The sequence below is a fragment of the Talpa occidentalis genome, unplaced genomic scaffold, assembly GCF_014898055.3.
Source record: "Talpa occidentalis isolate TD23 unplaced genomic scaffold, MPIMG_talOcc4v2.1 talOcc4.13, whole genome shotgun sequence".
NCBI lineage: Eukaryota > Metazoa > Chordata > Mammalia > Eulipotyphla > Talpidae > Talpa > Talpa occidentalis.
This window is the reverse complement of record NW_023601322.1, coordinates 6,751,101-7,001,002: the sequence shown is the minus strand read 5'-3', so window position 1 is coordinate 7,001,002 and position 249,902 is coordinate 6,751,101. Positions and strand designations below refer to the sequence as shown.

At 38.9% G+C, this 249,902-nt stretch overlaps 1 protein-coding gene across 4 annotated transcripts; it reads left to right on the top strand.

The window, feature by feature from the left end:
• Positions 1 to 18,039: 18,039 nt before the first annotated feature.
• On the top strand, positions 18,040 to 142,168 carry CDH7 (cadherin 7). 4 transcript variants are annotated; one of them, XM_037508428.2, is made up of 12 exons: positions 18,040 to 18,047; positions 32,170 to 32,568; positions 76,748 to 77,042; positions 80,413 to 80,532; positions 88,023 to 88,190; positions 90,892 to 91,079; positions 109,088 to 109,341; positions 120,854 to 120,990; positions 121,478 to 121,599; positions 122,258 to 122,375; positions 124,917 to 125,168; positions 139,957 to 142,168. In XM_037508428.2, the coding sequence occupies exons 2-12, from the start codon at positions 32,359 to 32,361 to the stop codon at positions 140,448 to 140,450; spliced, it is 2,358 nt and encodes a 785-aa protein (XP_037364325.1). In that variant the 5' UTR covers positions 18,040 to 18,047; positions 32,170 to 32,358; the 3' UTR covers positions 140,451 to 142,168. The 4 variants fall into 4 exon arrangements, with proteins under 4 accessions (XP_037364325.1, XP_037364322.1, XP_037364324.1 ...); XM_037508425.2 differs by lacking the exon at positions 18,040 to 18,047 and adding an exon at positions 19,888 to 20,008; XM_037508427.2 differs by lacking the exon at positions 18,040 to 18,047 and adding an exon at positions 20,720 to 20,761.
• The last annotated feature ends 107,734 nt before the right edge of the window (positions 142,169 to 249,902 follow it).

The following is a 249,902-nucleotide window of genomic DNA, read 5'->3' as shown; positions in this document are numbered from 1 at the left end:
AAAGAAATAGAAGAAGACACAAAGAATGGGGAGACATCCCCTGCTCATGGATTGGAAGAATAAACATTATTAAAATGGCCATCCTACCAAAGCAATTACAGATTCAATGCTATTCAATCAAAATTTCATGTCATTCTTTCAAAGAAATAGACAATTATTGATGAAATTCATATGGATCACAAAAACCCGAATAGCCAAAGCTCTCCTGAAAAAAGAAAGGAATGGAGGCATCAGACTCCCAGACTTCAAACTATACTACAAAGCCATAATCATCAAAACTTCATGGTATTGGAACAAGAACAGACATACAGACCAATGGAATGAATAGAAAATCCAGAAATAAACCCACAGATTTATGGTCAACTAATCTTTGACAAGGAGCAAAGAATATGCATTGGAGCAAAGAAAGTTTGTTCAATAAATGGTGCTGGGAAAACTGGGTCGCTACATGAAAAGAATGAAGCTTGACACACTCACCCCATACACAAAATCAACTCAAATGGATTAAAGACTAGACATAAGACCTGAAACCATAAAATATATAGAAGGAAATATAGGCGAACACTACGTGATTTGCACATCAAGACATCTTTACAGACACATCACCCAAAGCAGTGATAGTGAAGACAAAGATAAACAGCTGGGACTACATCAAATTAAAGAGCTTTTGCACAGCAAAAGAGACAATAACAAAAACAAAGAGAAACCCACCAACTGGGAGAACATTTTTTTGCACCCAACACTAATGATAAAGGACTGATCACAAAAATCTGCAAAGAGCTGATGAGACTCAACAACAACAAGAAATAATCCAGTCAAAATGGGGCAGAAGAGCTTAAAAGAAACTTCTCTGAAGAGGAATGCAAATGGCCACAGGCATATGAAAATGTTCAACATCATTGTCATCAGGGAAATGCAAATCAAAAACTACATGAGAATCATCCCACACAGTGAGAATGGCACATATTAAAAAACTAGCAACAACAAATGTTGGCGAGGGTGTGGAGAAAAAGGAACTCTCCTGCACTGCTGGTGGGAGTGCAACTGGTCCAACCACTGTGGAAAGCTGTATGGAGATTTCTGGACCTAATAAAATAGAGCTTCCATATGATCCAGCAATTCCACTCCTAGGTATTTACCCAAAGGACACAGAAACATCAATTCCAAAGAACACCTGCACCCCTATGTTTATAGCAGCACTGTTTTACAATAGTAAGCTTTGGAACCCCAAATGCCCAAAAGTAGATGACTGGATCAAGAAGATGTGGTACATATATCCATGGAATATTCTCAGCATTCAAAAAAGATAAACACATGCATTTGCAAGCAACATGGATGGCGCTGGAAGGGATCATGCTCAGCGAAATAAGCCAAAAAGAAAAAGAAAAATACGTGGTCTCACTCATAGCAGGAATCTAGAAAACTTAAATAAGGACCAGGAAAATGAATAACTATAGAAAGTGAAAATCAAAATCAACAAAAAACTATGAACCAGAGACACTTTTAGGGGGGCGGGGTGGGAGGGGAGGGATTGGGGTCAGAATGGGGGGGCTGCAATTGTATGGGAATATAACAATAAAATTTATTAAAAAAAAAAAAAAAAAATAATTGTTCTATTTCTTTGAAGAATGACATTGAAATTTTGATTGGAATAGCATTGAATCTGTATATTGCTTTTGGAAGGATGGCCATTTTAATAATGTTTATTCTTCCAATCCATGAGCAGGGGATGTCTTTCCATTTCTTTGTGTCTTCTTCTATTTCTTTAACAGTGTTTTATAGTTTTCTTTGTATAGGTCTTTACCTCTTTTGTTAGATTTATTCCCAAATTTGGATTTTTTTGTTTCAATAAAAAAAGGGATGGTTTTTTTTGATTTCTTCTTCTTCAGATTTATTGTTTGTGTATAGGAAGGCTACTGACTTTTGCGTGTTGATTTCGTATCCTGCCACTTTACTGAACTGATTGATGAGTTGAATTAGTTTTTCTGTGGACTTTTTGGGGTTCTCTATGTATATTATCATATCATCTGCAAATAGTGATAGTTTGACTTCTTCTTTTCCTATTTGGATTCCTTGGATGTCTTTCTCTTGTCTTATTGCTCTGGCTAGGACTTCCAGTATTATATTGAAAAGCAGTGGTGAGAGTGGACATCCTTGTCTTGTTCCAGATCTCAATGGACTTGCTTTAAGCTTTTCACCATTGAGAATGATACTGGCTGTTGGCTTGTCATAGATGGCCTTTATGATGTTGAGGTATGTTCCTTGTATCCCAAGAATTTCAAGGGCTTTTATCATGAATGGGTGTTGCACTTTGTTGAAAGCTTTCTCAGCATCTATTGATATTATCATATGGTTTTTATATTTCTTTTTGTTGATGTGTTGGATAACGTTGATTGATTTTCAGATGTTAAACCATCCTTGTGTCCCTGGAATGAATCCTACTTGGTCGTGGTGAATTATCTTATGGATGCATTGTTGGATTCTGATAGCTAAAATTTTATTGAGGATTTTTGCATCAGTGTTCATTAGGGAGATTGGCCTGTAGTTTTCCTTTTTTGTGTTGTCCTTGTTTGGTTTTGGTATTAGTGTAATGTTGGCTTCATAGAACGTGTTTGGTATTGTCCCTTCCTTCTCAATTTTTTGGAAGAGTTTGTGAAGGATAGGCAGTAATTCGTCTCTGAATGTTTGGTAGAATTCATTTGTAAATCCATCAGGTGCTGGGCTTTTGTTTTTGGGGAGGTTTTTGATTACCATTTCAATTTCGCTGCTTGTAATTGGTCTGTTTAGGTGTTCTATTTCTTCTTTATCTAGCTTTGGGTGATTGTAGAGTTGTAGGAATTTGTCCATCTCCTCTAGATTGTTAAACTTGTTTCCATATAACCGTTCATAGTAGTTACTGATTATTCTTTTGATTTCTGCTGTGTCCGTTGTGATTTCTCCTCTTTCATTGATGATCCTGTTTATTTGTGCTTTCTCCCTTTTTTCCTTTGTGAGCCTGGCTAGGGGTTTGTCTATTTTATTGATTTTTTCAAAGAACCAGCTCTTGGTTTCATTGATCTTTTGGATTGTTTTTTTAGTTTCAATTTCATTTATTTCAGCTTTGGTTTTTATTATTTCTTTTCTTCTACTGGTTTTGGGGTTTTTTGTTGTTCTTTTTCTAGATCTTTGAGCTTCAAGATTAGGTTGTTTCTTTGAGTTCTTTCTTGTTTCTTGATGTGAGCTTCTATTGCTATATATTTTCTTCTTATTACTGCTTTTGCTGCATCCCATACATTTAGGATATTGGTGTCCTCCTTGTCGTTCAATTCAAAGAATTTTTTAATTTCTTCTTTGATCTCCTCATTAGTCCAGTGGTCTTCCAGTAGTGTGGTTTTTAATCTCCATGAGGTAGGAAAGTTCCTTGCCTTCTTTTTATGGTTTAGTTCTAGTTTGATGCCTTCATGGTCAGAAAAGATGGTTGATATGATTTCAATCTTGGTGTATCTGTTGATGTTTGTCTTGTGCCCCAGTATGTGATCGATCCTGGAGAATGATCCGTGTGCGCTTGAGAAAAATGTGTACTCCGTTTTTTTGGGGTTTAGTGTTCTATAGATGTCTGTTAAGCCCAATTGCTCTAGGTCCTTATTTAGAGCTTTGGTTTCTTTACTTATTTTTTGTCTTGTTGATCTATCCATTGTTGATAGTGGTGTGTTGAAGTCTCCCACTACGTATGTGTTTTCTCTGATGTCTGTTTTCAGAGAAAACAACAGTTGTCTGATATATTTTGGTGCTCCTTCGTTTGGTGAGTATATGTTAATGAGTGTTATTTCTTCTTGAAGTATTGTCCCCTTGATCATAATGTAGTGACCATTGGGGTCTCTTTTTATCTTTTTGAGTTTGAAATCTGTTTTATCTGATATAAGTATAGCTGTTCCTGCTTTCTTTTTTGGCCCATTTGCTTGTAGGATTGTTTTCCATCCTTTGACTTTGAGCCTATTTTTATCTTTTGTAGCTAAATGTGTTTCCTGGAGACAGCAAAAGGTTGGGTTTTGTTTCTTAATCCAGGCTGCAACTCTGTGTCTTTTTATTGAAGAGTTTAGTCCATTTACATTTAGAGTTAATATTGATATGTTAGCATCTGTATTTGCCATTGTGTTAGTCTTTCCTTTGATTTTATTTATTTATTCTTTTAATAACTTTTTTTTTTTTTGGCCTTCTTTCATTGTTATTCGTCCCTCTGAGGTTCTGGCTTTAGGACTCCTTGTAGTATTTTTTGGAGTGGGGGTTTAGTTGCAATGAAATTCCGGAGTTTCTGTTTGTCTGGGAAGGTCCATATTCTTTCTTCAAAGAGAAAGGAGAGCTTTGCAGGATAGAGAATTCTTGGTTGGCATCTGTTTTCTTGGAGTCTGTTGACTATGTCCCTCCATTCTCTCCTTGCCCGTAGTGTTTCTTCGGAGAAGTCTGATGTCAGCCTGATTGGCTTTCCTTTGAATGTTATCTGTTTCTTCCCTCTTGCCAGCTTCATTATTTTTTCCTTGTCCTGGATTCTTGGGAGCTTTACTATTATGTGTCTTGCTGTATTTTTCCTTTCGTCGTGGAAGTTTGGTGTTCTTCTTGCTTCTTGTATATCAATTTTCAGCTCCTTCTTCACATTTGGGAAGTTCTCTTCAATTATCTCCTGGAATATTTTCTCTGTTCCTACATCTCTCTCCTCTCCTTCTGGTATTCCTATAACTCTTATATTTCCTTTCCTCATGGAGTCAGATAGTTCCCGAAGTCTTTCTTCATTCTTTTTCCTTCGTACTTCTTTTCCTTTTCTGTTTTGGTTCTTTTTATTTCTGTGTCTTCAAGATTACTTATTCGTTCTTCCATTTCATCTATTCTGCTTTCATTGCTTTTCCCAGAATTCTTTAGTTCTTCCATTAATTCTTTGATCTCCTGCATTTCTTTTACTTCCCTCTTTAGGGACTCAATTTCATTCTTCTGACCATTGTTTTCCCTCTCTAGGCACTCAATTGCATTCTTCTGATCGTTGATTATTTTTCCCTTATCATTGTTTTCCTTTATGACTTCTGTCAGTTTTTTAATCACGGCAATTTTAAATTCTCTTTCTGGAAGGCTCAGAAGTTCTTCCAAGTTACTGTCGTTGCAATCTGGGGGCTGCTTTTCTTTTTGTGGTGTGCTTTTTCCCTGGGGAGTTGCTAGGTTGCGTGTGGTTCTTCTCCTCCCTACTGTCTGTTTTCTAATTTGCCGTATGTGTTGGGACACTGTGTAGTTGGGACTGGCCGGCATCTTGGGTGAGCTCCTCTGCTCTCCTCTGGTTCCTCCAGGAGTCATCTGTCAGTTTCAAGCAGTCTTTACTGGAGAAAGGTCCCTGTTCTAAAATGCCGATGTGGGGACACACTCCCCTGTGAGCCTGGTCTGCCCCGGCGGTGGGTTCCTGCTCCCCCTCTGGGCTTGGACTGCAGGCCAGAGGGGGTCTGGCGTGGGCGAACTTCCCCTGCTCACCTCTGGCTCCTGAGGAAGCCTTCTGCAGGTAGTCTTTACTGAAGAAATGTCCCTGTTCTAAGATGGTGATGTGGGACACACTCCCTGTGCGTCCGGTCTCAGGCACACTCTTCTGCACGCCTGGTCTTCCCCGGCTATGGGTGCTCGCTCCTCCTGTGGGCTCAGACTACTGGTCGGAAGGGGCCCGGCGTGGGCTAACTCCCCAGCTGGCCACTGGCTCCTTTAGGCGCCTCTGCTGGCTTCAAGTCGCTAGGTGGCGCCAGAGATCTCTCCTGGAGCCCTTGGGGAGCTGATTTTCCACCCCGTGGGACAGGGAATAGAGCGGGAATGGTAGGGTAAACCTCAACGGCTTTGGGGTGCTCTGTCTGCCTTGTGCCCCACCATCGTGGGAAACCCACGCCCCTAGTTTCGTGCCCCGGGTGTCAGTTCCAAAGCCCTCAGTTCCAGGACTCAGGCTGTAGCCCAGTTCAGTGGTGCGAGAATGGCGCCTTTTGAATCCCGCTCCCGTGCCTGGGCGCCTGGGCCTGCTCACTCAGTGAGGGCCTCCGCGCGTCTCCCCGCAAGCCTAGGTCGCAGGCGCAGGGACCTGGGCAACTGCGATCTGGATCCGCGTTTGCTTTTCAACTGCACTGCTTTTCCGCGCGCAATCCGGATACCGATCCGCACTTGGTTTTTGGCGCCGCACAATCCTGACCGCGATCCGCGCCTGTTTTTCCAGTGCGCCGCCTTTCCGCGCAGGCTTACCGGGCAGCCCGGGGCTGTGTGCTGGTGCTGGTCTCCTCCCCAGGGGCGGGGCCTCTCTTCAATGGCGCCCGGAGCTGGTGCTGGGCTCCTCCCCGGGGGCGGGGTCTCTCTTCAATGGAGCCTGGAGCCGTTCGCTCACCGCCGCGGCGGATCCTGCAGGGTTCTCCACAGCTCCCGTTCACGGGGTGTGGTGGCTGAAATAGTTCCTTTCCACTCACAGTCCCGCTTGCTGCGTCGTTTGTTCTTGTTGGCCATTTTGGTTTGTTGTTTCCCTCCTCTCTGCAGGTCGGAGAGTGCCGCCTCTGTGGGCGGGGGAGGGGAGCAGGGTTCTGCGCTTCCCTCCCTTCTGGTCCTCTTTTATGGCCACTTTCTTCTTCGGGCAGTTTGCTGGCGTCACCCGTTTATCTTCCGTGTCCCAGTTCTCACTGGGACCTGCCGCTTTTCCTCCCTAATAACTTTTTTTAATGGGAGATCTTACTCGCAGCGTCTCCTCGCCGCCATGTTGCTCCCCCCCCCCCGTCCCCTTTTAAATGCCCTTGGAATTCTCTTTAAGCTCAGTGTTCACTTTGAAAAAAAACTGTAGTGTTCTCGCTGACAAGTAACCTGCCCCATTTAAGAGGTGACAGCTTTAGTCAAAAATTTACTATGTGCTTAATGATGGCTGCCCTTTTTTTGTCATAGAAGAACTGGGGTGTAGGCCCGAAGTGCAGGGGGTGAGAGGATTCACCAGAGACAGAGTGGGGAGCAGAACAGCCAGATCTACTGAAATACAATGCATAGCAGTGGGTGAGATAGGAGGGGTCTGCTGCGCCATGTCGGTCAACTCGCTGGCTGGGGATCAAACTCAGGCCATAGGGGTGATAGCACTTGAGACTTAACCCCTAGGCCACCAGGGAGGCCCTAATGATGGTCTTAAGCTTAGTGTCTTCCATATAATTGTATTTGTGCCTGTGTGTCTGTGTGTGAGATGTTATTATATAACAACATAATGAAGTTAATATTTACACGTGAGTCATTTGTTGACTAAGCCTATATACTACGAAAATTTCTCTAAGTTCTCGGAATGTGAACAAGGACTATTACCTATCCTTAATGACCACAGTTCTAGTGGGGATTAAAAAAAAAAATACCCTGAGGTCAAAGTTTTAAGATACAAAACTCTCACCACTGCCTGTGAATGGGGGAGCTAGGATTGTGTGGGATTCATGGAGTAATTCTTCTGAACTTAAACACAATAATAACTGTTGAGGACTAAAAAATGCAGTCAGTGCTACTAATTTAGGGAATATAATTCCATCAAAGAAGAAAAAGAACCTCATCCATTCTTAGATAATGTTTGCCTAATGTTCTTATCTCAATGAATGGATTAGGGACACTTTATTTTAAAAGTAAATATGTGATCTTTGCAAAATACCCTTTTAAAATTTCTTTAAGAATTGAAAAAACCTACTTAAAAATTACTTCATATGATGGTGGGAGAACAGGGGCTACAGTGGAGGGGAGAAATCAAATATTATACAAAAATAAATGACCACATAAGACTGTAAATTCATTTAATTATTTAAAAAAAATGTAACCAGAGAGGAGATTGTATATCTTAATATATATTATATATAATACATATAACTTTCCATGTAATGGATTTTTTTTTCCTTTACAAGTGTCTGCAGCCTTCTGTTTGTGTCCCGTGCCCCTAAAGAGTCTGTTATGTATCTAACTGACAATAAAAATTCCTCAGGTGTCTGGAAGACACAGAAACTACAGGGTGTTTGATAATTAGGTGTAACTTCATAAATGCCCAAGCACTGATTTCCCATATTGTCATTCCTGTGACCGTCTTGTAATTTCTTATGTCTTTATGGCCTACTTTTCAACATGACCATGTCTTAATATCCAGTGTATCAAATCTAATCCTACGGTTTATTGTGGACAACCCCAGTTGGTCTGCTCTGAGCTTTTTCCTCTTTTCCCAGTGAATGGAAGATATACTTATGCCCTGCTGGTGGCTTGAATCACCTCAATTTGTTCTGGCAATCAGAGGCAGCTGCTTCATGTGAAAGGCATGAGGAGCAGTGCACATCACATTAGGATTGACCTCGCGCTGAATGGGAAGGCTCAGCCCTTTCTGCCAGGCCAGCCGAGCATGTGCAAACAGATTTGCTCAGGCGCAAAATGGCGCAATGATTTAAAGCAAGGCTGGGTCTCTCTCCTCTCTCTCTCCACATTTTTCTTCCCTTAAAAGTGAGACAGGGTAGTGGACAGGCCGGTATAATCTTAGCGACATCTGTTGCCTTTCACCAGCGTCTTAGCTGAGGACAATACCTTTCAAAGGGGACTGACATCCTGTTGAAGGGGGCAAAGAAAAGGCCTCAACGGATAGGGGTGTGGACGCGTCTCCCCACACAGTCCTCCTTCTGTGTCTTCTGTCAGAACCGGCGTGAAGGAAGTTTTGTTTTCTTCTTTTCTTCTGGTAAAACTGCCAGGAAAAAAATCTTTTCCCAATTAGTGCTTAATGGACTTAAAGAGCTGTGGAAAAGTTACATTATCCCTGTCTTGCTTTCGCTCTCAATGTCTCAGTCTTAAGCTCAGTTAATCAGAAATGTGAAGGTATTTTCGCTCTGCATTCTCTCACAGCTGTTACTTCTGAGCTTTCTTATGAAATTAACTTTTATACTAAGTCCAGACATTTTAGAGTGCAATTATTCGGTCTTTTTTTTTTTTTCAGTCAAATTAAGTAATTTACAGATTATTTTTTCCCTTGAATTTGGCATGTTCAAGGCCTATGTTGGGCTGCTCATAAGCCCACATTTAGTGCATTTCTATAGTAAGAGCTGCCTGGTTGTTTTTTTCCAACATATTTTTCATGAGCAATTTTATTCACTCTAACTGATATTCTCTCCTATTAAGAAGAGTGCAGTTGATGTGGTTTTGTTACAGGGCAGGGATAGGAGCACCCCTGAACCCCAAACCTGCCCAATCTAAGTAGCTTCTGCCATCTGCTACATCAAGACAAAACATGTAAGACCTTTAATGGAAAGGAACTTTAATACTATTCGTGTGCAATACAGACAAGACAAACAAAATAGATTCCAAATATAGAACCCGAAGTTACCCATCCCCTGGTGGGTAAATGTCCAGGCAAACAAGTTTGGACCAAAGCAAGGCCCGAAAGCCTGCCGCAGGTCTAAAGTACCTTCCAGTGGGGACTTATAGAAAAGGAGAAGAAAGAGCTAGACAAGTCTGGGAAGAAAAGAGCAAAATCAAAATAAAGATAAAAGCCTCCATTGTTAGCCTCCCCACAGGTCTCTGTGAAACCCACGTCTGTTTCAACCAGTCCAGGACCAAGAAGCAAGTGCAGCCTCTTCACGTCTCCCTGCTCCACGTGCCTCCTCCAGGTCTCCTCCTGGCTCTCCATCCTGCTTCCTTCCTTCCCCAGTCTCCTCTCCAGCTTTTCCTCCTCCCTGCTCAGCTCCACCCTCCCTTGGGTGGGGCAGGGAACCTGGAACCTCCCCCTTTCCTGGGGACCACCCTGTTACAGTTTCTTCAAACAAACAAAATCAATTACAATGTCTCTGGTTTTGTTGACAAGAGTTATGTTTTTTTGAATCCCTGACAACATTTTGAAATATATATATATAAACATCTAAAACTATAGATTTGTGTCTATTAAGAGAATAGATTTTGGATAAATTTGGGTGATTATGGTCATTTCTATTTGTAATAAAGACATAAATATCTCTAAAAATATCTGAACTTATACATACTTCTTGTGAAAATAGAAGTATTTTTATATTCAAATTCTTGTCCCAGCATCACATATTTCATGCATGATATAATTAATAATTGCTTACAATATCCTTTGAACTGTTAGTTAAAATGGAGAGAATGTTATTCTGAAATTAAAATATAAGTGCCTCAAAGGCTTTAACAATACTTTTAGTTTATATTATTATACATCCTATGCTATTTGGGCACAAAAAATAAATGTAGTAAAAATATAAAATATAAATATGAAATATAAAAAATATAAAATATTGTAGTTGTGTCTCCTGTGACTCCCATTAGTGATTATCAAATATTCCTATTTTTTAAACCAAAAGTAAAAATAGCAAAATGAATCCAGGATAAGAAGATTTAGGAATATAAAGATCATGTTATTTATGGAATTAAATAAGGAAGAATATGTTGGACATAATTGAAAAGCTGTATTTTGCAAAGAAAAGAATCCTAAAAAAAAGAAGGTATCCCTTACAAACTGGGGCTTCATTAACATCCAGGCCATCCTGTTAGGACTGGGAAACTAAAGTCACTTGGGTGTTTCCTAACTAGTCTACATAAAATGAGATGATTCATAATTTTCTTCCCTTGCTCCGGAACAGTTATCTTAGTGATAAGACTCCACTTAAATCAACAGGAGGGGCAGGCATGGAAAACCTTGAGGTATTTAAGTAAAGTGAGGAAAAAAAGATCAAAAGTCCTTTGCAAACTATAGTAAGGTAGCTGTGTCCCAGTGGGTGGTAGGAACACCCTAGGGAATTTAGCGATGAGGGTTGAGGGGTGGGAAGGCTAGTGCTGAGGCTTCTATCTGTTTCAAATGCATAGTACAGAGAACTGCTCTGCACAAGAATGTCACGGTCTTACCACATCTGAGGGTTAAATGAGAAACAGCATCTTCAGACGTTCAGGCTACCCACTTGTCCATTGTATGCTGGGGACAGAAAGTATCTGTTCTGCCTGAAATTCCTCTGTTGAGACTGCAGTCCCCAGGGTGGCTGTGTGGGAGGAAGGGCCTGGGGGCATGATTGCATCTGGATGAGTTGCTGGGGGCCTTGGTGTCCACCTTAGGGCATGGAGGGAGGGAACTCTCCTTGGCGGTGTTACACGGCAGCTCCGGTATGACATGGCGGCCTGACTGTGGGCCTCACCTGCACGCTTTAAAGGAACTTATAATGAGGCTCAACTGCAGGCACACGCGAAAAGGTTAATAAAGGGTTTATTTAACAAAGAAGGGGAAATGAAGAAATGAATAATTCGGGAAAGAGAGGGAGATAAATTCATGAACGCGTCCTACCAGTTCAACTGAGCTGGCACCCCAGTAGCATTCTGAGAGCTGGCAGAAAAACCAAGAGACCCCCACGGGTCTGGGGTGGGAGTGGGGTCCAGCAAACCTACTTGTGGAGTTTGTTCAGGACATCCCTTCCCCCTAGCAGCGGGAGGAGTATGCAGCAAGGTGACCATCCACAAGGCAGGAAACCGCCTCATCAGAACCCAGCTGACACTCTGGTCTAGACTTCCAGCCTCCAGAATAGAACCGTGAGAAGTAAAATTTGTTGTTTAAGCCACCAGGTCCTTGGAGATTTCTTATGGCCACGTGGACAGACTAAAGCATTTTCCAGCCACATTAGGGATTATAAATTTCACACTTGCAAAGTTCCAGCAGGTCAATTAAGAGTAAACTGACAGTGGTAACCTGGCACAGGACGTGTTCCACGTCCAGGCAATAAAAAAAAATCCTCAAGTTCAATGAAACTTCTAATACAAATATGCAGCCTGGCAGCTCTTCAGTGTGTAGAAGAGAAGTCAGAAATAGAGACTCGTACATATAATTTACTAGTAGCAAATACTGGAAGACAAAGTTTTTAATGTGGTTTGGGGACTAAGTGGTTGTGAAACCAGGCCCAGGGCTAGGTGTGGTCAGAGGAACTCTTGGTCTGGAAACACCCACTACATTGTTTGCCTTGTTCCTCTTAATTTGCTCAGACCAGAGACTCAAACAAGGCAAATATAAAAGGCTATTGAGGAGCCATTTTTCAGGAGTTAAAAGGATATGTTTTAATGGTCTTAATTTATAAGAATATTTAAATATTACCAACTACTTTTCTAATAAGTAGGGCCATTTTTACACACTTAACTGTGCTTTAAATATACATAGATTAAAAAATAATTTAACATTTGGGTAGACGCTGCCCACTGTTTCATCTGATACAAGAACTGATGAATTATCAATCAGTGTGGATTCTAACATATGATGTATTAGAATGACTATCTTGCCATTTTCTGTTCACTAGCTGGTCCAGTGAAAGACATCTTACCCTAAAGCAAAGGGCATGTTTAATTCTTACACTCCTCAGAATGAGAATTATGATTTACATCAGTATTTAAATAAAATTTGCAGGTGTGATGGAGAACCACATCTACATAACCATTAATGAATATGCATTCAATTTTTATAATTATAAATTCATTAGCATCCCAGGTACAAAAAATATAAAATGAAAACAGCTACAAATTCTCTTACCATTGCTTAGGAAAAAGGATTTTTTTCTTGGTATTTGAAGCATTAAATCATTATGTTGGAATGTCTTTGGGAATCTTGCTTCGAACATTGCAATATGCACCACACAGCTCGCTGTCCTTTCTGTTTTGATTCTTCCTTCCATCCCGAAGAAGTTTGTCATAAGATTATGAGCCAGTCCCTGTTTACTTGTCTGGATTTTCGTTTCATCACTGATAAAATAAGGGAATATGCCTAAGCGTCTTCAAAGGTGTGTATGTAGGTCATTTCATGCATAAGATACTGAACCCAATTAGCCTCTGTGACTGGTGTAACTTGGTTGCTTGCTGAAGCTCATTAACTCTTTCAGGCCATTATTTGTAGCCATAGATATATGTGGAAGAACAGTTTTAAGTCACTCACTATGCCATTTTTCTGTCAGCATTAAATGAAAAAGCCCTTGTGAATAGATAGGTCATAATAAGTATTCATTTCTGTCACCACTTATTTTCACACAAATACACAGAAGCACTAGGCACATTGTACTTTATTTTGTTCCTGAGGTCTGTTGACCTTAGCTTTATATATTATATCTGAAATGAGTGAGTTGATTTCATCTTTTGTAGTTTGTTATAGGACAGGGAGAGGGGTAGCCCAAGCCCCGCAAACCTGCCTATTCTAAATGGGTTCTGCCATCCGCCGCATCAACACAAAACATATGAGACTTTAATGGGAAGGAACTTTAATACAACTAGGAAACAATACAGGTAAGGCAAAGAGTCTAGTTTCTAAATGAAGCACCCAAATTACCCGTCCCCTCGTGGGTAAAAGTCCATCCATATGGGATCGGCCCAGAACAAGGCCCCAAAGCCTGCTACAAGTCTAAAGCATCTTCCAGTGGGGACCCACAGAAAAGGGTCACAAACAACCAGACAAGCCCGGAAGGAAAAGAGCAAAATCAACATCAAGATAAAAGCTGCCATTGTCACCTCCCCACAGGTCTCACCCACATCTGTGTCACCCAGTCCACGACCAAAAGACAAGCGCAGTTTCTTCACGTGTCTCTAGGCTCCATGCACCTCCTCCAGGTCTCCTGGCTCCATCCTGCTTCCTTCCTCAGTCTCTTCTGCCGCTTCTCCTCTTCCTGCTCAGCTCCACCCTCCCTTGGGTGGGGCAGGGAACCTCCCCCTTTCCTGGGGACCACCCTGTTACAATTGAGGGAACTCCCTTCCCTCGGAGTTCAGAGTGACCGATTTTCTAGATGGGACAAGAGTAAGGAGCGGTACCTGTTCTGTTCCTTTTTAATCATTTAGACTTAAAAGTGGAAAATGGAACCACTTGGCAGTTCACAAAGATAATGACTGCTTCAGATCTCACCTTTGTGCACGAAGTAGTTCAAGTTCATAAAAAGACGACTGCTCTTCTTAACGGTAAGTGTCTTCTTGAGCAGCTCTTCTTCAGTGTTTTATTAAGCGTGCTTACCTTCCTGAAATTTCACCTTGCAAGAAACTGGCTCATTTCCTCTAATCCTTCTTCCTAAGGAATGCAATTTTCTCTCCTGTTTTCCCTTCCTGGATTTTCCTTCCGAATAAGAGTTTAGCCTCAAAGTCACATACTCCAGAGAACTGTCCTGTGGGCTGTAGGCAGCTGCTGGAGGGAGGGTCTCTCCTACATGCACATTTTATGTGTGCTGCGAGAGCCCTAAATATAATTGAGTGGCACCAGCTATAAAAACTACAGAACCCAGGGTGAGCCCGCTGTCTGGCTTGCCGTCTGGGGAGCTGTAAGGTTTGCTGCAGAGTGGGGGGTGGTGGGCATAGGTGGAGCAAGGCTTCCCAAGTGCAAGTGGAATCAATGAATGTGTGTTTAGGGGGCCCTCTTTCTGACCAGGTGAGTAGAACATTATGTATGAAAATATAATTTTCTCCAAGAAAAAAAAATTCCCCTATTAAATCCCTGTGCTCCTTGGGCTTGTTTCAAGTTCTCTGAATATTCCCCAGCATTCCGATGGCTCCTACTGCCTCCACCGTTTCATGTTCAGGACCCAAGTGGGATGTCCTATTGCTTTTTGCTTCTAGGACTCACTAGATCATGTTATTTTCCACCTTCAAATCCCAAACCTCCCTGCTTGCTGTTCTGGACCTGAGTTCACCTCATCTCCCCACTGCCCTTTTTTGAAGATATATTTATGCATACAAGAACTGAGGTACAGGCCAGAGGTGCAGGGGGTGAGAGGAGTTACCAGAGACAGAGTGGGGAGCTGAACATGCAGACTGACTGAAACACACTGCTGAGGGGAGCAGCAGGAGAGGTCTGCTGCCGCCATGTGGGTCACCTCCCCTGCCGGGGATTGAACTCGTGCTGCAGTGGCTGCAGATTGCTTCATAATGTTGCTTTTCCACCCCTTGCACCACCAGGCAGGCCCTTATCTTTCCCTTTTTTGTAGTCACGTATGTGCCTGGACTATTTGTTAGGACCTTGACCTCCTACCTCCTGCAACCTGTGGCATTAAACCTGGCACATGGCATACACTCCATAAATACTGTTATAATGAGGCGTGCTCTTGTGAAAAATCACTTTCCCGAACTGGTCTATGGTATATCAAAGAGTGATAGAGCTATGTCTAACCAAAATTTGCATTATTACTTTTCTCTCTGAAGGTTTTAGAAAGCTTTTATGGAACAGCTATAATTCAAGAGACAGCACAGGCCCTGTTGTATTATTTCTGACAATTTTGATTTGAGCTGCTTTTTAAAAAGTAATTTGTGTTCCAACTATTCTGAATCCAGAGATACAATTGCACGGCAATAGTGTCATATGCTACTTAAATAAGTGTTCCCTGGCTCTGGCATTTAATACCAAATCAAATGTTTATCTGTTGCAGTTTGTTCTTCAGAAAGAAAATGTTGAGAAAATTGACAAGTACCAGAAAACTCTACTTCTACTTTGGAATGATAACCCGTGGCCCATAAAGTCTGAGATATTGTCAATATGGACAAAGCAGCCCTGGATATCTGGGTGAGATGCCAGCAGTACTCAAGATGGGCTGTGCTTAGAATATGGGGGATTTAATTCATCACTTAGCTCTCTAGACCTCCTAGCATTTCATTCCCAGTCTCTGATGTGGCTCAGGTGAGGAGCTACATGTGATCTCACAGCTGATGCCATGTCTTTGATAGAACAAACTGACTGACTCGGAGAAATCTCCCTGAGGATTTTCATTTCCCTCGGCTCTCCCTGAATGCTGGGTGTCCCGTGCTCTTGTGGGGGGCTCTTTAAGTTCTGCGGCCCCCTCCTCAGCTGGGAGGACGCTTAAGGAGATAATTCCATAGACCCCACTAGACATCCTTGCATTTTCTTAATTGTTCCGTGGTGTCTCAGCAGTTCCAGGGCACCCCAGCTGAGTAGTACATGCTCAATAAGTTTTCGTGGTTGGACGTATTGACCTTATGGATAATGGAGAGAAAACCTCAAGAGCAAACTCACCTACAAAAGTGTATTCTCTCAGACTTGGATTCTTGTAGTGTAGGATTCTAGGAGGGACAGTCACCTGTGAGATGGGTTTGTGGGTGGTTCCTTGAGACTAAACATAGGTGCACCTCTGTTCATTTATAGTTGATTATTGAAAACCATATTCAAGAAATCTTTAATCAGTTTAGATTTTTTGATTCTAACCAAAGGGCTTTCATACATTAGTGCCACAATGAGTGTCGGGGCCAAGGTTTTCCTCACCTGGATTGCTGCAATAATCCTCTAAAGCTTTCTTCACTTCCCATCCAAGGCTGATTTGAGAAAGCTGCAGGCTGTTCCTTTTCCTTTGGCGATAATATTCATGGCTTCCCCTTGCAGTCTCTTTCTGGTGTCCCTTGTCCTCCTGTTAACATTCCAGACATTTTCTTCTCCAACTCAAGACTGCTTGTCACTTGGCCCTTTCATGTGCTCCCACACTTGGCATTTTGTGCCCACTTCATTCAAATGCTTGCCATGGGATATGGAGATGTGGGCACCTCTTTATCTTCCAAGGAGATTAGAAGGTCCTTGAAGAGATGAATTACATCTCATTCATCCTTGGAATCCCCTATCCTAGACTAGGGTGCATGTAGCAGGGGTTCAGGGAACAGTTACCCAATTCAGAAATGGCTGTCTTGAGCTAGAATATCTTGTACTGAGCTCGTCTTGGCGAAAGGTACAGGTCTACCTCCTTAAGGGAAATACACTGCGCATAGACCTCTCTGGGAAAGGCTAAGCTCTGAATAATGAAGAGATACTTTTCCACTTATATCCACAAAGTTCTGTTGAGAGACACAGTCACAAGAGAGTACGTGTTCAACTTTTAGGGAGTCTGACTTTTGGGGAGTTTTTGCCTTAAGAGAATGCCACTTCCCTTCTGACACATTTGTTTCCCTACACATGGTGCCTTCAAATCCTGGTTCTCCATGATTAGCTCCCTTCTGCCTGTGCCTACCGGATCCCCAACCTGCAGTTTTGGTATTAGAACAAGATCAGGATGGAATGACTATGATCTAATCTGCAAGTTATCAGACTCTGCAGCAAATCTGCACTAGGAGATAAAACACACACGGAGACCTTCCCACACAGAGACCATGGGACCATTCTCCTAACTTTTCCGATTCCCTCTTCTTCAAAACATTGCTCTGGACAGGTTCTGTTATTGATTCAATCATGACAGGGGAAGATAAATTGAAGAGAGGATTTTTTTTCAGGAGGAAAGAAAAAGGAAATTTATCGAATTTGTGTACAGTGTTATAGGACATTACGTGAAGAAATAAAACCTTCAACTGAAAGGATTCGAAAAGGATGGTTTTATATATAAGAACATTAAATATTAAAATGTAAATTTGGAAATTATATGGAAACATGAAATTTCCTAAGTCAGCAGATGCAGTGATAGTGTTTTGTATTTCATGGACTCTTAAACCTTTGGCGGCACTGTCGGGTTTATCTGGAATAGTAATTTTTTATACGTTACTCAGCCAACTAGGCTTTCTAGTCAAAGTTTTAGGAAAGCGAGGAGGCAGGAGAGGATCAAATAAAACAAACCTGGCTCTGGACTTGAATACAGCATAAACCCGGGGCTCTGCTTTCCCTTGTCTTTCCTTACGTTGGGTTCTCTCCGGAGAGTAACATACAAACACATTCCAGGGGTGCAGATGACCCTGGTGCCCGCAGCATCTGCCCCCTGCAGTCCAGCCTCGTCCAGCTTTGCTCTCCCTCTCTCATGCCCAAATTCCTCCCTTCTGCAGACACCCACCCTGACCACTCTGCCTACTCACTGCTTCCCGCATCTTCACAAGTCTCCAGCATTTCTCAGTTTCTGTGCAGTCTCCACAGGCCATTGCTGACTGCCCGAGATAAAGGGGTGTCCGTTGGTTGCCTTTGAGGTCATGCGAGAGCGGACCCTAGCTCTGCCTCTGAGATGCACCACTTCATGCCAGAACTAGTGTCCTTGTTAACTGAATTCATTTCTCTCCTTCTAGACTCTGCATAAAGCTTCTGCGCAGGGACATGCTTCAACAAGAAGGTAGGTGGCATGGAAGCTCTGGGTCAGGGGGGAAGCCTGGCCTGGGAGTGAGCATTCAGGTAGATGTAGAAGAGAAAATTTTGGAAAATTGGAGACAAAGGGTAACCCAAATAAATTCTGAAAGGATGGGTGTCAAACTTTTTCCTCATGTCCTTGGATGAAAACAAGCTAGGCTTGAAGGCAGTGCGGTGCTGATTCCTGCTCACAGCGCCATCTCTTACAGATGGAAAGCCCAGACAATCCATGAGCAGTTGACCAAGAGCTTAGAGTTGGCAGACTTGGGGTAATTGTGGAATGGGATGCTTCTTTACTCAACAGGTATTTACTATGCAACCAAACGTGGGGTATCTTTGCTTTCCTGAAGCTAATCCAGAATGATGAGAAGCCCCTTCCTGGAAGTATGTGCATTAAACACAGCAAGACAACATACAACAGTCTGGATTGTCTATTAACCAGAGTAATCAGGGTTTAAAATTTTTTCATTAATTTTTTTTACATTATTCACTTTTGTACAGTATTAAAAAAAATTATATATTTATGCATACAAGAACTGGGGTACAGGGCCTCCCCTGTGGCGCAGCGGTTGAGCGCGCTGGGCTGCAAAGCTGCCCTCAGCCTCTGCAGCGCTGGTTCCATTCCCGGCCACCGGGTGAGGGTCCCACATGGTGCACAGACCTCTCCTGCCACCCGCTGCTCCCCTCAGCAGTGTACTTCATCAGTCTGCCTGCTCTGTTCTCTGCTCTGACTCTGGTGAAATCTCTCACCCTTCCACACTTCTGACTGTACCCAGTGCTTGTACAAATAAATAAATATTAAAAAAAAAGAACTGGGGTACAGGCCAGAGGTGCAGGGGGCATGAGAGGATTCACAAAAGAGCAGGGAACAGGCAGACTGACTGAAATACACTGCTGAGGGGAGCAGTGGGGAGATGGACAGGTCTGCTGCACCATGTGGGTAGCTCCCTGCTGGGGATTGAACTCAGACTCAGTCTTGATAGAGCTGAGAGTTAACCCCTAGGCCACCAGGGAGACCCTGTACAGTATTTGATTTATGTTCCCGGTGTAGTCCCCTTAGTATTCCCACCACCGTAATCGGGGATTTTCACACAGATAAACATGTCACAGGCTCAGAGATGAAGCCAAGGTTTATTTTCTAGGGACCCGTGGAGGGATGGGTCCTGATGGATTGCACGCTGGGGAAAGCCAGGGTGCTGTCCAGGAGGAGACGGGAGGTCTGCTGTAAATGTCCTGAAGTTGGGCCATGGCGGACAGTCGAGTGAAAAATGGAACATGAAGCAGCCCTCCGAGCATACCTGGCGCAGAGGAGATTTGGGGTTGGGGATAATAACTTTTAAAACGTTAACAGGCAGCATGGTCTCCGGAACTTAGCAGCAGGACTCAATAAATGTGTGCTGTGAGACTCCCCAGCGTGGACCCCCATGCTATGCTAACTAAATGAGAGGGTATCAACTACCGAGGAAAAACTAGGATCTGCGTGGACAGGAGGGGCTGGCTGGGGACGAGCGAATGTGCTGGAAGGACCTGGGAAGCAGAGGTGATGACATGGACCAGCCTGTGCCCAGATAATCGGCATCTGGAGAAACCACGGTTAAGGATGGACAAGAGACACGCGCCGAGTCCCACGGACCGAGTGAGAAAAACGAAAACGCAAGCACTTAGCAGGGATCTCTCCCCCGCGCCAGCCTCCAGGACGCAGCACCTAGATATCAGGTGAAATCAAGCACCAGGGCGAGGAAAACAAACGTGCACCAGCTCCGGCGCGTTCGCCCGGGCGCCCGCCCCAGCTGGCCGGGGTCCGCGCGCCCTCCCCGTGCGCGCACCAGGCACCTGGGACGCTCCTATTTAGGGAGCCCCGCAGGGGAGGACACGGCCTGCGAGCGAAGAAAGTAGAGCCAGGGCGGTCCGCGGAGCTTGAAAGGGCAGGACTATCACCCCAGAGCGGTAAGTTCTGATTAGTTTTATGACTTCGCCTTCACGCCGCAGGCGCTCCATTGATCAGGCCTCCTCGACAGGTGGGGCTGGGGTGGGGGTGTCAGGAGGGCCTGGAAGGAACCGTCCAAACTCTCCTCCGGCTCGGCGCTTTCAGATGCAAATACCTGGCGGCGAGATGGATGGGCTGCAGCCCCTCCTCCTTTGCCCGCGCCTCTGGGTTTTCCTGCGAAGGACTCGCTCCGCACCGCTCAGAGGCGAGGGCGCTGGAGGCGGGGTGCGCGTGTGTGCGCGCCCGGCTGTGCGCGCGTGGCGGCGGGCGGCTGCCTCTCCACTCGCCCTCGCCGGGTCCCCGCCAGGTGCCCAAGTCTCCGTGGCTGCCCGGGCCGGGCTCGCCCTGCGCCCGCGCTGACCACCGTGCCCTCCGGCCCCAGCCTGTCCGGCGCCCTCTCCCTGCTCCCGGCGCTCGCCTCCCCGGACGCGCGCTCCCGCTCGCCCGGACCCGGCTTCCGAGCCGACCCGGGGAGCCGGCGGGGCACCTGGGAGCCGGCGGCGGCGGCGGGCTCCCGGCGCCCCGCGGAGAGGACGGCGAGAGCAGCCGGAGCCCGCGCCCCGCCGGCCGCCGCCAGCCCGCCCCGCTCGCCGAGCCGCGCGCACCGGGTCCCGAAGCGCCCGCGGGCGCCCAGCCGCTGAGCGCGCGCCCTTCGGATGCCCACAGCCGGCTCGCGGGCGCCGGACGCCGCCGGGAGGGCAGCCGGGCCCCAGGTGAGTGTGTGCCCGGGGCAGAAGCGCGCCCTGGCCGCGCGCGGACTCCGCGGAGAGCAGCCCGCGGGCCGGGGGAGCCCCCGGGTGGAGTTTCCCGTGGCGTCCTCAAGTTCCTGCTGCGTGGCGCGGCGACGTGGCTCCGCGGGGCGGGACAGCCTGGGGTCCGAGCCGGCGGTGCGGGCGCCGGAGAAGCCGGGCGCACCCGCGCCAGGTGCGACGCGAGTTGGCGAGTGGAGCGGGAGCGGCCCCCGGCACGCCCCAGAGGCCGCGGGCAGCGCAGGCTGGACCGCGCTCCCCGGGAGCATCACGAGGGGCCCCGGTGATCTGGGGTGAACCCGGGCGAACTCCGCGCTGGCGGGGCCGCCGGAGCCTGCGGGGCGCGGAGACCGGAGGGGGGGGTGTGCCTGCGTGCGCAGGGGACCCGCGAGCCGTCCCTGGCCGCGTCCTGGTGCCTCTCCTGAAGGTGGAATTCACCCAAGACGCTTCGCCTTCCCTGCCATCAGGATGCTGCTGCCACGGTGCTGCTGCAGGGCTCGCCTCCGCCGCGCTGCACCTTAGGTGTGCGCGGGGACAGGGCGCCCTGCGCCTCTGAATGCGCGCTGGACCGCCTCGCGGGGCACCTGGTAGCCCGCGGGTTGCCGGTGTTCCGCCTCGGGCATGGATTCTTGGGAAGGACCTATTGTCTGTATTGGCTGCACGTTTTAGCTCGTTCACCGCACGGATTTCTTAGATGTAGTTCAGGTGAGTAGAGACGGGCAGGAGTTGCCCCAGCAGCGGGCGAGTGGGAACCTGAGGACAGACTATCAAGGATTGGGTCTCTCCAGGTTTTGGAGATCTGCAAATTGAACCACGGATATACTTAAAACACCTTTTATGTTCTAAGAACTATCATCTCTCTATTAGACATTAAGTGGAGTAGCTTTTAGTAGCACTTGCCTGCACCATTCCTGTAACCAGAGGGTGCTCAGGCCAGTGGACACGCAGAAGTAGATGCACAGAACATTTTGGGAAAACAAAATAATGCAAGGTGCGAGTAAGTGAGGCTGCTGAGTGATACGTATGTGTCTTGAAAATCAGAGTAGTTGCACAAAAACACAAAATGGGATAGAGTTTCGGGGTCGCAGCGGCCCTTTTATAAAGGAAAGTTTGCACGCCGGCACTGGCAGCACCATCTGATTAGTTTTAAGTGTGTCTTTCTGCAGACAAGTTGGGGGAAAAGAGCTGAGAAAAAAGTAATTGCATTGGAAGCTTTCAGCATCTCACCCCAAATTACTTCTTTCCTAAAGAACGAGTTAGACTTTATGTTTACCCAAGCTCTTTTCTTGGTACTGTAGTGAAGAAGCACATTAAGAATTATTTCTTCGTTTTTAAGGGCTGTTTGGAAAGGTATGCATTAAAATGCAAAAGATTCAAGCATGCCAGCCAGGGAGTTTAAGGAGCAACTTTTTCCTGCTTCTGTGCTAGTGCTTAATTGGGAGTGGAGCTGGGGAAGCTTAGGGAACAGCCAGCCTTAATAGTCTTATCTGGACTCGCTAGCTGAAGTCTGTCTGTGGAAGGAAAAATAAAGAAAACCATAATCAGGAGAGTAGCTCAGCGCCCTGCTAAAGCCATTAATGTGTGCAGCTTTAATAAAAGGACACTGTGTATTTCGAATGTGAGGTATTATTGTAATTAAGGGCTGCTTTTGGTCATTAGAATCGTGTTAACAATCAGCTGACAAACCCACAACTCTTAAGTCTACTTTTATTGATTTACTAGCACAAAGCTTTCCCTTTTCCTATACAAGGGTCATTGTGAAGCAGCTCTATCACTGCAGTTTACCCTTGAATTGACTCCAGTTTTTAGTGTCCGATGAAGAAGGGAGTGGGGAGCTGAGTCGGCACTGTAGGGGGTGATTTCTTTGCTATTTAACTATCACTGGGCATTGGAGTTATTTTGCAGGCGAAGCTGATAGAAACTTCTCAGAAGGTATATGCTGATAGGAGGAAGGGACTGCATCTTTGTGTCAAGTTAAATACTTTCATTGTCAGATGGTTAGAAATCGTTTCTAAAGTACTGAATCTATGAATTGTTTGGTAACGTAAATATTTATGCCTGAGTGATTCCAGCCTTGGTGCATTTTACAAGGTTTTGCATTTACTCTGTTTGTAGTCTGCTTCACGTCACAATTCTCTCTCACACACACACAATTTTGTTTTTTTTTTTTTTTTCCTTGCTTGGAAGAAAGGCTTCAAAGCCTTAGCTAAAATTGGGAGTTTTAGAAACTTCTAAAATAACTAACACCCATTATGTTGATTGCAAAGGGGCTGTGGTAGAAGCTTTTTTCTTTGGCGTGAAGGCATCAGTTGCTACTAAATGAGGTGATAAAGGGAAGCTGAGGACAAGAAAACAGGACATGTGATCAGAGTCCCGTGTGTGACCATCTTGTCAGCCTCTGACAAGCAGAGCAGATCTAGCTGTAACCAGCAATACTCGGGTGCCTCCTCTGGGAATTTGCTGGTGCTGCAGAATGAAACCCCTGCAAGCGTTTCCCCCTTGTCATTCTGCAAGTCTACTTACTGATAAGACTATCAGTGCAAATGAACATGTAGGCATCTGTCTGTACATTTATTTCAGATTATACTCTAGATTTTCATCCTGGGAGAATTTCTCTTTCGAGCTGTTTTGCCAAGTGTTTATTGAAACATGATGTCTTTTATTGAAGTCACATAAATCATACCTGGCTCAATGTAAAGGCAAGGGTAAATTAAAAATTAAAATTAGGACAGCTGAGAGTTCTTGTAAAAGTAGAAAGAAAAAAGCCCTTTGAAAGTAATTTTACTATGTTGACATGATATAAATAGCATGGATGGACTTATTGGTTACTTTTATTTTCTTGAATTTACCTAGGTTTCTTCCAGTTAATTATAAACTGTTGTTCCTCTTTTTCCTTTCAACCATTGTAGAGGTTATTTCTTTGAAATTGCCTCAGTAATCCACTTAGAGAAGTTTCCATTCCATGTCTGATAACCAGATGCACGCTACAGACTGTGTGATTCATTTCCAGGGCCCCTGCCTGAATATTTAGGCCAGTTAACCGTGGGAGGTTGTGGTCTGTGGTTGTAATGTTATCTGGCCCAGGGAGCTAATGGATCTGATCACAGTTTCTTTACATGAGAAGTCACATATCACACAGGGTCCCCGCCTCACTAATTAAAATGTAAAAAAATGTTCCTTTTAAGTCCAAAAGGAGGGGACTGTTTCGTTGGTTTGAAAATTATTGAAGATGCTGATAAACTTTAAATGGCATAGAGAGGAAACTACTTAAATGATCGTGTATTTCTGTCCCAGAAGGTGAAGATGCCAGCACTGAATCTATAATAATTGAAATGGGTACATGAGTAACAAGCAGTTATCTCAAAATCTAGGATTGATAGTGACAACCTAAATACCCTGTAGAACCCCATATTTTCTCCCTCTCTCTTTTTATCTCTTATAGCCTAAGATATTTTCCTGCCATGGTACCCTATTTCTAAGATCTTCAATAGGCTCCTGTTCCAGTGTCAGTGAAAATAGTATTACTGCTATAGTATCACAGTCTACTGGGGTGGTTTTTTAATCACCGAGCTTTCTAGATGGTCAAAGGCAACTTTAAAGTTGCATTCTGCTGATTTTTTTGTGACCTGTTAAGAGCATCTGCAGCAGCCCATTCCTTTATCCTCTTCCCCTGCAGCCTGACCTTCTGGATGGTAAACCTAGTCAACTCCTGCTTTGAAAATGAAACTCACAGTCATATGAAAATTTGAGTAGGATCAATTCTGTTTTTCTTGGCTTTAGCAAAGATGATTGATTCCAAAGATAATACATTGAAAAGATTCATTCTCAAAATGAGAAACATTTAATAAATTGAACTTTAAATTGTCTATTGCATCCAATCATGCCCAGTCTCATAGGTAACGAGCTGTGGGACCTTGGCCATTTCACTAGATTCTGTAGATTGCATTTTTGCTTTTCATAAACAAGGAAGAGATTATCTTGGTTTCTTTTGACTATTTGCTCCAGTTCACATGCGGTATTCACCTGTGGGCCCACCTCCAAGGAATTTTAGATGTCAGGGGCAGGTAGTTAAGGGGGTGCTTTATGGTTTCTTCTCCATCATGAAACTTCAGGGGAACCAAGTGATCGCCTTGACTAACTGCAGGTAGGCATTGCCCTTCATATCTCAGCCTATTTGCAGTGGTTGGAAATGAATCGTGACCAGCTCTTAGACGACGCCTCATCCGCGACCCCTTCCTCTCTACCTCGTATGCCCCGGGCTCACTCGTGAAGGGGAGGAGGTTAGGACATAATCGTTTGCTCTTTTTGCTCTCCCAGATTTATTTAGTGGACTACTTTAAAAGTAAGTGAAGGAAACAACAGATACGTGTTTTCAGTGTTTTCCTTTTTGCAAAGCCAAGTGCTGTAACTTTGTGACCAGGGAGAATCACAGTGAGGACCTCCATGGTGACAAGTGGCTGCTGTCTCGGGGAAATCAAGGGCAAATGAAGGTCTTTAGAGAAGATATTGGATGCATCAGATGGCAATCTCTTCGCTGAATTTAGATGATGCCATTCAATACCCAAGGGGAAGCCAAAACAAGCAGACGTGTCTTCCCAGACTAGACAGAAGAACTTGCAGGTGGAAGTTTGTCTTTACAGCCACGAGAACGGTCTGCCCGCGCCCTTCCTGCTGCTGAGCAGAGGTTCCAGTTCCACTTGGAAGGGTGTGGGCTCCTCTCCCTTCATCAGGATTCATTCACTGTGTTGCGTGTCAGATTGTAGTTGCACTTTAAAGCAGTCTTGGAAATAAGTTTCTTTACCACAGCAAGTTTTTTTTTTTTTTTTTCATTTTGTTCTTGTGGCAACTATGATTCATATCGTATTATGCTGGGCCAGCAAAACATCTGGGGATAGCAGGTTCTGGGGGTGTCTGGCAGTCAACTGTGGTGGATATTTTGATTCTCAAGGATTATGTTCTATCTGTCCTCAAATGTCGGTCATAGAACTTTCCCAGAAAATGCAAATTATTGAGCTACTTTGGGACTAACTTGTTCCCAGTTGGGAACAGTACCCGTTTTTTAAAAAGAGGCACAACTTCTGTGCCTCAGCTTTGCCAGGAGGTTATGCACAGGGTGTTAGTGGGGCGGGCCTCAGTCACCCAGTCACTCCTGTGTCAGGAGGCATCTTCCAGACACGGAGGGCAGGGGCAGCCATTCCTGCCCTTAGAGCGATTATAAGGATATAAAGCCTTTAACAGAGAGAAGCCTGGACTGCAAAACATAATCTGGTTTAAGTGCCACAAAACCTAAAATAGTAATATATTTCCTTTTACTACAATCGATAGGCATATGTTAAGGCTCACATTTTTTCTAGAAGGTATAGAGCTCTGTGTCCCTTTTTAAAATTCAGGTTAGCATATTCATTGGCCATCGGATGTGTGCTTAAGACTACCCCTGTGTGGCCATGCATTAATGTGAGTGGCGGGATATGATGTATGTTATGTGGCCTGTCATGTTTTTAGCATGTTGCCTGCATGTAAATAGAACAGACTCTGGGTGATTTTCACTTTTGCTCATTAAGAATTGGTGTACTGATGCAGAAGAAAATACATTTTTGTTAGGAAGGGGCTTTTAGTCATTGCTGTTAAGCATCCACAAAACATTTGATTAAGAGGGTGATAGCCACTTGATCTGATTTTTAGAAGTGGTTTCACAGAAATGTTAAGTGGAGCAGAAAATCCAAGAAAATTTTATAATAATGAATTCATTTGGGTAAAATAATATTGGCTATTAAGGTTAAATGAATAATAAGCTATCTACTTGGAAATAATTCTTTGCCACTTAGTTGAACAAAAATAATTGGAACAAAATGGTAGCATGATCAAGTGACTTCGGGGCTAATAAACGATGCTGATTTAGGAAATGATTGCTTGACTGAGTCTCACCCCCATGTTATTTTCCCTTTATGCTTCAACCCATTTAAAATTTCCTTTGTGGAGGTTTATCTTGAATTCTCTTCATGAAAGTGTGTTGTGCTGATCACGGTATTATTTATGGTGACACTCATTTATTTTGACAAAACAAACATTTTTTTTCGTAATATTTTTGTCTTTATTTACATTGGCTCTTTATCTCCATCACTTGTGCCCCCCATACACACCTACCCCCACCCAACCTCAGAGCCCTCAGGATGCTCACTGATGCCCACTGGTTTTTGAATGTGTTTTGTGTCATGAAATTGTCTGTAGGGAAATCGCCAGCATTTGTTTTTATCATTCTGACTTTGTTATACATAATTCTCTCCAACTTTGAAAAATGCAAATTTCACTTTAAAATAGCAAAATAACATTTTAAGCCTCACTCAGATAAGTTTTTGATTTTAGATCACTAGTCCAGTAGGCATCACCAGTATTCTTTCAAACATCTGTCGTTGGCCCCTAGTCAAATCTCACCTCAGCTATACCTACTCCTGTTGATTTCAGAGTAAGAATGCTTCACATTTGTAACTGTCTAGAAGTTGACACTGATTTGTAGAAGTTTCCTAAGCTGCACACAACAGTTCATTTTTCTGCACTAATCGTACGGAACAGAAAGTGGCCGTCCATCCCAAGAGTCTCTCCTGCAATCCCCCACGGAAGACACAGTGGCCTGCACCATAGTGGGGGGCAGAGGCCTCCATCTCTGATGTGTCTCTCTCGCTTACTCCTGCCTGTAAACCTCAGCTGGGGAGGAGGCAGGAGAAAAAGATCCATGACGTGGCAAGCTAGGAAGGAAGAGAGCACATTCTTTTTGTGGGGCACAGATTGTGAGGTAGTATTTTACCTGTTGTGATAAAAGTCAACCCTAGTCGTCGGGCATGTGCTTAGGTCATTTTGACATAAAACATATTATGGCGCTGGTGGGGAGATGAAAACCAGGTTGGAGAGGTTGGGTTCTGGGGCACCACAGGTTCAAGTTTCAGCTGCTGCTGGGTGAGAGGAGAATTTTTGTAATGCTGCAGGTGTCTTCCTGTCTTGCGTGATGTCCCAACTCAGGACAGATGCATTGATTAGGACTGTTGCACTTGAATCTCAGACATGATGGAAAAGGAAGGGCAAGACTTTAGGGAATATTGCTGAAGAAAGGGGATGACTCACTTGAGACTAACATCTCCGCCTGCTGTTTAGGGCCCTATCCCCGGCGGTGGTAGTAACTACCACAGATACTGACGAAGTGATGAAAACCCCACTGAATATTCAGTTCATGATTGTCCACATGATTTTCTGGCTTTACAAGTCCACTCACAATGGGCATTTATACAACGTTTAATCTGGCTCATAAAATAGAATATCATCCTCCAGTAATGGACCCTAAGTCAGAGTCCCTTGTTCATTCTTGTAGCCCTTTATGCAAAGTAAATTTGGCTAAAGCGCCTGGCAGATATTTCAGCTATTGCAGAGAAATACAATGGGCTTGTTTTCAAAGTGACTGGGACTCACGATCATTGTAGAGTTGCTGAGAAGTTTGCGTATTGACTTAAGTGGTTCATTTTGCATGTTGATAAATGAGGTTGATCAGAAGTAAGAGAAACCTTCCATAACTGTTTTTGGAATGTCATTTAGGCACCTGCTTCTGTTCTAGATATTATGATAGAAAGATATGATGGATGTACCCGTTTATCAAGGTCTATGTTAATACCAATTGCTGTTGAAGCCCTTGATTTGTTTAAGAAAGAACAGACTCCTCAGCTTTCTCCTTCACAAATAATCTCGGTGACCATCCAGTAACTCATGACATGTTCTGAAACACAAATAATATCTCAGTGACCGTCCAGTAGCTCATGACATGTTCTGAAACCTACTTCTTTTATGAGTCCTAGCCAGCTCAATAAATCCCCAGTCTTGATGGAAGAAAACCAATCTTCAAGAGGCAATAAGGGCAATTTAAAGATCTCGTGTTAAAATCTACACTACATTTCATAAATATGCCAAATGCTTATTGTATTGCTATGATGTCTTCAGCTTCTCTACCCTTTATCTTTAATTATTAACTATGTACCCTTTTTCACAGTTTTAAAGCAACAACAAAAATCAATTGTATATAATTATCAAGTGCAGAAAAGTAAGACTGGGGAAAACAGACTTTAAAAGATAATTTAGTTCCGCTCCCTCATTTTGCAAATGTGGGAAATGAAATTGCAGAGGAGTCCAGGCTCATACAGCTTGCGTGGGAGGCTCTGAGGCAAAGACCCCAGTGACCCAGTTCCCAGTCTAGACTCTTCCTTTCTCCATGCATGAATACCCTGAGTCCACTCAAATTTCTCTAATTCTGATACCAGTCATTGACTTACAAAAATTAGAGTTGCCTTTAGGCATTTTATTAAAAAGTATTTTGGTATATGTTAAGTATTTTGTTTATATCCATCTAGATTTTTTTGATTCGTGATCTCTGTCATTCTCTGGCACTGACTAGAACTATTTAGAATGTTTCCTTTAGTCTAAGATTTGTCTGAAACATTTTACTCCAGATAATATGAAGCTGAAAGCTACCATCATGTCACAAATGAACTTTAATTTTAGCATAACCAGTTTCAAACTTAAAATATCATCATGGTAAGAATAATTCCAGTAGCTAGTTTTTTTTTAGTGCTTTTAGATGTGCCAGGCTCTTTCCTTAGCTTTTCACAATTTTGCTGTTTAATCCAATGAAGTGCATGCAATTATTACCACTTTTTGTTTTATAAGTTGGAGACTTCATGTCTGGAACATCTTAGAATTTGAATAGCTTGTCCGGGATTGCATAGCTGATCAGGCAGACTCAGATTTTGAATCTTTATCTCATACAGATGTTCACTAGTATAGAATTATAATACCTCCAAAATTTTGACTTGCAAAAAGTTCACTGTTATTTTAGAAATTGGATAAATTTTCACCCTAACAGCATTCCAAGATAAATTCACTTAGTCTACAAAGTAACCTAAATAATAGTATTTAGCTATATCACATTTTTAAAAATTGTCTTAGAGACAAAAGCATTTGCCTTTTATTTTTTTAAAGGTTTATTTTTTATTTATGCATACAAGAACTGGGGTACAGTCCAGAGGTACAGGATAGGGGGGTGACAGGATTCACCAGAGACCGAGTGGAGAGCAGAACAGGCAAATATACTGAAATACACTGCTGAATCCCTACTGCAGCAGGCAAGAGAGGAGAGGTTTGCTGTGCCATGTGGGTAGCTCCCTGGCCGGGGATCGAACTGGTGCTGCAGTGGCTATGGATAGCTTCCTAGTGCTGAGACATAACCCTTGAGCCACCAGGGGGGCCTTTTTTTTTTTTTTTTTTTAATGAGAAAATTCTCTCTTGAAGAAGGGGATTAGTGAAACTGAAGGTTCTTTGGCTGCAGGTTCCAGAAACTAGTATCACCTGGTTCCCACAGCTCCACCCCTCCATCTCCAGGAACCTGGCCTGCCTCTGGCTTGAAGGAAGTCAGGTGACAGTGTCTGCCCCATGCCCACAGCCACTCCTGCTGGCAACCAAGTTCTTGCCAGCCAGGCTGCCATCCTGACTCATCCCGCATCTCTACCCTCCGCTAGTTTAAGCTCCTACTTGCCTACTTTAACCACAGGTAACCTCTCTCGGGTGGGTTAGTTCTGCTCTCCCTACACTCAGTGTTCAGCCTAGATGAGGGGCCCACACGGATGTCAAGCCATTATTCCAAAACTCCTTGTTTATCCTCCTAAGTCTAGAACACCTAGCCCTTTTAAAATGATGCCTAAGTGGACCAAATACACTTTTGATCTTAAGATATCTGGGTCTTGGGAGAACCTGTTCACTGTGGCCATAGCAGTTTCCATATCCAGTGATAGTTTACCCGTTCAGGTGGATCTCAGCATCCATCATGTAACTGTACATTGGATTATTGTGGAATGTGCTGTGGAACATAAAAAACTTTAGAGAGTTATTTTTTAAATACAGATCTGTTCATTTAAATAGAATTCAAGGTTGAAGCAATCTCTCCCATAGGTGTGGACTATTTTAACTTATTTCATAAATTCATATATAAGCCATTATATCTATTTGCACATAAGTTAAGACATATGCAATGCATATTACATGCATAATAATAAAGATATATAATATATACCATTCATATACAAGTAAATACATATGTTTTGCATTTTTCTATTACAACACTTTTTCTTAAGTAATTTGACTATCAGAAGCCAATTGACTAATGAGTAACAAACACTTCTGTTACGGGAGAGATAGGTAGAAAGATGAAAAGCCTTATAAAGAGAGTGCATTTTCTGCTTTGGTAGGTATCTCTTTTGACTTCATGTTCTTAAAACTATGTTTCTCCTCTCTCAAAAAGGAGAAAAAATAAATGTTAATCCTTTGCCTTAATTATCCTATTGTTGATTTATTTATAAACAGAATTCATAAGCCAAAGTGTGGCATAGTGATTTCAGTGAGCATTTTGTCATAAATTCTCACTCCTCTGTTTTGGGGTGTGTTTGGAAGTTTGTTTTGTGACTGATTTTTATATCCTGCATAATCAGAATTCTGTAAACTGCATAAGTAGACATTAGAATAAAAGGTTTTCTCTGGGCTGTTTCTAAAGCACCTCCTGGGTGCAAGCCAGCAGGACATAGTCACGCTAGCTCACCGCTCTGAGTAGCGACATAATTCAGCCTGTCCGTGTATAGACAGAAGGTCCTACTATGCACAAGCTTTGCTGCCAGATGTGCAGTAAGTTCTCAAGGTGCAGTCTGTACCTGCGGTGACCAACATATCTGGACCTGCCACACAGCATTCCTGGCACTATGTTTGAAGGGCACAAAATGGAAACGACTGAGCTTTTCAGCTGATCACAATCAAATCAGAACACATCAAAACAGCTGGTGTTCTGTGACTCAGACTCAATCAGCCGGTTTTCAATCACCTTATACTTTATTTCCCTTTACAGTTTCACAGAAGAGATTTAAACTAACATATGTCCTTCCCGTTTGGTGAAATCCCTGCTTTGAGTTGCTTTGCTTTCATATTCGAACACCAGCGAATGAGCCGGACTCTTGACTGTATGATTAAAAAAAAAAAAAAATTAGCATTAAAATGATTTTAAAACCAATGTTGTTGCTCTATTTGTGTTAAATAAACCATATGTTCAAATAAAGCACCATCGATGAAAGGGAAAATTGTAAGGGTATGTTATGGAATGAGGATAATTCTGAATCTGTGGAATTAGGTAATTGACAAATATGGCCACAGCGATGATAAATTTCTGTCTGAGTTTAAAATTAATATTTTAATGATTATGCAAATACTGATATCTTGGGAAATTCAAAATTAAGTCAGCAAATGAAAGCTAAAAGTTATATGTTGGCTCCTGACATTAGCTCTTTTTGTTCTGGTAGGTACCGATTACACCATTCTTTGGCGAAGGCTGTTCAGCGCTGGTGACCTCTTCCGATCGGACACTCTACAAATTATTATCTCTGGACGTCCAGCTGACACCCTGCCGGAGGCAAGAACTACTAAGCCAACTGGAACTGTGCCTTTTCTCTTGTCAAGGCTTTTTTCTTACAGAGGAAAGAAAAGAAAAAATGAAGTTGGGCAGAGTGGAGCTCTGCCATTTTCTGCAGCTGATCGCACTTTGCCTGTGTTTCTCTGGCATGAGTCAGGCTGAACTCCCCAGGTCCAGATCCAAGCCCTACTTCCAATCGGGGCGGTCCCGGACCAAGCGCAGCTGGGTGTGGAATCAGTTCTTTGTGCTGGAGGAATACATGGGCTCTGACCCCCTCTATGTGGGCAAGGTAGGACATTTGACATTTCAAGGTCACAGGTGATTATTGTTGATGTCTATGGGTGGATGGAGAAGTGCTCCCTTCTGTCCTGGGGGTGGAAAGGAAATCAACCAGTGATAGAGTTTGAGAAGTTTCTGGCCCCGGCCATTTTGATATGTTAATCTGGAGATTATCCAGGACAGTGAAGTCATCTCTGGGAGGGATGCGTCCCTCTAGAAACAGATGAATATGGACCTACCGATGCCTGGTCCACAGGAGAGAACCGCGCTAGTGAAATTTATTTGCAGAAATGCAACAGGAGTAATTGCCAAGAAATGAAGAGTAGCAAGTTCTTACAGCCTGTTGGTTCTTTTAGGTTCTTTGTGCAAGGTTGCTATGTAAGAGGCTGACATTAACTTTATGCCTATCTGTCCTTTCCTGCGACAGTTTAAAAAACTCTAAAGTGGCATTATTGAGATTATTGTCTAAAAATTGTGAGCAGTTCAAACCTACTTTCTCAGTGCTGGTCTTGTTTTGATGCTTTTTTGTTTTTTTTAATAACTCACTCTTTAAAGTTCCTTTTGGTTAAATATGAACATGCACAGACGTTAACTAGGGCTGATAGATAGTGCATGGCCGGTGAGCGGTTTGGGGTCTTTATTTGCTGGCCAAGTGGTCAGTGAAATTGAGATGTTTTTCACAGCTTTTCTGTCTGGAATTGGGCAGGGGGTTTCCATTCAGGAGTCTGCAGGACTGGAGGGCTCTTGTAGAGTGTGCAGTCTCCTCCTGTCTTCTTCCAGTCTCTTGTCCATGTGTTTCGATTATGTTCATATTTGTGGAGATTCCCTGATTTTCTCCGTCTGGGCCTGAGCACTGGGGAGGGTTTTCTACATGGGGTGGATTGGCAGGAAACCTGTATATCTGCGTTTTTATTCTGTACTTTGTCATTTGTGTGCATCTGTTCCTGAGGAGATGAAGCACAGCAAACTGCAGAGTTTTTATCCATGAATGCATTTTCTACTTTGAATGATCGAGGAACTTTTGCTATTTGTTTTTTGGGTAATTCTCTTGGACACACTTTAAGGAAGGATGAAAAATATTTTTTTTTGTTGATGGGTATCTATATCAATCAAGGTGCTCTTTATTGTAGTTAGTATTTTGCTGTCATCCTTCATATTTTACAACTACTGACTGATACTCTATTGTAAACAAAAAGATTTGAATAAGTTAAAGGTTTCTAGGGATGTGGATGAGGAGTTTTGAAATCAGTCATAGCATTTTTCTGCCCAAAAAGGATTTATAAGTACACAAGTGTTTTAGTTTGTTTGCATATTTTTTTCATAGTCATGTCTCATCAATAGTTTCATCTTCAATCTGTCATCTTTGTGTTCTTATAAACAAAGTGAGAGCAGTAGCCATCAGGCAGTGTTATTGACTAAAAATCTAGCTCTTACTTTCATTCATTTTTAATGAATGTTTAACAAATCCAAGCTTTTTTCAATGAACAGGCCTATAATATTCAACAAATTCACAAATAGGAGTGAGGTAAAATCATGCTTTTCTGAAAAACTGAAATTTTCTAGAGACAACTAAAATAGTTCCATTAGGTTTTAAAGGGAAGAGCCTGTGCTGAATGGAAAATATTTAAAAAAATACCATTCTTTTCAGTTTTATAATCTTCACATAATAATCCAGAATGCTTATACCCAAACAATCCCTATCTATATCAATTCAAACTTATGAAAATGCATGTCCCTGAGGTTATTCAAATGTATATGAAGCTACTGGGAAATGCTATTGTTATCTTTCCTGACAGAAATTGTGCAGATTTTTATTTGGTGATGAGAAGTATCCTCGCTTTCCTTCCAATTAATCAGAGATAATTGCTTAGCAGATTTTTTGTGACGGGAAACAAGTTTGTGTTTATGTCTTGCCTGTATCAGGAGTTCAGTCCAACCACTCACAGTGAAATGTTTAGGATGGAAATGGGTTAAAATCAACACTTCTTAATTGACTAGAATACAGAAGCAAGGCAGTAGTGAATGTGAATTGGAGAGAGGATACATAAACAAGGAGATGCAAAATGAAAGACCTTAGATGAGCAATTTCTGTATCTGCTTGGGAGAAGGGGCTGAGAACCAGTATACTTGGGCTTGTGAGGAAGAGACAGCCAGGGGATTCTTTGATGGGTTGGTGTCTGAATGAGCGGAGGGATGAGAAAAATTTTGACCCCCCAGCACATCACTTGAGGATGTAGAACAGACACATCTTCAGTTTTTAATTGAGGGAGATAATGGTTCAGAGCAGAAGCTTTTACAAGACAGGGAGAACAAAACTATAGGTGATGTAGAATGAGAAAGTCAATAATCACGGGCAGAAAAAAACGAATTTACTCAATTGCTTGTCACTGATGTATATTTATTCTCTATCAGCGACCTGACTACTCATTCTTAGTCTTCCTGACAAAATCTCATGACTTAGTAATTTCAAAAATGCAAATGATGACCTTCATAAACTCGGTAGCTTAATTTGATCCTATGGGTAAGTATAGGCCAATTCAGTTTTATTGCTGATTCTACCACTCACTTCTGCTGGTCCTGCTGCTTTAGGGTGCTTTAATCAGCGTCCTCATCTCCAAAATGGAAAAATGATACCTATAATGCAAATCTTTTTCAGAGTGTAAATGAGATCAAAATATTTGGAACATACATTTCATTAATCTAGACATTGTCTTTAGCTACTGCATATTGTAGATTAACGATTGACTCAAGGATAACCTATTGTGTTTTGTGTCAAATGTTGTATTCAAGATCCTTTAGATGAAAACATGCTTTATGTACAAAAATGTTCAAAGTAGTATTGAAACTTATTTCCATAAATTGGAGGGAAGATGTGTTTGGGTTTGCTTAGCGATATGGCATGTCTTTGTATTTGCATAAGATTGGATTATTGTGAAATTATAGTTAATGGGCAAAGGATTCAGTTCTTAAACACAAAGACTTCAAATGGAAGATAAATCATTTCTGTATTTTTTTTTAGTTCTTCAAATGTGGAGACCACATTACTGACTGGTAGCCAGCAAGATCAGTAAATGAGTGTAGAGTAAATAAAATTTGATCATTAAAATGGAGGGTAATAACACTCAGAAGATAACTTAGGACTTTATCATTTTCGCCAGTTTACTGGGTTTCTTTAATATGATAACTACAAACCAAAGTGCCACAAACCATTTGTCAATGGAAGACAAATAGTACTTCCAGAGACCTGGAAGGTACAGACTTCTGGCCTCTATTAGCATCTGCCGATATGACCTGCACCTGTAGCATATCACCTGTGAGGTGGTTGACTGCTGACCTTAAGTGTACAGACTTGGGGACAAAGTCCCTGTGTTACTCAGAGGGAGTTTGGTTTCAGAAAATGCAGTGCGCATTTCCCTCAGAGTATTTCTTTGTTACCACCGTGCCTGTTTTCTTGTCCTTTCACAGGAGAATGAAGTGGAGTGCCTTTTCCTCTCTTCCCATGGCTTTCTATCACCCTGCACAGGCTGTTTAAGTGCATGGCAAGAAACAGTCTCCAGGCCGCTCATTGCATCACAGCGCAATTTGCTAGTCCAGTCTTTTCCTCACTTTGGCATTCCTCACTTACTGTCTCCTAACCATCTGACAAAAAAATTTGTCTAGAAAACCTCCCAGACTCTGTTCCAGGTATTAAGTGTTTCCATCTCCCAGCTGTAATGGGCTGCCGACTGCTGCGCTCCAGGCCATTACTTGCACGAAATGTGCCTTCCTGCTCCTTCCACAGTCTGCTTCCCTCTCTGTTAATATCATTCTTGCTTTTTCTGCTGCCCCCCCCTTCTTCCTACTCGTTCAAGGAGAATTTATACCTATTACCCAGTCAGTAGTGAATGCTTAGAAATGCAATGTGGGATTCTGTTTTCAATTTAAGCTCGCTTGGAAGAGTTGGTGGCATGTTGGATGCAGTTAATGGCACCTCAACGGTATCTCCCCAAGAGAGTCGCTTTCTTCTGATAGCTAAAGCTACACTCAGTGTCCCAGAAAAGAAATTGTCATTTTGAAAATAGGTTGTGTTTAAAAAAATCAGTTTTGAATGTGATTCCTTGACTGAGCATATTTATATTAGATGCAGTGAAAGAACTTAATGACTCCCAAATATTAATTACTTAAAGAAAAACATATTCATCATAGTAGCATTTACATTTTCTAGTTTTTGGAGGGAAAAAGCAGCAAAAGTATGCAGATTGCCTAATTCCGCGCCTGTCTTGGGAGAAAACAAATGTGGTTGTGTTTCTCAGTGAGTATAGGAAGTCCATTTCATGATATCTTCCCAAAGTGAATTGGGAAGACCCTTTCTTATCTTCTTAATACTTTTTGCGTGGAAATGTGGGCTCCTGGTGACTTCAAAGGGATTTTCGACTTGACTCAACTCTGTGGGCTGCAAATAAGTTCAGATTTTTAGCTGTCCTTTTGGGCAGTTATTTATGCCTCTTCAATACTCCACTAGCATGGAAGTATTATACACTTTTTTGCACATAGGATCAACAATTCAGAGCTTTTGTTTTGTTTCCTTTAAATCACAATGACAATAAAATGTCAGATTTTGCCACTAAAATACAGAAACCTGCTATTAATTCAGTTTAATATTGCTCATTTTCTCTTCAAAGTTATCATAGGTTAGAAATGAAGGTTATAATTACCAAAGGCTTTATCAGGTGAGACTCCAGCAAAAACTGGAGGAGGGATGAGTATAGTTATAAACATACTTATAGTCAAACTACATGGTCTAGATTGACTCCAGATTTTCTGATTGTTCACATTGGTCAAGATCATGTGAAAATGCCAGCTGTGTGTGTGTGTTTGTGTTTATACACAATTGTCACCCATTTGGTGATGGGAGAGGCAAAAAATAAAATTCAGGCTATAGACTAAACACAACTGGTATAGCAGTTGTGTTTTCACATTGTATTTATGTTGAGACTTTTTAAGTGCAAAGGTACAAATTACAGTGTACAGTATGCTGTAATTACTAGACTCACTTTCTATATGGTGCTCATGCATATACAGTCACAGAATTGGCATTAATCTCCAACTGGCATTAATCTCCAACAAATGACAGAATTTGATAAATATTAGTCACCAAGGCTTTGCTGGCTTAAACATATGTAGATTATGTATGATATTGGGAGAAATTTCATTCTAATAATTTTGCATGATTTATATTGATTGTCATAGCAATTATGATCACTGTGGGGGGTGAAATAGTAGTTTGTAGAAATATGCTTAACAGTAGATCCCTAAAATTCTCTTTGGCATGCTGTTAAGCCTTCCTGGGTTCTCATTTGTTCCTCTACCCATCTTTGTTCTACAGATGATAGGTTGTGTATTAGGTAACAGTGTTAAAAAAAATAAACTTTACTCCTTCATAGGATTTGTAATCTGGGTGATAAATCAAGCAGGTAACCAGATGACAATGGAAAACATCACATTTATAGCTAGTCTACAGCTGTGGAGGTGGGTAAGACAGCAACTAATTCATAGATCTGTGAAAAATTCCTGTGTAAGGATACTTAGCTCTGTTATTGCGAAACCTGTGATTTCATAATCCTTTTATATAATCTTCAGAGCAAAAAAGAGAACTATTTTCTTAGAAAGTAGGACAGAGTCTTCTAAAATAGTATTGGGTGAAGCTTTATATAGTAGAAGGATCAGTAAGCAGGTTATACTTGCAATATTTTCATTATTTTAAGCAATGCTCTAAAATATTTCTGTTTTCTTATTGGTAAGGTGGAGATCAAATAGACAAAACTTTAACTTATTTAGAAATAATTTTAGGCTTACAAATTAAGTCCCAAAGCCCTATTTCCAAACCCACCTTCAACTGTTCATGTCTTGAATGATTCCACCTATTATTTGACATCTATATAATATTGTTGCCCATCTACAGATGGTATTCACATTTTTCCAGCTGTTAAAGTATTTTTTTAGTAGACACTAGCCTAGTATAAAATCTATCAAGTCTTAGTCTTTTCAAACCTGAGATAGTTCCTCTGTCTTCCATTGTCATTCTTGATCAGTAGTGTGTCTCACTGTCTGGATTAGCCTTGTGTTTCTTCCTAATGCCTGCATTTCAGGCAATGTCCTTTGGGCAAGAATAGCACAGAAGACATGAGTGCCCTGCTCATCACATCTTGTGATGAGGCAGAGGACAGAGATGTGACCAACCATTCATGGGTGACTTGGATCATTTGGTTGTGGTGGTGCTTCTTGGGTTCTGTTGCTGAAAAAACATACCTGAAAGTTTCTATATATTTATCATATCATCCTTCATTTTTGTGCAATATATGATTTCCCCATGAAATTTCCACCACCAGTTCACCCGTGCACCATCACCATAGTCCCTTGTGCTCTTCCCTCCCCTGTCCTGATCTTTCTCCCTCCTCTTCCCCTACAGAATGTCTCTGGTCTATGGTTGCCTGTTAATTTTGATTTTTACTTTATTATATTCTCTTATAGGAGGAATGCAGAGGAACCAAATAAGGGATCAGGAAAGACATAACCTGAAAGTTTCTAAATCTTGAAGGAGGGATAAATTTAAGCCTGCCTTATAGATTGTAATGAATGCTATCACTGGCTTGTGGTGGATGTGTTGGATGCTCCATTAAGGTCCATTGTCCATTTATTAGAATGAGCAGTGGTTTCATCTGAAACATGGGTCAGATTTAAATGTAGAATACTGTCAGGTAACGTGCATAATTCTGTGTAGGCATTGATCTTGTTTCTCAGAAGCACAGCAGTGTAGGATGTCTCAGGGAAATTGATTCTGGGTTTTTTCCCCTAAACCATGCACTAATAATTCTCTTTAGTCCAGAAAGTTGTCTTCTCTTTTAGAGTCAAAAATAAGAGCTTTCTCCTACACTGCTCACAAAGTATATAAAACCATTTTATATGTAAGCTGTGTCACAAATATTTAACCCTTATAAGTAAAACATTGTTTGCAAAAATAGTCTGCTAAATGAAGCAACTCGAGACTACATCCTTACATTTTATTTTATTCAGTTGAAATCTAAACATTGACTAGAATTATAGTTAATGATTGAAAAGATTTCCTAATAACAGTTCTTCCTAATAATTCATTTGAAGAGTCTATCGCACTTCTGTTTCACAGTGAATACTGATTAAATCTTCAGAAAAGCTTTGAGTTAGAAAGAAGTTTTTTTTTTTTTATATTAGAGATGAAGTAATAGATAGTTTAGGCAGTGAAAGAACTAGGATAAGGGAACAAGCAGTAGAGCTATAATTTACTAGAGTTAGAAAGCAAATCTGGATGATTGTATCAATTATCTTTTTTAAAAGCCTAAAATTTTAGAACAATCTGAAATCAATCAGCAGTAATTTGTCATAAAACCAACCAGTCATCTTTTGAAGAAATACAAAATTTCAGTGTAATGTTTGTCTACATGGATTGCCATACAAAATAGCATACAGTTGGTGCTTAAACAACAGAAATGTATTGCCTATAAATCTGGAGGATGGAAAATCCAAGGTCAAGGTAACAATCTAGTTGGTTTCTAATAAGGGCTTTTTCACTGGCTTAGACAGGTGCCTTCTGGCCGTGCCCTTACATAGGAGGAAGAGGAAATCTCCATCTTATGAGTCCCTAGTCATGTTAGATGAGGTCCCTCCCCCTGCATTTAACCTTAATTACCCCTAAACTTTATCTCTTTTTTTAAGGATTTATTTATACAAGAACTGGGGTACAGGCCAGAGGTGCAGGAGGTTGAGAGGATTCACCAGAGTCAGAGCAGGCAGCAGAACAGGCAGATGGACTGAGGACACTGCTGAGGGGAGCAGCGGATGAGACAGGAGAGGTCTGCCACACCATGTGGGTATCTCCCTGGCTGGCCAGGAATTGAACCCGCACTACAGAGACTGTGGAGAGCATCACAGCACTGCACTCAACCCACTGTGCCACTGGGGAGGCCCACCCCTAAACTTTATTTCTAACTCACCTTGGGTGTTGGAAGTTAAACATAGATTTAATTCAGCTCATAGCCAGTATGTAAATTCATTTGAGTTCATATGAAATAGATGAATGAATAGCTAGTGATTTTTGATAATAGTCAATATATTCTATAGCTTGTTTGTAGTAAGTATAGGTACACAAAGCGGTTTCAAAAATGTATGCACAAAAAGTTTCACGGAGTGAAAACTTGTACTAAATGATCACGTAGAAAGATTTGTTAAGATAATAATCTGCCTGTTAGCTTTGTCATTTCAGGAACATTCTTTAACCTTGTTGAGCCTTTGCTTCCTGATGTATAAATCAGAGATGGTGAGAACTCCCTCACTGAGGTGTTGAGAGGAGTAAATGAAATAAGACAGAATTCTCAGTGCTGGCTGACATTCAATTTGTGCTAGCTCTCGTGGTGGTCATTGACGGGGGCAGAAGAGCGGCCCCCAAGATGCCCACACCTAAGGAATTAGGACCTGTGATTATGTTGCCCTGAGGAGCAAATTGGGCTTTGCAGATGTGATTGCAGTGAAGGACGATGAGGTTCTTGAACCCCTTGAATTAACCAGGTTGGCCCAGCTGGTGACAGGAGTTCTTGCAAACCGGAGAAGCCAGGACAGTACAATAGTCAGAGAGAGGTGGTGTTCCTACACTGATGATGAAGGAACCAGAAAGTGAGGGAGTTTCCATTGGGAAAATGAAAACAGCAAGGGAAGGGGTTCCTCCCTGGAAGTTCCAGAAGGAACACAGCTGGCCAGGCACCTTGGCTTTACCCCAGGGAGTCCTGTGCAGGATTTATATCTCCAAAACTCTGAGATAATAACTTTGTATTGTTTTAAGCCACTAAGTTTGTGGGTATTTGTTACAACAGCAGGTAATGCTGTCATGAGGGACAGTATTGCCATTGTCGCTATTAGGGGTAGTAAAAATTGAAAATATGTAGTATGTTTTTATAATCCTAATACACAGATGAGAATTACTTATACTAAATAGATTGAATATCAGTTTTCTGACAACTTGAACTAAAATGGAAAATGAAATTCTGGGGAAAAGATAATAAATTTAACATCTGAAAATAATATTGTTTTCTTGCAAAGTATCAGCTTTAGCTGGGCTATTATGAACCTCTTCTAATATGCTTTTGGAATGTTTAACTTTGCAAGGGCATGTATTCAGGAAAGAGTAGCGACAGGACTTTCAAATAATTACATGATACTTGCTAAATTTAACACATCTTAAAACTGACTATAGATAGAATAATAAGCGGTGGTAATAGTTGAGAAATTAAAATGATAGGACACAGAAATATTTTTTTTTTTTTTTTTTCTTGCTAAATTTTTTTTTTTTTTAATAGAGGCATGTTTGTTTGTTTATTTATTTGTTTGTTTGTTTGTTTTTGTTTATACATGCACTGGGTACAGTCAGAAGCGCGGGAGGGTGAGAGAATTCACCAGAGCCAGAGCGGGGAGCAGAGCAGGCAGAAGGACCGAAGTACACTGCTGAGGGGAGCAGCGGGCGGCAGGAGAGGTCTGCGCACCATGTGGGACCCTCCTCCGGTGGCCGGGGAGCAGCCGGGGATCGAACCGGCGCCGCAGAGGCTGCGGGCAGCTTCGCAACCCAGCGCTCAACCGCTGCGCCACCGGGGAGGCCCAAGACACAGAAATATTAAGAATGAACCCTAGAACACAAATATTCAGAATAGCATTTGCAAAAAGAAATGAATCATTGTAAATCGGGAAAGGAAATTTTTGGACATTAAATAAAAAAAATCATCCTCTTAAGAATTCCAGTTTTTGGTGTATGACACGTGCGGTTCACTTGAAGGAGCTTTAACGATAAGAGTACGTGTTAAAGCAAGTGAGAAGACCGCAGGCCTACCCCCCAGGAGGCTGGGCAGCAGATAAAGGCATATTTGTAACTAGCTGGTCCTACCTGCTGAGCAGTATTCCAGTTGGCTGGTCTGGACCTAGTGACCCACTTAAGGTTGCCAGGCTCAGAGTCAACTGATTTTTGCACCTTATGGCTTCTATTTCACTGGAGTGGAGAGTCAGTCCAGTACAAATCAGCTAGAGATAGGGAACTGGCCAGGGGCATACTCATGTTTGACTCAACTGGCCTTAGTTTTTTTTTTTTTTTTTTTTTTTTTTTTTTTTTTAAGCCAAGCATTTTGGAATTCTCTTCTGTCCCTACACACAGGAAAATGCTCAAAAGGAATAATCCAGGGCCATGGTGAGGCCATCCGCATTTCTAGTTTGGCTAGAATCCTTGTCTTCTGTAGGATAAATGCAGAAGAATAATTTCTCAAGATGGGGCTGTGTTACAGGAATGGTAATTACAAGAACTAAAATGATCAGCATCATTCCAGCAAGTTTTGTGTGTAAACAGTGCACAATTATCTGATAAGAATGCTTTCCTAGAATGTTTACTTATCTTCCTTAGTTAAAATGCTGACATGCTTTAAGGTATTTAACTGAAAACACACAATCAAGATTTGGACAACACATACATAATACTCAACAGATGTGAGTTTGAAAGATGTGTGATGATCACTAGTGAAATTAGTCAAACCATGCTTAAATTAGATTTTTCTAATTTGTGAGTCACTTAAGGGTCCTCATTGGAACAGAATATGTGTGGAGAGTAAGATTACGCATTCTGCACTTGAGTCTTTGAAATGAAAAAGAAATGAAAGTCTTCATTTTCTTTTCCATAGCATAGCTGAGAATCAGTTCCGGATCGCATACCCATCCCTGCCACGGTTTATGTGATTTCTCACAACTGAGTCAGAATAAAGCTGTGTTTAGGTGAATTTTGCTTATTCAGGAGAAGCAGAGACTGATGAATCCTAGCTATCGGAATTCAATTTAACTATATCTCAGAAAAGTGGAGTCATCCAGAGTTAGAAAGGACTACGAATAAAGTAGCCAGAAGGGTCATGTGCCTTGGAACACTATGAGAGCTTATTTCTAATGCCCAGGTCACACACAAGAGAAATACAGGGCCAGGTCTAAGGTAGAAGTAGCTTACCTTGTCCAGCTGATACACCACCTTGGAGAAAAGTGCTGTTGCCATTAGTATTGAATGATGTAAAACTGGACATTGAAATTACACATTTTATTACAAAGGATAAATTACCTGTTGGGTTGATCACTACAACACCTGCAAAAAGACATTTACCTAGCACGGAACAGCTGTGTTCGTTGAGTCTGGGAGAGCAGTTGTGCAGTGTAATGACCTGAAACAAGACTGTTTTTCCCATTGATTAGATCATTTGTTGGAAAGGTGAGTACAATTGATGATGGAAGAAGGATCTGCGTAAATGAGGACCCAGGGTTAGGGCCAGACAGGGAAGTACATTCTGTTAGATCCAATTAAGATTACACAGTGGAATTTATGATTGAAAACATGGGGAACTAATAGTCAAATGATTAATAACTTGTTTTGTATATGTATTTTTTTTTTCCTCAGCACTGCTCTCTTCACTATGGCTTTTGGTTTATGTTTAAGTTTGATTTCTCTGTAAACTATGGCACATTGATAAAGTCTAGTTTTTCATAACACTTCAGTTTCAGCTTCCTGCCCAGCTAAGGGATGTATGGGAAAAATGAAAGCTTTAAGGAGGAAGGAATTTAAGCTACTTCAGTGGTTTCAACCATCATGCAAGTAGCTCATTTATTATCTTTCCAAGCAAAGACCTCTTTTGCCTTTTAGCAAATATATATAAACTATGTGTATTTGTGTGTATTATATGGTAAATTTAAATTTTGTAATGCCAAATATTTTCATAAAAATGTATTTCATTTTTAGAAACATACAAGAGCTGCTTGGGACTTTAAGATTCATTTACTTCACTCTGTTGTTGAATTCGGCCATTCTTTATACAGTATCTCTTTTGGGTGATCAGGCAGCCTCTGGTCTATTTCTTAGCTGTGGCAGCAGTTCTGGCAGAGACCCGCACTCTCCCTAGCTAGATGGAGTACTTGAACCAACACGCACCTGGGTGTGACATAGGGCAAGAAACTTATTTTCTTATTTTTTCCACTTACAGCACAGGAACAATGGAACTAACTTCACAAGGCTGTTGTAGCATAAAAAGAGTTAATATCGAAACATATGATAAAGTGTAAAGGAGAAGGCTGCATCTCCAAAGCCTCTCCCTAGGAGAGGGAGCATGTCCAACCCCGGGCCCGGTACCTGCGTAGACAGAGCTCAATGGATGGGGCGCTCACACAGTTGTGAGCCACTATGTGATGTTGTGAGAGGACATTGAGTACTAGGACAACTGAGGTTTTTTTTTTTTTTTTTAATTTATTTACGCATACAAGAGCTGGGATGTAGGTCAGAGGTGGTGGGGGGGTGTGAGAGGATTCACCAGAGACAGAGTGGGCAGCAAAACAGGCAGATCCACTGAAATACACTGCTGAGGGGAGCAGCGGGGAGACAGGAGAGGTCCACTCTGCCATGTGGGTCACCTCCCTAGCCAGGTATTGAACTCGTGCTGCAGAGGCTGTGGATAGCTTCATAGTGCTGACTTAACTCCCCTTGCACCACCAGGGAGGCCCATAACTCTGAGGTTTTGGAATTTAAATCTCATTTAGCTCTTGAAATGTTTGAAGTCAATGATTTGGTGCTCCTTCCCCACTTAAAGCGAATACTTAGAAAGATTAAATGCCAAGCATTTTGTTGACGATATGATTTCTAGAACCCTCCTCATAGTTGACCATGCTTCTTTCTTTCTCTATGTCCCAAAATACAGTAGTCAGGATTGGGTATACATAATGTATCACTGACTACTTATAAGTCAATGGATCAGTTCAAAGAAGAGAGTCAAGATTTCTATTTCTTTTGATCTGAATTCTGTCACCAACACAAGCCTGATTGCATTTGCTGTTGTTATTGGTGTGATTATCATCTTGAGGAAAACAACATAAGAAAAAATAGTTTGAGTCTATATGTGATCATAAAACAGCTAGTGAATATGTAGCAAGAAAGCTATGATAAATATTAACTGGGAAAGCCAACATCAGTTTCTGTCAGTTTGTCTACTGTCACTTCTTCATCATAAACTAAAAGCTTTCTGTAGCGGCTGCTTATACTTACTTTCTCTTACTGTGCCCTTCAGGTCAGTGTGTCCTTTGGCCTTACAAGTTAAATCAGCCTTGTTTTTATGAATTTATTGCAGGGTCCTCCAGGCAGAGAGAACAGCCTCTCCGTTGCATCAGTAAAACTTCACTCACTGTGGGGCCAGGACACGCAATTGGGTGTTACTGGGTCTGATGCATCCAAGGGAGTGACTTCTTCAGGGATGTTGCTGGGAGTGTTGCACCTACTACTGCCCTTTCTGACTCCCTTCTAGAACATGGTCCAGTCTACTAGGGGGCTGTGGGGCCCTGGAGATAGAGATGCCCGGATTAGAATGATCTTGATCCCACCCTCATGATAACCTGGGATCACGGACCTTACCATCCCTGTAATTCCTCCCTGGCTCTGGCTTTGTTTGAAGATTTGTCATAAACCAGGCAGAAGGAATATGTAAAGGGGAATATGGGGTGAAGGGATAGGCTGTTTTGGGGATCTGCAGAATATTCCTTGTGAAAGATAGCAGAGCATGAAAGGGATTTGGGATTAGATCCTGCAAGGAAGGGCTTAGGAAAGATGGAAGCTTTTTGTGTGATTGGTTTTCTCATTGGAGAATTAGAAATTACATGATAATTTGCTTGTTACATGACTGTCTTTAGATTTACCACCCAATACAAAAAGTACTAGATTGGTAGATGAGGCCTGTGCATCGAAAGGGAGTGTAGCCTCTGAAAATCCTGACTCAGATTCATAAATCTGCAAGATCCAAGTATGAATATCAGATTTGCTGCTTTGATATATGACTCAACTGTCAGCTTAGTATCTTTAAAATGGGTTTAATAATTGGTCTTATGTAATACAATGGTAGGACTCAGTAAATTTATGTATGTAAAGTCCTTCATGTTGGAGATATAGAAATCATCTTTAAAAGATTAGCTGTTATTAATAATGATGATACATATTTCAATACATTAAGCTACTCATGTTGACAATGACCCAAGTCAGATGTTTGCTTTCAAAGCATGCTTTTAAAACAACTTAAGGTCGCACAAGAAAACAAGGATAAACCCAAGTAAGATTTATCACATTGGCACTTCATGACCACAGATAAGTCCTTTAACTTATCTTTCCTGAATGTCTCATCTATCACAAAGGGACAATAATGCCTGATCTTTATACCACAAAGTTGGAGTCAGAACCTCCAACTGATAACATCTGCCAAAGTGCTTTGAAACATATAAAGTGTTAAGCCTTAAATCAAAGTAATTTTGGATGGGAGGACCACTTGCTAGTTATATTTACAAAATATCAGGGTAGGAACAGAGTTTACAGCACAAATGTTTTGGGGGTCATTATTGATGAGCAATACTTGACAGTCTCTTGGTAATTATGGATGAGTAATACTTTGAAATATTCTGTAAAATGCTTCTTGGATTTGGTTGCTGTTTTAAATTTTATAGATTCAGAATCAAATCAGATTTGAAATCACACAGGATAGCTTTTCAAACCACACATTTGAAGAATGAGCAGAGTGCATGCACACACACACACACAATTGATTCTCCAGTACGTTTCAATTCTAGAAAGCTTTTGACATCTTTGAGAGTTTCCCCAGGAGGTGCGAATTCCAGTGCCATTAGTAGTCTACTGAAAAGAAGCGTTGTGTAATGGAACTGTATAAATGGGATTGCTTTTAATCTCTCAGTAACTTTCTTCCTTATTTTTTAAGTACCATGCCTTAATTCAGAACTTCCTTTAGTCTGGAGTTTGGCTCAAACCTGTTGCTAGGCTTTCCTCCTTCCTAAACTTCAGGATCAGAAACTGAGTTTGACTAGTTCATTTAAATTCCCAAAATGAGAGCATTTAAGAATCTCCAGTTCTAGTGCTGAAAATTAACACAGCTTGCATAACCTTTTTTAGAGTAGTAAAACTGACATTTTGAGGGGAAAAATGCATGGAACATCTTGATATAGTTTGAATGTTAGTATTTTTGTCTTCATGTCATTGGGAAGATGAATAAGGGAAAAGACAAATACTTTGTTGCTCTATAGGAAGAGGGGCAGAGAGACTTCATACTGGGAAATATTGCTGGTTTTCAGCACTTGCCTTTGCAAAGAAATCAGTTCAGGCAGGCAGGTGTTCTGGAGAATAATTAAAGAAAACCAGAAGAAATGAGAAGCCAGATGTTATCCACTCTTTTAAATATATTAAAAGAAATGAAAGACAGGATGGTGAAATAAATCAGCCAAAGGATACGTGATACAAAGTGAGAGATTCCTGAAATGCTTTTTTCATGTACAGAAGTAGTCATATCAGTCGACAATACCCAAATAAAAGCTGCGTGTGTTCTTGAGGAGATTCTGCTATTTGCATATGAAAATCCTCAAGGTTTCTAGAGAAAATGAATGTTTAAACCCACCAAGAGCTCACAGGAGGTCAATGCATGATCGTTGCAATGAAGCTAGTCCACAGGTGAAAATAAAACTTCATCCTGGAGCAAAAATGTTCATGCAAATAGATACATTTATGTTTAATCCATGTAAGTAGAAGCACCTTGTTGAATGGAGAGATTAATCATTTGGGGTAATAGTCCTTCTCCGTTAAGCACTAGCCTGTATTAAGTAAGAATTCATATCCTGCCCCATGCACCTCTGAAGTATCACCATCGTTCATCTTCTGGAAAGTGGACTTACAATATGGTGCATAAATATGCTATATTCTTGTATTACATTAAATCCACAGGAATGTTACAAATGTCCCTTTTGTTGGTTTTGTAGCAGTGTCTGCTTAAAGAAACTAAATTCTTGACTCATATTAGCTTCAGCTTTGGTCCTAGCTCACTGAAAAATGCCAGGAGCCACTTAGTGACTTGAATCTGTATTTTTTCAGGGACTCTGATTTCTTCTTTATACTTTATGCTAATGTACAAAAAAAATGCTAAATATACCTAAGTATCTATCATCATTATATTTGTCAAGAACTGGTACTGTGTTGATTCTACAATGCATTACCCTGAACTCACACAGAATTATAAGAACCTGGTGGACTAAGTTACAAGACCAAAAACAGGGAAAACTACAGAGGAAACGATTTATTTTTATTCCCTGGGACACATGCCATCCTTCATTTTTCTTGTACCATTAGAACTTCGCAGATGAAAGTGAGCACCTCTGTGAATTGTGTGTCCCAGGAATCTTGCCTTTAGGAGGTTCTTATTCTTAGGGAAACAGAACAGCTTAGCACTTGACCCAAACCAAGAGTGAATTTGTCCTGAAAAGTTTGCATCTTCAATTACCTTGCTGCACTAGTCTGGCCTTTTGGCAGAGAAACAGAGATTTTTCTCCTCAAACCCTTAACACTGATTTACCCATACTAGTTATGGTCTCCACTTGGCGCTCATATTGTCCTTACCAGTCCTTTCTGGAAATAGGTGGCGCTAATGCCTACCATTCAGTGACTCCCCAAGATGTTGAGAGGATGGTGGAAAATGATAGCCTCACAATTCTAGCAGGAACATCCACCACATTTAATTCTGTCTCCTCATTACACCTTTACCATTTTGTCAAGAATTGACACTAAATCTTCAGAAATATCTGATGGTGGTAGTGCCCTTTAAATTGACCCTGGTCAAAAAATAAAAATAAAAAAAATAAATTGACCCTGGTCAACCTTTCATCTTGTTGTCTATTTCCAAATTATTGAACTTGATGTCAGCCATACTTACAAGATGATAAAACATGATTGAGAAGAGAAACATGGATTTAAACAAGAAATCAGGTTAACAGCATTTCAGATTTTCTCTAAAATAGCATGAATAGAATCTGACCATACATATAAATGGCATGCAAATATATGCAAATGCACCTACCATAACTATTTTTACCCTAAGCATTTTATATACTTGAAGTTTGGTTGCTTGGTACAAATTTAGAGCTCTTTCACTTGGAAAAAAAAGCATAATTTTGTGTTTACAAGTCAACCTTTTAGACATTTTAGAAGATGATATCAGAAGGAAGAGAATACAAAACAGATTATATTCAATTCCAGCTCCTTTTACTTTCACCCTTTCTACTTCCTTTCTTTCCCACTTTCCCTCACAATTCCTGTCACATTTTAGTACCTGACACTGAAGAGTTAGGGCTCTCCTCTTCCATAGGGCAAACACATTTAAGCATGACAGTCCTCAAGGTTTCTGGATAAAGTAAATGCGAAGCCAACCAAAGGCTCATAGGAGGATTGTTGTATGATCCCTGTGGGAAGACTAGCATTTTGCTTGTATTTTTGGTTACAATGTATTGTCTGTAACTACTGGTTGATGTCTGCTTGTGAATAACAAAGGCATTGAGGAGTAATGGAGGAGGCCAAAATTCTCTGTTAGATGGGTGTTTATGCATATATGGCTGAATCCGTTGTTTATGATTATTACGTTGTGTAAAGTTGCTTTGACATCTGAATAGGCAAATTCTGAGCCATTGCTCCTGGAGCAAATACAGAGCTCAGCTCTTTTTTTTTTTTTTTTTTTAAGATTTATTTATTTATACAAGCAGTATAACCGCGGGAGGGTGAGAGAACTCACCACAGCCAGAGCGGAGAGCAGAACAGACAGACTGACAAAGTACACTGCTGAGGGGAGCAGCGGGCGGCAGGGGAGGTCTGCGCGCCATGTGGGACCCTCGCCTGGCAGTGGGGATCGAGCTGGAGCTGCAGAGGCTGTGAGCAGCTTCGCAACCCAGCGCGCAACTGCTGTGCCACCAGGGAGGCTCCAGAGCTCAACTCTTGTGAGTTCTCTGGTCCTAACATTTCCACCCACTGATGGAAGCCTGACCTTGTTCTCTGTGTGCTTCTCTTTAAAGACAACTTATTTAAAATATATTGTTGATCATTAACATTGAAGTCACAGCCAACAGCACCATAACTAATGGCTTAACAAAGCTTAATTAGCAGATATATTTTTCCCGTAAGGCACATCACAGCCTTCTTAAGCCTCTGAACACAGATAGCATTGAACACTATGCTCGTGGGCCATTTTATTCAGCAAAATCACCCACGGAAAGCATAAAACACAAAAAAATGTGGCACTGCATAAATTGCAATTACAGCCCTTATTTACATGGTGACAGCTGAAACAGGATGGGTTAGTGAGTCTTAGTTTAGTGTAAGGTGGGAACATGTGAACTGGGAGACTCAGATTTTTCCCTGCCCTGCTCAAGTCCACAAATACCATGACCAAATTTCAGCTGGCCCTTGAATACAAAAAATACAGAATCTGGGAATAATGAAAATCATCTGTATCTAATTTAGCAAAGAGGATAGGCATGGGTCCTTTTTGGAGCCCAGTACATGAATAACGTCCAGCAACTAATCTCTCCAAATTAGTAAACCAGAGGAAAAGTTGATAATGATGAAGATAACAGCAAGGTCATTACACAGCAAGAAAAACAATCACTGAGAACTCTGAAAATCTCAGGACTTCACAGTGAAGATGACATCCTTTCTGAAAACAGCAGGATTTTCATTCGCCACGCGTGCATATATGATACAGGAGCTTGGCAGAAGACTGCACTGTTTCACAGCAACCATGTTTCTTGGCAACCGTGTTGCTCATAGAATGTTGAGTTAGAGTCCGTAAATGATAATTGCCTCCTAACTTTAGTTTATGAATCCCGAATGTAGGCAGGTCCACCAGTGCTAACCCTCAGTGGTGCAAAGGATTTCTATGTAGAATTTGGTGGTATTGAATTTATCTGGAAGTGGTAACCCATCTTGGCATGGTCTCTCAAGACCGGTCTTGTTGGGTTGAAGAACACCCCCAGAGCCTGTCCTGTAGCAACCTTGCAAAGTGTATTCAGAAGCGTCTGATGCCATATTTTATCAGGCTTGTGTTTTTCATGAAGCCTTGCGCATTCACAGTTTCGGTGTGGTGATAAGGGCTGGAACTGACATCGAGAAAGGCAGCAAATGGAGGTTCTATCTTGGCCGGGAACACAGGCCAAATGAGACAGATAAAAATAGTAACAGATGCTGATAAATCATAGAGAAAAATACACAATGAGGTGAAAATACAGGGTGTCATTAGGTCATAATTTCTATATTTTTCCCATTTTAAAAATTTGTGTCATTTTTAATTGAGCTAATATTAGTTTACAGCACTTTATGTGATCTGTGGGATTGGCTGGCACTTCCTCAGGTGTATGTTACCACCCCACACCTACCCCCAGAACCCCCCAAGACCTTCTGCACAGTCCATATCCCTCCCCACCCCTTGGCTCTCCACCTCCCACCCTCTCCCTCAATTATACTGTCAGATTTCTAAGGTTTATTTTGATTTAGCTTTGTTTGTCCTTCATTTTGTTTCTTACATTTCACATGAATGAAATCTTCTGGTATTTTTGTGTCTTGACTTATGTACTTAGCACAAGGTAGTAATATTTAAAAGGTGATCAGCTTCATGGAAAGTCATTTTTTTCCCCCACAAAGTCTAAAGGGAGGTGCAGATTAAACCACGTGGACACTGGGGCTTGGGCGAGTAAATGCTGAGGAGAGGAAACAGAGCAGCCTCTTCACAGGTTGGAGGGTGAGGAAGGCCAGTGTCGCTGGTGTGGCTTGAGCAGCACATGAAGGCAGGTGGGACAGGGAGAGAGCTGTCTGGCCCCCTGTGCAGGTCCTGTTAGTGACTTGCTTTTTGCCATAATGTCAGTGGAGAGCTGTAGACAACCACTGTAAGAAAGCCCTGACGAGCACGTCTCTGTCGGGGTATAGGTACCACCTCAACCTCCCCATTGGCTCTCCTTACCCCCCTCCTCAATTATACTGTCAGATTTCCCCAAAAGATCAGGATTTAATTTGTTGTCTCTTGGCCTGGCAAGACGTTCTGGTGTTATCCTTTGGCCCTTCATACTGCTAAATGTTTTTTTTTGTGTTGCCACGTTCACTGCTCAGCTGTTGTCCTTGCTGTTCATTGTGCTATCTCATTGTAACTAGTGTCCTTCTAAGCTAATGAAAGTCCCTCCTGGATCAAGGTATTCAGTAGATATGCAGGTGGAGAAGTTAATGGATAATCAGGAGGGTACAGTTTTTATATTTACAACAAGTACATTTCAATTTATGACTTTTGTTATTTTTTTAAACATTTATTTATGCATACAAGAACTGGGGTACAGGCCAGAGGTGTTGGGGGGTGAGAGAATTCACCAGAGACAGAGTGGGGAACAGAACAGGCAGACTGACTGAAATATACTGCTGAGGGGAGCAGCGGGGGAGGCAGGAGAGGTCTGCTGCGTCATGTGGGTTGCTCCCTGGCTGGGGATCAAACTCATGCTGCAGTGACTGAGGGTAGCTTCATAGGTTGTGTCTTAACCCTTGCGCCACCAGGTAGGCCCTCGATTTATGACTTTTGAATTGATCTTTGGTTAACTAGAATTTGGTTAATTTATTGCAGCAAGCCTACTTGCAAAGGAATCCATTTAAACAGACTAAATCCAATATGTTGTCTCTAGTGTAATTTGTGTGATACAGGCAATCATGATAGGGAATCGTACATATAAGCAATTGTCAAAAATATGCATATTGTATTGGCTGATTCAAGGGGAGAAATACATAGTTCTTTAAGGGTGGAATGAAAACTGGATCTTTTCCTTAAACTATGCTGATAATCTGGTGAGATTGTATAATGAATTCACTGTGATTTAGACAAAATATGTTGAAGTTCTATCATGATGTTCACTGGGTCATTTTATTGAGGCAAATGCTGGCCATTTAAGAAACATTCCCGGAGCCTCCCTAGTGGCCTAGGGGTTGAGTCTCAGCACTGTCACTGCTATGGCCAGGGATCTGACCCACATATGGCATAGCAGACCTCTCCTGTCTCGCCTGCCGCTCCCCTCAGCAGTGTATTTCAGTCAGTCTGTCTGTTCTGTTCCCCACTCTGTCTCTGGTGAATCCTCTCACCGCCCCACCTCTGGCCTATGCCCCAGTTCTACGAAAAAAACAAAAAGGAGCTACATTCCCTGAGAACAGTTATTTGTATAAAATGCATTAAGAATGAATTCTTAGCCAGATTCTGAGACAATTCTGCCCAAGCAGTAGATAGACAATACATAAGAGAAAACTAAAATCCTTGAAAAAATGACAAGACAATGAAAAAATAGCTAATGGTGTTTAGGGACCTTAATAGCTATTATTTACCAAGTGGCATTCTCTTTAGAGTTCATTGTATATGCTATAGAGGGAAGATTTATTCTATTCTGGTTTTGATATTATGTAAGGAAAAGGTAAGAAAATTATGATTGAAAGCCACTTTCATTTTGAAGCTACTTTCTATACCAGGAAATCAAACAAAGATAACTACATAGAGTTTTAAATGTATGAAATAAAACTTTTGATCATAGAATAGATATCTACTGAGTTACATATCATGGCAAAGTCTTTAGCATTCACTTTAAAATGTGTCAAAAAGGTTATGTGTTCCTTGCATCTCGTATTATCCCACTCTGGCATTCAGAGTCTGTTTTCCTATACCAGCAATATTACCTGGCATCAAGTAATCAGCCATCATTAATTTGAGTTAAAGCTACCCATCAATATGTTTAGAACATGAATTGTAATGATGAAATTTTCACTGTGGCATTTGCCATACATTCAGGCTCTTATTTCTACAGTGAATGTACTTGATTATATAATGGAGATTGATGAGGAGGTACTTTCATGCTAAACATTTTGATATGACATATGACATTTCAGGGGCACAGCTAACATCCTAAAAAAGTGATAACCAGAGAATGATACAAGTTTTATGGTTTTTAATGTTTCATAAGAAAAAAATAGAAAAATAGCTTTTGGACATTTGGCAATATTGTGATTATTATTATTTTTCAAAGATTTATTTCTGCACACAAGAACTGGGGTACAGGCCAGAGGTGTGGGGGTGAGAGGATTCACCAGAGACAGAGTGGGAAACAGAACAGGCGGATCCACTGAAATATCCTGCTGAGGGGAGCAGCGGGAGAGACAGGAGTGGGGGTTTAAAATTGGCTCTGCAAGTGAGGAATCCTACAGTGTAAATTGCTTTAAGCTTCCAAGTACGTCCATCCATTTCTCAGCATTGTCAGGCATAAATCTTTATTGAAAATGTTTAATTGAATAAATTTCTCTAACACCCATGAAGGGATGGGGTCCTTAATCAGATGATGTTGTAAACGGCTAGTTTTAAGGGTCACCAGCTCTCTGGGTCAGATCATTTTTGGTTTCATGCCCCTCCATGAAAACTCATTATTTCTGACACAAACCTGTCACATGTTTATATCTTTTTTAACCAAAGCAAATGAAGGATCATTTTCATTAGCAACATTAATTGACACATGAATGCATGAAATTTTTAACAGTGATAGATTTTTAATATACAAATGAATGTGGGAAGTTTTTCTTATATGTTTTAAATGCATTAGATTATGTGACATACATTTTTAGTTCAGAAGTCTAAGGAGGCTTGCTAAAATATCTGGAGATGAATAGGGACAACTCTCAGTGGTCATTTCTGTTGTGACTGTCACAGCTGCTGCTGGTCAAGGTGGTTTTCCTGGCAGTTCATTGAAATTTGACAAGCATTTATAGTGGATGTGTGCATTCATGCTACATGATACAAATTTCCTTCCAAGGTCAAGGATGGAGAGTAGTTATCAAATATATGTAACACCTATTAAGGAATTCTTAGTCTAAATTTCAGGAGATTTGACCTTAATTGACCAGGAAGAACATGGAAGAAGTAAATGAGAGCTACTTGTGTTTTGAGTTCTGTTCCATGAAAACCTGGATGGATTGTCCAGATAGACAGACAGGGACAATGGTATGATAAGGCAGAGCCATAGTTACCTTCTTCCAGAACCGTACTGTCTCCTGGATAGGCTCTTAGAAGAGGATATGTATTTCAAGTTTGCATTCTCAGCATTGAGCAGATACTCTGATAAAGGTATTTTTAAAATGCAGTACGCCAATGAATATAGGAATGATAGTGTTTGGTAGACTGAGACTAATAGCAGATAAATGGGTAATCTATTTCCTGGATAAGTTGGGGAAATTCAAAGCAAAGGAAGTAACCAGTTAGTGTGAGGAATGGAGGAAACATATACCACATCTATTTTTTAGTAGTAGGTCTTAGTGTAAGATAAGAGCACTAAGTTCTTTCCTCAGACTATTAAGCAAACAGAAAGGCAGGAAAGGTTTTTCTTTACAGCATTTTTACTGAATTCTGTTCTTCATTTGAACACACCAAAAACAAGCTTATATATGAGAAATTGATCCCAGTTCAGGGGGTGAAGTGTGTGTTAAACTGTGTTGGGGGATGACTGGTTCGGTGCAGAGATGGGACACCTGTTAAGGGTCTTGACTGGTGGTTAGTTCAGCGAACATCTATTAAGCACCAATTGTGCACTCTGGTCTTGACCCCTAAACATTTTTGAGCCCGGTGGAAGTATTTCTTAGAGCTATTTTGACTAAACTATGCGGCAAATTCTGTCTTACTGGTTCAAGTCATCAAAGAGGGTTTAAAGACCCAAAAACTTAAAAAGAGGAAATCACTTGGGGTCAACATAATTGAAATAGCTAATCTCCTCATCCTATGTAACTCACAAAATTTCAAAAAAGAATAGAGCTAGAAATGGGAAGCAGGGTAGGATGGTGAGGAAGGACGCAAGGAGGGAAAGAAGGAAGAAACACCACTGCCAATTGCATTTAAAGTTCACTTTTGGTAGGCGTATATACATCATGTTGTATATTATGAGCAGGTCTTTATTTTTTTAAAGGTTTATTAATTTATGCATACCAGAGCTGGGGTGTAGGCCAGAGGTGCAGGGGGTGGGAGGACCACCAGAGACAGAGTGGGGAGCAGAACAGGCAGATCTCCTGAAATCCACTGCTGAGGGGAGCAGCGGGCGAGACGGGAGAGGTCTGCTGCGCCATGTGGGCCAGCACCCTGGCTAGGGATCAAACTCTTGCTGCATTGACTAGCAATAGCTTCATAGTGCTGAGATTTTAACCCCTGCATCACCTGGGGAGGCCCTATGAGCAGATCTTTATACTTAATCCAGTTCATCACTCATAGGGCCATATGCCAGTCTGCTCAGCAAATGCAAATTGAGTTTCTGGTGATTCACAGCCCTTTGAAGTCATCACCTCACGGAGCCAGGAAACTTTTCTCGCGATGCCATTTGCCAGTCAATAGTGTCATCCAGAAAACAGCGTAGTAAATGCTATTAATATGGGGTGATAGAGAACTGGAGTTACACCTGCTTTCACTAAAATGGAATTCCCCAGATTGTGAACCACTTAGTCAGTCTTAGAGTTTTCAGTAAGAACCTACCGTGGACAGAACCCTCTTACCCTAGTTTAGATTTTACCAGTATCTTAGATAGTTTGTCTGGTTGAAAGCCAAACTGGGGGATCAGGAAGTACAAAAAAAGAGAATTCATGGTCTGTGAAGTCAGGTCATCATGAATATTTTCAGGACACACATTAATTTGCCCCCATCAGTCTCTTATCAGGGCGTGGGCTGTTCACCCGTGAGGCTCACTGTGCGCTTGGCATGTAAATAGGCACAGAGTGATTCATGTCCTTTCTGTAGGTCACAGTATAATGGGAAAATGTGCAAATAAGCTCCATATTGTCTGATAGTGGGATTTATAAATGTGCAGTGAAAGATGAAGGAGGAACAAGGCAATCTGAGGGGATCAGGTGAGTCTTTAAAATCTTTCAGCTGAGAATCGATGGATGAGAAAGTAGTCCTTAAATAAATGGGGCAAGAGAAAGATATTTTTGTCCCACAGGAGTAGATTATACAAAGCTTGGAGAGATGAAACAATACAGTTTGTTTAGGTCCCTGTAAATGGCTCTAGAGAAGAATCAGCATGATCAAGAGCCCATTGTGAAATTTAATATACATGCTAAGGAATTGTTTGCTTATTGTTTTTGCTTTTTGTTTTATATTTCTGACTTTCGGCACATCAGGGGGCATGGTTTCGAGCCTACTTGAATTTCAAAAAGACCAGCTCTCTTAGAAGCAAAGGCTTATCAAGTCAAAGGGGGCAAGACTGAAAAGCCAGTTCACTGGTGGTTGAGTATGACGGGCAAGCTGTCGTGGGAACTGAAATACGGCAGTGGCGATGAGAATGAAAAAGATGAATAACAGTTATTTGGGAAGTGTGGTCATTAGAGTTGTTTAACAATTCAGTGTAGAGCGAGAAGGTCAGGTGGAATACAAAGGGAAGAAGGCTGCCAGGGTTGCATGTCAGCATCAGCAAAGGTCTCTCTGTGCAATGAATGAGAATCCAATGTTTTGGGCTCAAGACAGGAAATAGATTAAGTTGCAGTTTGACAATGTTGAATTTGAAGTTGCCTCAGGGATATTCCTTAATGAAACGCTCAAATCCCTAAACATAGGAGGTAGGTGAGAAAAGCGACTCACTGAACCTGGTTGGTGGTGAAGCGTGTAAGATTTGATGACTCAGTGAGTAACAGTTGACTTTTAAGCTCGGCCATTAATCAGGGCCCTTTGGGATTGAAGGATAAGGAAAAGTGCTCTATCATATGCTGAATTTTTTTTCTCTTCATCTTCTTTATTCTCTTTTCCTGTTGTTTTCCAAGTGGTCAAAAACACTTTTTTTTTTTCAATATTGCCTTAAATAGTCTTACTAGTCTTTATAAAAACAAAGCTGTTATTGACTGTTTATGAAAGGTAATTGATTAGTTGAAAATGCACACACCAAGTTATGAAGTAAGTTACTTTACTCATTGTATAAGTAAATGGCAAATTACTTAGACATCTTAAACAGAAGACAATATATTTACAAAAAATCTTTGAAAAGCATGCAAAATTAATTTTTCACATGTCATTGTGAGTCTTGCGTATAAGCAACTATCCTATAAATTTGTACTAAAATGCTTTAAGAATGATGTCTTCTGGAAATTGGGACAGACTCTCTCCTCTTTTAGTCCATGCTTCTCATCTCCATTTGAAACAAAACATGATTGAGTATATGTATATGTCTGTATATATGTATAAGATACATGCATATGTGTATCTATGCAGTAGTATATACATATATGTGTATTCTTGTGTGTATATAATTCAGTGTTACAAGTCAGTCAACCTCTTGCATGCATATAAACAAATCGGTAACACAGTTTGGTCTGAGACTTCTCTAAGTACTTTTCTTAATCAAATAACACTAACAAAATAAACTGTTCTTATACAGTATTTTATTTATGGGACATTTACATGAATACATGTATGAGAAATTCCAACAAAATACACTTATTTGCATGCAATTACAAACCAAACATTTTTCTCTACATTAAAAGCTGGTAGAGCAGTATGATTGCAGTCTGATCTGTGGATTGGGAATCCCAGACTTAGATACAGTTTTTGTTAATGGTGGTAACTGTAAATTGCTTATATCCTATCACACCGTTTCTAAGCTTTGTTCTCCTATATCATCTCACTTGAGACTTTCAAAAACTCTTAGCAATTGGGGGCACATTATCATCAGATTATCTTCTGTATCTGAGGAAATTAAAGCAGAGAGAAAGTTGTACGCAGAATTCATCAGTGTTGGAGCGAGCCCTCTCGTTGCTGGCCATGGACTGACCAGACAGTCCACTAGAAATTCTAGCAGCCTTTTAAAATGATACATAGAAATAACTTATAGTTCATTCTGGGATTCTGGCCAACAAATTCTATGACTAGTTTTATAATTTATTTAAAATATGATAGAATTATTGGGAAACTGAATGCATCCTGACTACTTTGGATTCCTCTGCCCTGACAGTTGTACAGATTCTCCAGTCCTCCTTATCCTTCATCTTTCTCTTTGGCCTTTTTCAAAATTGATATCTCTGACTTTTAATTAAATGGCACTTTACTAAATAACCTTTGTTTGGGATGCAGATTTGTTTATATGGCACTTGGTATTGGCTCTTGAAAACTACATTAACTACTTATTTTATGGGGGCCTGTTAGTATTTTTCTCAAGTGCCCTCAAGGCTGACATTTTGTGTATTAGAAAAAATGGCTCTTAGAGGTCCTAGCTGCCCTTCACTGAGCCTTCGAATGTCTGCTGCCACGGATCTTTTCTCAAAAGTGGCAAAACATGGAAGCTATCTTAGCACACGGGAAAGGGAGTGGTTTGACGTGCTCGCTAGGTTTCAGAGGGAGGTCAGTGCCTGTTGAGTACAAGTGGAAAGAATCAAATACCTAAACCTTGAAAAACTCCATTGTCCTTTTCTGTCCAGGAAACTTGCAGGTGAAGCAGCAAGAAGTATCCACCCAGTGGCTGTTTGTTAGCTCTTAGATGCTGAATTTTCTTGCCTGATATTAAAGAAAAACAATAATGCAGATAGGAAAATATGTATATCATCTTCCTGAGGTGGTAAGTCTGTGTATGAATAGTCTATTGCATCATAGAAGAAAAGTTTTTCAGCTTCATTTCCTCACGGGGCTACAGAGTTGCACAGAGATGCTTTAGTGTTGTGTCCTCTAAAGCAGCAGACACGAGCCAAGCACCTTTGACTGTTTCTAACCTCACCCACTTTCTAGAATCCCTCTCATCAATGCAGATGGATTCTGTTTGACCTGTATCAAAATTTGGTTCTTCAGTAATTTCCATAAAATGTGCAATTCTGTGAAATATTTGCAAGCTTAAAAAAGTCAGTATTAAAGTTAACTGAGGCCAGGGGAGGGCCATTAGTGTTCCACGTAGGGTCAGACAGAGGGTCTGTCCTTGGCTGCATTACCTGGAGATCCAGCTTAAAGACTGAATGTCGTTTACTTACCCCACGAATTACCCAGCTTCTGGTTTCTGTCTCGTATTTGTGCTGAGGTATTTAGTAATTATCTTTTAAAAGCTGAATGTGTATGAGGAAGGGTGGGTGTCTCGGTCTCTGGTATAACACTTATGGAACATTTCTTCTCCATAAATACATGTATGAGCGATTCTAGCGAATAGACTTATTTCCGCTTCACTATAAAACTGAAACATTTTTTCACTGCATTAAAAACTAGCAGACCAGTATTATTACAACCCAGTCTATAGGTTGGACACCTAAGAATTAGATCCTGTTTTTGTTAAGGGTGCTAACCATAAAATGCTTACACCATCTCATCACACTCTACTTATCAGCAAAGTATAGTATCATTCAGTGTGATTGCAATGGAGCCATGATTTTGTAAAGAAAATAAGAATAAGATCATCTTAAAAGATATTCTGGAGGAAACGCAGGCTGTGGCATCCCTGCAGAAAAAGGCTGTCATTTATCGAGGCTGTTGTCATCATGTTTTTTTGAGCAACATAGAATATTCAATGCTTCGTGTGCTCTTTTCACTTTTATTTGGCTTTCCTTGATTTTCCTGTTAGATAAATGCAAGAGATGCATAATTTTGCGGTGTAGTCTGATGGATTTGATTGTAGAAAGCCTTAGGTAATGTGTTCTTGCTTTGCAAAAGCCTGTTGCACTCCTGGGTAGAAAGGAGCTATAGAAGAAGAAATGGGAGAATTAAAATAGAAAATAAGATAAGAACCAGAAAAACAGCACATTCTATCAATTTTAAGATGCATTCTGCCCACATTTTCCCTAAGAGATTGGGCTAACTGGTGCAATGACATCTTGAAGTTACAAGGGATTGTTTCCACTTAAAGGTAGTGTATGTGAGCTGGCTGCTTGTTAGTTAGTGAGGTCTCACCATGGCAGACACTGAATGTGAAACTGAACTTGAACATGAACAGTTGTAGGGGCCCTGTGTGACCCTCAGCTGGGGAGTGACACAGTCACTGTGTTTTAGGAAGATACCTGTGACGTCACATGCCACTATATGCTAGAGATGTTACAGGAGAGAGGCCAGCTGAGATCATGCAAGCTTGTGTGACATTCAGAGTGTAAGTGGTTAAAGCGTGTGACAAATTACATAATCTTGAATCTGGTCAGTAATGGGTGAAGTGGAGACAAAATGACAGAGTTGGTAGGCTGCCAAAGGTGAAATATTAGGAATTGACAAATGGCTTGGGGAAGGCAAGGTCAGCAGACAAGGAGGGATTAGAAATGACCCTGCAAAATTCAGCAATTATAAATTCACATTTGATCTTACCAATGGTTGGCCTTTCCCTGTGGTGGACAGCAAGAAGCCAAGACCTTCCAGGTCATTCTATTCTTTTGCAGGAGACATGATGGGGAGGTTATAGATGAGGATGGTAGAATGTAGACTTAGCTGTGGGTGAGATTTCGATGTAAGTCTGTGGCATTGTCGTGCAAGCATAGGCAAAGCACTGGATCCTGCTAAATCATAGTTTCCATGTGTATAAAATTCAGCCAACAATGCCGACTGCAGAAATTGTTAGAATTACCACAGTGACTGGCACATAATTATACTCCATAAATATTAACCCACACTATTAGCTATTTGAATAAGAGAGCTATAAAACAATATGGGAGCAGGGTGGCTAAAAGTTGGGATTGCAAATGAAAAGCAAAAAAGTAGAAGGTAATAGAAAAAAACGAGGAGCTACATTCTTTAATGGAAGGGCTGGGATTTGGGGTTAGAAAGGATCGAGCTGGCAGGAAGCTGTCCCTTCTCAACATCATCATGATGGTAAGATGAGATGACCCATTTCCTATCGAGTTGGAGTCCAGAATTGGCGAGTCACAGTGGTTACTAATTGTACTTATTCTGTTATGGCATCCTCTGGTTACAAATCACGGGTATGTAAAAGAATGATGCAGTTGGCATGCTTCAATTTTTAATCTCTTTGGTCTATAGCAAAGGAAGTTTTACTTAATAGAAGCAACATTGAAAACAAACAACAAAAAAAGGGGGGGCATGCCTCCAGCAATGTTTGTCTGTGTTGATCATCTCTCCTTTGCTGACTTCTACTAGGAAATGGCCATCACAGAGCCGCTGCAAGGGGTTGGGGGGAGTTCAGATTGAAATTGAATAATACATCTAAACCATGTGTCTGTAATGTGACAGGATGAAGTATAGAGAAAATGTGTAAGTTGTAACTCTAAGAGCAAGGAAGATCAAATGGGTTTTCTTAGTGTGTATATTTATAAGTGATCCTAATTGAATTTGTGCATAAGGTATCAGGTACATTTTAAGTAAGTACCATTAATAATATTACCTTTAAAATAAGTGCACTTGCTCCAACAGTTGTGTTTATATAGCATATTATGTTGACGTACCCTTTAAAGAAAATTTATGTGTGTTCTTGACAGATTTTTAAATCAAAGGCTAATTATTTCTGTTGAATTATTTTAAACAAATTGCAAGCTTGTCTACATAGGCAGAACAGAATCTCACTCCCAAGAGCCTAGAATGAAATGCCTTAATGCCTCCCCCCACCTCTCAGGTCCTTACAAAATAGATATTTTATATCATTGAAAAGAATCTTATAAATCTATGGGATTTTGTGAGGATATAACAGTCTAAACATATTCTACGACACTCCTGCCTTTGCAAAGGTGTAAAAATACATGATTCCTCTATTGATTTTATAGAGTAAGTTATACTAAGGCATTGTCATGCATCTAAAACTCAGCACCCTATGTCATGTGCAGTTCTGGGAACAGACCGTACATATTAGGGATCTGGTTTATAGTTTATAGTTTATCTGGTTTATAGTTTATTTAGGAAGGACATAAGAGTTGTAGAGATCAAGGGGACCTTTAAGACACCCCAGACTTGACCTATTGTGTAGAGGAGCAGCTGCAGTCCAGAGAAGGTACTAAATGCTCGGGCTGTCCACCATTACAGCCGGATACCTGCTACCAGCCCAGGTCCCCTGGCTCTTGTCATGTGTCATGTTCCTTAATATTATCAGGGCACAGAGGAAAGCATCCTCTACCCCTCTGGGTTCTTCCAGGCTGACAAGTAATCAAACAAGCATCAGACAGATTGGTAAGAGAAAAAAAGCCTAAAAAAAGTTTTAATAACCAGCATGTCTACCTCCTGTCTACAGAGGAGGGACGCAGCATGGCTGAGTAACTTGCTGCCAGGCTTCAGATTCCATCTTAACCAGCTAAGAGAGAGGAGCCTGGAGGTCAGCTTGGTGGTTTACTGGGGAAGGCACAGTGAACAGTGATGTGCAGTGAAAAGTGAAAAGGAGGTGGGATCTTTCCTGTACACACCTGTACAGACGCCGCTGTGTAAATGTCTTGTTCAAAAGCACCCTCTCCTCAGCCTTCAGAAGCCTCCCATGAAATCGTCTTTTGCCAAAAAGACATATTTTGGGATGGAAGATGGTTGCTTTACTGCAATACAGATGTGAATCAATTTCAGTTTATTCTGACTGGTTTTAGCTATTGTGATGGTGGTGCCCAAGAGCTTCTTTTATGTCTCCTGAATATTCGGTCGATTACTGGATAGCAGAACGCTAATATTTGATACTCGTTGGAGAAGGCACAGAACATCATCTGTGAATAGGCTGTTAAGCAAATACTCTGATAACTTACCTCATCAGTTTAGAAGATAAGCAGAATCCTGCAAAAATCAAGCAATGCCGTTATTCATCTGCCCTCACCTGAACCTTAACACTGAGATGTGGCTGCATCTCGCTAGGGAGTGTGATTAGAGTGTTCCTGCTAATTCCAGAACAACCTGTAAACAAAGACGGCCATGGCCAGTCTCCCCTGGAAAAACCAAGGTTGCCTTTTTAGGATCTGTAGAATCAGAGTTATTTGAAGTGACTTCACTCTGGTGTCGACCAGTTTTGACTTTGCTCTATTGTTGCCCACCTCTGTCACGTCACTCTTTCCTCTTACCATTTTACAAATTTTATTACATTTGTTTATAGGAACCTTCCTCATAGGGCATCAAACACTGTGGTCAAGACTGTCAGTGGGAAGACCGCAGGACATCGAAGTCACGGTGGTGACAGAGGCCCCACCGGTGTTTAGAAGAAACCTGCTTTTCTTCACTTACTTCTTATGACGTCTGGCTTTAGAGGAGGCAACGTGTCTTTGTTCTGCTTTGGTCACTTGATCCAAAATGCGGTCTCCTCTCTTGCACCTACTGTAGTTTCGAAGAGACAACGGCACAGTCTGTGGCGGGTCCTGCCATGTGAAACAGGTTTATTTTTCATTTAGGAAGTGCTAGTGTTTATTGAAATGATGCCAGAGAATTTTGGAGATCTACTTTTAAAATTTGCATCTTTTCAGCAAATCCTTGCGGAAGCTTTACAGACATGCTTGTTTGCTCTTTTATATCTAGCGACTAACCCTATTTCTCCTCTATCTTTCAAAATGTCATTATCACTAAAATGGAAGCACATTTCTCTCAAATTATTCTGCATTCCTTCTTCCTCTCAGGCCTGTGGGTCTTACATTGAATGAATAATAGTATGACCTGGAGCACTTTCAAGATAAAAGGGCCTTGAACCGTGAACACATACTCTGATTGGGATATTCTGGGGTGAGCCTGGGCATCGTACCATGGAATGAATGTACGACGGCCCCACCCTGGGCTTGGCAGAACCAGGGCTGATGTGTGAGAAGAAATGATGCAGATTTGGGCTCAGGAATCACTCAGCTCGTGTCATGTCATTTTGCATCTTCCTTTTCAGTGAATCTTCCTGACTGGGTGACTGGTTCACTCATCATGAACTTTCTAGAAATCAAAGCACTTGGGAGCATGGGAGAAGCATCGCGTGTTTAGTGTAGCCTGAAAGAAACAGGCAACGCTCTCTAGGGTTAGGTCTCTCATGAATGTGGCCAGCCCACAGCTGCTGCTTCAGCTGCTGCAGCTTCTGATCTGCATGCTCAGCTCTTACCAAATCACGTACCTGTGCCTCACTCTCACCTGTGCCTCTGCAGGATGCAGCGTGCCAGGCATCCACACAGACGTGTGCAGAGAGCCAAGTCCTGCCACTCATTTATTATTGAGTGAGCTGCCTGTGTGCTTGTTGCCAGTCAAGTCCACAGGAAACAGACTTTCAAGATGGGGATTTGCCTGTGAGTGAGTTCACTGGTGTGGGTTCTTGAAATCGGGCTTCATTTGGGAAGAAAGGATGAGGGAAATAGGAGTAGGTAGAGGACGGAGTTGAGCTACAATGAAGCTCAACTTGAAACAAGGCTCCCTAGAACATGGCTGCCCATTGGGGGTGCTCTGGGACTGGGAAGTTTCCTCAGAGTTAAGAATTTAGCGGGGAGGAGGAGCTAGAGCTTTAAAGCCACCATCCAACAAATCAGTGCATGTAGGAGGCCCCCAAGAGGGAAGTATTACTTTGCAAAGCGATTTGCTGCCCCTGTTGGAAATCTCCCCAAAGTGACAGTTCTCATGAAGGGCTTAGCTGAGCAGCATCAGCCACCAAGACTCCCAGTGTGTCCCCGAGTCTGGTGGTGGTGGAGCTGGAAGGCTGCTGTATCCCCTGGAGGCCACCCTTTGTCCTACTCATATCCACCTGCTCCATGTAATCAGTCCAAGAAAAATATGTTCGGCCTCTTGCTGGAATTACAGGAGAGTTAATAGGATGAACTTTAGCCCCTGCTCTTGTAGCTGGTCTCCAGGTCACAGTAGATGTGCATCATCTTACTCCAGTTGGGATTCTTGTATTTATTTAACATCATAATGGGGCAAGAGTGTATCAGAGACCCCCAAGTACCTGGATGCTCATTCTGGTCTCCCCACCCACACTGTGTAACAGAAGCCCAGCTCCTCTTCTTGATCAAAACTTCTCCTTGGTGTTGGGAGTCAGAGAGAAGTGAGAGGGTGTCATCGCCGCCACTAGGAAGGGGGCGCACACAGCCCCTTGTGTGGGGGTTGGTGGGATTGAGGGCAATATGCACATTGCCCCTCTCACCCTTTAGTTTCTGGTCCTGTGTATCCTCCTGGCCCCAGGACCCACGATGGCGTTAGATGAGGCATTTCCAATGTGGGGGGGTGTTCCCCACAACAAGTGCTAATAGGCTGAGAGCTGACTGGCTCAGCCCTTCCATCCCTGGGTGCTTCTACCCTAAGGGTGAAGATGGGGTGTACCCCATAGAGACCAAGGCAGAATCACCTCTTTGAAATAACTGCTGGGGTTTGAGATCATAAGTATTTTCTTCCCGCTCCTACTTTGGTTTATATTTCCTGCCTTTTTATCATATACATGCAGTAGTTGAAAATGGTAATTTTTGAGCAGATGTGAGTCATCTCTGTGGGAAAATATAATCTAGGATATTGTTGCTTGTCTTTCTTGCATCACCTTAAGCTTTCTCTCTCTCTCTCTGACTCAGAGCACTGCCAACATGTCAGATCTAAGCCGGACATTCTCTTGCCTCAGTTTGTCTTTCTGACAATGTCTTGGAGGGACATTCAGTGCCAAGAGCAGCCCTGCATGTGTTTAATATGAGGTTGTTTCACAAAGAAAATCCCACTGACCTTGATGACTCGCTATAACTTTGATGGTCAAACTTCCCACAAATCAGCATCTCTCACCTCAGGTCTCCAGAAGTGTGGACTATGTAAAGATCAAATGGTTTGACTTGATTATGGAAAATTGGAATCATTTTAGAGTGGTCTAAAATTTCAACCTAGCCACATGCTCTGTACACTTTCCCCTTGTTCCATTGGTAAAAGAGCGACAAATCCCATTTGAGTAAAATCAGTCATAAACCACAGCACAGAGACGGTGGGCATTGGCTCAGCTCTCCATCCTCCTGCCCCTTGTCAGTGCCTTCCATGCACACCCAAGTACCTGGCCGGTAGGAGATACTCCACGCTGGTGTTCAGTGGATTATATGTGGTGAGTGTCTAGAGGTGAACAGAGACAGGCTTGATTTAAATTCTGTTTAATTTGCCAGGATAATCCAGTTTGGGCACCAGGATCAAGTTAATGTCCCATTAGACCAGGTAATACTGGAGTGGTGCTTTTAAGATAAGCTAAAGGAACACTTTTAACTAATACGAGTCCACAAAGTATAAGCAAACAACAAATACCCAAGGAAGCACCTGTGAATTCAAGTTTACCAGACAGATACAGAGGCATTTCATACTCACCACATTCAGTGTGCCCCGGAAGCCCATCCGGCTCTTGATGGTAAGCGTTGAATTGCCTCATCCTGGACCCACTGCCTTTCTCTGTTCACACCCCAAGTCCTGCATTGGCCCTGCCATCCCATGTCTCTTGTCTTTGGCCACGCCCGGCCCCCCGACTGGCCCATTGCACAGGGAGCATCCAGGTATCAGAATGGAAGACAGTTTTGAATAGTTTCTTTCGAATTATACAAATGTTGAACAATTTTCTCCCCCATATGTAGACACCAAAGTTGTATCACCACTGTTTTGACTATTGTTTCTCTATCTGTTTTGAACTACTGTTCTTTTGTGAGGTCCATGCAATGCAGAGGATGCCAGGAAGGCCCTTTTTCTGCAACACTTGCAACGGTCGCTCCCGAGTGGCATATACCGGATGTCTGTGCGGGTCGTTGGGCGGCCACTCCATGGTGTCAAAGGTCTTACCTAAGGTCAGGAGAGAAAAGGAATTGCTGCTGATTGTGGCCCGACAGTGAAGCCTGTGTTCTGTTGACTTAGGCTTTGAGCCATCACAGGTTCTTGTCCCATGAAGCCATAAAAAGGAATTCACAGACATTTTAGAAAAGTAAGCAGAGAGAAGCAAGCTTTGTTCAAGAAAGTCAAGTTTCTTTAGAGGAAAAGAACAAAAGCAAGGGTTCCAAGGCAGCAATGCCAAGGAGGGGCGAAAGACACCATTAAGGGCCTGTGCCTAGTGGATATTTCAACCCTTTTCTCTCTGTTCTAAAATCTCCTCATCCAATTCTGTGATTGGCCCTTCCTCCCAGTGGCCACACTCCTCCGGGCGGATGTGCCCATTTTCCTAGCTCTCGTCTTAGAGTTTCTCTTTTTACCTCCCTTGTCTGAGGTTTCCTAAAATTTACTGTCCCAATTAGCCTTGAATTTTAGCCTTAAAATTTACTGCCCTCATTAGCCCTCCTGAATCTCTCTGCCCTTATCTCAGAAGCCTCTATAACTGCCCTGAAGTCCCTGCCCGCACTGTCCCTGAAGCTGCCTAATTAACCCTGACCTGCCCCGGAACTCGGCGGCCTGCAGAGAGCTCCTGGGCTGGGTTCTAGCAACTTCTCAACTGTAGCATCTCAGCTGAACTGTATATATTCTGCTGTGATCTTATAATTTTGTAACTTCATTTAAAAGTAAATTACTCAGATTAAAACTTTTTTCCATTTTGGGGTCCAGCACACGTTAAGTTACTCTGTAAAAGGACTGAACACGTTGCTAGGCCCTTCTGCTCAGCTCCACACACACCATCCTCTGCAGAGGGGTCATCTTTGACCCACTAGGAGTGAAGCTGCTCATGTGCCCCCATGCAGTACTCAGCCAGTGCCCCCAAATACCAGACAAGGTTACCAGTGCCCACCAGGGAAAGAGACCGACCCGCTGTAGGGGTTTGTTTTTTCTGTGATTTTGGTGCAAATGTGGACTTTAGAACTAAGAGCATGAGAGAGTTCCCAAGCACAGCACTTGGCCTGCTCGCAAGTACAGCCAGGAGGAGACTCTCTTCTGGCCGGGCCACTGGGGTTTAACTCAAGGCAGATTTCTTAAGCTGCTTGATAGTTTGGGATGTGGCCCAGAGACAGCAATCAGAGAGGGGAAGAGTGAGTGTCATGGGGTTTCTGGGAAGGCCAAAAGCTGTGTGGATTAGAGAAAGCATCTCCCAGGGCTTTACGCTTAGTCCCTGATGGACACAATGTGGCTGTTGAGGCCAGAGGCACAAAGGGAGAACTGTTTCCAGCAAAAGCCAGATTTTTTCCCCCTTTAAGAAATACAAATAATTCTGTTGTATCTCTCTGTGTGTGCTTATACTATAACATTGATAGAAAGTTACCTTTTTTAAGGCTTATTTTTAGCTATTTATGCATACAAGAACTGAGGCAAAGGCCAGAGGTGCAAGGGGTGAGATTCACCAGAGACAGAGTGGGGAGCAGAACAGTTGAATCTACTGAAATCCACTGCTGAGGGGAGCAGCAGGCTAGACAGGAGAGGTCTGCTGCGCCATGTGGATCAGCTTCATGGCCAGGAATCATGCCACAGTGGCTGGCGATAGTTTCGTAGCACTGAGAGTTAACTCCGGCGCCACCAGGTAGGCCCAGAAAGTTACATTTTTGAAGATAATTCCTAATATATATTCATTTTATTCTCAATTCAACATTCAAGGCCCAATGTCCATTTACAGATGCTGACCTATAACAGGTGATTACATAGGACTTGAACAGCGTCAGGGGGGCACAGTAACTCACTCTGGTTCCTTTGTTGACCTGACACTTGGATCACTCTGTCACCAAATAAGTGAACAAAACCCTAGAAGGAATGTTTACCCCCATTGAAGGACTGTGAAATTTTTCTGAAGATGAAACAATCTGAGTAGTTCCCTCCTTTTTATTGTTTTGGTAATTGTAATCTTACCTAAGCACTTCCTGAATTACATTTCTTTTTATTAAAATTACTCTGTATAATAATTAATAGCTATACTTCTTAAACCATGCATCTTCATCAATGATGCTTCACAAGTAAATTGTGTTCTATTACCCTGGACCACAACGATAATTATAAATTAGGAATATTTCAAGCAGAAAGAAATGACTCACACACTTGTTTTCGTCTGTAATATTTCTCCAACAGCTTGATAATTACATGGTATCCAGTAGCATGTGGAAAATATCTATTAAAAAGCATAATGGGAAAAGAAAACTTGCATGTAATGTGTGTATTCAAGCAGTTTTATTTCCACTAATTATTGTTTAAATCTGCCCTCTATACTTAGACTTTTAACCTAGAGAAAGTTTAGCAGAGTAAGCTGTAGGAGTTCTAACTGTCTGTAATATGCATGTAAACTTGAATAATCAGAAATCTTTAATAAGAAGTCACGCAATGGTAGTAAACACAGCTTGGAAATCCTTTGCTAATATTCAAGATCATGCAATTTCAGATTGATTAACATGCTGAGCAAAGGAGCAGATGCCTCTTTTGCTTTGCATCACTCCTTTTGCACACAAATGTAGTACAGTGTACAGTTTTATTTATGTACTTCTGCATTTTGTGCTTATCCAGATGTTCATCACAAGGAAAAATGGAGTATAAAACTGTAATTCTTCATCATATGTAGGTCAGTGAGATGCTGGGAAGCTTTTGTTTCCTTCAGTTGGTAAACGTGACCTCTCACCCACAGTTATGTCTAGATTTGCTGTTTTTTGTGACATGAACATTGACTTATTTTGTAAGGTCAACATCCTGAAAAGTACGATCCTGATATAGTCATTTCCCTTGATGAATCATAGTCTACTGGGTCATCTCCATGAGTTGTCACATTGTTCCGTGAGTCTACGTATAGAGCTATTTTATGTCCATTTTACAGAGGGGGAGACTGTGAGTTAGGGAGAAAAGGCAAAAATCACTGTTGAGATCCAGTAACAAGAAGTTTAAGGATTACATGGAGAGTTAGAAATGTTGATCAATATTTTGAATTGATGTTTATTATTACCTCTGTCTTTGCTAAATTGAGACATATTTACCACTTTCTGACTTGTGTTTAAGCAGATGGATTTAAAATGTTAGACCAGGTAGTTTGTATCAGGATCATATGGATTAATTTAATGTAAGGAAATTGTCAAAACGTTAGTGCATGGATCTGTTTTCAGTTTTAGTCATTGCAATATTATTTTCAAATGCATAATTTTATTTTTTATTGAGTTGTAATAGACATTTAACATTAGTGTCAAGTACATAACATATATCATTTATATATTATGAAATTATCACAATACATATCTACAGACCTTTTTTTAAATGAGAACTTTTAAGATTTATTCTCTTCCAAATAATCAACATTATTTTTTATTTGTTAATTGTAATAGAAGTACCACTGTTTTAAATCCTTGCTAATGTTTTGATACTATCGGATTCCTCGAGCAGGTCTAGTCACCATAGCACTTCAAAGTTAAAAAATAAGTGGTGGATAAAAATTTATTCAAAACTTGGAGTGTCAGGAATCCAGTTTCAGGAACCTTCCTTGAGCATCTTTGTATTGGCGTGTGAGAACCTCTGTAGAAAGAACCTGGAGAAGTGGAGATGAACAAGGGAGAGCGTCTGCCCCTACAGGGAAGGGTTGTGTCTCCTGAGAACACAAAGCTGTAAATGCTCAATGACAAAGTAGCCCAGGGTGCTGTGCAGGACAGTTAGGTGTCTGAACTCCATCTAGATGGTTCTGAGGAGTAAGAACCAACTGGAGAGATAGGATTATTTTTTTTTGTTGACTTTTTCTTTTTTCCTAATACTATGAAAACTTAAACGGCTAGAAATTGAAATAAGTAAGCACTACCATTTTACAAAGTGGATTTTTATATATCCGAAATTTCATACAAGTAGTTTGAGGATGTGGAATGATCCCAGTTCTCAAGGAGTTTGAAAATGAAAGAAAGAGTTGGATGGAAAAATAACTAAACCAGATTTTCAGCATAAAGCAGAATTTAAAACATTCTGTCAAACATAGTCAAACACTGTTCAAAGGTGGGGTGGGGTGGAGAATAGTGACTTGCATTAAGCCAACTTGTGTATCAGTTGGGCAGGGTGATTATGGACATTTGCTGTAAAGGATAGAAGTACTTGCGATGTGCAGCTGTGGTTGCTAACTTGCCATGCCTGGAACTTAGACTCAATGTTCATGTCTCAAAAACAGCAAATACAGACATAAGATGAAACTGTGGGTAAGAGGTCATGTTTACCAACTGAAGGAAACAAAAGTTTCCCTGCAACTCACTGATGGACAGAGACCTGGTGGACAGAGAGAGATGCGGTCCCATGGGCCCCCATGCTTAGATTGTGGGTTTATCTGTAGAACGCAGTTTGATGAGGGGTGTGATGACATCCTTCATTGTATATTTTAGGGAGATAATTTCCACCAAGCACTATCATTGTCTAGATGTTGTGAGTTTTTAAAAGTAGAGGATCACTAGCTAGTTTTGTAATTACCCAAGTGAAATATTTTAAGATTCTGGATTTAGGATTATTCAGGGAAACTAAAAAGAAAGGACGGATGTCTTGGAGACTGTGGGGAAAGAATATTCTATTAAGCGGGGGATGCCAGAGCCAGAATGGGTTATTAAATATACTGTTCTCGTGGACTTTACATTCCTGGCCTGTGTCGATGGTGAAGAATCCAGCACAGTTCGGAACTTCTTAAATTGTCCCGGTGCTGACATAGCGGCAGCATTCACACAACAGTTATGTCTCCTTCTCCGGTAATCCTTCCCTTTGTCATGAGATAGTCATTTGCAATAAGAAACAAAATAAATGTTTAATGTAAATATTTATGTTGGTGTCACAGTAAATACTTGGAAAAGGAATCTGGGATCCAGACAGTAAGGTGAGTGTTGAGTGGTGATTAATGATAAAGGTTCTGCGTTTGCTGCTGTCCAGAGGAATCATCACATCCCTTTTGCAAGTATATATGCAAATGAACGAGATGGCATATGAATCCACTCTGCCCCAAATAGCAGAATAAATAGTAGTTTTTGATTGCTTTTCAATTATTGTTTATTCATTTATCATAACAGGTTGTTTTGTTTCCCAGATCATAGCTTTTCACAGAGGACGGTAGTACTTCTTCACTCTTACCTGCCAGTTGTTTACAAAGCTTGCATGTGAGTGCTGTGTGTGTGCACACCTGTGCAGACATATGTGTCCACTTAAGGTTGCAGCTAATAGTTCTGCACTTGTGGTATTTCTATTTGCTGAATGTTCTTTTTCCTCACAGAGGGACAGGAGACTTTTTACTATTGTGTGGGTATCACTCTACCCGATAAGACTAGACTAATGCACATGGTCTCACCTAAATATATAAATGCACCTGTCAGTTCTGTGTCCATCTCAGCATTGCATAGTTGGTCATCTACTTTTAACTGCAGATGCTTGCGCTAACTTTGCAAGGACACCGAGCTCAGATTCAAAGCAATTTTCTGCTTGTGAATTTTGGCAGTGATTACAAGCTTGGACATAGACCCAGCTGGGAGAAGAGTGTCAGGAATGGGAAGGATGTAAAGTTCAGGGCTTCCGAAACACGTGTGTGTGTGTGTGTGCATGTGCGTGTGTGTGTGTGGTGATGGAAGTAGTAGAGAAGGAATCTGATCCTTGAATGACTGGAGAAACAAGTAATATGAACCTTTATTTTACATGTAAGCTGGTCTGCTGTCAGAAACAGAGCAGCTCACAGTGCCCCATGGTGATGTATGCAGCTTCAGAGCTCAGGTGGAAGGTCACAGTCAGGATTGAAAATGTGCCAATGTGTCCTCTTTCCCTGACCTAGAGCCCCACAGGAGTAGTCTTGCTAGGCCGTGAAAACAGCAATTTGTCGATAGGAATTAGGTAAGTGAAGCATAAGGCTGGTTCTATAAATGGGAATCTCTGATGAGATTTAGAGATATAGCGAAACTTTATTAAAGACACGATGGTTATCGCTTCTGTGTGTCTTATGGACATGGCCTGTTTCTTCATCTCACACGTGAGTACCTGGGGGATTAGCAGCTTGAAAACAAAGAATTTTCATCTACCATGTGTACTTGTCTTAGGCTCAAGCATTTTGTTCTGTGTCTTTGAGTGTCATAGCTTATTGCTGTTCCCTACTGCCAAAAAAAGGACTCTTAAGTCGCGATAGGCATTGACGGGAACTGACAGCAGCTCTGAGCTTCTGTAAGATTTGAGGGGTGATTAACAGGAGCAGGTTACATTTGCTTTTCTTACTATGAATTGTTTGAGGTGAGTTTTGCTGTCCCCACCTCACAGATAATAAATAGCTCCTCTCCTAGAGGCAGGATCCCATTGTAGGAGCAGAGGTTGCCCTTTTACCAGTGTTGCCACAGAAAGCTGACTGTGCAACCTAGGGCAAAGTGAGGAGCTTTTCTCTACTTCAATTTCCTTATCTGTTACTAGGGCCAATAAAGTCACTCATGAGCATGGAGAGAACAGTAAGAACGGGGCCAAGCCATAGAATCGCTCAATAGCCCTAATAATAATCAGCTTTCTTCCTTTTTAAGTTCGAGGGAGATAAAGATGTAATTATTACCCTCAGGAGGTTTCAGGAGACTATGTAATTCACCATATTCCACAACACGGTTTCTCTGTATTGGATAAGCACATGCCCGTTGTAAGAAGAACAAGGAGGAACAACCTCCGCATAATTGGTGTTGCTGATGATCAACTCAAAGGTGATCTTTGCAGACTCCACCTTCTGACTCTGGAGTGGAGACTCCTGGGAGGTAGGGGGTGGAGCAGAGCTGCCATGTTGACCTTAAAAAGAGATGGCTCACAGGTGTGACTGGCCTCTCTTTAGCCTTCCCCTTGCACCATGATCTCTGCACAGCTGGTGCTCTCTGCTCTGGGGCTTCACAACATCTGGCCACAGGAAGGCCAACATATCATTTCCTTCTCTCTCAACTCTCCCTTTTCTCACTTCCTATATAAATAATTCCTTTTAAATCTTTCTTCAATTTTCATTTTTACTCGTCTCTGTGTATCTTGCATCCTTAAGTATGTGGGTGAGGACTCATGATCCAGGTCTTTCCCGTTCTCCCAGGCTTGACCCTTAATAGCCTGGCAACCCCTAGCTAATTCTCTGCTGAGCAAATCTAAATTATGACTGGTGCCAGAATTTCATCTTTTTGCATTACAGAAACTAAAGGATAAATCGGGTATTTAAGTATTTGAAACAAAGTAGAGACACAGCTGGTAGAGTGCAGTGGAGGAATCACCTGTGCAATCCATGGACAAGGGCAGCCCCCTCAGCTGCCACCAGGGAGGGCTGACTGGGCGGGGAGCATGCGCCTTCTTAAGTAGCTTTCTGTGTTTTATATTTTTAGCACTCTGTCTTTTAAAGAATGCAAATGTAGTTCTGTGGGGCAGAGAAAAGCCTTGTTATTTGGTAAATTGGGCTTCCACTTTCGTATTCATCAAAGCCCAGAATGATGGTGGTTATAGGGGATGAAAGATTGTTGAAATGATAGATTGAGTACTGTATTTCTTAGGTTATGAAGTTCAGGAAAATGTGTAATTATTTCTGGGTTTCCTAAGGTTCCTCTGTTCCACATAATCTGACATACAACGGGACAGTTCCAGATATGGAATGCAAATCAGTAGGTGCTGGCCTGGCTGCTGGTGCCGGGGTTAATCATGCAAATCTAATGCAGCGCTTGGTATTTCAAGAAAGGTTTTAGTTGAAGTCTCAGGCACATATTGATTTAAAATTCCTACTTCAGAGAGCAGTGTAATTTTTTTTAACTTCAAAATTTAAAATATAGAATGGGCTTTGGAGACTGATTTAGTAACTGGACAGCCATCCATACTTGTTCATCATGGAAAGCACTCTTGCTTTTCCCAAGGTGCAAACCCACATGATTCCTGTGTTTAATTTCATAAGTTAATTTACACTAATTCATGCACCTGAATCTCAACCCTCTGCGCCTGGTGCAGTTTTGCCTGGTGAATAGAGAGTACATACTAGGAACCTGGATAGGGTGATTATGGTTTATTTAGAAGGGATTTATACAGTTCTAGAGGTTAAAGGTGTCCTTAAGACCCCCTGGTTTAGGGGGACTGGTGGTGGAGGTGGGAGAGTTGGGCACCCTCAAAAAGGTGGTGATTTCTAAGCACATTACATAATAGATCTAAATCTACTAATATTCTGTAGTCAGTTACTTTGCTTAGAATAAAAGCAAATCACCCCATTATACTTGTTTACTGGAAGTCTGCTCTGTTCCAAGAAGATGCCTGAAACTGCCAAGGACAAACCAAATCAATCTATTACCCCCCAAAGTTCCTATCCTGGGGGCGTGATATGCCATACCTCTGGCAGTGAGAATGTTTACAGGAAGAAATGCACTTGTCTTGCTCACAATGCGAGCAGACCTGTTTCTCTCAGCCTCCTGCTGTGCCCAAGCATCAGCTTATCTTTCCAAGAACAATAAGTCTCATGTTCTGCTGCCTGACACGAGAATTATTTTTACATCTCTCCATATCGCTGACTCACTCGTAAGCTAATCTCATCTCACATGAATTTTTCACCAGCTTCACTCTGATGTTGATAAAGGAGATGGCTCCATCAAATACATCCTGTCAGGCGAAGGGGCGAGTTCCATCTTCATCATCGACGAGAACACAGGAGACATCCATGCCACCAAGAGGTTGGACCGCGAGGAGCAGGCCTACTACACGCTGCGTGCCCAGGCGCTGGACCGGCTCACCAACAAGCCCGTGGAGCCCGAGTCCGAGTTCGTCATCAAGATCCAGGACATCAATGACAATGAGCCCAAGTTCCTGGACGGCCCGTACACCGCAGGGGTTCCCGAAATGTCTCCTGTGGGTGAGTACAGCGCAGGCCGCCTTGGCTGTGGCTGCTAGGAGGGGCTCGAATTCACAATCCGGTGGTGAAAAGTTCTCAGGCAATAGAAACACTACATGAGGGTTTGCATAGCAATGGGCAGACAGGACGAGGGGAATAGAGGAGACGTGATCTCTCCCAGCACCCAGCGCCTCTCATTCAACCTGCCATTTTATTTCTATGCAATTAGGTGATTCCTCCTTATACACAACTGTCTTTTGATATTAACTCAGCGACCTGAATTAGTGTCAAGTACATGCCGAAGGCATTTGAAATCACTTTCTAAAATGTTCTGCACCTATGGAGTCACTCATGTAACAGAAGTAGCTCACATGTGCGTGGAGTTTGCTATTTCATACTGGATTGTAGATTAATGCCAATCACACAAATATGCAGTCTGGAGCCATTCTGCCAAAGATGTCAATATCATGGGATATTTCGTAGGTCTTACACTCCCTTTTCACGTTAATATTTACATTTTTAGAAAATGATTAAATAACACCTACAGAGTTTTGAAAGAATCCTTCCAGGTGCAGCCCTGTGATGATCTTTCTCCTGAGATAAGAATAATTATCCTCTATTTTCTGTTTTCTGCCTCTCTCTCTGGTCGAGGTTTTAGGCAGGCTGTCGGAGGTGGCCAGGCTAACATGTGAGTCAGCAGGTGTATTTGCTTACAGAGAATGTGCCTGAACCCACAAATGTCCATCCTCATGCCACCACTGATCTTTTTGATTTTTCCAGAAACTCAAATGCATGGAAATGTATACTAAGTTTATAATAATGGTAAATGGTGCTCATTTGAGGTATATAAATGAATAATGAAGACTTATTCAAAGATCTTTTGACATTGCCACATTGTTGGAAAAAATAGAAAGTAAAGTATTTCAAGTTTATCCTTTGGTTAAATAATATGAATTTGAATTGAAGGGATTCAGGTATGCCTAGGTTCGTTTTCAGCCATTATGTAATTTTAAGTATGAAAGATCTTAGAAAACAATAAAAAATTAAGGGGTTAGAGTAGATACCAATTTATTCTTGTTTTTAAGGAAGTTTATTTTACAGAAGGAAGTTTATTTAAAATAATGATTGGACTTGTATTTTTAACATCTGAAAAATTTCCTTTGGGGTGGAGCTTTTCTTTAAATCCGGGTCATTTCCTGCATCCCACCATCCAATCATTCTTTGCTGTGCTGGGACACAAAGGCATCTCAGTTGGTGACTTTGTCTTCTATAAGAAGAAAGGGGAAAATTATTTGGGATGTCATGGTTCTTGCTGTTCAAGAAACTCAAATGAGCCAGAGGTGAGGTGCTTGTGGAAAGAAACCCATCTCTTCTTGGGGGTGAGGGGCAGGTGACAACATCTGTCTCTAGGAAGCCTGCTCTGAGCACTTTCTTTATCAAATAGGATCCTATTTTCTCCACACTGCCAGACCTCAGAGGGCTTCCTGCTGTTGCAGCTTAACGAAAGCAACAGCCAAGACAGCAACAGCAACATTTTGAATTTATTAGAGAAATGAGTAGGCACTTCCCCCTCCAATCAGTAATGCTTACAAAAACAAGAATTTTTGAGGTATGTTTGAACAATTCAACTCCATGAGTCTCGTGGCTCTTTGGGTATCTTTCATTGGCTTGCAAGGTTCTTCCTTCCCCCCATTGAATGTTGCTATGGAAATTCCATAATGTGAACTCCCTGTTTAGGAGGCAGAGTTTTACACTGTCATTTGGGTTTCCATGATGCCAGATTGCATATGGGTGTGACTGATATCAAATTGCGTGTGACGTGCACGTGTGAGCTCTAGCAGTTATTTGATGATGCTATAGGGGCAGAACTTTTTAGAAAATGCTTTCAGATATCCTCAGGATGTACTTAACACTAATTCAGACGGCTGGGTTAATATCAAAATTCAACCTAAGCACAAGGAATAAGGTGCGTTACGTGGATTTATAGTGAGTCATAGTTTATCAAGGTTTTTAATTCTACCCAAAGAGTTTTAATGGCCTCTAAGAGTCGGCTATATGCAAGCTTTCAGTGTTGATTATTTAGGACTGTTTCTTTCACTGGATGCTAACTGTAAGATTTAAAACATCCTAATAGGCCCCTAGGATGGTTTATTCATTGCCAAGAGAACATAAATAACCATGGGAAATTTAAAGCTATTTGAGAATGTGTGTTAAATTAATAAACACATCAGAAGAAAATATATGCAACCAAATTTACTGAATTTCAGTTTTCATTTCTTTAAAGTTGTTTGTATCACTAGAATAGATGCTGCTTTAAAGTGGTGCATTATAAAGAAAATAGAGATCATCAATGTCATTTAATCTAACATCTTAAAATACTCGAAATTTAATTCTTAAAATTGTTAAAAAATAGATGTCATTCACCAGTTGGTTCTTTTAGGAATCCGTAAGCGCAGTAATCAAAGTCTGTCAAAGGAAAGACTTAAGAATTAAAAAGTGGTGCATGTATGTTAATAGCATGTTACACAGGGACAAGGACATAAAACAGACCTGGTCACATCTCCATCACTTGGACATAAATAATAAAATAGCAGATTCTGAAATATATAAACTTAGAAAGCATGAAGTATGAAGTATGATATTTTCAAGATAATACTCCAAATGGATATAAAGAAAATAGGATACAATAAAATGCCTTCCATGTTGAATAATAGTGAAATAAAGAATCACTACAATCAATCCCATGAAATGTGGAAAAACATCTAGCCATGTGATTTTTAAAGTTGTCATGCTTTTCCTCCTCTGGGGTTGGGGGGATATTTGGTTTCAAGTTTCATTTTTTTTTAAATCAAAAAGTACAAAAAATAAAAAAAAAACTATCATCAATAGCATAGGGTAGCCATCAAATATCAGTTGAATAGTCTTTAATCAGTGAGTGAATTTTTAATTTCTGTCTGGATTTAATGAGCTATAACAATGAGTTCTCCTGAACAATTGGGGTGTCACGATGCTGTTACTTCTCATGCTGCCTTTTGGACAGTGATTGAGACTTAATAGAGATTACTTTTATAAAAGTGTTTTACCAGGCTCTAGTGGCTGAGTTATCTTAAGTGTCAGCACATCCCAATTCTGAGCCTATCCCCGCCCAACAAACTTCATCATTCTTAAATTTTGCCACCATGTTTTCATGTCCCTTGACTATGTCTAAGGACTTTATTAACATTTATCATCTTTTGGGGTTTGTTGTATACAAAAAAAAAATACTGTACTTATTTTGCTGTCAAGACACATGAAAAATAAATCCAGGGCAGGCTCTGTAGCATTTTATGAGTGCTTACGTTTTGTGGCAATTAGCAGTTTTTAATTCAATGGCTTTTGCATTGGCACATAGGGACCTCCGTGGTACAGGTGACAGCAACGGATGCTGATGACCCCACCTATGGCAACAGTGCCCGAGTGGTCTACAGCATCCTGCAAGGGCAGCCGTATTTCTCTGTGGAACCAAAGACAGGTAAACACTGCACTGTGACTCTCCTTGTAAAGTGATCATTGCCCACCTGTCATTGAATTAATATTACTTATTTTTATTCTAATTAACACTGATCATGGCCACTGTATTTGTATTGTGTTTCTCACTATGTGCAATTTTGGTAATAAGTAGTGTATAATATAGAGATGTTAGTATTTTTAAAGGATATTTTATAACACTTCTCATTATTCCTGCCAAAATAAAACAGAATAGTATATATTAAACATATTTCAGCTGTTGTCTTCTGAATATTTAAGAAAGTGTTGATTCTTTAAGTTTTAGATTTTCTTTTTTGGTTTCCATAATTATTTCACGTAAGAATTACACAGAGTAGAGCTTAAATCTCCAGCAGAAATCTCCTTGCCATGCAGTGGAACAGGTAGTAAGTTCAGTTTGCCCTTCCAAAAAGTTGGTTTTCTCAAGGTATAGCACATAAATATAGAAATTAAGATGATGATCTGCTAAATTAAATGGTTATTTTTTAATTTAATATTTTTCTATGACTTACAAAACTGGTGTAAAGACTGATTTGTTGCTAGATATTCTGTTTTGCTTTTTAGCTGAACTAGTTTAATTTATGCAAGATTATAATTTGGAGCATTGTTACGTTGCTTATAAAATAATATTTTATCTACTCTGCTCTTCTAGCTTGTGTGTAAGGAATGGGTGGGTGTGAAAATGGGTGGGTGCATGCTGTTGATTTTCTTCATCACTGTAAAAATCCAAAATTTGTCTACATAATAATTTTGTTTTTATCACGGGAAGAAGAATTCTTCAAATAACCAACTTGATGATTATGAATGTTTGTTAGTACCAATGATCCTAAATGAATATTTTCATGCCAATTATCTTGTTTTCCATATTTTAAAAATGGCAATATTAATTCATTCTCAAATCTCCACAGGGGATAAATATTTTAAATGTCTTTTGGGAACGGCAGTGGCAATGTGCATGAACAAAGGAATAAATTCAATCCTAGCTCATCATCTCATCATTCATTAGGGTTTTCTTTAACTTTTTTAAAAAGATTTATTTATACAAGAACTGGGGTACAGGTCAGATGCATAGGAGGGTGAGAGGACTCACCAGAGACAGAGCGGGGAACAGAACAGGCAGACTGACTGAAATACACTGTTGAGAAGAGCGGTGGGTGAGACAGGAGAGGTCTGCTGTGCCATGTGGTTATCTCCCTGACCGGCTGGGATCGAACCCACGCTACAGAGGCTGTGGACAGCTTCACAGTGCGGCATTCAACTGCGCCACCAGGGAGGCCCATTCATTAGGGTTTTCATCGAGATTGCGTTGCATATCTTATAGCAATGTAGTGGTGGAGTTTGAAAGCCACCTGGAAGGTCTAATAGAGAAGAAAGAGTGCTGATTAAGCAGATATTGAAGGAGAAGTAAATGGAAGTATTTGATTTATGGTAGGAATCCTGTGAATGTAGAAAGGATGCTTGGGGTTGATATAATGATAGATCTGAGAAACCTGAATTCAGACACCCACCCGTTCCCTTATATATCTACGCTTTGCTGCCTAGAAAGACATTGATGAGTTTCTGACAATTTGCTCACAAATTATACACTCCTGCATTATATAACCTGCCCCAGAATAGCATGTAATAATCCCAAGACTTAAATATTTTGGTGCTACTAATGATTGGCTTGCAATTTTAGCTTTGTTGTAAGATAATAGGTTTTTCAAAAGCTCTGTGGCCGGAAACTGGCCAGTGGGTTCGGTCTTGGGATCACATTGTTTAGTTCTTCAAACTTGAGTTTCAGAATCTCAAGGGCTGTATTACAGAAGGGGGAGAAAGTTTAGTTTAATTTTATTTTGTTTTTAAGGACATCATCATGGTGATCATTGGAACTTCTCCTTATCTATTCATTAGTGAAGAATTATTCTGGGAATATTTATCCTCTGCTAATTCCTACTGTGTAGAATGCCTATTTGGCAATAATAATAATAATAAATAGTAGTAGTAGTAGTAGTAGTAGTTTTCTGACAAAATAGAAAAATTTCAGTCCTTAAGGACAGAGAGAGCTATAAATCAAGTTTAACTTAGTCTTCCTAACTGGCCGTCAGTATGATTCTTATCAGTGTGAGAAATAACATTATTTCCTCATCTCCACATCGAAGGGTTTTGAGAAGAAAGCAAAACTTGTAATTTTTTTTTAAAGATTTATTTATTTATTTATTTATTTATTTATACAAGCACTGGGTATAGTCAGAAATGCGGGAGGGTGAGAGAATTCATCAGAGCCAGAGCGGGGAACAGAACAGGCAAACTGACGAAATACACTGCCAAGAGGAGCAGCAGGCACAGCAGGAGAGGTCTGCCCGACATGTGGGACCCTTGCCGGAGGCCGGGGATCAAACCAGAGATGCAGAGGCTGCAGGCAGCTTTGCAGCCCAGTGCTCAACCGCTGCGCCACTAGGGAAGGCCCAAGAAAGCAAAACTTTAGACAGGAAAATGACTGAAAATATTCTAAATCAAGATGTAAAAATAGGTCCACATGAAACCACTGCCAGGTGTATTTCTTTCAGTTTGTCTAACTTTCTTTTAAAAATGAATTATAACATTATACGATCAATAATAATCACTATTTCTTAATCATATGTCGTTAACCTAGCACATATTTTATCTGAGCTCTACTAAAAGTCCAATGACCAGAAGTGGATTGTATTTTCTACCTTAATGTTTTCCATCCACCATACTAGAATGTGAGTATCTGAGAAAACCCACGTTGACAAGCAGAGCGCGTGGGAAAGACTGCAAAGAGATTGCATTAACAGGACTGCAGGGGTTCCTGTCAGCTGTCTTCATAAGGTCCGTAAACTTAGTGGGAATCTGAGGATTATTCTAAGGTATTCCCCTATCCCACAACCTTCAAGCAAACATCCCATTTCTCTATCTATTAGTGATATGGCCGGCCTGGATACTAATTTGCTGGTCAAAATAAAAATGCAGGCCCCTTTTGAAGTCAGTATGAGTTCAAGGTCACATTAGCTGACCAAGAAACCAAGCACCAGGCCAGGAGCCTTGAAGCTGGTCTAGAAAAGGAGTTGAGAGTTAAGCACCACTTGTCATTCAGGAGGTTTCGGGGTTTTATTATGTTCATGGTGCTAACTTCGGTTAGCAAAATTGTATATGATTTAGGAGTATAGGTTCACACCTCTTGAAATATGTTATCATGCCGTGACTACCCCAAAGTCCCAATAATCCTCTACCACAGCCCATTGTACCCCCTCCTACTGGTCCTCCCTAGTTCTCCTACTCCCCTTAGTGGTATCCATCTTGCATTCAGATTTCAGGGCTTTGCTTGGGTTTATTCTTGTCTGTTCTTTCTCAAACATAAAAGATGTGAGTACATAGTACCATGTGTTACATGCATACTCTTCACATCATAATTTTATGTGAATAATACGGTTATGACAAACCCCCTCCACAGTATGTCCTTATAGTAGCTTCATTCTGTGGCTTGGCTCAAGGTGCAAAAGCACTCACCCCATGTTGGGGCTGACGAAGGGTGTCCTCTGATGAGTTAGCAGACGCAATTCCTCCATGATTCTTTGATGCTAGTTCTGAAATTCTTTGATGAAGTTTCCAACTAATTATTATCATTGACTTTGCTCCATCTTTAGGGTTCTGTATGCTTCACTAACAGGTAGACAAACCAAGTAATATAAGATATAGATGCTAAATTTCAAAACATATGCAAACTTACAAGAGAGTGATTCACCTCGTATTACTAAGGTATATGGAGCCACACCAAATAAATGTCCCCAGCCTCTGGCTACCTGGGTCATGCTGTTGCCTAGATTCTTTTTTTTTTTTTTTTTTTTTAAATTTTTTTTTTTTTTAATAGAGGCATGTTTATTTCTTTATTTATTTGTTTTGTTTGTTTGTTCTGTTTACACATGCACTGGGTACAGTCAGAAGCGCGGGAGGGTGAGAGAATCCACCAGAGCCAGAGCGGGGAGCAGAGCAGGCAGAAGGACAGAAGTACACTGCTGAGGGGAGCAGCGGGCGGCAGGAGAGGTCTGCGCACCATGTGGGACCCTCCTCCGGTGGCCGGGGAGCAGCCGGGGATCGAACCGGCGCCGCAGAGGCCGCGGGCAGCTTCGTAACCCAGCGCTCAACCGCTGCGCCACCGGGGAGGCCCTGTTGCCTAGATTCTTGACATTATTCCAAAGCTTGAGTGTGCAGCTTGCCGGCCCCAGTAGTGGCTTGGTTCCCTAAATGGGGTGGATGTCAGAAATGGCTCTTACATGTTAATGTAGTTCACATAAAAATCTTAAAAAGGGTTGTGTAGTAACAGACTGCTTAAAAAAAAATCAGTTATCTCATTGCAAATAATCTGATTGAAAAGAAGAGATATTAATGTTTTGGAAAGAGAAAACATCAGCAAAACTAATAGCTTTGATGCTAAAAAAATAATTATATATGTCATCAATGAGTGGTATGGCATTACAGAATCGCCTGTAAGTTTATTATCAGACTAAAAACATGCAGGCAGTTGTTGGGCAGAGGCATGATCAAATTATGCTTCAGAGGCATGTGGATTATAAACAAATGAAAAGTTCTGGGTTACTAGGTCAGATGAAAAATTATTACTCAAATGCCTAAAACCTGAGTCAGTTTCTTTTCTGAAGCTATTAAGGATATATCTTTCTCATAGTAAGCAGCTAAAATTGATTATTTAAATGAAATAATATCTTCCATGAGACGCTCACAGAATTAGGGATCTGTTTAGACAAGACTAGTTTTTATCACTTCAGACACTGCGTTAGCAGTTTGCTCTGTGTGTGTGTGTTGTGTGTGTCTAGTAACATATAGCAAAATGCAAATCAAATACAGTGTTTGAGAATTCTTTTCCAAATGTCAACAGTTTATAAAAATAAAAAGCTAACAGAAGCCATGCAACCAAAAATCTATTACTTCTGAATGTTCTTATTTGAAATCAGTTTTCTCCCAATTATTCCATTCTTGTCAAAAATATGGTTAATATTTGAGGCGATTGGAAATTACCTTTGCCACCTGCATTACTTTGCAAACTTTGTTATGATTTTTACTTTGGAAAGAGTTATTTATAGGGTCATTGTAGAGAGACATTAGAGGTGTAAAAATATGAGTAACTATTTTCTTTGCCAGTAAATGCTGTATTTCCTTTCAAAAATTATGCCACTAAGCAAAACCACAAAAGGATGAGGCTGCAGTGTTCTGGAACCCTCTCTATGATAATAAATGTGCAAGGTTAAAAACTCCTATTGATATTGGATGGAAAAGTAACTATTAAAACTGCACCAGTAGGAACTTTTTCTAAAAATAACTCATTAATATTTTGTGATCTAGATGAAACACTCTTATTGGCTTATTATTCAAGACAGCGAATACTCAATTACAAAAGAGGGTTAAAATACATAAAAGGTGACTAACATTAAAACAAGGAAAGATGGAGGTATATGTCTTAGACTGGACAGATAAATTTTTTTATGCTTGGTAACAGTGAGTATTTGGAGGTCAGTCATTTTTTGTTTATTAGAGCTCACAGAAGTATTGAAAAACATGAAATATTCATAGAACCATTATACCTCTAAGAAGAATATGTATCATACACTTATCCACTGAAACAAATGCATATATGACTATGTTCCTTTTGATTTTCATTGTGCTGTTTCAAAGATTCATTATAAGCAGTGTGTAGATAAATGAACTCCTCTGGTGGGGGTGTTGAAGTAGACTTGAATTAATGTGATTGTAGTGTGCCCAATTACTGTATTAGAATTAGTGATTAATGTTGATAAAAATGGACCCCCAAAATATAATTTAAACGCTTAAAATATTAAAGTGTGGTTGAGATGTGTCCGTGTTTCATAGTTGATTCTAGAACCTGAACTAAAACAGGGTTCAGTGAACAAGAGAGTTAAATATAACTTGAAATCTTTAAACAGTAATCGCTAAATTATTCTCAAAATTTTGACAAGCTTTTCTCATCTGTCTCCACCCACCCAGGACAGTTACCAAACTAGACTATTGGGACATGCAGGGCAGGCCTCCTGTGGTGTAGCTTTACAACACACAGACCACTATTTCACATGCCTGTGACAGACCAGCCTTTGAAAAATTTTCATTGGCTGCTTAAAAATGTTTTTGCAATTTTGAAGGATATCAGATACTTTTACACTGAATGTGAGGAAAGGGTATGTTTAGCCCACTTTGTCAGCAGTTATTTTCCTCACAAAGAGCCATCCTTTATGGAAGAACTCTGCTTGTCCCCAAGAAGGTCGTGACATCGGTCTTCCTTAGGTCTGAGTTAGCTAAGATTTACAATCTGACATCACCCTAAAAGTTAGAATTTATTTATTAAGGTGGATTATATATTTTTCAAGGTAAGTTAATAAATTTAATGGCCTTAGGTGGAGAGGTGAAACATTGGTTTTGCTGGAAAAGACAAAAGTGCAAGAAAGGGTGAGGTAGGATTCTAGACTTCTATTACTGCAGGTGGCATCCCATGCCGAGTTTCAGGGTCTATGTTGATTGGTATTAACTAAGTAGCTTTTCACTACTGAGTATATAATCTTACATATTTATTTCACTTTGCATATTTATGGTATAGCAGTTAAAATTTCAAATTAGATACTATTAACTAGCATAGACAGTGATTAATTAGTTCTATAATGATTAATTAGTTCTATAAAACAACTAATTCACTTCAATAATAACTATTGAATTGTTTCTCATCAAAATATGTTCTGAAGTCAATTTCTCATATAGCTGAAGTCTCAAGGCTATTGCTATTAACTGCAATTAAATAGAAACTCACAGCACTGATACTTTTAATGTGGCTGGTTTCCATGAGCATGGTCTTTTCACCTTTCATACTTTTCCTCAATCACAAGAGATAGCATCAGCTATGGTCTCCAGCATCTTTGCTGCTGATTGAAATGGAATTTTGCTTATTAAACATAAATCACCTTCATCCTTTTCTTTGTAGAATGTTTCTGCTCTCTTCTCTGTAGAGAGGCAGAGTAGGTACCATTGCTGAACTGTTTAGGGCATGTTCATGTCACCAGGAATTAAGTTGTTGGAGAAGGTGAAAGAGAAGTAAAGGAGATTCATTGTCACGTACTTGTACCAATAACTGGCCTATTATTCTAGGATAAGGTGGAACATTTTATCATTTCTGGGTTGGTATTTTATGAACCATATTTCCATAAAACTTAAAGATAATCCTCTATCCAACACCAAAGGACCCTGCTCTTCCATTTTCTATAATATGCAATAATATTTTAATTATCATATATAACTGGCATGTCCCTTCGGTCTTTAATATGCATTAAAATCATTAAAGATGAACCAACAAAACTACAAAAGACAACTCAAGAACAGCTTGCTACCTATATCAATATTCTATGTTGGTAGAAATGTAGTGATTCATGATGCATTTTACTGGGATTTGAAATTTTACAGGAGTCATCAAGACCGCCCTTCCAAACATGGATAGAGAGGCTAAAGACCAGTATTTGCTTGTTATTCAGGCAAAGGATATGGTTGGTCAAAATGGAGGACTCTCAGGAACTACTTCGGTCACCGTGACCCTAACTGATGTCAATGATAACCCACCTCGCTTTCCTCGAAGTAAGTGATTTTCTTAAAAGTTGCAAGTGCTTTAGCTTTCCTTGCCAGTCTAAAAACATAACTTTAAAAAGGAATGTTTTGTGCATATAGCTCTCAAACAGATAATTCTATTATATTCTTCCAAATTTTTTTTTATCCAAGGCATGATTTTAATTCAGAAAAGTGGAATAATTGAACATGAATAGAAGCGATCATATACTTGTATGGCTTCTATCATAAGTATAATGTGGCTTTGCTTCTGTTCACATTTGGATAGACAATTATTAAGTGTGTTTACGCATCAAATGTGTTATTCCAACTTCCTCTTTATACGTCCTGTAAGTTACAAATTTGTTGGCAATTAATAAAATTCAGATACAATTCATGAATTCTATACACTAAAATATGCTTTATTTTTAAAGCTCAAAATAGAAGTGTGCTGGAGTTTTCAATTTTTATTCCACACTTCTTTTTTAACCAATTTTCATGCACATTGGACATTCCTTTAGCAATTTTACTTCTTCCTTGTGCAAACACTCAGCGTTTCAAAAGAAATCAATCCAAAGAACCATGAAAGAGCAAGCCCTGAATTTAGTTTATTTGACCAAAGTGACTTTTGACTTAACCAAGAAAAAGGAAAAACAATTCTCGAAGGAGAGGTGCCTGATTGTAAAAAGCATTTCATATTATTCTCTTTCAGGTGTCTTTTTTTGTTTCCTGTAAGTGTATGTGATAGTTCCTTAAAATACTCAAGAAAATAAGGAAATTGCCCTTGTAAGCTCCATTACAAACACATCTTTAGAAACAAAGAATGTTGATCAAGGAAACTTTCTCACAGATATGAATGTCACTGTATTTCCCTTCAAATACTGCTTTAGATGTTTCATTTTCATTTTGCATACATGTAATATTTATATTATTTTGCAAAAAACATTTTAATATACATCCTGGAAAAATAAAAATTACTCTAGGTAGTAATTAAAAAAAAGATCCATTCTTTTTTTGTTTTTAAGATTTATTTTATTTATACAAGACCCGGGGTACAGGCCAGATGCGCAGGAGGATGGGAGGATTCACCAGAGACAGAGCGGGGAACAGAACAGGCAGACTGACAAAATACACTGCTGAGGGGAGTAGCAGGTGAGGCAGGAGAGGTCTGCTCACCATGTGGGTTGCTCTGAGGCTGGTGGGGATCAAACAGGCACTGCAGAGGCTGCGGACACCTTCACAGCGCTACGCTCAACCGCCTTCGCCATCAGGGAGACCCCCCAAAAGACCCATTCTTAATTGTACTCTTGATGGCTTGTAGTAGGGGAGGAGAGTAGGGTTGTGAGTAAACAACAGTACAATAATGCAACTGTCTTGGACTCATGATTATATTAACCGTTTCTCTTTAAACCTAAGAGTGGTTAAGACACAGAATTTTTGTGTTTTCACTTCCTAAAATTTGGTAAGACAGAGTTTAGGTTTTCTAACTCATTAGCTACTCTCCCTCTTACTAAATGAGGGAGGCTAAGAATAGGTCACTAGGGTTGCAGTTTTCTAGAATTTTCTCTACCATCTAACTACTACTTTAATATTGACATTTTTAGATTGTACTAAGACACTACATGACGTGTGAGAGAGGTCACTCAAAGAGTGATAAGGACATGTGATCATTGTTTTAAAAAATCATCATGCACAAAATTTAGAACATGGAAAAGAGCAACAAGCAATTCTAGCAATCCTCAGCCGAAATGTATTACCTTCAGATGCGTACAATTTCCTTCATATTCCTCTTAGTAATAGGTGCATTTTGACTTCATAAGAAAGTGGCAATGTACCACATTTAACAACCAAAAGGAAATGGAATAGGGTGGAAGAAGCAGGGAAAGGTAGAAGATCAGAGAAGTGTGGAGAGGGCATATAATGTTCTGAGGCACTTCCTTCTTTCAAAGGGATAGATGATTCATGTGTTTCATCTGCTTTCCAAACTGTTTTTTTGGGGGTTTTTTTTGTTTTGTTTTGTTTTGTTTTTAGTTGAGGGAATGTTGAAACATTTTCATAAAAGACAGGTGAATAAAAATGTCTTTCATTTTTTTTTTTTTTGTTTTTGCTCTATACCATTGTATCCCAAATAAGTTTTACATACCCCCCACATGAATCGTTACTCTCTTTGGTAAATTTGTAAGCTAATAGAAGAGTAATGTTGCTTTCATAAACTTCCCTGTCCAACATCCTGAACTTTTTAGTTATTAAAAAATACTTTGTTGAAAATAAACTACTATTTAAACTCTAGCATTAAATAATCAGGATTATTTGTATTTATATTTGCTTGCTTGAAGCCTAAGCTATACTATTTTATTTTTTAATTTTCATAGCATATATTTATGTATTTTTGGCCAATGACTATTAATGCCAATTACAATTATTTTAATTTTTTTAATTGTTAAAATTGCATGCTGCTCACTACCAGGAATACAAGGATGGAGACTATACACTTGCCTGTCTTCACATCATCTGTTCCCGTTTCACCTGTTGGTTTATGAGCTAACCATCCTCACAAACTCTCTGAGGCTATGTAACCTTGTCACTTGCTTCAAATTGCTGTGCCATCTTCCTTATCAAAAATAGAAATGAATTAAGCAAAGAAGATGCAAAATAGCCAAACAACCATATTATTGCATTATTATTGGTTAGATTGGTCCAAGGATTTGTTCATTTCTTGTTTTCACTTTCACAGGGTCTTACCAGTATAATGTTCCAGAATCACTGCCAGTAGCTTCTGTTGTGGCCAGAATTAAAGCAGCCGATGCAGATATAGGTCCTAATGCTGAAATGGAGTACAGAATCGTGGATGGTGATGGAATGGGGATTTTCAAGATTTCTGTTGACAAAGATACTCAGGAAGGAATCATTACTATACAGAAGGTAGGGTCTTTATTTTTATTTTCTATTAGGGTAACATTACAGAGATTACTGAGAAGCCACGTCTGCTTTGAAGGAGGAATGTGTCAGGCAAACTGAATGCATGTGGAACCATTTTCAATTTAATTTCAGGAAGAAAAGCTATGCATTTATATGTCAGAGTCTTAGAGAATCTTAAAAGACTTTTATAAACACAGCCCATGAGGTCTCTTTTGTGAGTAAACCCAGCTTTTATCAAGAGCACTATAACAAGATGACACATGAGGAATTGTGCATCTAAATGACCTACATGGAGAGATGAGGATGCTTCTTCATTGAATGTGCCCATAATGGAGCCCTAAAGTCATCCAAAAACCTTGTAAGTCAAGTAGACTCCACGTGCATGAAAACATTATAAACTCAGAAGTAGAAACCAAACTGTTAAAGTCTGGCTGTATTACCAGTTATTTCACTTAAAAATTTCTATGAATGAATTGAAATACTTGAGTTTATAGAAAGAGAACACGGAAAGTGGTGAAACCTATCATGCTCTCTTAAATATAGATGCAAAGGAGATAGAAAGTAGTTGTAATCCAAACTAAAAACTACTGGGTATGATGTGTTTAATCCGATCCCAGCACGGATTAGATATGGAGTAGAAGGGGCCCTTGACCCTCTTCCTCTTTGTAGACATGATCTTTAACAAATGGTAAGTTAAAAAAAAAATCGAAAGGAATTGTTTCAGAAAATTGTTTTATTGTCTCAAGTATTTGAAGAACTAAATTTAAAATATTTATGAAAATCTCCACCACTGATGTGCTAGGATTTTATACTAATCTTATGATGGTCCAGGTGTATAAATCAGTAATTAACATTCCTCAATAATTAACACACATCAACAAAAAAAGGTAGATTTTTGTTGTTCTTGGAAAACATATGCTTGATTTCCAGCCAATGGGCAAAACATTTCTGCAGTTATTTCCAGTGGACAGCTGCTGTTTTAGTTCAGCTGGTTACAATGTATGTGAAAGTTTTAATAATGGGACTATGCCCACTGTTGGTTAAATGATTTAGTGTCTAAAATGAAAGGAATGTAATAAGGTACATTGCTGCAAAAAAAAATTAAAAAATTTCAGCTCTAAAAGGCAATCTATCTGCTCATATTGAAGAATTTTTACATGCACATTGAAATTACTTTTATCAGACACATATGTACTTATATATTGCAATGGAGGTAGCATAAGGTCTTGAAGAAAGGATTTTTTTTAATTATTTATACAAGCACTGGGGTACAGGACAGAGGCATGAGAGGGTAAGAGAATCTACCTGAGACAGAGCAGGGAGCAGAACAGGCTGAAGGATTGAAATACACTGCTGAGGGGAACAGCAGGCGAGACAGGAGAGGTCTGGTGCACCATGTGGGTATCTCCCTAGCCAGCTAAGAATCGAACCTGCACCACGGGGGCTGCGGATAGCCTCTCAGTGCTGCGCTCAACCCGCTGTGGTACCCGCTCAACCAGGGAGGCCCAAGAAATGTTTTTATATACAGATGTTCTCAGTTTCTTAATAGTATTTGTAGAGGCTATAGAGAATTAATTGTTAAAAGAAACCCACAAAAAGGTGATAAATGCATTTAACCTCAAAGCTTAAAATTCATGTAAAACAAGGGGGAATATAACTTACAATATAGAACATAGGTAGTGATGTTTTATTGGGCTTTGTTTTGAGTAACTTAAAGGCTTTATTATACTCAATTTTCTCAACACCCCCTCATGTAGTTATTTATTAGTAATACACTGAAAATATAGAAACAGACCATCCCATGGTAGAAGAAACAGTTAAATAATCTCTGATCTTTCCATATTCCATCTTGCACATCAGTGAAATGAGGTAGTAATATTCTCTTATCATATTAAAACATAACATGGGAAATGATTATATGAAGAAGCATGTAAAAAGGAGTATTTGATAATTTATAAACTTTCAAATTTCATGAAAATTGCGTTTATATAGAATAAAAGATTACAAGAAACTTGTCAAAATATTAACAGTAATCCTGTCTCTTCACTGTTTTTCAATAATAAAGGATATACATTAGATATTGTTACAATTAAAATGGTATTAAATGTATAAAATTGTCATTAAAAAGACCAAATATATATAATTAACAGACTATTCTAATATAGTTTGAATTTTGTCGTGGGTGTAAACTCTTGATCAATGCAAAAATAAGGGACAGAGTTGCTGGTCAGTGAGAGCAAAATTTGGGTTCCATAATTTTTAAAGGCTTATCTATTTGAGAAGTTAGTTGAGTGTTCCATTAATTTCTTATGTTAAGTATAAGAGTTCTTACTGATATTACAATAAACAAACAAATAAATGGTCCCTGTAAGAGTTGATTAACAGTAATAGAAATTAAATATTAATATTTCTTTACACTTATGGTGTTATAGATTCATCTAGTTTCTAGATGAAAAAGTACGATTGATTTGTCATTTCCTAGCAATCATTTATTTATTAAAAAACATAGTTCACAGTTTTGTGCAACAACTACACCTCGCATTATACTAAGGTGTTGGCATTAATCAAGGCATGTCCTGTTTAAAACCCCCAAAAAAGGCCCACATTCCAACTCCTTATAAGGATATTAGAGAACCCTTGGCCCTCTAGAATTATGTAGACAGGTATTGGCCAGACACATATGCAACTTGTCTTCCTCAGTCCCAATAAAAGATCTACAGTAGACATTAAGTCATTTTTTTAAAGATTTATTTATTTATACAAGCACTGGGTACAGTCAGAAGTGTGGGAGGGTGAGAGAATTCACCAGAGCCAGAGTGGGGAAGAGAACAGGCAGAAGGACCAAAGTACACTGCTGAGGGGAGCAGTGGGCGCAGCAGGAGAGGTCTGTGTGCTATGTGGGACCCTCGCCGGAGGCCAAGAATCGAACCGGCACTGCAGAGGCTGCGGGCAGCTTCACAGCTCAGCACTCAACTGCTGCGCCAACAGGGGAGGCCCTAAGTCATTCTTCATACCTGGAGCAACTTAAACTTCCCTTTTTTTTTTTTTTTAAGATTTATTTATGCATACAAGAGCATAGAGAGGTGTGGGGGATGAGAGGATTCACCAGAGACAGAGTGGGGAGCAGAACAGGCAGACTGACTGAAATACACTGCTGAGGAGAGCAGTGGGTGAGTCAGGAGAGGTCTGCTGCGCCATGTGGGTTGCTTCCTGGCCGGGGATCAAACTATTGCTGCAGTGGCTGTGAATAGCTTCATAGGTTGCATCTTAACCCCTTGTGCCACCAGGGAGGCCCAAAAGAGAGATTTCTTATAGAGGTAACCCTGTGAGGAGATTTCTGTAGGAGCTAGCACGCTAAGTTCAGGTAAAGAGAGGTGTGGCAGTGTTACTGGAGTATAATGTGGATAGTGATATTGGCATCGGATGAGGCAATGCAAGTCAAGGACTCCTTTGCAAGGTCACGGCCTGTAATAGGAACATTGGTGTACAGTGCATTGCAAATAAGAGTGGACTGTAAATTCTAGACACTAAGGATATTTTGTGTGCAGCTATATAAAGTATACTAAAAAATAGAATTTTTTTTTTCTTGAACTTTATCAGAACTGTCAGTGGTAACATACATTTCATGCATTTCCCTTCTTTGTAAAGGATTGGATAGTATTGAGCACTAATGTTTATTTAAAATGGTATCACTCATTTGATCACCATCAAAAAACATACTGGTTTCATTTTCCTTTCTTTTTTTATTAAGTTTAAAGTCTTGTAGTCATATTTCATTTATTTCTTTTGGCCCATTATAGCTCATGGCTGCACAATTCTTTCTGTTCTCTTTGGTATTATTCTGAGGTTGATTATCATTGCTTAACTCTAAAACTGTTTTAATAGCTCCTCCTGAGTTCATGACCTGCTTTTGGTTTCCCAATCCTTAAATCCCTCCTTTTTTAAAAATGCTGCTCAAAACCCAACAGCATTCTATTTTATTATTCAAACTACCTTATACTAAGGAAACAAAATAGAGTGAATGGCAAATTGCAAGGAGATAGTAAAATAATCATCAACAGGTTATGCATTAGTTATCTTGAAGTCATTGAAGTGTTGTTCGAATTGATGAGAAGTAATAAAGAGCTCTATAAGTAAGTTAAGTCAGTAGCTTCAGTACAATTCTTGGGATCAAGTGTAGAGCTGTGGCCTTCAATCTACTCACAGTTGCTTCTCCCTATTGTAAATCAGGGGAGTGTGCTGCCTTCACCAAAATAGTCTTTACCCTCAAAATGAAGTGATGGTCTATCTTGCAACCAACTAATATTTTGATTGTCCATTTATTTTTTTTTGAAAAATTATTTTTATTCATACAAGAACTGGGGTCTGGGCTAGAGATGCAGGAGTTGAGAGATTCACCAGAGACAGTGGGGAGCCAAACAGATGGGTCTGCTGAAATACACTGCTGAGGGGAGCAGTGGGTGAAACAGGAGAGGTCTACTGCACCATGTGAGTCAACTTGTCAGCCGGGGATTGAACTTGTGCTACAGTGGCTGCCAATAGCTTGCTATTGCTGAGGCTTAACCCCTTGTGCCACCAGGGAGGCCCATTAATTGTCCATTTCTTAGAGTGCCTTTGCTTAACATTTTTATAAAACTCAAGTCTTCTTGGTATGGAATGAAATAAAAGAAAGAAGTCTCTCTTTAAGAATTCCAGATTCTGTCAGAACAACTTCTTGTGGTCCTAGAAGACAAGATTTTAATTTTCTTAAGCTATCACCTTAAATACCATCTTCAGGTAAAGACAAAAGAAGGTGTTGTGGGGAGGGAAGCCAGTTATGGGAGGTACCACAAAAAGCAAAGAAGACAAGTACATAGTTATGCAGATCAAATCTTGCCCTGTGTACTATGAGAGATGTAGTCAGCCTCTTTTTCCTGAGGAGACACCCTACAAATGCAACAGTTCCTTACAAAAGGGTTCCTGCTACTCAGTTTTCACAGCTTTCCCTATGTCAGCTGTTTCTTAACAATAGGCAGCTCAAGTTAATGCTTATGCTTGAAGGATAGGCCTTTCCAAAATATCCAGAACAGGCTGTGCCAAGTCATGTCACTTTGGAATTCAGATTATTTCTAGCAAAGGTCAGTTGAGGTCCATAGGCTACCCAGACACTTTTATCATTACTTTAACTACCTAGAAGAATAAAAATTGGGCATATTGCTCAGCATTAGGGCTTTAACCAGAAATACCCTTTCCACCAGAGAAAGCATCTATATCACAAGCATCTAATTACAGAGCATCTAGTCTTCATCATATGAGTCTCTCCCAGTAATGTGAGTCTCCGTCCTCTCTCTTTGAAGACCCAGACCCCTGTTCTATTCTTTAGCTCAGGATATATAACCCCATTTTGCACTATTGGCTTTAGAATACCCATCTGTGTGGGGTCTCAACACATGTAATTAAATGTAATTTTCTCTTTCTAATCTGTCTGATGAAAATTTGATTGTTCAACCAGTCCAAGAAGAATCCATAGAGTTAGGGGAAATTTCCTCTACCCCATCAAGTCAAAGAGCAATATTTTAGGGTAAAAAGTTCTCACCCTCTTCATATCTTTTCTCCAGGGAGTGGTAATGGAATCATCTGTGAAATCCAGAATAAATTTCTAAATTCTAGTCACAAGAACATTCCAATTAAAACCAAAACATTCAAAAGAGACAAATGAAGCTCTCTTCCATTGTTCTCAGAATATTTTAAAATGTTCACTGAGAGGAACAATAGAATACTATGGGTAATCCACAAAATTGAACCATAGATTTTCTAGTTCCTCTTGAATCTAGGAAAATGTTTGTGACCAGGCACTGCTATGACATTGACATGCTTTTTATTAATGGCATAAATACATTCTGGTGAGTCAGACTGTCTCTAAATATTACTTCACATTTAAATAAGAACATCAATGTCCATTTAGAAGGGTCATTTTGTAGGAATTAGGTTATTTTCTACCTGTAAACCATGTTTGATAATCATGTGAAATTTATTGTCTCTTTACTATAAAGTATAATAAAATTTCAGTCCATGCTTTTTCATAAACAATGCTCTGTCATGGTTATGAAGAAATTTATTCCAGTATGAGCATATTATCATATTTTGAAACATTTGCATGTGTTCCACTTGGCATGGGGTGAACTTAGGGAGGCAAGAACAGAAAAGCAATCTATTTTTAAAGATAAATTGAAAAAATAAAAAGTACAAAATTGTGGAAAACTCCCTTCAGTTATACAGCTATTGCTCTGATGTCTAATATTAGAAATCTTTAATTATATGACCATAGGCAGAATCCATAAGACTAAAGATTTGTATAGAGGTGTTGCTAGAGTTATTTTTTCATAATTTATCCTTTGTATACCTTAAGCAACGTATTTATATATTAAAAAAGGATGACAAAGCTATAGTGTTCAACACTTAAAGTATAGGCAGTTTCTTTGGCCAGTTCTGAATGATTTCATGGTAACCTTTATGGCCAGTTATGTGGGGCTTCTGAATGCACGAAGAGTAAATACAGATATTATTCCAGGAGAGTGAAAAGCATGTCTTGCTCTCCACTTAGAATTCTTTCCTTTTACATTTGTACATCATAATTTATAATTTAGAGAGCTTATTCTTTCATTTTTCTTTTGAGACATGGCAGTCCTTCTCAAATGCACTTTAGTTTTCAATATAAGACCTCAGTATAAGTCAGGATTAACTGTGGAGTTGTGCATTACTGTGGCGTCCCAGAACAGTAAGAAATGAGCATCTTTAAGCTGCATTTCCCACGAAGGCTAACTCCACACAGTCCCTCTACATGGATGCTGGTTTGGTGACTCACAGCCACGCTGTCAAAGAACACATTTCAGCTTTTTGAGGCCAGTTCTTCTGGGCTATCTCCATAAATCTCTTCATATCCTGATCTTAATCTGATCCTGATCAGAATGAACGAAAACCACCAAATATAGAGCAGTGTTGTGGAGGTGTTGATAAACCTCCAGCCCCATTTCACCGTGGGTGAGGCGGAGGTCCAATATGCATGTCCTTCCAGCCTTCAACTCGGGTGCACAGGTTTCTAAGCTCTGGTGCTTACTAGCTTGTTGTTGAAAACTGTCTTTGTCTACTTCTTACAATAATGAGGGCTAATTCTGAGTCAAGTATGCATTTCATAAAATGTTGATGTTGGGGCTAGAAGAACAGCAACAGTTCCCATTTTTCTCCTCATTACATTGTTCAAAGATTTCTTTCAATTAATACTGCTGCCCTGGATGCAAATTGCTCAAAATGGAGCAAAGATATTTCTCTGATTAGACTGTAAAAAGGCACACATGTTGAATTACTTTTGTTTTAAGGGCTGGATGTGTAAGATTAATATAGTAACTAATTTGGTAAGATTTTGAATTTCTGATTATACATGTTAATTTCTAACATGTTAATCATTATGCATGTGTGTACATGAATACAGCCTGCTCTCAGCTTATTAAAGTATAAGCTTACTTAGATTTGCATAGTCAAGATTAAAGATGAATTTAGGGTTTTACAAAGAAAATAAGAAATCAGGGCTCTTTGAAGAGAGTTGATAATAATGTAAATGTCAACACCTGGTAAATTCAATCAAAGACCCTCAAGCCTTGTTTGCCTAAGAGTATTTTCTATTTTCTTTGGTTTCAAGTTATCAGAGCAATGTTCTCAGATGGTGGCTATGACAAAGACATTTCCCAGTGAGTCCATCATAATTTTTGTGTTTTTGCTTGGTACAAATCTCAGATAATGTATAATTCTTCTTTTTCCCAAATTAGTTTCAATGGGTAGGATTCTAAGAAAGATCTATTTAAGGAATAGATATGAGGTGATGTAGTGATTATTTAAGGAAAGTTGGAGAGAAAATGTAAGAACAGAATCTGTTTCTAGTATGAGTAGCTGGGTGAATAATTACACCAGGCCTTGAATGGGAGTGGAAGCAGATTAATATGGGCTGGGATGTTTTACATTTGAGTTATCTGTAATATCTGGGGACATATATCTGGGAGGTTATGCTTAAGGGTTTTTAGCACAAAGGAGATGCCTCCAGTTAAAACAGCACTGGGAGTTATAGCATCTGCATGGCAAGTAAAGGAAAATTTGAGACCCTCCATAAAGCATGCTCCTGTAGTGAGGGAAAGGTTTTAGACATTCCTTGGTGGAAGTGAGAAGTTGAAGATAAACGGGTAGAGAAGATTCAGAGGAGGAAATCTGTCTTATTCCAACATTCAATATTTAAAGAGATTTTTTTAAAGATTTATTTATTTATACAAGAACTGGGGTACAGGCCAGATGTGCGGGAGGGTGAGAGCATTCACCAAAGATAGAGGAGGGAACAGAACAGGCAGACTGACGAAATACACTGCTGAGGGGAGCAGTGGGCGAGACAGGAGAGGTCTACTGTGCCATATGGGTTTCTCCCTGGCTGGCTGGGATCGAACTCATGCTGCAGAGGCTGCAGACAGCTTCACAGTGCGGCATTCAACCACCTGAGCCACCAGGGAGGCCCTAAAGAGATTATTTTAAAATAATTTATAAACAATAATAATTTGATCAACCCAGCAAATAAAAATGCACATTTAGATAAAGAAAACGAATTGTATTTTTGTGGAGGGAGAAATTGGTGGCTTTTGGAATCTATAGGATGTATTCCAGAAATAAGCGCTTACAAGAGTCAAGGAAATAAAATTCAAAGAAATTCCTATGTCTGGGTTCAGCATCTCTTTCTCACTGTTTCTTTGGGTCATTTCCATTCTCTTTTCATTTGTTTTCCCAGGGATGTGCTGCCATTACATGCCAAAAACAGATGTCCCCAATTCTAATGCTCTTACTTTTCATCAATTTATTGCTGCTTAACAAGTCACCCCAATGCATAGTGATTTAAACCAGTAATATTGCTTTGGGTCCTCATTGTGTGGGTCAGTGATTTGGCCCTGCCTCAGCAGGGGGACTTTTTTGCTGGGGTTTGGTGAGTATGTGCCTGTGTCAGTGGTCAGTTGCTAGTCAGCCTGGCAACTCTGCTTCTGTGGGGGCCACTTGCTCTCTGCTGGGACAAGAAGGGGAGTTGGATACATGCCTCTCATCATCCCTAGTAAACTCAGCTTTGTTCTGAGAATGACGACAACAGAATTTGCATGGACTCTGGAAGCTGATACTCAGAATTGACAGTCACTTCTGCCATATCACATTGATTGGAGCAAGACAGGTCAGCACCGATTCAAGAAGTCAGTGGGGAAAATACTTGAGAAGAGCTTTGAAATGTGGGAAAGCAAAAGAGAGCTTGAGTCTCAGCTCGCTTCAGAGAAACCAAATAACCTTCAGGTTCCATGTCCATGAAGTGGGAACAAAACAAAACAAAACCCTGAGTCAGGTGAGCTGACTCGCACTCCAGTCCTCTCCCCACTGTTCACCTGATTCCTAGAGTAACTGTCTGGATCAAGAGCAGTTAATATCGGCCTGTTTGATGAGGGCTCCGAGGAAAGGAAAACATAAATTGTCTTTGGGTCAAACTCAGCACACAGCTTCCCTGCAAATGTCTCAGGCCCTCCATGGAAGTCACTGGGTTCAGTCAGTGGTGCATGCCGGGAAATACAGACCTTAATGCAGTAAGAATAATTATCTGAGTTTTAATGTGAGCCAGGTTTTATACCGCATGGGAATAAAGTCATTTGCAAGGTGAGTTTTATCTTTTCTGCTTATATAATCAAAACAACCTACATAATCCATAGCAGGAGACTGTGGCTCATGGAACAGAGCCCTCTGACTTCCTCCCAAAGATATCAGCACCCAGATCCCTGGAAGTGTGGAAATTTTCCTCAGATGGTAAAAGGACCTTTGTCGGTATCATCAAATTAAGGGGCTTGAGATGAGATCATCATTCTGGACAATCTCATTGGGTTCAAGATCAAAAAACCAGACTGCATACAAGAGGATATGGAGTAAGAGATAAAAGGAGATGGGCTAAGAGAACCCCAGGTTGACGTGACTTACTTTAGGGATGGAGGAAGGGGCTGGGTCAAGCATCTGGAGACTGGATGGCTCAAGCATCCTAGAAACTGGAATGATCCTCCAAAGCTTCCAGAATAGAGCCCATCAATGCCTGGCTTTAGAGTCAAGTCTTCAAAACTGAGAAAGAATAAACTGATGTAATTAACGCACTAAGGTGGTGACAGTTTGTTACCACAGCAGGAGGAAATTAATACAGAAGTCAAAGTGGATTATTTCTGTGAGTGAGAAGCTGATCCCAACATCAAATGTAGAAGAGAAAACAAGACATTCATTCACTGCGTATGGATAAGAATCTCTGTAGGCTGGTCCAGGCATTCTGCGCTCCAGTTAAAATAATATATGATGACAGTGGACATTTTGGTGATAACAGACCTCGATTTATCCCCCGAATCTCACTCCAGTGCAGAATGCCTACCTTCTGCATCGGGTTTATGGAGCTTATCCCAATTTCTTCCACTGTCAGCACCCTGGGATGAACTGCTGCTCTTTTTTGTTTTAGTTTATCTGATTTATACTTCCAATTCATTCTGATGTTTTCCCTTTGTCTGTGGACACAGTGATGCTGAAATACACTATCTGTGTATCGACTGAGAAATAACTGGGCTGTAATGTACCTGAGACCCTGTTTATTTGAGAAGAGGGCAGCCCCATGATGTAGTCCACCAGGGTCAGGGCAGGGAGATTTTTAAGAGTCAAGCAGGAAAATGGCCTGCGCTAGGGTTATTTGGTTTGAAACCTTTGGATTAGTTCTCAAGTTCATTAGTCTTTTTTGATTGGTTGGCAAGAGTCTTCAGAGAGAAAGCTGCAGCAGGGGCTTGTGTAAATCGGCACATGGGCTCCTGTTTCTTTCAGTGCAGATAAGGAGAAAGTGGAATTGCTGAGTCAATTCTATTTTTTTTTTTTTGGATTTATTTATTTGTGCTTACAAGAGCTGGGGTACAGACCAGAGGTGCAGGGGGTGAGAGGACTCACCAGAGACAGAGTGGGGAGCAGAACAGGCAGACAACCGAAATACACTACTGAGGGGAGCAGCGGCGAGACAGGAGAGGTCTGCTTCGTCATGTGGGTTTCTCCCTGGCTGGCCGGGCATTGACTGCGTGCTGCAGAGGCTGCGATTGCTTCATAGTGCGGTGCTTAACCCCCTGCGCCACCAAGGAGGCCCGGCTGAGTCGATTCTTACCCAGAAATCTCAGCACACCAGTGAGAGGCATCATAGTATCTGTTTGATTTAAAGGGGGCCACTGTGCATGTGCATGTAAGGAAGAAACTCAACCCTGACTAAGTTTTCCAGTTTGTCAGAATGTTCTGTGAAAAGCTGTGTTATAGTTGTTGTGAGAACTGATGAGTGTGAACATTTAATGAGTTAATATTATAAAACTCTTAGAACAGTAACTCATCCATGATAGGAGCTATATAAATGTGTTTTGTTAATGGGAATAAATTCAGCAGTTAAAGGTACTTCCTCTTTGCAGATAAGTCCAACTAATGATCTAAAATGCATATGCATGTAGTTGGCCTACGATTTTTTTTTTTTTGTTAATTGGTCCAAAATAGATATATCATGTTATGATACCTGCTTTAATTGCTTTAAATATTCGAGGCAGAGCTCATTATATCTAGGTTAAAATGTTAATTGAAATATTCCTGGAAGTCAGAGGAATCTTGTGTAAGTAGATAATGGAAATAACGATTCCTGATATTGTGTGCCTAATCTCTTGGCATAATGTCTTAGACTCTCAAACATTCCTGCAATTATTCATAATATCATTGTCAGGTTCCCAATTTATGTATAGATCAGCAGATACTTTTTATGCAGTGGTACTATTCTGTTCCCAAAATGTGAATATTTATATCAAGTACTTGCTAATCAGCTCTATTGGAGTATAATTTTTTTAAAAATTAAAATAATGAGTTTTGTAGAAAAAATGAACATGAAGACATCTACTCAATTTTATTGCTTATTCTAAATTTGCTTACCATATTTTGCTATCAAATGATCCATTTGGCCTTAGATTTTTTTTCTGTTCCTACATTCAGCAATTGTGGATCCCTATTATATCCAAGACAACTGTGACTATTGGAGATCTGAAAGATTAGATCTTTGTGTTCCTATTGTAGATCTCTAAGTCTGGCACAGTGAGACAGACAGGTGATAGTCAGGCCCCTACAGAGGACACCCACAGTGCTAGCAGCAGTGCTAAGGGGGGGGCTCTTCTTCCCCTTAACCCATAAACCTCCAACAGCATCAACTTGGTGCATCCAAATATAGAATCATAATATGTTTTTAATATAATAATTTGATCACATCTTTCCCATGTTTTCTCTATCAAAAATAACATTTAGCTCCTATTGGGATATAGGTTTCATGAGTCCCTCAATTCCAAGACAAAGATGTCATGTAACTACTAAAATCACTTGTAACTGTCAAAGCAAAACTTGCACTGGACAAAGTCAAGCAGACAGACCTCTAGGATACTGCAGTGGAGGCCAGAGGCCAGAATTCCATCTAAACTGAACTTGACTGTAAGGACTGGAAAAGTCTGAGGAGCTCAAGTGGGAGGTGAGGGGTACATCTTAGGTCAGCTGCGTGTGCTAATTAGCTTTATATGAAGAAAAAGCAAATTTGCTTGTATTTTCATAGGAGAAGTTACTTTTCTGCTGACAATTGGATCCCAAGCTCTGTAGGGTCTAGCACCCAGAAACCCCATCTTCCTGGGTTACATTTCAAAGACATGGTTCCCAGTTCCTGGAAGAAGATATTTCTGGGTTATAGAAAGATTGTTAAAAGACTCTAGTAAAAATACAAATCAGAGTGGCCAAAAATGGGTTTACAAGTGTTCTAAAACAAAGTGAGCAGGTGTGGCCTACAATTTGGAAGAAGCCTGTCAAAATTCCCTAAAGTTGAGGGAACTTTATTGACCACAGTCCTGAGAAGGGAGAAAATCAAGCATTGGTGCAGTTGTGCATAATAAAGAAGGCGTGTTTTACTTTTTCAGAGAGTTGTTGGGTTAGAAAATTAGACATTTTATCAATGCACTGAAATGAACAAAAAAACTGTTTCCTGAATTCCTTTTTCAAGTTTATAGATCACTTTTAAGGTTGGGGGTCATAGATTTACTTAGAGTAAATTATTCATAATGGGAAAGTCATGGCTGAGGTTTTTTTTTAATTTACTTTTTCTTAGGTATGGTCTCATTTAAACCCATTTTCTTTGGAACAAAGATTTCTATTGATTTGATCAAGAAGTAGGGAGGAAATTAAGAGCAAACAAGTGTGCTTTGTCCTATAAGGCAGCCAGAATCTCTAGAGCAAGAATGGGTTTAAAGATGATGAACAGTTTTATCTCTATAAATGTAAAATTTTCTGGGGATCCAGACCCCGGTTTGGTAGGCAAACTAACAAGCTAGCTTCCTAACCTCCATCTTGCATGCAAAAATCAACTGCCTGGGGTGTAAGTCAGTCTTTTCAGATTAACAATATAGATTTAACATGGGTGTGCAGCCTTTGCATCTCTGCCGGGTCCTCTTCATTGGGGAGGAGACTGGATATTTTGGGATGGGGACAATTTAGAACCAGAAGCTCCTCCTACAAGAATAGCTACTTTCTTAATGTCAGTGACTCACTGGTTCTCGTTGTGTAAACTAAATTCAAACTTATGCTTACTGGGAACAGTTTTCACCAAGTAAAATCTGTTGGACTCTCTCCAGATCAGATCCGCACTTTAACTAATAAGCTCTTTGTCTAACTATACTTTGGACTTTATTTTTCAGCTAATAGTGCTTTTATACAAATCAACAGTAAATGTACGGCACTAACTAGCAAGACAGGTATATGTGCATATGTGCACACATACACCAGCCCTCAGGCTAGAAGAACAAAATGAAGAATATCTTAAAGGATTTAGTTTGGATCAATTCCTGAAACATCAACAACAGCCTGGGCCAAAAATACAAGATCTAAAAGAAGGTCATTGAGCTAAATGAGAGCATATTTGGCTAAAGTCCAGAAACCAAACTCTACAGAGAAAGAAAACTGCAGTGCAGTGATTTTATTAAATTAATTTGGGATTTTATTTTAATTTGGATTTTCATATCAAAGCATCTAAAATGTCAGAGATAACTATTGTGACTCCCATATTTGTGATGTAATATATTTTTCCTTTAATTCACATGTAAATATTATAAACTGATTTCGTCAGTGACCTAGACTTAGATGCCATGGGGGGAAACAGAGATAAGAAAGACAGAGTCTGGACTTTCCATTGATTTGTTCATAATCTAGCAGGAAATAATGGCACCAATAGAACAGTAGAGTAGTAACAGCAGGTGCTTAATACAGTGACCACACTTGTGTCAGGCACTATTCTAGGTGCTTTAACTTTATCAGTAATTTATAGCAAACCTATGAGTTTGATGCCATAGGGAAGAACCTACACATGGTGATGTTATAGTATGAGGCCCCACTCGCTATCTGAATGCCTGCTTGATTTATGTAGCAGGAAAAGGAGGAACAGGGCAGGCACCCACATATTCTGTACTACATGGCTTTGTGCAGCTCATGAGCTACGGATGGTTTTAGATTATGAAATGATTGAAAACAATTGATGGTTTTTGTATGACAAGTGAAACATATAAAAGTTAGATTTGGAGAGTCTACAAATGAAGTGATCGGCACACAGCCACACAAATTCATTTATGGGTGGCCCACGAAACCTAATTATCTACTATCTAGTTCTTATAGGAAACGATTGCCTATCTAGTTATAATCTTATTTTTTTTAATCCTAAAGTTTCTGCCTTGTTTAATGGCAATGCATTTAAACAATCCTATTGTACAGTTTAGGAAAAAATATACTATGTAAGTTGTTCTCTCGCTTAGTGTTTGGCACAGATGTCATTTGGCAGATGAGAAAACAATGTATAGAGGTGCAGAATGCCCTCTCATCACTAGTTGGGGTCTATGTAACTCTGATTTGACTCCAGGTTTATTCTACATATTGCTTGCTGTTGTGAGCCATATTGGGGGGGACAGTGCTTTGGTAAAATTTCCAAATTATATAACCTCTAAAGATGTGAAGTTTGAAATACTGATTAGAATCTATGTAGCTATTAACCTTTATTACTTTCCTGTTCCTCCTCCTTTATATTTCTTTAACTGATGTTTTAATTTTTTTTCAGTTATAACCCTGCTCATTAAATCTAATAGTTAAGAAGTATATTGCTTGCATAGAAATCAATAAGAGAAGCAGGGATTAAAATTTGATTGCAAAAGTTTTCTTCAATTTGTGTAACCTTCCTAACCATCGCACCACACCCTCTTTGAGAAGTAAGATGTTCGACTTAGTCTGACTTGCTCTGAAAATCATTCTCTGTAGCCATTTGTTTTGTCTGCTGTCTTGATTCATAGCCTTTCATAGGGATTCTTGCTCTATTTTCCTAATAGCTTTTAGGCAGCCAATCACCACACGTGATTCCGTGTTCTTTCCTGACATGGTGGCAACCAGATGTCTATACCTCATGTTGTTGCCTTTTAGATGTTTACAAAAGCAGTTGCTATAAAATAATTGCATGCATTTGTGTAGTGAAGTTTAAAATTATTCTTTTATAAGTAAGTCAAACTTGTCATTGAATACAGAATTACATGGTATCTCTTGGATACCATGAATGAATATTTTAAAGGTGGTTGTGTCTTCAGATCAAGTTAAAAGGAGATGGTAAATAGAGTCTTTCAGCACATTTTAACCTACATAGATATATAATGTGTGAAAATAAGATTTCTTGTGTAATTCGTTAGCTTTATAAGTAATACAAGGACAAAATGAATAGGTTAATATCCTAGATATTCATGAGCATGTTTAGATTTTCTAAATAAAATGAATTTAGGTAGAAATAAATACCTTGTGTTATTCTTAGTTTTCCCAAATTAAATATTGGATTACATGTATAGACTGAAAACACTTTAATTCTAAGTTCAGGTTTCTTACAGGAAGATTTGCATCACAGTGTCCTGATGAGTCTTTTAAAATTACATGATTATTTCTCACCTAGACCAACTGAATCAAACTCAGGATCTTCTTAGAAGGGGCCAGGCATGTGTTAAAATGTTCCCCAAGCAGTCTGATTCTCACCTTTGGTTGAGAACCATTGAGCTAGAATTATTTTCAGATGATAGAAAAAAAAGTTTCATAAAAACACCTTAATTTGTTAATAAGATTATGTTGGGGGCCCTGTGTGCACTGTGTCCCAGTATCTTCATGTGAAGCGTCAAGTAAGAATTAGAATGCGACTTTCCCATAGTTATTCTATGAAGTTTTGTGGTTGAGAAACTGTTTCTTCCCATTTCCTACTTTGTCTATGAGGGGCAAAGGTATCATTAAAAGTTAAAGCCCTTGTGACTTAGATATCTGCGTTCTAGTTTATTCTAATTCATTAGGAATTTGTTGAGCCCCTTCTATATATCAACTGTGTAAGAGGCACCGAGACTTCTAGTAATGAACAAAACATTCTGGGACTTAATCTACTGGGTGAGAGAGATGTTATCAAATAAACACTTCAGTATAATAAATAGACATTCTGGTCTGGGTATTATAAAGTTGATTTGAGTATTGATTTATAGTCTGTCAGTATTAAGAAGAGATGAGGCAAAGAATTTGTCATAATTATGTGCAAGTGCATATACACACGCATGTACTAAATGTGTATGTCTGTATATCTTACATATCAATATGTATGTGTATATATTTACATTGTATTTTATTTAGATTGTCTCCAGAGTATATATGCCCACATATAGTGCATGTGTATCTTGTTTTATATGTTTTTTATATTAATGAGTGTCACATCCTGGGGAATCAGTTGAAATGTGTGCAAACCTGCATATAAATACACACGTGTCCATGCACAATGGATGAGTTGGTTTTACAATCCTCAATACTATATTTTAGCCCATTTTTCTCAGTGCTTTTGATGCTTTTGCAATGCTTAATGCTCTTCTATTAAATACTGACAAGTTATTAATACTGTATATTAGAAAGTATTTCTTTCAATTCTTCACCTTTTTAAATTCTTTTCATTTTATATCATCAACTTGAAGAGTATTTTGGGACACGTCAGTGGTGAGATTGTGATGGAAAGTCATGGAAAGTCCTCAATGTTTCTTGAAGAAAGAGAAGCTTGTTCTTGTCACAACAGCTCCAACCTATTGTATATATGATGCTTCCTTTCAAAAATGATGTTTTTCCAGGATAACATTTAATTGCCCTCCAAATTCTTTTCAAGCTACCATATGGTTTAACTTGGGGCCAGGATATTTGAATAGTTATAGCACATTAATCTTCTTGGAAAATGAGTTAATGAGTTACAGAATGGGGACCCTGAAAGATAACTGTCAGTCATCCAATGTAAACAGAGTAAGGGTGGGTGCTGATGGAGAGATAGTGAAGGCAGGAATGCTGGGTGTTTTGTCGAGAAGAACTGGTTGGTGCTCAAGTCACCAGCATGCCTCCACCAGGACTGTGGCTGCATTGGAGCACTGAAAACTTGGGGTTGTCATGAGGTCCCTGAAATGAATGAAAATGACCTTTGAAATAAATTCAGTGCAAATTTGTATTTTTCTTCCTTTTTAATGGGCACTGCTGGGTAGTACAGTTAGATTACATGGTTGAAGAATATTTCATTGATGTCCTCACTGGAAAAAAATTTCAATCTTATCCATAGAATTGCAAATAATCAAAGTTCTACATTTGCCTATGCAGTGTGCTGTAGAAGAGTGGATTAAGTTAGCTCAGCAGCCTTTCCATCATCTCTGAGCCAGAGGAGCAGCAAGGATTCTGATTGGCAGGACTATTTATCATTTTTGAATGCTGATGGTGCATTTTTGTGGCTGAGTCCTTTCTAGGCTTATTGACATTCATAAATAGAAAGGCTCTTCTTTGTAGACTGTTTAATTGGTAATTTAATTTTCTTAATAACTTTCTCACAGGACCTGGATTTTGAAGCCAAAACAAGTTACACGCTACGGATAGAAGCCGCAAACAAAGATGCCGACCCTCGCTTTCTCAGCTTGGGGCCATTCAGCGACACCACAACGGTGAAGATCATTGTGGAAGATGTGGATGAGCCCCCAGTGTTTTCCTCGCCCTTGTACCCCATGGAGGTGTCGGAAGCCACCCAAGTTGGGAACATCATTGGCACTGTAGCAGCTCATGACCCAGATTCTTCTAACAGCCCTGTGAGGTAAAAGCCCCTCGCCATTGCTCTGATTCCTACAATTTTACAACAATGTGCCTTATTCACAACTCATCCTCATTGCACTGGGTTTATAGGAGATAATATCCAGTGTTACGTGTGTACGATCACAACAGCAGAAGTGAGATAGAATCAGAACAACTCGACATTTTACTCATTCAAAATCATGTCTCCAAAATATCTAAGGCCATTGTTATGTAGTAGCATTTTTAAGCATCCATTATTATCTACCAGTTGGAGCTGATGGTCCTGTTTCACCAAGTATCCTGAGCTCTTTCACGGCAAACTATGCTCAGAGATGAAGTGATGTATGTCCTGGCTATAGGATAAAGGCATAAGAAAGGAATTAGGAAAATCATTTCATAAGTAATTTAAATTAGGATTAATATTTGAACAAACCATCTTTCTTGTTGGTCTACCTGGGTAGTAAGCATTTAGTTTATTATTTTTTAATTATAAAAGAATAATTGTCCACTTGTAAAAATCAAAATGATACCTGATCTATGGAAATAGATTTTAAAAATGGCCTCAGTTATCCAATATGGAGACTAGATATGTGTCATTACCAGTGAATCTCTTTGGGACTAAAGAATTGCCATATGTAAGCATTTCAAATTCAGACCACAACCCATTTCAAGATACTCAGTGATCTAAGACTTACATGGGCCTTTTGTTATATGCATATGTTTGTGTGTACTTGTGAAAAATTGGCCTTTTAGCAAATACAATATATAGAATCTACTCAGAGTTACATTGTATTGCATGGCTTCCTTTGGGTTCATAAGTAAGACTTTTCACTGTGATGGTTTGAGTTTCATGTTACAAGTACAAATACTTTATGAAGTACAAGACCCAATGCGTGTTTTATATGTAGACATGGTCAGCTTGTAAGTTAACCACAACCTTGTAGACTTAACTGATATTTAACAATGCTAATTGCTTTTGTGATCACTGCTGAGCTAAATCTGGGCTTGGGCTACAATGTGTCCTGAAAAGTAGCTCTGATTTAGACAGTGATTCTTAGTGAAGAAAAGCTCATGATCTGTGATCTCCTGGTAGGACATAATTAGTATCTTCTTTCCTTCTCTTTTATTTAGTATATCAATAGTGTAGGAAATAAATGGTATAGAATAATTGTTATTTCAAAATGGAATTCATACTCATTATGAATTATCTATACAAAAATTATCTATACAAAAAATTCAGCCTGGATGGATGGTTATATTTAGCCATTTAAAAGATTATCATCTAATTTGTGGGTCACTAATATTCTCAATAGGATAAGCCTTCTCCTCCCTGGAGTAGCTCTGCCTTCAGTTCCCTGACTTAAGGTCACCCCATTCCCCAAGTCTCACTGATGTGAACAAGCTTGTTTGGGATTGTTATAGCAGCCCACCTCTTAGTGATGTGCTTATGACTCCTTCATGCCCAATCAAAGGCATAGATCAACTACTCTGGGTAGTGTGACTTCTGTGTAAGTTGTCTAATTTAATGGGCACAGAGAAAGGGAATGCTCCCCTGAGGTTGGGATATATGGGGAAAAAAACAGTGTGATACCCTAAAATATACAGAGATGAGAGAGCAGAGGCTGAACTCTGTGGATGTGGGAAGGAGAGACCCTGACCAGCATCATAGTTAGGCCTTGTTTTCTTAAACCCAATAACCTTCTATGTATGAATATTTCTTTGGTTCTTGTAAAACTAACTTCCTGACTGACATCTAATACTAGTCATGTTGAAACATTTCTTTACCTTCCTCTATTTTACAAGGTCATTGCACTCATTTATAACTTAGATTTTTCCACATTTATTTCACGTATGTTTCTCCTTCCCTAACTCTTAATGATATGCTTGAAGAAGCCCATCTTCTCAAGTTGTGGTTTAGAGAGTAGTTGTGTACCCCATGCATTCTCTAGAAGCTGGGCTCTCTTCCCAGAATGGCTATTTGCTGAGTGACAGAGAGGATGTCATTTAGTGTCTGAAGTTCCACATAATGCAGCATTACTTAGTCCGGCTTTACACTGGGCTTTCTGATGATTAAGTCAGAAAGGGAAAGAAACTGATATTTTTAAACTCTGAATCCTGACCTAAGTATATTATAATACATTGCTATTATAGTTTACTGTGCTATTATGCACAAGAAGTCAATGAGAGGAAATGTATTTTATAAGCAACTATATTGGCAATCTATATTGAAGATTGTTTTGTATTCACGTATATTCCAATATATAGAAACTGTTGCATGCATTTTAAATGGCTATAAACGTGTATTTGCATTGGAGCTGCTAATAATTATCAAACATAAGTCCTCCTCTGACAAATGCCAATGAGTGTGCAGCCAGCACAGTCTTCTGAGATACCTGGCAAAAATGAACCTCCAGATTGAGATGGGCCCTGAAGAGTCTTTTTTAAAAAAATATTTATTTTTATTTATGCATACAAGAACTGGGATGTAGGCCAGAGGTGGGGGGGATGGTGTGAAAGGATTTACCAGAGATAGAGTGGGGAGCAGAACAGGCGGATCTATTGAAATCCACTGCTGAGGGGAGCAACTGGTAAGACAGGAGAGGTCTGCTGCACCATGTGGGTCATCTCCCTGGCCGGGGATCAAACTTGTGCTACAGTGACTGGGGATAGCTTCATAGCTCTGAGACTTTAACCCCTGAGCCACTAGGAGACCCTGTGGACTCTGGAGTCTTAACAAGCTTGAAGTCTGTGCTTCGACACCTTTAGAAACATAATAGTACATACAGGGGTGGGAAACAGTGTTATTTAAATTTTAGGATATTAGTAGTTGAATTGCAAAACAGCATGAGAAGCTGAATAATTAGTGTTTGAATTTACCAGTGTTCTTTGTAGTATAAAAGTGAAATCTAGCATATGCCCTTTAGATTTGGAGTATTTGCTGACATTTGAGGCAAGAGATTAGAATTCTAGAAAGAAGTACATTTCCTGACCTCCAGCAAGGTAAAATTGAAATTGTCTTCCCACACAATCCCTGCCTAACCTACAGTTGTTTCATTTATTTTTACTGACTCCAGTCAAGTACCAAGGAAAATTATTGATAACTCTTTTCCTTATATCAGCACTTTTCTTTTTTTAAAGATTTATTTTTATTTATGCATATAATAACTGGGGAACAGGCCACATGTGGGGGAAGGTGAGAGGATTCACCAGAGACAGAGCAGGGAACAGAACAGGCAGATTGACTGAAATACACTGCTGAGGGGAGCAGCGGGCGAGTCAGGAGAGGTCTGCTGTGCCATGTGGGTAGCTCCCTGGCAGGCCGGGGATCGAACTCATGCTGCAGTGTCTGTGGATAGCTTGACAGCACTGAAAATTAACCCCTGCACCACCAGGGAGCCCATCAGCCCTTTTCTTAAAAGAAGACAGGCACTCCAATATTGGAACGTAACTATTTTGACCGTTCAGAAGTGTTGCAGCACCGGAGAGAGATCCCACAACCCCAGAGCCCGGTGATTGGCTGGAACACGGCATGTCTTCATTTTGAAAGGTCTTCATTACAGGCTGCCCAGCTCTCCGATAGCTTACCTGCCCACTGTTTGTGTTTGCTTCATGTCCGTCTTTTCCCAAATGGAAGCAGAAGCCAAAGGTGGAAGGAAGGTCAATTCTTGAGATTTCTTAGCTATAAAAAAAAAAAAGTTTTATTTATTTCAAGTGGTCATTCAGGGTCAGTTTGTTTCTAGCTGGTTGTTTTTCTGCAGTTGCTTACCATGTCATGTACATCTTGGCCCCGGATATCAAGTGCCAGGCTTGATCTGTTGAACTGGGAAGGATTGACGTTGTTCTGCTGGTTTCGATCATCTCTCTCACGCTGGACACCCATCTCTGTGTTTCTCATCAGTGAAGTGGTAAAGGCTGTCAGAGCAGCCTCGAGTCTGAGGGACTGTCGTCTCTCATGACAGCACTGGTAGACTGATCAGTGAGCCCATGTGCATTAATTAAGAACCTGCTGTGTACACAACATTAGGGAAAATAACTAACAGCAAAAACAAAGACAAATAAAGCATTTCCTCTCACCTCAAGGAACGTACAGTCTGGTGAAAGAAAAAAAAGATCCCATAAAATCTTGACCACACAAGGGGAAATAGTGCAAAGCTATAATGTGGCAAATTATGAGATTGATTGAAATTAGTCCAAATTCACAGGGCGTGAGCCTTCATTTGAAGGAGTGGCGGCATCAGCCGGGCTTTGAAGGATAGATGGACTTGGACAAGCCAAAAAAAAAAAAATTATGCAAAGTCTCTTTATAGTTTATTGAGTTATAGCCTGAGAGTCTAGTGCTGTATTATGAAATCAGCAAATTTATTTTTGTAGGCAATACAGCGAGCCCAAAGTCCCTATGCTGAAAATAGCCAATGAATGGAAAAGTGATATTACAAATAAGATCAAATGTGAAGAGAGTTGAATCAGAAGTAATGGGGGTCATTTTCAGCATTTCTAATCATTTAAATATAGAACCGTAACTGTGTTTATGTTCAAAAACATGAGGATAATATTTAACTGCGGGCTCTTTTGGCACTCCTGTAATTGTATGTCCTCAGATAAAAGGTGATAAAGTAGTATCAGATATTACATTATGGAGTGTGATTGGTATGAACACATTTGGAGTGCTTGAATAATTCAGTGTGTATTTTTAAGTAGCTTGTATGCATGCATATATTTGTACATATTATTTTAATCTAAATTATTTGTGAGTATCTCACAGAATTAAAGGAAAAGTTGAATAGTCAGTCTTCAGAAAAGAGGAGTAAGATTTTGCTCTAGAGAGGAGCAACAGGAATAAGCAACCAGCTCTTCAGCTTGCAAAATTGGAACCTTTTCTCACTTCCCCTGGTAAGAAGGTTCGTATTTCTTGGAACGTTTTTGGCTTGTCTTTGGACACATGTCCCTCTCTTACCCTGGAGACTTTGGGCAGCTTGCTGTGGAGGCGCACCAAGATTGCATGAGATTGGAAAGGGAAACTGTGTTGCCATCACCAGAAAAATGAGAAGAGGATGCAAACAATTCTCTGAACCCAGTGATTTATTTTCTGAATCCAGTGATTTATTTTTGAAGTAATTTATTTCTCATTAAATCCTCTCTAAGGCACATACTGTCGTTCCTTTCAGAGGTAAATACAGTAAGAAAATGTGGTTCCAGGATATTAGCAAATTCTGTATCAAAGCCTGAAAATGTCTAGTAGCGACACACACACAATATACAGGTTTCTTAAGAGTTGAAGTTTTAATGCAAATTATCCAACTATTTCTATAGATCAGATTTATCCATGGTTAATTATTACATTATCTTTAACCATCTGGGAACTAGTGATAATACATTTGTTTAATTTAGCCAACTCAGTGCACACATGACTTGTGAATATTTTTGACATGCATATCAGCAGTTGGGCAATAAGAAGGCTACTTGTAAATCTGAATAAGAGTGTTTTAATTGACTTCCATTGCTTTTCACATAGCAGTAATGGTACTAGCAGACATTTATTAGACAAATACATTTTGTGTCAGGCATACAGAGCACCAAGGATATACAGATGAATAGCTCATGATCCCAACACTGTTGTTATTTGCCCTTAGAAGAAATCATACATGAAAATTTATAAGAAATTCAATGTTAAAGCCAAAAATGAGAAATCATCCTCTTAAACTTTCTCATTTTGCAGATAAAGAAAAAGAATGCAATGGTGCAGGGGAATTCAAGTTAGTACAATAGGTCGGTTGCAGGCTCATCGCTTCCAATACTGAGTGCCAACGCCTAGTCTGTGGTTCATGATGGTGTGCACACCAAGGAGCATGTGGTAATAGCCACAGATCCTATGGACTACAGCCTCTCTTAAAAAGGTGTGGTCTGGGATCTTACTAGAAAGGCTTACTGCTTTCATGCAAGAGGATTGTTTTCCATGAATTGTAGGACTAAGATAATTGGAACGGAGGAAACGCACAGAAATGGAGACATTTTTATCAGTCAGTACATCTGTTTGATATCTGAGTTATAGTGGGACATGAAAAGAAGCTAACTCAGAAGAGCTGTAGCTGGCAGAGATGTAAAGCTCATTTATAAGTAATGTAGTGGATACTGGACAGATGGTCAGACAAACATGGTTCTGAATCTTGGCTCCATCAACAACCAGTCGCAAGACTGAGTCCAGTACCTAAATACTGCAGCGATAGTACCTGCTTGCCGAAGTGAGATATTGTGTTTGGCCAGTTGTAGCAAAGCTTAACACTAATGACATGCTAATGAGGAATCTGGAGCTCACACGCAAGGACTGACAGTTTGGCAGTGTCCTGTCATCAGGGCCTTGGCTTTTGATATCAAGCGCTCGTCACCCTGTATTTATAAGATGGCTTTTGGAATTTGCAGCTCTTTCATTCTTTAAAGAGTGCTTCAGTGTGGCTTGACCTAACAACTTTCTTTGACATCTCATTTGCTAAAACTCAGCTATAAAGACGCACCATCCACAAGGGAGGCTAGCAAATAGAATTTTTCAAATGGACATATGACTGCCTTTAGCAAAAGTGGGGTCCTGTTAGTAAGATGTAAGGGCAAGTGGATAGCAGGGTCACACACAGCCCTACCTGATTGTTGAAGGACTAGGAGCAAGGCATAAACTATTAATTCAGTACTTGGCATATGCTAGAAGTGGGGTGAAAATGAAGAAGAAAGGATAATTTGGGGTGAAAATGGATGATGTGAGGTTCATGATGTGCAGGTCTGGTATCTGGAGCAATTTATAAAACTTTTCAGGGGAAAGATTGCCACGAGGTGTTGAGGTTTGGAGCTTATCCATCTGATAAATGGGTGAGGCCACAGCTTTAACTGCTGTCGCTGCAAAAACATGGACGTGGTTTCTCTCATTGGTCTCTCCAACATACACTACAAGAAGCTGGTTTCAGGCTGCAATTTGTAAAATAGAGTGGGGTCATTGTGCACCCACACAGCACTAGCTACACCAGACTTGCCATTGAACTTCGGTCCATGATGAGAGAGAAACTCCAGTATCTCCATCCAGGTCAGCCTGCAGTTGAGTCAGCAGTCATGTGTCTCTGTCTCAAAGCCAGAGGATTCAGAGACGCCAGTGGTGTGAACCTCTCAACTTCCTGAGGTCCTTTCTTCTCTTTTGACCATGTCAGCCCTGTCAGATTCTCCACCAGAGACCCTCTTACTCTAAAACATGCTCAATTTCTTAATTTCTCTTTAAGGCATTTTTTTAGGTAGCTTTTTTATATATTAGCTAATGCCTTATACATAACCTCCAGCTTTTTGCACGCCTATCCAGAGGAGCTATAGAAAATGGGGAAGCCATTTCATACTGTGTGATCCCAAGTTCTTGTCAGTAAGGATTATAACCAGCAGGCTGTTCTGGACAGTTTGTCTCCTTGGTCTGTGTGGGGTTTTTGGTCACTCATGTCAACACCTCATTCTCTTACCTGCCCCAGCATCTCTTCATAAACTACAATAGCAGTTTGCTAGTTTTTTCCTAAAAGCTTATTGCAAGTTTCTGTTTATAAATTATTTTGTGTACTGAATTTCCTGAAATAGTGTCACATGCAGGTGCTCAAGAAAAATTGCTGAATGCACAAATCAATGAAAGGAAACTAAGATGAGAATATCAGAATAATTCACAAGTTATCAAGTATGTTCATGTAAGGTTGTGTTCCTTGGGTATAAGTAGAAATTATAAATATTACAATACTGTTTATAAGTGGAAGCAACAGCGTTTATAATCTAGAAATGATTCATATTCAACTGATAGAAATTTTGGTGACCATTCCTCTTCAAAACATGTTGAGGCTTCAGAGATAACTAGGCCCCTAAAAGATTCAGGATTTTTCTATGAGGTGACTATTGCTGCAGACATTTAAGATGTTGAATGAATTCCCAACTTCAGTGTCCTTTATGCAAACGCTGGGAAACTTGAGACTTAATAAAAAGGCAAATGTTTAATCATTGACTTCAGCTCCGTGGGGAATTACATAAACTTATCTAGATAGATGCATGTCAAGTTCAAGGCCTTTTATGTCATAAGAATCTAGATGTCTTTTTTCACTGCATGCAAACACGGAGATTTGAAAAAACGAACAATTCAGAATATTAGCATTGGCTCGATTGATTAATGAGGGCTGGGCATTAAGTTATTCCTTTTGCAAACATTGATGTCCATTATTCTGTTACATCAGGTAAATACATGTATATAAATGTATATACTTATACATGCATACTGCACACATACATGCATATATAATATTAACAACATGGAATGGTGCCATTTAAAGTTTTGACTAATGCACCATTTCAAAGAAGAAAACCTAATTTTTCTATGTAATTGAAACTTGAATTATCTGTAGCACTAAACAGAATTCTTTTTAGTATGACTGTTGTGTGGAAGAGATTAGACAGTAGGAATGGAAGTATATTGATAAGGAGTAAAACAATGCAGAGCCGGCTCTGGTGGGTGGTGACTTGGACTGATAGTGCTTGAGAGTGCTTGTTGGTAAATTGGATGCAGAAATAAGAGATAAGAATTCTGGGACTAATTCTAGATCCTTAGTTTGAAAACTCAAGTGACTAGTGATATCATTTACTCAGGAAAGCGTGAGCGTGGAGGAGGAAGCTTCGGAAACTGAAGTAGTTATAATATCAGTTTGGACACGTTACATTTCACTTTCTGTTTTATCTATGTGGTGATGAGTAAATAATTCTATATATAAGTTTGCTGGGCCAAGGAGAATTTATTTAAATTTGGCAATAACCAAAAATATGGATGGCATTTGACTATATAAGTTGCCAATGCCAGTGTTTCTATAAAGAAGTGGGTGCACAGAAGAGGTTTGGGGAAGTTCCAGTGAAGGTTTATGAAGAAGAGGCAGAACCAGCCAAGGTGAATGAAAAATAACAGACAGACAGTGAGGTCGCCTAAAACAAAAACAGGAAATAGGTGGGATTTTTAAAAACAAAAGATTGTATTTTGAGAAGCAAGTAGTCAATTGAGGTAAACTTGTTATTTTTTAATAGAAAACTTGCTTTAATTCGCATGAAGCTGTGTATCGGGAGAGGTACCTCATTCTAAGGGCAGACATTGTTAAGCTCAGGGGATATGATATGTAGCATGAGAGAAAAAAGTTTGATTTTGATATTAATGACACTGTGATAAAAGGATAAGAGGAAGGGGTGCCGGAAAGTGCCAATGAGGTGTTCCCTCTTCTGTCCCATGTAGATCCAGCAGCAAAACCCTGAAAATGAGAACGAGCACACTGTACACTGGCCTGGCCATTTTCCACCATTTTATTTTCTTTTGCCTTCAAATATCTCAACTTTTTGTGGAACGTGTGATCAGATTTATTCACAGTCTTCCATCAACCACCCCGTGTGGTATGATCATACCGTTGACTGAGGGCTTCAGTCCCTTCCCACCACCACTCCTGGCATGATGGTTAGTGACGATTCACCCACACCCTTGACCCAGCAAACACATCGGCCTCTCACTTTCTTAGTCTTCTTGATTCACGTGATCTCCTCCCCTACCCCAATTGAGTCGTAAATTCTTCTAGCACAGCCTTGGCTTGTCAGCTCTCCTGTTTACACCACTGTTGAAAATCTATTGCTAGCACCTCACTCTGTTCACCGTCTCCCACTCCAGCAATTCTATGTCCTATTGGTGCTACCAGAATACTCTCAATATCAACCTGACTTTTATTATTTCTTCAGTTCTCTTACCAATGCGTGCACACAGGCCTTTGGTATTTTCAGTCCAGTACACAAGTTCCCATCCCCCGTGCCTCCCTCCTCTCTTCTTCTGTGGTTCACGAGGTTTGAATTGAACCCTCGACTTCTTGTGCATCTTCCAACACATGGATGAGAACGGAGACAGACACACGCTCAAGATGGCTGGCCTCCTGTGAAATTCATTGACAACAAACTTTAAGGGGGTAATCCTAGAGCTCAACTGTCCCATTTTGCTTTCCCTAGTCTATGTGTGTACTTAGATATCTGTCCAGTCCAAAGACATCTCTGTCTTCCAAACCTCCTTCTCGTCTCTCGGCTGGTAACTTTTTCTCATAGGCCATTGAGAAAATAGAAGCCACCAAAAAATAACTCCCTCATAGTCTCAACACGAAAACACCTATTTTTGCATAAAGACAATATGGCTTGTTTATGGTTAACTTTCCTTTCCAACAATGTCTGATGTCACTTTCCTTTTTGTGTTTCTTGCATTGTGTCATACAGCAGACTGGAAGCAGATGATTCTATTCAACGATACTAGTTACAGAACTACTCTGTGAACTCAAAAGAGTTGCTTAACCTAAATTGGGTGTGTTTGTCTATTGTTTATTGAGTTGTTTTTAAATGAGACTCTGTTTTTCACCCAACTGGAAAGACTGTGAGGGGCATCTGAAGATTAACTAGGGGAGAGTGAATTTTGTGTATGGAACAAATAATGGCTGGAATTAGAATAAAAGTAGAGTGGTAATATTGTGAAAATTGCTTGCAATTTCATAGTATCAGGAGGATAACAGGTTGCTCAGTGATGTCAAATAATATTCAGGCAGAGATGATGCCATTGGACTGGGCAACTATACCATTTTAATTTATTTTTTTAAATTTTAGCTGTTAATGGGTATTTTTATAAGCATAATTGACTACCTTTTCTCTGTGGTGGTTTGGATGTGGGGTTTGCTACAGTCTTAAGTTCTTAGACCAAAGTCACATGTTCTGAGTTGCTTTCAAGCACATATTCTGTAAGAACACATTTCATTTGCATGATGCTCCAACTTCTAAAAATGCTAGATTATTCTCATAAAACAAGAAAGTGTTTACATGGAAAAGACTATGACTAATATTAATGCAGAATTCTTTATGGTATAAAGGAATTTGGCTATTTCTTAGTGACATAAGAGAAAATTTGTAAAAAAAAAAAAAGAGTGGTGATATTTTGTGAAAAGTTTTTTAGACACCAAAATATTCGTGTATGTGAGGGGTTCTTCTTGTAAACACATGTATAGAACCCTGCTCAAGGTCCCTGAGCGTGAGAGAGAAAGAGCCTTCGAAGGGGATAAGATCAGGTTGGGATTTTCAAACAAAGATTTAACTAAGTGTGTGTGAGTGGAAAGATGTCTACGAATGTATCATTTTGGAGGGACTTATGACCATCACCGGGGCTACAGAATCTCTTGTCAGTGGTTTTTAGGAGTCAATAATGAGTTGGAAGTTTATAAGGGCATATTTAAAACCAAAGTGCGGATAGTTTTACTGTGATGTTTATTGGGACTATCTGACAGAAAAACAAGGAGATTACTCAGAAGCAGGTGATGGACCCACTATAAGATTAAGATTTAAAGGAAAATGTGTATTTATGTGACTGATATGGCAGATTATAGAGTCAGCAGGATTGAATGATTGGCTATGCAATTAATGAAATAAATTTACAAGTTACAATCAAACATAAATGTTGAAGGTTTTTTTTTTTAATATTCAATTAGGTATTCAATTGACAGAAACACTGACTTGGAGAGATATTTCAACATTGATGCCAACAGTGGAGTTATTACAACCGCCAAATCTTTGGATCGGGAGACAAATGCTGTTCATAACATCACAGTTCTCGCAATGGAGAGCCGTAAGTTATGAGGCTTAAACTCAGTTAGGAAGGGGAACATCGAGAGTGGAGAATGGTTGTGATGAGGTTATCATTTCAACTTGAATGATGTTATTTTCTGCATTGAACAAAGTAATCGAAATGCCTTCATTTCAAGCTGTGACATACACTATATTCACTAACTTCATTAATATAAAATTAATTAAAATAGATGACTAAAATAATGGGCCTGGATTACCCTAGGAGAGCTGCAGCTTTGTGGTCATAGTCTATATAATGAAGCTTATGCTGGTTTGCAAATGATTTATAAAAGTTAGTCAATTAAGCTCTCAAATCTTCAGTGTTATGCTTCCAGATTTTATTTACACTTTGGTCATTTTTTCATTAGAATTGTTTTGATAGGTAAGCAATTTGGGTGATTCTAATTGTTCTTAACCCTGCTTCAAATGTCCATGTAGTAACAGCTTTTGTGTCAGAGTAAATGATGAGATATCTCGCTCTCCATTAGAGAATCCATCTCAAGTGGGACGAGGCTATGTGGCCATTACGATACTTGACATCAATGACAACGCCCCCGAATTCGCCATGGACTATGAAACCACCGTCTGTGAGAACACTCAGCCGGGGCAGGTAGGACACTGCAGAGCGCTGTGCTCTCTGTATGTGATCCCTTTAAAAATACCGGCCAGTCAACTGCCTTTGAAATTCTGCCAGCTTTAAGATAAAATATAATCAGCCTGTTTCAGCAAACTAACACTTTGATGTGTAGTATAAACTAATATTAAAGGGATGTTGAGATTCGGGTTTAATTGGGATGATGAAGATTCGTCAGGAAGAAAAAAAGGTAAACATGTGAAAGGCCCACTAAGGGCTTCGACCCCTTTAAGGAGAAATTCAGCATATTAAGATTGACTGGCTGCCTCCCCCAGTACCCAGCAGGACTTACGCACCTTGAAGTTCTAAGAATCAAGTGTAGTTGAATCTCTGTGTGGTTTGTTCTATTCATCCATATTGTTCAGTGTCTTGTGATGTTTCTGGGATGGTTTAATCAGTTGGTGCAGCTTACTGCTGAGGTTCCCAAAAGTAAATTCACACATGCATTTTGAAAAGGACATGATTTGCTTTTCTGAGCCCTTTTTAGATTGGGTTCCTATTCGTACATCTGATCCCTCCCCTCAGCACATTCTAGAGACGGGATTTATTATAAGGTGTAAAATTGCTCCATCCTGTCTCAGAAAACACAGCAGTACCTACCGACCTGCTCTCACGCTTTGCTTACTGTCCCCAGGTTATCCAGAAAATCAGTGCGGTTGACAAAGACGAGCCATCCAGTGGACACCAGTTTTATTTCAGCTTAACGACGGATGCAACAAATAACCACAACTTTTCATTGAAAGACAACAAAGGTAAGATGTTGTTATTGTCCCTGGTGCGGCAGCAGGAACAAACTCCCTAAGCAAGTTCTTTGTCTCACTCAGGAATGCTGATTATGGATTTTTTTTCCTATACCAGCAAGGACATTAATTAAAGGGCAATGAGCCCCTCAAGTAATTTTTATGTATGGATTTACTGTCACAAAGAAGCAGCTGCTACTTAAATCATTTTAGGCCTAACGCCAAATGGGAAGTCCGGTCCATCCCTCTGTCCTTCTTTCTAGACACTTGCCTTCTTAATTTGTATCCTGAGCTGTTGATCCAGGTCCTCTATTGGGTTGAGAGTAGCTGAATGCCTTGGCAAGGGCTACTACACAGGTATAACTTGAGGCATTTGGAAAATAATTGGTTTTTACACATCCAGTATTAATCATCTTTGACTTAAAAGCATAACTGATGGTAGTATTAAAATATTATTTTTCGCTTATATAAAAGCCATGAAATAATAAAAATATATTCTTGATGCACAGAAACAAAGTAAACAGTAACAAATGGATTCGCTGTTATTCCAAAGGCCCTTTTCTCTGCTTCAGTGGTTTCCTAAAGGTCATTGTGAGAGCATTTTTACAAAAACCTGTAAGTATATTCGGGTTTCACTTAAACACACATACACAATTACAAGAACATTTAAAGGAAATCTGAGACCCTATCTATTATCTAGTTTTACATTGGTATTTCCATATAGGTTTATATTCAATGTATTTGTTTAGCAGAAGGAGACCTTTTGTAATTGACATAAAGAGTCCTGACCAAATAGAATGGGTAGATTAGGTTTCAGAAAAGCAATGCCGGAAGATTTGCTAGTCAAATACTAGCTTATCTAAGAAGGTGTACTCTCGGTCGAGGGGCATTGGAAATGCTTTTGCCTGAAGCCACCACCTTCTTTCAATGTACAATCCAACTTTGGCCTCAAAATGTCACTTTGAAAATTATCGTTTCTCCTGATTCCTTTCTTTGCTTAATAAGAATGTTCTCTTGACTCTTTAGTTATATCAAAGGAAGAACATTTACTGTGTGGGTAATCACAGGCTGTCTTAGTGATAGTTGGAAAAGCTAATCCTCAGGAGTTGAATTCACTCTAGAGAGGGAATGTATGACTGACCACCCACCCACCCACCCCAAGTGGTCATCACCCAATACCAGTCTTTGGTTAGGAGACAGATGTAGACGTGTGTGTGTTATTGTTAAGTGTGCAGGACCATTCTGAAGACCATAGCTGTCAGCAATTCTGTTTGTAACAGGTGGATTCTGAAAACTGAACTGCTTTATTCCTGCCTCATCTCTAATTTCAGGACTGCTAATTTTGAGCAGTCCTTGTGAGCTTGCTGTTTGAGACAGAATGCTAGATTCCTGCTTGCTCTTTCATTGGAGTGTTGTTAATTATTTTGTGACAATATTAAGTGACCATCTTTTTGACAGCTTGTGAAGAAATATATTCTCTAGCTCATAAAGATGAGTTAGTTGGATACAAAGTTTATTGCTGATATAGAAATCAGTTATGATACAGAGTTACTGATTAGTTTTGTAACATCATTCTGATAAAATAGAATATTGAATATAAATTAAGAAACATATAAGCAACAAAACCTTTGTTAGCAAAAAAAAAAAAACTTTCTATGATTCAGGTTTTAGGAAAAATATGTATCAATATATATTTTAAAATCGACCATAATTGCTCTTTTCAGTATCTCTGCATACTAAATTTAGACAACACTGAAGTAGCTTATTTTACTTGTTTCTCTATTGGCCTTGGAACTTGTCATAAAAGGATGGATCGGAAATCTCATCTGTGCTGCAGATAGCACACAAATATTTATTTTTCTATGTATAATAAAAGGATGTACTATTTGGCAGTTAACATAAGCGATGCATAAGTAGTTTTATATCTTTAGTTTTAACTATAATGACAGATATTAACATGCATTTAAATGAACTAATATTTGGAAATATGACTTGTCAAAAGAAAACAAATAGCATGGCTGGAATCAACTAAAGCTTGGCCAGATGGAGTCCATCAGAAATTGTGTTATATATGCTTGCTTTATTAAGATTTTTAATTTATTACAGTAACATTGGTTTGCAACAATGTATATAATTTCAATATCTAGGATTGCACCTCTTCAGATGTATGTTGCCATACAACACCCACCACCAAGGCACCCACAGTCCTCCACCTAACTCTATTTTGGCCCCTTTTTCTATGTACTGTTCCCTCCCCATAGGTAGCTTCAGTTTTGTCAGATTTCCAGGGTTTGCATTTAGTTTGGTTTTATCTGACTGTTTTGTTTCTCTCTATTCCATAATGAGTGGAACCATGCCACCCAAAATTTCTATTTCTGCCTCATTTCACTTGGCACCATCCCCTCCAGTTCCACCCATGTTGCTGCAGATGGCAGGAGCCATCTTTTTGACAGCTGAGTAGTATTCCATTGTGTGGCTATTCCACATCTTAATCCACTCATCTGTCCTTGGCACTTATGTTGCTTCCCTAATGTGGCTGTTTCTTTTTCTCAGACAACACAGCCTCCATTCTCACCAGGAGAAATGGCTTCCGGAGACAGGAGCAGTCTGTTTACTACCTTCCAATCTTCATCGTGGACAGTGGTTCACCTTCCCTCAGCAGCACCAATACCCTCACCATCCGTGTCTGTGATTGTGATGCAGACGGGATAGCCCAGACCTGCAACGCGGAGGCCTACGTGTTACCGGCGGGTCTCAGTACTGGCGCCCTCATCGCTATCTTGGCCTGTGTCCTGACGCTGCTGGGTAGGTGCCTTTCCAGTGTTTGTGCTGTAAGAGCAGACACGCCCAGGTCTCACCACTTTCCTCTTTCGACTCCTTTATAGTGTCTTTTTGAGAGCACACTCCACTGTTCCATGAGCTGGTGTTTTTCTCGCTGAGCAATCCATGATCATGAACCACACTTTCTAGGGGTGGATAAGATATAACCAGGAAAAGATGGTTAACTTCATTTCAAAAACAACAGTGAAGATAAATGGCTTCTGTTTAAAACTGGAATTTTTCAAGATTAAAGAAAAAAAAAAAGCCCTGTTTACTGTAGGATCCAGTGCAGATAGGTATTAAGAATAGACTTTTCTGTTTTTGATAATATGCTTATGTTGGAAATTAGGGTTTTATAACCTACCTCTTTTCAGAGAAGATTTAAAATGGATTTTGTAATTATTAGCAAATGTAAAGAGAATGCCATTTCAGCAATGAAAAAGTTATTTCCCCAGAAGAATTAACATATTTAATTGTACTTTTTCATGGTTACTTTGTTATTTGGTTAAATTGGATTTATGATTCATATTTAGTTGCAGTTGTGGAAGAGATTCTGCAGCATTCTTTCAAACGTTGGGAGACGTGGGTGTTGGGGCATGGGCTTGCTCCTTAGCTGAGTTCCTCTCTACACAGCGATTTCCTTCAAGGACAATAAGCATTTTAATAATGCAGTCAAGACTGTACTGTGTGTTTCCTTATGGTTCAATATAATTTGTCAATTTATTTTTGGAAAATTAGAGTCTAGCAATGTGGTGTTCATCATGTCATGTTTAAAAACAAGATTTGTGGATTTAGGTAAGCCCTTTTTTTTTTTCCTTTCATTTAGTTCTAAAACTGCCTGGTTAATCTGGAAGGGAAAATAATGGAACTAGATCCATAAGATTGTTATGAAATTAAATAAGATAATTCATGTGCCTACCAAGCCAAAACTCAGTCATTAGTACACTGTAAATAATCTCGAAGAATGGGAGTTAGTACTTTCAGTAGCTTTGGCTAACCACCTAAATCTAGAAGAGAACACTTTTTTTTTTTACCATCTTTTACACATATGGCAAAACTTTCAGAAATTTCTGATAGAAAAGACAAGTCATTCTCAGTTAAAGCATGATTAGAATAGAATATAAGGGAGTAAATACTGAAAAAGAGGAACCCGTTACAGTCTTTCTTACTGTTCTGCAAGGTCTAAAAAATACAGGCTTAAATAGCATACTTATTTTATAATAGCTGAATAGCCTAGATATGTCCCATCATATTTAAAAGGACAATGTCTTTAGCTCAAAAAAAGAACAAAATTAAAGGCTAGGGTAGATGGGGTGGGGAGGGGCCCTTGTCTGTGATAAGCTGTCCAGGTTTAAAAATTTAGATTATGCTCTATTTGAAAGGAAGAAGATAAAATTGTATTCCCTGAAATTTAATCATTCCCAACAGATAACTTTAAAAAAACAAAAAACTGGCCACCTAATGAAGCCAGCTTGTTTTTAGAAAATACTTGCAGTTTAGGTTGGATGATCCTAGTTAAGACTCCTTACCTCACTGTTACTTTTTGTTCATAAAATATGTGTGTATCTCTCACTCAGGATGGGGTTTTAGGGATTCTGTCAAAATCCCTAAGTACAATGACTGTTAAAAAACAAAAACAAAAGACAGGGCCTCCCCTGGTGGCACAGTGGTTGAGCTCTGGCAGCCTCTGCAGCTCCGGTTCGTTCCCCTGCTGCCAGCGAGGGTACCACCAAAAAAAAAAAAAAAAAAAAAAATCACCACAAACATACAACAGCGTGTTATTGTGCTGAAAGGCAATTTGTGGCCAGGGTGTCTGCCCCCAGCTCGCTCCTCCCAGCAACCATCCGCTCCCCTGCCGGCGACTCACCTCCCGAGCAGATCTCTGTGTTCTTTCCTGGGCCTTTCGATGATCAGGCTTTGCCTACTCCTTGGACCGTCTCATGAACACAGGCTCTGAGTTTTCCTTCCCAGGTTAGGTGTCGAGACAGTGAGGCTGAATCCGCAGAGGTGGGGCAGACGAGAGTCTGACATGGAACTTGACTTCTTGTGCACAAATAGGTGTGAATCCTATTTCTAGATGCTAGATACAAGCTTGGTAACTCAAACCTTTCTGGGCTTCTAGACAAAAAGTGCCAGGAAAAAGGCAAGCTGCAGTGGTGGACATGGGAGAGAGAGGAAGGCAGATTAGCACCTGGGCTTTGGGCTCCCGACAGAGCCAGCTTCTCTGCATGCTGGGCTTGTGTTCCAGGGCACGCCAGCTCAGGCACCAGTCATGTGGCTGACCTTCCAAGAACATTAGGGTGGAGGACATCATGCTAACAGGTGCCCACCCAAATCTCTGCACTTTGCAGAGAGGAAAATAGGTGCATTGTGGTTCAAGGATTTTCAGGAGTTCGTGAAACCAGTGGCCACTTTGTGGTAAGATATTAGGTCTCCTTACTCCCAACCACTGCTTTCAATTCAGTACAAAGGAAATAGACTTTAAAGATACCCAACCTGTATTCAAATGTGGTTCTTCAGATTTGAATTCATGTTTCCTGAAGTTAGAAGACTAACTTGATGGGTGAATTCTTTACTGATTTCCCTTTCTTCTTCCAACCTTTCACTTTGTATAGCTCACTTATTTACACCTGAAGCCTCTAAATGAAAGATAGAATCCAAAAACTAGAATATGAGGCTTACTTTAGTCACTGCGCACAACTTGAATTGGGGACGTTATTGTCATACTTGTTAGACCCTTCAATTATTTTTCATATGGAAAAATTTCATCCTTACGTGGCAAGATCTTTAGTATTCCAGTGCTTGAATAAATATTTTGTACCAACTCCATCAATTTCACTACACATTTTCAATCAGGCTGAGAGCATTTTAAAAAACCAATTCTATGAATGATAATGCATTCTTACTTTGGTGGATGTGGAGATATAATCAGAGAATTTGAGTTTTGCTAAAATTTTGTTTCAGCAGAAAATATTACACACCTATTCAGAGAATGTTACAGCTAGATTTTCTGTTAGTCTACCCAGAGAAACTTCAGCCTACACCCAAAAACTGTCCCTGGATTCACTATAGTAAGTTTTTTTTTTTTCTTCCTGGGACTTTTAGGTCCAAGGCATTGAAATCCTAGAGTATTACCTCTGGCGTTAGGTATTTTTGCCCAGCTCCTGGCTGTGTAAGGCATTTGTGGACACCACTGTCCACTCCTGGCGGTCAGGCACTAACACGCGTATTTTCACTTTTTTCCGACACCTCCCAAGTGCGAATATAAATACCGTTACTTCCTTTCCTGTTACTGTGGCCACTCATGATTTGTCTCCACAGGAAAATGTTTTCTTAGATTTGTGGTAGTATTAAAATGCGGGCACCATGTAAAAAGGCTGATGCCCATTGTGAGTGTCACCACCAGCGCGTGTGTGACATCATAGGCCTCGAGATAGTGAGGCGTTCATGACAGTGGCTAATTGATGGTAGCAGATGTGTTCCCCTTCCAAACACGTGCGAGCATACTAAAAATGAATGACATTTAATGAGTTCGTACTAAGTGGTAACCATTAACGAAGTGCTTTACAAGCATGCTCTAATTTAACTCTCAGAACATATTTCCAAGGCAGGTATTATTAAATATTTTCAAGCACACTGTAATCTGAGAAAACCATAAATAAGAAGACAGACACAAGAAGTCAGAGCCAGGATGGCAAAACAGGCACCGCTGCATTCTGGATGGCACTGAGGAGGTGTGTTTCCCAGTAGGAAATATGGGTGCGTCTCTAGGCAATGCCTGTTTGGGTGTTGCAGCCTTGATACTAGAAAGTGCAGGCAACTGTCTTTGACCAGTTTCATTTATATATATATATATATATATATATATATATAAAATATAAAAACATATAAAGGTGTATTACTTCTGTGGCTAACAGTGTCTAAAGTATCTTCCAGTTATTTCCAACCTTGGTCAGACACACCTAGGCTTGTGATATTAAATTTGAGAGATGATACTTTAGTACAAGCCACATATGTATCAGTTGTCTTTGTGCACATATGCACTGCGTGTAAGTCAGTTTTTCTCTCTGGGTTACCTGAGACTCCAGTGGAATGATTCTGCCTCCATACTCTATGGAAAATCTGTGATTCTCATTTTTGGAAAAGGAAGATTGATTGTGGTTGTAACTAAGTCTCTGGTTCAGATCTGGAAAAGCAGAGCCATTGTTCGACTAACTTGCTGGCACTAGGAATCATATTCACCCTTGTCTCTGTCCTGTCTCCCACGCCAGTCAGTCCCCAAGGACTGTTGATTCTGCACTGTATTCCAGATTTCCCCTCAATGTCGTACCTGGTTTATTTCCTGGATCCATCTTTTTCTCTCGAATTACAGCAGTTGCCTATTGTTTCTATCAGTTCCAAACCACCAGTATCACAGACAGGAAGGTTTTTAAAAGCAAGTATGATTGTGAATATCATTCCCCCTATTGTCTACAGACTAAAACCAGACTTTCTACAACCAAACTTCTCTCTGGCAGTTCAGCCTCTCTCCCGCCTGCCACAGTGCACCTTGGTTGTTTTTTCAAATCATCCTGCTTCATCTTACCTCTTCTTGGGTGCTTGCTCCTTCTGCACAGATCACGTCCTCGAGAATTTGCAAGTTATAACTCCCTTGCTTTTGAATCCGGGCTGGTTGCTGTTCCTGCAGGTCCCATGCACCTTTAACAGCCATAGCACATCACTGTGGCTTACTTACCTGCTTCAGTAGCTGGTCTCCTTGTCTCTCTCCTCCAGTAGATTCCTGCCTTTGGGGGGAGGGACCGAGCATTGTTCTATCATTATAGACGTGGCACCTCCTAAAGTGCTGATCAGACACGGGAAGGCTTGCCACACCTGCGTGCTGAATGAACCAGCAGTGGTTTGAATGTACTCATTAGTAGATGAGAACATTTGATTTTCTGTTTGTCATTATCCATAAGTAGTATCTTCATGGACTCTGATTTTCCCATTTCCTGAGATTCTATAGTTTTAGGACATTTTTTTGAGATCAAGCCTATCTCTCTATTTTTTTCTGGAATTTTAACCTTTACAAAAGGTTAAAGGTATTTAAATTATATTTTCAGGTTTATAGCCCTGGGGCTATATAAGAAGAGCTCAAGGCAAAAATCAGAATATATGGTTTTTAAAATCTAGCCAAAGTAGAGAAAATGTTGCAGTAGAGATTTGGGGATATGTTATTTATTGTTAAAATTCAAGTTAGATTTCAGTTTAAAATTGCTAGAGTTGATAACCAATTTATCTTAATCACAAATCTTTCTCCTTTTTTGATTATAAATAGTAGAGTAGATTCAGAAGTGCAAGTTTAAATTTTGGCCTCAGTTCCTGGGGATCTGCATCTATCTGACCCCTTACTCTGCACCACGGATTAACTTCTCATCCTGCAGATCTTAGCTGAGATGTCACTTGCAGTGACACCCTTTTCGGATCACAGCAATGGCATAGGTACCCCTTTATATTTCCTATTGTTTCATGTTTTAGAACATAAATTCTTTGCCTGAAAAATTTCAGAGGCACCAAATGTATGTACACAAAATCCCAACACCTCTCCCCCTGGCCCACAAAACAGTGAAGGCTCTGGGGCCTGGTCCTCTGTCTAAGGCTCTGGCTGTCTGAGCCCTCACTCATCTGGTAGGAAGAGCCAAGTGCCTTCTTTCTATTAGGTACCATACCTCCCACCATCTCCCTAAACCTTTGCTGAACTCCGTATCTGGGGGTGGCTTCTCTCTCTGTCTCAGCTGCTTCTGGAAGTTTGGATATTCTCAGAGGAAATGTCTTCATGCACTGAGTCAACTGGCAGGGGCGGGGCACACACCCGTGTGTCTTTATCATGAAACCTGGCTATTTCCTTTGTGGCCCTTGTCACGGTTCGTAAATATAGATTTCCTTTGCCCAAATCTATAAGCACTTGAGATGGTGATTTGAATCGCTCTTTAAAACCGCTATATTCTCAGAACCTAGTTTAGGGGCGTAGGAGGAAAAGTATTTCGGGATGAATCTCTGGATATTATTTATCACACTCAACTGTTCATTGTACTACCTTTGTCACATATTTCAAACCCCTCAAGGATAGGTGCAGTCTCTCCATTATTCTACCACCCAGTAAATAGGATAGAAATCAAGCAAATTAACAGCAATCTATCAAAATCACATGTGTGTGCTTGGTAAGTTTATATCTATGCATCAGTTGTATGACTCAAATTTTCATAGCCTGAAGGAATAGAAGCTGACTCTATTAGAGACTTTCATAGCGTATAACTTATTTAACCAGGCCACATAGTAACTACTTTGTGTGGTGGTAGATAAGCACTTTATGAAAATAAAATCATTTACTCTTCATAGAGCTCCTACAAAGTAAGTACTGCTGTTAAGCAAGATATTTTACATCCTCCTTCATAAGTCTACACAGCCAGAAAATGGTAAAGCAAGGATTCAAAGGACATGAGTATCTGAAACAGGCAAAAAAGGTCTGGGTAAGGGATTTAAGTCACATACCAGGGGGTCCAGTGTAGAATTTGGTAGATGGGGGATATTGGCATAAGTTGAAGGTGGAAGTGCAGAAATTGGAGTCAAGACTAGCCTGGAAGTACTTGGTTTGGGTGTTAAAGCTGAGAAAAGAGCACAGACTATGAAACAGACTAGAGGAAAGTGAGCAAGTTAAATCTGGTAATTCTGAGTGCTGCATGAGTGTGACGTATTTGGGTAGGGAGCAGAAATAATAAAAGTGATAATGGTAAAAATTATATAACAATGATCATTTCTTTCTATAGTCTATGAAGTGCATAATCTTTATTGTGCTGGAACCCCTGGAATGTGACCAAATCCCTTCCCTAGACCTTCTTTGCCTATTTCAGATGCTCATTTACTTTGAATCCTTGCCTTACTGCTCACTGGCTGTGTAGACTTCAAGATGTTGTCCCTCCTCGATAACAATAGCAGGATTACCTTGCAGGAACTTTCTGAAGAGAATTATTATGTGAGTAGGCTTTTCTAAATATGGTCTGGTTATCCAGGGAGACGGAGGGTAGATTTCAGTGTTTGAGTCCTCAACAATTGTCCTTTATAAGCAGTACAGTTCTTGGGGTTCATCCAGCTTACCTCAAAAGGTGTTAGATGAAAAGGGAAGAAGTCAGAAGAGCAGCCACTAAATCAACCATGACTTGAGAGATTTAAACATTTTTCTTAACTGGTTGCAAGAATCCCCATAATATCCTTGAATTAGTTCAAGAAAGCCATATGGTGTTGAAGGTCTATGTCAGATATGATAGATTCACTATGAAAACATCAGGGCTGAAAGGAACCCATTGAATCTGGAAAATGTGAAGTCACTGGTAACTTTAGGGGAACAAAATGGAAAATTCCAAGAACCATCACGATTGAGAATATGGAAATATGAAGTAGAGTATTTTTATGATTTTTTTTTTTTTTTGTAAAATTGACTGTTGATGAAGACAGACTAGGATGTAGCAGGAAGCAGCTGCCAACGAGTGACCTACCTCTTGCTTGATGAGTGCCGATGGGCAGTGCTGTCGAGAAGTTTTGTCTGGGCTTGAAATTGACCCTGGAAGGACTTAATGTTTCCCTGTCATGGTTGTTTCTGTTCTTAAGTCGCCCAAATTCTAGATTAAAAGAAAATTAGTGAAACTTAATTACTGCCAAGTAGAGAAAATGTGACAGATTTTTAGTAATATTTATGCAAATCAATAGGTTCAAAGAACAGTGAAGAGTTAGAAAATAGTTATTGAAGGCTAAGTTCTTGCAAATTGATATGGATAACTATTTATAATAAATTACTGAACTCATAAACAGATTTTGCTAGCAGATTTTTCATGTATAATAGGTCATATTTTAATTACAGTAATAATTGTAATAGCTGTTTGTCATTTGGGAATAAAATTTTACAGTCATTATGCCTTAAAACCATAGGCAATTAAATTTTTTCTAGCGTTTCTGAATCTTGTTTAGATCAGCTGTCCAAAAGAAGCATATTTAAACAAATGGGAGCCACATATGATTTTAAATTGTTAATAGTCTTATTAGCAAAAGTAGAGGGAAACAAGTGAATTAAATGCAAGTAATACCTTTTTTAAAAAATATAAGTTATTTTAATATGTAATCAAATTACTTTTTAATTAATGATTGTCTTGAATAACACATATTTTAAACTTAGAGCACATCTAAATTCAAAATAGCACTTTTCAAATGCCCAGTACATGGTTCACATGCAGCTGGTGGCTACCAAGTTTGATAGTGAAGATTTAAATAATTTTTTTTATCTTTTTTTTTTTTTTGTCTTATTTTGCAGATCGTATTCATGTTTCAGGGTATGATCGTATGTCCACTGCTAGTTTGCAGTAATTATTTTTATTCTGTCCATGTCATTTTTTTTTTCTTTTTTTCTTTTTTTTTAATAAATTTTATTTTTATATTCCTCATACATTTGCAATCCCCCCATTCTGACCCCAATCCCTCCCCTTTTTAAAGATTTAATTATTTATTTATACAAGCACTGGGTACAGTCAGAAGCGCAGGAGGGTGAGAGGATTCACCAGAGACAGAGCAGGGAACAGAACAGGCAGACTGACTGAAATAAACTGCTGAGGGGAGCAGCAGGCGGGACGGACAGGAGAGGTCTGCTATGCCATGTGGGTTGCTTTGCAGCCTGGCACTGCAGAGGCTGTGGACAGCTTCACAGTGCAGTGCTCAACCGCCTGTGCTACCCAGGAGGCTCCTTAAATATTTTTTTATGACTAGTAAGAAATTCTGATTTCACACAGACCATAGGGAAGAAGTATTTCTTGGTGAAGGCCTACTCGTGATAATTTCTGTAAGCATGCTATCTAGAAAATACCTTCCCAAAATATTCTCCTACCATATAATTTATTGCATATGATAATAATGACCTTTTTCTTATACAAAATATCAGACGTCTAAGTGACCAGAGATACTGTAGCTCTGGACACAGAATCTTGACTGTACACTTAATTAATATTTACTAAGTAACTTAAGTGCATACTTACTTTTAAGTCGAATTTGTTGTGCTTAAGCTATAGCTGCATGGAATAAAATCACTGCTTAATAGTACTTAGACTAAAATTGTAGGCTCTAAGTAGTCAGTTAACTTATTTAAAATTGTACTGAAATAATATTGTGTAATGACATTTTGGAGGTGTCAGGTTTGTACACATGTTTACTAAAAGTCCAGTTCCATCCCAGCCTGCCAGAGCTCGTGCAATTCCTAGCCTTGCCTTACTCTAGCTTAGCTAGCCTGAGCTCGCACACTGCTTAGCCTAGGTTGGAAATCTTTGCTCTTAAAATATTTCATGATGCTCCCTTCTCAGGTTACTCTTACTCTGGCTGCTTGGTGTTCTTTTGTTATGAGCTTTCAAGTTTAATTATGATATGCCAGGGTGTATCACTGTCAGTACGAGGGGACCTCTTGGATCAGGGTTTCTGCTTCATCTCACAGATTAAGGTAGTATTTACTTAAATACATTTTCTAGGCATTTCTCTTTGTTCTGGGGCCCCCATAGTATGGATGATATTTTGTAGGTTATCGCAAAACTGCTCTTAAAAGTTGTTTTTTTTTTTTCCCCTATCGTCCCGTTTGCATGTCCTGCCTCTGTGCTTTCAAGTTTGCTGATCCTCTGCATTAACTTGCATTTGTTAAGTTTGGAAACACCTACTGTATTTTTTAGATCCATTATTGTCTTAGTAGTGATCTTATTTTCTCTCTCCTTACTGAATGCAGTTTTTGATCATTGTTGTATTTCTAAATCCAACAAGCATGGCTGTAATTCTTACCTTAAGCTCACTAGGCAATTTCCAGAGTTCTGCTGGACTGAGACTTCTCTCAGAAAAACACACTGGTGATGCAGAAGCAAAACACTCGTCTCTTCATTGTTAGTTTTTATGCGGTGTAGTAGGGAGTTTCCTTGTCTTGTCTTGACAAATTGACTTTATAGTAAGTTTTTTTAGCCAAGATCTTTAGGTGTCTTTTGCCTGATAGATTGATGCTCTGCACCTATAGAGGTGAGTCACTGGTACTGGTGAGGGGCAGCAGGTGAGCACCAATGGTCCAAGCTTCCCACAATGCTGTGGGCAACCGAGTTGTGCAGTGGGGATCCATTGGCCCCAATGCTCTTTAGCCAAAATGTCTTAAACCATCTTTGCTTGCCTCAACCTCAAGGGTAGGGTTGAGCAATGGGTGTTGTGCCAGACAGGGGCTGTACTCAAGCGAGGGTACAAGCCAGGGATTGTCTACTTTGCTCTTCCCCTAGGGAGCCTGCTGTGTGTCCATGGCCCCAGGGCTGCAGTGACCTGCCTGCTGCTGTCACGCCCAGACCCCAGTGCAGATGCTGAGGGCTGCATGGGGTGTAGGACAGAGTGCCTTCCCTGCTGTCCTGCTTGCTGGGGTCCCAGCCCATGTGGGCACCTCAGTTCTTCCACTTGGTGTTGAGGTTTTGTCTTCTGTGCCACCTCTCTTCTCTCCGGCTAGTCCTGTCATCTCCTTCCCCACGTTCCTCGCCATCTACCTTCCACCACCGCGTGCATGGGTCCCCCCAGAATCCTTGCAGGTTCAGTCTCTGTGGTCTCCAGGATTCCTCAGTGTTGTCTCTGTCTAGAACAGTTGTTCCTCTTGTGAGCGAAACAACATCCCTCCTGGCCCTCTTCAAGGCAGCGATATTAACAGGGGTGTGTGTATGTGTGAAGTCCTAGAATTTGATTTAAAACAAAAACCTTTCACAGAATTTTAGGATGGAAAAAGCACTAACAGGATGGTACTTCACATGACTGAGTGGTTTTCAGTGAACTGCAGACTCGGAGTTTGGAATGTGCTAAACCTGCACATGAAGGGAACTATCCCTCTTTAACAGCCGGGGACTCAGTGGCAGTGCTGCCATCTTCTGACCATCACACCTGCAGAATTCTCCTCGTTCTAGGTGCCAATATAGGATAGCAGATTTGGGGCATTTGCAAGCATAGAAATTCCAGAGGAGAGGCCTGAGGAGGACAGTGAGATACTGCACACAGGCACTTCTTGTGCAGGGCTGTTGGGGGTCCTCTTCATTGCCAGGGCCTGTAGTGCTATGGCCTCCAGGGAGTTGTCTGGTGGACTTCCTAAGCACTTCCTGGGTGAGTTAGTGTAAACCGTGTTCCAATGTGAACATCTGGACACGCATCTGCCCTGGACCTTAGTTAAGCTGAGTAACAGAGGCCTGTTCACTGCGCTGTGTTTTATATTTCGTTATTATTTTTCTCCTGTTCATTTCTCTAATTTTTGAAAGTTCGGTGCAAAGTAGTACACAGGCCAGAACAACACTGATTAATGTAAGGTAAATTAATTTACCTTCTTTAGTGAATTGCATCACGATTTGTGCTATACTTATCTGTGCATAAGTTGCCCTCAGAGTTTGAGCATAAATGGATGGGCCCTCTCGTATGATTTTCTACGACTGTTGACATGGCGAATTACTTTATCACATCATAGATTTCTCAAAAACATGCTAGTAATTAATCTCTCACCTCTCAGTGATGGTTACCCTGTTACTTTTTTTTTGAAGTTTTTACTTAAAGTGTAACTAGTTATTACATAATTTTATCCTTTTCAGAGCCTCATTCACTCTATGCCCATACATTGTGCTCCCGATGGAAGTCGGTTCCCTCTCCATTTTGCTTTCCTGTATATGTAGCAGATCTAATTTCACCTGCAGCCGCCCCCACCTGTCCACCCATCAGTATTCTCTCTGGCACTTAACTCTATTCTGTCTCACTGTTTGACACCTTAATTTAGTCTCGTTTGGTCCCACTTAACTTTTTGTTGTAATTAATTTTATTTTGGGGGAGCTATGTAAAAAGTTTCAGAAATTAAAGTTGTACATAAATCTAAAATTACTTTCTTCATTCACTCCTCAAAACTTACTGGTGTGTCGTTCTCTGAGCAAGCAGCTGTCTCTTAATCAGTGTCTATGGATTCACGAAGTTCAAAGCAAAGGCTCTGGAGGCAGGTGAAAGGGGAGCACACCTCACTGTCTGCATTTTATTGTGTTGACCAAAGCCAGGTTGTTTCAGGTGACTAAGACAGTCCTCATGTGGAAAGCTCCCTCCCTCAGGACTGCCGTGCAGGCCAAATGAAATGTGTGGTGTGTAGTCCATTCTCCCCTTACCTCCTCCATTTAACATGTGGTGCCTGTGCCTTGCCTTATATTTGGAACATCTTCCACTTCGCTTGTTAACTAACCTTGGTCCAAGGAGAAATAATGTCTTCATTTGCTGTGTCCATGATGTTAATATTCTTTTTTTTTTTTATAAGACCCACAGGTTTTTCTTTTTTTTTTTTTAATAGAGGCATGTTTCATTTATTTATTTGTTTGTTTATCCATGCACTGGGTACAGTCAGAAGCGCAGGAGGGTAAGAGAATTCACCAGAGCCAGAGCAGGGAGCAGAGCAGGCAGAGGGACCGAAGTACACTGCTGAGGGGAGCAGCGGGCGGCAGGAGAGGTCTGCGCGCCATGTGGGACCCTCCTCTGGTGGCCGGGGATCGAACCGGCGCTGCAGCTGCGGGCAGCTTTGCAACCCAGCGCTCAACCGCTGCGCCACCTGGGAGGCCCCATGATGTTAATATTCTTGATAGGATAGAGAGGAACGATGAAAAATTTTCAGTTTGCATACACAATGCCTGGCACTCTGCTAACTCCTACATTATTCTCCAGTCTCTTTAGTCCACCTTATGAACGTTGGAGGTGGCTGTTGTTATTACATGTAGCTAGGCTCAGATGGTTGGATGAAGTTGTTTGCCCAGGATAACACAGCTAACATGGGAAGGGTATCCTTTCATGGAAGTCCTTCTTGATACCCAAGTTATCATCTGTTTTCAAGGTCCATGCCAGAATGTTACAACGGATAGGGCTTTTCTCTTGTAATATTCTGACACAGGATTTTGAAAATCAAAGCCTCTGGAATGATAGTAATGCTTTATTCTCAGAGGACAGGAATGGCAAAAATTGGAGATCTACTTAGCAGAGACGGATGGCATCAGACTCCTTAACCAGAGAATGAGAAATGGACAATATATAAATATTAGCTCCTGAGCTAATTATCTACCCTTTCAGTGAAACCAGTTGAGAACATTCAAATGTGGTAAATAGGAGCAAAAAAGAGAATAGGCTTCTATATATTATTCATGATATATATTCTGAATATTTCTTTCTGTTTAGTTTACTAAAACTCAGAAGACTTTTATATTTTAGTTTTTTTAATTGAGGTAACATTTGGACATTCCTCCTGCCCACACACACCATCAGATATCATCACAGTTGTATAGCTACCACCAAATTGGCTTCACAACTGAGTACTTAACCCTGCCCAAACTGAGAAAATAGAGAGCGGACTTCCAAACACATTTTATAAGGCCAACACTACCCTCATACCAAAATCAAATAGACAACACACAGAAAGAAAACTATAGACAGATTTCCTTCATGGAAACAGATGCAAAAAACCTCAATAAAAATCTTAGCAAACCGAATCCAACAATGCTTTGAAAGGACCATACACATGATCAAGTGGGGTTCAGACCAGAGGTCCAAGGGAGGTTAAGCATCTGAAAATCAGTCAATGTGATTCATCACATCAACAAAAACAAAGATTAAAAACCATATGATCACATCAATAGATGCTGAGAAAGGCTTTGATAAGATTCAACATCCATTTATGATGAAAACCCTCCAAAAATGGAACATTATTTATGTTTTAGTTTTCAATGTATTCTTAGTGCTATGTAAAAGCTTGTATGATCTTTCAATAGATGCATTTCAGGCTTCTTTTTAAACATATGCTGAGAGTAATAGGCCCCAAATAACAGTATATTTAGTGCATATTTAGAATCTTCAGACCTTCCAGAAAAGAAAAAAATAGGCTGATATAAAAAAATTGTTTAAAAAGTATTTTAAAGATAAAATGGTATGTTTGCAGTTCAGCTAGCATCCAGCTACTCATAGTATTATCATCGTATATGTTCATTTTGTTTAAACCCAAATAATAATAAATGTGATCCTGTGCTTTCCTTTTAACTGTTTTGCTATAGGAAGAAAATTCTTAATGCAAAAGGGATGATTAATTTCCTAAATCTAGCTTTGGCTAATGCTGAAGATCTCACAACCTGTATTCCCTCTCTAGGTATAATGTGTAAAGATGAAGTTCAGTGTTTTGTCCTGAGAATGGGCTGTGATTATTGTAGAGAAGTTCTTCATCTTTGCTTATGGTCTAAAATCCTGGGTTTCAGACAAGTGCTAGGCTTTTCTCCAAACAACCTGACCAAATGCTGTCATCAAATTCCTTTTGAAGCTTCACGTGTTCAATTAGAGCCAAGATATTTATGAACTGTCACTTTGCCTAACCAAGGAGTTAAAAAAAAATCTATGTGTTTCATGGCTTGAATATTATAGCGTTTGTCCTGAACTGACCCCTTCAGCTTGCACTAGCCCACACTTGGGAGGTTATGTAAAGAAAGAGGCATCAATTCTGAAACGGTGTGGAAAAGGGTTTCTTGATAGATAAAAGTGTTCCACTTTAAAGGCATCTCAGCACACTTGCTGTCGTGGATTCCCATGTGGAGGGCAGGCCAGTATCTGTCCCCTTAGAAGGCAGATCTAGGACTCAGCACACTGGGTGAATGTCACCACGATGAGCGCCAGTGGCCGTGTGTTTGCTGAAACTTTCCCTTTGCTGTTTCAGTGCTGGTTCTCCTGATCGTCACCATGAGAAGACGGAAAAAAGAGCCACTCATTTTTGACGAAGAGAGAGACATCAGAGAAAATATCGTCAGATACGATGACGAGGGCGGGGGAGAGGAAGACACGGAAGCCTTTGACATGGCCGCGCTGCGCAATCTCAACGTCATCAGAGACACCAAGTCCAGGAGGGATGTGACTCCAGAAATTCAGTTCTTGAGTCGACCCACTTTCAAAAGCATCCCAGATAATGTCATCTTTAGGGAATTTATTTGGGAGAGACTGAAAGAAGCTGATGTCGACCCCGGCGCCCCCCCTTATGACTCCTTGCAGACATATGCTTTTGAAGGAAACGGCTCCGTAGCCGAGTCCCTCAGCTCCCTAGATTCCATCAGCTCAAACTCTGATCAGAATTACGACTACTTGAGTGACTGGGGACCCCGCTTTAAACGACTCGCAGACATGTATGGAACCGGCCAGGAGAGTTTGTACTCATAGCCCCGAACCTCCATTTGAAATGTACTGACAACAAAGTCCAAACAAAAACAAATTCACTGCATACGGAAAACAACCAGAACTCCACTTGCTAGAGAAAATGGTGATAAATATTGCTCCATTTTTACCTGTGTAGGTTTCTGATGGGTGAAGCGTTATCTTTGTTAGACTTGTTCAAGGGATTGCACTGACCACAGACTCTGAAGCATTTGGAGGCTTTTTGATAAAAAGAAATACTCAGTGGTTTGTGAATAGACAGCAACTCTCAGATACCTACAAAGGCACCTAACCTCTGTGAGCGAGTAGAGCCTGTGGCACCAGTGAGCCAGGGGCCCTGTGCACACATCCCTTCTCGGCATTGCCAAGGGAGAGGACTAGAAACGCCACCTGCCATTGAGGGGTCTTCCCTTCTCGCCCATCAAAACTCGGAACAAATTTAATTTACAGTGACTTTTTTAAGCTTGCTAGATAGAATTCAGCAGGATTTTATTGCTGTTGATTAGCAAATATATTTTACTTAGCAGTATATCAATTCTTAGAAAATCTTCCCCAAAAATACCCCCTGCCAAGACAAGCCAATAAAATTTGCTTTAAGGCAACCTAAAACCTTTCTTCAGCAAATCAGTTACAAAGCATTACAAACAAGAAAAAGGTAAATCATTCTCAAGTTCACAGTCATTTTGAGATGCTTGTTGTAGGTATGGGAAGAGTTGCTTTCTATTCCTTGATTTTTATTATCTTCTGATTTGTACAGGAGAATATCTTTGCTTTTTTATTTGACACATGGTGTTATATTCCTTTGGGAGCTCCAATCTCCACTAAATTCAGGTCCATCTTACTGCCTGGCAGTGTTAAGCTGGTCAGAACGTGCTGATTTTTCTCCCATCTGAGTTATGTGGAAGGAATGAAGCTTGGAAATGGAGGAAAACAGAGACACCATCAAGCCCTGTGGCGCACGCAGCCACGGGGATAGGGGGACGGGATGCTCGGCAGAGCCATTAAAATGTGCTAACGTTGGAATAAAATATTTGTATTTTAGAAAGAAGATTTTGGAGAGAATTGAAATTTCCTTTATGTCAAATTTATTTTTCAAGGTCACAAGTTCTATATGCTCCAAAGACTTGAGAATTTTTTTCCACGCCCTCTTTTGGCTGTGAACATACTAAGTAAAAGACTTTTTAAAAATATCTAAATATATTAATGTCATATACTTCAAGGCCCACCTTTAAATTCTGATGCAAATCTGTTCTTCAGGAAATAAGCAAATGATGTCTAATTTCTCTATGGGTTCAGCTATGTTGAAATGAGAATGGCGATTCAAGCAACCACCTGCTTTGAATTTGAGATGGGCTACTTGGAAGAGAGAAATTTATGACTAACATTTCTACCTATCATTTTTCCTAGATTAATACTGATTTAATATGCATATATTCAAGTAGGAATGGATTTATTTTTCCTTTTACAAAAGAATTTGTTGGGTTCATAATAAATGACGGTGGACAAGTGCTTTGTTCTGAAAGACAGACACTGAATCCAAAATATCACTATTTTGATTCCACAAGGAGAAACCATGTAGGATTCTGTAAACTTGCAGCCCACATTTAGAAATGAAATATGTGACAGTGGCCTTCAGCTTCATCAAAATAAATAACTCAATAAATTTCTCTGCAAACAGTCCTTTCATTTAAATAAAGTTTTGTAGGCATTGTTTATGACTTCATAGAGATGCTCCTTGCTGTATTAATATATATATATGAAAAAATAATTTTATAACAGTAGGAGAGTCTGTTCATGATTTATAGTGACATATGTATGTTTTTCAAATAAAAAGTATAGTACACTTACCTAGTTCAATAAAATCAGAGTGTGGTACAGGAATTATATAAGTGTTAAATCAGCAAGGTGCAAACAGTTTTGTAATAATCCTCTTGTCTGCCAGAAGATAAAATAATCCAAATGTACTATGTTGTCAAAACTGATGGTTGAGGCACATATTACTAAATGGGACTTTGCATGTATTTTAGAAAAGGAACATTATATCATTCACTTCACTTTCTCTCCTTTTATAGTATTTTTTTAATTTTAAATTTCCAGTAATAGAGTGGAGAAAGGCTCAAAATTTTTAAATTCTTGAGTATATCCACTTGTTATTTTATGTGTAACATATCAAAACATTCGATTGATTTGGTGATTTTTTTTAAAATACTTGAAATGGCTTTAAGAATGCCCCAATATAATTTATATGAAGTATTCTTTCTTCCAAAATCTAAAGCTATATGCAATTAGTGGACATAATACTCAGTAGAGGCTATATTTTATACCAGAAGACTGAACAATTGATAAAATCAAAAAGCTAGTCAGGAGTTTCTGTTAAAACACTGAAATAAAACCTGTTATGTGGTCACTAAAATGCAGTGGTGTACTGAAGCCAGTGAGAACCACGATGGAAAATAGTAACCACTACCTTCCCCCAACCCTACCCGGAAAACCAGTTATTAAAGGTTTACAATATGCCACTGCTTAAGTTACTTCCTAAGAGGAAATCTCATGATTGTAGATATGATTAGATAGAACATTACAAAATGACAAAGGAAAACTGTTGAATCTAGATACATGTGCCAGTCCTGTCCTGTCTAATCCTTGGAGATGTTAGTGGAAAGAGAGACAGTCTATTTCATTATAGGGGAAAAAGGATCATAATTTCCAGTCCAGACAAAAGTTTAAGAAATCAGTAAGTTTAAATATTTTTCATTTATCCACATGAGGGCACCATTAGAAACTCAGGGTGCACAAATTGAGTATTTTGAACATTTCATGTTACTGACCATGTCAAGGGAACAGGCACAAAGCCCTATTCTGAATTATCATTGGGTAATTTTAAGTCAGCATGAAATATATGAACCCAAATCATATCAAGTTTAAATGATCAGTCCAGATTGACAGATCAGTTTGTGTTAAAGTGATGTCCAAGGTCATTTGTAGCCCCAAATCAGGAAGCAGACAAAAGATTAGCTCTATTGGGGTGATAAGTAAATCTTCAAGCAATTACCATAGATGAACCTGGTAAACATTTTTGTTTGACATGAATCTCAGCTAACACTGACTGAAGTTGTGGTTAGAAATAGGCAGGAAGTAATGATATTTAGACAATGAGAGCTACCTTTTTACTGTACGCTCTGAGAATGTTTTAAATTATTTTAACTTCATGCACAATTACACTTACTGCACTGGATGATGAGCAGATTTGTACAATCTCATATACATGGTGTAATACACAATGTGTGAGAGATCTGTTCAGACTCATGTGCTCTAAGAAACTTACTTGCAAATAGACTTAAAGTCTTATATTCAAAGATAGAATCTAAGGAAGCTTTAAAAAGTTCAGTATGTTCCAAAAGGGAAAAACTATCCAGTTTAAAGTTTTTAAGCACGAGCTGTAAATATTAATCTTCAAATTTCCAATTTTAATTTTATATCTATTGACTTACAAACTTTTACTCTTTTAAAATTACTCTTTAAAGGTTTATTTATAGTTGATCAAATTAAAGTTGATTAAAAGAAAGATTTAACTTTTAACTATTTCTGGTCCAGAATGGTTGCAGGAAACTAATAGATTATGAAATTTATATTCTGTTAATGTTTGATTTGAAATAATATGTATAACCAGTCATTTTTAAATTATGAATATTGTACATTTTGTGTATATACAATGGTATATGAAAGTTTGGTAAGAGAACTTAATATAACAATGTTAGCTGACTAAAGAGTCATCATAATCAAAAGAGCAAGAGAGCAGTAATAGTATTTACATTTTGAGTGTAATTGAAATTGTTTAGGAGGGATGGATAAGCCCTTAAAAAATGGGGATTATTTGAGGCTGTGATTTGGCAAGCACTGCAAAGTATAATCCAGGGGTAATTTTTCAAGCAAAAATAAGTGAACTAATGTGTGTGACATTCTGACACTGTCTTTTTTTTTTTTTTTGCTAACTACTACTGGCTCAGAGTTTAACTGAGTAGCGTGTGTGTGTGTGTGTGTGTGTGTGTGTGTGTGTGTGTGTATAAGGGGCAATGGAAAGACTCTACTGCAATCTTTAAAAAAATGTCCAGCATTACCATATTAATGCCAATATATTTTTGTCATTTGATAAAGTACATAAGTACATGTGAGGTAATACTAGAAAATCTGATTCTACTAAAGGGAACAATCTTATTTGCTTTAAGAACCTAATTTTATGCAAATTAGGAGAAGGATTTAGGTATTGAGGGAAGAATGAGTAGCTGAACTGTCTGGACAACTGCTTCATTTTTATTTTTATGGTGTAGATGTAATCTCGTTGTTAACGAAGATTGTGGAGTGTGGTTATTTATTATGGAAAGTTGTGGGCTGTTGGTCAATTGAGTATCATTGTGGAAACCTCTAGTCTGGTTATAAAAGCAGGTCAGAAGCCAATTCCAGCACATTTTTGTTGTGCCCCGGATGCCACTCCAGTTCTCTAAACCTTTATATCTTCATGATTAAAATTGAGTTAATTACTATCCTGTCTGTTTCAGAGGCTTGTGAGATGATTAAGTAAAAGTGCTGTGCAAACTGTAAAACACTGTAAAAAATGTCTATTATGGAAAATTATGGAAATTATATAATAAGGTTGATTATATTTATTGTTATATGGTGAAAACAGATAATTTCTGTTTTCAGAATTATGCACTAAGGGCAAAAAGAAACCATGCAATTAGTATCTGAAATTGAAAAGAATATTCAATGAGAAAGTTGGTGTAATTGATTGAAACCATTAGTCAAAAACAGTCATGTTCTGAGGTCTTCAAAGGTTGGGGTCTAATTTAAACAATTCAGTCACTAGTAAGAATTAAGAATGGCAGCATGGGAAATAATTATAGGAACAATTCTTTCCTACACATGATAATGACTGAGTGGGGGATGAAACCTTTGGATGATGTGACCCTTATTGTGGATCGCAAACAAAATGGAATGGAAAGAGATAGCAATGAGCACTGGCTGGCTAAGATGGTCTTCCAGACGTCTAGAGAAGAACATGTGAGCTTCCAGAGGATATAATTTGTCATCAGTGGCATCAGAAAAAGCCATCCATACTCTCGATGACGCAAGAGCCCCTCCAGCATCTTACTGAGCTTGGACAGATGAAAAAGCTGTCAGAGACTAAGAAGTCAACAAATAGGATGCTCCTGATCTCTCGGAGATAATCTACTCATAAAGTGCGTGTTAATACTCTCTACTCAGTCTCAGCTATTAGTTACCTGGTTGTCTGAAGCCCTTGGGACCCAGTGTTATAAACAAAAACATTAGCTACATAACTATTGATGATGTTGAAGAATGCAGCCTACACTTACAACGGTCTTGCATTTCCATTGCATTAATTACATTATGTTAATAGCATCTATTTTTATAAATAGGAAAACTATATGATTCACTATTTTGAGGGCAAGGAAAAGGAACTCAGTACATGGGTTTTATATTACATAGTATTACATTTGACTTCAAGTCGTTTATATATTATATAAAGCGAGCTAATATGTATTGACTATACACACATGATCAAGAACACACAGTTTGAGACTAAATGGCAAAATGAAGCAAATGAGTTTTAACATTTCCGTTGATCAGATGCATCTCAACAATTAAATTACACGGTAAAAGCACTGCACATTTGTAAATCTGCTCTTTACTGTAAGTTTCAGAATTTCTCAATATTTAGAGGAAGGAACAACTCTTATAAGAAAAATGCCCAGCATAACTTTGAATGAAATATTAGTGCATATTTATGAGACTATTGTAGTTATATTGAACCACTGAATCCATTATTTCTGCACTGTTTTTGCTTTTTGCTTACCTAAGAGTCACTGGAATAAATAGATATAGAAGAGTTTCAAAAATGCTAATTCAATTGACCACAAATCGATCCTGAAAATCCAGTTCCATTTAGCCTTGGAAATGAGACATTAAAACCTGCAGGTCCGAATAGACGTGAGGACCCAAAAAGATCATTTTAGGTTAGCTCAGGCACTGCCTTTCAGGCAAATAGTCTCCTAAAGTATTTTACAACTATTTGTCCATTTCAGGACTATGCATGTGCACAGGGAATCTGAATGAAGTCAGGACTTCAGGGGGAGGTAATGGGAGAGCTGAGTTTCTGACCACATTTCCTTGTAGGGTGCTGTGTTTGAGTATTTGGCCAATTAGGATATTGTAAAAGAAACTCAACTGTCCTATTCCGGATACGCTAAAGACCTGGGACACTGCAGCAGTGACATCAAAGTCCTCATTCTTAACTGTGATGGTAACACCAACCTGCCTCCTACCTGCACCTCCTGACAATTAGGTACAGAAAGTGAATCCTGTTGTCATTAAAGTTTGGTGATGTTTCTAAGTAACTGCTTCCCCTCCCCCCACATATTGTTATCTTAATAAATTGTTCTGTAGAGGTCATTCATTTTAAGTTTCAGAACAATCAGATGGAATCCGTAATTTCAATAATCTTGCCAGTCATCAGACCTTCTTTAGCAAAGAACAACTGAAGCCCAGAATAATGGCAACTTATCCTAAGAACTGTAAAGTGGCAGGGGTGAAGAAGAAAGAATAAAAAAAAAAAAAACCCTCAAGATAGCTGGGCCATTTTATATTATCATTAACCTTGCAAAAATATGCTTTTTCCAGTTTGGAAAGGTAAGAAGCGAATTAAAAACTCTTCGAAATCAAACGTCCAGACTTAATTAAGCTTTAGTTTCCTTACAAAGAGAGTGAGACTTCATATTTATTCTTTCAGAAATTCTAATTGGGAAAATGGCATTAAATTATATTTCAAAGAAAGGAGAAAGCTACTCTTCCTGTTTTCAGTCATCTGGCACTTGGCTACTCATTCCAATCCATTGCTGTTGCTCTTTCAATAGGTTCATTGTCCCGGCAATTAACACTATCACAGCACTTCGGCAGACTAGTCAGATTTTGAGTGTCATCCTCTCTCCAGATACTCATTTTTACTGCATTTGTGGCTTGCAAGTGTGTAAGGAGAATACTGCTAGCCCCTTCACCTTTGCAAAAGACAAACCAAAAGAAAAAGCTGAGTATCATGAAGAGAAATGAAAGGATGCCAAAGTTGCATTCACAGAAGCTCCAAGGCACCCACGCTGAGCCAGGGCCCATGAAGATGCTGACATGATTGAGGCTGTTGTAGTTGTCTAACAACTAAAATTCACCAAACACAGAAGACAAGAGTTCATGAATGAGACAGATCATAGGAAGCCCCAAGAACTTCAGATAATTATCAAAGACAGACAAAAAAAATCCATGAAGAAAATTAAAAGAAATGGAGTGTCAGACTGAAGACATCACTGTTGGGGGCTCCCTTGCAGAAGAACCACATTGCACTTTTAGAAAAGAATCGTCATCTTTGCATTAAAACACCAATGGAGAGAGTATAGACTCCGTTCAACACCATGTAAGAGAGACTTGGTAAACTAAAAGATGAGTAGAAAGAAATTACCTAGACTGCAGCATAAGATTTTTAATTGAAGATGTAATTTACAAAAGCCTAAAGGACAAAGAAAATGTGGAAGTCTGACTTTTATCATTATGATGTATGCTACTGAGAATTTCAGTCAAATGTGCTGTTACCTTATTTGGACCCCATCCTTGAGGGGTGTGCTAACTTCTCCCCAGGCCCCCAACTTTATACCAGGTTACACCCATTCCACACTCCACAGTGTGATTTATTCAGTGCAATGATCCATTTCAAAAATATTCTTTTAAAAGTTTGACATCTCAATTCTGGTAGAAAAAAAAAAAAACTTGTTTACATTTATCAATTCAACAAACCTATGAAAAGTGAGCAGGATGCCTGAGTAACAAACTCGAGTCAGACAATTAAATACAAGCTCTATTTCATTTAACTTTTCTCTTTAGGTATTTGGATAAATTCATGTTTTTAGTGCTGAAGATCAAAGTGAAGCCCTAAATTTTTCATCTGGTAGAAAGAGGTCTATTGAGATTGGACAGAAAGGATTCAACAGAATGGCATGAATCAATTCAGTGGTGATTTCAAAGCACACATATCACACACCCACAGTCCATTCATCAGTATATTCTAAGCCAGAAAATGTAAGCCAGTTGGGGACTGGGCTATTCATCAGCTCTCTATGTGATAATCTTACACCTATTTGGAGCTACACCACTTTGTTTATAAATCTCAAAGATACCAGAATTGTACTTTGTCATTTCACAATTTGGGAGTAACAAGAATTCTCTGGATTCTAATATAAGATAAGATTGCTGGCTTTTTTTTTTTCTTTTGAGCATATGAAGAGGTTCAGAGGTGAGGCTAGTGTTACTGGGAGTTCATCTGAAAACAAGGCTGGGGTTTCATGACTGACGCAGATCCCTTGGCCTCTGTACCTCAAAGCACTTGTTTCCCTCACCACAGAGAATAATCAATGAGTAAGGTTTAGTCTTCTCATTCCTGATGGGACCACAGAGCATGTGAATCGATGCCTGGTGATTATGTGGAAGGGACCAAATCTCCTTGGTGTAAGTCTGAAAAGTGTACTTATTCATTTACTTAGTTTGAAACTTAAGCTAATATCTATTCCCCAAATTGAAGGTAGTTAATGAAATGGTGTGGAAAAATTTTTAAATGATGGTATTTTTATTCTTAATATGCACCATGCATTATGCATTATTACTTTTATTATATGTAATTATGTCGAGAGGCTTAAACCATACTACTGCTCCTTTAATGAGATTTAAGAAATTTATTTATAGCATATATATTTTTATCAGTATTTCACTTATAAGAAAAGTGAAACTCAAATGGTTTGATGAATGGGTCAATATTCTAAAAGCATCAGTATCCTGATTATCATTTTACTTACTGAAAATATTTGTACTGACCATAATAGATAGATAATTATAGGTAAAGTGCATTATTTTTCTTCCAGGTTAATATGTGATCAAAAGGGAAAAGTTTCTTAAAACCTGATCCTTTAGTTGAAATGTATTTAGGTGAGAAACCTTGTGAAATGGGTTTATAGTCGCTTGCATTTAGGTAAATCTTTGAGTATTTCCACCTTTGTATGTCAGTTGTCTCAATACATATATTTGTAATTAAATCCCTCTTGTATTAATACTGTTTAATTCACAAACAAATAGAAAAATATATCTGCAGCTCCTGAATCCATTCTAACACTGTGCAGGGGGCTCAGAAACTGTTGGTTAAAGATATAATTATAGGAATTACTATTCATGGCAGCCTTACTCAAGAAAAATTTCCTCCCTCTCTTCAATTCAACTTCCCCAAATCCAACCATTCATTAATTTTACAAGTGCTTATTAATTTTAAATGATGGCGCATGTGTTGGTCATAGTGTAGTGAGTAAGAAAGATATTAGTACTACCCACTTACTATTGAGAGTTAATTCCAAAGGTGATACCTAGACTGTCTGCACTGCAGTAAGCCATTCTTACTATGCAATGATATCCTTCAGAAAGTATGTTCCTGATGATTTCACAACACACACTGAATTAGAATTTCTGGAAGTTGGAGCCTTTGAATTCAGAACAACTTTTGAAATCTCGAGAACTACCACAGACGAGCACAAACAGGTACCTCTATCAGATTCTCCACCATGGACACCAGCAAATACAATTCTTTACATGTTAATGCTAAACCTATCTATGGATCCAGCTAGTGCACACATAGGTTTAATAACTTGTCAATGACTTGGAAGGTCTTCAAATTATACTTTACAATTGGAGCATCAAGATAAGCACTGATAGTGTGGATGATAAACTACTGAACAAAATAAAACCCATGAACGTGTGCTTACACAAAATGAATAAAAACAAAAGGAGGGATAAAGAAAAGTACTTCCCTGTAACAGATGATAACCAATAAACATTGAAGGAATAATCAAGCTAGAAGTTAAAACTACTATGTAATGCTGACGATGAACACATTATTCCCATACTCTAGATTTCTGCCCATAAGACATTTGTTAACTATGGCAGGAAAATAGTAGCTTTACAGTGGAGAGATCTGGCAGACACTATCTTAGCCAACCAGCTGATCACTAACAAAAGAGCTGTTATTGAACTTCTGTTGCTATGATGGGTTGAGAAGATGTCACTTTTATGTCATTCCTAACAGATACATAAATCTTTTTCTAAGCAGGAAGGTATATGGTATATATACAAATTGAAAAGTAGTCTCCAAAATAATGACTCTAGTTTTTTGAAAACCCTGGGATGAAGAAGTAAAATCTAACTACAGGATAGACGATGAAAGAAAAATAAAGAGGTACATAAATGTAGTTCATCTACTTTCACCATTACAAATCAATTGCATTAGAAGGCAGTTTCATTAGGATGCTTTTATGAAACTGCATCCTATAGGACAATCAAGTGCAATCCCCTTTAATCTGTGTTTGTTAATAACAAATGGAATTGTCAATGACCATAATAGAAAATGAAATAGAGACCGCATTATCTGAGCGACGAAGCTAAAATATATACTGAGGTACATTTGCACCTCGCTATGCTGATGCAGGTGACTCATGTTAGGAAGTAGGTCTGTGTCTGTCACCAAAATGCTGCTAATCACCACTTCCTTTCTTCATACAACAGTTTATCTTTTTGTTAACAAATTTTGAGATACTTTATAAGGTATTTGTATTCAACAAAATATGAGTTGGCAATAGCTAATTTTCCAATAAATCCATTAGTTTTTCAAGTAAGTATAAAGTTTATAATGAATATTCTTACTTTTTTCTATGATGTGAATGACAGAGTATCCCTTGGGGTTGGTGTAGAGTCATGTAGTAGGAATCTATGGATTAATTTGAGAAATTATCTTTAGGAAATGCTAACTGTAGAACTATGGTTGCTCTAATAAACATTATGATGTGGTTCTTATGTGGTCTAGTCATTCATTATACTTCGTAGGGAAATGATAAATGTCCTGATGGTTTGACAGTCCATGCTAAGTAGGTGTTCAATGATTTGCTGTCAAGAACTCTCCTAACCTATACAGTATGTGAACGAAGCATATTGTATGTTAAAAATTTTTTAAGAAAATTGAATTATTTAAGCAGAGGACAAAATTTTCAAAATAAGTTCTGACAAAATAAAATGTTGTGTTTTAATGGCTAGTAAAATACATACTTTATATGCAACTAATATTGTGAATATCTTTAAATATCTTTCCCCGAAGAAGTTTACATTATCTCTCATGCTTGTTTACATATCAATGTGCTCATGTACTCAATGTCTTTCTCTTCCCTCTTTTCTTTCTGCCATTCTAGGTAAGATGTATTACAATATCCAATCAAAATCATCCTCATTTATAGCAAAGCTCTACTTCTTTGAACTTTCCCCAAATCATCTAATACATGGTTCAGTAAAGTCTCTGCCACATCCTCTTACTTCAGTGCTCAGCAGTTCTGCTGCCTTGTCGCAACGAGAAGTTAAACCTGATTGTGTTGAACTGAAGGTCTATTACAGGTGGGGGTTGGCTGGGGGGCACTGACAGTGATGATACTAAAGACAGCGATGGAGAAATGAGGCAGCTGAAGAGTATCCTGGGTTAAGAGGATGGTTTTTCAAAATGGGAAAACAGCTTATACACTATTGTGTAAGCAAATACAAGGGAGATAAAATCTGAAGTGTTATTTCTAAGGTGAGAGGGGATTCTAGGTATTTAAGGTTGACCTTAAGTAGGGAAAGGGAGCACCCCTAAAATTAATAAGAGGGAACAGAGCACGTCACCACCCGCAGAGGGAGTCTGATAGATACGGCAGTGGAAACACATGCACGTTCTGTTTTTGTCACTGAACTAGAGAGAGAAGTCATCCACAGAAATGAAAGGGGGGAGAGATATCTTGATTGAGGAGAGAAAAGGGGGTAAGTAGATATCGAGGGAGAAGGGGGAAAGAAAGGTTTAGAGAAATGCACTAAGACCTACGTTAGCAGTAAAGGCTCAGTACCCTTGTCCTATTGATCATGAAGAGAAATCAGCTAAAACTGTCCTTACATCCCCAAATCCCAGCACGCTTCATGTCATTTTTTAACAAAGGTGGGTGCTGGCCTTCTAACGCTTGATTTACTTGGATTATCAAACTGCTAAAACACACACACACACACACTCGGGTCATAAGGTGGATTTCTCAGAAGCAGACATTAGGGGGGACAGCGCTAGATAGAAATATTAGATGTAGACTTGTTCTGAGGTCAATTATCTGAGCAATTCTGGGCAAAGGAGGGAACTCTGTGCCTTAATGTTTTCGTCTCTATAGTGGGAATAACTGAAGAAACGGGTTTGTATGGATGCTAAAAGAGTTGACAATGTTAACCCTTATAAAAAATTCTTAGATCATGACCAGGTTGTTTTGCTAAGTAAACATCTTACCAGACTAAAATCTGATATGTTTTCCTGAATTTTAAAAAGTTATTCAATGAGATAAACCAATACAAGTACCCTGTGTCCATTGCTTTTTTGCAAATATGATTATTAATTGGATCAGTTTGGGAATCCTGTGGTCCAGATCACAGATAACAACTTGAGTTACATCATATTACTCTGAAGCCATTTATGAATGAAAACACTCCTTTCATCTGGTCAAACATTCTTACATTTTTTTAAAAAAAATAATTATGTCTAGAAAGGTATTGATAGAAATTTGTTCTGAAAGTCAAAGAAAATTTCATGTGCAGATAATAACATTAATACATTATTGTGTTAGTGATTTGGTTATTGACAAGTATAAAAATGATATTTGCATTCTTACCTACCTCATTTCTTTACTGCTTTCAGAGACAGAGAGATCCCCAAAGATCTTATTATCTAACACCTTCACATCCACCACCAAGTAATGCCCCTTAAAAAAATGAAATATCTTATTTTGAATGTATTCATTTAACTGGTCTTTAAGGTTATTGTGAGATAGTCAAAGAAAGCCTCAATGTCAACTCTACATTACTGTTCATCAGTCTCTTTCTGCTTCCTTTTGAATGTTATATTTAATTTTTTGAGATATTTATTGAATGCCTTTCATGTTTAATTATTTGCTTTTGTGCAGCTGTAGATTTATAAAACCATCAGTATTCACGGATTCTAGTAAATCTTAAAAGAACAGGTCAATTGAATAAAAATTCTTTGAGTCTATAAAAATTCAAGTAATCGAACTTCTAAAAGAAAATGATTTCTTTTAGGGATTTTATTGACCTGAGCACTCCAACTGGCTACGACGTCTTGAAAGCAAGCACACATGATGTGATAATTTTACTAATAAAGATTTCAGGGCTCATAATAATCTAAAGTTGTCCAAGTTCACCTGTTTTAGAAACAAAGAATTAAGACAAAGAATAGGGCCTCCGAGCTTTGGAGGAGCTTCACAGGAAGCGCGGGGACCTACCCAGGAGAAAGACGAGCCTGGGAAACCACAGAAGGTCATTTCACGCCACTGATGTGCTCTCTTTGGAGATGACGTTTGATGGCAAGTGTTAGTGACAGTTTTCTCTTTTACTTTAAAAAATGCTGTTCAATGCTTTGCTTTGGCTTCTCAAAGACTTTTGCCTTGCTTTACAGGCCAGACCCACAGAGAAATAAAAGTTACTTTATGTAATACTGCCTTGCATTTTGCATTCAAGGGCACTGTAAGGATTTGTGAATTTTATAAAAATTGCAATACTCCTTTTCTTCCAAGAACAAATAAAAGGTTTAGCAATGTCTACTTCTGTTCTATCCCTATCACCAAGGCCAGGGATGATGGCAAAAAACTAATAAGACATCATCTTAAACTTCTTATTCATTTTTTGTACATTTTAGTTCATATGGATTCATTATATAACTAGGCTGAAATAAGTAAAAAATTATATAGCTGCAAACCCTTTGAGAATGTGTGTTTGAAATATTGTCTTCAAGGGAAAATGACTTTTCTGAACTACAGAAATTACTTCTCTGAACAATAATCAAAAGTAAAAAATATCTCATGAGCAAAGAATTGAAAAGCAACTTAAGTTACTCCAAATATTTAATATTGAGAAATACTTTCATTTTTTTAGCCTGTAGATACTGAGTCAATGTCTTTTTTACTTATTCAGATTTATGCGAACCACTGGCAATTAGAAAGTTTTAAAATGTTTTACATACATACCACCAGTATTACCCACCAGAATTACTAAGAAGCTAGATGTCCAATAATTATCTCCTTGTGCATACATGTGTACATATGCATGTATGTACCTGTGTGTATGTGTTTTGTCATATTCAGCTTGGATTCCAAGAGTCAATTCTATCTCTGGCACTTACCAGAGTTAAGTGGGTGAAGACTTAAAGAACCATCCTTGGCATATTCACTTTCCATTACTACTCTTATTGAGAAAACATAGATGCTATTCATTCTGGATTTATTTTCCTTAGCATATGGTCAAACTACAATTGCAAGCAATGGAATATTTTGCAGACAGTGAATTATCATTCTTGTTCAGATTGCTAGTATAATTAATTATATTTCAGGGAAAAATAAAGCAAACTTACATCCCCTTATTGAAACTGGTTACAAGAATGTGAAGGCAATTATTTAAACAACATTTGGTCCCTTACACTATCTTACTATCTTACCAATTTTTAATCCTAGGAAAGAGATTTATCTAATGGCATTCATAAAAATCAATTTATTTTATTAAGGATATATTTGATGTCTTTAGGGACAATCTTTGATATCACATTTAAAAAAATTACATGAATATTTTCTATGTGTTTATTTCATACAAAAAATCCTTTTTTTTAATTTTCAAGTTTTCTTTGAAGCTGTGGTTTTGATTCACTTAGAAATCTGTCAAACAAACATAGTATTTCAAGTAGTTCTGCACTAATTTTTGTACAGAGCGACAGGATGTAATGTAATTTTGGGATTCACATAATAGAGTCATCTGAAAAATTGTTAACACATTCTGTAGGTAACTTCATCTTTGACCTTCAATTTCTAAACGAGCTGTGTGTGTTTTTCTAGTTTTATGCTTAAAGCTAAAATGAAATGATTTAATTTTTAATTGCATACCATTTGCAAGAAACAGAAAAGCATTGTGAATAATGTGTTTATAGAGCCCAGTGTCACTACTCAAGAGTTCATGCCACAACCCCTGAACAGCTCAGAAATAGAATGTTGTGTTGACAATTGCCTGTTATTCATCAGGGAACTGTTAACTTAGATTTATTAAATTTAGTGCACTTTGGAAAATGTAAAATGGAACACAGGAGACTAAAATATAAATTGTATTTTACAAGCAAATAAATCCAGTTCTTTTGAGCCTTTAAAATCAGTGTAAAATACACAAAGGGATGAAAAGAGACCATTTAGAGGGCAATCGCCAGGTTTACAAGGCTGCTGTCCCCTTTGCAACTTGAAAATACATTATGATTCCCATGACTCATGATTCTTTTACTCTGCCTCATGCTCTTTCACCTTGTATATGAGATTTTCTCACTTAAGCCAGTGAAGAGCTAAGTTAATTTAAAACAAGTTCGGTATTTAGGCCATCAAATATTATAAAGAGGGACTGAGTGTGATGCGCCATGCAAATTGTTTTCTGAAACTATGTTTGCATTTTGGTGGTGCGATATTATAAACAAATCAGATAATCATGTCGGGGACATCCACAACAATCTGGAGAACAACAACACTGTAAGAGGAATCGTTTACAAGTACCCAGATAATCCCAGAGTGGGAAGCTGGCATTTTCAGACCATGTTGTACCCATCAAGTATATTTCAAATCAGTATGGAATATTTTAAATCATTTGCTAATAATCACCAAGGACTAGCATTTAACTATCTAGCTACAGTGTGAGAGGTATATATATAAAGAGTGAATGAGTATTTTTTTATTCTTTAATCAAGATAATTCTGACGAGAAATAATTATCTTCATATAACCAAAAAATCCATAGAAGTTACAGCCTACAACACAATCTTTCCAAACAGAAGCAAACACATAAACCAGTGCAGACACACCCACAGAACAAAGAACAAGCAGAGTATGTCTAAGTGTCAACTTCTGATCCATTGGCCATGGGGAATTTGTATTAATGGAGATGAAGAGTTGAACTCCTATTCAATTTCAAAAATATTTTCAACATCTTTTGCATGAATCCTAAATTACTTTTCAAAATTCTAACTAGTGAGGGGTCTTTACGAGAACTAACGTAAAAACTCTTTAGAGTGAGAAAACAATCTATTAAAATTAACTATGATCCACTTTGCTAGAACTTATGACTAATAACTCCTTGTATGTTTTATTGCTGGGTTAAAAAAAATCTGAAAATTAACTTAAGAGGTTGATGTGTTCAACTATATGGCACTGGCAAATTTTCTGAGAAGAGTAGATACTTTCTCTTATAATCCTCTTCCACTCAATCAACAAAGACATGCTTTTGAGTTGCATGAAGCATAGACCTGATTTTATTGTTTTTGAAGAAGCCAACTAGTGAAGAGAGAAGACCGTTAAGGCAATTTGAATAAATATCCTGAATGACTTATTATTGATTCATTAAATTCTGAATATCAAAGCAGTGAATATCAGAGCCAGCATATCCATTATAGTATAAAATTAAAAAAAAATCTAGGGCCTCCCCGGTGGCACAGCGGTTGAGCACTGGGTTGCGAAACTGACCCCCAGCCTCTACAGCGCCGGTTCGATCCCTGGCTGCTCCCCGGCCACCAGAGGAGGGTCCCACACGGCGCGCAGACCTCTCCTGCCACCCGCTGCTCCCCTCAGCAGTGTACCTCGGTCCTTCTGCCTGCTCTGCTCCCCGCTCTGGCTCTGGTGAATTCTCTCACCCTCCCGTGCTTCTCACTGTACCCAGTGCTTGTATAAATAAATAAATAAAAATAAATCTTTAAAAAAAAATTAAAAAATCTAAGGAGAAGTGCTAATAACATGATAAAATATTTGATAATGTTGCAGGTAATCTATATTCTAAAAATTCTAATCCATGTCACACTGTGCATACAAGTAAATAAAAACTTCCATTTCCACAAATCATGTGGTAGCTTTTATAGGAAAATCTTCCTGCAGATAATATACATTCTGGAAAATATATCAAATAGGCCCATTCAGGGCTGCTAGCAGATGACACAAGAGAGTTCTTCAACCACTGAAAGGAGTATAATCAGTAAAGTATGAAATAGCAAGCATCAAAGGCTCTATGTTATGAAGTGATCACATGTTGAAATTGAGCAATCTGATCAATTAAAGTTGAAAATAAGCTAGTACAAACACTAAAAAATTAATGATTAAGTAAAGGTTGGACTCAGCTTGTCTCCACTTACTTCTCATCCTCCAGCATAAAGAAAGGATTTCTGATTATAAGATTTCTAATGTAAACAGTCTGAGAAAAGAGCGATAAGGCCAATTGTCTGGAAGAAGCTTGTGGGAAGTTCAGGTAAGGTGAGAAGAGCTATAAGGCCATCGGGATCATTCCCTCTAACCAAAGAAGTCTACAAAAAACATAACTTAAGAAGGGAAATATATATCCAAATGATAAGAAACAGGATGCCCAAGGGATTCAGAGGGTTACAGCTTAGAAAAATAAAATTGAAAATTGGCAACAGTTAAATAACAAGGAATCCTAGTGAAATAGAGATTAGAAGACTATTGTTGAAATCTGCTCTTCAAGAAGACTACTTACTGCCTGGCTATTTAGTGACTAAATATGTCTATTTAATGATCTTGGACCATCATTAGCATCAATGTGTGAATGCATTTAAAATGCTAATAGCCATGGTACATCTTCGTTCTCAATGCCAATGGCTCATTTATGTTGAATAACTTTTTCATTCCCCCTCCATGTCTTTATGCAGCAGTGCTTCAGCATACATGCCTTTGGTTTTTAAAAAAATCTGGATTACAAATATAAAGGATCTCAAAATATCATTAAAATTAAGGACAAGGCCTCCCTGGTGGCGCAGCGGGTTGAGCACAGCGCTGTCTGCAGCCTCTGCAGCGCGGGTTCGATTCCTGGCAGGCCAGGGAGATTCCCACATAGTGCAGCAGACCTCTCCTGACTCACCCGCTGCTCCCCTCAGCAATCTGCTTTGGTCAATCTGCCTGTTCTGTTCCCCACTCTGTCTCTGGTGAATCCTCTCACCCGCCCACGTCTCTGGCCTGTACCCAAGTTCTGGCATAAATAAAAATCTTTTAAAAAAAATAAGGACAGGCTTCCCCAAGACATGTCGCACTGACATGTGATTTTTTAACAGTAAGGTATAGAGAGGTGCTCAGGCTGACGAGATCTTTTACCACTACCTTAGCTACCTATAAGAAGGAAGATTGGAGCTCTTTGCCTTAATTAGAATTATTGCCAGAAATAACTTCCCTATCAGAAAAACTTACCTGTATGGCAGGCCAAGCATCTACTTCTTTATATATGAATCACTCTCTTCTTCATGTGGGTCTCTCCCCCTTTCTCCTTGAAGCCCAAGTCCCTGTCTTGTTGCTCAGTAGAGAATGTACACCCTCAGTTTGATTCATTAGCTTTAGGCTCCACCTGTCTATGCAGAATCCTCCTACATACATCATCAAATCTGGTGTGTTTGTCCTCATCTATCTGTTATTTGATGCCTTGACCAACCCACGGAAGAACGCAGAGAGGCAGGGGAATCTTCCTTTTCTTACCATCACACATAGGCATTCAAAACCCTTGCACTTTCCTTCAAGCATATTCTACCTTCATGATACAGAGGAGCAGAAGAGTCAGTATTTCTTGATTCTATCCTAGCATTTACACTGTATATACATTTTATATACAATTGTACTAAGTAATGTCCTAACACTGGAAAAAAGAGCTGATGTATACTGTACAGGAAAATACCCTCGTGGTCATGCTATAAGTGTGATTAAAATGGCAGGCTCTACAGCAGTGATAGCTACTAATTTATCATTTTTTCAAGGACTGGTTTAACCTCAAACAAGTGTCAGGAAACTGAAATATCAGGTGGGGCTTTGAATCTTTTGTTCAGTTGCTGGTGACCAAATGCACCATCTGGGAAAATGATGTCTAGAAGGAAAACTTGTAGACTGAGCAGAAAGGAAATGTCACTTGAGAGTATGAGTTGTGAAGTGATTCCAGAAGTGCAGTGACACTGCAATTCTACATTGATTGATTTCCAAAATAAGGATATGTCATTTCATTGTTGTTGTCAGCTCTCAGATGGAGGGGTCACTGGGCCTTTCATTTAAAGGTATTTGCCTAAGTATTATAAGAAATAAAAGAGTTTCTTAATCAGATCAAGTATGGATTTAGGTTTTCAATATTACTAATGAATCTGAAGTATTTTAAATTTCAAACATCCTTAAACTCAAATATAACAAGTAGTTCTAAACAGTCTCTGTCTGCAGGTTTTACTGGACCAGGGATGAAATGGTAGTGTAGGGGCTTTTCTAAATTTTAATTTTTTAAGATTTTTTTTATTTATACAAGAACTGGGGTACAGGTCAGATGAGTGGGAGGGTGAGAGGATTCACCAGAGACAGAGTGGGGAACAGAACAGGTAGACTGATGAAACACACTGCTGAGGGGATCAACTGTCGAGACAGGAGAGTTCTGCTCCCCATGTGGGTTGCTCCGAGGCCGGTGGGGAGAAAACCGGCATAGCAGAGGCTGCAGACAGCTTCATAGCACTGCGTTCAACCACCTGTTAGCTCCTCTAAATTTTGATTTTTACTTTCTCTTTTATTTTTCCACAAACTATTTTGCTTTAAGATCTTAGTCAGTGTTTTCAGTTATCCATTGGCAAAACTGATTGGAAAATTAGTCAGTTAAAATAGTTATTTGAAAGTAGCAAAAAAGGAATCCCCAGGATTATAAAAATCATAATGACATAAATACTAATGTGTGTGTGTATATATACATATATATATGCACATATATATTTTTTCACACACATGATATTTCATCACCATGAAGGGAAACAAAGATTCTGGATAACAACCTGCCATTCAAAAGGAAAGCAATTAAAATTAAAAAGCCAATAGGAATTATCGCTTCTCCCTCCTGCCCATCAGTATTTAATTTTAAACAAGGGCTATTGTCAGGTCCCACTTCAGTTGGAAAGTGGTGATTAGTCATGGTGTTCTCTAAAAGTCATTGCCATTAACTTCAATTTCTACTTGTGTGTCAGCTCTATGGGCTTTAAGGCAGGGACTAAGAGGAGGTGTGGGCAGGTCAGCTTGTCCAGATTCCTTCCTGAAAATACAGATCCCTTTGTGCTACTATTGATAATCCGCTTGCGTGAGCAGAAAGGTACAGAGAGCTTCCGTTCTAACCTGCACACAGATGAGCTCTCTGTAAATGACATTCGTCTGATCATCTTTTCCCCTTTAGACCTTGTCTCTTCTACTTTTTCCATTGAACTCTTATACTATCATATTATTTTGTCATCACGAGATACTGGTGTGATGCAAAATAATCTGATTAACAATGTAAAGCCGTTGTTTTTATTATAGAATTTTAAAATTTCATCTTTGTGACATTGTATATTAGGGGAAAAAAAAATGAGGCAGTAAAGAGTACTCCAGGTAAGCCAGGGTGACAAACCTAACGATCATGAACCAGGTCATCTGCAGTTGTGGGTCTCTCTGTCCACAGCTGTGCGAATGCTTGTCAGGCTTTATTTCCCCGTTAATCTTGTTGGTCACACTCTTCAGATCACTGTGGTATTATTGACTCTGTTTTGTATAATTGAGAAAAACTTTTTTTGGAAAAACCCAATAGGTGCTAAAACAGTCATAGCGATTAAAGTAGAAAGTCTTTTTGAAACATAGCTTGAACGTAGTCTCAAGATGCATGTGAAATATTGTAATTTATTCCTCCAAAATAAATTCTAAAAAATAATGGTCAGTTCTCCTTTGAAAGGATGTGTTCTTTTTTTTTTTTTTAAATAATTTTATTTTTATATTCCCCATACAATTGCAGCCCCCCCATTCTGACCCCAATCCCTCCCCTCCTGCCCCCCGCCCCCAAAAAGTGTCTCTGGTTCATAGTTTTTTGTTGATTTTGATTTTCACTTTCTTATAGTTATTCATTTTCCTGGTCCCTTATTTAAGTTTTCTAGATTCCTGCTATGAGTGAGACCATCCGGTATTTTTCTTTTTCTTTTTGGCTTATGAAAGGATATGTTCTTAATATCAAGTCAGCAGGTGCCTATGCCAGGTTTCTCAAAACCTGGTTGTCCTTGATCAGTTGGTGATTTTTATAAGGGGAGAAAGCTCAAATATAAATTTGCATTCATTTCACACATTGAAATCAAAGGTTTATTATCACTTGCATGGAAACCTTATTGCATTTAGAACAATAATTACTTATGCTACGTTCTGCCTTGTTGAGTTTGTCTTGGTTAATATTCAATTAATAGAAAGTAGTTTGTTAATGTAAATTTACATCATTTTTGTGTCACTGCCATTTTCATCTTAGTTAAACATGCATTTTTCATTATTGCAATTGCATTATGTTAAACTCTCAATTTGTCAATGGAATTATTAGTAAAAAGGACTTATTGACATATAAATGCAGTAATTTTAAGTAGCAAAGACTACTACTTAATATAAATGCATTAATGGATATCAGACCCAGTGAAAGTACAGAATGTCAATCAGTATGTTGGACAAGTGATTCTGTGGAGGTGATAATGCAATCAAGCTGTTAACAGAAAAAAATAAAAATTGCATTTATTTTCAGCCTGATAATTCATTTAGTTCTAGTTCCTACAGAGAAGTGTCAGACATGAAACTTTTTCAAAAAGTGGCGTGAGATGAGCCATCAATACTTCAGTATTTTTTGCAGAATACCTTCATGTCTTGAACGAATCAGTGACTTCATTTCCTAGAAGAAGTGTGCTACTATACCCTTACTGCTTGGAGTTAATTACAAAGGCACCATTCAATGTGGCAGATGGATGAAAGAAAGTCCACACTAAGAAATTGGTCAACCAGCAGAGATGATCCACTTGTACGATCATTTGCCAAAGGACACCGCTGGATGACACTTGATACCAACGCCATACCATGTGGAAGAACAAAAGTGGTCACATTTGTGAGCTCAGATGTATATATATTTTTCAAGACTTGATGAAACTCCTCACATGCAGAGGGTGGATTCACACTTGCTCACATAGTCCATGAGGAGGAGAAAGCATTGATCACATCGGTGCCACATATACTATAAAGATGATTATCACTTTCTCTTGTTATTGTTGGGGGACATTGAGGCTTCCTTTATTCCATATTTTAAAGTTGTAAACAACTTTATTTCTTTGTAAGATTAATATATTGCAAAACATGTATACCTCCTTCCCTACTCTTTTTCAAACTGTTGAAATATCTCACTTAATTCTACCAGTTATTTGGAAAGTCTTCATGTGTTACTCTTTAATGTACACATATCATTGTTTGAGCATTTACCTGAGGTGGAAATTCAAAGACTCAAGGACAACAATATGAGACAATTCAGATACTGACATCTTATAATATTTGTCAGCAGGTTAAGATAATCTTTGGCCAAGGAAAATGGGTACTTTAATCTCACCAACTCCCTTAAAATTGCAGTTCATCATTTTACAATTTCTCATTGAATTGTTAATTTTAAACTCACTGGACTCTGTCTTTTTATATGTGATACAAATTCTACTGACTTATAAACTTCATTTGTGTATCCCAATTTCTTTCAGTATGTTTCAGTTGAAGATCTGTTTATCAGATGTTTTAAGCCAGATACAATGGATCCTGCAGCTGGCAATGTCTTTAAATTAATCAATGTATTCTATTAATCATATTGGTCATGATACTGGTAGATACATTTCAGTTTTTTTCAGATGGTAATCAAACCATCTAATGATAGAATTGTTCTATCTTCTCCCATTATCCAATATACCACAAACAGTTCCTAAGAGCAATAATAGATTTTTAAGAAACATTTCAAATAATGGGGTGCTTAGGTGCCCAAGTGGATCAGAGAAACCAAATTCGCAGTGACAAATGCTGTGTGATGAACGGCACTGAGAATTTCAGCAATTACATTGTTAATACAAGAGCTTGAAACTGGGAAGCACAGAGATATTTGTGTCACAATTGGACATTGCAGCCTGCCAGGTCTGTTTTACTTTTCCACACAGCTGGGGCTGCACAATTTGTCATAGCAAAAAATTGAAGGATAACTTTGATTTATTTCTCTCTTGTTAACTTCCCAATTCTTGCTAATTCTTTGTCCTGCCAGAGTCTTCAGATTGTAGAAAATTAAATCTTTTTGAAAAGGTATTTCTACGTTCTCAATCATAAAGACTCATTCTTAGAAATTCAAAAAGTATAATTTGGGAAGATAACTTTTGGAAGTTGTATAGAACGAGATACCTTTGCATACTAAGTTGTGATGCTTTGGATACTAACTTCATGCCCGTGCTCCCACCCAAAGTTGACTTTCCTTTTTTTTTAAAGATTTATTTATTTATGCATACAAGAGCCAGGGTGCAGGCCAGAGATATGGGGGGGTGAGAGGATTCACCAGAGACAGAGTGGAGAATAGAACAGGCAGACTGACTGAAATCCACTGCTGAAGGGAGCAGCAGGTGAGACAGGAGAGGTCTGCTGAGCCATGTGGGTTGCTCTCTGCCCGGCCGGGGATTGAACTTATGCTGCAGAGGCTGCAGATTGCTTCATAGTGTGGTGCTTAACCCCTAGCGCCACCAGGGAGGCCCTAAAGTTGACTTTTTGAAATAGAGATAGGCCACATCTACAATATAATAGGTACAGATCATTAAGTCTCACTTTTGAAAATTTACATTTTTATATCACTGTCATACGATTGAAATGAGACATATAGCACATGCTGACCTGCTTGCTTGGGCAGCCAAAGCAGAACTCAGAGGGATGGGGTGATTTTCCTTTGAGTCCCGACAGAGATGGGCCATATTCTTCAAGGGACAAAATGCTTAGAGTCTGAAGCGGCTTTAGACTCACCTCCATGAAGAAGTGGCACAAATGATGCAGTGGAAAGAGAAGAAGAGGGGGAATTGGACTGTTTCCAATCAGATGAACTTGGACTCCTGGTTCTGACATTCATTTACTCTGCTCTTTGATCTATTGAGTTAACCTCTCTTAGTCTCAAGTCTCTTCATCTAAAAATTGAAGCTTAATAATTACTTTAAATGGGCACTGTGAGGTTTAATGTTTATGTTGGTTTCTCTTCTTCCACTGAACCCCAATCCCTCCTGTAGTGAGTTTATGTGATTGTCAATAAAAGCAGTTTCATTGCAAGGCGATGATCAGTAGATTTTCATTAGTCATTGTTTTCCTTGAGACAATGATTGTATTTTCTGATTCTCTCACTTGGATGAAGAGCTTGTGCTGCAGTTTTATTAAGTTTTAGCTGTGTTCTTTACTGCTCTTCTCAGGGAACAGAGCTAACTTTTAACATCCCCTCAGTATTAAATATTTGATGATGTTTGAACACTAACTTCTTAAGGATGTTTTAAATCATTCTGTAAATACACAAGTACAAATCATAAAGCTTTAGACCTCCACTAGATACTGAGAAAAACAAGGAATTAAATCCACTCCAAGCTAGGTAAAGTTCCATAGGAGATTTCAGATGGCAAGGAGGGCAAAGAATGTAGCCCTATTTATTTCCCTGGAGTAGAAACTTTTCCTGCTAATTACTAGTTAATGACCATAAAGTGCATTGAAGATGTGTAAGTGCTGTATACGGTCCTTATAATGGTCAGACCTTTATGACTTCTTCAAATGCTGTGATCATTTAACAACATTTGAAATCTCTTTATGCTAATTCCTTCTCTTTGTCATTTACCTTGAGGGGGGACAGCTCCCATTGGAAAAGAGAAATACATTCTTGGAGCGCTCATCCCACCTCTCGTACATGTGCTTCAGTTTTCATCAACAGCTACTTTATTCCTTCAAGAGTAAAAATTAAGCTCATCTAAATGTGGTCCAGTGCTTAACTCCCTAAAGCCCCAATCCTGTGAGTTTTTGTTAACCTGATATGCTCTTGATTCTGGCCCACTGCTGCATCTCCTAGCTCCTCTCCCTCTAGACGTGCACATTCAGTTCTACCACGTGGACGTGGCTCACGGCTATATGTGGCGCTCTCCAAAGATGGCCATGCCACATGAGCAAACTCCTGAGCTTATGTGTGTATGGATGCTCTCAGACTGGAAAAATAAATGTTTGGAGTGGCACCAGATACCTGTCTGGCTGTGTTAATGCTCCACTCTGGTATACTGTGAAAATTATGAACGGGTTGTCACTTATCTCTTTTCCCATGTAGAGGTCTGAATTAGCTTCATGCCGACCTTCTAACCTTGCAAGTTGTCTCGGTCCCTTGGTGCTTGATTAGACATCTGAACTGAGCAGGTGAAACAGATTGGAGGGAAGTGAAGAGTGTGCGGCAGGGATGCATATGTTGCCTGTAATCTAGGTGTGTGGCTTTAGAATCTAAACTACAAACAGTGCATTGGAGTAAATGATGATTTTCAGCTATAACTAGCCCTGTCTTTTACTAGCCCTGGCATCAAACTATTTGTTTCTGTTACTATGTCGGTGTTCCATGAGCTCTGAATTAGCATTGCTTCCTTTAATCTATTCCTTATTAGCAGAGGAATGTATTAAAAGCTATCTATTAATGACATTTAAACTTACATTCAAAGCTCTTCCAACAGATTTGTTTTTCTTAAGTTCATAATCCTACACTCTCCTATAGCTTAGTGTTTATAATGAATACTGTTAACTTCTCTATGGGAAATAATTGGCAAAATAAATGTGGATTTACTGGAGCAAAAAGCCTTTAACTAGATGCACATGCATTGAGGACACATTAGATCAGCACTTTTCAGATTTCAAGGATTTGACCTCAATCGTGGTGATTTTGTTGGGCAACAGACAGCCTGATACCCCATGAGCCATGGCAACCAGAGGTCTGTCTCCTCCACTTCGACCTGAATATTGAGGTAGGAGGTCAGGGTGCATGAGGAAAGAAGACCTCTGCCAGCTCTGAGTGAGAGACTTGTGGTAAGAGGCCTGATCTCGAATTCTTTCCTTCCATTGTACTAAAGAAGTGACCCGCCACCTCCCTGCATGCGGGGACCTTCAATGATGGTTTCATTGGCTTGGCCCCTCCATTCTAGCCTTCCTTTGCTTGGCCACATCCTCCTCCACTCTTATGGCACTCATGACCCCAGGCTTGGGCAGGCGCCTGGCACACCCGGGTCATCCCTAGCCTTCTTCTCTCATGACCCCCCTGGTGTAACTATGTCCTCAACGGAGCAGCAGCAACAGGGAGATTCCCGAGGGCAGAGCCAGTACCTCATCTGATACCATTCTGACGTGTCATAGAAGCTCAACAGATGTCTTAAAATAAATACAGGAACACAGGATGTATTTGGAATTTGTTATTTAAACTACAAAAAAAATTGGAGGCCCTAATCAGAAAAGTGACAGACCTAAGTTGGAAATAGAACTTTACAAGAACTTGGTTTATGACAAAGTAGCCTTGAATCCAAAGGAAAGAATGACCTACTGAATGTTTGTGGAAAACCAGCTTGTTCAAAGGAGAAAAAGAAACCCTCATGTTTACTTTTTACCCCAGAGACATTAAAGGCCTAAATGTGATAGGTGCTATTATACAGATAGCATCACCTGTAGAAGAAGACAAGGTTCTAACATCCCCTATCTCTTTCTAGATCTGAGTATTGAATTCAGTTGGTAACTGAGGGATTTGCACAGAGGTTTTCTGAAGCTCCTGGGCTGGGTGTGTGTCCTGTGGGTATACGAGTCTGGAAGCTGCGGGAGGATTTGGGGTGCCACACTATGCTGCTAAGAGTCTCATTGTGCTTGGTTTGTGGTGCTCAGAAGGCATCCGTAGAACAGTCTGATCATGACAATGGCAATACTGGTTAATGCATTCAGTTGATTTTTTTTTAAAGTTTTTTTTTTTTTAATTTTTTTTTAAGATTTACTTATTATTTATTTATTTGTACAAGCACTGGGTACAGTCAGAAGCGCAAGAGGGTGAAAGAATTCACCAGAGCCAGAGCGGGGAGCAGAACAGGCAGACTGACGAAGCACACTGCTGAGGGGAGAAGCGGCAGGAGAGGTCTGGTGGCATGTGGGACCCTCGCCCGGTGGCCGGGGATTTAACTGGCGCTGCAGAGGATGTGGGCAGCTTCTCAGCCCAGTGCTCAACCACTGCGCCCCCAGGGAGGCCCCATTCAGTTGTTTTTATGCTTCCTATATCAGGAAACTTAATCATCACAACAAAACTAGTAAGAAGGTAGTATTGTTATCTTTACTTAATAAGACAGCTAACCTGTTCATGGAAGGTGCTAAATTCTTTGCTCTCATAGAAGAGAGTTCCTGTGTAGACACTGGAATTTGGGAGAGCTGTTTCTTTGTCGACCACAGGACACTGGCTCTCAAAATACACCAGGCGACAGGCTGTGGTTTGCTGGCTCCAAGCTAGACAGGAGATCTGACTGGGCACTCAACTTCCCTGCTATCTGTTCAGTGATGTCATGTGGGTAGCACATCACATGGTGACAGTGTTTTGTCACACGTCAGTTGATCTGGTTCACCTGTAAGCCTCTGGCATCGAACTCCCTATTACTCGGCCTGCAAGTGGCCAAAAACAAGTGATTTCATTTTACTTTTCTAAATATAGTCACACAAAGTATATTTTTATCTACATATATATCAACTGGTTCTTTACTTAAGCAAACTAGTTTTTCAAGTTTCCTTGCAGTAGGTGCTACTTATTTTAAAATAAGTAAAGTTTTAAAGTGTTCTAGGAATTCTCAATGCGTGTTCTGTGACTTCTAGTCGTAGAATCATTAGCAAGTTTGTGAAGCTCTTACTGCAAAGAGGAAGAGAGAAGATTTCTAGAAATTTTCAGGCTTGCTATCAGTGTGCTATAACTATAATTTTGAGATATTCATTAAAATGTTTCTATTTTTGCTTTTTAAATGATACGTTGTCATTGGTTAAACGTAATTATTAAATCTTAATGTCTGCATGGTCTTTAGCTGATTGCTCCGTGTGTAATAACTCACATTCATATCACTGGAGCTCTGAGTCTGTAATTTAACAATTATAACATTTTAATGCAAATGTGAACTGAGCTTAAATATGACTCTTTTATATTCCTTTTTCTAAGGTCATTCTAAACTGGAATGGGCCACCCCAAACACACCACGTAAAACATTATCATCACTGATCACTTACTCTACCAGCTGGTGAGAAAGTGGTCTGTGTAGTAAAAGGTCTTGTTTGCCTCCCCTGAGAAGATGAGACTTAAAATAGCTTCAGGCATATGTGAGAATCACTGAACATATGATACTTTGGTGTTTGAAAGATAATAATGAATAAGGAATATATTTGGAGTTAGGATGATAAAATCCTAAGAGAGTTGCTTGATTTTAATCGTTTTAAGTAACATTAAAAAATGCCCAGTTTTTATTTTTTTTACAAAATGTACATGAATGGATAAATGTGTGTTCCCTCAGATGTGTGGGAAGAAGTTGAGCGAGAAAGTATGGAAATGCCATCTAAAGAGGGTGCTACTCTAACCAAGAAAGAATAGCCCAGTGAGGCAAAATACTGTTAAGTGATGCTTACACAGCACTGAATCAGACAGACATTTGATGGAAGTTTTCTTTGAGCCCACTATTTTTTATTATAGCAATTTATCTTCTTCATGGTGATATTTTAAGGTAAAATAATTACCATGAAGAATTCTCTAGCCATGTGGCAGGGTAAATAGTGCCCCCCAAAGATGCTCAGACCCCAAACTCTCGCATCAATGAATGTGTTCACTTGCATGATGAGGGAAACTAAGGCAGCCTAAGGAATTAAGGGGCTAACTAGCTGATATTAAAACAGGGAGATTATTCTGGATGACACTGGTGGGTCCAATATAATAAGAGTATCCTTCAATGTGGAAGACACCCTCAGTGTCAGAATGATGTGCTGTGAGAAAGACTCCACCACAGGCCTTTGTTGGCTTTCAAGATAGCAGACATGGCCATGAGCAAAGGAAAGTGGAGATAGCTTCTGTGGCCTGGAAGAGGCAAAGAAATGGATTTTCCCCAGAACCCCTACAAAGAAATGCAGGCCTGCTAATGGCTTGATTTTTGCCAAGGAGAATATATCTCCAACTTCTAAGCTGTAGAACTATAAGATTTCAGTCTTGTTTTAAGCCATAGAATTTGTGGTCCTTTGCTATATCACTCAATGGAAGTTAAGTGGCTAGGAAGCTAGCTGGAGCCAACATTCTGAAATACCAGTCATTTCATCACTTGATATGAAGGCAGAGTGTCTTCAAAGAGAAAAAAAAACCAGGACGCATTCCTACCACTAAAACAGAAGGTTGGTGTGGTCAGTAAGGCTAATTGTACCAAGACCCTTGGCACGAAAGTCTACAAAGTTCTCCCTGAACAGAGTGATGGGCTAACCTTCCCACCTTGGCACAGAAATCACACACCCAACCAGCCAAGTCCTCCTGCCCAACTCACGGATTGCAGCTTTTCAGAAATGGTCTAGCTTTTCAGAAATGCTTTCTGCGTGCAACAAACAAATTTAATATTCAATAATCAGATCTTTACTAGCCTTCCAAATACATTTCAACGACTTTGGGAAAGATTGTGATATTCTGTGAGAAATTAATAACATTAGTTATCAATATATGCTGGTTTCTTGAGTTTAATGATAGAAAAATGCTACTAAGGATTGAATAATTCATGTCAGCTGATTTGCTTGTTGTCTTGTCAAAATACTGATCAATGAAACAGCAAATGCTTCAAGTTTTCTCTAAAATTATGTGGCTCTGATGGAGTCCATGAATTTTTCATTTAAAGCTGTGGTAGATCCTAAGTGGTCAAGCAATTAAAGTTATTCTGAAAAGGTACAAAAAATTATCAAACTGACCGATTCTATTAGATCATTCTACTTGTAAATTCAGGACATGCTTGTGACACAGAAAGTCAAGAAGTATCTGACCCCCCCAGTACCTTTGTCTGGTAAATAGAATGACCCCCCCAACCCCTGCCACCACTATCCCAAAGAGATCTTTGTCCTAACCCTAGAATTTCTAAAATGTCACCTTCTAGAACAAAATCCAAGTCTTCATATGTAATTAAGACTACTGATTTTTTTCTTGCTGGCCTAGATTTTTAATATTCAAAATTTTTGCAAAACTATCTTCTTGAACTCTTAGTGTTAGGAGACTTTGTGAGACTCAGAGCAAGACCGAAGGGAGGCGGACATAAATATGTCCCTGAACTGAACAAGCATTTTATCAGCAAGGGTATGCTGATTATTATTATTGACATACTTATTCCTTGAGATATTTGTTCCCAAACTGTGAAGTTCTGAATGTTTCAAGCTCTTTCCTCACTTCTTTATAAACAGGGTATGTCTCAAGCATCAAAATATTGAAGAGGTCGGTAGTAATGTTGGGTTCCGTTTAGTCTGTTTGCATTCATACTTTTCTACTGATTTTTATTTTATTTTTTTAAATAATAAATTTTATTTTATATTCCCCATACAATTGCAGCCCCCCCATTCTGACCCCAATCCCTGCCCTCCCGCCTCCCGCCCCCCAAAAAGTGTCTCTGGTTCATAGTTTTTTGTTGATTTTGATTTTCACTTTCTTATAGTTATTCATTTTCCTGGTCCCTTATTTAAGTTTTCTAGATTCCTGCTATGAGTGAGACCATCCGGTATTTTTCTTTTGATTTTTATTTTTTTTAGTTAAGGTAACATTAGTTTATATGATTCAGAAATGTGGGGTCCTACGTCTTCATATGTGTGGAGCCACCCCACACCCACCCCCAAGGCACCCACAGTCCTCCACTGCAGCCCACTTTGCCTGCCTCTCTTTCCTGTCTACCCTCCCCCTGGTCTCTGGGGTGGGCCTTCACATTTCTAGGGTTCTACTGGGATTATCCTGCATTATCTGGGTTTCCTCAAGTGTTCTCAAAAAATAGAGAATGTTCTTGAGCTAGAGTCAGACAGATGTGCCTGACAGAAAAAGAAACCAGGGAGATTTGAAGGTGGTGGGAACCATGCAGACAGCCTGAAGAGGACTGATTAAAGGTTTCCAGAAGCAAACAAAGGGCCTCTGTCTGGCAACCAGCAAGAGACGCCAACCTCAATCCTCCAGCCACAAGGAATTAACCTGACCCATGGGTGAGTGAACTGGGAGCAATTCTTCCCCACGGTCCCCAGGGAGGACCCAACCTGCCAGCACCTCGATTTTGGGCTTGTCATTCCCTAAACAGAGGACCCACTCCAGCTCCCTAGACTCAGGACCTACGGAAACGGTGAGTTACATGACCACAGGACTTAAAGTTCCCCGATTTGCAGGAAGTTGTGACAGGGCCTCCCTGATGGCCGCAGGGCTTGGGACACAACACTGTGATGATGCTATCCACAGCCTCTGCACTGCGAGTTCAATCCCTGTCCAGGGAGCAACCCACACAGTGCAGCAGACCTCTCCTGACTCGCCTACCACTCCCCTCAACAGTGTATTTCAGTCAGCCTGCCTGTTCTGCTCCCCACTCTGTCTCTGGTGAATCCTCTCACCCCCCTGCATCTCTGGCCTGCACTCCAGGTCTTGTATGCATAAATACATCTTTAAAAGAAAAGAAGTTGTGACGGTAGCAAAAGGACACAATTAACTTGTTTCAAAAGCAGGTGCTGCCTGGAGGCCAGGGACACGGAACCGAGCCCGCCCTTTGCAGGCTGGAGGCTGCAGAGAGGAGAGAAGAGGATTCTGAAATGCACTTATTTTCTTCTCTCAGCCAGAAGCATTGCCTCTGAATTCTGGGTGACATCACAATAACTACAAAACTAAAAATAGACTCAACCCAAAACTGTTCACTGGGGGTGGAAGAGAGCCTGTGTTTTGATTCATCCATCACACCACCCCGCCACCTGGCTCTTCCTTGAACCTGGCCTGGGAGTGAAACTTGGAGATGCACAATTTTCTGTTGCCATAAAATGTGTTAGAGGAGACGTTGCAAATTATTTTTTCAGTGCTGCCAGTTTCTGACGAGCTGTGTTCCAACCCAGCTCTCACGAGTGAACTGCTCCCTTAGCAGGATTTCTCAGGGGATTTAAAACAATGTGGCTTTCATCTGCATCAATAGGCAAAGTCTTTGTGCAACTTGAGGAGAGCAACTTGTCAGGTATCTGTAAAAGACTTACTCCATGTGAAAATCTGTATTACTGGGCCTCTTTGGTGGCCCAGGGATTTATCTCAGTGCTATCACCACTATGTCCTGAGTTCGATCCTTGGCCAGGGAGCTACCCACATGGTGCAGCAGACCTCTCCTGTCTCTCCCACTACTCCCCTCAGCAGTGTATTTCAGTAGATCTGTCTGTTCTGCTCCCCACTCTCTCTGGTGAATCCTCTCACCCTCTAAACCTCTGGCCTACACCCCAGTTCTTGTATGCAAAATAAATAAATCTTAAAAAAAAAAAGAAATTTCTATTGCTAAGGCAACCAGAGGGCAGGGAGGAAGAACAGCAGACTGTGGTGGAGAACTGTGGAGACTGTGGTGGTAATAGCAGCTGAAGGGGGAGATCCTATTCCTCTGAGTCACAGAAGACATTGTGAACCAATGTTACCTCAATTAAAAATGGTTTTTAAAATACATTTTTTTTCTTTTTGAAAATCGTTACATCTGAGGAATATTCAGGAGTATCCTTAGTTTGCTAAATTCGCTGAAAATCATTCCTTCAGTTGCTTCTGTTTTGCCTCCAATAATGTCCTCTGAGACTGCCATGCCTCTGCATATCTACTCCAGAGACTTCCTCTGTGTTTCAGTGAGCACACTCATTTCAATGACTTGGTGACCTGTCCTGGTTCTTAAACAGCACCCTGTCCTACGAGTGGAAAGACATCTCAGGGGCATCTCAGAAAGGTTAACCACAAATGAAAGGAGGCATCTCGGTGTTACTGGAGATGCCATTAAATTTAGTATCCCTTATTGGTCTTGCCCAAGATCATACGTTCCACTGAATCATTTGATTCTGCCCTTGTAGTTTCATTAATAATTCAAAAACTTTGTTTCAAACCTCTCTCATCAGCATCCGCATGCATCATGCTAACAACCCAGCATCACCCAGATAGCAAAGGGGAGCACCCCTGGTAGAGCCACACCTAGATGGCAGCTAGATGCTGCTATCCCTGCTTTGAAGATGGGGAAACTGAGGCACAGACACAGTTTTAAGTGATGTCCCCCAGTGTGGTCACACGGGCCTGTTCAAGCTTCAGTCATTCTAACTGTTGTAACTTTGCAGACAGAATTCTGTCTCTCCTCTGCTCTTATTGAATCACTTTCTAAGGCTTAGTCTCAATTTCATCTCCTGTCCCGCCCACCTAACCTGAGCCTTCAGAAGCACAGGGAGCCCCAGCCCCGGCCTAATTCACACTCAAAACCACAGCCCCGGGGCCTCTGTGCAGGCTCTGGGCCTTCGGCGATCAGAGCTCCTCTTTTTCACTGAACGCACAACAGCACCGGTGTTCTGTACTAAAAGCAAAAAGTTCTTGTTTCACTGATTAGAAATAATGGTGCATCTCATAGGGACAGATCCTGTTTCCTTAAATAATCTCATCTACTGAAATATATTTTATAGCAACAGTGACAATATTTTCAGAATAAAATTGGCATAGGTGGCCAGCACATAACAGAATAACTGGAAGGCTATGGGAACTGGAAAACCAGGTTTGCATATTTACGTTTATACCTGCATCTAAAGTAGCACACAAGTTCTGCTTCCTGCATAGGCATGGAAACATTGTGTAATTACGATCTCTGTACAGACCATCACAGTACAACTTTCATCTCCAAAAAAAATATTGTTTGATTTCTTTTTATGCCTGTTTACTTATTAAATCTAAATATTTTAATTTTATGTATTTATTCCCTGCCTTTTCTAAAACATATTTGATATTTGAACTCACTTTTAATTAAAGTTACAAAAATCAGGACAAAGAAAAACATCAAGGATGCAAGTAAGCTACCTAAAGTATTATTTATTTTCAGAGACTATGTTTAAACTTTGAATCTCAATTTCCTTGGATTCTGGACATAAAGAAAATATGATTTATATTAGGAATCCTATTTCCTTATTAATTAAATCTGGTAATGGTAGAAGGTGAAATGGACCTTTTCTCACTACTTCCCCAAATATGAAAATCAACCCTTTAGAGAGGCGCAGATGTCATTTTATCTAGACCAACTTAATTTATTCTAAGTATTTAGAAGGAAGCGCCTATTGTTTATGTGAGGAATCTTATTCCTTCCTCATTATGTGTGCCCCAGACAGGAAAGTGATGACAGTGATCGTGAAACAGAAACTAAGTAGGCGTATAATGTTTTCACCCTTCCCCCTGTTATAATGTCTTGATTTTAAGTATAATTCTCATAGGTTTCTTCTTTCACACTGAGGTTTCCAGAATATTGTGCATGATCCACAGAATATTTTAGAAGAAAAAAAAATGAAAGTGGGGCCTCCCTGGTGACGCAAGGGGTTAAGACACAGCACTATGAAGCAATCTGTAACCTCTGCAGCACGAGTTCGATTCCTGGCCAGGGAGCAACACACACATGGTGAGCAGACCTCTCCTGTCTCACCCGCTGCTCCCCTCAGCAGTGTGTTTCAGTCAGTCTACCTGTTCTGCTCCCCACTCTGTCTCTGGTGAATCCTCACACACACACCCCTGCACCTCTGGTCTACACCCCAGCTCTTATATGTATAAATAAATAAATCTTAAAAAAATAAAAGAGACATGAAAATAGAAACCTCTCCCATAGGATTTTGGTAGTTTAAATGTTATCAGATGTATAAAGCTGATAATGCTGCCTGGCAAAGGGTAAGCTTTCAAGAGTGACTGACATTCAAGCCATGGACAGGATGCACAGATGTGGATAAGCATAGCTGACTTCTGGAAATAGGCACAAAGTCAAAGGAAGGGAATGTACTACCTGATAGGACTTTTGCCCTCTCAAGTCCTAGGGAGGTAGGGGCACTTTTGTTAATGAAGTTGCTGTCTCGCGAAGCTTTGATTAATTTGCTGACACCTTAGCTGGCCTTCTCCCGAGCTAACACCTCACCTGTTCACCTGCTCTGTCTTAAAGTAATCTAAGAATAACAGCATTTCCCTCTGGTCTATGTGGTAGGTGGTGGGGGGGCGTAGCAGCCCAGGCTGAGATCAACTGAGCCAGTTGGTCGAGAGAGAGATAGGACTCAACTTCATTTAATCTACTAAATCATCAAGTGCCTTCCTGCTATAGATTAGTTTGTTTGCTCTTGTAATTTTCACTTATTAATGTGAAGAGTATGTCATTAGTGGAAAGGATGATTTATGATGATAATAGGCAGAATAATTAATATGCGTACATAGTGTAAAGTAAATATTTGAATCATTCTTACTATCTCAATCAGCCTTAAGGAAACAAACCATAATAGTCATTTAATTAGCCTTGTCCATGACACTGATTATCGCCAAAAGATACATTACAATGAAAATATGCCAGTCGTCCCCCTGGAAGTTGGGGAAATATGAAGTCTGAACATCGGGAGGTTATTTAAGAGAGTAATTTTTCTATTTTCTAAGCTGTCTCATTTCATACTACAGTAAATGTGACAAATATAAGAAGGCTGCTCCTCCTGAATTCTTCTGAAGGATTTTACAAGTTGAAAGAGAATTCAAATGCCTTTGTGAATTAAAATGTTTAGCTCAGCAATTTAAAATCGTGTGCTGGGTTGTAGATTATAGAGCTAGCTTTGGAAGGGGAGAAGTCAAGTTTTCTTTTTGTTCAGCAGCATTCTAATGTTTGTGCCAGATTTAAACAAATTTCAAACGTCCCCCTGGGAGATTAGGATTAGTTATGGGGAAGAATTTCCCTGAGCTTTAGGATGATTAAATGGGAGATATTCTCCTTATTTTAACATTGCTTAATGTTCTGATGTCGCATTTTATTTTCTTCAAGCTCTTAGGTAGGATTCTGTGTGTGTGGACACAGATTCTCCTTCAGGAGGGTGGGCTCCCCCATTTTCCGAGACTGCTGTGGGAAGATGACTCTTACTGTGGGTGACCTGCGTGAGATCACATCTTCTTCCAGGGGCAGGGAGCATTGGGTGATTGCTCCCCACCAGGAACACTTCCACTTGGGAGAAGTCTCTAGAGCTGACCAGCCTCATACCTCCCCATGGGATGGCCAAGTCCCTCCTTGTCACCTCATCACAGATCACTTTCTCCCTCCACCCAGTCCTGCTTCCCTTCCCTCCCTTGCACAGGGACTTCATCATTTATCTTTCATAAATAGAGCAACTTTTAATATAGATTTATTATTTTTGTGATGTGTGATGTGATGTGATCCAATTAGATGGATTATCTTTTCAGGAATGCCATAAATTGGGTAACTTTGTAAGAGTGGGTCTGTTTCTGGACTCTATTCCTTTATATGTGTGTATTTGTCTTCTCTTGACCCACAACATTCTCTTAATTACAGCTTCACAAAGCCTTGACGTGGCAATGGGCCCTTGCATCCATGTCTTTCAGAGTCAGCTGTCAATTTCCACAAAAATTAAGAGGAAACACAGCTGTGATCAGGATCAGATTGACTCCTTAAATCAACTTAGGGAAAATGATGGCATCTTTATAATATTGAATCTTTCCTTCCATGAATATTAGAATATTCTTACTTGAATTTTGATTTTCTGTAAGATCTCTCCATTACAATCACAGTGTGTTTAGATTTGATATATGTAATTGTTTTGGATACTTTTCCAAATAGCATCATCTTAAAACGTTGAATTTCTATTTCTTTGTTTCTAGCGACAGTTTTTTTCCTATTGACTTTGATTCCAGGTCCTTGTGAGGGTCATTGATTGTGAGGTTTTACCTGTAGACGTGTGTAAATGTACACACATACAGGTACACACATATCACAAATACTCCTTTTCATATGTTAAGTACACTGCTTTATATTAACTTTTATTTTTGTGGTGGGGACCCTTTGGGTCACAACACTAGACAGCTGTGCATTTCACTGCTGAGTGATGGCGCTGGCATCAGTACCACTGGTGCTGGCATCGTACATGTTCACACTTTGAATGTTCAGAAATCCAGAGTGACTTCTGAACATATATAGGGAAATGGCCAGATCCATTAATTATAGCTCAACCTGTCTCCCAGCCCCCTCAGGCTGATCCAAAAGCAGCAATAGAGCACCCCAGAAGGAGCAAAGGAAATCACTTCCTCAGGTACTTACAATCCACTGGGTGAGGTACATTTTGGTAAAACTTAATCTGATTTTCCCCTCCGCTACAGGTGTCGCCATTGGGATTCAACTCAAAGCTGCATGCTGATGAGGACCCTGCTCTGGAGGAGCCTTTGTTTCGTCATTGTCATGTCACGGGAGAGAGCTGTCAACTCTGCTTTTCAGAGATTTTTGGATTAGTCCATTTCAATGACAGGTTTTGGGATTCAGCAAATACCTTGTGAATAAAAAGTGATTCTATCTCTGAGAGACCCCTAATTCCATTTTCTTTTGTCTTTCCAAACTTTCAACATCACCAAAAGCTCCGTGGTCTCTCTGGCCTCAGTGACAGCCATCTGCTGTGGCAACAATGATTTCTGGTCACTTGCTCTGAGCTGAGAATCACCGTTAGCTCCAGAAGACTCACTTTAGAAAGTCAGCTCACCTCCCTGAGCTGCTCTCCCCTTTCTACCTTCATGTTCTTTGCTTCAGTAGCTCTGACTTAAATGGTTTGTATTCTGTCTAGTTATTTGTGAGAATGTTGGTCTGCCACCCTCTATGCCTTCCTCCCTGGAGACATAGCCTGCTTTGCTAAATGTTGATCTCTCTCACTGTGTGTGTGTGTTGTGTGTGTGTGTGTGTGTGAGAGAGAGAGAGAGACAGAGAGAGAGAGAGAGAGAGACAGAGAGAGAGACAGAGACAGACCTGGCTTGATATTTGCATAATTTTTATGTCCAATTTTGAAGACAATGGGCCATCTGATGTGCGATGAAAGGCATGTGAATTACTGCTTCCCAGAGTCAAAAAGTGAAGAAAATATGAACCTCTCATGACCCACAGAGAAAAGTCGTAACCGTATCGTCTGATAATCACAAGAGGCTGTGACATGGGAAGACAAGAACAAGGGTTTGCTCCATAGGCAAGCAAATTGCAGGTGTAAATGGATATATTTTCCAGAGCCTTGGAGTGTTGTCCTCCTGAAGTCAAGATTGTACTATAGCTGTTGCTGACTTGCTAGTTTTGTTTTGAGCCTTTTAATCTGCACATTGCCTGAAACAAATTTATGGCTGAAATGGTGCTAAAAATGGGTTGCCTCTAATTTTTCTTATTAAATTATAGCAACATTGTAGAAAATTAGAGATAGATGGATGAAAAACGGTCATCCACACTACGGCACCTTTATGGATATAATGAAATGAAAGACAAACACCATTAACTAACTACAGATATTATTCAGTGTTAGGATCAGGGCTGCAACCAAACTTCCTGACTTTTGGTTCAGATCTTTGCTTTATACACCCAAGATTCCTGCAGGAGTAGCTTGAGATGGGTCTTAACCATCTTTATAGTCTATTTAACCTTTTTTCCTCTGTGGTTTAAATGCAAGCGCTGATTCATTAACCTTACTCTACCTCCTTTCCTTCACTTTGCTTTCTGATTACTCCTTTTTTTTTTTCCCAGTAACTTTTAAGAAAAGCCATTGGAACCACTTCATCCCAACATATTTTGTTTAACTGAAGTAACACTGCATGATAACATTTTTAGGTTACTGGTAGACCTCAGTGAAAATGACTATGTGGATATACTAAATTAAATTTGCCACTGAAAGTCTGGACCCATCCTTTACCAGATACAACTAGCCCTGTAAAAAAAAATTATAAAGAAGCACCTATTTGGAGGCAGAGAGCATGCTGCTTTGGGTAGTTGATGAGAACCATATTCGAGAACATTTCAAGAACAAAACTTGGTTAAATTTTGCGTAGGTTTCCATGGTGTGAGACTGTAGAGGGGAAATGCCACATAAATAAAGCAGTTGCAGCCACGGTCCTGTTTATAAAGGGTTCGGAGATACAACAGGTGGTGCTTACACTGCTTCTCTGACTTCTCTTTCCTTCTGCAAGGCTTAAAGCAGAGCACCGGCACATTCACTGCACAATATTTTGTCCAGATTTACATTAGCTGAAATGCATTACAATGCCACTATTTAATGAGAAAATAAAATAGAGTACAAGCCTTCCATCCAAGTAATTCACTCCTACATGGACCAAAATTTTGTTTTTGCGAGCTTAAAAGTTACTACCATGTTATACTTCAAATCCACATGGCAAAGCTGTGTCATATATTAGGGTTGTTATAAACTGCATTAGAAAGTTTTTTTTTTATATCAATGATGCTTTACTACCTTAGACTGCACTTCATTGGGTCATGTTATTTATAATGAGAGTCCTTTAATGGAAAAAGAAAACAGATGTCCGACAAAACAAAATGACATAGTCTGAATCATCAGTCCAACTATTATATAAAGTTGCATGGCTTCAAAGAAATCAAGCAAGCTGAAAATAACTTGGTTGTCATTTTTGCAAATCTTAAACTCTGTTCAATGCCACAGTAATGTGACTGTTTGCACTAAACTACTTACTATTAAGTGAATGATCGCTAAAACACTAATGAATGAGTGTAGAAATGAGGAAGTATTTTTTAAGTCATTGGGATAGACATGTATATGTTTCAGTTTCGAGATCATTCAACTCAGTATGGATATCAATAAGAGATACCAAGTTTTGAGATCATACAACTTAGTATGGATATCAATGACAGATACCAAGCATTTCTCTTCTGGGTAGTAAAACAAGTGCCACCTTGCTATCCTTGCCCCATAAAAAGAAGATCCAGTGTTTTAATTTAAAAGCTGGAATTACCACTAGAAGGTATTTTCTGTTTAAATCCTTTGTTTTATCTTATAACTCTGAAAATACTTTAACCATCCACTACTTCAGCTCAACATCTTGTAGAACTGTTCAATCTTTATCATTTCTATTTTCGATTGCAGTCTGTTTAGGATTATTTTTGTTAATGTTTGCTTTTGCTTAATTGCTGAACCCCATATGTGTAAGGCCAAATGTGATAATATTCGAAATGACATCTCCCTAAAAAAAAACACAACAGATTGTGCTCAGCTGATAGATCATAGATTTTCTTATTATAAAGCCAGTATTTTCAGATTTGCAGTAATCATACAAGTTAGGCAAAGTCTAATAGTTTCAATAGTTTCCAACAGGAGATTTTTAAGTCATAGTTTTGAATCCTGATAAATAAATTACTACAGCCTGCAGGACTTTGTATATAAAAGGCAAATTTAGCCACTTAGATTCTGACCTAGGTTCTGACACATTAGAACAATCTTGCAAATTTCAGGAGGCAAAATGATATAGGTGGCATTGTTCTTTGATTTGGCATTGAGTTCTAGATGATTCAGCGCTGGTACTATGTAAATATCAACTAGTTATATGTTTTTACAGAAGACCAAAGATACTAACAACCTCACTTATAATCTCATAATAGAATAACCTGACATCAAACTCAACACACGGTATGGAATTATCAATCAAACTATTTTAAGTGAGCTAGGGACACACATCCTGCTACTTCTAAACAGCATCTGAAGCAACCCTTTTAGTTAGGTATAATTTCGATTTTAAAAATAATGACAGTGAGCCTCAACAATGTTAGGAAACCTACTAATTTCACATTTTCAAAGTGTTTGAACAGTAGTTACCACCTGGCCCATGTGCATCCAACACGTGTTCTCTTCATTATATGGTCTAATCAATACTTGAATGTCATGGCAAATTCTCCATGTGAAGATGATTCTAGCCAACAGTGCTTCACATTCTCTAAACTGTAGAATGCTATAGAAGGTTGTGTTTTCCCTAGGAAAGAGCAAGAACTGATATTTACTGAGGACCTACCTATGAATGGTGAATGACATACTATAATCTATGTAAATTGATGCACCTACTCATCCACACTAATGTAGATATCTACATATTATGCAAAAAGCAAATACCCAATGTATAGATGCTGATGCTTCGTTTTCTTGTCTATAAGGATTTTGTTTATATATCTCTACATAGACTTTGATTCCTGATATGACTTGGTGAAGAGCATTTAAGAAGAGTAAAGACATACTACACCTGATCCTAAGCAACTATATCTCATTGGAGAAATATATTTATGAACAACCAATTAATAAATTAAAAAGTGATTCCTCTTCTCTTTCTCATGTTCCAAATGCATTTATTTATTTATTTATTTTTTGACCCAAGCACAGAGCCCTTAAAGAAAGTTGACAGTATTCTACATAACAAATGATTTTCAACTTTCTCATACAATATGAGTGGCCCATCTGTAGACAAATGGCCTGGAACCAAGCAAATATTATTCCACAACAAAAGGCATATTGTCAAGTATACTGTTTGGTATATTGCTATTCTCAAATAATTTTGGTGTCAACTGATCTGTGGATGTTGTTTAGTAACTTTTTTTTTAATCTAGGAGATACTACAAAAAACCCAGTTTCTGTAAGTAAAAGGAAAATGGAACAATTTGGTGTGACTCTTTTTACCAACCCCATAGATCATGCCATTATTCTGCAGCACAGAGCCTGACACAGAGGAAGCCCTCCGTATTATTTATTGAATGAAAGGCCAGAGTGAGTAAAATTCAATTCCTAGATATTATGTACTTTACCCTCTGATTCTACATTTCTTGGAGTTTTACCAAAACTTCTGAAACATGCTGTCTAGACTCAAGAAAAAGTATAAGTAGCTGTTTATTTCTACAGCTGCTATTAAATAAATTGGCTCTTTAAACCTCTTAAATTTATGGAAAATAGCATGGAAGTGTCTCAAAAGATTAATAATGGATCTGTCATATCACTCAGTAATTCCAGTCATAGGCATCAACCCCCCAAAATTCAAAAATACTAATTCAACGGGCTTCCCTGGTGGTGCAGTGGGTTAAGCGCAGCACTGTGAAGCTGTCCACAGACTCTGACGCGCAGGTTCGATTCCCGGCCGGCCAGGGAGATTCCCACATGGCGCGGCAGACCTCTCCTGTCTCCCCCGCTGCTCCCCTCAGCAGTGTACTTCGGTCCCTCTGCCTGCTCTGCTCCCTGCTCTGTCTATATCACCCCCAGATGTCCCTACTTCCCTAGCTGGGAGCTCATATTTGACTCTGAGTCTTTGTTGAACTTGACCTGAAGGCAGATGTTGCAAGAGAGCATCAGTCCAGCAAGTGGCCAGTCCTTCAGTTTTACCTCCAGGATGTCATGATGACTTAGGTAGGCTTCACATAAGAGACAAGTAGAGGTAAATATTTTTAGACAAAGGATTATGAGGTTATCAAAACTCTATTAAGACAGAGATGTTTTAAGTTGTCAACTTTCCAGAGAAAAGCTAATTTAAAGACTTTCTGGGAGGCAAAAAAAAACAATAAGGCAAAAGCTAAAGAAAACTTTTATAGATCCTTTTGAGACTAGCCTAGGTTTTCTAGAAATTCTATCAAATATGTTCCTCCATTTTCTCTAAAACCACCTCTACCAGCCTTCAGTTTTTATAGAATATACAGCTGACGAGATGAGATCCTGTATTTCTCAATTCTATACAGTGGTATAAACATGATACCTCAATAACAAAAATCATAAAAAAAGAAAATGGAAACAAGATAAATATAAACTTTTTGTCAACTTAGTTTTATAGAAAAGGAAATTGAAATAATGAATAATTGATTGAATGATGGTCTGAGGTAGTGCCTCATATCTCAGCATAAAAACAACTGAGAACAAAATAATTTCTGTCCTCCTCTAGAACATTCTTTGTTACTGTCATTCTGGTTAAGCTGACTGCTACTTTCCATACTAGGGTTGAGTTGTGATCATAAAATAACAGATAAATATGGAGCTTACCTCAAATCACAAGTTTTTATTTAGCATCAACTATGTATGTAGTTGTAGGTGGAAACAACCAGTCCTTTAGTTCCCTCAGAATTTGAAGGAAATCTGCATTTTTAAAGGATTTTGCATGTCAGAAGAACTTATTAAAACCAAAAGATTCTCTACTGGATGAGAGAAAAGATTTGTATATCATACACCTGACAAGGGGCTATTATTTTAGATCTACAAAAAACTCACAGAACTCAAAAGAAAACAACTCAATCAGAAAAAGGGCATAATAGCTAAACAGACACATCTCCAAGGGCGATAGAAAGGCGGCAAACGGGCACATCAAACAATGCTCACCATCACTTATCAGAGAAATGTGGGTCAAAACCACCATGAGAAAGCACTCACACCTTCCAGAATGGCCTACCTCAAAAAGGTCTGAAACAACAAACATTGGCAAGGAAGTAGTGAGAAAGGAAAAGGAGCTCTGATACACTGTTAGTGGGACAGTAGACTGGTCTGGTCCTTATGGGAAACAGTATGGAGGGTTCCCAAATATTACAAATGTATCTACCATATAATCCAGTAATTCTGCTCCTAGGAATCTACCCAGAGAATGTAGAAACACTAATTAGAAGAGATATACTTACCTATGTTCATTGTAGCACTATTTATAATTGCCAAGTTATGGAAACAACCTAAGTGCCCAAGGGCAGAGGAGTGGATTGGAAAAGTGTGGTATACATACACAATGAGATACTATTCAGCTATAAAAATGATGAACCCTTGTGAAATATTGGGTGGTTTCACTTATATATATGCAATAAAGAGAAGCAAAATCAAGGTTCAGATAAATCCAAACCAATAACAAATCCTAGAAATCAGTCTTCAGAATTAAGGCATCCAGAGGGTCAGAACGAGGGTGGAAAGTGAGTGTAGAGGGTACACATGGGCTATGGTGAAGACCAACGGGTGCCTTGGTGGGGGTGTGGTGTGGTGATGTACATGTGTACAATGTGATTCTTAGCAGATACAGTGCTGTTAACCAATGCTAATTCAATAAACGAAAAAAAAAAAAAACACCTCCTATTTCTCTTTGTTAGGCAAGATGAATGAGGACTGGGGTGCTATTTTTAAATTCTATCATTCGTTACCCTGACCAAGCAGTGGTGATTACAAGTGGTGACTAATGTGACATTTAAAGGTTATGTGGTGAGAGTTTAGTGTAAACCTGTTATAATCCCTGATGTGAGTCAAGGAACTGGCTGTTTTCCTGGGAAAACCCTTCATGGTTATAGGGATTGTTTCCTCTTTGCATAATAGAAGACGACTTTCATTATTAACTAACAACTTTGGCATATTACTCAAAGTTGAAAATAATACCAATTCTCAGAGTTAATTTACATATGTGAGTTTCACGTAAATTTTAATTTCACGTTTTTACACTTTTGTTTCCCTTAAAGACAAAATGTTTATACTAGATCAATCTGTAGCTCAGAGAAGGAGGCTTATGGTTGTAGCACCAGAAATACCACACATTTAGGGGAAGTGATTTACCATACCCATGAATGCATTTCCTAGCATGCTGTGTGCGGGTTGACTTTTATCGGGTAATTATGTTGAATCTTCTCCTAAACCTTTTGTTCCCCAGGCAGCACCATCTTTTGCGTAAAACATCATCAGTATGCCTTTCTCATACATCATCCATGTGACAGCTTCAATGGTGTGCTGAAGCAACAGCTCATCAGAGCAGCCGAGCACTGTGATGATTTATCATAGTAACATATCATCAGAGGGAGGCAGCAGAATAATATATGGCCAGAAGCATTCAGGAGTGTTATGCAGAACATATTTAGTTGCACAAGAGGATCCAAGGAAATCTGAAAACCTCATCTTAATGCCCATGTAACCTGATGCTAAAGGAATATTTTGGGGTGGGGGGTGGCTATTATTCACTCCACAAGTAACTGGGCATCTGACTTTCATTGGTTGTGCAAATATTTTCAGTCATTTTGTAATAAACCCTTTGCAAATAGGATTCAGATTTTATTTTTAATAAGAAAATGTGTGGTTATTAATGGTGACATCAAATCACAGCTATAGCTCTACATTACAACATTCTGGAGTTTTCTCTATCCCATTTTCTAGAAGGATATATAGCTTAAAAAAATAAAACTGCTTTCTTTTATGGAATAAGTTTGCTTGAAAGGTGGGTCAATAAGTGGTGACTATTCCAGCCCAGAAATTAATGCAAGGAAAACACCCTACAATTAAGAAATAGAATGTTTACAAAATTTAAATGGTAATGAAAATATGCACCGTTTTAACATGGTTTACAACCAGAGCAATGCTGTCATGCAATTTTCAATGAAAACCTTTGGTGAAAGTCTCAGGTCCTACATAAAGAGTGTCCTATATAAATTGAGGTACTCAGCACATTTTCAAGCTTCCAGAAAACCCAACTGTTTGTTTTCATGGAGTCTTAAAATGATAGGAATAATTAAAAAGCTTCATTGGGGATGTTGATTTTATTCATTTTGTGGATAATTCAATTTGCAATGTTCCTAGTCATAATTTTTCATGCATGATGTCTGATAGCTTCAGTCCCATTGAGATGATTAGTGGGACATTAAAACAGGTCCATTTTGGGCAGCACCACATCCTCTCTGCTAATGAGTCCTACTTTGGGCAGGACGGCGAGTGCTTTCACCCTGATTTTGATGTGTACGCATGTCCTAGTTCTTGAAGGTGCTGCTTGGTTAGAAATATCTCTTGGCAAACCTCCCGAGACAGCATTTGTCAAGATCTTATCACTCCTCAGTCCCAATTGAATGAGAAATATTCCCTGAGTTATTTCTTCTCCATGCAACAGGAAACTGTTGTCACCATGTTTATTGGGCAATAAAAAGGAGATTTTAAGGAGACTAAATGGTGAAACTTGCTGCTAGTTTGTGTTTTTGATATCCTCCATATGCACTACCTTGTTTTATGTGTTTGGATATGGCCATCCCCCAGTTCCTTCCTGACCACCGTATGCTCCTATCATTTTTTGGAGGGTGCAATTTCAATAGCCCTAATCCTTATATATCATTGTAACTTATGTATTTGTGTCTGTCTTTCCCCACTAGGGTTTAAGTTCCTTGAGGAAAAGAATTATGTTTTGTCAATTCTTGTATCCCCAAGGGCACCGTGTGATGAGTGCCCAATCAATACTAGGTGAAATAATGTTATTGTTACCTGAATGACCTTCTATCTATATAGATTTTTCTTTCACTTCTTTCCTCTACAGTGTACTGTCTATGTTATGTTGACATGTTAACAAGTTTAGTTCACAAACAGGACTTGAAAACACACTGTTAGTGTGGTTGGGCTCAGATTAGAGAAGAGCACAGTTAGGTCAGCACATACCTGCAACACCCCAAGTGAGACCAGAACAGCAATGGTGATAATGGTGAGTGATGGGAACAAAAAGGTACCATAGTAGCTACTGAAGTCATGCAGGAAGAATGAAAAACAACTTCGGCTTTAGTAAGCCCAAGACCCTGCTAAGTGATCCACACGGTACTGTTGAATTAAATACTCACAGTCACTCTGAGGTTGGGTTCTTGTCTCAACTTTACAGAGGATGAAGCCAGTGTAAGAGAAGAGGTCATTTAATCAAAGAGAGACAATTAACATATGTTGGACCAAAGACTGAATACCAGGGGTGTTTAGCCAGATCTTACTATCTTCTGTCTACCATGATGCTTTATTTAAATAATTATAGGTATTCTGAGAGTAGAAATGAGGGTTTTCCCACATCTGGAATCTTCCAGGAGGAGCTGACATTAAGTTGAGACTTAGTGTTTATCTGCTGGTTAGGAAGATATCAAAATGTCTTAAAGGGGAATGATATCAGATTTCTGTCTTTGTTGGCCCACATGGTGACAGAATTTATTCAAGGGAGAGATCCCAGAATGTGCCCTTCTAAAGAGTCTCCTGGTGATGGTGAATCTGCTGGCCTGGACACCACACATTGCAAACCAATGAACTGGATTATTGTGATAGTTCAGGAAAGTAATCACAAGGGCTCAAATTAAGTCTTTAGGTGATAAAGATGCAGAGGAGGAAGTAATCTCCATAAACATATAGATAAGTTCTACGAAGTAAAAACTGCTTTTGGGTTTTAAAAAATTTAAGTCAAGTAGGATTCTCGGATTTTAGGTTAGAGGACAAAATTAGCTGATAGAAAAACCAATGAAGAACATTTTTGAGAGAATATGGAAGGTGTTACATTTTGGGATTTTGAGATCTGACACAGTTGAGAGGCAATTCTCCATCGTCTATCACATTTCTCCTTCCCCGACAGCAGACACAGATAATTGTTCCAGGTCATCTTTCAAGGACATGCTCTTTTAAGGGGAGTATATTTGGTATAATTCCTAGTGCGTCTAGATGTGGTATCTCCCTTTGGAGCAGAGCACAGATTAATTTGCTGTCTAGGATAATAATATCACTCATTCTATAGGGATAAGAATCGAACAGGTTTGCTTTTAAAAAGTTCCTTTTTAAAAGAATGACGTTTCCTGAGATCACAGAGCTACAGTGGTGACACACCCACTGTGTGCACCATATCCACCAGGTCTGCCTCAGGGGACCTGACGGGAAGAGGCACTAAGTCAAGCTGGAGTCCCTGCCACCTGTTCAGCCCTAGGTAAGAAAGTCCTCTGTCACTGAGCTGGGAGTCTCAGGTCTTCTACTGGAATCCATGAAACTGGTTAACATGTTAGCTTGTGAGTAGGATTAAATTCTGGATACTTTCACAGTTCTTGACAGACATGTCTATGGAACATTCTAGTAGATATGACCAAGATAGATAAGCGACTGATACTCATAAACAATAGTGAAACTTGAAGATATGGTTTTATCAATCTCAGCATGTAATTGAGTAAAATAATATGAGTGGAGAAGACCTGCTACAAAGAGCATGTAGGTGTAGGTGGACAGTGGGTCAAGAATGGAAATGGATCAGTTTCCTTTTCAGCTCCTGGAACAACACTGAATTGTGAGAGTCGAGGTCCTAAGACCTTCATTATAGGAGGAAAAGGCATATGGGAACAAAAATCAGGACTCCCTGTTTGGAGCTAAAATCAAATGAAAGGATTTTAAGTTAATTAAATAATTTTCTAAAGCATCTTAATATAAAGACATCTGCTTAAAATATGACAAGGAAGTTGGCAGGAGATAGAAAATAGGACCAACCAAATCAGAAACCACCACTGAAACCTGCAATAAAATGGATACAATTTGACAGTATGTTACATAGAAAAAGCCAGACTCAAAGGTCTAAGATATGATGTACTTCCACTTGCATGACATTCTGAGAAAGATAAAAGCATAGAGACCCCAATTTGATTGTCAGGGACCAAGGCGGAAGCAAAGGGGGGCACAAATTTTCCACCAATTTTTTTTTATGAGATTGTCCAATTACCTATTACATGACTGTATGTATTTGTCCAAAACCATCAAATTTCACACCAAAAATATCTGAGGTTTCTTTCATGTAAACTTTCCCTTAATAAATATGACTTAAAAAAACTATTTTGCAGGGTGATACATGACTTGATTTATGCCTTCTTTGAGTTTTATTAAAATATCAAGACTTAAGATTTAAACATACGTATAACTTTTGTATTCGGGTATCAAAATTTCTTTCTGATCTATCACCTACTGTGAAAATGTTCATTCACAGAAATACTGAATTATGACATTGGCATCACTTAGATAAATTCATCACATTTCTTTAGTTTCTCTACCTTGAACTGACACTACATTCGGTTTTGTATTGCTTGTTAATATGGTTTCTGAGTTATGAGTTTTTTTTTTAATGTCCTTGGAATATGTCACCTTAACAAAGTGCTCAAATTTATATGCTCTTTGAGCTCTGAAATCTTAGGATGACAGATTCTTGATTATGTCCCAAAGAAAAATAAAAAAGTAGGACTAGTTCAGAATACCAAAAGAATGTACATTATCAATATTTGATTCAGACTTTTAGAAATGCATGCCTACTTCAAAGAGAACTATATATTTATTAGAATCAGAAAAACTCAAATTCTAGTCCTACTTGTAAAACCAGTGTTCTCCTTGGCTGAATTGTTCCACAACTCTGTCTCAGTTTATCTTTAAACTGAAGGTAATTACATCTATCACCCAAACTCTGCAAAAATTAAAAAAGAAGAGATTTGGGAAGGCAATAATAGTGACTCTATTGTTTTGGTAAAAGTCTGATTTGTATTAGGGAATACTTAGAACTTCAGGGTAGTTTAATGGAGTTGTTTCTCTCTACTCATAACTACTAATCTCTCTACATCCTGTTTTGCAGATATGTTTCTAATGCGATTTGAAGACAAGTACTATATAATATTTCATTTTTACAGTGTCTAATATGACTTAGATATGTGATAAATAAAAAATATCTTAGGATGGGAAATAGATATGGGTAATCCTCACCTAGAGTAATTCAATCAATAATTATTGAGAGTATGTATAAGTGTAAATACACACTAAAATACATATATGCCACATGCTGAATTATTATACTTTAAATTTAATATCTATTGTGCAATAGTATCAATTATTCAGTATTTTATAAATTGACTTGAACAAAAGCTTGATTTTAAAATGAACAATTTATATGACTTGTTTAATTTTAATATACTAATTATTGTAAATAAACATACACCATTTTTATAGAAAACATTTTGGGGCATATTCTCAAGTCACTTAATGTTCTAAGGGGTTATCAGTGAGATTTACTTTTTATATTATAGCATTGTATTATTTTCTGGAATAAAAGCTCAAGATTTTATGCATTGATCTGCTAAATTAAAAAAAATATTTGGGATTAAAAAACAGCCTCCATTTGACAAGGATAATATATTTAATAAGATAAAGTTATAGAAAATAGACATGACTGTTACCATAGAGATTATAAAAATGCACGCTGTTTGTGGTTATAGATGATCATAAGATAATGTTAGGCATTTTGTTTAGCTAAAATCAATACACAGATAGTGTAATAAGAATGGCCAAATGTACTAACTTCTTACTGGAGTCATAAGAAAATCACTTCCAATTTATGACTTAAAGCGACATAAATGTATCTTACAGTTGTGCAGCTTAGAAGCCTGACACTGGCCTCACTAGACTAAAATCAAGTTTTTGCATCTAATCTCTCCTTTCCTGTCCCCTCTTTAAGTTCCATTCTTCACAGCTGGGGTCATGAGGACAATCTCCTGACACGAGCTCTGGATTCTAATCACAGATGCAATCCCCTTTGCCACCGAATGTAACATATTCACAGGCTCAGATGATCAGCACACAGGCATCTATGGGAGAGGGAGCATTATTGAAGTCTCCAGAACTTTAGGACATGTGTTCCAGGAAAATGTGACTTTGATTAGTTTAATGCTTTCATTAATTAAATGAACAAACATCTGTTGAGAATTAGTCTCATCAAGTACTGTACTAGGAAACCGAGGTGCAAAATGAAAAAGAGAACACGTTTTATTACTCAAGGAAATAAATTCGAGCAAGAAACACAGAGTATCAGACCACTGAGTATCAAACACTGAAGAAGAGACAGGAGGGTAGTTTTTCCACAAATACAAGGCTTGTGGCAGCAGTCATGTGAGCCTATAAACCACGCGTAAGTGGAGGCATGAAGTTCAGCAGAGTGAATTTGCCCTGAAGAGTAAGGAAAGAGTTAATCTGGTAAAGAAGGAGAAGAGTGCTTGGAACATGACATTTGTTAAACAATTTAATCCCCAAAGGTTTCAGGTGAGCACTAGAGTTCTATCTTAATAAAAATCATCATCACATCCAGACAGTTGTTTTTGGAAGGAAGATAACTTGGCACTTTTCAAAGAAACAAGAAATGTACAGTAATGTAAACTTAATTTTCTACTTACATTTTACCTACCGATTTAAATCACTTCTTGATAATATGCTCATGATTATTTCCCTTTTGGAAATTCCGTTCTATTAAAGACAGATTCTGCAGCACTAAGTAGAAAACCAATGGCTGGAAATAATCACTTCCCTATACAAAGCTATTCTTAAACATCCTCCCAGAGCTCAGTTTGTCCTCTCTCTCCTCCCTTCTGCTCCAACTCCACCACCGCTCACCAAAGACACAATAAGCATGAAGACAAGGAAGTGTGCCCCAGCCATCGGTTTCCAAAGGGTACTTCATTTACTTTTTCTAGAATTCTGAGGTCTCCCCATACTGTACCTTCTAAAAGACCTGTGTGAAGTTCCAAATAAGTAGCAAGCTCTTTCATGGAAAGCCCATGTTCTTCACCTTTATAATCCCATTACCTAGTAGACTATCTAGCAACACCAACAACAAAAATCCCATAAAAGATATTCAAAAGAACATTATGCAGAGTACATATTGGGTCATCGGAAAAGTCACGACATATTTTTTCTGTTTTCTATGAAAATATGCATCATAACTTATCTGAAAACCCAAATATTTGTATGAAGATAATCAGCAACAATTTGAGGTGGATTCTATATTTATCTGCTTTCATAGATGAGGAAACATGCTTTCAGGGATTAATCAACTTGCCCAAGCGCTGTTAGTAATCGCTAGGACGCAATGGGATCCCTGCCAGGCTTGTCTGTTGAGTCTTTCATTTAACCCCTGCGGAATGTGCCCTACTTGGTAACTGGACTGAAGAAGAGATGGGCGGGTTGTTTTTCCACAAACACAAGGCTTGTGGCAGCACCCAGCCTCCAACCTGGACAGAGAATCCCTGAACAGAGTAAACTTGATAGAAAGAACTCTACAAATGGACCTGTCAGAACTTCAGGGGAGGAAAGTATTCAAGACTCCCTCTGAGTAATTAACCTGCTTTGCCTCATGAGGCAGTTTCAGGGGAAATAACACACTCCACTCTGCGATGTTGTTTCTGCCTTTCTCATGTTCACAAGTGATTCAAACATAGCTGACATTTACTATGCCCACAAAGAACTGTTTCATTCTGAATTTAATTTCATTTACAAAGTTAAACTCACATGTATTTGTTAGTAACGAATAAGGAAAAAATAGCACAACACTTCAGAATGAAGGCAGAAGTGAAATAACTTATTGTCACCTTGGAAAAGTGGTAAAGGCGCATCAAACACACCAGGAAGGAGGATGCGAGGACCTCAGTCCTGCCGTGTGTTCTGCATTGTGCTGGGAAGAAGCAAGTGTGGGCCCTGAGGTCAGACAAAATGCCTTGGTTTCTCCAGCTTCATTCTCTGCCTGCCATGTGGGTTCAGCAAATACCATCAGACACCCAAGGCTTTCAAACCCTGAGTGTCAGGACAAAAGATCCCTGTAAGTGTTTCCTGCTTAACTCAGAGTTCACTGAGTGGCTCAGCATGACTCAGCACCATCAAACACTTCCTAGTTATTTCAAGGACAAAGACCAAAGGGAGGTCATGGCTTTTTGCGACCTACTGAGAGGCCAATTACTAATATAAGAATATAATTGACCTGGGGATTATATAGTTTGTTATTAAAAGAGGAAACATTTCTGCATAGCCTTTAATTTGATCATGGGATTTAGCCACAGGCGATGCATGAGAGATGAAGGAGCTACAAGATGAGGAAAAGGCCAAGTCTACCTTGTTAAGAGTGAAAGTCGCCCGGTTCCCTCCACATTAAAATGGTCAGTAGCTAAAGAGAGCAGCTAAAATCCATACAAATGGAAGACTGGATGGAACAGCTGACTTCATTTCAAATTTTGAATTGCACTACGATATATATTTGAACAGCAAACTTATCATAATGGAAGGATTAATCATTTGATTTCTCAATTAACCACTGGCTGATGATACAGAGTTGGCAGAATTTTCTCAAAAGATATATGCTTTTTCCTTTCAAATACACACATGAACTTGGACTCTCCTTGGTGTTCATAAAACCCCAGCTATTTAGTACAAGTCATGATGGCGGGGAGGGAGTGAAATTCTGTCATTTCAATTTTTCTGCTTCCCATAGGCTTTTTTGAGCTTGCTTTCTTATTCCAGAGTTCCCTTAGAGATGCTACTTCAAAACTCCAGTTTCTTCTTTTCCTTCTAAAATATTTTCAGACAGTTTTAGACTGTATCTCTCATGTTTATAATGTGGCATGAATTTCTGAGGTTTACCTCTTTCGTTCTACGCTATGATATTCTTTTTTTCTTTCATTAATTTCATGAAAGACAGTTTAAAAGAAAATATTAAAATTCTCAAAAGGTGCCCAAGAATTATTAAAGCATTTGAGATGCACTTTTAGACCTGGTTGATGCTTTATGCCCATGGCAATTTTGGCTAATGAGGCCATTTACATTCATGAAATTAAAAAAATGGTCTGCAGAAAGTCATGCGCTATGTTTTCAAACATTTAAATACATTAGTGGAATTATCTGGACATCACTGAACTGCAAGGCCAGGAGCCTCAATTATTTGAGAAGTATATTTAAAACAGCCAAGTTCTCCTTTACAAAGAACATAAATATATATATATATATATATATATATTAGTTTATATTGCTGGGACACCATTTACAGGGGTATTAATGATTATTCTCATTAAAAATTGGAGCTGCAATATTTCTCATTGAGATAGACCGATAAAGCTTCTTTTCCTAATGTTTAGTTGCTCTGATTTCGTATTGGAGTTTCATGCTCCTTGAAGCACTCCCCAATCCCAGTGAGTTTAGTCAGTTGCAATAATGGCTATTAAGACACTATTTAGATTATTAAAGCAGAGGCTACCTAATAGCTCAGATCCTTTCCTCAGTTTCAGTGGCAGTCTGGCTAAGAGGAAAATGAAACTCTTTGTTAAGTGATTTTTTTTTTTTTGTTTTGATTTTCTTTGGATTTTAGGAATTCCTGTGAAAATAGCAGCATTCTAAGTGAAAGTCAAGGTGCAAATAACTTCCAGTTTTCCAATTTACAACCCTAACCCCCTACACCCTGGGTGGCTTCTTACTGCAACTGGTCCCCCACTCCTTCGTAGATGTAGGACAGCAACTATTATTTCTGTTCATTAAAAGCTGGTGTACAGAAATGTGCATGCTCTTTAAGACACTAATATAGCTCAATTTCTTTTACTTATCTTTAGTAAGGTACTTTTGTGCTAAAATAATGACTCTGAAGGACCAAGTTTCTGGAATTGACCCAGCAAACATTTCCCCACCAAATCCAAGAAACTAATAGGTTCATGGAGGAGTGAGTCAGCTATGTAAAGGGCTTTCAGTTGACAGCATGGATCTTCACTGAATTATACTAAAAAAAAAATGAGTTACATTTCAATTTAGAAAAGTTCCTCTGAAAATTTATCTTGAATATGCTCATAGCAATTAATATGAAGCAATGTCAACACTTATGCTTCTTAAAATTTTCTCTAAGAGAACATTTATATACTTTTGATATATATAAATGCATAATTTACTAAATGAATATAGTTTTTTGATATTTAAAAAAGATGACATTTTCAAAGATTGGCATTTGATTTTGTTGAGTTAAAAAAATGTTTTATAAAAATCTACTGGCACTGAATTTCAGTGGACGATGGGCAGGATAGGCAAGACCCATCGTGTTTCCAGATGGTGACACAGAAATTATAATGATTTGTTTTTATAAAAGATCCTTCATTTACTGTTAAATATGACAGCATATGTATGTTGCAAGTTTTATAACAAACCATGAAGTTAATTACTTTCTTCTCTAACCTTACCTCACGGTGTGGTACTTAAATTTTTTTCAACATGTATTAATTTTGAACCCTCATTTGCCTGACACTTAACTATGCACTGAAATTACTATTATTGAAAAGTTTTTATTTATTATACACTTCACATATTGCTTTAGTATTTATCATATGACTTTCAATCACAACAAATGTTCTTGTTTAAGTGAATATTATATTTTATCTACAAATTAAATATATGTATCAAATAGCAGGATGGGATACATACAGAGTAATGTTCTTTCACTTTCTATGTTTGAATTTTTTCTTTTTTTTTTAAACAGTTGTCATTTTTATAAAAGAACCGGGGCACGGTTAGATGTATAGGAGGGTATGAGGATTCACCAGATACAGAGCAGGGAACAGAACAGGCTAACTGACTGAAATACACTGCTGAAGGGAGCAGCAGGCGAGTCAGGAGAAGTCTGCCCACCCTCATGTGGGTATCTCCGTGGCCAGCAGGGATTGGACCGGCACTGTCAAGGCTGTGGACAGCTCCTCAGTGCTGTGCTCAGTCTCCTGTGCCACCAGGGAGGCCCAATGTTTGAATTTTTCAATTGTACATTTGGATAATTCTGGGTGCTACTTCAATTCTTAAGTAGCAAACTTGGTCATTTTCAATGACCAATGAGTCAATCTTACTATATAACCATTACTACTTGCGGTGTGTGAGAACAATCAAGCACTGATGTTAATTATAACTATTTTTCATCTTTTGGTAAACAAATTCTTACATGTTAGTCTTTGCTTTACAAGTACATATGTGCAGCAGGCTGTGCCTCCCATGCTGTCTCTTGACATGGTCTGGGCATTGGGGAGACTCCCAAGAAGCGGGGAGTTCCTGTGCTCCCCCGAAGAGGGAAAGTTGTACTTCCCAGAAGAGGGGAATTCTTGCACTTCTCAAAGAAGATCTGAACTAGGGAGTCTCCATGGCAAAGCCTGCTAAAGCTCTCCTCTTTGTTCTTGGTTAATGCTGAAGTAAGTTAGTTATTAATTGGCCTGTGAAAACCTAATTCAGACCCAGGTGACAACTGGCTTATTGTTCTTACGCATGAACTATCACAAAAGTAGTAAAAATTATTAAAGATATACATAAGAAAGAAATGTTTTGGCCCTGAGAACTATGGAGAACAAGCTACCCTGAACCAGCTGTGTTTGGAAACCATAGCCTAACCTGGGGGGTGCGTGTTTGTGGCAACAGTACATCTCCTGGTGTATGAAAAAAGTTAACAGTTCGCAGGTTGTGTGGAGGTTAGGTATTTCTAGTTGAAAGTTAGATTTCTGTAGAACTAAGCAGTATTGATGAGTTACTTTAGATCACTTTGAAGTAATTGATAATAGGCTAGATTAATTGAGTACTAGGGGATGGGTTGATTTTAGTAATATAGTATAACAATGGACTTTCATGTCTACTCCAAAATTAGGAAGGCTTGACAGGATGATTGTTACTGGACATTGTACTGTCTTAGACAATTGATTATGCTAGAAAATGAGTTGTACCAAGGGAGTGATTATCCCTGTTGTTTTTCTTAATCAAAGAAGTGTCCTTTTGTAGTATGAGATCAAGAGGGTCTTTGAATGTTCATGAGAAAATATGTAATGATTGTCTCTGTTCTGCTTTGATGCTTATGCTGATGTCATCTCCCTGCAGGCCTAAAGGTATAAATAAAGACCTGCTGAGACCCTCAGTAGGAGATACTTGCATGAAAGAAGGTGTTTGTATCTTCCTCACTTCTACCTTGCTCCACTTCCCCTCAGCCCTCCGAAAAACTTCACCAAGGCGTCCTCTCCTTTCTGAGATCCCTGACACGACATCTAGCTGGAGCTGGTCTCCAGAACATATGTATACAAAACTCAATGATTTTTTACTCCATCTGGGGGAGGAAAGTAAAGAGGATATGAATTAGCCTACAGTATTACCAAAAAGAAAGAAATATAATGAAAGTAAATCTACTTGAATCCCTTACAGCAAAATTATGTGACCCCATACAACACAGATGTCTTCTACATCCTGGCACAAAGAGCAACTCAGCACTGCCAACTTCTCTGATTCCTGCTGGAGCCTACAGAATTAGGGGCACAGTTGGTGGCACCCTGATAAGCAACACAGACTTAGCTTCTGCCCTTTTCTATTTATAGGCTAATGGGAGAGGAAATTATTAATCAGGGAATGACTCAAATTAATCTTAAATCACCACTCTGGTAAGAGTTACAAAGAGGGAAATGATGAAGGCATAATTGGAAATTTGACCCAGTTTCTCAGGTTAAGTCTTCCACTGGCAGTGATATTTGTGCCAGATGACAAAATGCACAGAAGGATGAAATTTTCATAATCATTGATCAGAGAGCACACGGTAGGTGCAGCCTAGTAGGCCACTCATTGAAAGGCGGCCACTTTGCCTGGAGCACAGAGAGAACAAGGGGGCATGTGCTGCAGACAAGAGTTCGATGGAGCTAGAACATGTCAGGGTGAGCAGGCTGTCACCCTGGGCTTCACTGAATTATTCTAAAAGGTTTACATTTGAATTTAAAAGAGTTACTGTGGCTTTAGAATGGAAAATTGGTTGGATCATGGAAGGCTGATGCTCCATGGGTAGGGTGTTTGATTTATGGGTCTCACATGTTGCTCTTATTATCACAACAATAATAAAAACCAAAATACTATTTAATGTGCTCTAAAAGCAAGTTTACATGGTAAGAACTATTTTTTTTTTAATTTTGTTATTGAAGAGATAAGAACTATTTTTTTTTTAATTTTGTTATTGAAGAGAATAAGGCTTAGAGGAGTTAAGGAAATTGTGAAGGACGATATGATGAGTCAAGCAACTCAACACTGAAAACAGTTTTTCAGAGTCACAGTTTGCTTTCTGACTGAGGAAACACTGGTTAACAATGCTGTGTGAGTCAGGGCTCAAGGTTCACACCCCTTCAGTAGAACGTTGCCACACCACACCCAGCACCCACACACTCATAGACAGTCATTCACTGAATGCTGCACTCTGGTTGGGGGTAGCTTTGGGAACCTTCTCTCCTTTCTTTGCAGCAATTCAGGTTAGAAATTTCCTTTATTTCTCCACTATTTCATATGCTTTGGGACTATAAAAGTTAATATTTTGACCACAGCCAGTTATTCCATGCTACCTGAGTCAATAGGAAATTTTCAGTACATTCAAGTGTTCCCTCCTCATCAACATTTGAATTAGTTGAAGTACTTTCACTTGGTGTCAGAATATCACACTCTACCCTTTTGCACCCGTGGCCACTCTTTGGCCTAGGTGAGTGTTCCCCAGAGGTAAGTGTTGCAGGGGCTCAAGTCTTGGTCTTCAAATTCAATATAGAGTCTCTAAGTGAAATATTCTTATTGCATTTCTTAAATAACTTCAATTCAATGAATCCTGTGAAGCTAAATCTCCAGCCCAAACTGCTTTTGACTCTAGAATTGTATACCCGGCTGTCAATTCAATGTCTTCATTCAAAAGCTAATTAACTACATCTCAACTTTAACAGCCCACACTGAATAGTTGAATATTTCTCACTCAAAATCTGTTTCTCCTCCAAGACTTTTTTTCCTCAGAAATGTTAATATCAAAATATGGAATTTTTTTTAATCTTGTATCATACCTCATATACAACCTATCAGCAGAACAGATAAATTTAAAATCCAAAATATATTGAATCTGATGGCATCTAATTACCTAATATTTGTCTAGTCTCACACTATATATAGAAGTGGCATACTTTTAATACATAATTTTTAATCTGACCTAATCACCATAATAGATATAGCCACTGGAAATCATGGATACTACTATTTATCCCTCACACAGCTACCAGAGTAACTCCTCTGACGTATACCTGAAGTCATAGGACTTCTGCGTGTAGATTGCCCAGTGGTTGCTCACAACTTGCAAAACAAAATCTGAATTCTTCTCATATAACCAATGTCACACATGGTCTGGCCATAATCCCTCCTCTGATATTACTTCGTGACTCATTACTTCCATTCCTGTCATTTGGCTGCTGTGTTCTCCCAAACACTTTTACCTCAGGGTTTTATCACTTGTTCTCTTCCTAGAACTTTTTTCCTCATGGTGAAAAACTGAAAGAATTTCCACTAAGATCAGGAACAAAACAAGGAAGTCCTTTGTCACCACTTTTGCTCAATGTAATATTGAGGGCCCAGCCAGAGGAATTAGACAAGAAAAAGACATAAAAGGAATCCACATTAGGTGAAGAAGTGAAAGTATCTCTATTTGTAGATGACACGATAATACAGAGAACCAAAAAGACTCTACCAAAAAACTACTAGAAATAATAAATGAAGAAAGTAGGGATACACAAGCACTTCATAAAAATCAGTTTCATTTCTATGTACAAACAACGTATCCGAAGAAAAGGGAATAAAGAGAACAATCCCATTTATAATCACACTAAAAAAGAATGAAATACTCAGATGACTGGATAAAAAATACTGGATTATATACTCAATGGAATCTTTGGAACTATTTTAAAGATGAGATAATGCCTTTTTGGACAAAATAGATGGGCGTTGTGGTGATTATGCTACGTGAAATAAGTCAGAAAGTGGAAAACATATTGAACAGTTTTGCTTATATGTGGAATATAAATAACCAAAAGATTTACAATGCCAAAACACAGAAAAACAAATCTTAAAGAAAAATATGCTGGTTAGCAGAGGGATTGGGGTGTTGGGGTAGGAAGAGGTGGCGATAGTGAACAGAGGGGAGAGGACACTGGCATACGAGGTGTGGTGGCGGGTGTGCTGAGCCTATGCACCGAGTAAAAATAGAACCACCAAGTTACTTGGACATAACCCACTGACAAATTAATGAAAATGTATAATTATAGATCATTGTTCAAAACAAGCTCATGTAATAAATGCATGCTGAAACACTCCCAGTGGACCCCCTGCATAATCTTACACTGTATTTTTTTAATCACATGCCTATGTGTTGAAGTTATATTTCCTTTTAGTCTATGTAATTGATTCTCTTGTAGCAATGACACAGTGATCATTTGGGTCAATCCTTGCCCTAAATCTCTGTATGCTGAATATGAAGTGGGGGGTCATTCTGTTTCTTAAAGTATTATTTCTGAGATTTGTTAAAATTTTGGATTATTGCATTTAGCTTCATTGAAATGACTCTAATTGCCTAAAGAACCATGCTTTCACATGACATCAATCATAAAATCTTGCATGTAGAGTCAATGTCTAATAGAATGTGCCTCATTACATTTTATGTCAGAGCTGTGTTCAATTTTATTTAGTTTTCAGCTTAATGGAGTTAATCTCAAGCACAACGAGAGGTCTAAATGAGTCACTGGAAGGTGCTGTGCTTCATCATGCATCTCTTTAGTTGACAGAGGTTGCATTCATTGAATAAGAGAAATAGAATTTCTATTTACTCATTGATGTTTCAGAAAATTGATGCTTGAAAGATCAATAATATCAACATGGGACTTTTTAATAAGAAGAATGGGTAATTGAATCTTGCTTTTAGGATTTCAATACCTCTTCTACTCATACTTTTTGATTTTTTTATTGGTCAACTAATGGTGAGAATTAGTATCAGCTTATATTTGTGCTGAACTAACATTACCCATTGCAGTAACAGCCATTCCTATTTCATAATCAGGCAGTTTTGGAAGGAGACCTGTGTGAGAAAGGCCTCCCATTGTCACCTGTACGCCAGCCCCTAACCAGGCAGATGTTAGTGAGCAGCCACACCTGTCTCACTTCTGCCATTAATGAGGCGGCTTGGGGAATTTTCTAGGCTCCATTTTTCTCTTTAAAAAGAAAGGGCTTGCACTGAAGTTTTTTTCCTAACATTTTCCCAGTTTTCCGACTCATCTGTGATATTTTGTTTTACTCATTAAGTACAGGGAAATTCTGACACAAGGGTTATAAGCAACTTTCTGTGCAAAAGGTTAATGTAATGGTGAAGTACCTAGAGGAGTCTGATGATTTTTTTTCTGTATTAAAATTTGGCGGCGGGGGTGGGGAACTTGACCACTTTCTAGACAATTCACACCACTATGTAGTCAAAGCTGCCATCCAGACCATCATCAGAAAACAAAGGCTAGAATCTCTACCTGCCTCTCAGCACATGCAGGGTCTGGCAAGTCCAGCTGTGTATCTGCACTGACTTCTCAGTCCTCAAATGCAAAAGGTTTTCTCAAATAAGCAACCCATTCCATCAAGAATTAAATACAAATACAACATCTAAAACTGTCACAGATGTTTCTAATAGGTAAATGTTATTATCACTCATTAAGGGGTTCATAAATAAATATGTAACATCTTAAATGTAAATCAGCAACTGTCTTTGAGAGTTAAAGCATGATATGCTCATTAGTATTGATGACATTATTGATTTGGAAGCGGCTATGTTAGTGATGTTGGAAAGGTATTGGTGGCATAAACAGATTTCAAAAGAATTGTTTTAGTGTAGTTTACTTTGCTTCACGCGCATGAAGAGTTCACATATTAAATGCATAACTATCCATTTAAACATGTTTAAAATAGAAGTTGGTTACGGAAATGAATGTTATAGCTTTTCTCTGGGTTTTCAGTTTAGTGAAGTGTGTCCTGATGGTAGTTTTCATTACTACCGAGCATAAATTAAATATGTATTAATCAGTTTACATGCAAACACACTCAAATATTTAGATGCAGTGGCCTTCAATGTTTATATTTAAACAACCATCTCTTTAGCTATCTTGATAGTTTTCTCACCGCAGGGAACAATAAAACTGTACAGATGGCTTAGTTTTATACATGGGGCTTTAAATAAGCAATATGTCTTTCTTTTCTTTAAAAAAAATCAGCTAGAATTTATTGATCGCTCACTATGTGCCTAGGGGCGAGAGTCAGTTTTGACACTGAGAACTGTGGAAATAAATTTTCTGCTTGTGCGCTAGATAGGTGAGTTGGGCAACACTCACACTTCATGACTCAGTTTTTCTCCTGAGAAGTTAAATGTTGGTGAAAATGTAAAATGACTCAAAAGATTTTCATTTTCTTGGTAAAGAATCCAAATACATGACCAATTTGGAAATGAAAGATTGTGGGATTGGTAATCTAGCCAGTGGATTTTAAGTTAATCTTTACTTCTTCATTTTTTGTGTCTTGATACAGAGAATCCATCTCACTGGAAAACCATTTTCTGAAAAGATGATAATTATGGAGGTAGGGCGCAGGGAGGAAATGTATAATGCATTCTGTCTAAGCAGGAGGCTACAGAATCTGGTAGTCCTTCACAGATTGTTTGGGGATCCATGTTATGCTGCTGGCAAAATGTTCCACTAAACTGTCCCTTGCAGTTACATCAACGGCAGAACATGCACTGATCCAGCCAAAACTCCAAGACAAGATGTGATAAAACTAAATGCTAGAACTGCATGCTGGCTTTGCCACTCTCATGAAGATATTTAAACAATGACTTGAGCTTAGGAAATTTTTGACCTGATTACAAGTCAAATAATGACTGAGAACAGAAAGAGACCTAGTAATTGGCACTTTGGAGTCTTGGCAATTCCCAAACAAAACAGATAACATTTAAAAAGGCTTTTTTTAATTTTATATATTTTTACATCATTTTTCATTTTTGCACAATGCATGCATTTTCATCTTGGTTATATTCCCCATACAGTTCCTACCCCCTTATTTGGACCCCAACCCCTCCCTCCCTCCCCTCCTTGTAGTATGTCTCTGGTTTATAGTTGCTTGTTGATTTAAACAAAAACAAAACCCAAATATTTAAAACTGTTTTGAAAAAGAAAAAAAAGATAAAGCTTGGATTATTATCTATATGTAATTTTAAGCTTTTGAAACAGATCATAGTATAAAACGATCTATTTCCTGAACTATACTTTAATACACACACAATATTTTATATATAATATGTATTTATATATAATTATATAACTATACAATATATATTCATGTTTAACAAAATAAAAAAAATAAAAGGGCTTTGGAAGATGTAAGCAGAACAAAACTACGCAGTGAAAAAAACCACTCAGAGAAAATATCTGGATATAATTACATTTTTTTAATTTAAATATTTTATTTTACATAATTCTTACATCTTTTTTCATCTTTGCACAATGTATGCATTCTCATTTTGGTTATATTCCCTATACAATTGCAACTCCCCCCTTATTTATACAAGCACTGGGTACAGTCAGAAGCTCGGGACGGTGAGAGAATTCACCAGAGCCAGAGTGGGGAACAGAATAGGCAGACTGACGAAATACACTGCTGAGGGGAGCAGCGGGTGGCAGGAGAGGTCTGCGGGCCATGTGGGACCCTTGCCGATGGCCGGGGATCAAACCAGCGCTGCAGAGGCTGCGGGCAGCTTTGTAGCCCAGCGCTCAACCACTGTGCCACCAGGGGAGGCCCTATAATTATAATTTTTAACTAAAACTATTGCCTAGTTGAATAAAGTAAGTCAGGATAAAGATGGGATGATAAGCTTGGGGATTGGGGTGAAAAAAGGGAGAAAGAAAAAAGATTTTAAATGAAGCATGTTTTACAAATATGTTCTGGGCATATGGAAGCAAATAATCTTATAAAAATCAAAAGCAATGTATATTTAGAGAATAATGCTACCAAAGCTATGCAAATAAATTTAAAACAAGCCTCTGAAACTACAATTTTGCACATATTTAGCAACCAACCCTTCCACTGGTAGGACAGGACAAAGAAAGATGCACTGCTTCTTTGAAGGGCATATTCCAATGTCCACTTCAAGTGTGGTATACGATCAGGGACGTGAATGTCAGTAAAATAATACAAAAGAGGAAGCAATAAAAAGAATCAGGCATAAACAGGTCAGGGTTCTTATTGGCCCTTAGTCTCTCATCACTGGTCCAATAGTAAAAGTTTTGATTGTTTTATCTGCAAAATTATAACAATGCTATAGAGAAGTAACTATTTTATTCAGTTATTTCACTTCCTAATGCCAGGACTGTCCATGACTTACAGATCCCGAACTTTGAACACAATTCACTGTCTGGAAGTGACTTTGCATGGCCTTTCTCCATGTGGTGGTGAGTCGTATCCTCTTTGTGGGACATTAGCAAAAAGGTATTTTCTATCAAGGAGATATATGGCTAAGGATCACCAAATAATATAAATATCCACATTCCTCAAACTCCTTCATAATGAAGTATGGGTTATAGTCCTGAGTTCTGGCTAGTGTGATTCAGTTCTCAAAAACACCAGAATCCTTCTATTCTCTTCTCTAGACACACACTCCAGATGGCAAGTGTGTGATCTCTCCAGTCCTCTGCTAAAATTTTACTCTAAAAGTTTGTGAGACTTTGTTATCAAGCAGAGATTAAATTGTCTGTCGGCTTCCATGGCTGCTTTTGAGATGGTAACTTCAAACACTCAATTTTTAAAATATGTTTCTGAGGGGCTTAAAGATTTTCTTTCTGAACATTTAATAAACTCCTGATGTTTTATAAACTGAGTGTTTATTTCTATTATCCCTCATTAACTATTAGGGTTCTTATCTGTGTAAATTGGTATCTTTAATCTGCAACTCAGAATTTGAATATTTTTCTTGCTTCAGGTTTTCCTGGGAATCCCCATAAACATGTTAGTTATTCCACACAATCTTTACTCTCCCTATAGTTTCTTCTGAGTTATCTTCAGATTTATTAACTCTCTTTATGATTGTGTTTAATCTGCTACTAAACTTATCCATTGATTTCTTATGACTGTATTATTCTCTTTCAGAATTTTTTCAGATCTACCACATTCATGTCAGTTCCAGTTTATTGCTGATGTTTTCGAGTTTGTTCTAAACTTGGTTTTGATTATTGACACTGTATTTAAGAAAAGATAGAAGGAACTTAAGTTCTAAAGATAATATTCTATTATTCCAGAGAAAGGAATACTGTGAATGTCTGTGGATGCTGATAAAGGGAGAACTTCAGGATTAGGGGTTTTCTGGTCCATTGTATGTCATAAAAACAACTCTGGCAGCTCCCAAGATAGCAGCTTTTCTTTTGATCCTTCCTTATTAAGAGGGTATAGCTCTTCAGGACCTCGATCCAAAGCGTGAGCTAGATTACCTAGTGGCCTACCCTTCAAGGTTGGTTGGTACTTACTTCTTTTTTAAAAACTGATAAAAGAAAGGATTGTGACCTTTTTTTTATATATTTACTGATGTCACTAAATCAGACAGAGTATGAGCCCAGTATTAAGAGAGCTAAATAGATTTTATTCATTTTTGTTATTTACCATAATCTTTTAAGTGGGGATAAACTGGATCTAATATCATATTCATAACACAATTAAATCTGTCTCTTAATTATAAATTTATGTGACTATATCTGAATTATTACTATTTAATGAAGCAAATTTGTCATTTAAAATTATACCTTCCTGTAAAATTTTAAAGGACAAGTTGCATACATTTACACGTTTTACACATATACCCATCTATGGACCACACTGATCTAAACTGACATGTGCAGTGAAAAAGGATGCCTCGCCAGTGCAGCTGAGGTAAGAAGCATAAACTGCAACTTCAGGGCAAACATGCCTCTTTTTTCATTGATGATATCACTCATTTCAGCTATGCTGTCTTTCCTCACTCCAATTTCCATTTTTTTAAAAAGATTTATTTATTTATTTATACAAGCACTGGGTACAGTCAGAAGCACGGGAGGGTGAGAGAATTCACCAGAGCCAGAGTGGGGAACAGAACAGACAGACTGACGAAATACACAGCTGAAGGGAGCAGCGGGCGAGACAAGAGAGGTCTGCGTGCCATGTGGGTCCCTCGCCGGCGGCCAGGGATCGAACTGTCACTGCAGAGGCTGTGGGCAGCTTTGCAGCCCAGTGCCCAACCGCTGCACCACCAGGGGAGGCCCCCTATTTCCATTTTTATAGTTCCTTGGTGCTCCTTTCCTTTCAGGCTCTGGGTTTCCTGAGTCTATTTACTTACAATGTACTGAATGTTATATGCTTAGAGGAAATCATCAGAATAATTTGGACATAAAACCGAACCAGTAACTATTTTACAGTTACAAGTGTCTAATTATGAAAAAAAAAATCACCATTCTTATTTCATTTCAGGTATTAGAAGTTGGGAGGGTGTTTGTACTCATAAGGGATCTGAGATAAAGGCAGTTTACAAACTTGAAAATATCTCTACATGATTTTAAATCTGACACTCAAAATTCAGTTACAAAATTTTTGTCATCAGGAATATTACAGCCCCTGGCCAGAAAGGGCGCGTCCTTTGCCCTCTGGAGAGATAATTCACTAGAGAGCACCACGTATGCTTGTATCAGGCAACACTTTACTAGAGCTTGTGCATGAGGGAAGCCGAACTGGAAAGGTGGTCCAACTTGGCTCCAAGAGGGAGTTTGGAGATTTGTCAAGGGTGTGTCCAAAGGCAGGGAAGAGGCGAGCAGCATCATAGCTTGTTCTGGGCTGGGTTATGTACACCAAGGCACAATCAGACAGCTTATATTACAACTGTGCATGCAGGCTCTGAGCTTTCTGCAGGAATCTGTGATAATCATCAGTCAGATCTGACACTTTTTGTCCAGTATGGCACCTTATGATCAGTGTGGGGGCCTAATTGCTTGGACATAATGTTGGTACAGGGCTCACGGGGTCCATGATTTAGATCACCTATTCAAACAGGACTTGGGGCAACTCTTATTCCACTGGCCCCCAATTTCTTTTGCTGAGGCTGTCCAGAAATAGTCTCCACCATCCAGCTGAATAACTATTAAAATTATCATGAAATGGCTTTAGAAAAGCAGACAATTTTCTATAGCAAGAAAGAGCCTTCATTTATGCTGCTTACTGTCAACTTCTTAAGCTGTTCTTTCCAGAATTTATTTAGCACTGATTTTCAGCTCTACATTGGGATCTTCCTTTCCAACCCAAAAGATTTTAGAAATATTGAAAATAATTGTCATTTTGAAAGGTGGAATGTTAAATTTGTATCTAGAGGACATTGCAGCTGTAAAAAAAATGTTGATAGAGTATCTGACAAAGACAGCAAGCAGGAGGTTGCATTTTCAATTCAAATGCAGAGAAAGAGAATCAAAAAGGAATGTCTGTTCATAAGCCTTGTGAAAGCACAGACACTGTGTCCTGCCTGGCAGGAAGAATAATTTTAAAAGTCCCTAGAAGTGTTAACAGAATGTAATGTCAACCTGTCAACAACTGCTTTCAAAAAATAAATTACCTCTAATACCTTGTGTATTTTTTCACACCTTTCAGTCCTCTGTTACCAATTAGTTAATACTCGCTTTGACAGAGAGAGGATGATTCTCAATAATCTCAGACTTCAGAGGTAGCGTGAATAACTTTAATAATGCTTTTACAGGATAAAATCTCTCATAAAGCCTCACTATATCAAATCCTAATTTAGAGAAATGCAGCAACAAACTGCACAGTGCTCTCGACTTAATGTGCAAATGTTTATTGGATTCTCATTTCTTGTCAGTTTCATGTTTCACTTACGTATCTATCCTCTCCCAGGGACACGTTTCCTAAAGGAATTTATATTGTTTTTATTGATCGTCATAGAAAATTAAAGTTATCTTTAGTAACTCAGGAATGATACATTTCATATTTGCTAAACAGTTTGTACTATGATACACATGAGAAGCACAGTTATCACAAAATGAGGTCACATTTTCACATGTCTGAAAGACGTATTTATAGGAAGAGGTTGGGGAAGTGGGCCAGGGAATAATAAAAATTATATATTAGTCAAGTAAACAAGCTAGAGAACTTTTCAGACTAGAGAGCAAGGTGAGTAAGTTTTAGCTAGCAGGTAAGAAAGAGGTATTGTTACATAACCATGTCTCGTGATCATGAGATACAGCACTAGGATCAAAATGAGAGACAAATCTTAGCAAAATCCAAGATTACCATTTTTTTCCCATTTGATACGTGGCTCCCTCTAGACCCGTGTCCCCCTCCCTTCTGGATGTGCTCTACCTCCAACGACAGACCTTCACACTGCTCCTGGGGTCCCTACCACACTGGCTACACAATGCCTCTGTCCCCCTCGTGTCTCTACTTCCACCCTGTCTGCATCTTCCAATCCAATGTTGTTAGTCCCAGAGCTCACTGTGCACACCTTCTAGCAGGGTCGTGATGGCTTTTGATACTTTATGATAGATACCTCACACCACTGTGGAAGAAATGCACGTGCAATTTCATTTATCTTAAAATTTTTGCTCACCATTCAGGCACTGCTGAATGAATGACGCTATCAAAACAAAATCAAATTATGGGAGCTCTTCAAAAAACAACAAGCAACTATAAGCCAGAGACACACTATGGGGTGGGGAGAGTAGGAGGGATTACGGTCAAAATAAGGGGGGTGGGAATGGTATGGGGACTATAACCAAGATGAAAAAGCATACATTGTGCAAAAATGAAAAATGATATAAAAATATATAAGAAATAAAATAAATAAAAATAAATCACTCACCTATTAAAAAATAAAAATCCTCCCAAGTGTTATTTTCATTCAAAATAGGCCCTTTAAATGTTAAAATAACCTACAAGATCTGCCATAGTCTGCAGTAGACAATTAGTTTGCTCCCCACTCCACTTGCTTTTACTCTCTACCCTCTCAACCTTTTGCTTTCAACTCCAGCAATGCTGCTTTCCCAGTTGTCTCTCTAATATATTGGGAACCACCTGCCTCAGGGCCTTTCCCTGTATGCTTCCCTTTGCCTGAAATTAGTTTCCTGAGTTATCTATGTGATTCCAAAGCTTACATGCAAGGAGGAAAAAAAAAATGGAAAAATAACAGAATAACAAAGAATAGATTGACTATTTTGAAAATGTAATATACACATTTTTGGAATAATTGGAGTCAAAGAAAGCCTATGGAGTGAAGAAACATTTAAAGTAATGATGGTTTGAAATAATCCAAAATCAATGAAAGATATTAAGCCACAGATCCAGAAGTATAGAGAACACAAAATAGAACACCAAAAAAATATCACAACCTGGGAATATCTTTTTCAAACTGCAGAAAACTACAGAAACCAAGGTCACAGAATATAGTATGCTTCTGTCAGATACCCTTCAAGCACAGAGAGAGTGAGGTATTTAAAATATTTAAAGAAAAAAATGAAAACAGAAACACCAACCCAGGTTTCAATATTCAGTGAAAGTAACCGTCAAAACTGACAGAGAAACTAGATTTTTCTCAGGAAAACAAAAGCTCAGGGAAATCTTCACCATAGAATGGCTTTGTAAAAAATACCGAGATGTTTAGGCAGAAAGAAGATGGTGTTTGTCAGAAACGTGGGTCTCTATAGAAAGCAAATTGTTTAGAGATAAGGTGATTAAAAAAAAAAAAACCTGTTCTTTAATAACTATATAAAAATAATAGTAACTATATATATTGGATGACAATAACACATGGGTGATTTGAACAAAGTGACAATCATATTATAAAAGATGGGAGCGAGGAATTTGGAATATTCTGTTTTAATTCACCAAGACTAAGGTGAGTCAAAATAGTATTACTTGAAAGTGGTCTTAGATTAAACTTAGGTATGGCAGGGACCTCCCTGATGGTGCAGGGGGTTAGGGCGCAACCTATGAAGCTGTTCGTAGCCTCTGCAGCACAAGTTTGATCCCTGGCCCACCACGGAGCAACCCACATGGCGCGGCAGACCTCTCCTGTCTCCCCACAGCTCCCCTAGGGAATGTGTATTTCGTCAGTCTGCCTGTTCTGTTCCCCGCTCTGTCTCTGGTAAATCCTCTCTGCCCCCCCCCACCACTGACCTGTACCCCAACTCTTGCATACATAAATAAATCTTTAAAAAATATGTATGGCAAACTCCAGGGCTCTAAATTTTATATGGAAGAGGCACAGGGAAAAATCACATAGAGTATTCAGTTAAAACTAGTGAAGGTAGAGACTGAAAAGGAGAAACAAAGAATGACTACAATAAATACAAAATATTTACACACATGGTTGGCAGGAATCCAGTGACATCAATAATCACCCCTAAATGTGAATTGTCTGATTATGCTAATTAAAAGATGGAAGGTGACAGAGTGGCTAGAAAACAGATAAGATACTCAAGACTGAACTCTCTATGGTTTCCAAGAACAACAAGTACGAGGAATTTGATTCATCCTTTAACAAAGGCACCAGGCATAGTACAGACATCAGGCATAAAATGGGGTGAAAAAGCTGAGCTGTGAAGGTTTCATGGCTCCATTTCAAGTCATCCGTCTTGTGACCAGGGCATGCTGCAGGCTAAATGCTTGTGTCTGCCCCAAATCCACAGGTGGGGACTAACAGTCACCTCTGAGGGAGGTCTTAAGGGTAGGGCCCTATTCTGACAGACGGGGGGCTGATGAGAGGAGGGAAAACACCAGAGCACTCTATTTCTATGACTGGAGTTCTCTCTCTCTCTGCCGTGTGACAGCACAGCAAGAAGGCAGCCTCTCTGGAAGCTAGGAAGAGGGTTCTCTCCCCCAAACAAACCAGCCAGCACCCTGGTCTTGGACTTCCAGCCTGCAGCACCTTCAGAAAATAAATTTCTGACCTGTAAGCCCCATTGGGTGAGGTTGTGTCACAGCATCCCCTGCCAACTAAGACAGGGGGTGGCATTTTCAGAGTCACCAGAGGATCTCAGCGCAGACAGGATAAGGAACCCGCTCTCTGATTGCCTGTCAAAGAAGCCATGCAGAAGCCCGACAGAACAGAAACCTGTTACTCGAGTCCCCGGTCAGTTTTTAAAAATTGCTTCTCTTTCTCCTTTCCCCTCCAGGCTTCCCTCAGTGCCTCCATAGCCTGGCATTCTAGTCATGCCCTTGCTGGGCTGCCCTGGCCTCCGTCACCTGTGCTGTCACTAAGATGCCCTTGCTCGTCACGCACCAGGATAAGGGGATTCCTGTTCTTGGCTGTGGCAGAGAGAGCACCACAGTCTGGCACTCCTGCCACCGCCCCGCGTCAGCCGCTGTTCATTCATCCTTTCCTCCTTCTTGCCCTCATTTCCTCTCCTCGTTTTCACTTAATTTCCTTCTCTTTTGAAAATAATACCATGGTGTCATTCATAGGCTTGCTGATCAGAAAAAAAGATACAGAAGCTAACATTTTAGCCTAAGTGTTTTCTATTTTAATTTTTAAGAAAATACCTGTTGGCGGGCCTCCCCAGTGGCACAGCAGGTTGAGCACAGCCCTGTGAAGCTGTCCGCAGCCTCTGCAGCACCAGTTCAATCCCAGCTGGCCAGGGAGATACCCACATAGCGAGGCAGACCTCTCCTGTGTTGCCTGCTGCTCCCCCAGCAGTGTTTTTCCATCAGTCTGCCTGTTCTGCACCCCACTCTGTCTCTGGTGAATCCTCTCACCCTCCCACGCCTCTGGCATGTACCCCAGCTCTTATATAAATAAATAAATCTAAAAAAAAAAAGAAAATACACGTTAGAGTTAATGCTGAAACCCCTCTGAGATCCTGTGAAGGGAACTTGTTCTCCCTCTCACCCCTCAGCTGCCTGCTCCTTCCCACGCTTCTATCCTCAGGTCGCCACCAGATGGAGTGTTTGGGACTATCGCATAGAAATTCATACTTACTAAGCTTCAATTCTAAGTACAGAGGGTAAAAGAGGTATTTTGGGGTCCTCGGCATCTTTGCCAAGGAGAGAGGAGGCAGAACATAACTGAATCATTCTGCTGCAATTTTACTTCATTTCCCAAATATATCTTTTTTAAAATAATATTGACCATGTTTCCTTCTGTTCTTAATTTGCTGATTTTTTATTTAACAATGGATAATTTTACATTAAATTTTTTAATCTATTGAGAAATATATATATATATATATATATATATATTTCTTTAATTATACTGTGGCAACTCACAGCATTTAATTAGTGAGTGGTAAACCAAGTTTCTTTTTCACTGGCATAAACTCAACTAGGCACTGATATCCCAGTTCATAAATTTGCTCTATTTCAAAAGTTGTTAAATTCATCTATTCAGCTGTTTCAGTTATTGCATTATGTAAGTTTAATCCTTTCATTTGATATTTTCCATAACATAGAGCTCTGGGATATGATTCCTTATTATTATACGATCCAACTTCTGACATATATTGCATAAACTACACGCATTTTCACAACTGTCCCTGGTAAGTCAGATTACTGGACCTTCTACAGGTGTGTCATTTAGTCTGCTGCTGGGATATAAAATACAGGAACCAGATTCTAAGAATTTGACCAAACATGACAGTGATCTGCTAAAGTCTGGGAGTTCTAGAGAAGACTGTGTATTAAAAGGTACTTCAGCGATTCGGTTACATAGTCCCAATTTAATTTTTTTTTTCTTTTTAAAATGCTTTCTTTAATCTTTAGCTTACAACTTAAAAAATTAATTTGGGTGCGATATTTACCAATTTTAAAATTTAAAGCTGAATCACAAAATCTGTGTCATAGTTGCTAAATCTGGCTGTTTTATTTGTTTGTTTATTATTCCTTTTAATCTTTAAATCATTTCCCTCGTTCCTTTACAGCTTACTCCCTACCCAAGGCTTATTAAATGAAACAAAATAAAAATTGTATTGTCAGTGGTGGATGTCTCTCACACAAAAGTTAGTTGATTAGCAGTCAGCTTTCATCTTTATGTTATCTGCTATTCTGTATACACAGTAGTCAAGACTCACAAGAATATGGGATAGCAACACATTTATTTTCAATGGTAGCCTACTCAGTGCCTTAGATGCCACTGCACGTCTTTCCCTAGGCCGTGACTCAAATAGGTATTTACATGCAGATCATCAAATACATTTTTAGTTATTAGCAAAAACTTTACTTTCCTGAAAAGTTGATGAGTATGTTTTGTGATGGGATTTTATGTGTTAACTTGGCTAGGGCATGGAACACAGACCAAAGTAGGTCAAATTGCTATGAAGGTGTTATTTAAAGAGAAAGATTCAAAGTGTAACATTTGAGTCAAGCCCTTTGGCCTCAGGAGCATGAGTGGGATTCATGCAGTTAAAAATCTTAAGTGAAAAGAAAAAGACAAGCCTCCCTGGTAGTACAAGGGGTTAAGATACAACCTATGAAGCTATCTGCAGCACAAGTTCAATCTCCAGCCAGGGAGTTACCCACAGGGTACAGCAGACCTCTCCTGACTTGCCTGCTGCTCCCCTCAGCAGTATATTTTCATCAATCTGCCTGTTCTGTTCCCCACTTTGTCTCTAGTGAATCTGCTCATCCCCTGCACCTCTGGCCTGTACCCCAGTTCTTGTGCACATAAATAAATCTTTTAAAAAATTAAAAAAAGAAAAGAGAAAGGCTGGGGAAGAAGAAATTGCATAAAGACAGGAGCTGTATTATTCCATGCTTCCTTGGGTCTCCAGGCGCTAGTCATCCTACAGAACTTGGACTTGTTCACCTTGATAAATTAAATATATAGATTCCTGGCAAATAGTTATCTGTCTCTATTCATATCTATACCCATGTCAACATCCAGCTCTTAACTTCATGTCCTTTTCTAGAGCCCAGTGGGGCTGATCTGACTGTAACCTAAAGTCACATTTCAACCTCACACATTATTTTTAAAGCATCTCTATCGCCAGGACTGAGTTTCTAATATGTTCTTTCCTAGGTTGCAATATCCCAATTTACTGAAAGTATGTAACATATGGAAAATTTTTGCAATTATCACTAAAATCAAAGCTAACGTCCAAGACATAAAACTTGCTTCTATCACGTCTCCACTATATCCTGTACAGTTAAGCAAAATGAAACTCTGTTGTATTTATTTAGGTAAAAATCACATTGAATTAGAGACTGATTTGAGATCCAAGCACTGACAAGCTATAGAGATACATATGACTGTAGTTAAGCCAAGAGGGTAGAATTCTCCCCCTAATTTTCAAATAGATTTATTTTGTAAAAGATGCTGGCTTGCTATCTGCTCTCATTTGTTAAATACATATCACATCCCCTAATCTAAACAAATATCACAGATATTCAATAAGAAGAAATGAGATGCACTCCCACTGCCTTCCAAAATGATAAGAAATGAGGCCCTAGATTAAGACACCTTCTCTGATGGATGGGCAGTGTCATCCCTGGATTACCCATGTTAATGAGCTGCTTAGAAAAGCTCACTTGAGCTAAGACAACAGGCCAATTTGTTTTAGCCTATTTGGAAGGTTAGAGGATTATGTAGTAATCTGTCAGCTTTTTTCATTATGTATCATTTTGATTTTCCAAAATAGATGTGAAAATAACATTGTACATGGTATTTATTCCTAACAGGAGATCCAGGAGGACTCTGCTTCTACTCTCATTGACGATACCTTTATGTTTTCAAAACCACAGAAGTTTGGGGGGGTACTATCCTAAATTCAAATTGGATAGACACTAAGATCTGAAAAACTATCCTAATTTTTAGGTTGCTATTCTTTTTCTTTTTCAAACCTTCTTGTCGCCATGTCTTCCCACTGCTATATAGTCTATCTGACTCTTCCTTTTTTCGCTTTTTATGATGGCATTAATTTTGACAGAACAAATAGCCCTTGTGTGTCTTTTTTTCCCCAGTGTTCTATAATTTCATTTTTATGAGTGTCCAAGTATTCATCCTCCACAAGCAACTACATTACAAGTGCCATGTCAGCACAAAGTAATTACATGCTTTTACAGATTAGTTGATAATTATGCCTGACATTACTAAGTACTTTCAAGTATTAATATATAATGTTTTTAGAATTCATGATATGAAGGCATTTGGACACATGTTGGAAAGAAAATCAACTTATGTTGCAAAGCATTTGTGCTCTATTTTCCCCATTTGCACATGAAAAAACAAATACATGTGTCATTAATCATATTTTCTGAATGCAAAATGGTTGCTTCATGAAAGAATGTGGTTTAATTTTCTCAAAGAAGAACATAGCCACAGGTATAATTTTCTTCTGAAAAATTAATTTCATTTTCACTGATTGATTCATGTGACTATCTATTGGCTATTTACTATTTGCCAGGAATAGTATTTAATGCTGGGAAGACAATAGGAAACAAAAACAAACGTGATTTCAATTGTTGTTTTTTTCAATTTTTAACCTAATGGAGTAAATAAAGATTGACCAAATAATCACACCATTAGATTATTGAAGTTATAGCTTTGATAATTTCTATGCAGGCATGGCACATGGTAGCAGCTGTAATATGGAGGCCTGACACAATCTATGTGGAAGGAAAAGAGAAAATTGATCACAGAATCAATATTTTAAAGATAAGTAGAAAATAAATTTGCAGAGAGAATTCTGGCCAAGACTTGGCTGGGACCCAATAAAAAAATATGGTTGGCTAGCAGAAAGACAGAATCTGATGAAAGTTTCAAGGTAGATATACCCCCCTCACGGGTTATGTATAAAAAAACTAATGGAGCATCTTTTAGGATTGTACACATGATAGAAATATGATCAGATCTTAAAGTAGGTGGAAATATTAGATACATTTTAAGAACCTATTGTAGTACTTCCAATGAGAAAAAGTAAACTGGGGGTTAAGAATGTGGAAGTAGAGAATGAAAGATAAGAGTTACTTGAGAGATACTTAAGATGACAGACACAACGAGTCTGGGAGAAAACTCAAGAATCTCTCCGGCTTCTGACTTGTGCAACTGGAAATACAGAACGATGAAAGAAGACAGGGGTTTCAGTCAAAGATCATGAAATCCACAAGTGCATCTGTGCATGTTTCATTTGAAAGCACTTGAAATCTTCTAAAGTAGTTTGTCAAAAAAGTTAAATACATAAGTTGAATCACAGATGGGAATTCTCTGCCAGATTTTGATGCCCAGTTCATATTTAATAAATGAAGAAAATAAGTGCATGAATTACTTAAGCATAATAGTAAAGTCAAGTCTCAAATCTTGGTCTTGTGATCCTGTGTTTTTGTTTTTGTTTTTGTTTTTCCCGTAGTGATATGCTGCCACACTTGGATATTTTATTTCTATCAAATGGCTCCAAAATCATTCTTTCTGAGACTCACTGATAGTTATCTCAAGTTTGTGGACTCCTGGGATAATAGATACTTGGTGACCAACACAGGCTTCCTAGCTTCTGAAAGCTTTGTCTGCTAATGAGTCACAGAGCTCATTTCTGCAAAGTACCCCTTGTTCAGCTGAAGCCATCACATGAGAGGTCCCCACACTTGGTATCCTGACCAACTTTATGGGGACTAACAGGGGAAAGAAAAGACAAGAGCCTAGCTTCTTTTCCTCAAGGTGGGACAACTTGGCAGCTAAATTTATATTCCAGAGTTGCCATCCCATTTGGATGGGCCTAAGGCTAGAAAAAAAATCTGAGATCACAAGACTCCAACATTTTTTGTGTTCACTGTCTTTGCTAGAAGAGTATTCAAGGTCAATAATTTTCTTGCATTATATCTCATTAAGAATTTTAATAAAATGGGGCCTCCCCTGGTGCGCAGTGGTTGAGCGCTGGGCTAGAAGCTGCCTGCAGCCTCTGCAGCACCAGTTCGATCCCTGGCCACAGGTGAGGGTCCCACATGGCACAGACCTCTCCTGCCATCCGCTGCTCCCCTCAGCAGTGTACTTTGATCCTTCTGCCTGTTCTGCTCCCCACTCTGTCTCTGGTGAATCCTCTCACCTTCCTGTGCTTCTGACTGTACCCTGTGCTTGTATAAATAAATAAATCTTTTTTAAAAAAGAATTTTAATAAAATGGGCCTCCCTGGTGGCGTAGGCTGTTGAGCACAACATTGTGAAGCTGTCTGCAGCCTCTGCAATACAAGTTCGATCCCCACCAGCCTCGGAGCAACCCACATGGTGCAGCCGACCTCTCCTGTCTCACCCGCTGCTCCCCTCAACAGTGTATTTCATCAGTCTGCCTGTTCTGTTCCCCGCTTTGTGAATCCTCTCACCTTCCAGTGCATCCGGCCTGTACCCCAGCTCTTGTATAAATAAAATAAATTAAAAAAATAATTTTAATAAGTATTCCATTCATTAAATATTTGTAAATTTTTATAACTACTGTTATAACAGATAAATATTATTATAGGATTTATCTCATTCTTAAGATTTGGGAAATGAATTATAGGATACTGATGAAAAAGCAAAAAAAAATAGTACTTTCTCCTCAAATTGACACAATATAGAACAGGAAAAAAGTGAATGCACAGCATGAACTTGAAGATCGTACATGGTATTGGACTGTCCCCTTGGAAAACCATTTTACTGCATTTGGAGTAAGACGAAATGGAAAATAAGAACTTCTTAAAAACCCTGGAGAATATCTTAGTTTGGTGCCAAGGCACATGGAGTTGAGTAGACGTGGCAGGAGACTAAGGAGCAAGGATGAGTGAGTGTGTTGGACAGAACACGAGAGCCTGAGAAACAGGACAGGTGAGGGCACTGTGGCCTGGCTCAGGGGCCGGTCCGGAGCCTGCTTGGGGGAGCAGGATGGAGTCAGGGTGGGCAGCTGTGCTGTCAGGATCTCCAAATTCGTTTCTGCACACGCCAAGGGCTGTTTTGATCTGGATGCTTCAACATTTGAATTTGTAACTGGGTCATGTGTGGATTATCTGCTGAGCCTTATTTTGCTTTCTTGTATTTGCCCATTGTAAACCGAGCTATTTTCCTACCAAAGTGCGTGTAAGTAATCTTTCCACTCTACAATATGGAGGAGCACAAGTTGTTGATGGTAATTACTCCTCTGCCACCTGTGTTTCCAGTAAAAGGCTTTGCCAGCTGACTTAGGTTTCATTCTTGTTACATTTAGAACTTCTGATGATTTTGTGTGAACCGTGATAAAATATTTATTGGTTCGAATGAAAATATTTCTCAGTGTTCACTGGAGGCTACACCGACTGTCGGGTACTTTATAAAAATGAGTGTAATTCATTCTTGCAAGTGCACAAAGAGACTGATATCTGTCCTTGCTAGCAAATAAGAACCTAAGATTCAGTAAAACTAAACTGTTTTAATTGGGTCAAAGATGCTTTTAAATCTGAAGGTTTACGCTAACACCTATTATGATACTACTCCCATTGAATTGAAAAAAAGGATCCAAAAATTCCAGAACAAATGAATTGGAAATTCTAAACAATAATACAGGAAAATGGATTTCCTGGGGTCTCTTAATATTATGAGTATTTTATTAGCTCTTTTTATCATTGAAAAAAGAAAAATATAGGCCTCTATGTTGGGTAAAGGGTTAAGTTTCAGTGCTATCACTGCTGTGGCCTGAGTTTGATCCCAGCCAGGGAGCTGACCCACATGGCACAGCAGACCTCCTGTGCCACCTGTTGCTCCCCTCAGCAGGATATTTCAGTAGATCCACCTGTTCTGCTCCCTACTCTGTGTCTGGTGAATCCTCTCACCCCCCACACTTCTGGCCTATACCCCAGTTCTTCTATGCAATAAATAAATAAAATCTTTAAAAAAACAGAATATATATACATATACATAATTAGTATTCATCCAAAATATGTAATGAAAACCAAATGTCTGTAGAAATATATTGTGTATTATATGTATAATGTGTATTATACATATGCATATATATTCTTAGCTTTCTATACATAAGAACTTAGTACTTATAAGAAAAATTATAACTTCAGATTAATTTTCAGGCAATGTTTAAAGCTTTTCACCTTCACTTGAATTGGTACTTAATTAGTACTATTTTTTAAATTTTAATTTCGATTGTGTCCTTCATACATTGTGAATCAATTATAATGTTATACCAAGCCTTTTAAATAAAGTATTAGGTGAAGCATGAAATTAACCCTTCTGAAGTGTAATAATACTGTGATTTAGAATAAGCATTCTTTAATTATAATTTTGTAAATGAGTACTAAATGTGCAACATTATTTCGCTTTAGTGTTTCATTGACCTAAAAGTTTATCCCAATTCTCTAACCTAATATCTTAATTAGTTTTGTTGTGAGGAAAACCTTTGAACTAGTAAAATTAATGGGTGTTATTACCAAAAAAGAACCATACAGTGTCACATAATCAGTTGTCATATATAATTCTTAAATAACTAACAGTCACAGTACAATCAATTAAAAGTCAGTATTGGTATGTGTCTAAGGCACTGACCAACCCAATTTTTAGCCGTATGGAATAATACAGTGAATTTCTTCAAGAACAACTTCTTCATAGCAGTGTGAAGGTGTCCCAAAATATTATATACAGATCTGCCATTTGATCCAGTAATTCCACTCCCAGACATTTGTCCAAAAATTTCAACAACACCAATTCTAAAGGAAACTCGCTCTCCTGTGTTTATTGCAGTACTATTTATTACAGCTAAACTGTGGAGACAACCTACGTGCCCCAGAACAGAGGGGAGGACCAGGAAGATGTGTTAGATATACAGAATGGAATATTATTCAGCTATAAAAAAGAGATGAATTCTTGACATTTTTAACAAGATAGATGGAACTGGAGGGGGTAATGCTAAATGAAATAAGTCAGAAAGAGAAAGACAAATGCCAGATGGCTTCACTCATATATAGAGAAACAAAACAAAATATCAGACAGAAAAAAAAAAATAATAATCACAAGCCCTGGAAAACTGAGTGTGGAATAAAGGCTGAAAGAGGGGGTGGGTTGGACAATGGGTTTGCTGGAGGCCTACTGGTGCCTGGTGGAGGGTATGGTGTGAGGATACGCAGCTGAGGAGGTGTGATTTTGTCTATGCATCATGTACAGTGTAACTTCAACAAAGAAAGGAGTCTGATTAGTTGTGACCCGGCCTTATCTTTTTTGTAGGTGATATGACAATAAATTACCATTTTTAAATGAAGTCAAGTAAATACTATTTTAAGGTTTAGAATCTAGACTAATATTTAGGGTGTTCAGAATAATATGAAGAAATTAGTACTATCACTGAGACAAATATTAATTTCAAAGAAATGGTGACCAGAAATTAAAACCTAGTACTGAGAAAATGTTTATATGTGAGGACAACATCAATTCTCACAGGTGCTTATAGCAACCTGCTAGATGAATGAACCTGTTGTTTATTCATTTCCTTCTGAATTTCACGGAGGGAATGATGTGTTACCTTACTGGTGAACATGGAGACTACTGAGCTTTTATAAACAAAGCCTTTTCATTCATCACAGTTCTATTTTACAACACTATACGCACTATTCTAGGTTCCAGATGGAAAGGCTATTTTTTACAGTGCTGATTTCAATCAGGTTACTTAATTGTTCCTCTAGTATTTTTCTGATCATTTTGTACATGAGCTTTTCCCTTTATTTTTGCTTTTTTAAAGACTTTTTTTCCTAATTTTCTCAACGTGACCTTCCTGGTTAGGATTCCATAGTTGGAATACAATGCTAGTCATAATCTTCATGACTTTACCCCTAATTCACTGGACCCTATTTTTGATTACCTTATATCAATTTTCCAAATATACCAAGCTCTTTTCTGTTTCAACTCTGCACACAGGCTTCTTCTAGCACGTGAAAAGTTCATGCCCATTTCTGTGTATCTTTTAACTTTCACCTAAACTCTGATGTCATGATCAGATTTTTTTGTTTGCTGCAGTCATATAGTAAACTGTACTTGCTTGAATTCTTCTTGATACTACACATTACCATTGTTATGATAGAATTTTGATGTCATTGCTACTGTCTTTCCCTCCTTTCTGAGGACTGTGGCCTCAGAACAAGCATCTTCTTTGTTTATTCACAATTTTCCAGGCCCAGCGCAGGACCTGCTACCCAGTATGTGTTCAGCAAATGTCAGCTTACAGAATGCCTGAATGTGTCAATCTAACTTTTTTTTTTAAAGGATTTTATTTTATTTTATTTTTTTAATAATAAATTTTATTTTTATATTCCCCATACAGTTTGCAACCCCTTTCTGATCCCAATCCCTCCTCCGCCCCCCACCCCCCCAAAAGTGTCTCTGTTTTCATAGTTTTTTGTTGATTCTGATTTTCACTTTCTTATACTTATTCATTTTCCTGGTCCTTATTTAAGTTTTAGATTCCTGCTATGAGTGAGACCATCCGGTATTTTTTTTCTTTTCTTTTTTGGCTTATTTCGCTGAGCATGATCCCTTCCAGTGCCATCCATGTTGCTGCAAATTGCATGTTTTTATCTTTTTTGAATGCTGAGTAATATTCCATGGTGTATATGGACCACATCTTCTTGATCCAGTCATCTATTTTTGGGCATTTGGGTTGTTTCCAAAGCTTAGCTATTGTAAACAGTGCTGCTATAAACATAGGGTGCAGGTGTTCTTTGGAATTGATATTTCTGTGTCCTTTGGGTAGATACCTAGGAGTGGAATTGCTGGATCATATGGAAGCTCTATGTTTAGTAGGTCCAGAAATCTCCACACAGCTCTCCATAGTGGTTGGACCAGTTTGCACTCCCACCAACAGTGCAGGAGTTCCTTTTCTCCACACTCGCCATCATTTGCTGTTGCTAGTTTTATTAATATGTGCCATTCTCACTGGTGTAAGATGGTATCTCATGGTAGTTTTGATTTGCATTTCCCTGATGACAAGTGATGTTGAACATTTTTTCATATGCCTGTTGGCCATTTGCATTCCTCTTCAGAGAAGTTTCTTTTAGCTCTTCTGCCATTTTTTAACTGGATTATTTTCTTTGTGTTGTTGAGTCTTCAGCTCTTTGCAGATTTTTTGATCAGTCCTTTATCATTAGTGTAGGGTGCAAAAATGTTCCAGTTGGGGGGTTTCTCTGTTTTTGTTATTGTCTCTTTTGCTGTGCAGAACCTCTTTAATTTGATGTAGCCCAGCTGTTTATCTTTGCCTTCACTATCACTGCTTTGGGTGATGTGTCTGTAAGATGTCTTTGATGTGCAAATCACGCAGTGTTTCGCCTATATTTCCTCTCTATTATTTTATGGTTTCAGGTCTTATGTCTAGTTCTTTAATCCATTTTGAGTTGATTTTTTGTGTATGGTGTGAGGCAGTGGTCAGCTTCATTCTTTTGCATGTAGGCGACCCAGTTTTCCAGCACCATTTATTGAACAACTTTCTTTGCTCCAATGCATAGTCTTTGCTCCTTTGTCAAAGATTAGTTGACCAAAATCTGTGGGTTTATTTCTGGATTTTCTATTCGATTCCATTGGTCTGTATGTCTGTTCTTGTTCCATACCATGCAGTTTTGATGATTATGGCTTTGTAGTATAGTTTGAAGTCTGGGAGTGTGATGCCTCCATTTCTTCTTTTTTTTTCAGTAGAGCTTTGGCTATTCGGGGTTTTGTGATTCCATATGAATTTCATCAATAATTGTTCTATTTCTTTGAAGAATGCCATTGAGATTTTGATTGGAATAGCATTGAATCTGTATATTGCTTTGGTAGGATGGCCATTTTAATAATGTTTATTCTTCCAATCCATGAGCAGGGATGTCTTTCCATTTCTTTGTGTCTTCTTCTATTTCTTTTAACAGTGTTTTATAGTTTTCTTTGTATAGGTCTTTACTCTTTTGTTAGATTTATTCCCAAATTTTGATTTTTTTTGTTTCGTAATAAAGGGGTGGTTTTTTTGATTTCTTCTTCTTCAGATTTATTGTTTGTGTATAGGAAGCTACTGACTTTTGCGTGTTGATTTTGTATCCTGCCACTTTACTGAATTGATTGATGAGTTGAATTAGTTTTTCTGTGGAGATTTTGAGGTTCTCTATGTATATTATCATATCATCTGCAAATAGTGATAGTTTGACTTCTTCTTTTCCTATTTGGATTCCTTGGATGTCTTTCTCTTGTCTATTGCTCTGGCTAGGACTTCCAGTATTATATTGAAAAGCAGTGGTGAGAGTGGACATCCTTGTCTTGTTCCAGATCTTAATGGAATTGCTTTCAGCTTTTCACCATTGAGAATGATACTGGCTGTTGGCTTGTCATAGATGGACTTTATGATGTTGAGGTATGTTCCTTGTATCCCAAGAATTTCAAGGGCTTTTATCATGAATGGGTGTTGCACTTTGTCGAAAGCTTTCTCAGCATCTATTGATATTTATCATATGGTTTTTATTATTTTTTGTTGATGTGTTGGATAACGTTGATTGATTTTCGGATGTTTAACCATCCTTGTGCCCTGGAATGAATCCAAATTGGTCGGGTGAATTATCTTATGGATACATTGTTGGATTCTGATAGCTAAAATTTTATTGAGGATTTTTGCATCAGTGTTCATTAGGGAGATTGGCCTATAGTTTTCCTTTTTTTGTTGTCCTTATTCGGTTTTGGTATTAGTGTAATATTGGCTTCATTAGAACGTGTTTGGTATTGACCCTCCTTCTCAATTTTTGGAAGAGTTTGTGGAAGGATAGGCACTAATTCGTCTCTGAATGTTTGGTAGAATTCATTTGTAGATCCATCAGGTCCTGGGCTTTTGGTTTTGGGGAGGTTTTTGATTACCATTTCAATTTCACTGCTTGTAATTGGTCTGTTAGGTGTTCTATTCTTCTTTATCTAGCTTTGGGTGATTGTAGAGTTGTAGGAATTTGTCATCTCCTCTAGATTGTTGAACTTGTTTCCATACAACTCTTCATAGTAGTTACTGATTATTCTTTTGATTTCTGCTGTGTCCGTTGTGATTTCTCCTCTTTCATTTGTGATCCCGTTTATTTGTACTTTCTCCCTTTTTTCCTTTGTGAGCCTGGCTAGGGTTTGTCTATTTATTGATTTTTTCAAAGAACCAGCTCTTGGTTTCATTTTTTGGACTGTATTTTTGTTTCAATTTCATTTTATTTTGCTTTTGTTATTTCTTTTCTTCTACTGGTTTTGGGGTTTTTTTGTTCTTTTTCTAGATCTCTGAGCATCGAGATTAGGTTGTTTCTTTGAGTTCTTTCTTGTTTCTTGATGTGAGCTTCTATTGCTATATATTTTCCTCTTATTACTGCTTTTGCTGCATCCCATACTTTAGGATATTGGTGTCCTCCTTGTCATTCAATTCAAAGAATTTTTTTAATTTCTCCTTGATCTCCTCATTAGTTAGTGGTCTTTCCAGTAGTGTGGTTTTTAATCTCCATGAGGTAGGAAAGGTCCTTGCCTTCCTTTTATGGTTTATTTCTAGTTTGATGCCTTCATGGTCAGAAAAGATGGTTGGTATGATTTCAATCTTGGTGTATCTGTTGATGTTTGTCTTGTGCCCCAGTATGTGATCGATCCTGGAGAATGATCCGTGTGCACTTGAGAAAAATGTGTACTCTGTTTTTTTGGGGTTTAGTGTTCTATAGATGTCTGTTAAGCCCAAATGATCTAGGTCCTTATTTAGAGCTTTAGTTTCTTTACTTATTTTTTGTCTTGTTGATTATCCATTGTTGATAGTGGTGTGTTGAAGTCTCCCATACGTATGTGTTTCTCTGATGTCTGTTTCAGAGAGGACAATAGTTGTCTGATATATATTGGTGCTCCTTCGTTTGGTGAGTATATGTTAATGAGTGTTATTTCTTCTTGAAATATTGTCCCCTTGATCATAATGTAATGACCATTGGGGTCTCTTTTTATCTTTTTGAGTTTGAAATCTGTTTTATCTGATATAAGTATAGCTGTTCCTGCTTTCTTTTTTGGTCCATTTGCATGTAGGATTGTTTTCCATCCTTTAACTTTGAGCCTATTTTTATCTTTTGTAGCTAAATGTGTTTCCTGGAGACAGCAAAAGGTTGGGTTTTGTTTCTTAATCCAGGCTGCAACTCTGTGTCTTTTTGTTGAAGAGTTTAGTCCATTTACATTTAGAGTTAATATTGATATGTTAGCATCTGTATTTGCCATTGTGTTTGTCTTTCCTTTGATTTTATTTATTTATTCTTTTAATAACTTTTTTTGGGCTTCTTTCATTGTTATTCATCCTCTGAGGTTCTGGCTTTAGGATTCCTTGTAGTATTTTTTGGAGTGGGGGTTTAGTCTTAATGAAATTCCAGGGTTTCTGTTTGTCTGGGAAGGTCCATATTCTTTCTTCATAGAGGAAGGAGAGCTTTGCGGGAGAGTATTCTTGTTGGCATCTGTTTTCTTAGAGTCTGTTGACTATGTCCCTCCACTCTCTCCTTGCCCGTAGTGTTTCTTCAGAGAAGTCTGATGTCAGCCTGATTGGCTTTCCTTTGAATGTGATCTGTTTCTTCCCTCTTGCCAGCTTCATTATTTTTTCCTTGTCCTGGATTCCTGGGAGCTTTACTATTATGTGTCTTGCTGTATTTTTCCTTTCGTCATGGAAGTTTGGTGTTCTTCTTGCTTCTTGTGTATCAATTTTCAGCTCCTTCATCACATTTGGGAAGTTCTCTTCAATTATCTCCTGGAACATTTGCTCTGTTCCTACATCTCTCTCCTCTCCTTCTGGTATTCCTATAACTCTTATATTTCCTTTCCTCATGGTGTCAGATAGTTCCCGAAGTCTTTCTTCGTTCTTTTTCCTTCGTACTTCTCTTTCCTTTTCTGTTTTGGTTCTTTTTATTTCTGTGTCTTCAAGAGTACTTATTTGTTCTTCCATTCTCCTATTCTGCTTTCATTGCTTTTCCCAGAGTTCTTTAGTTCCTCCATTAATTCTTTGATCTCCTGTGTTTCTTCTGCTTCCCTCTTTACGGACTCAATTTCATTCTTCTGATCGTTGATTATTTTTCTCATATCACTGTTTTCCTTTATGGCTTCTGTCAGTTTTTTAATCACAGCAATTTTAAATTCTCTTTCTGGAAGTCTCAGAAGTTCTTCCAAGTTACTGTCGTTGCAATCTGGGGGGTGGTTTTCTTTTTGTGGTGTGCTTTTTTCCTGAGGAGTTGTTAGGTTGTGTGTGGTTCTTCTACTCCCTACTGTGTTTCTAATTTGTCGTATGCATTGGACACTGTGTTGCTCGGATTGGCCGGCATCTTGGGTGAACTTCTCCGCTCCCCTCTGGCTCCTCCAGGAGCCATCTCTGGCTTCTGAGGGAGCTTTCTGCTGGTTTCAGGCAGTCTTTACTGAAGAAATGCCCCTGTTCTTAAATGGCGACTTGGGACTCAGTCCCTGCACTTCCGGTCTCAGGCACACTCTTCTGCGCGCCCGGTCTGCCCCGGCTGTGGGTGCCTTTCCCTCTGTGGGCTCAGACTGCTGGTCGGAAGGGGCCTGGCGTGGGCTAACTTCCCAGCTGGCCACTGGGTCCTCCAGAATCTTTCTGCCCTTTTCAAGCAGTCTTAAGAAATTTCCTGTTCTATGGGGTGTTAGTGACTTTTTTTTTCTGGTCGCTAGGTGGCGCCAGAGATCTCTCCTATTGTCCTTGGGGGGGCTGTTTTTCGCCTCCCCCCACCCTGTGGGACAGGGAACAGAGCAGGAATGGTAGGGTAAACCTCAACAGCTTTGGGCCTGTGTCTGCCTTGTCACCCACCGTCGTGGAGAACCCACGCCCCGAATTTTCAGTGCCCCGTGTCTCAGTTCCAAAGCCCTCAGGTCCAGGACGTGGCTGTAGCCCAGTTCAGTGGCACGGGAAGGGCGCCTTTTGCACCCCGCTCCCGTGCCTGGGCGCCTGGTTCCTGCTCACTCAGGGAGGGACTTTCACCCCCGTGAGGGCCTCCGCGCGTCTCCCCGCAAGCCTAGGTCGCAGGCGCGAGGAGCTGGGCAGCCGCGATCCCGATCTGTGTTTGCTTTTCAAGCGCGCCAAGCACGCCAAGCGCGCCGCTTTTCTGTGCAAGCTTACCAGCAGCCCGGGGCTGTGGCTGTGTGCGCGTCTCCGCCTCCAGAGTCTCTTTGTTCTTCTCTAATGGCGCCCGGAGCCGTTCACTCACGGCCGCGGCGAATCTGCAGGGTTCTCCTCAGCTCCCGTTCACGGGTTGGTGGCTGCAATAGTTCCTTCCACTCCCAGTCCCGCTTGCTGCGTCGTTTGTTTTCTGGGGTCGTTTAGTTTGTTTTGTTTCCTCCTCTCTGCGTTCGGAGAGTGCCCGCTCTGTGGCGGGGAGGGGAGCAGGGTTCTGCGCTTCCCTCCCTTTGGTCTCTTTTATGGCCACTTTCTTCTTCGGGCAGTTGCTGGCGTCACCCGTTTATCTTCGGTCCCAGTTCTCACTGGGACCTGCCGCTTTTCCTCCCTATTAACTTTTTTTCATGGGAGATCTTACTCGCAGCGTCTCCTCGCCGCCATGTTGCTCCGCCCCTTTCAATCTAACTTTTGTTTTGCTTTTGAGTAACCAAAATTATCTGTGGATTTTAAACTTCCTTCTTTCCTTTGGACACCTAGGTATTAATGATTTTTCTAAGTTACGTTCCTTAATTCATCAAAGAGTATCACTAAGGATGCACTCTATAAAATATGCCTCATTAGAGTTCCTTATAATCTTTTCTATAATTAATTTATATAAAAGAAATGAGTCATGAAAAATAAATGCGTTAATTTTCATTATGTCAATATGGATCTATAGTAAACTTAGGTTGTACTACTTAGTATCGATTATATGAATGTGTTGATACACTAAGTTATCTGCATGAATTTTGTCATCACTGAGAGAACAGAGAGTAGAGACAGATAATTTGGATGTGATCATTAAAATACTAATGGACACATTCTCCGGAGATTATCAGTTTCAAGTAAATTGACAAATCTTTACTAGAATGAAATTCAGATGGTCATTTTCACATGTGGGTAGAAATCACTACTATGTTTCTGGAAAGAATATAATATTATCAAGAGCCTCGTGCTTATAAGTTTATACATTATTTATTTTTAAATGATTTTTTTCTAAGTCATCACTAGATAAACCCAGAGAGAAGCAAATGCATCCGTTTTTCATTGCAATACCTCAAATAATTTACAGCATGGAAATAAACTAAATGCAAAACTATACTGAAATGGTTATATAAAATTGGTATGCCCATGCTTTATAATACAATGTAATGATATATTGTCATTTAAAAAAATAGTACATATAATTCCATAATGATATGAATATGATATTGGCATAAGGCTAAATAAAAGCTGATTTGAAATGGTAAATCAAGTAGCATGTCAAATGTGAGTGATTCTATACACACATACACATATACTTTATAGTAATTTAAACTAGTGTAAACACTTATATAATTATTAAAAATTAAATGCTTTTTACATGGGTGCATAGACCATATAAACACATGGAGAGAAATCAAAAGAAATACACCAAATATTACTTATGTTTTGCTTTACATGGGCGTTATGACTAATTTTTCTGCCCTCTGATTTCTTGTGTTTCCTAAAAATAATTCTGTGAATTAAAGATTTCATGTTTGTTCCTTTTGTAATAAGATGACACAATTTTTTAAAACATTAGCAATAAACACATCACTGTGATTATTTCTGGTTCTGTCTTAAATTGGTTTTAGCCACTCCTTCCCGGCACACACCCAATGTGTATATATCCGTGTAGATATTTTTCCACACAGATAGGTACCCAAAGCCTTAAATAACCCCATTTTTAAAGATTTCCATCTTATTTTGCCTTCTGTCACAATGTGCTCAGAAATAGATTTTTTAAAAAAAAGAATAACATTATCTATACTGTATTGTTTATGTAGGAGGAAATGATGAACTATCATACATTGATTTTTATATCTGAGGTCTTCAAAGTCTACTGTGCCTCACTATCCTTTGAGAGTTATAATTTTCCTATGAGTTTTTACTTTGACAGAAAGATACATGAAGATTGAATTTTTATGTTAATGTTGTATTTCTGGAATGTAAATATCTTGATAGGCAAAGGTTTTGTACACTCAAATATTCCTTTTAAAAATCTCCTTTCATTAAGGGCTTTTGTGAATGAAAGGAAATAATATATTGATTTGCAAATAAAGGTAATCAGCATAGAGAAAGCATTATGCGTTGACATTTCTCTGAATTGTATGTCAGGGAATTGCTTACTCTAGAAAAACTACAGGATGATTACTAGAGGTTCTGGCTTCACGGGAGAGTGGAAAACAAGATAAGCTTCCTACCTTTAAACTGAAAGTCGTAAGATCATGACCAATAGTACCAAATTTTACTGTATAAAAGTTACATGTAACACTGGACTTACTTTTTCTCCAAAGATTCCTCTCAGTTGGATTTTGTGATTCCATTTTCTAATTGTTTTTCCCTATCTTTCTGGAAGCTAGTTCCTTTGTCCACTCAACTCAGGAAAGGAGCCAATGATGGAGAAAGAGGGGAAAGGAATTATAACAATCCCTATCATGATAGATTTTATTCCCTCTGTAATCTTTTCTAGCCCAAGTCTTATCACAGTTTAAAAGGTACAACAATATTTGACTATATTCTAATATTAGACTGGACTCCAGCAGAGAAAAAGAATTAAACTTCTAATACCGGGGAGTTTCTTGTTCACCTTTGCGTGAAGAAGGTTCCAAGTTCCTTCCCATCCCCTTTCCAACGGACAGAGTTTCCACTATTCACTTTAAGAAGGAAAGGAGAGGCAAGTCTTATTCCTTAATATAAGCAAAGAAAATCCATTTCCTCACCTAAAGCACAGATGACAGTTGCTAAGAGACTTTTTAATGCTATAATTGACATAGCACATTGTGTACATTTAGGACACACAGTAGTGCTGATGCATTTAATTATTGCTGTAGGACCACCACTCGAGTATTAGCTAACATTTACCATGTTGCATTATCATTTCTTTGTTGTGGTGGGAACAGCTAAGATGTAATCTCTTAGCAACTTTGAAGTTTATAACACAGTACCGTTGCCTGTAAGCATTAGATTTCCAGGACCACATGCTACTGGTTGCATGCATAAAACGACCTGATTTCTATCACATCTCCCTAGGTACACCCACCAAAGACTGTAGGATATGGTGGCGGGGGGGGGGGGGAAATCCCACAGACATTGTTTGCTTTTCAAGCTAATGATAATCTTCCTGATCCAGAATATCTGTGTCGACAGTCATGCTAAAATCAGTGAAGATGAATAATAAAAATACAATCATGTTTTATCCCAGATAACACAAAAAGAAAAGATTCAGGTATGGTAGGTGAAAACTCAGCAGCTATAATTTACAAAGCACCCAAAGCAAGAGTTTGGTAGAAGGAAAATGCAGAGGTTGGCCTGGGAGCTGGTAAGAGAAGTGCAGTTATCACTTCCAATGTGGTTGGATCCACTGCTAACCCACATAGGTTTTTAATAAATGAGTGTGTATATGTCTGATTGAGTTAAAGGTAATTTTTCATGGCAGACATAGGAGTTTTCTTCCTCTTACCAGGAGAGAAGATTGGAGCTAAAATGGTAACTACTTGTGGGATTTATTATGCCACTCTCTCTCTTTTTTTTCAGGTTTAATCTGGGGAGAATTTAATCAGCTAAATTTAGTGTACTTGTAGTCTAATAGGTTAATCTCTATAATAAAGGGTCATTCTGGTTCAACCACACAAGATAGAGGAACTCTTTTAATAATGAGAAATTGAGGTCAAAGACCTCAATTTTTGCATTTAGACCTTCTTAACATACTATTCAACACAATATCTTAACCTCTGGTGTTAAAATTAGAAGATTGAAATTATAATTCTGACCCTACTGAGTTAGGATAAAAGCTCATGATCTGGCTGAGTGCTACCTTCAAAATGAGTAAATTGACAGAAAAGGGTAAAATTATTAAAGGATTAAAATGAGGGTTAGTTTAAATAATCTAATGAAAGATTGAATTTTCAGTGGCAAGTATTACAGTCCATTATAATTGCGAAATTATTAGAGCAGAATACTATAAGAAGGATTATGTTGCATCAATGTTTTCCATTTGGATTTGACTTAATTATATTTTTTGCCCTCTTTGGTAAATAAAAACAGCATTTACCTTCAATACTTGCCTATGTTCATAACCAATTGAGCATCAAAATTATAGCTCATAATGATATTATACAAGAGATCACCAAACACCCGCCGCTGCTGGAGTGTAGTTCCTCATTTCTTTGAATGGTGTTCTATCTCCTAACATGGAAGAGAAAACCATTTTCCTTCTTGACATAACCAGAGAAGTAACAGCAGGATGTTCTAGCCAGACCATCTCTTTCTTTTGTTCCCTAAAGTGGGACATGCTAGATCCCCTAGACCTCTAAATGACTCTATGAAATAACTAATTTGTACACTTATTTTAAACCTGACTTCATGTATACTACCTGATTAGTTTCTATGTGAATATCACTCAGCAGCATTATTTAGGCCATATACTGATGAGTAAAATCTTTATTTAAATAGCAATAAAAGATAAGGAAAATGTGTTCTACTAATTAAATGATGTTCTGGAAAAGGTAAAACTATGCAGACAGTAAAAAGTTCTCAAAAAAATGTTCTCAGTGGCTGACAGTTATTGGGGACTGGGGAGGGATGAACAAGGTGCAGCACTGAGAAGCTTTAGGACAGTGCAAATAATCAGTTTCATACCATAATGATGGGTCCATGTCACCATCCATTTGTCCAAACACAGAGAATGCACAATGTCAAGTACACCACCAATGTAAACAATGGACTGTGGGTGATGATATGTCAATGCAGATGTACCATCGTGATGAATGATGGGCCACTCGGGGGCTGTTAATAATGGGGAGGCTATGCATGTGCAAAGGCAGAATGGGTCTTGTCAATTTTTCTATGAAACTCAACTGCTCTAAAGCTAAAATCTAAAATCATCATAAAAGATAAAAGAAAAAGAAAGCAAAGTAAGATAGTTCCTTTAAGAGCAGACTCGAGAATAGGAAATGAAAGTCGGACTAAGAGTAAGGGGAGCAACATGTAGACTTGGGCCATCCCCATCTTTTGAGAGATTAAATATTGAGCCCTCAACCAATTACCATGAGTCTTACATGCAACTATCACTTTCCTCTCCTTGAAATACCTTCTATAGGGGGAATAACTCATCTCCTCTCAAGGGCATATTGAAGGCAATCTGTAAGAGGACATCCCATAAATTGGAGTCCAACTATTATTAATAAGGCTATTTTGTGTGTAGAAAGATCAAAGACAGCCATAACTCATACCTACAATGATATGCGCTAAGATACTTAAAAAAGCAAATAAAATGAGAAAGACATTTCAGAGCTTATGGGAATACATGATATGTGTGATGGTACAGCCTTGCTCAGTGACAGCAAACCTCACCACTTATAATGGCGTTTTTCCAAGTCTCAATCTGGGTCACCCTCTCAACCTATCACAGTGGGAAGTCCAAGTTTTAGATTGATCCAACTTGGCACAAAAGTGTGGACTTGCTGAGGAAACATCATTCTTCTTACTCTGAAGATAGGATGATAGTTATTGTTTCTTCTCTTGAATACACTATTGCGGAAGTATGAAAATAAAATAATAATTGGTAAATATTTTATCTTATTTGCTATTCTGGTCTTAAAATGTCATATTAGCACTTGAATTTGGATTTAAAGTACAAAGAGAAACTGGAAATGATTGTAAAGTTCAAAATGTTCTTGTTCCTGTTACACAACTTGCATGTCTTTATGATTCATTATTACTTCAAATCTATTCAGCATCTTCACTATTGCAATGGCTGTAAGTTGTTGCATAAAATATGAATTCAGAATGCATGGCTTAGTATCTGCTCTTGATTGTGTGTTACAGTCAGGGGCAGCTCTGGGGAGTCATCTGCTGGCTGGATTGGGGTGGGGGTTCTGGACAGCTTTTCACTCACAGGCTGTGCACTTCAGGAGGCTGCTTGAAACAGCTTAGATCAACTAAGTATCTTTTTCTCTTAGTGGAGCTTCTACCTGTGCCTACCTGTGCAGGTTCTCACCTGGTGATGGTTTTCTCCAGAGAAAATATTTCAAAGCCTCCGAATGGAAATTCTACATCTTAAGATCTAAACTTCAAAGAAACTCCCTAATAAATTCTGTGTCATAGTGATCAAGATTCAGCTAAAGAATGAGCAGAAAAGTAAGGGGAGGCATTCTGGATGAATGTGGATACTGGAAGAGGTGGTTCAGTAGGGGCCCATCTGCAGAGATTAGATAACACACCAGCTTAGACTACTGCACTGCTATCAAAAGCATATAAAGTTAAGGAGTGTGTCATTTGAAAAAAAGAGAAAGGAAGTACCTTGGGTACAAAGGAAGGATGAGAGGAAATTTATCAATCTCGAGTCCTTTGTATTGAAATATATCTGATAACTAAGGAACCCAAACGAGAGTCTGCATTTTGTTGGTGTCACTGGGCCAGTTACTATAAATCACAACTGGTAAATGTACATGGAAGTTTACATGGAAATGTCTTGTTGAAACAAGTGCTGCTTCATATTTATTACTTGCAGACCATTGTCTGTGCCTTAGGTTTCCTCCCTACCTACCCTAGAACACAAAAGTGAGTATTGAGTCAATAATAAATCTTTGCTTGATAAAAAACTAACAATGACTAAATTAATGAGCATGAATATATTATATATATATATATACACATATATAGCCTATATATACACACACAAAAATAAATTTAGATTTGTGGCTGCAATGTCCAAAGTGATATCAAGGTACTAATTATTCATGTTTTATTTTATCAAATAACTTCAGGAGGTGTTTATGTAAGTTTTTTTTTCCCCCCTGAGTCAGCAAACAGCCTGCTATCAATGAATGGACTTCTCCTCAGGGAGCCGCCTTCATTATCCTGTTGCTTGCATAATTGGGTGGTATTGCATGACATTATTATTTAATGTCTTTTGAGACCTAATTGTAATCTCAAATCCATAGTGAATAGAGAATATAACTTTTATCCCTGTGTTTATAATCTAACAGTTTCTTCTTTTCTGCTTGGGTATTCAGTATTGTGGAGTGAGAGTAAAACTCTGGAGACATTCAAAATAACTGTTGCAAAGTATAAAGAACAATTAGCATTTAACACAATAAGATAATGTCTGTGTTGTCTATAAACTCAAAAGACATAGTAAAAATTCTATATAAACAGAGCCTGGCTGAGAGACTGAAGTCAGAATTTTTGTATATGTGTGTGTGAGTGTTCATTTTGGAAAGCAAATTCAAGGATAAAAACAGGATGTGATTTTTCATTGTTCACTCTTTGCATTTAAGGAAATGCAATATGATTGCAGATGCAATATGTTTGCAGATTTTTGACAAGCAACATAACTACATACATGACATTGAAAGTATTTATTCAATTAGAATAAATAAGAACCCCCTGATAGTACTATGATCCTTTTTACATTTCCTGAGGTTCTGCAAGACTGATAGTATTTTAATTTGCTCAGATTTCATATGATTCACCATGAAGCATATGTCACCGCAGACTACTTTGGACAAATAGCATTTACAATGAATATCTTTAAAAATATGTCTCTTCAGATTAGATTTCTTCAGAAGTCCACATTGGTAAGATATATTAAATTAGCATCTCTATTTTTCTAAGCCATAAAATATTTTGTCACATAGATGATTCTAATATTTCCTTATTATTATGTACATAGGATATGTATTCCAGTCCTCCCTGTTAATAACATATATTGGTAGTTTGTGTTCTCTCTTTTCCTTAATTAGTTCTTCTAGTTTCTTTATTAATCTTTTAAAAGAATAAATTTTGGCTTTGTTAACCTTTTCTATTGTTTGTTTTTACTAATAGGTGAGATAAAAACAACCATACTACTCTTGTAAGATAGTAAGCCATAGCATAAAATATGGAGATTAAAAAGACCAACTGTATTTCTGGTTAGGAAGACTCAAAATATTTGCTGGAAGAAGTAATATTTAAATTGCTATCCAAAAGATTTACAGAAGGAAAATGAGAAAGATTATGAGACCTTGTAGGCAGAAAGACTTACATTACTTATAGGGTATAGTCATGGGCCGGTGATCCCGTTCCTATGGGTTGTTGGGTTACATGAAGCCAACAATCCATGGGATTGTTCCACATATGGTTTTCTATATGAAGAGATAACTTCATGATTCAGGCAGGAAAGATATTTTGGGATCCCACTGTGAGGAGTCCTAAATATTAAGTGAAGAAAAAATATCTTGATAATAGATAAAATTGCAAATCACTTCATTTTTTTGAAGTGATCTTGAAAAAACAAATAGTTGAGGACATTTTGTCATGGCGCATTATTTGGCAGCAGAGTAGATGATAGAAAAAGGAAAAAAAGTTACCTATTATTTTAAATGGGAATGAGTGATGGAATTTTGATGTCATATGAAATAGGGAAGTCAAACAAAGGGGATTTTTAGATTGAAATATGTAAAAGTCAAGTGTAAGTTCAAAGCATTTTAATGGAGTTGGATGAAGAATTCAAATGAAGATTTCTTGATAGCTCAACTTCTACCCAAAGGATCAGAACAATCCTTTAAAACCATGGATAAATTTCACCAGTTTTTCAATCTTACACACACATAAGTTTTCATGTTCTGGCCTCTTTATGTCAATAGTATTTGTAGGATTCATTCATGATTCGCCAATAGTAGGTCTGAGTATTCTTATTTGCTTTCTCATTATTTAATTGTATAAATAAACAAGAATTGATGTTCTACTGTTTTCGGACAATTGAATTTTCACTAGTTTTGAAGAATGATAAACAATGCTTTTCTGAACCCTTATAGTTTCTTTAGGTGACTATATATATATGTATTCATACACACACACACAAACATATATATATACACACTATGGGTATATATTGAACATATTTCTATGGGATCTGATTTACATGTGGGATTCTTTGTCACAAACTAAATATACATCCTCCATTACCAGATACTGCCAAAAATTTTTCAGAAAACATAATTTAAAACCATAACCAGATCAACAGAGCATGAGGATTTTGGTAGTTCTATCTCCTTACTAACACTTGGCCCAGTATTTTCATTTTAGCCCTCCACACAGCAGTATTGTATTTTGGTTTCAGTTGTAGCTTCCCTAGTGAAATTGACCAGATTTTCCTATTTTTGACTCTGTATAATCATAGTAAAATTCAGCTCAAGATTTTGTACATTTTCTATTCAAATGCCTGTTTTTCTCCCTTATAGGAGCTATTTTTATGTTTTGATCTATAATGTGAATATATTTTTACATACAATGGTTTGTATAGTATAATATACCTGACACTATTAATTTCTCAAGAGTTAGCTATGACACAGACCCTGGTCATAAAATCACAGAAAAGTTATAATCAAATTAACCCGTAGGAGTAGATAGCATTTATTTTGGTAAATATAGAGATGACATAATAGATAGTTTAAACTTAGGAAAATATTCTGGGGTTAAAGAAGCAGCAGGATGCATCAAATGAATTAGCAAAATAATTAGAAAAGCAGTGAAATTGTTCTCAGATGAAATAATAGCCTAAAGTATATACTAGATTACAAGTATAACACTGATTAATAATAGCCTAATCTAAAGCTGATTACAAGTGTCACACGTTGCAGAGGGTTAGGACTTAGTGCATAGAGACCTCTTAGTTTGTCTTGTGACAGATGATTCTAACTGAAAAGAGACTGAAGAGTCAGCTACAGTAATACATCAGAGTACAGTGAGTGAGAAATGGGAAATGCGGACAAAGAATTTATCCTTCCTTTAAAAGAAGTTTGTAGAAAGGTAAAGAGCAGCATCAGAAGCTGATAATGTTTTGATTTCATTTTCTACAGTTATTTATACAGTAATATTTTATCTATTTTAAAATCATCTGTGTACCTCTTGAAAATGCTTTTGTTTATGTTTCAGGCCTATTCTTTATGTGGTATAATGAATAACCTCTTGTACATGTTCCAGTGCCTCTGGGAAGTATTTCACTAAATATTGCAAAAGGATAAAATTAGATTTGATCTTACTGAGCTCAATTGGATTGTGTTTATATTTAATCTATATTATGATGTGTCTGAATTAACTCAACTACCCTGTAAATATTTTCCTTCTCTCACACCAGCTGTCCTGACTTCTTATTTAATTCACTTAAGCACATCTTTCTTCTACCTTCATGGTCATGGTACAGATTCTTGAATATTCTTCTCCCAGACCTCTGTCTTGGTTAACTCCTAGACATGGAGTCAACAGACTTTCCTGGCTTTTCCATGGAAATTTGGAGGGAGGATGGAATGAAATCCACAGCCTGACCACATCTTACTTGTTTTCTGTGCCACTCTTTGCATAAGGAGAAGTTTCAGGCTGCCTGTCCCTATGTTTTTATGCCTATGGATATCTATTCAAGGGACTTTGGCCTTGACAAAATATTTGCAATAAAGGGAATGAGTGCTGCCTTCATCTAGGACAAAGAAATTTAAATAGGTATTTACAAGATACAGTTGTATTTTATACTCTACATAATATTATAATTATTACAAAATATAACTATATAAATACAATACAAATTGCATTTTCTAAATATTCTCCATTCTTCCCTGCTATCTATCGGGTTCCATATCTTCCTTGAGAAGTTTCTCTTTGATTGATCCTTAGGGGAGGAGCTCACACTGTGGTTACTATTCACTATCAACTCGATACCCCTCTTTGAGATGAAGAACAGCAAAGCCTTGGGTTTTAGACAGACATCTAAAGTTCAGATTTTATATGCGACATTTAAACATCTTCAGCTCATACGCATTTTCACTAAAATCACATAGGATGTTAAGTGCAGATCAGGCAATGAAAGCACTAAGCTCTAAGGCACCTGATATTTTATATCACATATGTAGAGTTTCAAAAGTACAAAGAAATTAGCAAAAAATATAAGTAGTGAAGTTATACAAATGCTCACATGAATGTCATCAGGCAAGATAAGGGGAGAAAGTGTGGAAGACACAGGAAGTAATCGTAAGTGTCAAAAGCTGTCAGACTGTCAAGGTGTTAAGGTGTTAAGATCAGACTGTTAAGGTGAGGACAGAGAAGATAGGTAGGAAATTGAGCAAATTAATAGACAATTCTCCCAAAGAAGTTGTAATTAATAAGAGAGAAATGCAGTGGTAGAAATGTTAGCTTTAAGATAGCTGAAGATGCCCACACTATATGAAAAAATGATCAACATCACATAATCAATGCAAATCAAAATCACTATGAGATAACAACTTACACCAGTGAGATTGGCACATATTAAAAAAAAAAAAAAAACACAAAAAACTAGCAACAACAAACGTTGGCAAGGATATGGAGAAAAAGGAACTCTCCTGCACTGCTGGTGGGAGTGCAAACTGGTCCAACCACTATGGAAATCTGTGTTGAGGCTCCTCAACTACTAAAAATGAAGCTACCATATGACCCCGCAATCCCACTCCTAGGGATCTACCCGAAGGACACAAAAACATTAATTCAAAAGGATACCTGCACCTCCATGTTTATTGCTGCACTATTTACAATAGGTAAGATGTAGAAACAATCCAAATGCCCAAAACTAGATGACTGAATCAAGAAGATGAGATAGTTATACACAATGGAATACTATTCAGCAATCAAAAAAGATAAACTCAGTTCTTGCTGGTGGTGCAAGAGGTTAAGCACCACACTATGAAGCAATCCAAAGCCTCTGCAGCACGAATTTCATCCTGTGCCACCAGGGAGCAAACCACATGGTACAGCAGACCTCTCCTGCCTCGCCCACTGCTCCCTTCAGCAGTGTATTTCGTCAGTCTGCCTGTTCTGTTCCCTGCTCTGGTGAATTCTCTCACCCTCCCACACTTCTGACTGTACCCATGGCTTGTATAAATAAATAAATCTTTAAGAAAAATCATGTGATCCATTCATCACACTTGAACCCTCATTCATAAAAGTCAACTGTGATGACCTTTGGTTTTGTTCTTACTTTCCTAGTATACATATAACATCAAAATCAGAGTGTTAAGGTGATTTTTCTAAGGCCATGAAGTTTGTAAAATGAATAACTGAAAATTCTAAATGTACAGACACTACTTTGCAGCAAATTGAATAAAACGCATATAAGTAAAACAGGTACTGTTTTCATTCCATTTCTAATTCTTGAAAACTCTTGAAATATTTAAAATTATATGTTGTACCAATGTATATCAGATTAGGGAAAACAATAGAAGCATTAGTATTTGTTCCTTATATTCACCCACTAAATCATAGTCAGCAGCCACTGATCAGAGGATGACCAAGCTTTGTGTGTGTGTGATTGGCTTTTAAACACAATTAACAAAGGTCTGAGAAAAGGCACCTATTTTTATGTCCTGGGAGTTCATATTTCAAGAACTCCTTCATTAGGAGGTATCGTTCTCCTGCTATACAATTAAAAACCTTAATGATAAATTACCCCGGAATACAACACTCACTCTTGGCCACTATACCAACACCATTGGCTTTTATGGAACTGTTTACAGGAACCATACTATCTGCCCAAGCTTCCCTCACACTAATTGGCAGACTTCAAATAGGGCATATCTTCCAAAACAGGCAAATGCAGAACTGAGAATGGTCACACTCTCTGGCATTGCACACAGTGATAATTTGAGCAAAGGGGCAGAAAAATATATGAATGTTGCTCCATAATTTGAATTTAGAGAGAACCACCTTTGTTGTTACTGCTCGACAGCACAGTATCTAAAGCCCTTTCTTCAAGTTCTCGCATATTGATGGAATACTCTTCTAAAAGACATCTCAAAAATTAATTCAGTACATACCTGGGCAAAGCAGCTAAATGAATGGCTGAGGCAATGCCTCCAACTGAGTTTAAATGAATTCACATCTTTCTAACAATACACTCAACTTGTTTCAAACACAAGACAACTAGGGTGAAACTATTTAAAAGCTTCATTATTTGTGTGTGAGATGGAACACAGTCATGCTTCATAGACTGTGGAATCAGATAAAAATTACAGCAAATTGTGTAAGCTTTTCAAAGGTCAAGAATGACTTGGAAGTTGCGTGAAAACAGGCAAAGCTACAGGGAAAATCAGTAGAATTTATAATGACCTTTAAGTCAATAAAATGAAAATCATGAAGTGCTTACTTTTTTGCCTTCCCATATGGATATCGGTCTGAAAAGTTTCAAACAACAATAAACAAAGCAAGAAAGGTCCATGGGGCTAGATGCACAGAACTAGTATTAGAACCTTAGCAAGTATGCATTGTCAGAAAAAAAATGTGCTGTAGGTAGTGGGTATAATGAAAAAGTAAGCATTACTTCTCCGAAGAGAATGACAGGCTCATCCCAGCTGGATACCTGGTTATGTGACACCAGGGGATTCATTTAATTTCTGGGGGGAGGTGGGGTCTTAATTTCTTCATCTCTACATTACAGAATGCCTGTGAGGATTACTGAGACAGGCGAAGTCTCTGCCACAGTGCTCGCATAAATGGTGTTTTCATCGATCCAGTGAGAATTTTATATTTTCCTTCTGTGTATATATACATATAACCATGGTGATCATACTTGTCTTTCTTGACCTTTCTAAATCCAGCAGTAAGTGAATTTTTAATCTTACTATTTATTGTTAGAATTCAAAGGTCACAATCCCCAAGCAACTCTGATCATTGCTTATTGCATTTAAAATAAGTATGAAGGAGGTAGAAATTTTACTTCCAAGTATCACAGAACTCTAATTCAGCCAGGGCACATCTCCACTACCTCAACCCAGAGCTCACATTTCAATGTGTTTATGTCTTGAAATGAACTTCCCAACATCTTTTAAGTGAAAGAAACAATAGGGCGATTGAGCTTGTTCTAATATCCTTTAAGATGAATAAAAACTAGATATCAAAATTATGTGCATTAAACTGTTTAAACTTAAGGAAGTTTTTCTATGTTTCATATACCTACAGTTTCTCCCTAAATTTGAAGCTCAGTCTTGGATACTGTAAATTATATATCATTATTGGTGGGTATCTGGACTGCAGTACTTAAAATGCTTGCATATTGGGTATATTTTTCTGTTTACTATACCGGCTGTAAGATCAAAATATATGTATTTATTTGTCACCTTAAAACTGAGTTATTACTTCTTATTTTTAGGCCTTGTTAGGACAATAGCAATACCAGGCAGTCTTGTTATTCAGAGTCAACAGGCGTAAGCAGATCTGCTCTGAGCTCCTGGCTGCTCGCTCAGGAACTGTGAAGTCGAGAGCATTGCTGGGCCACTGTCAAGTCCACAAGTTGGAAATTATTTTCACAAATGATCCCAAAAGAGAAACTGTGTGCATAGAATTCTAAGTTCTAAGTTCTTTTGGTCTGCTTTGCTTTGTTTTGATTAATTGGTATTGAATAAGGTGAAATGTTCTGTGTCCACACAGTTCATCCATACTGCAGGGAGACAGTGGACTATTCTCTCATCGACTTAATACATTAGCATGAAGTCAGGTCTTTTTGAAACAAACAGATTTTATAATGTACCGATAATCTCATGGAGGGTAAGATTAATGGGATAGAAAAATTTTTAAATTCTTGCGAACATAATGGAAAAAAGTTTGAATTTACAGCTCTTTCATTTGTATCGTATTTACGAACCACATGGATTTCACAGGGAAAAGCTTTCTGAATTAATACAGTGGCTGTTGATGCTCATGATCTATAAACACTTGACCCTCATTCATTTTCTACCTTTTTTTTTCCAAATAGCATCACAAAACGACTTCACATAACTGAAATGTCCTTGAATCCCATCTTCGTTAACTATTTTTTCCAGTTGTTTTTCAAAATACCAGAAGAGTCATAAAATAATTCATAAAAATCAGTAGAAGCATTCTTGTGTTAACTCCATCCAATCTGAACTGACCCACTGGTGAGGATTTCATGAGGCCACCTTGGATTGGGGGTGGGGGGTGGGGAGGTGGGGCACACTCATGCTTAGGGAAAGATCTCCATCCCCACTTGAGTAATGGAGTAACAACACAATGGACTCTTGCCTTAGGCAGAGGGTAGCGCTTCTCCTCAGGGAGTGTTTGCACTTATATGGACTTTGACATGATAATTAGTTTTATAAAAATGCCCTTCTTGTCATTCTTTTTTGGTTTGTTACTGATCCATTGAATCCACACAGCTTGCATTTTAAATGACTCTTCAGGGATGTATTAGACTTTTGTTTGGGGTTTTTGTTTTGAATAATACCTAGCATCAGCCCATACAATAATGCCCTACATCAGCCCAAGTCAATCACACCCATTAATGAAGAGCATCTTTTTCCTGAGAGAGGCTGGAACCACCCTTCATCACTCAACACTTGTGGAACCAAGCTTAGCTGAGGTTTCGCCATTTTGTATATCCTCCACCTTGATATGTTAGTCCTTGTCCAGCCGCATTCCGGAGATAGTTTCAGCAGTCACAACCCTCACTCCACTTGGTGACGAAAAAGCAGACCACCCCAGCCGCCAATGAGGGCAGTCCTGTCCATAAATGGGACAGCATCTCTAACCGTCCAATCAGTTTGAAACTGTAACCGCGCGCGCCCAAAGTGCCTTTGTAGTAGCCAATGAATAATTGCCAACTTCTTTCAAAGTTCCCGCCACTCGCGACCCTATAAGATGTCCCAGCTTCCTCTGTTCGGGGCTCTCGACCTCTGCCGTTGCATCGGTGCGTGTCGAGGGCCCGGTCTCGAGCCCGTATTAAACTCCTTTGTGCCCTTGCATCGGTTGTCTGTGTCCTTGGGGGCTGCACTGGTCGAGGGCACAACAACACTCACTAATGAAAGACAAGGTGCAATATGCAGGCATTTGTGCCAAGATGATTGACTTTCAGTTCATTAACCTGAAAGCTGGGTGATTCTCACACATTCTTAGAATCTCAGCCCGCCTCCCAGAGAATATTTAATAGCAGAAAACTAGCTGTGAAGATTTCGAGTAAGAATTCATTATCAGCATTAAATATAGTAAACCCACTTTACAATAGATCATCAAGTGTTAAAAATAATGGAAACTAAATGGCACTTGTCAAAATAGTTTTTTAAAAGGATATTTTCTGAACTACTTGCTTCAGGTTTTTTATGTCATTTTTTTAACAAAAAGTAATTCAACAGATTTGGTCAAATTAGTTTTCTACATCATTAACGTGAACTGTAAAAGTTTTACTAAGTTGCATGATGGATATAAAACTTCTAAACTTTTTCAGAAGAATTTTTTTTTTAATAATCTGATGAATGGCAGGAAAACTTGCACGTCTATCTCTTTCCAATTCATTTTAACCCAAATGACCTTAACTTTCCCCCTTCAGCTTGACTTAACTTTAGGCAGGCTTCTTCCTGACTCTAGACCCTTGACCTCCTTTCCTTAGAACATTTACTTTAGAAAACTTGCTATTGTAAATTCTTTCTCTGTCCCTTTGAAATGTAAATCTTCATCCAGCCTTTTGTCAGTTTTACAACTCAGGAATGTCATTTTCAAAGACCAGGGAGCCAACCCTTTGAAATGTCATCACCAGGAAAGATCAGCCCCTGCTCCCAGTCTCTGTGGGAGGTTGAGAAGCTGCCTTCACTAGACAGATTAGAGAACCCAGAAGTCTAGACACACTGACCAACCTCCCTCCCCAAGTCAGTCCTTCAGTGCTTTTCTACACGTTAACCCAGGTTTGAACTCTCCCACTTCCCTTCAGAAAACTTGAGTTCAATCCCTGACACATTGTTAGTTTTCTCCCCTAATGATTCCATTCTTGAGTGATCTCGCCTTCCTATTTAATTGGTCCCCTGTAATTTTTTGACCGCTTAAATTTTAGTTTAACAATATCTGTATTTCCCCCCTTTTATATTTTATCATTTCTGTCCTTGTCTCCTAATTATTCTTTTTCCAAGTAAGAAAATTAAAATAATGTAAAATGGAGTAAGGTAGACAAATTATGAAGATGAGATAATGTTTAAAAGATACTGCTTAAAAACATCAATGTTGCACATTCCCCACTTTAATTATGTACAATCAGTAAAATATGTTTTTCTTTCCAAGTCCACTAAAACATTTGTCAGGGCTGTATATTTGAATACCCCGCAGAAGAAGTACTTCACAGACAATGGACACATATACCTGCGGTTGTGAAAGATAATTTTCAGTGATGTTCATATGAGTGTACTTTATAAGTTATATATTCATTTTAATGCTACTTTATATTTAATGATGTTTTGAAGGACTGGCCTCCCCAAGATGTGTCACTTTGGCTTGTATGTTATTTTGAGCTGAGATGATTCGAGACCTTGCCTACTCACAGAAAACATTTACCATTCCTTTAATTATCTAAAAGAATGAAAATTGGGGCTATCACTCAGAATTAATGTTGTTTTTTTTTTAACCAGAAATATCTTTTTTAAATCAAAGAAACAGTCTATACAGAAACAGTCTATACAGAAACAGTCTAAACAGGGCAAACATCTAGTTACAGAGCATCAGTTCCTGGTCCTCTGAACCCCCTGACCTCATGTGGGTCCTCCTGTTCCCTCTTTGAAATGCCTGACCCCTATCCCATTCCTTATCTCAGGATAAACCTCACTTGGCTCTACATGCTTTAGAATTTGTACCTATATAGATTCTAGAAACATATGTAATTGAATTTGTTCTTTTCTTTCACTTACATGTCTGATGTTAATGTGATTGTTCCAAACAGGCAAAGAAGAACCTATTGTGGTAAAGGGGGATTTCTTCTCTGCTCCTGCTTAAAAATTAATCTTCATCATAAAATAAAATTAATTTATATTTGAGACATGCACTGAAATAACACAAAACAAGTGACAATGATGCAAGAAAGACTGCTGTTTGTGAAACACTATCCTGTTGATGGCAAGGGATTCTGTAATGTCCTAATTCTTGTGCCATGGGTTTATAAAATAAATCCATTGAGCAATAAGCAATAGTCTTTAGGAAGATCTTTAGAAAATTCATTCCTGATGCTAAAAAATAATTTAGTCTTAGATAAATTGAACAACTGTGATTTAAAAGGTAATAAATTAATTTTCACATCACATATCAAGACATTCTATAGGTCAAAAGTACTCTTGGTTCTGGAGAGACAAAAATAATTACAATGACCCTTCTCCTTAAGAAGAAAAAGCATTTGTATCCTCATTATGAGAAATGTGTCATCCAGTAACAATTAGTAAGAATTCACATAGTCAAACAGGCACGCAAGTGTCTTCTTCAGAAAACTGGGTGTTGGTATGTATTCTCACCCAGGACAAAGAGACCATGCAGGAAAGTCTAGGCAATGAAACATAAATCCCCTCAATGTGATACTTCCTCAGAAAGCCTGGCTTGAGTCTCTGAATATCCAGGAGACAACTTTTCTCTCCAACCCAAATGAACACCCAACTTCTAAGGAACATCATACACAACCTCTTTTGAGTTAATTTTGTTGAAGACTCTCGAAGTTCCCCGACTTCCCTATCTGGCTCATTTTTCTTAAAACTATTAAGTTCCCAATACATTTTTAATGAATCTCTAGCTGACAAATCATGAAAAGCAAAGAGGAAAGTATAATTAACAATAAGATAATTTTCATAACAATAAGTTAAATATATAAACTTTTTAAATTGACTTGAATGAAATGCATGAAAAATAGATAAGATGTGTTGCTATTTACAGGGGTTGATAGGGGAAATAATATCTATGACTCTGTTGAAGATGCTGTAATCGTACTTTGCATGCATCCTTTAAACAGTGTGATACATTTTTCAATGTGTTCACAAAATAGAAAATAATGTAATAGAAAATAAGATTGAAATTCATGGGTGAAAACTTTGAATTTGGAAGACAGGGTTACGTATGTTAAAATTCCCTTAGGCTACTCGTACTAAATTAGCCAGCATTTTAGACAGCAGGTGGATCGAATTGACACTGACACCAGTGGAATTCTGCCATTGAATTTTGACAAAGACAAACTATTCATCAAGGAAGTATTCATCATTAGACATTTGTGCCTTCAATTTTGGCAAAGAAAACATTACTTTATGAATAGTATGTAGTAATCATTAAAATGAATGAATGAACCTTATAAACTTTATAGACTTTTTAATCCTTTAATCTTGTGGGCGCTGAGGGCTGTGTCCAAAGATGATGGCATGTCACACCAGTTGCTACGTGAACTTATTTGCTGAGTGCCCAAAGTATTTCTATCAACCTGTCTTTCCCTTTTTTACTCTTGAATCAAGTAATTACCCTTTCTCTAGAATTATGTAAGTATTTTCAATTAGGTTTAAAATCTTAAGTTGAGATGAATCTACAAACTAAGCTAAAATTATGTGGTTTTAAACGATGACATACTTAATAATTGTCATTAACTGGGGTGAAAAGGACATTCAGGAAAAATATAGTTGAATTATTTTTTTTTATTTTAACCTTACCTTTCTTTCCATGTTGAAAATTTGATCTTTTGGTCAATACAACCTCCACAATTTCAGTGTCCTATGTAACAACGCCACACAGTTCTATTCTTCCCAGATAGAGCAGACATCTCAATGTTTATATATATTTTTAAAAAGTGGTTTTATGATTTCTGCAAACTGCATGAACTACTTTATATTAAGACTGATTAGAAGCTGAAAAGATCTAAATATGATCCTTTCATCCAGGTGAAATGACAATCTCAGGGCTGCTTACTGAATACATACAATGAATCTAAAATACATGATGCATTTATAAAGGAACTATTGTATAATGTAAAGGTCATTGTTGAAGCATCAACAATGATTTTGTTATTTACTATTGAAAAAAGCTCATCATTCTCTAGAGATCAGCATTCTATGTCTGAGAGATACTTACAGAAGGGGGACTTTTTAGCATTCCCCAACTGAAAATTATCCAAACAATTTTACAGTGAAACATGAAAAAATTCCTAAGAGTGTCATTCTATTTTTTCTTTATCAAATAAAAATTCTTCATATATATGTGGAGTTGAAATGAAATACGGCAAATGTCGACATTCAAAGTTCTTAGGGTTGTTTTGTCACCCTATTTCTGCTCAGATTTCATGATTTTAGCTGCAGCAAATACCCCCTCAGGCAGATAGTACTGTAATTCATCTGGGCAACATGATGTTGCCCATGTACCAAATAGGTACCCCAAAAGTCAGTATTTTACCTAGAGATTCTTCAGATTCCAAATTTCAATGTTGCCCTTTCCCCTTTAAGCCATGACATGCTTTTCCTCAGTGTTGTCGCTATGAATCCATCACTGTAGATGCTGCCTCTGCCTAGGAATGAATTTGCTCTGTATTCTCATAGCTCCCCTCAGACTTGGAACTTGTTTCAATTCTGCTATTTAGGATTCACTTGCCTCTCTGAACCTAGCACCAACTGTTCAAGATAACAACTTCAACCTTACAGCTCCAAGTTCCTTTCAATTCCGTCCCTAAAGAACGTCAGATGATATATTTCTGGACCAACATTGAACCTATCAAGTCAGAGATTGGAATTAAAAGAAACTCTCGGGTTTTGAACTTTCATAATTGCTATGAATTATATAACCCCAATGAAACATAATTTAGGAATTGCCTTTTAGAGATGCATGCTTTGAACTCACTCCACATCCCTATACACCTATTAACTCAAAGTCAAGTTACATAAGTATGCTCATATTAGGAAAATAAATCAAGTCTTTGTATTTCCTGTTCACTGCTCTTCCCAGTAACAGATTTTTTCTCATTAGTTTAAGTTATTCATGCTAAGGAAAGAGAAAATGTATGAGATTCAGAGGAACATTCTGATAGAAGCTTCAGGAGAATCAGAAAAAAGTTTCTAATAAAGGCAAAGATTAAACTATGAAGGGACATGAAATTATAGGATATTGCAAATAGGGCATGTTCATTAGTTATGATAATTAACCTAGATAAAACAAGTTTTATTCTGATCTGTCTCACACATACAACTTTCTTACTGTTATTTTCATATTTAATAATTGGACCTAATAGGTCATGGTTGTAATAAAAATAAAATTACACATAAATATACTAAAAAAAATTTATAAAAATGTCCATTATAATTTAACCTGTTTTACAAGTTAATTTCCTGGGTATCTTATAATAGAAAGGGATAAATATCATCTAAGGTTGTTATGCTTTGATAGGGAAATTTTAAAAGACAGCTTTTATTATGTAATCAACAATAACAAGATTCTTACGTATTCTCCAAGATTATACTGAATCTTTCTATTATTCAAAAGCTTCACTCTGCTTCCTACTAACATAAGTCATTAACTTCTCTCACACTGTATCATAGAATGAAGAGGGAAACAAGCAGAAGTGGGTAAATAAGAGTCAACAGGGAGAGAGGAATAATATATCTTTTTCACTTCATTGAAGTTTTCTAATTCTAGAATTGATTTCACATTTTAAAGTTCACCTGAAATCAAGCAGAACCAAAACAATTTACAAATATAGAAGCCTGAATATTTGAAAATAAGATCTATTTGCTTTCTATGCGTAGGCATTCATCCAGTTATTTCAGTATATGAACAGAGCTTATGTACACTAACTGACAAATGCTTTAGCTTTTATATCAACTTCTTTTATTTTGTTGGAAAATATTTTAGATTATGTTTTTCATTGCATGTAAATAAATTTGCATAAAGAGAAGTCATTGTATTATAAGAAGCTAAAATAGTATTTATGCACTGACTTCCACTGACCTTGTTCTGTAGAATCATAATCATCACTTCTTTCTTAAGAATAGCCAGTATCCTTACTGAAAGTTCAGTCTGATTCCATATTTTTTTTAACTTAAGGTTTTTAAATATTCTCATTTCTTTTGACCAACTGCAAGCCTGAATATCAAACTCAATTTTAAGTATTTTCTTTCCTTTGGTACCGATTCAAACTAGTCTTCAGTGAGCTGGGAGAAGGGGTTGCTCTTTAATGGTCCTCCATTTTCTGGGCTTACTGTCGGGAGGTTGTGGTTGGAAAGAATAAATGGTATTTTCTCAGTTAACTACCATTGGTGAATTCCCTATACTCTCTCCTATCTTACCAAAATTGCCCTCAATCTTGGGATCTCCTCCCAAATTGTAGCTCTCATTTGGGCCAACATAGTTTAATTCTCACTGAGAGTAAGGATACACTTGACACAGGAAAATCATATTATCTTTGCCATGTGAAATAGAGTTACATCCTCTCAACTCTCTCATGCTTCCTTTGCCCATCTCTATATGCCAGCAACATCAGGCATGCTGCTAGATCAGTTGCTCACTAAAACAGATCCAAACACACTTATATCCTTAATTTGGTTAAAGGGATTGAGTGTTGGCCAAATCCTGCTGGAAGAAGAGAAAGGAAACTGATGGAATCTATTCACAAATTGCATTTCTCCAAAGTGCTACTTCACAGTCTCTCTTCTCAATCCCTCTTTATTGTTGAGGGTCTGGGAAGAGACAGCTGAAATGGCACACTGTGAGTGCTTTGAACTTGGATTGTGGAGCTCTATGATACACTGCCAAATCTCAACTGAAATAGATGCCTTGTATTATAATGACATTAGTATCCAGGCCAACTAATCACAATGGTGAAATTAGTATTTCCAATTGTAATGTAAGATCTTTGCGAGTGGTGATACTATTATACTAATTTTCATATCAACAGCCCCACATGTAAATTCGACCAAGAATATATTTAAAGATATTTGTTTTATAGAAAATGGGTTTGAAATAATTTTTACAGTCTGAATTTTTGTTCATGTCCTGTGATGAACATTCTTTTTAAACTATAGGGCTAATAAACTCTAAAGAGTTCTAAGATTCACAAAAATTACCATCAAATTATTAGAAATTGCAG

Bases quoted from the DNA above. Each gene is read 5' to 3' on its own strand.
- CDH7 (XM_037508428.2), top strand. From the start codon at position 32,359: ATGAAGTTGGGCAGAGTGGAGCTCTGCCATTTTCTGCAGCTGATCGCA. The intron at 91,080-109,087 runs GTAGGGTCTTTA...ACTTTCTCACAG, and splicing joins GAATCATTACTATACAGAAG to GACCTGGATTTTGAAGCCAA. The intron at 122,376-124,916 runs GTAAGATGTTGT...TCTTTTTCTCAG, and splicing joins TTCATTGAAAGACAACAAAG to ACAACACAGCCTCCATTCTC.